The 245,833-nt window shown below is 37.7% G+C and overlaps 3 protein-coding genes across 8 annotated transcripts; all 3 read right to left on the bottom strand.

Annotated features, from left to right (window-relative positions):
- Positions 1-4,275: 4,275 nt before the first annotated feature.
- On the bottom strand, positions 4,276-142,721 carry LOC5576927 (homeobox protein extradenticle). 5 transcript variants are annotated; one of them, XM_021853464.1, is made up of 8 exons: positions 142,624-142,721; positions 141,703-142,047; positions 102,016-102,267; positions 26,280-26,405; positions 26,026-26,203; positions 25,822-25,932; positions 7,485-7,632; positions 4,276-7,422 (listed from the first exon to the last, which is right to left on the bottom strand). In XM_021853464.1, the coding sequence occupies exons 3-8, from the start codon at positions 102,260-102,262 to the stop codon at positions 7,135-7,137; spliced, it is 1,098 nt and encodes a 365-aa protein (XP_021709156.1). In that variant the 5' UTR covers positions 102,263-102,267; positions 141,703-142,047; positions 142,624-142,721; the 3' UTR covers positions 4,276-7,134. The 5 variants fall into 5 exon arrangements, with proteins under 5 accessions (XP_021709156.1, XP_021709154.1, XP_021709153.1 ...); XM_021853462.1 differs by having other exon boundaries at positions 142,281-142,719; XM_021853461.1 differs by having other exon boundaries at positions 142,343-142,719.
- Positions 142,722-159,395: 16,674 nt separating this feature from the next.
- LOC5576926 (angiotensin-converting enzyme) lies at positions 159,396-194,015 on the bottom strand. The gene is made up of 7 exons (XM_001656237.2): positions 193,816-194,015; positions 178,000-178,090; positions 177,732-177,908; positions 177,453-177,679; positions 176,642-177,248; positions 160,252-160,360; positions 159,396-160,186 (listed from the first exon to the last, which is right to left on the bottom strand). Exons 1-7 carry the CDS (start codon positions 193,895-193,897, stop codon positions 159,488-159,490), a joined length of 1,992 nt encoding a protein of 663 aa, XP_001656287.2. The 5' UTR covers positions 193,898-194,015; the 3' UTR covers positions 159,396-159,487.
- Positions 194,016-201,580: 7,565 nt separating this feature from the next.
- LOC23687820 (pre-mRNA-splicing factor 38B) lies at positions 201,581-216,780 on the bottom strand. Of its 2 annotated transcripts, none has more exons than XM_021849435.1 (6): positions 216,606-216,780; positions 216,402-216,545; positions 203,957-204,081; positions 203,758-203,893; positions 203,598-203,704; positions 201,581-203,533 (listed from the first exon to the last, which is right to left on the bottom strand). In XM_021849435.1, exons 1-6 carry the CDS (start codon positions 216,625-216,627, stop codon positions 203,033-203,035), a joined length of 1,035 nt encoding a protein of 344 aa, XP_021705127.1. In that variant the 5' UTR covers positions 216,628-216,780; the 3' UTR covers positions 201,581-203,032. The 2 variants fall into 2 exon arrangements, with proteins under 2 accessions (XP_021705127.1, XP_021705128.1); XM_021849436.1 differs by having other exon boundaries at positions 203,288-203,533; positions 203,594-203,704.
- Between the last annotated feature and the right edge of the window lie 29,053 nt (positions 216,781-245,833).

Here is a 245,833-nt window from a genome sequence, read left to right as displayed (position 1 = left end):
AGACACTTCTATGAATTTGTTTATGAAATCTTGACAAAACTTTTTTTTTAAATACAAGTAATTACGTCATGAATTGTTTTAGTAATTCTATCAAATAACATACTGGGAAGTTTGTAAGGAATCTTATAAAGGATGTCTTAAAAAATGCATTAAACATTTATAAAGGCATATTTCGCCAGCTTCCTGACGAGATTGTCGAAAAGTTACTGAGAACTTCCCTAAAATTATTGATGAAATCTTCTTGATTCCATCAGCAGGATTTTTAATGAGATTTTCGAAAATTTTTAACGGATTTCTGATATTTTTGAAGAAGTTATTGGTAATATACTAACGGCTTAAAAGCTCAATAGTCAAGTTTTTTAGAATATTTAATGAAGCTTGCAGGTGTCGAATCCTAACATATTCAAATATATTTACGAGAATTTCGCGGATTTTGTTGCAACTTTTGGTAGATCCGAAGAAATGTTTCAAATCTTGTTAAACAATTTATCGGATAAAATTTCAGTTTAGGTACTTTGAACTGGATATATTTTTGAAAAATTTCTGGAGCTAGTTTCTGTTGAAATCTTCTCAACTAACTGATCTATTGTAGAATTATGTAAGACCCTTTAGAAGTTTTCTATAGGATTCTTGAAAAGATGTTTGATAGACTTCTGGTAAGATTTTTGGTGGACTCCGAACGATCATGGACAAATTCTCAAATTCATATCTGTGGATTACAGAGACAATTATCGGGTGTGTCTGTCAAGGATATCTGTCGATTCATGAATAATGTTTGAACCGCTTATGTTTAAACAAAAGTTTATGCTTAGAGGTCATCAATTTTAGGTGTCCGCAGAAAGTTTGTAAAACTTTGAAGGGGGTCGCACTTCCAAAAAGGTTGAGAACCATTGCATTTGTACATGGATCATAAGAAAAAAATCAGGACTTCAATGCTTCCTTTAGTTTTCATTTTTGTTTAATTACATTGACTATGAAAATCTCTGAAAACACTAACAAAATTTATTCTGCAGAATCAAGAAAAAAAATCAAGGCGTAACTTTTATTTAATTATTATTGTAACTTATCTATCACCACACTATAATTATAATTTATCTATCACCACACTTCCAAAAATTAATCTGCAGACCTCAAACGAAGCTTCTTAAGATATTGCTTGTAAATTCCAAAAATTTCTTCAAAGATATTATTAGAAAAAAAACGCTGGTTAAGGTGAAGATTAATCGAAGCCTAACCTCAAAATTTCAAGAGCACGAATCTGGAGAACCGAATACCCGTTTGAGCTGAAAATTTAATCGATTGATCACCCCCAGCTCGTGACCAATCGATTAAGTTTTCAGCTTAAACGGATGTTCCATTCTTCAGATTCGTGCTTTTGAAAATTTGAGGTTTGGCTTCAATTCATCTTCACCTTAAATCCTTGGAGGACATTAAAAAAACAAATCTGTAGTAGGAAATTCCCGATTAAACTTTTGGATGGGGTTTCCAGGGATTCTTGAAATCTATGGATAAAACCCTGGAAGAATCTTTTAAATTGAGCTCAAAGAAATGATAAGAAGAGGCTTCGGCTGATCTAACAGTAATCCTTGTTTCTTATTCCTGAAAGAAAGTAGGGGAAGTGGTGGTAAAATGAACAGGGGTGGTAAAATGAACACCGTGACTTTTACCGAGAAAAAACATATTTCGATGATTTTTTATCACACACGGACGATTTAGAGCATAAATCTAAGTGTTCGAGTTAATACGTAGGTCAATTGAAGTGAAAAAATCAACGAAAACTAAGATTTTAGAAAATCACCTTTCAATTTTCAAAGGAATTGACGTAACTTTTAGCTCGGAAGACTTGAGGTTTTTCAGTGAGGTGAATATCGTTATGATATGATGTCAAATCTGATACCTTTAGAATTCTTTTTGAATGGGTTACCATCTTTAATGGATGTATTTTCGGTGGGGCAATGAAAATTTTCAGAAATATTTGTTTTGCTCACGTTTTTGCATGGTGTTCATTTTACCACACACAGCTGTTCATTTTATCCACATAGTGCAGGTAAAATGAACATTTGCATCGCTTTTTGATAGCGATGAAAATATGTGAAAATTTATCTATTTTAGTTTGAATCCATGTCGCTGCTATAGATTACATCCCTATGTTTGATATTGTTCGAAAGAACTATATAAATTCCTCGTTTTTCTATCAGAAACAAGATGATTTCCTTAAGGTGTTCATTTTACCACCCCTTCCCCTAATTCTTAGATGTGTTCCATAAAAAGTCATTGGAAAAATCCTTCAAAGAGTTCGATAAAGGAATCCTTGATAGAATTTCGAAACATGTATGACAGAGCCCCAGTAAAAATACAAGGAGAAATGTCTGAACGAAAATTGATAGAAAATATAAGAAATTTTGTAAACAATTTTGAATTGATTCTAAATATAAAAACTAACGGTTTCCTGAAGAAATTCAATAGAAATTATTCGTAAGAACCTGTGAGAAATTGAATGTTTTTTTTTTGTAAAACTACTTAGAGGAATCTAGGAAAAAAATATTTAAGAAATATTTGGAGTAGTTTACGGAGGAATCTTTGTAATAAATATTAGTATATATATCATTAACTTATGACTAAAGTTTTGCATTTCATAGCCAACATAATTAGAAAAAAATCTAATTTGGATTCTATCTAAGAAAATTTTCTAATATTGATATTTTCAAATCAAAATGGACATGTTACTCAGAACACATTAAAGACGTGATTTTGACTTCACTTTTCCAAAGGCGAAAGATAGTTCAACATTTCAAGCAAGGTGTAGAAATTGTAAATAATCATCGTTTTGCGTGAAATTCGTGAATCAACTTCAAGGTCGTTTGCCCCTTGCCCCATTATTAAACAATAATTAAACATGCATGCTTATTTGTGGCTCTGAATTGTTAGTTGGGTAGTGTCCCTGGTTAAAAAGCAAAGCCATGCGAAAGGTGTCTGGGTTCGATTCCCGGTCGTTCCATGGTCTTTTAGTAAAGGATATTTCTTTGACTTCCCTGTGCATAGGCTATCATCGTACTTGCCACACGATATACGAATTCAAAAATGGTAACTCTGTGGGCTTCGTGGCCGTGCGACTAGTGTTACCATGCATTTAGGCGCGTTGAGCCATGGAGTGTGGGTACGATTCCCGCCTCAGTCCAATTTTTTTTTCGTCCTAACCGTTTTCCGACTGTGCCGCTGGGCGTTGTCTAGTGTGGTGCTTCCTTCGAAGGACAAGGTCCACTGGAAGCATTAACTTGTCGGTGTATTTTTAACTTTGGCAAAGAAAGCCTTTAGTTAATAACTGTAGAAGTGCTCATAAGAACACTAAGCTGATTAGCAGGTTCCAGTGAGGCCGTAATGCCAAGAAGAAGAATAAGAAGAGGAAGAAGAAGAATAATCCTTTTGAAAGTTTTCGAAGAAGTTTTTTATGGGTTTGGCGCTTCTCCAGGGATCCTTCAGGAATTGTTCACAAAACCTCAACGATTGTTCAAAGATGTTTTTTGAGATTTTTCAATTTGTGGGGATTCCCTATGCTTTTTATCTTGAAATTTTCGGCGACATTGATAGGCCTGCAAGTATTCATCAATATTTCTTTCTTTATTAAAGTAGGTTTTCGTCCCAGGCGAGTTCACCACTATGTTCATCAATAGGTTTGCAAGAAATAAGATATATTTCTCAAGTGATTGGGCATTGTAATCACGGAGTAGTAACTACGAATTGTACGGTCATCAATGCTTATGCTTATCTCTCAAATAATTGGGCAGTTGTACATGATTTCATTCAAATCGATTTTTTCAAAAGATTTCTACAATAATTCATCTACAGATTTGTATGAGAATCTCTCTGCTTGTTTTATCCAAAAAATGTTCATAGGTGTCTTCAAATTCCACTAGTAATTCTATTTTAAGTAGTTTTACTATAAGTTCCCTCAGAGTTGTTAATGCTAAAATTTGTTATTTTTTCAAATTTATATTTGTGTACAGCAATATTGATGATATTTACCAATAATTTCTGAGGCTTAGATGAGATCAGATAATAGCTGTTGCGTGTATGAATATATTTGGTAATTTGACAGTACGAATCAAAAAGAACTTTTGAAGATGAAGCAACGTGTTCGGATAGTTTCAACAATTTTCTTACACCACAAGGTAGGTTTCGGTATGTCATCACTGCTCAATAAAAATCAAGGTTTTTCCTTTTATGTACTTTTTTCTTATACTTCATCAGATTACTTCATATCTTTACTAGTGTTAATTATTAATGTAGGTTTTCACTTCATCCTTCGTTTTCACATTTGTTTATTTTGTTCTTGTTGTTGTTGTTGCTGTTGAATTTCTTCTTCCAGTTATTTATAATTAAGTACACATAAAATTTAAATTTAATAGATTTAATAGATTTTTAAATCGTTTTCGTATACATACTTTCGTTTCCTTATTTTTTTCTCAACTTTTCTCAAGAGACACCTTTCACGTTCTATTCGTTTTTCTTTCTCTTCAATCGGATTTATGTTTGTATGTGTGGTTGGTGTCGGAAAACAAAATGGTACCGAATCAGTTAAATGCATGTAAAAAGAAGGAAATATATTGCATCAACACAGCTGTACGGACTAACTTAAAATAGAGTGGATATCAATTCCAGTGTCAGAAACCAAATAAAAGGACAACACGAACACTTAGATAACGGATATAGTTTTGACAAAACATACCAAACTGAACTCTCATTCACAGGTGGAAACTCTTTCATGCACAACCAAATCAATAAATAGCAACCATAAAAAACCATAGCGAAAAACTCATGAGAAATGACATTATGCGAACTTTGTTGTGATGCTCGTATCTTGTGGTGAAACGGGTCTTGTAGATGACCACGGATCGAAATTCTTCTGTGGGATTTCCTGAGAAGCACTCATACTCGTGTTTAGCAGTGCTGCCAGAACTTTCCGATCCTGGCGAGTAGGGAACGTAAAACCTGATTAGCTGTCGTCGTCGGTTCGTTGGCCATATCTTAACGGTAGAAAGCCACTAGATATTACTTGAATTTTGTTTTTTTTCTATCTCTCGATTTTTTATATTTTTCTCGAAACTGAAATTTTCTATTAAAATGATTGGAAAATAGTTTTTGTTCGTTAATAATTGGTAGCTTTAAATAGTATATTTTCAAACTTTTTCATTAATTAATAGTTTTTTTCATTATTATTATATCGTATACAAATGATTTGTTCGCATAATTTTTTGTTTCATCAACTTGCGTTCTCTAAAATGTCACACAGGTTTTCTTAGAGAGACTCCAGACTACCAAGTCCAGCCGTCCGTAGCTTTATACCTCCGATTGGCATGGGTTCTATTTGAGTCTCGTCTTCGTTCCGTTTAGCATTTTGCCGTTCGCTTGCACATATTGTCAATATTTTTTTTTGTTCTCAACGTGTGTGTGGTTGTTCGTGGTTTTATAGGATTCAGGGTTGCTGTTAGTCGTGCGCTTTAGCACAGGCTCACGTACACACCCATTTTTGTGTTTAGTTTTAGTGTAAATGACAAGGTTGCTAGTTAATCTTTTCATTTGCTGTGTCTCTATAACGTTAAGTACAAATCCTTTCTGGCGGAGATAGAGCTTAATTTTGGTATAGCGAATCGTATAACTGGGTTTCGATTTTCTCTTCTTTTTGATCGTTTCGAAAAGTTTTTAAAAACTTTGAAAATTGTATACTTGTGTGTGTTTTCTTGTGTTGGTTGGATTCCTTTTAATGTGAATTGAAGAGTATGTTATTCTGTCGTCTAGTCGTCTACAGGATTCTCATTTTCAAGTGGGAAGAAATGAAAATGCTCCAAATGCTTCTACTCTAAAAATAGCTTTGTTTAGATTTGTTCCAAATTTACTAGACAAAGGAAATATTGTTTTGCATAATCTTCTGGTTGCACTAACTCTGCTTTAATTTATTTACGTATATTTATGTGAGTGTGGCTGGCTCATCCGGGAAAGACTCGAATGAGCTTCAATCAGGGCCACATTGATGGCCAACTTGGAAAAAATGGTGGTTACTGTTTTCCATTACCGACTGAGAGCCGGATCATTGCGTTGGATCATGAGACTTATAGTAATAGTATCATTTTGTGTTTCTCTTTTTTCCCTATCGTCTAATGGTATACACAATAGTTTGTTTCCTTTTTAAACTATCCTCTATCGGTAGAATTGAAGTATTCATAACGTTGTTTGCTTTCTTACTTACTCATGTTAGTGGATTTCGTGTAGGTCAATTAGGAGAATCTGTTGCGGAGAAGAAAACACACCGGGGCTTAGGAATCAAGGTATGGTATAGTTGGTTGTGATGTATTGCGATATAGTGGTGTAGTAAAATGCCCAAACCAAAGCACGCAAATCAATCAATCTCGAGTCGGATGCAAACACCGAACGGTGATTTGTTTAGGCATTAATATGTGTAAGCGCTCTTATTAAATATAAACAAAACGCTGCTCTTGGCATCTGGGCGGATGTTTGTAAAAGTAGGTTAGAAATGCGTTCATCATAGTGTAAATAGCTAAAATTATTGCAGCGATGATTTATGTATAATTCCACTAATCCGTAGAGCGGCGGTGAGATAGGATGACCATAGGAATCACCTTCTGGGAGAAATTGTACGTTTTCACTGACGAACGACACAATCAATGTATCAATTCGAAAATAATAATCAGTTTCATAATTACCGAATTAGTGCAAATGGTGAACTTTCCGTTTCATGAGATAAAATTTAAATAATTATCGTTCTAAAATAATCATTTCTTAAACGTAGAGCTAACTCACTTTTGTGTGTTTCAAACTTAAACAAATCAATCTTTTACTCCATTATTGATTCTGGATTCAAAACGGGTCATACAACCAAACCCAGAATCCCTATCTCGCTCTGGCCCGAATTTGAACTAAACTAGATAACTTCTACCAGTTGCCTACACTGCATTTGATCCACCATTCAGAAGGAGGTGAGAAGAAAAGCGGTGCTAATTATCTTATCCACTACTATTCGTACGCACTCTCATCATCGGTAAGGACTCACTCTAACTTGCTAAGCTGTACTACACCGGATTGAACGCGCTCCAGCGTTGCGCTCTAGTACTCCGCATCTCAAGGACTCAAGTCCTGGTGGCCACCCATCGGATCGTAACCCATGCTGCCGTCGTACGCCTGCTGCTGATCGTAGCCACCGGACCCCAGCGAGTAGCCCATGGAGTCCTGGGCGGGTGCGGGAGACATCATCGGAGTGGCCGCACCACTCGGAGGTCCACCCATGGAGTACGGAGAGGCACCGGCGGCCTTCTTGGCGGCGTACAGATTCGCCTCCTCTTGGGCTTTGCCGATGTTCTTCTTGTAGCGAATGCGCTTGTTGCCGAACCAGTTCGACACTTGGGAGACCTGAAATTGGGAACGATTATCAGTGAAGTCCGTCATTTCCTTTCGAAGTTTTTGAAACTCACCGTGATGCCACATTTTCTGGCCAACTCCTCCTTGGCTTCTTCTGAAGGGTAGGGATTGCTGAGGTGGCTGTAGAAGTACTCGTTGAGGATTTCCGATGCCTGTTTGCTAAAATTGCGTCTCTTTCGTCGAGCATCTAGGAAGCGGGATCTGTAATGAACAAATGATGATATCTAAGTATATGGTAGAATGCGTAAACGCATAGATTTACACCATGCTTTGATAATTCGTATCGATTTTATCAAAAAATAAGTAAACAGTAAATTTGATAAGTAGATGAAAAAAACGATTTGAGTAGGTTGTATGACATTTGCCAGAAAGCCGTGTGCCAGAATGGGTCATTTGCCAGAAAACCATTTGCCTGAATGGACCATTCCCCAGATAGACCATTTCCCAGAAAAAATATTACTACATTACTTTGCTTTGTGTAGCAATATTTAGGTGTGTAAAATCATTCGAATCATTATGATTTTCAGCGTATGATACATAATTATATGCAAGATAATTGTGTCGTAAGTTTTTAAGCTTTTTGTTTGATAAAATGTTTTAAACTAAAAATGATATCATAAACTTATTATATAGATAGCTGTAGGGGTAAACATGCAGCTATTCAGCAAGCTGACGGATGTGAGTTCGAATTCCACCGGGCGAAGATTTTATCGGAATGAAAATTTTCTCGATTTCCCAGGGTATAGAGCATATTCATATCGGCAATACGTTATGCACATGCAAAAATGATCAATTGGCAATAAAAGTTCTCAGTTAATAACTGTGGAGGTGCACGTAAGAACACAAAGCTGAGATTTGGCTCTGTCCCAGTTGGGACGTAACACAAGATAAGAAGAAGAAGGTGTAATAGATTTCCGAGGTTTTCATAGTTTCTGAGAAATAACTGTTTTTTTAATGTTAAAATAGTCATCAATATTATGCAAGCTATTAGGGGTCGTCCATTAACCATGTGATCATTTATGGGAGGATGGAAGGGGGCCTGGCCAACGACCACGATACAAACAATTCTTTTTAAATTTTTGTATGGACGAAAGACCCCGTGGAGGTAAAAAATCCGAGAGAATTGACCACGTTGTTAATGGACAACCCCTTAAAGGCAACTGTATTTTCAACATTCTATTAATGATTTTCCCTTCTTTGAAGATTAGGCTGTTCCTTAGGGCTAACTAATTCAAGGACTTATATGCTTAATAGGAGATTTACCCTTTTTTATATTATTGGCTAGTCTTTATAATTGTACTGTGTGTTTCTGCCTGCAGTTAACAGAAGGAATGGAAGTAATGTAAACAAGGTTATGTCATCTCAATTTTAAATAATTACAGCTAAAAAAATCAATATAGGACTGCTGTCAATAAAATGTCTGTAAAAAGGATTTATGTAAAAAATGCAAATATCGGGAAATGGACAATCAACAAATGTCCTCAAATAAAAAAAAACTAAATTGAAAGTGATTCAATAATGGAATATTTACCATGGCCTTCATCTAATTTCTCATTGAAGATTACTCGAGTGATTCCGAAAACATTAATCTTCATAATCGACTTGTTTCGTAGAGCAAGCGACAGAATATGAGAAACCAATATATGTGTGTTTTTTTTGGTTTCCACCATTAATCATGGCCACGTAGCAGTCCTGCTAAGAATTTCAAAATATCTCCGGTTCCAGATAGCTAAAACTAGCAATCAGGGTAAACACTGAAGATTAAAGAGTTTTCCGGCAGCCTGTCGCAAATGTTGTAAAACTACTTTAAAACAATAAATAATGCGGTTCAAATTATTATTAAGAGTAAAACGGTTTAACGTTCTTTTCAAGGACTGAATAATGTATTTAAATATATGACCGAAAGAATATTGGGTAGTGATTTGAGTTATATTGTTCCAATGATTATTGGCGCTAAACTGATCATATTTCAAACATAATTTTCCCTTCTTTCACTCAAAGGCTGTTCTTTTTAGTTGTTTTGCAATTTTTTTTTCCGCTAAGATAGGTACACTATTCATATTTCTGAAATTATTCAACTAAACTAATTCGTGTCAAACGTTTCAGCTTTTTTGTTCTCAGACCAGCTATATAAGTAGTGAAAATTGCATAAAATTGTATGCGAAGGATTTTAACTACATAGACTAAATAACACGGATCGATCAGATGCGTTGTATTATACTTGTTATAATATTACAAAGATATAAACATTATTTGGAGCAATATTTACAATGCGAGTGAAGTACTGTAGAAGTGACGCTAAATTTTAATTAATTTTGCGCTGCAGCTGTGCAGTGCTAGTAGTCCAATCCTCTTGATGTAAATAATGTGAAAGTTGACTACACAATGTTTCATGCTATAAGTGCAAATAATATGAGTATATTCAAGATACAAAAATGACAAATATCGAAAATTTCGGCTTGAGGTGAAGATGCATCGAAGCCAAACCTCAAATTTTCAAGAGCATAAACCTCGAGAACCAGCCAGCGGTTTGAGCTGAAAACTTAATCGATTGGTCACACGCTGGTGGTGACCAATCGATTAAATTTTCAGCTGGAATGGCTGTTTGGGTCTCTAGATTTGCGCTTTCATAAATTTTAGCTTTGGCTTCGATGCATTTTCACAAATATGTCGATCAATTGATATCAAGGTTGAAAACGAATTACAAAAAATGATTCTGGGGAATGGCTTTCTGGCGAATGGTACATTCTGGGGAATGGTTTTCTGGCAAATGGTTTTCTGGCAAATGTCATACAATCTTTAAGTACTTTAATTTAATTTAATTTTAATTCCACTATATTTTGTATCTTTTGACAGATACGCGTATTTCGACCTCAACTGTCGTGTACTAGACTCGACGTAAATCTTCTACCATAGTCCACTCTCCACAACTAATAAGGGACCATCGAGTTATGGAACACAACATCAGTGCAACTACGTTTCAAGAAACCATCGGGGTAGCCTTTAGAATTATATTTTACTATGGTTTTCTACCTCGATATCGAGACATGAAATATCGAGTTAGCGAGAGTTGACTGTATCACAAAATTACTAAAAATTAAATGCAATAAATTCACATTCGTAGACAATAGAGTCCTAAATCCCTGTCCCAATTTTAGTACCAAACGCTTAAGTTCAAACCAGAAACAAAGGTTTACTCAGTTTTTAAATCCTTTTCGTTGGGTTACTACCAAAAGCTTTTTTTTATTTTTGAGATTATGCCACACCCCTTTGTTTTTGTTTTTTGTTTTCCGTAGCTTTTCCGAAATTTCAGATAGGATCAACCCCTGTGGCATTTTTGTCGACTGTTCTAGAACGACTCCAGATCTGCTGGGAAGTATACTCAAATTCCAAACAAACTCGTATTCCGAATACTCGATTTTGTTGAAATATTCCAAGGGAATGCAAAATGGTGAGTCGACAATCAGGAAGGAGCGACCAACACAGCTCTGGTCCTCACAAGTCTCTACCTCACGCTTCCACGGGTCAAATGATGACAAAGACCGCCAGCTAAGGGTTGCGTACTTAGCTGGTAGTGCAGCCTGGGCACTGTTGTCCTTCTGACATCAGCTAGAGTGAGGAGGTGCGTTTTGAGCGTCTGTACACCAGGAGGTGCGGCTCAAACAGCGTCTGTTCCGGCATCCAGCGGCTGAGTAAGAAATGCTGTATCAGATCAGCTACACCTAAGATGGCAGTCCCATCAACGTGATGTAGGTAGCGCGACCCCGGTAAGGTAGCATACCGAATTCATTATCCACCACGAAAAATGGAGAAAGAAGAAGAAACGAACGTTATTTTCGACAACCGATCTGGCATCGAAATAAGGACTATGATTAAAAATTCGGTACCTGGAACGTCAGGACCTTAAATGAACCTGGACGAGTGAGCCTTTTGGCTCGTGAATTGCGAAAAGTTGGCGTGTGCGTGGCTGCAATTCAGGAAATGCGTTGGCTAAGATCTGGAGAACATGAATTCAGAGCGGTAGACCCCATCGCTAACACCGCTTTCAAATACAACATCTACCACAGCGGTGGCGATAAAGCTGAACACGGAGTCGGTTTCATAGTGATCGGGAAGCAGATGAAGCGCGTTATTAGGTGGAAGCCGATCAACGAGCGGATCTGCGTATTGAGGATTCGGGGCGAGTTCTTCAACTACAGCCTGATCAACGTATATGCACGGACTAACGACAAACCCGATGACGTGAAGGACGCGTTTTACGATTGTCTCGACAAGACCTATGGAGAATGCCCAAAACACGACGTGAAGAGGACTTCTTCCGCCCTATCATTGGTAAAGAGAGCCTTCACTCTGTTACCAACGACAACGGCCTACGTTTAGTGAACTTTGCTGCCACCAGGGGGATGGCCATCAGTAGCACTTACTTTGCACGCAAGGATATCCGCAAGCACACCTGGCAACACCCAAATGGCGAACTTTGCAACCAAATCAACCATGTTATGGTAGACGGCCGACATTTTTCCGATGTCATCGATGTTAGAACTTTCAGGGGTCCTAATATCGACTCAGACCACAATCTCGTTGTAAGCAAAATTCGAGCGCGATTATCAACCGTTTCGAGTTCTAGAAATCGGCAATCGTTGCGTTTCAATATCCAACGCCTGTCAGCAGATGGTGTAGCAGCGGACTACCATCGAAAGCTCGACGAGCGGATTAGCGAAATCGACGAAAGCGTCATCCTCAGCGATCTGTGGGAGTCAGTCTACGGAGTGGTGAGCACAGTAGCGCGAGAAGTGGTAGGTACTGCTCAACGGAGACCAAAGAACGGTTGGTTCGACGAGGGGTGCCAGAGAATAACGAACGAGAAGAACTTGGCTAGAAGCCGGATGCTGGTGTCTGGTACCCGTCAGAGCAGAGAGCGGTACAAGGAAGCAAGGGCAGCCGAAAAACGGATCCATCGCAGAAAGAAAAAGAAGAATGAAGAGGCAGTAATTGCTCAGGCGCAAGAAGCTATGGAACAGAACAACATGCGACGGTTCTACGAGTCCGTAAATGGTGTGCGGAGAAAAACAGCGCCGTCTCCCGCCATGTGCAACGACCGCGAAGGACACTTGCTGACGGATAAAACAATGGTGGCCGCCAGGTGGAAAGAGTACTTCGAGTCATTGTTGAACGGAGATAATGGAAGTGGATCTGGTAGCAGAATTCAAATCGATGACGATAGACAGGCTATGGAACCTCCAACGCTAGATGAGGTAAAAAAAAGCTATCAATGGGCTGAAGAACAACAAGGCTGCTGGGAAGGACGAGCTCCCGGCCGAACTTCTCAAACACGGAAGTGAGCAACTGCACGAACTCGTTCACCGTATCATATCGAGGATATGGGAGGAAGAACAAAAGCCTACTAGTTGGTTGGAAGGTCTCATTTCCCCTCTGTACAAGAAAGGGCATCGACTGGAGTGCGCCAATTACCGAGGGATAACACTCCTTAATTCGGCGTACAAAATCATGTCTGGAATTTTGTTCAACAGATTGAGACCGTATGAGGAGTCATTTGTCGGCGAATACCAATCTGGTTTTCGAGTGGGCCGATCAACGACGGATCAAATGTTTACCCTGCGTCAAATCCTAGATGAATTCCGGGTGGTGGACGAGATTTCGTCATCGTTCGTAACCTTAGATGGATTGAAACAGGGTGACGCTCTTTCTAACTTGCTGTTTAACATAGCGCTCGAAGGTGTTATCAGGAGAGCCGGTGTGCAGAGCAGAGTAGCGGTACCATTATCACACGTTCTCATATGCTCCTTGGCTTTGCAGACGATATCGACATCATCGGGATTGACCGTCGGGCAGTGGAAGAGGCGTTCGTGCCTTTCAAGAGGGAGACAGCGAGGATTGGGCTCACGATCAACACCACAAAAACGAAGTACATGATAGCTGGTGGTCAACGTGGGTCCGGACGTGTTAGTGGTAGCGAAGTGGTGCTAGGTGGTGAAAAGTTTGAAGTGGTGGAAGAATTTGTGTATCTTGGAATACTAGTGACACGCGATAATGATGTTACCCGCGAGGTGAAAAGACGTATTGCAGCTGCGAGTCGGGCTTTCTACGGGTTCCGTAACCAGCTGAAGTCCCGTAGCCTGCTACTCGCGTTATACAAGACACTGATCCTTCCGGTTGTCCTATATGGCCATGAATCATGGACATTGAAGGAAGTGCGAACAATACTCGCGTGTAAACTAGAAAACGGTATCTGGCGGCGTCGCATGAATCACGAGTTGTACCAAGTGTATAAAGAGGTGGATATTGTCAAGCGCATAAAACACGGCAGGCTGCGTTGGGCTGGTCACGTTGCCCGTATGCCGGAAGAACGACAAGCAATGATAATATTCAACAGAGAACCCGGACGAGGCCGCCGACTTCGTGGCAGGCCGCGCACACGATGGCTTTTGCGATTGAGGAGGACTTAAGGGCACTTAACGTTCAGTCACCATCTGATACTGACGGAGGATGGATGTGCTTCCCAATTTTTTTTTGTGGAGGAGCTGGGAATCGAATCCATGATCTTCCGCTAATGAAATAAATTTACTTGTGAAATTATTCTTTTTAATACTAATTTTTCATGTTGTTCGGAATTGTTGAATATGAGAAAGGAAAAATACAGTGCTCGGCGTTTGGAGTAAAATCGTGTTCCACTTTTGCGTAATAATAATAGTTAAAAATAGTAAATCAATGTTTTGGTCAGCACATTTAACAGATAACAGTTAAGTTTGGTCATGAAATTTGCGCAAATATCTGCTGATTCATGCTTATCAGATACATTTAGAGTCACTGTATGCTATAGATTAATGATCGGAATATGAGTCAAAACGGTATTAGAAAAAAACACCTTAACGAAGGTACCGTTTTGTCCCAAATTCCGAACATGACTCATATTCCGAACACTGAATTTTCAATAGTGATTTTTTATTTAAATCTTCGAAATTTCTACACAGGATGATCAATTTTTGTACAATTCAAATTGTCCATAAAAAAGTATTGAGAATATTAGTTTTGATCTTCAACGTCGCTGCTGTTAGAAATACGAGTCATGTTCGGAATTTGAAACAAAATCAAATCAAAATCAAATTAGAATTCCTGCAACAATTCGTGAGAGAGTTTTTGCAAAGAATGGCGGCGTAAATTCTTGAAGCACTAATGAAAACATGCGTGACTTTTCCACAGGTACTACAGGAGTTTCTTAGCAGATTCATCAACATCACTGAGAAAAATATGAACTAGTAGTTTCTCAGTGATTTCTACACAGATCAATCCCGAAATACATTCAGGGACACCGCTAAGGATTCATCTAGAAATTTGTTCAGCAAGACTCCTAGTTATGCATACATATACTCATCTATCAATTTCTCAAGAAATACTCAATTGAATACTGTTCAAATATTCGTCCAGAAAAACCTACAGCAGTCCAATGTTGATACCTCTCAGAAATTTCTACATGTCTGTTTTGCATTTCCCGAAAGGATTCTCTCACGATTTCTTCCAAAGATTGTTCTGGTTCTGTTAATTTGAGGGAAAACAATCTTCAAAAATCTTACGAGAAGTTCCTACATAGTAATTCAGTAATTCTTCAAGCTATTTACGCGGTCCTTCGATTCAAACACATGATTGTGTATAATAAGAGCATAACAGTGAAGGCGGTATACGTACATTTTTTTGCAGCCAAATGGTCAATGTGCGTATATCGCCTCCACTTGTATACTCACATTCGCTATCGCATAGGATTTTGTATTTACTGGGTCTTCGAATCATATCGATGAATTCTCCAGAAACAGTTCCAAGATTTTTTCAGCTAATTCCTGTTGTAGCTACTCCAGAACATCCATACCGAAATTCCTAAAGGATAGCGCAGTGAATTCGTTAAGAATTTCATAATAAAAATCCCCCAAATTTTTTTTTCTTGATACTACTTTCCCACTGAGCATGCTTCTCAACTCAGTGTTTTTAGACCACGTCCACAGCTTTTACCTGAGAGTTTTATTTGCCTAAGTCGTCATTTTTCGCATTTGTATTAAGTGTGGCAGGCACGATAATACTCAATGCCCAAGAAATTTCCACAGAAAGATTTACTGAGAATGGCTGCAAAGCAATGCCATGCTGAAGGCGTCATGGGTCTTCAGCATAGCATTGCTTTGCAGCCACGTACTTTATCACAAGGCTAAGGGAGACCCCATAAACTTCTTACAGAGCATAATCCAGGGATTTTGAAACATTTCATCCAAGAAACTCCTTCAAAGATTTCTCGAGTAATGTCACTAGTTGATTTTCCATAAATTATTTGAAAAAAAAATCGTTTGGGATTTCCACATGGAAGACTTTCTTAAAAGTCCGAAAGATTGTTCAGAGGAGTTTCACAGGTAAAATAATTTCATATGAAAAAGTTTCATATGAAATTATTTTAGTTTACAGTTTCCTTAGAGATGCGCATGCAAGGATAAATTTCTTGTGAAATTTCAGAAAAAAAAATCTAAAAGCAAATCTGTGAGCAAATCTTTGGATGAATCATTATAGAATTTCTTGTTTAAAATCTTGACCAATAATTGAACGAAAATTTTGGAGGAAATGCTGAAGAAGTCTTCTAAAAATCTCAAAAAGAATAGGATCCTTAAATGTTTGATAATATTTTTTTTATTAAATAACACGGGTTCAAATTTGAACCTTGATCTTGTTTGACGTTCACTTAGTCGACAAAAATGCCACATGAGTTTTACTTTTTAGCACTGGGGTTGTTCTTATAAGACATTTCGGAGAGGACATGGAAATCAAAATACACAAAAAATTGAGTTTATACCAAGAAGAGTGACAAAATTATTGAAAAAAATCTCGGAAAAAAGGTTTTCTGGACTTAAACCAACGAGAAACATTGAAAAACTGAATAAACATATGTTTCTGGCATAAACTTTGATACTCAAATCGGAACAGGGCTTCAGGAGCCTGTAGGAGGAAATCTTATGAAGTTATGTTGAAGAATTAGTGAATGTATTCCTGGACAACTGAGTACCTCTCTGAGAAGTTTCAGTTAAAAACATTAAGGAATCTAATGAAAAAACGGTCTCGCTTGTTTGGTTAATCACGAACCACTCGACGCTTTTTGAAGTTTTATTTTTCAGAAAATGTTACCGTGCGAGCTCCATATTATAGACAGTTCCATATTCCGAACTGTTTACGACAAACTCAATGATTTCAATCTTCTAATCCAATTTTTTGCACAAAAACTTATATAACTTACATCAGCTACATATTTTCCTATCGTATATCCGAGGCACAGATTTATTTTGGCAATATTTCACGCGATTTGACGAAAAATGAAGTTGGGACTTTGACAAACGTGAAAAAAACATGGCCGCTAAGCCTGTGCACTAAGACGCCGGTCAAAACATTTGCTTAATCTTGGGTTGACAATATAATCAAATTTCAATCGTAGCTGCTGGAAACTGATTGGGGAGAATATATCTTTATATTATTTACAAATATTTGGAGCTACTGCGTGCAATCTTTAATTAATCAAGTGTTCAAAGATTGGCACCAAATGTTGTTGATTGATCCTTATTATAAACAGATATGCCGCGGCAAAAAAGAATCACCGTACACGACCCGTGGGAGCTGGGGAGGACTATTACTATTGTCATGAAGGGGTTTTTCGACTAGAAGCACGCCAGGTCTATACGGAATTGCTGTCAGTTTTCTCTACTCCAAGGTGAAAAATCTACTATACATAAACGTCCAGGAAAACCAACCATATTGTCGGAAGAAGATGAGGATCGCATATCGGATTATATAGTCCGGTCAGCTAAATCTGGCTTCCCCATCGGCACAAGCCGCTTAAGAATATCGGTAGGTCAGTACATGTTTTTTTACGGAAAATCTGATTTTCCAAATAACATTCCGGGAAGAAAATGGATTCAGTTGTTTTTGCACAGACATCCGGATATTTCGAGACGGATCCAGATCTAAACAGCAAAGAAAGCGATCAGGTCCGCTAAAAAGCTCTGGAGAATTACTAATAGATTGCCTCTTTGAATTGCTGTTGTAAACCATTGATAAATATCATTGCTTTTGTTTGATACACATGGATTTATTGCTGTTTATAATTAGGAACACTTTTGTCCATTATTAGGGACACTTCCTTGTTGACTGTTCAGAATAAGGAACATGGATACGGGGTTTCAAAAATAAATCGTCTGACTGATCCCTTATGATTATGCAACCAATATCAAGCCATAGGTTAAATTATATATTTAGCACATGCGAAGGTAGTCAATACCGACGACTAAAAAGAAAACCTCCGCTTCTAATTAAGCCATTATCTTCAGATTTTCTTAAGCGTTCAGAATATGGTGCCGGCACGGTACTTTACTACTTGGAAAGTGGGTGTATATTTTCTTGTTCTCATAGTCATTGTATCTCATCGAGGTTCTAGGAAAAAAAGGACAATAGTTCAAATGATATTTCAAAAAGTTTTGTCAGTCTTCGATGTTTAAACACTTTGGCTATCCTATTTTTGTTCGTATGTTATGTTTTCCTTTTACTACCCACAAACAAGAATATGATCTTGAAATAACTTGAAGATGATTCTCAAGCTGCATGTAGCGTATCGCAAAGCAGCCGCAAACATTCAAAACGATATGCTCTGAATTTAGGTTGATTTTTTAGAAACCTTATTGAAGAATCTAATCTTATTACAACAAGGTTTATAAAGCATAAGCATAAGCATAAGCATAGATGACCGTACAATTCGTAGTTGCTACTCCGTGATTGACCAGAACAATCGAAGTTGCACAGGGAATTAATGAATGGGGCTTGGAATTAGCTTACCATTCTTCAATGTGCACAAATCGAGAGCTCAAATTTAAAAGTCAATAACGGCGCCGGCCACGTCCTTACGGTCATCGGGGAAGGGAAGGAATGTTAGTGTGACTACCGTTGTTACTAGAGACCGAGATCACCTCTGCATCTCCACGGTTGTCATGGAGAGGATATTGGGTTAGTGGGATAAGGTAAAGATCTGGGAGTCACCAATGTTTGGTGATGCGAGCCATGATATAATCACGCCTAACCGGATTCGCGAAATAATTCGATAATCGCATTAAACGCCGAACAAGTGTTCGTCACTCGCCCACGCAAGAGCAAGCGACGCGATCAATAGATCAAACACTACTAGCGATCCGCGGCGCTTTTTCATTTCTCTGAGCGAACGACGCGCGACAAGTTTGATCCTGCCCCCATCGCCCGCCCCCGCAGGAGCAAGCGTCAAGGTCGAAGGATCAAACACTACTTACGAATCGATCACTTTTTCACCGCTTCACTACCGACGCGCGACATATTTGATCCTGCCCTCATCACCCGCTCCCGCAGGAGCCAGCGTCAAGGTGGAAGGATCAAACACTACTAACGAACCGATCACTTTTTCACCGCTTCACTACCGACGCGCGACATGTTTGATCCTGCCCTCATCACCCGCCCCAGCAGGAGCAAGTGTCAAGGTCGAAGGATCAAACACTACTCTATTCAAAAGATGTTTTTATTAATGACGAAAACTGAAAATTACATGTATATATTTTAAATTATATGAAACAGGAATAATGCCGACACTTGTAGTGACGAACTATACATAGTTTGTTTGAAAATTACATATGAGTATTACTGTGCATTTTGTCTCGATATGTTACAAGTTTTAAAAAATACGTCAACATTCACAATGTCGAACAATTCAAAAGATAATTTTTAATAACGTATAAAAGAGACAAATATATGTATATTGAAATTGTATAAGAAAAAAACATAATGCCGAGACTTATAGTGACGAACCATACAAAGTTTGTTTTAAAATTACTTAAAAGTTACGCTTTCAAGAAAATATGTGTTATCACAAGAATGAAACGAACTCACCAGTTGGTAATCCATCCTCGACTGAACACAAAACTGATACTGACAGCAAAACTTCTTGGCGTCCCGAAAACAAACCGTCTTGCTTGTGCCTTCCAAATACCTACCCAGCAAGTCGCTCCAAAACAGAAAAAAAAATCTTAGGAGCCGAAAACACGCGCGAAACCGTGAGCCAAATCTATCGGACGACGCAAAACCGAACTGTCCTGCTTGGGCTTCACGAAGCACTACCCAGCAAGACGCTTGAAAACAGGAAAAAAAAAAATCTCCGGCGACGAAAACATGCGCGAAACCGTGAGCCAAATCTATCGGACGACGCAAAACCGAACTGTCCTGCTTGGGCTTCACGAAGCACTACCCAGCAAGACGCTTGAAAACAGGAGAAAAAAAAAAAATCTCCGGCGACGAAAACATGCGCGAAACCGTGATCCAAATCTATCGGACGACGCAAAACCGAACTGTCCTGCTTGGGCTTCACGAAGCACTACCCAGCAAGACGCTTGAAAACAGGAAAAAAAAAATCTCCGGCGACGAAAACATGCGCGAAACCATGAGCCAAATCTATCGGACGACGCAAAACCGAACTGTCCTGCTTGGGCTTCACGAAGCACTACCCTTATTACAACAAGGTTTATAAAGAATCAAAAACAAAATCTTGCACAAAATGACAATGCGTCTTCTAAAAAATCCATGATTAAAATGGCATATTTTCAAGGTATGGAAGGCGCCTAACCGAACCGCTAAACAGAATACGGTGGCCAAGTCCCACCTGCATCTTCCGAAGAAGTGCCGGATGATAAAGGTCTACAAATTTTCCAAAAAGTACTTGTTCTGACAGGCGATCTGTGGGTGCAGCAAATTCAGCAAGCTGTACATACACGGGAAAAAAATCTGTGGTAAAAAATAAAATTGTCTTGTTTTTTGTATGAAATGAAATATTGATTAAATAACTTTAAACTCGATTTTCTCAAATCTATCGTTTGTCACATCCCTTTGCTTCTAACACCCCCACTAGACTGATGCAAATTTTGAAGTTTTTGCTCCCCTGAGCTTAAACGATGTCAATTTTGATGAAAATGATCCTCCCAAAATTTGAAGTGATTCGGAGTAAATTTGGTTGTGCACACGCTATTTGAAATTTATATGGAAATTACTATGGAAAAGGCAAACCTTTTGTGTTCAGTCCTCTAACTGCTCGTCATAATAATCTATGGAATAGTGAACACACTCATCTCATGTGAAAACTTCCCAGCTACAACTTTGCCGAAGACCACATTTTGATTGGATGTCTGGATAATTTGTTATTCTTGATTCCAAAGTTCAAACTACGCTTAGATGATCATTCAATTACTTTCAGAGCAACACTGCTTTTTTGCTGTAGAACATAGTAGCCTGGATTACTTTGATCTATTCTATATTAGTATACTTTGGAATTTTGTGTATTTTTTCGTAGCTCGGAAATCAAAATGATTTTATTTTTGGCTTAAACCTTGACTCATAACACGCATATAAGAAAAGTTTTTATAACTTTACATTTTTGAAAATTGTTTGAAAAAATGTATTCTTATACAACCTACAAATGCCCGGGGTTCATTTAACGTGTAATATAAAACATCGTACCTTTTATATTTTTCTACGATCAACCTATCACAATTTACCTATGGCGCGGTAAATGGCTGGGCATGGCGTACCATTGGTACCTCGTGTACCTGCAGGAATAAAATAGACCCCTTTGTGCGGTCCTTAGCCTCTTGCCCAGCAACTCCTATCCCTACCTCCTCGTGGTACTGGCCGGGGTACGAGTAACCTTGGGGAAGATCGGGTAACCAACCCCCGGTGGGAACTTTGGTCGTATGCTGACAGGGAAGGGGGGGTTTGCTTCTGCAAACCTGGAGCGTCTGTACTCCACGTTAGGAGCGGCTCACAACAGCGTCTGTTCCCCATGTCAGGGGCGGCTGATCATCGTCCGAGTGCCAGAGAAGGACTCTAAGCTAAACTGCGCACTATGGCCCTCCGAACATTTAGGGGGAATGGTCCTCCGGAAATCTAGGGGGTTGGTGTCAGGCCCTGCAAGCCAACCGTAAAAACACATCAGCACAGGAACGTCAACGAGAGAATACGGACCGGAACAATCGGCAAAGACCACAGCGACGAAAATGGACTAGCGATTGGAAACTCGGTACGTGGAACTGCAAATCTCTCAACTTCATTGGAAGTACTCGCATACTCTCCGATGTACTGAAGACCCGCGGTTTCGACATCGTAGCGCTGCAGGAGGTGTGCTGGACAGGAGCATTGGTGCGAACGTTTAGAGGTAATCATACCATCTACCAGAGCTGCGGCAACACACGCGAGCTGGGAACAGCTTTCATAGTGATGGGTGATATGCAAAGGCGCGTGATCGGGTGGTGGCCGATCAATGAACGAATGTGCAAGTTAAGAATCAAAGGCCGATTCTTTAACTTCAGCATAATCAACGTGCATAGCCCACACTCCGGAAGCACTGATGATGACAAGGACGCATTTTACGCGCAGCTCGAACGCGAGTACGACCGCTGCCCAAGCCACGACGTCAAGATCATCATAGGAGATTTGAACGCTCAGGTTGGCCAGGAGGAGGAGTTCAGACCGACGATTGGAAAGTTCAGCGCCCACCGGCTGACGAACGAGAACGGCCTACGACTGATAGATTTTGCCGCCTCCAAGAACATGGCCATTCGTAGCACCTATTTCCAGCACAGCCTCCCGTATCGGTACACCTGGAGATCACCTCAGCAGACAGAATCGCAAATCGACCACGTTTTGATCGATGGACGGCACTTCTCCGACATAACCGACGTCAGAACCTATCGTGGCGCCAACATTGACTCCGACCACTACCTGGTGATGGTGAAACTGCGCCCAAAACTATCCGTCATCAACAATGTACGGTACCGACGCCCGCCCCGGTACAATCTCGAGCGGCTAAAACAACCGGATGTCGCCAATGCGTACGCGCAGCATCTTGAGGCAGCGTTGCCGGATGAGGGCGAGCTCGATAGGGCCCCTCTTGAGGACTGCTGGAGGACAGTCAAAGCAGCCATTAACGACGCTGCCGAAAGCGTTGTCGGATATGTGGAACGGAGCTCAAGAAACGATTGGTTCGACGAGGAGTGCCAGGAGGTTTTAGAGGAGAAGAATGCAGCGCGGGCTGCAATGCTGCAGCATGGTACGCGGCAAAACGTGGAACGATACAGACTGAAGCGGAAACAGCAAACCCGCCTATTCCGGGACAAAAAGCGCCGCCTGGAAGAGGTGGAATGCCAAGAGATGGAGTTGCTGTACCGTTCTCAAGAAACGCGGAAGTTCTATCAGAAGCTCAACACATCCCGCAAAGGCTTCGTGCCGCGAGCTGAGATGTGCCGGGATAAGGATGGGAGCATCTTGACGGACGGACGCGAGGTGATCGAAAGGTGGAAGCAGCACTACGATGAACACCTGAATGGCGCAGAGAACACAGGCACAGAAGGTCAGGACAGCGAAGGCGATGGCTACGTCAGCACAGCGGACAGCGGAAATCAACCATCTCCCACGATGGGGGAAGTTAAGGATGCCATTCAACAGCTCAAGAACAACAAGGCCGCTGGCAAGGATGGTATCGGAGCCGAACTCATCAAGATGGGCCCGGACAGGTTGGCCGCTTGTCTGCATCGGCTGATAGTCAGAATCTGGGAAACGGAACAGCTACCGGAGGAGTGGAAGCAAGGCGTTATATGCCCTATCTACAAAAAGGGCGACAAACTGGAGTGTGAAAATTATCGTGCAATCACCATCCTAAACGCCGCCTATAAAGTGCTATCCCAGATTCTCTTCCGTCGTCTATCACCTATAGCAAACGAGTTCGTGGGAAGTTATCAAGCAGGTTTCATCGACGGCCGCTCGACAACGGACCAGATCTTTTCCGTGCGGCAAATCCTCCAGAAATGCCGTGAGTACCAGGTCCCTACGCACCATTTGTTCATCGATTTCAAGGCGGCATACGATAGTATCGACCGCATTGAGCTATGGAAAATCATGGACGAGAACAGCTTTCCCGGGAAGCTCACAAGATTGATCAGAGCAACGATGGACGGTGTGCAAAACTGCGTGAAGATCTCGGGCGAACACTCCAATTCGTTCGAGTCTCGGCGGGGACTACGACAGGGCGACGGACTTTCGTGCCTGTTGTTCAATATTGCGCTTGAAGGTGTCATGCGGAGAGCCGGACTTAACAGTCGAGGCACGATTTTCACGAGATCCGGACAATTTGTTTGCTTCGCGGACGACATGGATATTATTGGGAGAAAATTTGAAACGGTGGCAGATTTGTTCACCCGCCTGAAACGCGAAGCAACAAGAGTCGGGCTAATGGTGAATGCGTCGAAAACAAAGTACATGCTGGTTGGCGGAACTGAGCGCGACAGGGCCCGCCTAGGAAGCAGTGTTACGATAGACGGGGATACCTTCGAGGTGGTGGACGAGTTCGTCTACCTTGGATCCTTGTTGACGGCTGACAACAATGTTAGTCGGGAAATACGAAGGCGCATCATCAGCGGAAGTCGTGCCTACTATGGGCTCCAGAAGAAACTGCGGTCAAGAAAGATTCACCCCCGCACCAAATGCACGATGTACAAAACGCTCATAAGACCGGTAGTCCTCTATGGGCATGAGGCGTGGACTATGCTCGAGGAGGACTTGCAAGCTCTTGGGGTTTTCGAACGCCGAGTGCTAAGGACGATCTTCGGCGGCGTGCAGGAGAACGGCGTGTGGCGGCGAAGGATGAACCACGAGCTCGCTCAACTCTACGGCGAACCCAGTATCGTGAAGGTAGCTAAAGCTGGAAGGATACGCTGGGCAGGGCATGTTGCAAGAATGCCGGACAACAACCCTGTAAAGATGGTGTTCGCCACGAATCCGGTCGGAACAAGAAGGCGTGGGGCGCAGCGAGCTAGGTGGATGGACCAGGTACACCAGGACCTGGAGAGCGTGGGTCACAGTCGAGGATGGAGAGAAGCGGCCATGAACCGAGGGAATTGGCGAAATATTGTTGGCGAGGCTTTATCAAGATAATTGATGTAAAGCCAAATAAGTAAGTAAGTAAGTAAGTAACCTATCACAAAAGAAGAGCTTGGTGGTATTAAAAAAAATCAAACCTGTTTTTCCGTTAATTGCACGGAAAATAAAAATATTTCCAGAAAAATATTAAAAAAATAATATTTTTAAAAGTTTTATTATAGCCAAAAATCAGTAAGTAGAAGAGGCTTCAAGAAAAAATAAAAAAGGGTAGGGATGTTCAAAAATAAAAATTTTAAAAATAAAAAAACAAAATTCATATATTTGCGAATAAAAATAAATCATTGTCCAAAACATGTTTAGAACGATTTTAGATAACTAAAAATGATATTTAGATCGAAAATAAAAATTTGGGTATTAGAGGATTAAGCATGTAAAATGCAAACCCACTTTATGATGATGAATAACAATTTATCCTAACGTCCAATCAAAAAGTGGTCTTCGGCAAAGTTGTAGCTAGGAGAATTTCACATTATAAGAATTTGTTCACTTTTCCATAAAATATTATGACGAAGAGATAAAGGGCTGAACACAAAATATTGGCGTTTTTCATAGTAATCTCCATATAAACTTCAAATGGCGTGTGCACAGTCAAATTTCTTCCGAATCACTTCAAACTTTGGGAGGATGCTATTTACCATAATTAAAATAGGGGAGCCAAAATTTCAAAATTTGCATCACTCTAACCCCCACCCCACCCCTATTAATCATTTCGAATTAATGAAAATCAGTTGGTTTTGTTCTAATAGAGCAGAAAAAATATCGGTATACTTTCTGCATGTAAGCGATTAAGTGATATTTTTTTCTGAATCGACTATGGAAACTTAGTTTTATTAATTTGAAAATGCGAGTTGCAATGTCATCATGGCTGCCAAAATGAATGATGGGCTTCTAAGCCTCAATGTGGCTTAATTAAATGATTGGGGCATTCATTAGCCTAAATGATAAAGTCTATGACTACAAAGTAAAGCCATGCGGAATGAGTATAGGTTCTATGTCTGTTTGATCCCGGATCTTTTTGTAATGGAAATTTCCTTGACTTTCCTGAGCATAGAATATCATCGTAGCTTCCTCAGGATAAACAAATGTGAAAATGGCAACTTTGGCAAGAAAAGCTCTTAGTTCATAATTATGGAAGTGCTGTTAGAACACCAAGCTGAGAAGTAGGCTCTGTTTCAGTGGGAACGTAATGCCAAGAAGAAGGAGAATAAGTCAAGTTATTGCCCGAAGCAACTGCGATGCCAGGATAGCGAGTGAAGCTCAGCGTGAAACATTCATTTCTTTTATTAGCTTGACATACTCAAAAACATAATGAACATTCAATAAAAACCGTTAACTGGCAATACATTAATTGCTTACCTCAAGATCATCACGGCTTCGCAGGTGGACTGTTTGAGCTGCATCTGGATGGAGCTGAATTTCCGGTGGATTATCTGCACCATTCGCTCGATCTCCTTCGGCGTGATGGGTCTAAATGAAGACACAAACAGAGGGAAAAGATCATCGTCACCGTCATCGTTAATTCCCACCAGTCTGACCATAAATTTAACGTTTTACACCCACCTGGTACGGCTCTGCTCGCGAAGTAGGTTCATAACGTGCGTGGTGAACTCACTGCAGGCCTGTTCGTACTTCTCCAGCTCCTGGTGGTAGATCTGACGGATTTGCGCCAGCTTGGCCCGGTAGTCCGAGTGTTCGATGGCATTGTCCTGACCGGGCAGATCCGATTGGGACATGAAGTCTGTTTTTGTGGGGGGAAGCGGGGTTTGGAAGGGAAAATATGGATGAATAAATAACGTGCTTTCAGGGCAACTTACCGCTTGGCGCACCTGCACCGCCGCCTTTCTCGGGCCCGGCGACTCCTTCCGCGATCAGCATGTTGTCCAGGCGCATCAACTGCGGATCTGGGGGCTCCTCCTCCTGGGTGTTCCTCAGCGACAGGACTGTGGAGGGAGAAATAGAGAAGATGGATGGTTCGTTATCGTTTCTGGTCAATACAGAAAATCAAAATCATAAAACTACTGTAATCGTCAGTGGACATTAGGGCGAGTGATCCGTCTTATAGAAACACGTAAATAAGGTAGGTGTTCAAGTTGTGGCCATTGTGGTTCCCTATTTACGTGATAATTTGAATGTTTCTACGTTTTGAGAGGTTTGGTACATTTTAGCAGTAAGATATAGAATATATCTTGACATTACAGTATTGAAAAAGATTAAAAATGTAAAATTCATTGAAATTTTAGATATGGCCAAATAGGGAACCACTATTTTACATAACTGGTACACATTCCCCATAATGAATCCTTATAAATAAAAGTTTTTTCGGTTCCATTTGGATTCCCAAACAACTGTTTAAAAATTGGGCGCGATCGGATTCGCTTATGATGTGCGGATCGTTATTGAAATTTGTATGGGATTTGATATAGGAACCTGCTGACGAATTCCATGCCAAATCGGTCAGTCACAGAACTCGACCATCTTCGATTTGGATTAAATTTTGCACATGTTTTTGGTATGGTAGAATAAGTGTTTTCCATAGAAAAATTGATCATTCTGACTCAAGTGTAACTTTTGAAAATGGCCTATAAATTTTTGCATGCAACTTATTTGAAAAATTCTAACTCGGAAACTGTTGGTTTTAGAGAAAAATGTTGTATGAAGAAGTTGTAGTGAACCGTTTGGACTATGACAAAAAAATATACACTGAAAAAATATTTTATTAATTTTCATAAACAAATCAAAAATAAAACTTAAATTTAAAGTTACACAAATACCCCATTTTTAATATTTTTTAAATTTTCACCATAGAATCTTGATAGTAAACAGATGTTAAGGACAAAGTTTCATAATGGAGAAATTTTTAATAAAAAAGTTTTTCTAAGAACAACTTTTGGTCGACTTTCAAAATTTTGAATTTTTGTCAAAATAAATACGTTCTGATAATACAGTAAGCATCTTTGAATGATGCTAAGCCATAATGATTATATGAATAATTTCTCTACAAGTAGCCATTTTCGAATTATATCAAGTTTAATGCAAAAAATATTGTTTAAATCATAAAATAGGCCATTTTCATAAGTTAATCGCGTTTCTCCATTAATAAAAATACGTTTTCGAGAGTAAAGACTATATTACTTTCCACTAATTTATTTTCCTTGATGGAGAATCGCGAATAATTAATGAAAATGACCTATTTTAATATTTAAATAATATTTTTTTGCATTAAACTCGATAAATTTCGAAAATGGCTTCTTCTAGATAAATTATTCATATAATCATCATGGCTTAGAATCATTTAAAGATGCTTACTATATCATCGGAACGTATTTATTTTGACAAAATATCAAAATTTTAAAAATCGACCAAATGTTGTTATTAGAAAAACTTTTTTATTAAAAATTTCTCCATCATGAAACTTGGTCCCAAACATCTGTTTATTATCAAGATTCTATGGTGAAAATTCAAAAAATATTAAAATAGGGGTTTTTGTGTAATTTTAAATTTAAGTTTTATTTTTGTTTTTTTTTTATGAAAATTAATAAAATATTTTTTCAGTGTATATTTTTTTCTAATAGTCCAAACGGTTCACTACAACTTCTTCATACAACATTTTTCTCTAAAATCAACAGTTTCCGAGTTAGAATTTTTCAAATAAGTTGCATGCAAAAATTTATAGGCCATTTTCAAAAGTTACGCTTGAGTCAAAATGATCAATTTTTCTATGGAAAACACTTATTCTACCATACCAAAAACATGTGCAAAATTTAATCCAAATCGAAGACTATCGAGCACGATTTTTATTTTTTTCGACTCATTCTGGATAGAATTTGTCTGCTTTTTTGCACTCTGTTTTTTAGGCGCTCCATATTCCAAAACCCTCCACACAACACACGGTAAAGTTTAGTGCCTTACAACTTTGCCGAAGTAAGTGTGCGTCAATTAAGTAAGTCACGCAAACATTTACTATTCCATCTGAGCAAGCTCCAAAATAGGGGGATTCTATTCCTATCGGATATTCGGGGATAGTTTATCATGACAGTAGAGTAAAATACCTACCCCCAATGGTAAATAAGCGAAAAATGGGTTTTATCATCGCTTTATCTTTAGAGCTCTCCTTCGCTGCTGCTATGTATCATTCTTGTTACAACTTGCGAAACATTGCCGATCTTGGACCGATACAGATGCGATAGTTTTCTTCGCTTGCTTTGATCGTGCTACGCAATCAATTGAGAACAAATTCTGCAATGCCTGCTAGAGACAATGGAAATTCGCGACAAAAAATTTGAAATTTCTCGGGTGATCTATGTGATAATTACAAAATTACTCGGCTTTGTCAGTAACTAATAAAAGCAATTTTCAATGAATTTGACTTATATTTTTAGAATTATAACTAACTCTGCGCCAATCTTATAGCTGATCGAATAGTGCTTAGTTGAAAAATCAATTGTACGGCGAAATATCATTTCGACTGGTGGAAGCGAGAATCCCAATATGTACTTTTTTTCATAATTTGAACAACTGTGTTGTGCTGTTCGGAAAGAATTCAAATCATAATTGTGTTAAAAGTGAATATGAGACAAATAAGAATTCTAGAAGAAGCAAAGAAAAGTGTTTTTATTCCTATTCCTAATGTCTATTCAAATAGTGCCACTGGTGAAGGAAACTGGAAGTCTCTACTTTGGATTCCAAAATCGACTTGGATAATTTGGTGAGTTCGTTCCGAAATATACTCTTCAAAGGTGTTTTTTTTTTAAATAAAGATGGAGTCGAATAATTTTTCGTCATTAATTTAAAACTATTGCTATGAGTGGGTCTTTCCAGAGAGCGAGAAAAGGCGCTTTAGCCAAGGCTTTTGAGCCAGGGCACAAGGAAGAAATAGATGTCCCATCCCAAGAAAAGGAGAACCAACACATGGGGTATGCATTAAAGTTCTTAGTAATGCCACTCCCAACGATTTTATCTATCTCCCTGAAATAAAAAAAAATTAAAATATTTGCGTTTATGAATAACGTATTTATTCGTGGATAATTTTATAGCCGTGTTATTCTTGAATTATCTTCAAACCAAAGTCTGCACAGTGGGCCTGGCCATTTTAATACTCGTATTACAGTCGCCTCTCCACATCTCGATATCGAAGAGACCATCGAGATAGGGAGAGATCGAGACAAAGAACGAATTATTAATGAATACTAGATTGAAAAACACTCCGTTACCAAGAAAATATTAAACAATCAGACGTCATTGCACGTTCCTAATTTGTTTTGAACCCCAAAAATTGGGTCTAGTAACCTTTGATATTGGTCATATCGACATACAGAGAGAAAATTGGGAACGAAAAGTTAACAGGAACCCATCGAGATACGGAGATATTGAGATAAGGAGTATATCGAGATGTGGAGAGATAAATTGTATGCAGAATGATGGGACCTAAGAAATCATCGACATAGGGAGAGATATCGAGATATAGAACATCGAGATGTGGAGAGTCGACTGTATATCACGGATATGCTGCAAATATTATGGCTGACAAGAAAATACTGGGAGAAATTTCGGTATTTCCAGGATGCTTTTCAATATTGGCTGTGCAAGCACTTAGAATAGAATAGAAAAAGGTGTACAATCCTCGCTTTTCGTGCACATCATGAAGTGTTAATGTGACCAAAACAAGGAGAAGGATTGTTTGAAGCGTTTCAATATGTTCAACAAAGTTGCATGGAATGGTAAGAAGCACAGTTTTGTAGAAGAAAGGCAGGGTAAAATATAATCGTGTAATAAATTATAACCAAAATTGTGAAAAATTGCCGTTTTTCCAGAGTTTAGTACCACAATACTACATAAATTAGAATACCGCCACAACATGTTCACAAAAGTATTGATTTTTTGTGTGAAGAACATTTCGCCCGAACATTGCATTGAGGCAATCCCAAGAGTTTGAGATATAGTCGTATCGAGGAAAAATGTAGTCGAAACTTCAATTATGTGTCATGTAATCCAGCACGATCCTGTAAGATTACATGAGATATAACACAGTTTTACATAATTTCATACTTAAATTTACATAACTTCATGTTTACAACGCATAGATGAAATTTACATGACGTGTAATCTTCGTTATTTTTAACAGTGTAGACTTAGAGATGATAAATGTTTGCTTACAGAAAAATCTGCCGTACTAAGAATACTTTTCTAATTTTCTCTATAGTATTTTTCATACAAACCAACACCACTTTAAAATCATTTTCAAAATGGCAAACAAATTTGGCAGAACTCTATTTTCATCATTGAAATTGAAAGGAAAATATAGGAGATGAGGTTCCCGATCTTTTTTTGTAATTTGAACCATTCTACTGTACAAATCAATAGATGCACAATGAATCAACTAGAAAGTTCGGCTGGGATTGCCCATAATCTTCTTCAGTGTACATATATATGATCAAAAATAACACCGACTACGTTCTTGCATTCAGGTGGAATTGGGGACAGGAATAACCTTTGCTATTCAGAGACCGTATTAACCTTTGCATCCCTCTAAATAGTTTCTCTTTAAGTGGGAAAGTTATTTTTTTCTTCGGAAAATGAAAAGCTTTTCTTTTAGATGCTCTTTTAGCGTCTCTTCCAGAAGCTGAATAGCTTCTCTTTCAGAAGCTGAATAGCTCCTCTTCCAGAAGCTAAATAGCTATTTTTCTCGAAGCTGAAAACATCTATTCAAGAAGCTGAAAGGTTTTGCTTCCAAAAACTAGAAAGTTTCTCTGCCAGGAACTGGAATCTTCTGTTCCAGAAGCTTGAAAGTTTTCTTTTCTTGAACCTGAAGCTGAATAGCTTAGCTTATCGAAGCTGGATAGCTTCTTTTCCAGAAGCTTGAAAGCTTCTCTCCCAGAAGCTGAATAGCTTCTGTGCCTGAAACTAAAAATCTTCTCTTTCAGAAGTTGGGAAGCATCTCTTCCAGAAGCTGGAAGGCTTTTATTCCAAAAACAAGAAAGCTTCTCTGCCAGGATCTGAAATCTTAAGCCAGAAGAGCTTCTCTTCCAGAAATTGTTTAGCTTATCTTCCAGAAATTTGAAAACTTTTCTTCCAGAAGATGAATAGCTTCTCTTCCAGAAACTGTATAGTTTCTCTTCCAGAAGCTGAATAGCTTCTCTTTCAGAAGCTGAATATCTTCTCTTAAATCTTACCTTTCAGAAGCTACTCTTACAGAACCTGGATAGCATCTTTTCCATAAACTGAATAGATTCTCTTTCAGAAACTGAAAAGCTCCTGTTCCAGAAGTTGTATAAGTTCTCTTCCAGAAGTTGAATATATTCTCTTCCAGAAGCTGGAAAGCTTATTTTTCAGAAGCTAAAAAGCCTCTCTTCTTCTTCTTCTTTTTGGCGTTACGTCCCGACTGGGACAAAGCCTGCTTCTCAGATTAGTGTTCTTATGAGCACTTCCACAGTTATTAACTGAGAGCTTTCTTTGCCGAATGACCATTTTTGCATGTGTATATCGTGTGGCAGGTACGAAGATACTCTATGCCCTGGGAATCGAGAAAACTTCCTCTTACGAAAAGATCCTCGACCAGCGGGATTCGAACCCACGACCCCCAGCATGGTCATGCTGAATAGCTGCGCGTTTACCACTACGGCTATCTGGGCCCCACCCAAGCCTCTCTTCTAGAAGCTAAATATCTTCTTTTTCAGAGCTTGGAAAGCATCTCTCCTATAAGTTGGAAGGCTTATCAATAACGTATTTATTCGTGGACCTGAAATCTTAAATGTCAGAAGCCTGAAAGCTTCTCTTACAGAAGCTGAATAGCTTCCCTTCCAAAAACTGAATAGATTCTCTTCCAGAAGCTGAATGGCTTTTCTTTCAGAAGCTTCATATCTTCTCTTTCAGAAGCTTGAAAAACAACTCTTCCAGAAACTGGATAACTTCTCTTCCAGAAACTGGATAACTTCTCTTCCAGAAACTAAATAGTTTCTCTTCCAGAAACTAAACAGTTTCTCTTTCAGAAGTTGGAATGCTTCCTTTTCAGAAGCTGATAAACTTCTTTTCCAGAAGTTAAATAGGTTTTCTTTTAGAAGTTGGAAAGCTTCTCTTTCAAGAGCTAAAAAGCTTCTCTACCAGAAGCTAAAATTCTTCAAAAATTAAAAAAGTTTCTTTGTCAGCACTTGTAAATCTTCTCTAGAAATATTCTCTTTCAGATGCTAAATAACTTCTCTTCCAAAAATTTGAAAGCTTTTCTTCTAGAAGCTGAAAAGCTTCTATAACAGATGATAGAAATCTGTTCTTTTAGAAGTTGGAAAGCTTCCTCTCATAAGCTGGAATGCTTTGCTTCTAGAAGTTGAAAATCTTCTCTTAAAGCAAGTAGGCTTCTCTTACAGAAGCTGAAAACCTTCTATACCAGAAACAGGACATCTACTCGTCCAGAAGCGGGGAAGCTTTTTTTTCCAGAAGCTGGAAGGCTTTTCTTCCAGAAGCAAAAAAAAGATTCTCTTTCAGAAGTTGGAAAGCTTGTCTCTCAGGAGTTGCAGAACTATTCAAGCCAAAATGCTTATCTTCCAAAATTACGAAAGCTTTGCTTCCAGAAGTTTAATGGCTCCTTCTTCAGAAACTGAATGACTTCTCTTTCAGTAGCTCTTGAAAGTAGTTGTAATTTTTTTCTTCCAGAAGCTGGAAAACATGCGACATTTTCATTTTCAAATTATTTTTTTTTAAGAAATATCCAAATAAAAATGATCAATGTTACCCCGGATTACGGCAACACAAAATCGCACGGCCATGAGGCTCATATACGATTTTGGCCTATTTTGTATGGAAATCCGAAAACTGGCACATCTTGTAGGTCGAAAATGAGTAATTTCCCGTAGTGAAGTGAAAAAGTGTCGCGGGTCGTTTGAAATGTTTGATAACACAGCGTAACGAAAATGACACTTTTGCGTGTCTCAAGGATCAAATTGTGTGTCTCTAGTTGATTTTGGGTCGCTGAATCTGATGCCGTTCTCAGAAATGTTTCAGCACGTCACAATTTTTGGTTACAGGTCACCAAAGTTATATAAAACACTGGTTTTATTGATGTTTATATGAAATTTAAAGTATGATAAGCATTTTTGTGATATAATCTACCAAACATTATAAATAGGACTTGAACTTTCAATTTAGATACAAATCAGTTGAAATTTCACGATAAAATTTAGTTTAAATCGATTTTTTTCAACATGCTTGCAGTCTTCATATAAACTTCTTTGTTTTTCTTATATGGCATAATACAATACTTTTCTAAACCACCAAAAAATAACATTTTACCATCAAAAATATTATGAACTTTGTTGATAATTATTGTTTTATACATGAAGTTTGAATACTGTGACAAATTGAGCAAATATATTGCCGTACAAGTTGATAAACTTGCATGCAAGTTGGCTGAAACAGTCGAATTTTGCATTTTCAACAGTCAATATCTCAAAAACTAGACGTGCCACGATATTTCTGAAAACGGCAATGGACTCAGCAACCCTTAATTTAGTAAATACAGTCGACTCTCCACATCTCGATGTTTTACATCTCAATATCTCTCCCTATGTCGATGATTTCATAAGTCCCTTCAGTCTGCATACATTTTCACTCTCCATATCTCGATATCCTCCTTATCTCGATATCTCCATATCTCGATGGGTTTCTGTTGATTTTTCGTTCTCAATTTTCTCTCCGTATGTTGATATGACCAATATCGAAGGTTACTAGACCGAAGATTTGGGATTGAAAACAAATCAGGAGCGCAAATTGACGTCTGTTTGTGTATTACTTTCTTGGCAACGGAGTGTTTTCCAATCTAGTATTCATCAAAAATTTGTTCTTTGTCTCGATCTCTCCCTATCTCGATGGTCCCTTCGATATCGGGATGTGGAGGGGCGACTGTAGGGTATTTTAGTGCTTGAGACAAAACCGTGTGCCGCAGTGTAATATGATCGCGTCCTGCGAGGGTAGGCGACTAACACTCGTTTGTCGTAAAACGCGGTTATCGAATTATATCGCGAATCTGATTAGGCGTGAATATATCATGGATCGCATCACCAATCAAAGGTGACTCCTAGATCCTTACTTTATCCCACTAACCCAAAATCCTTTCCAAGAAAATTGTGGAGATACAGAAGATTCTTCGGTCTCTAGTAACAACGGTTGTCTAACATTCCTTTCCTTCCCCGATGACCGTAACGACGTGGCCGGCGCCGTTATTGAATTTTAAAATTCGAGTTCTCGATTTGTACATACCATAATTTGGATAACTGTAATATTTTTCAGAGTCATTTTAGCATAATCCTTTTTTTTAGCAAAGTTGTTATTCATAATCTAAACTATACTTTAACAAAGTTTATGTTATAGTTTCAATCCAATGATCTTTAAAACACAACAGTATAAAAAATTAGATTTCGTTATATAAAATCCCATAGAAATTTCATACATCCATACAGTAGATGAAACCAATGGCGCCCAAATATCGTATAGTTATTCTGGTGCTATAAAAAAACTTGACCTGAAAAAATGGTTACGATTCCCACCCTAATATTGCATATACATAAAAGCGTTCAACATTTTTACCACACACTAGTTGATTTTAAATTTGTTAAACAAGACGACCATATCAACTCAATTTGTGCTCATTGTTAACACAATCATCTGTTACGACAGTAAAAAGGTACTAAAAACCACAATAATTATCATAATATTCTCCGATTTACTCCAGCCATCAGAATGAACCGCAAATCGTTTCCGCCGAATTCCTTGCATGTGTGCCGGGACTGCCGCCGCAATTCCCAAGATACGCACCTTGGTGGCCAATTTTCCTCTGTCCACACATTGCCACCGTATAACCAACCGACAAGACAGCAGCGGTTAGTGGAACATCATCAGCCACACATACTTTTCCTCTGGGGGAACCCGCTTTAACGGCTCTCCACTTTTCGGTTCTGTTGCTCAAATTGTGCCATAACTATTTGCTTTATTAGTCGTAAAAATCCTATAAAATCTGTTTCCACCCTGGCCTCGGTCGTCGAAGCTCTATCGGTAGCAGCGCGCGGTTTAGTGTCTTTTCCTCTATCTCTTTCATTGCCGATTTCCATGTAATGTGTGTTGAATTGGCCGCACGCTCTACCGGGAGTATTTTTTTTTGGGGCTCAGCAGAAGAAACGATACGGTAATGGCCCAGCATTATTATGTGTTATGACATTCAAATGGGCTTTCCATACCAGCCGGAAAACCAACAACTGGCCAATTGACTGGAACTGTCGGTGGGAAGAGATAAAGACTGAGACTGCCATGCGTGCTTGCTTAGGGACGAGACGCGAAACCCAACAAGTGTCGATTGACTGAAAAATGGTATTTAAACAAGCGTTAGGTTGTTACAAATTCCGGCTGTTTCCGATTCGGTATGGTTTTGTATCCGTTGGAAGTTGTTCAACATTTGTTGAAGAGAAAAATTGCGCGCAATTTTCCATGAAGCATTTTTTAATATTATATGAAATGACCATAGGTATGTCGTAAGCCGATGAAGTTAGTATTCTAATTCTAGAAGAAAGTAGATAACACATAATATCCACTAAATTAAATAAGGATTCGTGCGATGTTAACAACATGATGATTAGGTGTTCTTAAATCATCGAAAGATTCACTGCCTTCTTCCATTTGGTAAGTTTGATGATTATCAGAAATCAAAATGCAATCAACTAATTTATTTCAGGACAAATGTGAAGTCTGTCGACTCGATGTGTTCGTCAACCCGAAATTGAGGCTTTGGTAAACCAACAAGCCTTTAATCCAAATAAGTAGGCCTGAACGAGAGAAAAAAAAAAACGTAAACTCTCAGTGCTCAGCGAATACCCAACGGATTCCAATTATTTTCTGTCAGTACACTCGTACACATATCTAGGTTCTAAAAGTGGCCGAAGGATTTCGGGAATGTTCCTCAACAAATGATCATTTTCGGGTCCCCGAGACACCTTAAAATTACTATAAAGTGGCCAATTTGCATCTAAACATCTGTGCCAAACTTATGGAAACGTATTTTAGTGAATTATTGTATCCAACAAATCTATAGCCGGTTCTTCAGGGTATTAAGTCCGACTGGCCGAATCCGGTACATTATGAACGATCCAAAACTATTCATTAATAATGTTGAATATCAGATCTTAATGATTCATACAAATTAAAATGATTGTCATTGCAAATGAATAAAGATATCTTGGCATGTCCCAAAAAACATCCCTTTTTACCCGCTTCAACCCAGTGATCCATCGGAATTACTCCGGCTTCAGGAATATTCCCCAGTTTATCTGGCTGCTTTAAAAACTAGATACCAGTATGTGTACCAGTATACTGACAAAAAAATTGAATCCATTAAGTACTGGTCGAGCGGTGATATTTTTAGTATTTTTGCTTTCACTCAAGCCAATACGAGTTAAATAAGATGCCAATTTTCAAAAAAATAATAATAATAATAACTTTACATAAGTAAATGAGGAATGGAACTTAATACTATACCAGTGCATGAAATTGCCATCGGAACAGACACAAAACAAACAACAGCCTAATCGTGCTCACAATTGTTTGTCCCAACTTTTGCGGATTGGGGAAAAAATCAAGACAAATTGTCATGACAAACACAACAAATCAAATTTGTTTGGAGATTGCTATTAAATAAATTGGCAATGTCAATCAACATGAAGAAAGTTCTCGAGAATTACAATGCAAAGCTGAGCGGTGAGCGATCATTGTCATATTCAGTTCAAGTTGTGATGAACTATTGTTGCGAAAAGAGCTTGTTGCAAAAAGAATAGGAGAGGACAATGTCTTTGTTGCTGCGTGTTGGTTGATAATTGATTCACTGGTTTTGTACATTTAATTCCAACTAGAATTTGTATCGATTGTCCGACATTTCCCCGAAAACCATTTCCCCGAATGATTTTTCCCCGAAGGATTTCCCCCCGAAAACCATTTCCCCGAATGCACTGTTTCTCCGAATTTACTGTTTCCTCGAAAGCTTTCTGCAAACACATTTTTCATTTATTTTTCAACTATCAGAGTAATAGACTTAATTCACTTAGTCAGGTAATCGCTTCAAACTAATGATTCTCATATGAATGATTTGAATCGATAAACGACAGACGAGATATTTGGATTGGAAATCGATGAAAGATTTTATTGGAAGCCCTGCTTTTAAAAATATGTCAAACATTAAGTTCAGCATTAAAATTTAGGATGCAGGTCCTTAGGCCAAATGCCGGTAGGCCGAATGTCTTTAGGCCTAAGGCTATCAGGCCGAATGCCATTAGGCCGAAAGGGTCGTTAGGGTAACATTTGATCATTTGTTTTTATTTCATAAGGCTAACACATTCATCAGTGTTTTTTCCTTCTTCTAATCAAAGGCTGTTCTTTTTAGTTATATTTCACAGCGGATATTGTGGGCTTCTAGGTAATGCAAATTATCCTGATCGAAAACTAACAATCCATTCGACCTTACAATTCATTCGGCGGCTTCTAGGTATCGCAAATTAGCCTGACCAATCCCTGTTAGTTATCCAATCGACCTTACAGTTCATTAGAACTATCGGTCATTTTCAGCCTAATTACCCTTTCGGCCTAGCAACCCTTTCATCCTAACGGCATTCGGCCTAATGACCTTCGGCCTAACGACATTCAGCCTAACGGCATGCGGTCGTAACGGGATAGAACCAAAATTTTATTGTGCTAAGAATACCAATAAAAATGTAGAAAATGTAGAAGGTGGGTTATAAAAGATTATCCAAGAGGTGAGCAAACTAATGCCTTACACGGTAGTTTGCGAATACCCTTTAATGGGTAAAAATTCACCCATTTCCTCTAGAAGTGCCTCTCCACATTTAAAGAGTAAACACGGTTTACTCTTAAACGGGTAAAAGCGGTTTCTGTCAATGAATGGGTATTTTTTTACCCTTCTTGTAAATCTGGCTCACGGCATAAAAAGGTAAAAATTTACCCTTTTTGCGATTAATAGATATAAATAATTATAATTATAACCTCAGCTAAAAATAAGACCATTGAAATGAAATTGTCAAATATAAGAGGATTTTATTATAGAAATCAATGATTTACAAAATCAATCACTTATCAACTAGGTAAATTTGATTTTCACACCATCTGCTCCGTCATTTGAACGGTGGCTGGAATCATCTGGCATCTTTTGTAGCCTGCAGGAACAACGACAGTACAAATTGAATTTATAATATTGATATTAGTTTATTGAAATGCATTATAAGTGCATAACTTACCGCTTGTTCAAGTATTGTATAAAATAGAGGAACTAAAACAAAACAAACAATTTATATTTAAACTTAGGAACTGTGCACAAGACAACTGATATTTATGAAACGTGTGCAAATTAGTTTTTCACCCATAAAAGGGTTTTAAAACACCCATTTTTAATCTACATTGGCTTTACTATAATGGGTGTTTATTTACCCATTTTGCATTTCTGAATTCCCCAATTTTTTGACAGATACATGTTCTATTTGAGAATGAGTAATTTTTTACCCTTTAAAAGGTATTCACAAACAACCGTGTATGTCGTTTGTCCGGACATAATTTATCTTAATGACATCTGGCTGAACGGGCATCGACAAAATTATTAAATAAAGTTTTACTGATTGATAACTTTGTGCAGGATTCAAAGGCATGACCCAAAAGGGACATCTAGGTATCAGAAGGCCGGCTCCAAAGGCACGTTCCCCACACTGCTTAAGAATTTTAAAAGAAAAAATGAATCGATAAGTTTGTTCGGGACGCATTTGACAGATTAGTGCATCGTTTTGAGGCTATTATTCGATCATTGATTCCGCATTAGTAGTTTGTGTCCCGTGAAGCATAGGGAAATGTTCTATTTTCCTCTGTAACAATAAATTGATACCATAAAAGTTGTTTGTTTTAAATTTTGTAAATATCCCTTCTTTAAACATAGGTTGTTCTTTTTTATTTTACTGTTCTAATAATCATTAACTTTTCTATTCTGTTAGGAACATAAACCACTGCGACCAATATTTGATCTATTGTAGTATTCTCGTGTCCTTTGTTTAGTGCATGTCGTATTACTTTGTCACTATCGAGGTTCACTGGTAGATCTTTACCCCATAACGCCCCACAAAAAGGTGATAATTTTAAAGCTAGGCTTTATTTTTTTTTCAATAGTAGGCAGTTCTTTGAAGCTATGCTGTGTTAATGTTGTTCTGCTTACAGCTTCTCCTTATTTCAACATGAATTTTCCCTTCTTTAATTAGAAAGCAATTCTTCATAAATAAATAAGGTACAGTGGGGGAAGTGTAGCAGTGGGGTAAGTGGATCATTTGTCAATATTAAGCATAAATACTTGAATATGTTGAATGTTTTCGCACCATTGCTTCGTTTTAGGTTATATTCTTACGCCCACACTGATACTATTGCAAAACTGGTACTACACGTACACTAACACTAGCAAACTTGTTAGCTGCAAAAAGTAATTAATTTGAAAATTGTTTTCCATCAATCAAAAATTCATTGTATCTCTGTCTAAAATCGAATTCTATTATTTTTTTCGACACATGGTGAGCATTTCAGTTCTAATTGAATGAATCACAATGAAAAATATGTCATTTTTTATAAATAAATACAAATATATTGGACATGGTACACTTACCCCTACTTTTTAATGGGTTGGGGTAAGTGGATCAAGAATAATTATCATTTATTGGCAGACTGCTTACGAGAAATTTTTTAAGCTATAATATCCGCAAATGTTGTTTTCCTTTTTTTTGTTCCATTCCCAGCTTGAATTTGTCAAACTGGCCATAGAAAATTTGAATTAATCCACCTTAAAGTTTTTTTTAACCTTTCTTGTATAAAAAAAAATATTGAAAGAATAATAATTTCAAAATTCAAACGAAACTTTTCGTGGTTTATCTAAGCTGAGTTGTAAAAGAGCAAAATATACTTATATTCCAATCGAAAGCATAGTATCGTACCTTATTTGACCATATAAATTGTTCTAAACAGATGATACACATATATTCATAAATAAAATAGAAGGAGTTCAGTTTGTTATTCAAAAGTAAATGTAACTAATGTTTTTAAACAATGAGTGTTTTTCGAAAATATCTTTAAAAATAATCCTCCAATACTTCTGTATAACTTATGCGTATAAAAGGAAGAATTTTCTCCAAATTTTTCTAGTTACAATGTTTTTTTTGTTCAAATTAGTATGAGTTAATATATACATACTTTTTATAATATTTTGATTTAATAAAAATACTTTTTAATTTTAATTAATACTTAATGTAACATAAGTAGCACTAATAACAAGAGTGAGGGTAATATCATTCTTATTAAACATAATCACACTACATTTGTTTCTAGAACAGATTTTTTTTAAAGGTGATCCACTTACCCCACCATGGTGGGGCAAGTAGATCATTTGGCGCAAATTATTAAGCCTCTCATACTCAATACAAAACAATCAGAAAAATCGAAATAAATGACGATTTGAAGTATAATAGTCCCTTATTTGTTATCCACAGAAAAAAGTTTGAGTTACATTATTCACGTTAGCTGTACATAATAATGAAGTTAACTATTGATTTGTCTGTATCCACTTACCCCACGGTACCTTATATCAATAAACAATGACAGAGCTGCTGAAACTTTAGGCAAATTTTGTTCTGGTAATTATATGCTATTTCTTCAATTTTTATTGTAAACTAGTTGTCCCGGCAAACTTCGTCTTGCCATCAAGTAGGCTGTTGTAAAACGTCAAGAAATCTCTCATACAAAATGACACCTTAGTCTTCTCCTGTTTTTCCCATTATACCGGAGACTTTCCTGAACTTTTTCCTCGCACGAACACGTCGCATCCCTTGTGGATGGCAATAGTGAAAAACTTGCGTCAATCCGTTGATCCGTTCTCAAGCCATTTCGTGACATACAAACACCACTCCATTTTATTTTATATAGATGAAAATATTACGGAATCTTATGTTTTGAACCAACATTTTCAATGCTTCTGATCAACTCTTGACAAAGATTTTTCATTGAATAGGCATTTTTTTCTATATAAGTAGTGATTATTAGCATTAGCATTATTCATTATCAACATGCTCACTTCATTTGATGTTTTCGGCTGTTAGTTTTAGGTCATTTTCGACAAATTTGTTTCTAATGAAGACATTTATCTCTAAACTGATTTATTATCACAAAATTGAAATAGAAGCATGGTGTTGAATCGATGTCTAGTTATGTAGTGCAAGATATAATAGATTCTTTAATTAGCCTATCGTACTAAAGCTGGCTTATTGTAGTTACAGGCCTTTATGGCACGCTAAGTATTATGAAAGAATAATCGTTTGACCAAATGAATACATGGCAAAAGAACATTTAACCGAATAATGAATCTTTGCGAAATATTCCGAAACAATTTGAAAGAACAGCCTATCATTGAAAGAAGGGAAAATTTAAATTGAAATATTATCAGTTAATTGCCAGTAATTATTGAAACACTCTAAATAAAATAATAGCTCATAATTCTAAGAAGGCATAACTCAGCCAAATATCCATTCGCCCAAATGTCTATAAGTCAAACAGCCACAGGCTAATCATACCGCTTACAATGAAACTGCTTATCATGAGCTTGTTTTTCCATGTCAGGCTATCACATGAGCGATTTTTAAGTATAATGAGTATAATGCACGTGGCACATCCTTTTGAACATCAGTCACTTCAGACACATGGATTTTATAACAAATGTAACAAATTTTCATCTAACCTCACATCAGCTAGCACATTAGACACCTTTTGGCAGCAGGATTATGAATAACTTTAAGTATGCAGCTAACATTAAGATTTTTACGGGGAAATGGTACTTTCGGGAAAAAAGTTTTCGGGGAAGTGATTCATTCGGGAAAACGTCATTCGGGGAAATTGCATTCGGGGAAATAGTTTTCGGGGAAATGTCGGACAATCTTTGTATCTTTTGGCAAGTATGCGTATTTTGACATTGACTGTAAGGTCATGTTACAGACTCGACTCGAGCTTTTCAAAGAATTCCAATTTAATTTTTCTTTCAAAAATTTTAACAAGACTCCTCCATAAACTACTTCATGAATTTCCACATGGAAATTTCAGAGATATCTAGGCAAATCCTTGCCTAGAGAAATATACATTTTTTAACGGGTAAACCACCTAAAAATACCATTTGAAAAGCTTGAAAACGGTATATTTTTTTAGGTTCCGGGTCATTTGGCCGAATGCCGTTTGGCCGAATGTCATTTGGCCTAATGCCGTTTGTCCGAATTTGAAAACAATAATGAACTACAGTTAGCATGTATTTGTAATGAATTTCAAAGAATAGTTTATGCTTTGAAAAGGATGAATCAACATTGGTATTAGTTCAAGAAACAATTAATGCTGAAAGAAGAAAATCATAAATGTAAGCAATTATTCATTACTCTGCTAGCGGTAATAGATGTCAGCAGAGATTTTCGAGATTTTTGACAGCAGTCTATCCAAACGAAAACCGAACACATTGGTTCAGGCGGTTTTGTAGGGTTTCAATGCTAGTAATGGACCCCTTAGTAGCTGAAATTAATTCTAGACGCTTTTCCGCAATGATATCTCAGACGTATATACGTTTTGTGGAGTCTAACAACAAATTCAATGTCTTTACTTCATAGTACGTCTATGAAACATACAAAATCATTAGATTTTCCCAGCGAAATATTCATTTGAAAAACTGTTGTCCGAATGCCTATTATGGACCCTCCGGGGTCCATAATAGGATTGTTTACAAATTTGACGTTGCGTATTATGGACCCTCCATTTGATTCCCATGTAATCCGACTCGTTGCCGACGAGCCTATTATGGACCCACCTGGAAATGCGTATTATGGACCCTCTTGTGTGGTTTCATTTACAAAACTGTTCAAATATCTGTATTTATGCGTCTCAAACCAAATATGTTGCCTGAAACTGCTGACTAACAATGTAATCGAAGTTCCCCCGGTGGATTTTCATAGGAATAAAGTTGCTTTGAGTGTTAATTTTATGTTTTTCTGTAGGGGGTCCATAATACGCAAAGGGTCCATAACCGGCATCGACTCCCTACTCTGTTCTCGTATGCAAACCGAAACGCTCGAACCTGAACCTAAACCCAAACATGTGTAAAGTGAACATCGGTCCAAACGCCGGTTCGAAAACCGGTCCATTTGTACCTCGTATGCAACCGCAGTTCAAATTTTGGTGCAAATCTCCAGTTGCATCCGAGGTTCAGAACGATACACTGTGCGTTGAATGTATGGATATGCGGGACAAAAATCAAAACTTGTAGATCGAGCCGTTTGAGCACCTTGTTATGGAAGAGATGGTTGTGTCTAGTCAAAAGAGCTACAATTTGCATTAATAACATATAATATACGTATAATCGTAAAACTGTCTCAAGCGCCAATTTCATTACCTTCCCAGAAAAACCTTGCAATTTGTAGAAAATTCGTTGCTGCAAAAGTGACTAAAAAGTGACCTTTATGCAAAAAATCGCATTTTGTTTTAATTTTTCAGGTTTTAAAATAAAATTTGAATACAATCTTGAAAACTGCATTGAAAATATACTATTTTAAGCATCAATTTGCTCTGGTGTGATGTCTGGTTGAGCCGAGACCACAGAGCGTTACAAGATTTTTGGATTTTTTTTTATCACAAACACCTCATTTCCATACTTGTGTTGGTTAAGAAGTATACCTAGAAATAGTTGAAAATCTCGAAAAGTTGCAGGCAGTTGCAGCTGTATCTTTCAGACCTCTTAGAGGACACTCTAAGAAACATGTATGTGCGTGATTTAGGGTTGAACTCGGTGGAACTTTTTTGAATCGATAATCAAAGTTACGTGTTAGTATTTCACAAGTTTGATCTCATATCCAACTCAACTTGCCGATTTCTCATATTCAAAGTTTAAATTGGTATTCCTTTGCAATGAATCATGCTTTACCAACCTTCAGCCATGTTCTCTTTAAGATTTTCATCGAATAGATTGGTTACAACTCTCTGAGTATTAGTTAAAAGGAATGCTGAAAACATGCGACAAAATTTAGTTTTTCTGCTACTCCGACAACTGACACTTTCGACGCTCGTTGTAATAGTTTTAGTGCTTTGTATAACTATACTTGTTTCAATAACGGATGTTAGCTATAAACACTTGTGGATACTTATTATCGCCAGATAAACGAACTTGAAATTTGTTTTTTTTTTTGTCTACGGAGCAACGCACTGTACGATGGTACAAACGGACAGACAGAAAACAGTTGATATCCACGCTTGTCAATTTCTACTTATCGTGTCTTGTTGTATGGTTCAGTCAAATTCTTTTTTTCATAAAGGTACCGCTAAATGTCATTTAAAGTATTGATCTTAGTTGATCTGCTTAAATAAATATTTTATTTAAGCCTCAAGGGTCTTGAAATTTAAACCAAAAAGTTCCATACCGTTTTGCTTCGAATTGCCGGACGCTTCGAAAGCCGGACACTATGACTATTTTTACATTTTTAATAATATAAATTCAAATTTTTCTATGATGTTCATTTACAATACTGTTCTTTAACTTTAATTTCATGTCATAGTTGTTAATGTATCGCAGTAGGCTGCAGTATGTTAAAAATAAAAATAAAAAACAAAATGCGTTTCGATAGTCCCCACATTTCAGTCCTTGTCAGACTGCACCTTCCAGTTACCGTTGAAGGAAGATTCGATTCAAATTGAAATGAAAGCAGTGTTATTGTACTAATTTACGTTTCAAATGAAGAGCCAACTATTGTGTCCTATTGCTGTGAAGTGGAAATAACCAAAAATGCTCGAAATAATGGTTAAATGTGATAAATTCTCCGTGTCCGGATTAAGAAACAAATCATTTGACTGCTTCAAAAGCCGGACGCACACGAATATTTGAAGAAAATTAAGCTTAATTCAGATCATCAGGAGCTGTCGTGTCTTGCTAATCAACGAACAGTAAGTTTTGAACATTATAAAGGAGAATTAGTGTTACATTTGTGTCTGGTGCAAGAGTGTTACAATTAATCAAACTAAAGGTGGGGTGTTGCATTGTGAATCCAGGCGCAAGTATAAGGTGAGTGAAGCAATTTTACCAAAACTTTCTGTACCTTTCTAGCAGCTTCAGCGTTGTTTCAGACTTGAGACTTTTGTGATAACATATAATAATCTGTTCATAATTATGAAATTTAGAGTTGGTGTGTTGAATTTTGTTAAAAATATGTGAATATTTCGTCAAAAAGAAGTGTCCGGAATTCGAAGCAAAAGTGTCCGGAATTCGAAGCAACCTATTAATAGTGTCCGGATTTCGAATCAAGACACATCTCATATTTTTGCATATTTAAACGTTTTCTGCATAATAATTCGCTATTTATATTACACCCTTTCATTGAATAAACATTTAACTTCACGATCGGCCACAGGAAATCAAATAAAAATATGTAATAAATTATAAAAATGGTGCTTGAAGTTAACCCGGTGCTTAAGTGTCCGGATTTCGAGTCAAAACGGTATATGATCGTAGATTCCTGCGTGGATTTCAACCGTTCCCTGTCTGTCTGCTTTAAGCCATTATTTGAACCCAAGTTTGAACCGAAGTACATATGTACCGGGTTCGGTTTTATACACTGGTACAGAGGCGAAGCGCGTTTGGGGTTCAGCACAAGTTGCAAGGTTCAAAACAAAGTAGCACATCGGTTCTGTTCATGGGAAGACTGTTTGACAGTAAATAAAATGGTTTGAGACTTTTTCGTCCTTCTGCACCATCGGTTTGCTTCTATGCTTCGGCCTCATAAAAAAATCAACAAAATAATGAGATAATCAGTTGTTGGGCCACACTTATGAATCCTACTGATGAGTAGATGCAATTTGTTTTTTATGGTTCAGAATTCGGCCAAACGGCATTCGGCCAAATGGCCGGACACCATTTTTTTACTATACCTCACTCAGAACCGACCGAAATGCTCTTATATTCCTATGTGTTTGGGCCTCTCATTCATAAATAAGATTCTTTTCCTAGAGAAAAAGGAAAAAAAGAATCTTGGTTGTCGGCTTTACATGTCCTAAAATTCAAACGCTCTAATTTATTTCACCCTACGTTTCGGCCATCGGTTGTGGCCTTATTCAAGTTAGTGGAATCTTGCCAAAATTCTTTACAGATTACTTATTAGCTTTTTGGAGACTTTCTTCTGAACTTATCAATTCATTGGCAGACACATGGATAGATTATTTGCCAATTATCGAAATTAAATCAAAATACAGCCAAAATGTGATAAATAACTTGTAAGTATTTCAAAAAAAAAAAATCTCCAAAGACTTCTTAAGAAATTTATCAAAATTTATCCTTAAATCTGTCTTGTCTGAAATAATGCAGCGATAGCGAAAGGAACCTTGTTAAAAACCGGCAGGGTCCTAACAGCAGTGATGGGAAGTGGCGTACATGTCTGCTGAACCGGAACAAAAACAAAACAAATATGCTCGCGAGCATCAGAGTGCTCGCGAGTAAACGAAGCTAAAGTGATTGGTGAGTGTGTTCGGAGCAGTTCAGAGTCAATTGCGTCTTTGGAAAAATAATTATTTCCCCTCCGATATTTCTGGTTTGCAAGAGTTTTTGACTACAAACCGGTAGTTTACCTTCGATTTGATGGATATACAATTAATTTGCCTGTCAAAACTGTAATAAATCAATACTCGAGAGTTAATGTTTGCGAACTTTTTGCTATTTCTTTTTGGTATGTTTTCCCGAGCGGTGCGAACTTACTCAAACCAACCCGACTAGAGGCTTGTAACAAAAATATAATAAAATTTTATCTGAATATGATATGCATATCATATTATGATATCATTTTGTTAGGCTCCGTTATCCTCAGAACATATTAAAACAAAAATATAACATATTGTGTTTTATTTTCTTTTAGATATTTTTTTGTTCAATTTTAACAACTTTGTAACAAAATTAAATAGATACTTATGCATTTCAATAATATACAATATTATCGTATATCGAACAGTATTATAATTTTGATACTTTGTATCAAACATTATAACTTGGTTTGATATGTTTTTGATATAATTAAAACACATTTTGTTATGTTTATGTTACTATTCATACACTTTTTGTTATAATTTTAGTTATTTTAACAACATCCTGCATCAAGTTTATAACAACCTATGTTCGAAAAAACCTTCTAACATAATAACATGTGCTGATATAATTTTGTTATGTACCTTTAGTCGGGAAGCCTTTTCACGAATCTGTTTTGTTTGTTTTGCGTTGGTTTACACTCGTGAGGTGTTTCATGATACGAACATTTCTACTGCTGGATAACACAGAATATTTCAAGGATGCAACAGGCAGCTACTTACGATTTCAAGAAATTTGTTTGACATATCTAGGATATATTGAAGATCTTTCCGATTAAAAAATAAAATCACTACGCATCTCATCTGAAACGCAATATAACATGGGATTTACAAAAACTAAATCCATTCAAAATCTTTTCAGAAATTCGTCAAAAGTTTTGCTAGAAATGTGCAAATCATTTGGGGAGAAAGTTTGATCTGACTTCTACACTTTTGAGCGATGTCCGGTATTGGATGCTGTTTGGTACTGGGGGAATCCCTCCTCAAAATACGAAAAATGATGAGTCATCGCTGATCTCTTTCTAAATGTCTAAAACATATTTCTGTGCTGAAATTTTTGGACGAAACAATATTAAAGAATAAATACCTAGTAGAGTTGTTGGCTTTCAAGTATTTTTTACAGTATAACCCATAAAAATGCGAAAATTGTTTGAACGTGAATTTAACATACTCAAGCGTTATTTTCGTGAATGAATGTTAGTTCTGGTTACTATAGTATATTCTGACACATATTCACTATATAAAACCATTTTTGTTATATTTTTTCTACTAACCTAATTTATGTAATAAAGCAACAAAATTTGAAGGTTTTGTTTTCTGAATGGCAGAAAAAGGATTTGTCTGTCGTACAACACTTAATTGTTGAAAATATTAGTTTGTTTGGTGTCAGAGGGGCCTTCCTTAGCCTAGTGGTTTGAGTCTACGGCTATAAAGCAAAGCCATGCTGAAGGTGTCTGGGTTCGATTCCCGGTCAGTCCAGGATCTTTTCGTAATGGAAATGTCCTCGACTTCCCTGGACATCGTACCTGACACACGATATACGAATGCGAAAATGGCAATTTTGGCAAATAAAGCTCTCAATTCACACCTCAGTCGTCGCGCTTTTGTATTTTGTACAACACTGGTGAATAAACCTCGCTTTTCGTTCACAACTGCAGCGCGGTGGTTCTGACGGTGGCAAATCGCGCGATGAGTGGAAGGTTAAAATAACTGTGGAAGTTGAGAAGCAGGATCAGTCCCAGAGATGACGTAATGCCAAGAAGAAGAAGGTATCAGAGGATGGAGGAGTTCTTAGACAACGTGTTTTTCATGGTCACAATTATATATTTTGGCAGGGTCATGGTTCTGGAAGCTTTGAATCTTTTGGGTTTGACGTGTCTTTAATTTTTATTAAGGTTTAATAAAAAATAAAAATTGAGTTAGGTTTTTAGCAAAACAGAACTGTTTATTACACTTATATAAAGGTTCAATCACTGCTCTCCAGAATGAGCCGGTAATCTCAAATATGTTTAAGTTTTGAGCACTCCAAATATAATTTCCTGTTATCATTTGAATTGGGCTAATGTTAAAACATGGTATGATGATTTTCGCATTTTTTCTGGACCATACTGTAGATCGATGATTTATAATATTACTAAGGAGATGGCTTGATACTTCATTATTCACATTTGGACCAATTCAACATATATGTATAATCAACACCTTAAATTGTGTTCTCCGCCAGTATCGCATTACTTAGAAACCACCCACGCATCCTATTATAACACCATTTTAAAAGAAATTATCCCGATATTTATTGCTCCCACCTAACTCTGAAACAACGATCCACCGGCTGGGGCCGTCGCTTCGACCGCACAAATCTTTCAGTCAACAAAAGCAACACCACATTACTGCTCCTTATTGCACGATATCGTATACACCACATTTATCAGCCACTCAGACTCTTAACAAAGCTGTGGCGATAGGGGAGACTGGAAACCTTTTTCTTAAAAGGCAGGATCCGCAATTGTTTTTAGAATTTAAACGGTTCCAAATCAAGAAAGTTTACATTAGTATTTGTTCACTGTATTCTATTCGCCAACCGAAATACAGTGAACATAGCTTTGAACAGAAAAATTGCTTTTACGATGATGGATTTTTGAACGTTTATAGACCTGTAACTCAGCATATTCAAATCCCGCTGGTCGAGTATCTATTCGGGTTGAAAATTTCCTCGACTTCCCAGGGCATAGAGTATCTTTGTATCTGCCACAGAATAACACATACAAAAATGGTCAATTTGAAGAAAGCTCTCAGTTGATAACTGTGGAAGTGCTCATAAGAACACTAAGCTGGGAAGCAGGCTCTGTTGGGACGTAACGCCAGAAAGAAGAAGAAGATATCAGCTATAGGATTAGGAGTTCCCAGCCTACATGTTCTTAACCCAATCCTACTGAACAGAAAGTAAGTCTCCCCGGGTATCAAGTCTCCCCAGTCTCCCCTATACGTCCGGTAAAGCGATTTGGCCCAGTCGCAATCCATTCGGCTCGACGGAGAAAGAGCTTCCATATATGGATCATCGACTTCATCTGTTGATATAGTAATAAAAAGCAAATCAACCCGTGGTCGACTCTAGTCCAGGCCTCCCAAAAAGTAAACGAAACAAAAAATATATGAAAAAAAGCTGAAAACAATAATCAAATCAAATAATAGAGTAATAAAAATGTGGTAGCATGCGAAATCACAGCCAGTGGTATCAGGGGCTCGTAAAATAATCGTAAAAATATAAAAACAAGATGACAGAGCGACACGACGGGGCAAGGTGGCGGAGCACACCTTCGAGGCGGCGAAACGACCTGCTATGTCGCGGTTAATCCAGAGGGGTGGGATGGTAATGGGGATCTACAAAAAAAAAAGAAGATGCGCATTAAGGTGGCCCATTTTTGCATGGATAAAAAGAATTTGACAAAAACAAAAAACAGTTACACCAACTAAATTAGTTCATTTAGACCTGCAGAAGCTACCGTGAAAATTTGAACGGCATCCTTCTATTCTCAAGAAGCGCAGGGCTGGTGGCGACTAAGTGTCTAGAAATTGGAACCTTAGAGATCTCTTGCCTGTAAAATGACCAAAAAGAGGCCAAACATTAACCAAAAAGGGATAGCTGCCAAGAAAACAAAGAAGACTAACAGACTAGACGATTGTTTATTCCTCGTCGAAGCTTGGCAGAATTCCATATTATATTACTACAAGCAGCGCTCATAATTCTGTTAATAAGTTTAAGCATAAGTTTTTTATTATTTTCTCTAGGATTCAAGCAGTTACCCAAAGTTTCCTGCAGATATTCCTCCTAAGATTTCTTCAGGAGCTCGATTAGTACGGATTAGCTCGATTTTTACGGACTTCGTAAGGAATAGCTTCATAATTTTCGTTTTAGATACCTTCAGGTATTGTTCTAAGAATAAACACTGAAACTACATCAGAGATTTCATCAGCAATTCCTGCAATGATTATTTCATAAATTTGACAAGAACGTCTTTAGTCAACCAGGAATTTATACAATGATTCTTTCTCTAGGACTTTCTCAAAGATTCTCGTTTAGAGCATCTTCCAGTACTTCGTCCAGGGATTTCCTACATCATTTTCTTTCAGCATTTCTTAAATAATTCTATCAGATATATTTCTAAGAACACCTTCAGGAATTACTCTTCAGAATTCATCAGTAATTCATCTAGAAATTGTTTAAGAAATTTCTCAAGGTAGCCTTCAAACATATGTTTCAGTATTTTTTCCAGGATAAAAAAATGTCTAAGAATTTTTAAAGATATTATTGAAGTTTTTTTTTTAAATCCGGTAGGTATTTCAAAAAGAAATTCTAAAGTAACATCTGATGATACTTGATTAAGGTCTGAAGTAACTTTCGATTAACTCTCACACGGGTCTCTGGGAAAAAAACAAAGCTCTTGAGGAAAATTTAGAGGATTTCCTAAACAAATTGATAATAACAGGACACTGGAAATGGTCTTACAGTTGATGTCAAAATAAGCGTTTTTGTCAAAGATTATAAACTCTACTTTCTAGGAGAATTAAATTGTTTAGTACTAAATTTGATTTTCATTTACTCAAACTGATACGATAATAAAACAAATAGTTTGATGGAATATCGACCGTCTAGATTGATTTTGAGATTTATTGGCGTAATTTCGGTCCACGGGTTACATTAATAAACAATCGTTCTGATTAAAGCCGACGTTTCGAGCATTTACTTGCTCATCTTCAGGGCAAAATCATGGATTTGTTTTTAATTTTGATTTTGCCCTGAAGATGAGCAAATAAATGCTCGAAACGTCGGCTTTAATCAGAACGATTGTTTACTAATGTAACCCGTGGACCGAAATTACGCCAATAAATCTCAAAATAAAACAAATAACACTGCGGAACACGATTTTGTCTCAAGCACCAAAATACCGCTATTTACTGAATTAAGAGTTGCTGAATCTCTTGCCATTTACAGAAATATCATAGCACGTCTAGTTTTTGAGATATTGGCTGCTGAAAATGCTAAATTTGACTATTAAAGCCAACTTGCATGCAAGTTTTCAAGCTTGTATGGCAATATATTTGCTTAGGGATGGTACACAAATTATGTCACGCTAAATTTCAAACTTTTTCGACCCCCTCCCCCCCTTTGTCAAACTTTTTGTATGAGTCCTCCAAAAATTTTGTAAGGCTTGTCACGCTTGGCTCAACCCCCTCCCCCCCTTGGAGCGTGACGTCATTTGTGCATGACCCCTTAATTTGCCTCATAACTCAAACTTCATGTGTATAACAATACTTATCAACACAGTTCATAATACTTCCGATGCTCAAAAGTTATTTTTTGTTGGTTTAGAAAAGTATTGTATTTTGCCATATAAGAAAAACAAAGAATTTCGTATGGAGACTGCGAGCATGTTGAAAAAATCGATTAAACCTCAATTTAGTGGTGCAATTTCAATCAAATTATATCTGAAATGAAAGTTAAAGTCTTATTTTGCATGCTTGGTAGATTAGATCATAATATTTCTTGATAAATCATTGTTTAAATATCATGTAAACATCAATGAAAACAGTGTTTTATACAACTTTGGCGACCTGTAGCTAAAAAATTTGGCGACCTGTAGCTAAAACATTTCTGAGAAGGGGGACGGACCTGGTGTAGTGGTTAGAACACACGCCTCTCACGCCGAGGACCTGGGATCGAATCCCATCCCCGAGATAGTCACTGACAAAAAAATTGTGGTGACGACTTCCTTCGGAAGGGAAGTAAAGCCGTTGGTCCCGAGATGAACTAGCCCAGGGCTAAAAATAGATAGAAATAAAAAAAAAATTCTGAGAACGGCATCAGATTCAGCAACCCCAAATCTGCTAGAGGCACATAATTTGATTCTTGAGACACGCAAAAATGTCATTTTTGTTACGCTGTGTTGATGGATTACAATCTCTGGATATCATCCTGCAGAAATGTATTGCCAATTATCAGACAAAATCCCTGACAAAAATTGTGTAGGAATAATCGGAGGAATGATTGTAATCATCACAGTAGTAATAGCAGGCGTGAAACCATAAATAAATGGTAAACATGAAAAAAAATTGTGTGGAATTTTTAGGAAGGGATTCTGTGAATAATATTTAATATATTGTAAATTTTGCACCTTATCGAACGTGACGATTTGTAATCGTCGCCAGCCAAGTAACCGCTGTGAATTTGACGTTTCACCAGTCTTACTAACACAATGGCGAATCACGAATTTGATTCATTTTCTGGCATATCAAGTTTCACCAGTCTTACCAACATAAAGGCAAATCATCTCCTATGATTTGTTTGCCGGCGACGATTTTTTCAGTCTATTTGAAAGTTGGCGGCGCGTTTTGTTGTGAATGAAGCAGACAATATTTAATCGAATTTTGGAGTTCTAGTTCTAGAAATCTAGTGACTATGATTTGTATGATTATCTATGCTTACGGTTATGCTTATTCCAGTAGGAATCCATACAAAAATTCCTGAAATGAAAACTGAAAAATAACGTGAAAGTTCTTTTAGATCTTCCTGGAATAATCTCTAAAGGATTTTTTTTTCAAAAACTCTGAAATGAACCATTATGTATGTTCTTGGAAGAACTCATACAGGAACATTTGAATAACATAATTTAGGAAATTCGGAGAAGAATTAGTCAAAAAATATATCTGGAGATAGAAGCGTTGAATTGCTCAAAGTTTTCCTGGAGCAAATTCTTAAGAAATTGCCCTTAGCATTCCTTTGAACACTGTTTCCCACAAATATTAAGTTAATAAAAAAGAAAAAAAAATGGGACGGATTCAATAATTTTTAAATAACGGTCCAAATCGCAAAATTATGATGAAATTGGAGCACTTCCGATGTATAATCTTTTTCTGCAGAGCTGCCCGTTCCACCCTGGGGGGAAATCGAATTTCATTTTTCCTAGGTATATCTTTTTCTGTGTCTAAACGGAGAAAGAATTCCGCTTTATTATAATCTTTTCTCTATTGACTGGAGAATGTTCAAATCAATAATTGAAGAAATTTATCGACTTGCCACCTATGGTTGGAAATGTAATTAGAATCGTTCTTCTCATATATTTTGTGGATTTTCTTACAAACTTTAAATACTTTTAGCCCTTTCTTAGAGTTGACGGATTTCACTCAAATTTTAATAGTTGCTTTTGGGGGTTGAAATGAACAAATTTAAGGTGGTGCAATTTAAGACTTTTGTAGTTTGATCTTCATAGGCCACCCTAATACGCATCCTACCGTTACATTTTTTGCCCCTTCCGCATCACTAGATATAGGCCCGTCGATTAAAACAACAACATTCCGATGCAAGGTGTCGAGGGAACGACCCGGCAGCCGATATGAGCAGCAGGCACGCATCCATAATTGCTGGAACGGGCGCGATAAATACGTTCGCCTAAAGGGGAAACGGAATAGGAAGGCAAATTTTTAAGACGATTATTTGAATTTTATTGCCTAAGCCTTTTGCCGCCCGAATGTTCTTTATCGGTGAAAATGCGTTTTTGGGGCCGACACTACGCTTGGGAAGTTGTGGGTGTCGTCGCGTCGGGAGTAATGGCGGCAAATTTTATCTACAAAAGCGTTAAACTAGTTCAGCAGAGTAATGAAGCATCCAATAAACTGGTCAAATATTGGCTATTGTGATGAGTTTTATTGAATGCTAGAAAACAATTAATTAGGCCGAATGGCGGTATGAAACAGACCTGGGAGGGAGAAACCAATACAAAATTTCTGTACGTCATAGTGAGCCGAGATTCCGCTGTCACGAACTGTCACTGTGAGCCCAGATCTCAAACATTGGACTAACATGGAAAAAGCGCGTAACTGATTTTCGCATTTCATGAAAAGTGACAAAAATTGAATGAAAATCAATTCATACAAAAAATGTAAGTAATGTCACGTGAGCACCTTCCAACTGATTGAATATAAAGCATTGAAAAACGCATCGTTTTACTTTTTCCAATGGAAATGATTATTTATTGCATAGAAAACTGTGGCCCTTTTTCCATGTTTGTCAGGAAAGATCGAAAGTACACAACAAAAGAAAACTAGCGGTTTTCCCCAAGCCTGCCTTGATTGTTGTTTGCAAGCTGGAGTTATCTTGCATCTTGAAGTATAGAACAACGTTTGCAAACAAACGTTGTTCTATACTTCATGTGTAGTATCGGTGCCTCCCTCCCAGAAACAGACCATGTTTAGTAGACTGGCCCTTAAACAAAAAAGGTGTAAAACTCAACGGGGCACCCCCTAGATATGTGCCTTAGGGTGAGAAAAGAGCTCTCTCAAAATTTCAACTCAATAGGTTGCTCCACCAGCTGGCGCATTCAATTCAAAGCTTGTATGGAATATTCATTTCAAACATATTGAAAATTGACCCTATATCAGTCTTCCGTTCCGTATACTTGTTAATCGCGTTCAATTGAGCAGAAAATGATAAATTCACTAGTTGATTGCCAAATAAACATAGTTGCAGAAGGTTGTATCTGGATTTAAGCTCATTTTCATTAACATTTCAGTTGTTGAAGCTTAGGCTTAGATCAGCACTCCCAATATGCATGCACTTTGTACTAGAGATGGGCGACTCACTCACGAATCATTCAAAAGAGTCGACTCTCAAAATAGAGTGAACGAATCACGGTTCTTTTCAAAAGAGTCACGGTTCACTATGATCTTATTTTTTCAAAGATGAGCCTACAAATTTACCCTGGATTATTTTTTTGGTTCAACTGTTCATAATCTACTACTCCAGACATCTTTCAATAGTTGATTTAGCTTTATAAAAAAGATCTCATGCAAAAACGGTAACGTATTGAATTTTTTGTACGAAAAACATGATTAAGTTATGATTTTTTAAATGAGTCACTGAATCGATCAGAAGAGTCGATTCACTTTAGTGAGTGAGTCACTTAAGATTCACTCCCAAAATTGGACCATTTGCCCATCTCTACTTTGTACCGCAGCTCGCCCAGCGTCATAGTCGGCTATGATGCGCTCAGTTACTACCACCCAGCTATGTTGAAGAAATACTAAGCAGTATTTCAAATCTAGATCAGATAGTCAAAACACCAACTTTATCAATTTCAATCACTACACAACTTTCTACAATATTGTTCGCTATGGTATCAAGTAGTGTTTTTGACATTCGGGTTCAATTGAACGCGATCAACAATTTTCCAGAATCAAACAGGAAATAATGTGCTGTTTCCTATATGTTTAAGCGGAAAATCCCATATAAACTTCTATTCAATTGCGCCACATGAAACGACCAAATGAGCTGAAATTTTCAGGAAGTGTTCCTTTAACCCTAAGGAATAATCCTGGGGGGTGCCCCGTGTATTTTTACAACTTTATTTTTTTCTCATACTAAGCTGGGCCAGTCTAATGTTTAGGTGTCTTTTCAGTGGAAATTATCTGCCAAGAATTAGTATAAATGAACTTAACTCACACGATTTATTCAGCCAGTCTTTACCACTGTCAAAACTTTCCATAGAAATTATAACGATAGCATTAGCATTAAACAATTTGCACACAATCGTAGGCGATACATCCCTTGATCTCAATATGAGGGTTGGCTTCCTCTATTGTCCTTTGAAATTTGATTTCTTCAGCTTCAAATTGGTATATAAGCAAGGCGGTAGAAGAACCTAATTATTGAGCAAAGTAAATGGATTAGTTACTTTGCTCAATAATTAGATAAGAACGTTTGACACTCACCAACAATCTAGTATTTACTAAATTCCACGAAAGTGCTCATTTTTCTCCGAGACCTTTTTATCGGTCCTGTTTTTGTTATTATTTGATATGACACGTCGTATTAATCCCCAACTTGGAAACATGCCGAGAATAACTGATTTTTTTTCTATTTTATGGTCTTAAAAATAAGCAGGCACTCCTGTGACGAAGCTTATCAGAAATCCGCAAATATTGCACATAGAATCTACTTAAAAGTTTGAAGGAATTTCGCCCGAAACAGTAAAGAATCATCGATAACCTTTCATCCATCGATGATTATGTAGGGAATTGATAAATACACCATAGGTGTTTGAAATCTTGTAAGACACCTACAAGAAACTGCAAGAAGTTTTATTAAACGTTTGTGCATACCTGATCAAAATGTTGACAAAATATTGTCTAGAACAGGCCTGCCCAACCTTTTTGAACCGCGGACCAAATCTCAGAAAAAAATTTGTGTGGCGGGCCACATTTTTTGACGTTCAAATATATGCATGAAGTCTGACAAAACCAAACCTCGGATTTTTAAAAGCACATATCTAGAAAACTAGACAATCATTCGCTGTAATTTTGATCGACTGATCACCACCAGCTGATGACAATTCGACCAAATTTTCAGCTTGAATAGTTGTTTAGTTCCCTTTTTTGTGCTGTTGAAAATTCGAGGCTTAGCTTCGATGTATTTTCGCCTTAAGATCCAAAATGTTTTATCACTCGTTATGTTCTCATAAAATAAACACAGTGAATATGACAAAAGTTAGTAAACGAAGTTCAACGAAACAAATTTCATTTGGAAAAACCGAAAAACAAATGAAACATCCTGCTAGTTATTGTGAAAGCCCATTTCAAAATTATGAAACAAATTCCAGCATATTTTGAAAGATCTGAGTACACCAGAAATTAAAAACCCTGTGAGAAAAATGCCCAGGATTTTATAAAATCATACTCCGAATTCTTCCAGAACCCGATAATACTATATCAGAATGGCCCGGAATGTTTAAAAACCCTGAACAAGCTTTTACGAAAATCTTGGTTGGAATTTTCAGGATTTCACAAGAATCGTGTGTATGATTCCGGAATCCTTTCTTGAAAACGTTGCGAATGCTTACCGGTATATAAAAACAAACCTGCTCAATACTCTATCATATTTTCGATTTTAGAAAATTACGTTTTAAATCACGCCCAGCTGTTGGTAAAATTAACTTCCAAAGTTCTGTGAAAATTTGAGCCTTGATTTAGTAAAATTTTGATTGAAAATTTATCCTTTTGACAATGAAATTTTTGTAATCACAATAATATTAATCTGAAATTTGTGTTTTCTCTCATAATGAACATCAAACCATTACCTCAAGTCAGATTTATAAGTAGAATAATTTTAACCTTTATAAAAAACTGCAATCGGCACTGCTTAAATCTAGCTGCAAAATGCCCAGATTCTAAAATTATGAACTCAAATCATTCACAAAATAAACAGTTTCCGAGCTAAAATGTTAGCTTGAACCTAATTTGCAAATTAAAACGGTTAGTCTTGGTATGCTCTATTTAACTTCTAGTTGGTAGAATAGCCGACGGGCCAAATATGAGAAGAATCTTCGAACCCTTCGCGGGCCGCACAAAATGAGGTTGCGGGCCGGATGCGGCCCGCGGGCCGTACGTTGGGCAGGGCTGGTCTAGAACATGCCTGCCCAACCTTTTAACATCGCGGGCCAAATTTAAGAAACAATATTGTTCGGTGGGCCAGACTTTTATATAATGCAACTATTTCAATTTATATTGGAAAAATTAAATAAAAGTGATGGATCTTTCGATTGGAGAAATTGAAAATAGACATAACCTTTATAATTTTGCCGTAGATTCTGTGAGAATTGCACTCATGATAACGTCAGAGTTCAGCCCAAGGATCTGTTAAAAAATTGTCTGAAAACCTGTGAGTCCAAGTTTTATAAAAATCCTTCTCCGAGTTCTATCAAAAACCGATATCATTTAATATTATTTGAAAGTCTTTCACAGGGTTTCACAGGTAAATAAAATCCTGAATATTGCAAGAATTTTACGTAGGATTATGTGAAAATTATTTTTAAGATTCCTTCAGAACCCTACCTAAAACTTATTGTTAAATCCTGTTCTGGGACCTGAAAAAGTCTGTCCTGCTCATAATTCTGTTAGAAATCCATTAAAGATTGTGTTAGAACATTTCCCAAGATAATGTCACAGATTCGGCGATAACTCCTGGTAAGATTCTGTAAAATCCTACTAAGGATTTTGTGGCATCTTGCTCTACATTTGTTGAGAATATTGCCCAAATTTTCAGTAAGTTCTCACATAAATTATATGAGAATCCTGTTTTAAATTTTATGAACTTTAAATCTGCCTAATATTTCTTCTGTATGAAATTTATGCTCAGGAGCTTGCAAGATTCCACCTAATGATTCAGTGAGGTTGTGTTTGGCCTTACATTTTATCGACAACTTTATTGTTAAAAAGTTATTGACGAAATTGATTGTATTTATTCATAAAAAAATAACCTTTAATTTTGAAAATGAATCGGTTTTAATCATATAGGAAAGCAAGAACACTAAGAAGGATCAAAAAAATTAGCTGCAGAATCCTCAAAATGAAACAACCTAAAGTTGTAATAATCAGCCTTGGAATGTACAAACATCAAGTTGATAGTGCAACAAAGGGCCAAATACGAGAAGTGCTGTAGAGCCTTTCGCGGGCCGCACAAAATGACGGGCCGTACGTTGGGCAGTCTAGAATCATGCCATATGTCCTATAAACTCACCAGTAATTTTCCAAGGCTCTCAACAAGAAACCCGCGAGTATCTTATCGAAAAACAAAAAATAGATCTTGTAAAAGTTATGCAACACAGAAATAAACATACACAAGTTAAGTCAGTATCATGCCAAAATTTTACTGAAAAGAACTTTTTTATCGTTTTTTATTGATTATCTGTATTGTGTATGATAGCTGTAGAGAACGGATGAGGTTTTTCAATTTGGAACATTTTTTATATTCATTTGATGTACCGTAAACGGGATATTTTTAATCAGGCTGAGAAGCAGGCTTTGTCCCAGGTTAGAGGTAATGCCAGAAAGAAAAAGAAGAATAATAATAAGAAAAGGTAGGGTTTCAATGCTAGTAATGGACCCCTTAGTAGCTGAAATTCATTCTAGACGCTTTTCCGCAATGACATCTCAGACGCATATACGTTTTGTGGAGTCTAACAACAAGTTCAATGTTTTTACTTCATACTACGCCTATGGAACATACAAAATCATTTGACGTTGCGTATTATGGACCCTCCATTTGATTCCCATGAAATCCGGCTCGCTGCCAACGAGCCTATTATGGACCCACCTGGGAATGCGTATAATGGACCCTCTTGTGTGGTTTCATTTACAAAACTGTTCAAATATCTGTATTTATGCGTCTCAAACCAAATATTTTACCTGAAACTGCTGACTAACAATGTAATCGAAGTTCCCCCGGTGGATTTTCATAGGAATAAAGTTGCTTTGAGTACTCAACTAGGGTTGTCATGTCTATTACGGCTTAACCAGCCGACGGTGTTTTGAAAATACCTGAAGGTCGTAGATACAAAAGTCAATTTGGACAAATTGAGTTGTAAGATTGTGAAAAATAATAGAATCGTTCTGGTGGGCTTCGATCCCACGACTCCCAATACACTAGACTGGGCGCGTTAACCAACTACGCCACAGAACGGGTAACGATTCTGCAGCGCAATCGGCCAACCTGAAACCAAAGTCCGTCACGACCCCATTTTCTCCTTCACAAGTGCGACGCTAAAAATAAAGCCGAAGGAGGTGTAGGGTTGTGAAGGAGAAAATGGGGTCGTGACGGACTTTGGTTTCAGGTTGGCCGATTGCGCTGCAGAATCGTTACCCGTTCTGTGGCGTAGTTGGTTAACGCACCCAGTCTAGTGTATTGGGAGTCGTGGGATCGAAGCCCACCAGAACGATTCTATTATTTTTCACAATCTTACAACTCAATTTGTCCAAATTGACTTTTGTGTCTACGACCTTCAGGTATTTGCTTTGAGTGTTAATTTTATGTTTTTCTGTAGGGGGTCCATAATACGCAAAGGGTCCATAACCGGCATCGACTCCCTAGTTGCTGAGCGGTGAGAATTTTACTATTTTTGCTTTCACCCTGGGAAAGAAAACCCGATACGAAATTTCTGTACGTCAAAGTGAGCCGAATTCTGCTGTCACGAACTGTAACTGTGAGCCGGGATCTTAACCAATGGACAAACAACAAACATGATGAAAGCGCGTGATTAATCAAAACTCGCATTTCGCCAAAGGAGGCAAAAATCAAATGAGAATCAATGCATGCAAACTCAAAAGTAATGTCACGAGAGCACCTTTTATTATGATTGAATATAAAGTATTAAAATACGCATATTTTTACTTTTTCAAATAAAAAATAAAATTAAATGCATACGAAAATATAACCTTTTTCCATGTTTTTTCCGGAAACATATCCAGAGTACATAACAGAAGAAAACTAGCGATTTTTAAAGTCTTCATTGATTGTTGTTGTTAGAGTTAGAGTTATCTCGAAGTTTTAAAAAAAATTGTTTCATATCACGTGTATTGTATCTGTGCTTTTCTCCAATCTTCAAAACTTAAAAAAATAAACAAAAAATGAATATTGAAAAACGAATTGAAATGCTATATTTTTGTCGATTTAAAACAATGTGGGTATGAATATTAAAATATCTAAATCACAGACAAACAGACGTCACACTCTCATCATTGTCCATCGACCACCTTTTAAACTGTCGATTCAAAAATATGGTAGGTGGTCAATCCACCACCCGCAGCGCTGGCATCGTTTTTGCTCGTGTTTGACGTTTACACACTACCGCCATCTGTTGGCCTGTCGGCCAAACATACCTATTTTAGCACTGGACGTACATGTCCTCATGACTATGATTTTGATTGAAATTTGTTCTAAGTGTTACGTACTTTTTTATTCGAAAAAATATTGGCAAATCCCATAACTTTGAGCGAACCCTTCTCCAGTAGAGAAGTTATTCTCTACAGAACGATTCGATGCTTACTGGTTCCCCGATGACTTGCTGAGTTTTCAATTCCTAATTAATTTCAATCTGGTCGCTCCCTTGTGACGCCTATCTACCTGTTGCCAAAGGGTAGGGCACCTGGTCGGGAACTGAGCTTCTTTAAGCAAATCAAGCTAACTTTTTTTTCGATAGCTTGTTTGCTCAGTGAGCGGATAAAGATGGTCGCAAGAATCAGAAGTTTGTCACTAGTGTTTTACTGATCATTCGGTAATTTTAACAATGGCTGAATTTTCAGATAACAGAGCCATTTCTACCAATCATCTTAGATCAACATTTAAAAACACTCCATGTAACAAAAGTCATGAACGGAAAAAAACCGACCTTTAAGTTGTAGCATCTATAGCAACTCTTACTAAGAGCTTTTCACTAAACTTTTTTTTTTGTATTTTTCCACTAATGATAATAAAGTTTATTATTTTCTACAAAAACACGTTTTGTTTACAATTGTGCTGCAATTTTCAGCAGAATACCATTTTCTGATGCCGATTCAACACTTCATTTTGATGGATGGAAAATCTAGAATTTGGTTTGTAGGCTGTTTTTATAATGTATTATAAACAGACATGTTTCATCTGTCGTCGGTTACATTTTTCGTCAGGATTCGACTCAGACCAGATTCGACCAGTTAGTAAAAAAGGCAAACATTTATGAACAGTTAAAATTTCAAAACCTATCAGTCAATAAATTCAGAAATATCAGTGATCTGATAACACAACAGTATTTTTCTTAATTGTTTACCTGTCGTCGATCACGACATTTAATTTCAATGTCCAAATTATAATTAATCAAATACCTTACATTGCAATAAAATGTCACGTACCAGAATACATACCTGAAAAGAAATAGAAAAATCGTACATTAGAAAAAAAATATTCATTGGAATTTAATTCGCAAGTCACAGTTTGATATTACATTTATGTGACGGAACGGTAGACGGATGAAAGCATGTGACATGCAAAACTGTTATCTAGATCATAAATTATATTTAATATTATAATTAAATAGACAATAGTCAATTTGTGTGAAAATTACACACAGATGTATTCCAGAAAAGCCTGATTTGTTGTAGCTTTTTAAAAGAAGTTCGAATTAAAGTAGACAATGTGCATCTGATAGAATTGTATTATTCTATTCATATTATTCAAATAGTCAATGAACATTTTCACTGGAATTCATTTTATTCAGCAATTAGTCTTAGAAGAGTGATCGCATTCGCTTTTCCAAACGTATTTTGACACCACCACAAACGTATACCCTTAGCGATTGTGTCCCCTCTCGAATTCAAATCCTAAACACGAAACTGACTGCTGTCGAGCGGTAGGCCAAAGGCAGGGAAGTTGCTTTGGAAGGGGAAAGGGTTTTGCCGGCCGGATATGTTGTGCCCGGCACTCCGGCTGTTCTCATTTTCCCTATAGTCAAGCGGAGCCGAACACGCTGCTCTCGCTCGTCGGCGTTTGCTCTCTACCGTACACTTCGAGGGGGTAAGAAAAACCTAGGGGAGAATGCTGCATTATACACCTGAGCATTTCTGATCATTACATTTATATGTCAAATAACCTGTAATGGTTATGAATAAAAAACAACACATGCTTCCTTATCAAATCGTGTAATAAAGTGGATAAGATGTATCGGATCTTTCTGCCCCAGCTTAGATATTCCAAAAAGAAGTTTTGTTTTAGAACATTCTCCCCTAATCTTGTCCAAAGCAATGTGTGCGAAGAGGCGGAAAATGGAACCAACTCCAACCGACTACGACGACGACAGCGATAACGCCTTCTCGGTAACAACAACAAGGGAAATGGAAACGTTGGGCGCTGAGAGGAGCGCGGGCGGAGAAAACTTATTATGGTACGAGAAATAATGTTTATTTTCTTTTGTTTTTCCTAGCTCTCACTTTCTTCCCACACTCCAAACTCGCAAACGGAACAAGTCACCAGAGCGGTGAGGGGCGTTCTTCGTAGAGATGGATCCAAAATCAGATATCGGTGTCCTTCCATCTTTGGCCGTAAGTTCTAGGACAGTGGTTCCCGAACAACAATAAAAAGGGAATGGGCCATATAGAGCAGTGGTGCTTAGGCGGCATCCACAAATTACGTAACGCTCTAGAGGGAGGGGGGAGAGTAGGCTCAAGTGTTACGGCTCATACAAAAATTTAAAAATTTTCATACAAAAAGCGTTACGGACGGAGGGAGGGGGTCGAAAATATTCAATTTTAGCGTTACGTAATAAATGGACGGTGCCTTATCTTGTGGCCCTCGAAGTCCAAGAATATGGCTTGCTGAACACTATTGGATAAAAGAAAAACAATAATCAATCAAACATTTGACATAAGCATTATTTTGTTAAAACATATATTGTTAATAATTCAACAGGATTTAATGTAGAATACTTTGAGGCTTTTGATCAGGACCGGATTTACAAATGTAGGGGCCCCGGGGACATAGTCTTGTTGGGGCTTTTATCCCCGGTTGTTTTGTACAGTATCCGTTGCAACAAATTAGCAATTTCACTATAACATAAATATGTCGCAAAAAGACTCCGCCTCTTGTGCTTTTTGCGTTGCTGTTCAGTGCAATTTTAAATCATATTTTCAACAATTGACAACTCTAATCAGTTTCAAGAATTTTTTATTCTTGAGTTGTAACAAACTGTGCTGCATGAACTACGAGGCTCGTATCGCATATTGAGTAAACAGTCAGAAATAGCACGTAATTTTAGCTGCAAATCAGTCCCGTCGCAAATATGGTGTAGAATTACATCGTTCTAACGTACACACTCAAATCAGAATGCCGATCTCAGCTGTGCAAATCTCGGTGAAAGTTAAATGTCAGCTCAGTAAAAGTGACGTTTGAAGTAGCGGCACCCACATGTGCAGCTATAGTGAAACCTCTATGAGTCGATATTGAAGGGACCATCGACTCATGGAAATATCGAGTCATGGAGCAGCAATCCTTTGGAAAGCTGCTTCTTGGGACAATCATAGTAACCATGAGATTTTGTTTTTAGTATGGTTCCATGAGTCGATATCGAGTCATGGAACATCGACTCATGGAGGTATCACTGTATAAACAAACTTGATTTTTTGCTGTTATATCAGCTAAAACTCAGTTGCTGACCGCTCGGCTGTATGGATCTTGGCAGAAATAAAATTGGCCGAGCTCAACTGAGGATGTATAAAAACAGCCAGCGACGGTTTAAAATCGAGATGTAACGATCGATAAACAGTTTGAGAAGCTAACGAAAAGATGTGAAAAAAATATGTTGACCGAGATTTGAACTCTGATCTAGTTAGTGAGAGTGTCGTCCGATAACTCGCGGTCATCTCACCACACTAACGAAAATGAATTCAATTTGCTACAAGTTTGATATTGCTACTCAAAATGGTTTTCTAAGTAATTTTGTCGAATCTGATCACGTTTTAAGCTGAATATTGTTGCGAAATGGTTGTGTTCGAATTCATTTACGTCAGATTATAGATGCATTGTCAAAAATTACATCAGCCGACATTAACTTCTTTTTTTTTTGCTGTGTAATGACTATTTTGATGATAAGTGATCCTTTTTTTTGGCGGTAAGGTATGTTCGTTGCAGTGTAAAACTGCAGTGTTTCCTAACCGTTTTCCATATGATAGTGAAAGATCTTCATATGCTTTTAGTTCTAAACATGGATCAACACATGGCGACAGCTTGAAAGTTTGAACAGATACCTAAAACAGATCTCCAAAGAAGGTTTCGTCATCGAAAGTTGAACAAATCTGTTATTTTTTACCATGTGATGAAAATTGTGTTAAAGATTGTATCAGCATACAACATTTTTTCTTGAAATTTTACAATTTCTAAACCTTATATTTTTTTAGATTTGTGTATGATTGCCTTCGCCATTTGTTGGAAATTTTAAAAAAATATCATACAAAATGCCCTTTTATTAAAACAATATCACAGCCTCATCATTTTCAAAAACATTGTAAATAATTTCTAATCATAAAATTGTTTGTGGATTCAACTCAATACTTTTAGGATTGTTATAAATGTTTGCGACTACGTTGAAATTTGTTCATATTTATGCGTCGCGATATTCTTGAAATTTATTTGAAAAATATTTCCATAAAAATATTCCGGTTCGAGCATCTTGAGTTTCTCATAAAGTTTTGAAATGAGCACTCAATAGAGTCCTAAACCTCAGTCCCAATTTTAGTACCACACGCTTCATTTTAGGCCAAGAACACATGTTTACTCAATTTTTGAATGGTTTTCGTTGGTTTACGGTCAAAATACATTTTTTCAGATTTTTGAGATTTTGTCAAACTTTTTGGTTTAAACTCAAGCAAGCATGGGAAAATTCACTCACGCATCCGAACGCTACCGATAGAATATCTGCAAAGTTTCTGCTGCCACCGAATGTTCGGTGACTGCCGAACGCTACTAGGGTGAGCGCAATCCCGACGAATCGCAAACGATTGAGATAAACCGAAAATGAAAAGGTACGAAGCGGAGAGAACACCTATCCGCTCCTACATGGGTGACACGAAGGATCGCGTTCGCCATTCAATCACCGAATGCTTCCTGCGAAATGTAAAGATTTTACGTTCACTGAATCATTTCGCCTTGTGTATTCCCAGTCAGTGAACGCTCTTCAGCTCTCAAACACGAATGCCACTCGTGCGGAATCGGAATGTAAAGAATCATTCGCTGCAGCAATCGGATGCTTTCGGCACAATGAGTCGGTAGCGAATCATTCTGTTGCCGTTTTTGTCTAACTTGTCGCTCGGCGAACATGAAGAAAGCGCATTGAAAATTGAAACACTCAGCTTGGTTGGAGAAACCAGGCTCATGACTACCATATATCGATACACAGTGTTCTTCGTAGCCAGGATGTCCCGGGCGATAAGTGAATATCGCCCAATGTCAGTTGTAAGAACTGTGAAAATAAAGACCATTGTTTTGTTTAATTGTTTGCTATGGTTTGATTATCAATTTTTGATATTGTTAAATCAGCTAATAATGTGCCAAAAAGTTGAAGCACATTCAACTCTTGCTCGATTATGGATCATAAACATTAAACAAAACTTCGCATTCTGATTGCACTCTCGATTCAAATTACCCGAAAATGAGTAAACACATGGAGATGTTGACTACGCTAAAAGTCGTCCCGTGCCATGGGCCTGGGAGAAACGGCAATCTTGCATGCTTGAACTCAAGTAAAGGGTGTATTTTGTTTTCCGTGACCCTTCCGAAATGTCAGATAGGAGCAACCTTAGTATTAAAACGTTGAGCCCTTGTGGCATTTTTGTCGACTAAGAGAAGGTCAAACATGATCAAAAGTGTCAAGGTTTAAATTTGAACCCATTTTTAAAATTAAAGTTTAAATATGATAATGTACCGTGGGGTAAGTGGATACAGTCATTTATTTCGATTTTTTCTGATTGTTATGTACTGAGTATGAGAGACTTAAAAATCTGCGCCAAATGATCCACTTGCCCCACCATGGTGGGGTAAGTGGATCACCAATAAAAAAATCTGTTCTAAAACAAATGCGGTGTAATTATGTATAGCAAGAATGATATTACTCTCGTTCTTGTTATTGCTAGTGCTAGTAATGTTACATTTTAATACTTTAAAATTAAAAAGTATCTTTATTTAATCAAAATATAATGAAAAATTTTAATACATTATTTCACACTGGTTCGAGCAAAAATAAACATTGTAACTAGAATAATTTGGAGAAAATTCAACCACAGACAAACAGACGTAACACTTAGAACAAATTTCGATTAAAATCATAGTCGAGAGAACATGGACGCCCAATGCTAAAATCGTTGTGTTTGGCCGATGGGCCAACAGATGGCGGTAGTGCGTAAACGTCAAACGCGAACAAAAGTGATGCGAGCGCTGCGGGTGGTGGATTGACCACCTACAATATATTTGAATCGACCGTTAAAAAGGTGATCGATGGACATCGATGAGAGTGTGACGTCTGTTTGTCTGTGATTCAACCATGTGTATGTGTATAAAGTTATACAGAAGTATTGTAGTATTTTTCCTGACGATGTTTTTATAAAACACTCGTTGTTCAAAAATATTAGTTACATTTACTTTTGAATAACGAACTGAAATCCTTCTATTCTATTTATGAATATATTTGTATCATCTATCTAGCACAATTTATATGGTCAAATAAGGTACGATAATATGCTTTCTATTGAAAAATTAGTATATATTGCTCTTTTGCAACTCTGCTTAGATAAACCACAAAAAGTTTCGTGTGAATTTTGAAATTTTTATTTTTTTAAATATTTTTTTTTTTCACCAGAAAGGTTAAACAAACTTTTAGGTGAATTAATTCAAATTTTCTATGGTCAATTTGACAAATTTAAGCAGAGAATGAAAAAAGTTAAAGGAAAACAATATTTGCGGATATAAATATTCATTAAAATTCTTGTAAGCAGTCTGCCAATAAATGATAATAATAGTTGATCCACTTACCCCACCCCATTGAAAAGTAGGGGTAAGTGTACCATGTATAATATATCTGTATTTATTTATAAAAATCATTTATTTTTCATTGTGATTCATTCAATTAGAACTGGAATGCTCACCATGTGTCGAAAAAATATAATAGTTTTCGATTATAGACAGAGATACAATAGATGTTTGATTGATGGAAAACAATTTTTGAATTAATTAATTTTTGCAGCTAACAAGTTTGCTTGTATTAGTGTACGTGTAGTACCAGTTTTGCAATAGTATTAGTGTAGGCGTAAGAATATAACCTAAAACGATGCAGTGGTGCGAAAACATTCAACATATTCAAGGATTTATGCTTTATATTGACGAATGATTCACTTACCCCACTGATACACTTCCCCCACTGTACCTTATAGTCGTTATTTGAGCGGGAAAATTTACCAAAGTAGTAGCAAGCTATATCGTGTTATTGAATAAAAACAAGTTTTTATCAAACATTTTAGGACCCAATTGTTATTTGTGGTGCTTTTCCTAGGATGGGACACCGGTATTTTTCTTGTATATTCTGGCTCTAGAGCTTAGGCTTAAGCGCCCTTACTCACTCTCTAAAACGAAAAGAAAAGTAACTCTGACCTCCCTCCCGTTTACAGCAACATTTGATAAATGAAACCCTCTCATGAATTGTGTAAAAATGTTTAAAAAATGTATGTAAAGAGCGAACATTCTAAAACACCGGCAAAATGATAAATTCGATTGTCAAGCCGTCTATCTCATAGCAAATCATAGAAATATAGTTTTGAGTAATTTTTATTTTAGTGTTCTTTTTTGTCTGATAAATTTATCACAAGATAATTTAACGATTATTCGTAAACAACCATTCAATAAACTTGTGAATTCCAATAATTGGTATTTCGGCTTTCAGTATCCATTAAGCATTGATTATTTTAAATCGTTGTCAACTTTTCGAGTCAGGAATCAACTTTTTGATCATTGGTTAAAATCAAACGGCGATTTCTTTATTTGGTATTGCATAAAAAATCAACACGTTCGATTAAATTAATTGCTATTGTCTTAATTCAAAACAATAATCACCATGATTTGCAGAGTTCTAATATTGGATGAGCTCTACTGTCTGTAGCATTAAACTCTAAAGTGAAAAGACGATGATTCTGAACATCATGTCTCTTGTATAAAAGCAATCATTGACAGCTCGTTGTAGAAAGCCCTTGAGATTAATTCAACCCCTTTCAACAGATAGGTGGTGTTCAGCCAAGACACAAGATTTACACTCCGAAATTGAAGGTTCATATCTGGATCAAGCGGAAACGTACATTTTAACCTATTTCAATTTTAAATCAACACATGTTACGTTGAATTCGGGTGATGTTTCTTTGAAACAAGACTAAACAGCAGTGCAAATCTAAGAGCAATACTATTGATATCATGGTACTTGTTTATCACAGTGTGATATAGGGATGATAGTGATCATACTGCAAAATAAAAGTAACTTTAGTGACTAAATCGATAAAAAAGTGGACAAGAAGCGTCTTCAAAACTACAAACATTATTTAAAAAAAAAAAATGTAGTCTTAATACGCATATCTATCAAATATAAGCAATTAGGGTGGAATTAAACGGTACATAGCACTCCAATCTACTTTTTTGTTTCTCTATTGAGATTCTGCTCAGAGGATTCGAATACATTAATAAGAGAAAAAATTATACCGATTTATCGTGTTTCTTGTTTTGTTCGTTTTGGCGATGCCAAACAAGTGACCATGAAAAGTAGTGAATATGGCACCGCTTAAAAGTTAAAATAGTGAAATCGTGCATTGATCCTACTTGAGTTTGAGAGACTTACCCAGGTAATCGTTTCTGTAACTTCAAATAACAAAAAATAGTGAATTTGGTGACCATTTTTCCTAAATTTTATTGCGATTAATAATTTTTTAGTATGATCACGAGATGATTAAAACCTCTCTAATAAAAAAAAACTTTAGTGTCCAAGTTGAAGTTAATTAACAAAGCCGTTGGTTCCGAGATGAACTACCCCAGGGTTAAAAATCTCGTTAATAAAGATAGAAAAAAAAGATCATTTTTCTTATGCTACCTGCATCTATGCTAGAATAAGTGTCGATATCTTTTCTGATTAACTAAGAAAATGCTCTTTTTATTTTGACCTCTGATGATTCCCACTGTGCCAACACAAAACTGTATGGAAAACAGGAGCCAAAATAATTCAACCATACTAGAAGGAGTCCGATATGCGACACACAAACGAACCGAGGAAAGGTTTTAATTTCTTACCCCGGTCGATCTGAATCTGAGCAGAATACTAAAAACGCAAACCGTTTTCCCTTAGTCGTCGTCGTTGCCGTCTTTGTCATCGCGAAGTTTTGCCGGGAAAATCAATAAATCGCTTGGATTCCAGTCCTTGGCATTCGAACTGGTGGCAGCTCAATTCTGGGAAATTGAATCCTCTCTATCAACTGGGAACCAGCTTCCCAGTAGATATCGGAAAAGCGCAAAAAAAAGTATCCCAATGTGCTTTCGTAAGCACGTTCGGAAAAACTTTCCTAATTATACCTTTCCCTTCCCTCTTTGGGTAGTATTTTAATTTAATTTATTCCCCGGTTTTCAAAAACAATTTTCCACTCCGTCTGGGCGGCGTTGAAAGCCTCTTCGGTATCAAGTGAGATTGGAATCACTCGTGTGTATTCTTGCGCCATAGTCGAAAAATGAACGACGTTTATGTAAATAAGCTTATTTTTTCGGAATTGCAATGATTTTGTGTGCTTGGTGTGGGGAAAAGATGGCGCTCAAAAGTTGCCACAACTTGAATGTATTGTGAAGCAAGTTTGCTCAATTGATGATTGCGTTGAGCATTCTCTTTAGCAACTGTGGTAAACCTTGCCCGGAGACGATGGGAATAGCATCCTCGTTACCCCTCTCTAGTAACAAAGATTATTAGCATTCATAAGCTTTAGGCTCCGCGTGGCGGATGGAATGGATCATCGTGGTTCGTTTACGCTGAAACCCGTTTGCTAATTACTATTCGCTTCAATGGCCGCCTTTTTAGACAAGAGCCTACCGCTGCACAGTGGTCCGAAGGCGGGAAAAACCTCAAAAATCAGAGAAGCACTGGTCCTATGTATGTACGGTTGATGGGTATGAAATTTTGTTGTTCCATGTAGGAAATATCAATTTCTCACCTGATATCAATCGACCGTAAATATAAAACTACATCTAGGGGAAGACGGGGTAAGAGCGCCCGCCGGGGTAAGACCTTCAGTTTGGCATGAAATTGACGGTTTTCGTAAAGTTTCACCAAGCACTTTCCATAAACATAAGATTTTTGACATTCCGAACTATTTGGGGTGATATTATCATTAAATTTTTCACAGCAAATATCAAAAACAAAGTTTTTGCTCGTCGATATTGAATTTTATCTAAATTTTACAGATGCTCACTTAAGGATTTCAGAAGGGATTTTGTTGTAAAAACATAACAAATTACCCGTCCATGCTTCAACAGAAATGTGAAATATGCTTCAGTGAAGTGAAATATGAATTGTAAATATTTAGCTTTGAAGCATTTTAAAAGTAGTAGCTACGTTGTTCGTTACAATTCAAGTAAAATTAAATCAATTTTGTTAAAAATACAAGCCAAATACGCATATTTTTCCAAAAAATGGGTTTCTCAAGATGATAATAGGTATATGTCTAAGGGTTTTGAGTTAATTCACCCTTAAAATGATTCAATTTCCCCGTTAATCAATGTAGAATTCACAAAACATTATACTTTTTATAATCACAGGGAACTGATATATTTTTTCACAAAATTGTGTTTAAAAATCGTGGTGGTCAATTTTACCCCGTGGGTGGGTTTTACCTCGTCGCTAAAAATAATCGTGATGAGACATCACTTTTTCAAGCATAAAGAATTAAATAAATTTATACAAATACAACACCTGCGACATTTTTCGATCATGCCTAAGGCTTCAAAAAACGACATGCTGCGTCGAAAAAGGACTTATTATTTTTTTATTTTGACATATGAATTAAAATGCTTAGGCGGGCGGTCTTACCCCATCTTCCTCTTCCTATGTGTCTCCCATTATTATTTTTTTTAATAAATAAAGAACACCTAACATCGTATCTAAAACTTTTATGAAAGTTGTTTTTTATTTAATAACACAAATTAGCATGTTCTTGCATCTACTTTGCGTTCCTGCCTAAATAACAGCCAATTCAGTAGCTCAAGGGCTATCATTATTTGAGCCATGAAATTCGGGATTTTGCCGCTAGGTGGCGCTAGTGTGCATGAAACTTTTGTTTCGCAGATCTCAGCATCCTGACCACTTAGAAAGATGGCGTCTTCGGCAAAGTTGTTCGGTAACTCAAGGACTATCATTGTTTGAGCTAATTGATTCAAAATTTCTCCACCAGGTAGCGCTAGTGAGCATAAACTATTTGTTTCGCAAATATCTCAGGAGCCTGATCATTTAGAACGATGGCGTCTTCGGCAGAGTTGTTCAGTAGCTCAAATTCTTTCTTTGTTTAATCCTTAAAGTTCGAGATTTTGTAAAATAATGATAGTCCCTGAGCTTCTGAACAACTTTACCGAAGGTGCCTGTCTAAAAAGTCAAGATCCTGCAGTATCCGTAAAACAAAAATTTCATGCTCAATAGCGCCGCCTGATGGCAAAATATCCTATTTTTTGGTTCAAATAATGATAGCCCTTGAGCCACTGAACTACTTTGCCGAAGACACTATCTTTCTAAGTGGTCAGGATCCTGAGATATCTGCAAACAAAAGTTTAATGCTCACTAGTGTCGCCTAGTGGCAACATTTTGAATTAACTAGCTTGAACAATGATAGTCCTTAACATACTAAACAACTTTGCCGAAGACACCATCTCTCTAAATGGACTGGCTCCTGAGATATCTGCAAAACAAAAGTAAAACTTCCATGCCCTCTAGTGCCACCTAGCGGTCAAATTCCGAATTAAATGAGATACCATCAGATAGCGCTTCAACTTCAGAACAAATTTACTAAAGACCCCAAGTTTCTATATTATCTGGATTTTGAGATATAACGATTTGAAACTGTGGTTTCCTTGAACCGTATATAGTGCGTTCATTATTATGCGACTTACATGTACATTTGTTGATTTTACCGTATTATAAAGGGCCATACTGTAAATAAAAACGGTCGAATATTGTTCTTAAGAAGATTCTTGAGGAATACATTTTGGTTTGGTGTAGATAGATATCTTTGTTGCAAAATGATAGCATATAAATCACAACTGTTGTACAAAGTACAACAGCGCTACAGTCCGAAGGAAACTTTAATTTACGAAATGCGATGGATTGACTCTTTTAATCAAGATTGACTTTCCCTGTGTCGCCAGAAAAATACTGGTGTTTTGCTTTTAACTCTGAGGTTGTTCCTATTTGACATTTTGGAAGGTACACGGAAAACATATTTCACCCAAAATCTGAGTTTAAAATCTGGGGATGTGGCAAAAACTTTTTTTTTTGTTTTTTTTTTCAACCAATACAAAACATTAGAAAATTGAGAAAACTTATATTCTAACGCAAGCTCATGAGTTTGATAGAAAAATTGAAAGAGGGCTTTAGAACTCAATTCTTCCTTGCACATCACTACTTCGTAATCAAACCAAGACGTCCCCTTCTAGTCGTTTTGTTTATACAGCATTCCCCCGGGAATTGGTATCGATTTTATCCTTGGATGACATTCATTGTGTATCCCTTTCTGCTATGATGTCCATCCATTTCCGGCATATCCCATGTGAGGTTTTATTTTCTGTGACAGTAGGAACTAAAGCGATTGAGATGATCATTGTTTCCTTACACTTCCCTGGTCTAAATTTATTTTACCGACGGCTATTTGGATAGTATTGAGCTCAAAGAAAATAAATCTTTGGCCATAACGCCCATCATTGGTTTGCCTCATTAAACAGCGTATTATTCATAGATTCGAACTTAATTTTTCATCTGCAAACCCACCTATCTTGCGTTCCAAAAACCCATTGGATTTGTTGAATTCATGTAGATGAAGCAAACATTAAAACCGAATCATAATTTCCGAAGTGGACACGGTATCAAATAGCAACTGAGGCATGTGGGGGCGTCGCGACGATGACGTGTGATCCAGATTTGCATAACAATGCTCATTTTCGTATGTATATGCATATATCATACGGCCCAACCAGACCGAAACACAGTTTGATTCCATTTATTCTTTTCCGCTCTGTCTTTCGTTCGGAATTTATTTTCTGTTGTTTGTTGTCTCTGGAGTGTGTTGCGCTTTCCGTTCGGCTTCCTCCTGGTCTGTTTTTTTCTGTTTCTATTCACATGTTTAAGTAGAACACCCTCACCTTCAGAATACACCAGACTCCTACCTCATCGTTCTTGTTTCTCTAACTGAACTAGTCGAATCCTCCTGATATTTATGGGAGCTCTGTTCGAGTTAGCCGACTGTATGGTTAATTAATGTACCTAATTATGTATACAAGCTAACTTGGGCTGAAAAAAGGTGTGATTGCTCGAGAGCAAAGACACTCCTTTATGTCAATAACTTGAAGAACTTTTTTAGTTTCTCAGACGGATTTTTGGACTGATGTTGAAGCTCCATAGCCAAAGAGGTAAAAGCGCAGCTATTCAGCGTGTCCAGGCTGAGGATCATGGGTTCGAATGCCACCGGTCAAGGATGTTTTCGAGTTGGAAATTTTCTCAACTTCTCAGGACATAGAGTATCCTCCAATCTGCCACACGATGTACACATGCATAAATGGTCGATCGGCAAAGAAAGCTCTCAGTTGATAACTGTAGGAGTGCTCATAAGAACACTAAGCTGAGTAGCAGGCATTATTCCAGTTGAGACGTAACGGCAGTAAGTAGAAAGAAGAATGAATGGACGCTGCCTTATATATCGCTAAACTTAGAGCTACACTTCAGTTTCCTAGAAGAAAAAATAATAAAAATCGAAGGGTATGACTTTGAGAAAATGTAGGTTCACAAGCCACTTTCACAGTTCACACAGCCCTAGACTATTTCCTGCGACTTCTTCAAAAATATCGTTTTAATCAAGTGCACCATTTTCGAGCTGTAAATTTGTGAAGCCACTGATACATGTGCAATATTATATTCAATTCGAATAAGGTATCGTCTACGTGATTTGTGTTTTGAGAGAAAAAGGCTCCTTAACAGATGCTAAGTAATTTTTATCATTTTCTCCGAAAACAATCTTATCTGTGTTCATTTCCATATTCACCTCCAGTTCCCACTCCAACTCTCACCCAGCCCATGAGGTTCCCCTCATCGATTCGGTTCCACTCGCGCATTACGAGTCGTCTTTTTCCAATCACCGTCCGCCGCTTTTTAATTGCAAATTACAATATGTCAAGTGACAAAATTACCATACAGATAAATTTCAAATTCAAGAGCGTGCCGAGAAAAGACCCGCTGCTCGGTTGTTGGAGAGATCCTCTACCTATCGACTGCCTTCTGATTCACAGAGCAGGCGTGCAAATAAAGGTAATATACCTATCTGCGTGCAAGAACGTCGACGATACGTAACGGTGTCCCCCAAACCGTAATTATTAGAACAAAAATCCATCAAATCTGTGCTCACTGTTTTACATTGCTAAGATGCATATCTGAGCAAAATTTAAAAAAAAAACGTATTGCGCATTTTAAAGTTAAGCTCTTTTAATGGTATATGTCCGCAAATACGAAGGACGTTTAAAACACCATGCAACACAGTTACACAAGTTAAAGTCTTCGTCCTTTGGCGTAGAAACCTGTGTCATTCACAAAGATTTTCGATATCCCTGAGGTAATGATCCCTGAGGAATCCGATCTGTTCATTGGCAAATATAGAATTTTCGTTGATGTGGGCCATCATTCTGTTCAAATTGGCCTTTTCAAAAAGTTTCCTGATGGAGGAAAGCAAACTGATTGGACGATAGCTAGAAGCTTCTGCAGGATTTTTGTCTGGTTTTAAAATTGGTACAACCTTAGCATATTTGTATTTGCTAGGAAAATATGCTAAATGAAAACATTTGTTAAATACCGTTTTGATTCATATTACGGACAGCTTCAAATTCCGGACACTCTCGTTTATATGAGAAACATTTCACACGAAATGTTTCAATTTTCGCCATCCAAAAGTTCTCATTTTCGAGGCTCGTTTTATTAGGTTTTTTTCCATAAATATCATTGCAAATTTATAATGCCCAACTACTTTAGACGTCTCTTAAGTGGTTGAACGATTTCAATTGATGATTTGACTGTTCCATTAATGATTATCAGGAGCTGTCCGTAATTCGAATCAAAGCGTCCGGAATATGAGGCAAAAGTGAGGGAGCGTCCGGAATAAGAATCATGAAAAGGCCACACGTTTTGATTTATTTAAAATTATTCAAGTTGCGGACGCGTATTCTTTACCCACCATCCGAAAGTTAAGGGCTTCCGACGCTCGATAACGCTAAAAAATCATACAGAATGATTTGTTTTGTATGGTCCAAGCTGGGTTATACTTCACTGAGGCCTTAAGTGTCCGTAATATGAATCAAAACGGTATATCAACTAAGAATGACAAGCTACTTTCTGGAAGTTTCTTGATGACGATGTAGAAATCGCCAGGAGCTTTAATATTTTGAATTTTTTAATAATAGTTCTCACTTCTTACAAATCAGTATCCCAGGAATTTTCGAAAACGTTCTCTTGATTGAGAATATTTTCGAAGTTCTGAGAAACTTGATTTTCAATAGGACTAGTAAGTCCTAAATTAAATTTGTGCGCTTTCCAACCGCATAGCAAGTTTTTTAGCCTTTTCGCAATTAGTTAGTAATAATTTGTTGTTCTCTTTCAATGCCGGTATTGGCTTCTGAGGTCTTTTCAATATTTTAGATAATTTCCAAAAGGGCTTAGAGCCAGGGTCCAATTGAGAAATTTTATTTTCAAAATTTTTGTTTCTTAGTTGTGAAAATCGTTTTTTAATTTCTTTCTGCAAATCCTGCCATTTAATTTTCATAGCAGGATCGCGAGTGCGTTGAAATTGCCTTCTCCTCACGTTTTTAAGACAGATCAAGAGGTTAAGATCATCGTCTATAATCACGGATTCAAATTTTACTTCACATTTTGGAATTGCAATGCTCCTGGCTTCAACAATGGAATTTGGTAAAATTTCAAGGGCATTGTCATCAAGAATATCAAGTTTATATCAAGTTTTTGTTTTTGTAAAGAATCAATATATGTTTCATATATATTCCAGTCGGCTCGAAAATAATTGAAAGTGGAGATGATAGGATTGAGAATCGCTTCATGGGATATTTGAAATGTAACAGGGACATGGTCAGAATCAAAATCAGCATGAGTAACCAGTTGGCTACAAGGATGACTAGAGTCGGTTAAGACCAAATCAATCGTAGATGGGTTTCTAGAAGAGGAAAAACGTGTAGGGCCAACTAAACTAGTGTCACATTATATAAATGATGAAACGACACAAAAATGTGTTCTTGAAGATGTATCAACCAAAAAATGTAATTTTACATGTTAAAGGGCATGTCATTGTGATCGGCGGTTCACGAATCAGAAGCTAGGGTATTTAAAATGTGACCTAAATTTACATCATTCGACTCGTTTCTTTTATGTGCATTCAAAAGACGAAAAAGAACATGATTTTTTAGGAGTGTGTGGTTTTTGAATACCGTGGTGAATCAAAATCCGGACGGTACCAATATCCGGACACTTTGATAATGTTGATTAATTTATGCATAATTTGAATGTTTTTATCTTTGGTATTTTTTCGTAGTCTTTACTTTAAACATTGAAGATTATTATGCTTTCATTTTCAATCTAGTTAACATTGCCAAATAATTAATAAAAATAACAAAACGTTAATCGTTTCTGTCGGACGTCATTCCTTCGTGGTCCATGTTAATTGACGATTTACGATCTTTGAACGCACAACCCAAACCAGAGGTTGAAGAAAGAGTGTGTGAAGTATATTTATATGGAGTGCTTAGATCACAATTTAAAACAGAGACATATTTTCAATGTTTCGTAACAAAGCTGTTGTGAATCATGGATCAAATGTGTAATTAAAGGACTATAAAGAGACTGTCCGGGATTACGGGTCAGTGTTTTTAAACCCGGACAACGTTTGGAAGACCCACTTTTACTAGTGAAATAGTTATTTAGGCAACAAGTTGCAAAATGATGATTTTTTTCAGCACGAGTTGTACATTTATCCAACGAGGCTCGCCGAGTTGGATAAATACAACGAGTGCTGAAAAAATCGAGTTTTGCAACGAGTTGCCTACAATATTTTTTGCTATTTCGAAAAATGCTATTTCAGCTGGATGAACTCTAAAAGCACAAACAAACATTTCAAGAGAACCCACATGGGCACACATCCATGCGTTGTATCAATTCAGTATTTTCAAATCACGTAGGCTGTGATACAGTAGGCCGGATCCTATTTTTCGCACTTTTGATTCACTTCTGCAAAGGGGTTTTTTGAAAGCTACAGAGCTCATTTTGGGTCACAATATGCGACGTACTGAAGCGCTGCTTATTGCAAAGTTTCAGACAATTCGGCCGAGAATAACCCCCCATGCCAAATTGAATCATGAAAGTGCCCAAGTGGTTCTGCACCCTAGTACCTACCCATGAATGTCACAAGTTTTCACGCTCCCATCGATATCAAGTAAGACAGCACAGCACAAATGTTGGACTATTCGATTCCAAATCAGAATCGCCAGCCTGTGTGGGGTCGTCCATAAATCACATGGTCATTCATGGGGAGAGGGAGGGTTTGGCCAATGATCACGATCCATACGAATTTTATAAATTTGTGTGGATAAATGACCGCGAGGGGGGAGGGTGGTGGCCTAGAATCCCAAAAAACTGATCACGTGATTAATGGACAGCCCCTGTCGGAATCAGATCACACAACGAATCTAGAATCAGATGCAATTATTCGTATTCTGCGCGGCATGTGAGGCGAGACGAGTGGAATGAGGGACAATTGTCGACTCGCTCCCATTGGATTAACATTAGTCGTCTCACATCACTCGAGGTGAGAACGAATCGTCTCGACTTACACGCCGCGCAAATAAGCACAAATGGCATGGAGAGACTAGGTTGTTCGGTTGATGCCTACCAAAACAGTACTGAAAAGTGCTACTTTTCAGCACCGAAAAGAGTGCTGAAAAGTAGCACTTTTCAGCACTGTTTTTTCAGTAGGAAAAGTATGCTGTTATGTTGATCAACTTCTCAATGAAAAGTTGATTGATTTGTAACGGAATTGCAAAAATGATATTTTGGATATATAAAACAGGAGAAGACATGAAATATATTCTTATAAAGTGTTGTGAGTTATTAGAAAATGGTGTAATGTAAGATTAATTGTGTATATCTGAGATTCCAGCCACACGTTAACGAGTTCAAGCCACACGCGCTTCAGGTCAGGTAATTAAATCACTTACGTGTTGTTCTCTGTGACAATATAGGGGACAATGTACGTCGAATTGATTAAAAAATGTTATTTCGACGAGTTTGTATGATTTTCTTGAAAAGATATGCAAAAATACCATATAAAAACACAGGTGTCCGGATTTTGATCCAAAAATGTCCGGATTTAAAAACATCATTTGAGCAGGTGTCCGGATTTAAAGACAAGACACGCTCTAATATTTCGTTGATTTACTTGTAAAAATCATGAATAATATCGAAAATTTGGTCACTTTCATGAAGATCTGAAGTGTAAAAATATGTTGAATAATAACACTTCAAAAATATTTTAACCAAACATACCTAAATCTAAGTTTGAACATTTCTGTTGACTTAAGCGTCCGGGTATTGATGCAGCACGGTAATTGAAATAAACATTGGCTGTCTTATAGTACTTGAGCCAATACAAATAAGTTGATTGTGTTGAGCCAATACAAATAAGTTGAATGGAACAAGTGAACATGTGGTTGCAGTAGATTAACTATATAATAATACTGAATGAACTCCGATTTTTTTCTGATAATAAAGGTCTGGGGAGCACCGTGGTCATCAAACCACATCGACTTGGCGGTTAAACTCCCCATACAGATGGACGCAACCGCACAAACCAAACATGAGAACCTCCGTCGTGCATTTTTTGCCTGAACTCAAAAAAACACGCAACTTCATCAACAACGGGAGGGCAATCATCGAAATGGCCGGTCGATGTCAACAGAAATCGCCCTACCGGCCGTCCACTTGTAACATGCGGCGGGAAGGGCAACAGGGAGAAACCGAGGTGGAACGTATAGGTGCACAGGAATCGAATAAACATATTTTACGATTACTGTCTCCAATTGCAAATTTATTCATCTGCTGTGCGTTTCGAACAGACCGGCGATGATGGCTCGAGGGGAGCCAAAATGCAACAGTCAGAAGTAGCGTCCGGAGCGGCAGGAAAGCTCTGAAAAAATGACAACAGGTAAAGCGGACTCCGGACTGCACTGCGCACGGCAGAAGTAGAATTGGACAATCTGCGGTTTGATATAAACCACTTCTCCGGCACGTCGTCGTCGTCGTCGTCGTCGGCGATGGTAATGATGATGATGGCTGATGGCTACAACTGCTCTTTTTGGCTTATCGCTAATGCAAATTGTGAGTGATTTTGCGATTCTCGGTTCAATGCCAGCTGGAAGTAGGTAGTGCTGCTGTGCTTATCCAACTTATCAAGCTTGAGATCTGGGAAAGGAGATATGAAACTTTGAGGATCTTCCGAGCATTTGTTTGGAAAAATAATCATTTCACATTTTTAGTCCGTTAAATCTCTACCACAGATATTCTTTCAGATAGTTTATGCTATACTAATAAAATATTCGATAATTGGTTAGTATTATCAAAATTGCTAGAGTTTCTAAAAAAAAGATTTAATATTTTCATATTTTGTCTAAGATATACAAATATAAATTAAGTAGTTTAGTTATTGGTAAAATAATACTCTTGAATCGTGTACAAAGATTTATATTGATATTAAAGGCATTTCCCTTACGTAAGAAAAAAAAATGTTTAAAGTTTGAAAAACGTTTACGAAAAACTTCCTTCAAACTGCATAGAACAGTAATTATGAACGGTCTCTTTTAAAGGCATGCGGTTAACAAGTGCAATGCCCACGGTTTTATCAGCATCAAGGATCTTTTCGCACTATTCGTTATTTTTTTTTGTTAATCACTACTCAATCAACTAATAAACCACTGGGTTGGAAAGTTTAGAAATTTTAGGTTGCCACCTGGGAGGAAGAAACCGATACGAAATTTATGTACGTCAAGGTGAGCCGAGATTCTGCTATCACGAACTGTCACTGTGAGCCCAGATCTTAAACAATGGACAAACATGATAAGAGCGCGTAATTCATCAAAACATATTTTTGCATTTTATCAAATGTGACAAATAATCGATTGAAAAGCTATTCAAGCTGATTCAAAAGTAATGTCACGATAGCACCTTTTATTCTGATTGAATATAAAGTATTCAAATACTCATAATTTGACTTTTTCCAATAAAAACGAAAAATAACTGCATAGAAAACTTTGGCCCTTTTTCCATGTTTGTCCAGAAAGATCGAAGGTACACAACAAAAGAAAGCTAGTGATTTTCATCAAGTCTGCCTTGATTGTCGTTGGCAAGTTGGAGTTTTCTTGCAGTTTGAAATAACTTTGTGTCATATTTCGTGTGTAGTATCGGTGCCTCCCTCCCAGGTTGCCACCAATCGAATTTCGCCAAATCGCAGATTACCAGCACGAGAAAAAAAATAAGACGGTTCACGTCCTTTTTCGGTGCAGCACCACCAACCATTTCATATTTTCTGCTTACAAATTTATAAGCACCGCAAAAACGAAAGTAGCACGATATACAGTCGAAGCTTGTTATAACGACATCGCAAGGGACCGTCGTAGTAGGGAAAAGTCACTATAGAGAACAGTTGAAACATTTAAATATTTTCCAAGGGACCGAAAAATGTCGCTACAGAGAGCTTATGTCGCTATAAAAGTTGTCGTTATAACGAGCTTCCACTGTACACTTCAACCTATGCTCAAATATTTCATCAAAAGCCATTTTTTTTGTTTTTAAAAACTACGCCAGCCGTTTCACCAGCCGAATCTAATTATTTGCGGAGACGATAGAAACGTGACAGATCAATTTTCAACACATCAGTTCGCGCGCGCTGTCTACTGCGATGGCATCTAGGGAAACAAGTACCACTTCCATTGGCGTAAATAGGGAGGGGCCAGGGGGTCCTGAACCCCCCCCCCCCCCCCCGAACCATGGGCTTGCAACCCCCCCCCCACCCCCCCCACCCCCCCGAAAAAAAATGGAGAAGAAATGACAATACAGTTAAAACTAGTGATTTATGGCTTTCTCAGTCTAGGGAAATCAAAACGGAAAGTTTTGTTTTGCCCTAGACTGAGAAAGCCATAAATCACAGTCAAAATCCTTCCAGTCGAGTATCCTAGGTTAAAACTAGTTTTTAGTATCAAACACTTATGATAATAGACGCATTAAATGCATTTTGAATATAAATTTATGGATGATCATTGTTTGACAGGCAATAGCAATATGTAATTTTAAAACGTCACATACTGTTTTTTTTGCCTTTCCCGATATTAAAATTCATTGAAGCATGTTTTAGAATTAGAAGAACTGGCGGATCAAGCCAGTTTGTAGTGGTATTATTAATTATAAAACCAAAGTCTTTTCATATTTTAAATCAAGCTGCGATATTTTGTGAACGTGTCGTTTTTACTGGGAAATATTTGTGTATGAAAGTTATGGTAAAGTTTTACAAAAAAAAATCTCGAAAATAAACAATGATGCAGTAAACGAACATTTGTTTGTATACAATTTTTGCGAACTTCTAAATGTTTCATATTCAAATTTATGAGCTATTCGATAAATTTGACTCCAAGTCGTCAGGAACAGATATAAACTGCTAGAAAGTAGACGACAGTGAAGCAGTTGCATTCAAATGTGACAGCTGTGAACATTGAAATTCCTTTACATATAGTAAGATAGTGGCGGATTCGTACAAAAAAACACATCGAATCGTGTAAAATCGAAGATGTCGCAACAATTTTTTTCAGTGTTATGTTGACACCAATTTTCTGAAGTTTTTAGATTGAAAAGATAATAAGACCATGTTACTATTTGTTTCTGTAGAATAAACGTAAAACCTAATTCATACTGAAGATTGTTTTAAGACACGCATTCAATTCTTCTATAAGTGTTTAAAATATGACCTTTTTTTGTTTATTTTTATTCTTTTTCTTGTGCCAATTTTTAGGCGTCTTACGTAGTTTATATGGACATTACATTAAGATAATCAGCGAAATTATAGCAAATATGTTGAAGGTTCACTGTATGGTATTTATTTTCAACTGCTATTGTTTTTATAAAATTTTTGATTATACCACTAAGGTCGAACTTTTGCTCTGCCTTACTATGATTGGATATTAATAAATCCATGTGCAAAGTACCTTCCATCTCAAACAACTGTTATCGTACAAATTTGCTGACAACAGCTTTATTCGAATACAAAAAAAACTTCAATCCTTCAATATGATGGTAGCCAAGCAGCTTAAGGATTTAAAGTTTCTAACAAAAAAGGTATTATTCAATCCTATGTACAAGTTTTGGTTTCGAGATGTTAAGAGAAATGAATCGTTTGCTACAGAAATGCTGAGCAACAATAATCCATATTTTCAAACTAGCAAGCATTTTTTTCGTCAAAAGCTTGGGTGAGACATTTAAATCTTTATCTTGTTTTGTAACTTTGCAAACATCTAGTTCAAATCGAATTGGAAAGGTAAATCCTGATTATAATCTGCTTATAAATCCTTGTATTCTATTCGAGATCTATAACATTGGGTTGAATAAGTCATCTTAGCAATATAAAACGAAAATATAGATTTTTAAATAAATTTTTACTATTTTTCCATAAAAGTGGCATTTGGTATACAGTGATACCTCTATGAGTCGATGTTCCATGACTCGATATCGACTCATGGAACCATACTAAAAACAAAATTTCATGGTTACTATGATGCTCCCTAGAAGCAGCTTTCCAAAGGATTGCTGTTCCATTGCTCGATATTTCCATGAGTCGATGGTCCCTTCAATATCGACTCATGGAGGTTTCACTGTATAAGAAAGTTGATCAGTCGGTTTTAGACGATTTTTAGGTTTTGATCTACCTCTGTATGAAAGTGCGCCACTATAATCGGTTCACAAATATTATCGAAACAAGTATTGTTAAGTTATCTAAATCCTTTACGACTTTTATCTGTCATGAGAAGGGGCCGTGGCCCCCCTCAAGTCTGATGGCTATTTACGCCCATGACCACTTCTGGTTTAAAAATGAATAAAGACTTGCAAATTTTAAATGAAAGTTAAAAACACATGAAAATAATAAGGATTTTTAGTAAAACAAATGATTTTTTGAGAATTTTGAAAAAAGTTTTCAAATATATTATTCTTAAATGTTATCAACAAAATAATATTGCTTTTTTTACAAAAGTGATCATTAAATTATTGGAAATGTAGATATTTGATCCTTTGATTTTAGGATTTTTTGTGCCAATATATTCTATAACTCGATAATTCTATAAGTCGATGGTCCCTTGAATATCGAGTTATGAAAAGTCGACTGTATCTCAAAGGTAAGACAATTGGTATTTCATTCAATTCGTGACAATCTGCAGTAATATGAACTAACGATATATACATTTTGTTCAACAGAAATATCTCCCTAGCTCAAGCGGATCAGGACGAACATAATTGACTGAATAACGCACCAGAAATGGATCAGTATTTCATTTCCGACTTTTCGGCATGGCAGTCATTTATGTGGCACAATTTCCCGGCGAATGGAAACAATGCACGTTTTAAATACTTCACACTACAATATTCGACATTAGTCTGGAATCTAACTGGTTGCGTGCCGTAGAGGTTTTTTCTATGTAACTTCTAAAAAAGTATAAACTGTTCAAAGGCTTAGTCAAAGAATGTACTGGCTTCACAAAGTTTATTGAGTGCTGATTTAACAGATCCAACATGTTAACGTGAACCATTTTTACCGTGTAACGCGTGTGTGCTCAACTCGTATAAACGAATCGAAATGGGACGCCAAACCGGAGCCCACAATTTCCTGTACGCACACACATCCTACCCCCACCTTAATGCTCTCCCTCATGCGTTCCTTCGTTCTTCCCTCCATTCTGAGCTGTAGATATGTTACGGTATTTCAGACTCTGCTGGCATAGCATAATCCCCTACCGGAGAATATTACCTCTCCCATACGCCACCGAGGCGGATCATGCTGCTGCGATATCAACTCCCACCTAGGGGATATGGGGCCAATATGAGCCACTTCGGGGTTCAATTTAAGCTGTCAGTAGTTAAATGAGTGTAGAGAACTACACTCATTCGTCACCGTCACCTATCACACATAGCACGAGCGGGTAGAATGAACATCGAGAAACGCAAAAAATAGTGGAATTAATGTCGTCTGACACGATGACATTTTTATAAATCATTATTTGGCATTGAATTCAGAAATGTCTGATCATACCAAACAAGAATTGTTTATTTCTTGCTTGTTATGTCGAATGTGATACACATACAATGATAGTAGCTCTTATCCCGAAAAATCAAACAAACCCATACCGTTTTCTGGTGACGCAATCGTGGTCAGCTACATTCAATTGACATTTTTCTTTCGTACGTTCGTTTGATCGCTCGTGTTTGAATGCGGAATACAAAAAGCTATCGAATGTGAACGAAAACGTGTCGAATACCGTGATAGCTGGTAGAATACGTACGTCTCATGTCGAGTATATGTGTTTAATTCCCATCCACGAGATGGAAAAGACGGAAAACATTTTCAAAACTATTGCTCATAAAAATTAAGTAGATATTACTAGGGTAAGTGTACCAGTTATGGACATAGTGGTTCCCTATTTCGCCATACATGATTACTTTGATGTCTTCAAATTTTGAAAATTTTTGTGTGTTGTAGTAGTTAGATTTAAGATATATCTTGATGTTAACGCATTCAAAAAGACTTAAAATGCGAAAATTATCAAAATGTCCCATATCGCCAAATAGGGATCCACTATGGCCATAACTGGTACACTTTCCCTATTACCTATCGGAATATCAAGAAAGACAACATTCTATACTTCAATTCACTTGCATTTAAACGATAGTCTTGCTGTTTTTCTAAGCATTCCAGGTCCTTTTTCTATAGGTGGCTCATATTGCCCCGATCACCCCTATAGTATGAAAACAGCATCGAAACCGAGAAGGTATCGCGCCGTGATAATGGAAGGAGAATGTGGTTTACTAATTTAATCATATTAGGGTAAGCGAGAAAAACAAGGGCTTGCAATTTATAAGCCGATACATATTTCACAAGTTTCCCTTGTGCCCATCTGACGATAGCGTCGTTGGATGACGGAGACGACGACGACGACGACTACAGCAATGTTATGTGATGCTGATTTTTAGTAGAGACACTTCAAGACAAAAGTTCCACACATGCTACATCATACTGGGAACAGTCGAAACACGTTTGCTTCCGATTGTTCCTCGAATACATTTGGAGTCCAACGAGTGCTTTTAGGGGCGGCAAAGCTGGCAGGATGTGGCCATCGAACAAGAAATTCTTCTATTACTCGATTAAATGATTGATTGATTGATTTGACTTTATTAACGAGATTTTTAGCCCTGGGCTAGTTCATCTCGGGACCAACGGCTTTACTTCCCTTCCGAAGGAAGTCGTCACTATAACTTTTAACGTCATAAGTGACTATGTTGAGGATGGGATTCGCTCCCAGGTCCTCGGCGTGAGAGGTGAGTGTTCTAACCACTACACCAGGTCCGTCCCCGACGATTAAATGACGAATAGAGGCCCAGATAGCCGTGCGATAAACGTGCAGCAGCAGCTATTCAGCAAGACCATGCTGAGGGTCGTGGATTCCAATCCTGCCGGTCGAGAATATTTTTGAGCTTAGAATTTTCTGGACTTCCCACGATACGCATGCAAAAATGGTCAATCGACAAAGAAAGCTCTCAAATAATAACTGTGGAAGTGCTCATAGAACATTAAGCTGAGAAGCAGGTTATGTCCAAATAGGGACGTTACGCCTATTTGACTAAGAGAAGAAAGATACACGACCAAATCATGATGAAAATGGGCTGTTGATGTGTATGTATGCATCAGGATTTTGGGCCTATTTGGTCTGGGATTATGCTGTGATAAGACCGAGCCAGCAACATTCGTTCAGCTCAGTATTTTGTGGTGTTCACGTTGCTCATAGAAGGACATGTTGGGTTTGGTTGAATTTGCTCAGCCACATATTTCAACATCACTTGTTAAATGGCTTGGAACGATTTCATTTGGGAGGGTCATCGTATTCCCAGGGTGATATCCCTGGCATATGATTTGGGAATTCTTATCGATCATTTTTTATTCTTAATTGTTTCAACAGATGGTAATTGACTTATATTCAGAATAATCATACTAACAATGTGATGCAAGGCATTTGTACGATAAAGTTTCAATATTCATGGATTTAGTAGCTTAGTAATGCCGTACATTTCAACAATACAGAAATAATTGTAATATCACGTCCATACAGCTTTAAATATTAGGAAAATCTGTTAAGAACTCGGATGGGAGCTCGTAAATCGAGTTAATCTGTACAGTGAATTCATTTCATAATATATGAGGAATCAAATCATGTAACGAATTTCAGTCAGTTTGGTTCTATTGATCTGTTAGAATCTTATATCATACTTTGAATTGTTCATGAGACATTTCAGAGGATTAAGGAATGCCATCCCTCGTGATTTAGCCCTGATTTTCAGCTTTTTCGTCTAAAATTGCTTTAAACTCCGGTGTACTTTGCTCATATTATTTTCAAATACAGTCATATCTAGATATGTACGATGTAACCTCTATATATAGTGTAAACTAAGTATTGGGATGTCTGATTTGAATACGGTATACGGCAAAGTTGTAGCTGACGAATGTATCTAACAGTGTCAGCGTAACCCTTAAGAGCACATGGGCCCACACTATGACCGCAAGAGTCTGTGAGATTATGTAACATATAACAGAAATTTACATGATTTTCACACTTAAATTCATATGGCTTCATGTTTACATCGCATACATAAGCTGCCGTCAAGCATCTGCATTTTCGTCATTATTGAGTTGAGTTCAGTTTTCAAAATATATTAAAATGTTCTTTCACCTGCACTAATCAGCTAATAAGATTTATTCGTAAAAAATAGGAAAAAACAGCAAGTTAAATTGTTCCATAATGTAAAGTAACCGCATAACAGTCCCACTACAGATTTCGCACCGTTTAACACAAACATGAATCGTGTTTTGTTCATCTTTATATTTTTCTCGGACAGATATCGTAGTTAAAAGCAAATTGGGAAAGTTTCATTAGGATTTGAACAGGTTCTCTGGAATTTATTGAATATTCGTATAGAAAACGAGTTTGGAAACTTCACAGCCCATTTTCTCAATGCAAAACGAAAAACTAGATCGACCTGTCGTCGCCGAAATTGAATATCGAAAAAAAAATGATCTAGGAAATGTGAAGGTATTGCTTTAGAAAATCATATAGAAATTCTTCAAGGGATTTCTAATGCATTCAAGGTTTCTTGCATGAAAACCTCCAGGTTAAAACTGATTTGTTCGACAGGAATCGCTCAAGAAATTTCTCGCTGATTCTTTGCAAAATTTTCTACAGCGATTCCCGCTTGAACTGTCATTTCTTTTTAACTGCGTGCCGTTTTGACTCATAGTCCGAACACTTAAGACAAGAGTGACTTCAAATGCATATGATAGGCATAATTTTGCTGATATTTGTGAAAATTTAAATTTCTTTGCAATATCTGACGGTTAGCTTTTGGATGTGCCGATAAAAATGTTTCTTTTATCTTGTTAAGTATTGTTTTTACTTAAAAGTATGGAACAACATCTCGATTCAAATGCCGAACATTGTGTTCATTCTGATTCATATTCCAAACACCTTGATTAAAATTCTGAACAGCACGAAAAAATCGTGTTCAAATGAATAATTTCGCAAATAAATTTATCTGACCTAGTTTACTAACCTCGAGCAAGAAAATCATCACTTTTCCCGACGTATAAAAAGATTGGTAGACGTTTAAATTAAATTGCAAATGACTACCATTTTCCGGTAATTTAGTTCAGCGTAACGTTTTAACCAAATCGCCATACAAAAACCGAGTGTTCGGAATATGGGTCTGTTTGGAATTTGAGACAAAACGGTACCGCTATCGAAAACAAAGCGTTTTTTTTTGGGCGGAATTTCCCATGCATCAAGAAAGGTTAAGAAATTACTTGTTAGCAGCGAACCAGGCTTTACATGCGAGAATTCTAAGTTCTACTTCAGAAATTGTTCCAGGGATTGTGACAGAAATTTTTCTGCAATTCCTTAATTTTTTTTCCTTACAATTTCTTTGGCGATTCCTCCATCATTCCTAAGGTTTCATTCACAAATTTCTCCAGGAATTATTAAGTAATTTTGCACTGAATATGTCCAAAACCTGTTTTAAAGAAATTCTTTCTGAGAATTTTGAATTTTTCCTGGATTTTAAATTGGAAACAATCCATATTTTTCTTGGTTCCCTCTTTAAAGAACAATCCAGTAATCATTCATGGAATGCTCTAAGATTATTTTTTAAATATATTTCTGGCATGTGCTTATAAACCCGACAAAAAAAAACTCTAAGAATGTCTCCAGCAATTTATTTATGAATTTCTGCAGGAGTTTCTCCAAGGATTTGTCTTAGAATTATGCTACGAATTACTTGAATTTCTTCAAGGACAATAGGCATTTCGTAAGAAAGCTTTGGAATTTCTAATAGGGCTACTTTATAATTAGGCTATGAGCAGAGATTGAATCTTGAGAAAACGATATTTGTGTGGTACGTCTAACTAAGCCGAGATTCTGCTGTCACGAACTGTCACTGTGAGCCGGGATTTTAAACAATGGACAAATATGATAATATCGCGTAATTGATCAAAACATATTTTTGCATTTCATCAAAGGTGACAAAAATCGTATGAGAATCAGTTCATGCTAGCTCCGGGTCATTTGGCCGAAAGCCATTTGCCCGAATGCCGTTTGGACGAATGCCATTTGGCCGATAGGGTCATTTAGCCTAATGCCGTTTTGCCGAAATTGAAAACAATAGTGAACTACAGTTAGCATGCATTTATAACAGCTTATTCTTAAGGCGAAGTAGGCCGTCATTGAAATTTGTGCAAGCATTGATGATTGTTGCTAATTCATCCCATAGTTTCGAATTAAAGAAAATCAGATGGTTTTGCACTAACATTACTGGAAAAGTATCAGCAAATTCTCGGCATGTAAGCGCATCGAATCAGTATGAGCCAAGAAGGCTGAGTTATATTACTTTGAAGCTGTGATCAGTAATCCCATCATTGCTGCCAAAACGAATGACGGGCTACTTAAATGTAAGCAGTTATTCACTTCTCTGCTAGCGGTAATAGCTGCCAGCAGAGGTTTCCGCAACGCGTTTGAAGTCAGCTTTTGACAGTAACTAAGCCGGTTTACGACTTATTCGTCCTTCTGCTGGATTGGGTTAATTAAATCCCTCGATTCGTCATAAGTAAAATATTTCATAGTTCTAGCAATCACCAGTATTGGCTTTTTCTTTACACAACGGAGAAACAGTGAGCTTCTTTGACGGATCGAATCATCATCGAATCGTTTGGTTTACTGCTATACGCAAGCAATGGTGCTGAGTTCAGTTCGTACTTTGTAATCGTAATCATTGAGGAGAATGACATCTCACCAAAGTTTAAAAAACATGTATCCAGAAGTATTTTTTCAACTTATTATTGGCCTTAATTCCAATAACTATGAAAAATACATTTTTTCTTGAAAGAACAGCCTATGATCAAGAGAATAAAAAATCTCTCATGAATATTTAAGCAAGTGCAATGCAAATAATCTATAATAAAACTATAAAGAACTGCAGATGACTTAAAGAAGGTAAAATTCTCAATGAAAATATAAGCAAAATTATTGCTGATAGTAATAAATTCAGCACAACACGATATAATGGCCTATGTTTAAAAGAAGGAAAATATATGATGAAATAATTAAAAACACTTGTAGCCCTAGCTCACCGTTGGTAGAGTAAAGTGGGGCAAAAGTTCGAGTGGGGCAAGAGTTTCTTTTTAAGATTTCTAGCTCAAATCAAATCAAAACTTAAAAATGTCATGGTGGTTCGAATGGTATTCAAGTAAGAGACTTTCACTCCAAATATCATTAAAATCGATTGAGATTTGGAAAAGTTATGGCAATTTGTTGTTTTTCGACGTAAATATTGTAATATTTGGTCAAACTTTCGATGCATGGAACCAAATGAAGATAAAATATTTTTCAATATTTTATGTAAGGGCGTTTCTAGGCCTATGATAAGGATGCTTTAACGTGTATTAGTTTTTCCATAAATAGTTGGAATCAATTTTTGGCCCATAGCGGGGCAAAAGTTCGACCCATGTATAAACCCACGGAAAATTTTTCAAATTTCCTGAAATCCAGATATTATCTTCAAATTTAGCAAAATTTGCCTGATCGTGCGAAAAATGTTACAAAAATTTTACATTTCCACTTAGTTTTGCGAAAAACTGCTATTTTTTGGGTGTATTACAATTAACCCTGTTTTGGGCATTTTTTGATGAAAATTTAGTGTGTATTTTTCGGCAAACACAAGTTTACGGCTGATATATAGTATGTCTGGCATAAAAGTATTGATTTTTTGTGTTTTAGCCAACGAACTTTAGCCCCACACTAGATTCGAACTTTTGCCCCACCGGTGGGGCAAAAGTTCGTTTAAGACAATCAATTTTGAAACTGTTATAACTAAAAATGTGTAAATATTTTGACACAAGTTTGTTGAGCAAAGTTATAGCCAATATGTTGAAGGTTCGCTGTATGGTATTTGTTTTGTTTCGTCTGCTTTTATTTTCCTGTAAACTTTGATTATACCACTAAGGTCGAACTTTTGCCCCACCTTACTCTAATCCAGAGACGAATCAACCATCAACTAAGAGTCTTGACGCGATGTGAGTTCACAACTTCGTACTGAATTAACGGTTCGATTTTATCATTCTCTTGGGGCACTTATTTAGCAACAAACCTGACGTCCTGTCACATAAAAGTCATCAAACTAATTAGCTGATCAGGTACTGAGCCATACTTATGAACCCTACACATCAGCGTTGTAGCAATTTGTTTTTTTTGTTCATAATTCGGCCAAATGACCGGACACTCTCAAAAATAATGCCACAAGTGCACCTTTTTTTTCAACAAAAATGAAAATTAAATAAATGGAAAACTGTGGCCCCTTGTCATTTTGGAAAACTTTGTGTCATATTTCGTGTGTAGCATCTATGCCTCCCTCTCAGCTGTCACCTACCGCTCTTTACAGCAATCATGATCAGCTGCAAATCAAGAGATCTTGTTTATATCTTCTGCTACTGTTCTGATTAAATCAGGAGGATAACAGTTCATGATAAAATCTGTATAAACAAGCTTTAAACCTGCTTTTGGATGTTCTGGGATTATTTTGTATGCCAGTAAAATATCCCCAAACGGTAAATAAACGAAAGAAATGTTTTCGGATTTTCGTTTGTTTATCAAGCCTGTTACAACTTGCGATACATTGCCGATTATGGACCGATACATATGCGATGTTTTTGTTGGCTTACTTTGATCGTGCTTTGAAATCAAGTGTTGTTATGTTGTAATGACAAAAATGTCAATTAATGAGCCTACAGTTCTTCTTTTGTTAATTCTTGTTCAAAAACACATTAGTTTGCTAAAAACTATCGAGAGGACCTCCAGTGAATTTACATGGAAGTGGAAATATTAGCTGGCGAAGTTGCGCTGGAAACAATGATTCCTAACAGCTTTTATAAGGTATTCTAATAAAATTTGGACATTTCCTCAATTTTGTGTTTTTGAGTCGGGAAAATTCTTGATGAAAGAAATGCCTTTAAGATCGATAAATTTGTCCAAGGTTTGCTTAAGATAAATAAACAAATAAACTCCAATAATTTCTTCAGTAGTTCATTTTGTGATTTTCAAGGACTTCCTAAGAATTTAGATTTAGACATTCAAAATTCAACGTACAATTTTTCTAAGGGTAACCATAGAAGAGATTCCATCATAAATTCCTTCAAAAACTCTTTCATAATTTTTTCAAGAACATCTTAAGTGCTCAAGGAATGTATCCAATGATTTTACCATCATTTTCTTAAAACTTCCATTAAGATTCTCGTTTACAATATCTTTGAGTTTACAACTATTATTTTTTCAAAGAATTTTCTAGAATTTCTTACAAAATTATTTTTCAGATTTCAACCTTCCTTTCAATTTCAGATTTCAGATCTTTCAGATTTCAAATTTCCTTCAGGAAATATTCCAGTGGTTGTTGCAAAGAAATTATAGGGAAATTTCCCAAAGATGTCTTCAAAGAATTTAACCCGTAATTTTCTCAGGAATATCTCCAGAAAGGATTACCAAACAGCTCAATATAAGCGTCAATTTATTCCAGAAAGAGATCGAGGATTTATTTTTCATAAATTATTGGTGATTTCCTAAAAATATCCGGGAGATGTTTCAGAAGGAAATCTAAATGTAACATCTGATGAAACTTGATTTAGTTTGAAAGTAACCCTTGATGAACTCCCACCAAGTTCTCTGAAAGAATTCTTGGGCTATTGAGGAAGTCTCGAAGGATTTCGTAAGTGAATTGCTAAGATGATTAGAATTACTAGAATATTTATTCTAGTATTAGCTGTAGTGAGGGTCCTCAGATCAACTTTTGAAGAAACATTGAAAATTTTTTTTTTGAAAAAGAGGAGGAATTCCTTTGAAAAAGAAGAGAAATTCCTGGAAGAGTATTAATTATATATCCTCGGATAATCCCAGGAGGATGAGCAACTCCTAGGGAAAATGTGAATGAATGCTTGATGGAATCCATATAATTCCTGAAAGGATAACTGTAGTAATTCTCGTAGATCTCCCTGGAAAAAACCCCAAATGAATTTCTTTAAGAATTATAGAATGATTTTTTTTTCTTAGGATAATTCCTGTAGGAAACTTTGGAAGGTCTTCTATAGTTACAACTGGGGAAATCAAAATTCTCAAAAAAGCATTGTAGTGCTCATGTATTTCCTGGAGCAAATTACGAAAAATATCCTCTAATCATCCCTTGAAACACTAGAAGATTTTTTGGGAGACTTCGTGGTGGAATCAATATAAGCGTTTCTGAAAGAGATCCCAGAGATATACCTGAAGAGATCTTTGTATTAATCACTAGAAGAATTCCTTAAATTTTTCCTCGAGGAATTTGAAAAGAAATTTTTGAAGAACCTGTGAAAAAATCGCTAATAGTCCCAGAAGGTATCTCTGGAACCTCTTGAAGCAAGTTTCACTGCAGGCAGAAAAAAAAAGTTACTTTAAATACATATTGCTTATAATATACTCTCAAGACATACCGTTAAAATGGAGACTTGCATTTAAAATAGAGACTTAATTTCTAAAATGAGATCCATTACCAGTCTCGAATGTATACAAACCATGTCCCTAAGATGGTAACTGATTTATTTTTCAATTATAATTGAAATAAAAATCGGCTAGTTTAAGAATATGGTCTGTAACATACCTCCAAATCAGTTCCAGATACAATTATGGTTTACAATACATTTAGGTAGATCGGTCTGAATTACAAAATCAAACCGAATATCGAGAATGAATTTTGAATAGGTATTTAGGATGAATCACTAATAAAATTGATCATGGGGCCCAACACACTGCCGATAAAGGTCACCTTCAAACTGAATTTTTATCTGCTTGTTTACGTGTTCGTTTTCTAGAAATCAATATCAAATATCGAATGAAATTCTTACCACAGTTTGGGGCTCTTATGAACTGAGGCCACGGTGCAGACTGCCCTCACCACACGCCCCTAGCTACGTTACTGATTCCGCCACGAGGCGGCGCTAATGAACAAAACGAAAATTTTGTTTTGTAAATATCTCACGAGCCTGACCACTCAGGAAGATGGCGTTTTGGGCAAAGTTGTTCAGTACCTCAAGGGCTATCATCATTTTAACCAAGAAATTCGAGATTTTGGCACCAGGCGGCGTTAGTGAGCATGAAACTTTTGTTTCGCAGATACCTCCGGAACCTGATCATTTAGAAAGACGGCGTCATGGGCAAAGTTGTTCAGTAATTCAAGGACTATTATTGTTCGACCCAAGTTGATTTAAAATGTTGCCAACAGGCAGCGCTAGTGAGCATGGTTTGTGGATATCTCGGGAGTCTGATCACTTAGAAGGATGGCGTCTTCGACAGAGTTATTCATTAGCTCAAGGTCTATCATTATTCTAGCCCAAAGGGTCGATATTTTGCCACCAAGCGGTGCTAATGAGTATGAAACTTTTCAGATATCTTAGAATCCGAACCACTTAGAAAGATGGAGTTTTGAGCAGAGCTGTTTAGTAGCACACAGGGTATTTTAGCTATAAGGCCTTTAAATTCCAAAATGGCTGAAATAATGATAGACCTTGGCCTACTGAACAACTTTGCCGAAGATGCCATCTTTCAAAGTGGTAAGGCCCCTGAGATATTTGTAAAACAAAAACTTCATGCTCACTAGCGCCGTCTGATGGCAAAATTTAGAATCAATTGGCTAAAGTAATGGTAGTCCTTTACCGAAGACGCCATCTTTCTAACTAGACATACTCCTGAGATATCTGCATAACCAACGTAATAGTTTCATGCACACTAGTGCCACCTAGCGGCCGAATACCGAATTAAATGAGGAACCATCAGATAGCGCTCCACCACCAGAACAACTTTACTGAAGAGCCCATGTTTCGAAATTATCTGGATTTTGAGATATACCGATTTCAAATTGTGGAATCCTATAGCTCTTTATGGATCCTGGGGATCTCTCAGAAGTTTACAAGGAGTTTCTATGGAATTCTTAGGGATTTCGACTTTTTTTTATTATTTATTTCCAGATGTGCCAAATCGCTTCACAGAGATTCCCGAAGATTTCCAAGAGACTCTCGGTTGATCCCAGGTAGTTTACAGAGGCACCTAAATTCTTCGCCTGTTACTTATGAGTTCTGGAAACTTACGAAAAGGTTTCCAAAGTGTCCAAGAAAATCCCAGAAGGTCTGGACACTAGAAATCGCAAAAAGTTTCCAATGATAAAAAGTATTATTTTTTTTTAAAATACGATTACACTGTTCGACAAAAAAAATTTTTGGCTGGATCAGGCACGCGTTTATATGGGTCTTGAAGTGCAAGAAAAGTGTAGAAAGAGGCCGTTTTCAAATGATTTGCAACACCCTTGGATTATTTTTTGACAAAGTTTGAAAATTTTGCATTTTTTATAAAAAAAAAGCATAATAAACGAAATATCAATATATTTTCAAATTCAATTATTAAAGCATTGAATTATTCAAATCAATATTTTTTGCACTAGATCGCTTCAAGGAAACGTGCACCATTTCAGAAGAATATTGGCATCATTTTTATATATGAATTTGGAATGTTAACGATCATTAAGCAAGTATGTGAGGATGTGCACCATATAAATACTACTTATTTTTCTATTCCACACATCTGGTTCATTATATAATTATTATAGGTTCAAGAAGACGCTTGATTAGGATTTCATTCTTTGCTCCATTAGATAAAGCAATGAGCAATGCAATCCAGTAACATTTGATTTCAACAAGGATACGACTACGGAAAATTGAATAGTCTGTTATATTTATACGGGCTGGTTGGTCTAATAAACTCTCAGCAGAAATACAAAATTTATAAAGGTTGGACCCTGGCATGTATTTGATCTTACATGTGCTAGTCGGCTTATCAGGAGACGATGTCTGTAAAAAATATGATAACATTATTATTTGCGTTTTCTAAATATTTCGATAGGTACTCATTAAGAATTGTTTACTTATCGTGGCATTCATTTTCCTCGGAATATCCCTAGAAAAATTACAGAAAAACATAAAATAGCAACAAATAATTTAGTAATCAACATTATCACATTTTTTGCGAAACCCGCTCATGCAGGCATGAGCTCTTTTTGATTCAGTCTGTGCAAAATACTAATCATTTGTGAAAACTGATTTAGTGGTAACACGCCTGTTTCTTACTTGTAAGACAATTTCTGGTTAAACCATTTCCGATATTTTTTTTTTATTTTTCGGTTCTAAATTTCACATGTTTTTCGGCAATTTTAATCAAACTTTCAGTTTTGAGATTTGGAATGAATTTCACAAATAATTGCGATATGTTCAAAATGAGTAAAACACTTCTTTTTCTATGTCTTCTTGTTTAAAGAAAGAAAAATAGAAATTACATGAAGTTTCGCAAAATTGTTTATCATAAATGTATGGATAAATTATTTCTTCATTTAATTGAAAAGCATTTTTACTCGTTTCGAGGGGGCTCATAAATGGACACGTTTGTCCTTATATGGGAGACGAGTTTAAACTTAACCTTAATGATCGACTTCTTTATGTTTCCAATATGCTTACAACTAAACCCATTTGAAGAAAACATCCCATTGAACAAGAAACTAACGCTCCATTTGAAAGTTTGATTAAAATTGCCGAAAAATATGTAAAATGTAGAACCAACAAAAAAATCGGAAATGGTTTAACCAGAAATTGTATCACCTTACAAGTAAGAAGTACCATCAGTGCACCAGTATCCGCTCATGTACCAGTAGCCCGCCCACACCGAAAAAAGATAAGTTTAAACAAAATAAATATGAAAACTATAGCCACTAGACGATTCAAATCGACAAATTGAATTATACTGTGGACAATATTTTGCGTATTTACTCAAATTACCTTACTTTTAAAACTCGTGAGCGGGCTACTGGAACATGAGCGGATACTGGTGCACTGATGGTAGGCATGTTACCACTAAATCAGTTTTCACAAATGATTAGTATTGTGCACAAACTGAATCAAAAAGATCTCATGCCTGCCTGAGTGGCTGTAAAATGGTGTCACAAAATATGTGGAAATGTTGATTACTGAATTATTGGTTGCTATTTTACGTTAGTCTGTAATTTCTAGGGATATTCTGATAACAAATGGACCTCACAATAGGTAATCTATTCTTAATGAGTACCTATCAAAATCTTTGGAAATCGCAAATAACATTATTATCACATTTTTCACAGACTTCGCCATCGGCTCCTTATAAACCGACTAGCTCATGTAAGACCACTTACATGTCAGTGTCCAACCTAATTTTGTATTGCTGCCAAGAGTTTATTAGACCAACCAGCCCATATAAACATAACAGATACATCAATTATCCGTAGTCCTATCCTTGTTGAAATCAAATGTTACTGGATTGCATTGCCCATTGCTTTTTCAAATGGAGCAAAAAATTAAATCCTAATCAAGCGTCTTCTTGAACCTATAATAATTATTATATTATGAACCAGATGTGTGGAATAGAAAAATAAGTAGTATTTATATGGTGCACATCCTCATATGCTTGTTTAATGATCGTTAACATTCCAAATTCATATATAAAAATGATGCCAATATTCTTCTGAAATGGTGCACGTTTCCTTGAAGCGATCTAGGGCTAACAATTTTTGATATGACTAATTCAATGGTTAAATAATTGAATTTGAAAATATATTGATATTTTGCTTATTACGCTTTTTTTGATGAAAAATGCAAAATTTTCAAACTTTGTCAAAAACTAATCCAAGGGTGCTGCAAATCATTTGAAAACGGCCTCTTTCTACACTTTTCTTGCACTTCAAGACCCATATAAACGCGTGCCTGATCCAGCCAAAAAAAAAATTTTGTCGAACAGTATTATTTAAATGCTGGAATATATTTGGTATATTTGAGCATGATAACTCCATTTCAAGGATATATACAGTAAATACTCGATTTTAACACTGCTCGTTTAATATCGCTTCATTATATCACTCTCGATTTTAGCACGGCGTTTTTTTAGATTTTATCACACCATAATAATTGTATGAAGTTCATACATTTTACATTAAAAAAAACCTAAACAACCAACATATATCTATTTGATTTTTATTTCTTTTTCTTCAACATAAAGCTCAAATTTGGATGAAAACTATATGGCACTATATTTTTAATGTATCACGCTTCGGTGCACCACGCCATTTTTTTTTTTTTTGGATCTGTGATATAATCGAAAAATTACTGTACTGATTTTTGAATGTTTAAGCTCTTGTTAAAAAATCGTGTTACTTTGAAAAGAATCGCGATGCGGTCACTTATGATAGCCTTTGAATCGACTTGTGAATCGTGAGTGAGTCGCCCTTCTCTATTTTGGATAGACTTAATGGGTAGAAAAACAATCGATAAATATCCGCTCCAAAATCGCGTCGTTCGACGTTATTACTCGGTTGGGTTGAGATTTTGCTAAAACCATTGCGTTGTTTGCCTCGTTTTGTGCGAGGACTTTCCTTCCCCAAACTGGACCCCGTGATAGACGGACAGCGTGGAAAGCTTTTGCTTTTATCATTCCAGCTAGCAAGGACTTTGTGCGGCGACTAGTCAGACGATTTCGCAGATATGCTTCGAATTGAAATTGGTATTCGAGTCGGAGAAGCAGACTGACCATTTGAACGATTTAGGAAGTCGTGTCAGCAAATACATACTGTTAGTCATAAACATCCTCTCGATGCTTTGTGTGTTCGTCCTAGATCTATCAACAAGATTTAAGTTGCAAAAACAAATCCAACCACATGGTTCAGCTTTGCAGCAGCAGGGAAACAGGAGAGATCCCGGCTATGGTGACGCCGTTTGTGGAAACTGAATTTTGGCTGTCGCCGTAAGTATCCGTAAGGGTAGGTGTACTAGTTATGGACATGAAGGTTACTTATTTAGCCATACGTGATTGTTTGATTGTTTCCATATTTTAAATTGTTTTGTGTATTTAAGCAGTAAGATATTAGAAATATCTTGATGTTAAAACATTGAGAAAGATTTAAAATATGAAAATTATCGAAAGTTTACGTATGACCCAATAGGGAACCACTAAGGTCATAACTGGTCCACTTTCCCTACTATACATTGCAAACCATGGGAACCGAGTGAAATTCAGTCCGGTGGAATGGTGACTTCTCGTCCCTTTTCGAAAAACATCCCGCTGTGCTATTGTGACCACGCTGTCTGTGTGAAAACAGAAAGAAAAAATCGTTTCAAATGTGAAAGGCACCGTATCGGACCGGGAATGCAGCCTGGAGAACGAAACGGGAACCATAATCTCATAACATAATTCAGCATGAAGAAAGGCGATAGGAAGACAGTTCAAATTGATAGAAAGCAAGAAGACACTTTGGATGGGACGATTTAAATTGTGGATTCCTTTATTTGTAAAGAAGCGATTTCTAGAGTATTGGTTACAAAATGTTTAAACAAAAATTAATTGTTTTTACCATTTTCATCTACATTGGACATTTGAGATAATTCAAAAGTTTGTGTGCCCCAATAGCTGTGAATTTTAGGCTGAGAAAATTCCAAGTTATTTCCAAGCTGCAATTAAAATTTCAGATTGGTCGAAGCTCTAGAAGCCGAGATCCAAGCATTCAAACTTGATTATTTTTGTTGGTTATTGTGTACTTTGTTCTGTCTAGTACTATAATAGTACAGTACAGTGAGGCTTTCGAACTTTTTCGTAATTCGAACCGCCCTAGACCGTATAGTATCATAGACATTGAGCAATAATTTAAATCCGACAGTCTTATCTATCGTATCCTACAAGCAAAATACATTGCCCATAAAAATTTCACGTCCGTTGTCATCGTGATTGGAGGGAATTCCTGCTCCATCACGTCATCGCCCGAATCAATGGGCAGACTAAATATGATTAGATAAAATTATTTCAGTAAAAAATACGATTAACTCTAACCGTACGAAGCGTTGACGGTACTCGGTGATAAAACATCACTTTTCCACCGACTGCCTAGCCTTGATGGCGCACCTTTATCCCTGAACAATGAGCAACCTGACCGCTTCGAAGCGTTTAAAAATAAAACAAGTTCTAAAAACTCACCTCACCCAACGAAACCAACGAAAAAAAAATCGTCAGATAAGAAGAGCATTGGTGGTATTATTATATCGTTCTCTCCTCCTTCGGTGCACATTTTGTGTAAAAATGGAGGTTACCGTCGGAACCCCTGGCGATAAGATGCTCCCTTGATGCCGCTGATGTCCCGAAACCATCAACAGCACAATGTAGGTATCCCAACCCAATACAAACTACAGACACATGACTTTTCCACTAACCTGTTTTCTCTTTGATCTCGCACAGCACCGCAAACAGGACTGGCTTCATTCTGTGACAGTTGAGCGTGTGCTTTCGCGCTTGGGCCTCGTCCAGCGATTGGTCCGTGATGTTCATGATCTGTTGGAGAATCTCGCCAATGTCCTGCTTACGGGGGTCGTTATCTACGGTTTGGCCGTCGTTTGTCGGCATGCCGTAGTTCGGCGGCATCAAGCCACCGTGGCTCATCATCCGGTTGGGGTCCTCCATCTAGTCTGCAAATGATAAAGAGAGAGATCGGAAATGCTAGGTTAGGTGAAGTTCAACTAAGAGCTAGAAAACGTGATTTGACCGAACGAAAACCTTATGTTATCAAGTTGGCTATTAATCGTCTAGTACCACTGAGACCCTAGTTTCAAAGTCCGAGATCACAAAGCAAAGTCACGCTAAAGTTTCAGGGTTTGATTCCCGATCGCGCAGCTTTTCAGACGATATTTTACTAATTTCCAGTTGTACTTGATGAAGACAGATTCCCTGCACATTGCTATGGATGGTTCTAAGTACTTGTCGTCACAGTGTCACCCAAGTGATTTTGGATCGAACTACCGTTCTGAACGGACGTGTTTTTTTTTCGATTTGTTCGTTTTTTCCAAGTTTGAAGTGTGTGAAGTGCACTCTTTCGCGATTTCCCGTTCCCGCGACTGCTCCCCGGCGCTAGCATACCTGCTTGGTGTGGCTAGCGAGGAAGCTAGCAGCAGCAGACCAACCGCGGCCCATAGCGATGATTCGCAACCACAAACAAATGGCGGATTCCGCCTCGATCCCTGCCCCGCTGGCCAACAACGGGCTGACAAGCGCGCTGAAACGCGCAAGGAATGAGGATTTGCCTCCCTGCCTGTGGACCAAGCCCCCCAGAGCGCGATGGTTGCCCCCCTGTTCACGGCGTCGAAGGACCTCTCGGCACTGCGGTCCGAACTAGCGGCCCACAATATCAAGCCTTTATTCAAGCTGTACCACACCGGCACAAAGATCATGTGTGCTTCTGGCGTCGATTACGACAAGGTCGGCAAGCTACTGAAGGCAAAGGGGGTGGAATTTTACACCCACGATGACCCCGGTAGCAAGCTGTTGAAGGTTCTCGTCCGTGGACTGCCGGATTACATCCCGGAGGCAATCATCGACGAGATAAAGGCGGCTGGACTGAAGCCGACGAATGTGTTCCCCATCCGGCGATCGCAAGGAGGAAGGCATCGGGACCAGCTCTACCTGGCCCACCTGGAGAAGGGGTCCACCATCATGGCGGGCCTGACGAGGGTGACAGTGCTCTTCAACTAGTCGTTGAAGGGAACGCTACCGCCCGAAGAAGAGAGACGTGACGCTGAGTGGCAACTGCCTCGCGTACGATCACGGGACACGGAACTGCCACATGAAGCCCCGCTGTGGTAAATTTGACGGCACGCACGCCACGACGACATGCCAGCCGATGGAGGGCACCGAACCATAGTGTGTCAACTGCGGTTCCAACCACGAGGGGAGCAGCCGTAATTGCCCCAAACGAGCGGAGTTCCTGGCGTTCCGCCAGCAAGCATCCGCTAAAAAGCAGGGACGACAACGCCAGCGCCAACCACCCCCTCCGCTGACTGAGGAGCAGGCTTTATTCTGCTCATCTTGATCTGATAGATGAAGCGACCTCGTACGCTCACAACAATTATGAACCAGCATTCGCTGTTGGTTGAATAATCCGTGGCTGAGAGAGTGGAGAGAAACGTTGGCTCTATCCAAACGCACATCTTCCATTTGACAGCTCTAGCTTACTGCGAGGCTCTACAAACACATCATCATTTCTTTTGGGGATGAACTGAGGTTGGTTTCTCCGTCAACACAAGAGCATGATTTTGCTGTCCTCTTTGCCCTTTTGGGCAAAGAGCTACAAAGAGACAACGAAGAGCTGTCTGGAAATGCTCTTCCCCGAACTGAGAAATGGGAAAACATGCTCTCCCCCTAACTGAGAAAGGGAGAAAAAAATCTCCTTCTCTTTTAAGCACTGAGGTTGTCAAAACAAGCTCTTCACCACTGTGGGAATGAAAATAACAAAACACAAACGTGTGAACTCTTCATCCCGCAGAGCTCGTACGCTCAGTTTGTGTGTGGGTAAAATCGCTTCTCTTTTGTAGTTGATCATTAAAAGGGGGAGAAAGAGGATAAGTCAAGAGCAAGGAAGAAGCCTGCTGAGGAGCTCTTCCCAACGTCCCGCTTCCAGGTGCCTAATCTGCCACTGCTTCCACCAACCCATCGGCAGGCATCCCGCCAGCTGGCCCCGTCCGTTCAGCATCGCCTCGCGGCCGCCACCGCTGCTCCACCGGTGCAGAATGTGCCCCCTCCTGGATGGGGGAATCCTGGACCCAGTGCCCCCGGCACTCCTCCCTCCGACGACGGCTCCCTGTACACACCGGAGCAAATGTTGGAGTACACCAGGCACTTGTTCCAACGGCTACGCGCCTGCCGTTCCAAGTCGGAACAGATCAACGCCGCCTACTCGGTGGTATTTGCTTTCCTTGCAAAATATGGCCCGTGAGGCCATCACCAGGATCGCAAATTAGAACACTTGCTCCCTAAAGAGCTGTCCGCCTTCCTAAACCAGGAAGGCATTGACATAGCCGTGATCACGGAGACGCACCTCAAGCCGGAAGTTTACGTCTTCATCCCCGACTTCCGGCTTGTAAGGCTTGACCGGTGCGGCACTGAAAGAGGAGGCGTTGCGACCTGAATGCAAGGCACGAGACATGGGGAAAACCCCGGCGAAACAGGAATGGCCTCATTCCACAACATCGATGTTTTCCTGACCAACATGGACGGCAACATCTCCCAACTGGTCGTTCATCAGGACCTCAGCTCGAACCACTACCCGGTGGTGGCAGAAGTTGGTCCTCTGGTCAACCGGCATCGGGTCACCCGGCGCAACTACCCCCGTGTCGACTGGGGTCGATTATAGCGGTGTGTCGATGCCTACATCCGGTACGAGGCTTCTCCGGCGTCCGCTGAAGATATCAACGGGCGGCAGCTGCAGAGCGTCGAAGAGGCCATCTCCGTGGCCCGAGAGCAGCATGTACCGACAGCTGGTCAGGTGAGCAACACCCTTTCTATCGATCGTGCTGATCAAAACAACATCTTACTCGAAGAACCGTTTGGGTTTCGATGCGATTGTTCAACCGTGCACCAACTGACTCGAGTAACCAACATTCTCAGGCGGAACAAGTCCCTCGCCAAATCCTCTGTCATGGCGTAGCTTGATGTTGAAAAAGCATTCGACAACGTCTGGCATGACGGCCTGGTGTACAAGCTGCACCGATCCCATCTTCCCACCTATTTGGTAAAAATCATCAAAAATTATCTGTTTGGCAGGACGTTCAGGGTTTCCTTCAATGGAGTCAACTCAGACCCACTCAACATCCCCGTAGGTGTTTCACAGGGTAGTATTTTAAGTCCCCTACTATACAACCTGTTCACCTCGGCCATGCCTTAGCTCCCTGAAGGCGGCCCTTTATTGCTATTCGCTGACGACACCTCAGTCGTCTACAGCGGTAGACACACGAGAGCGCTAACATTCCGACTCCAGAGAGGCCTGAATGTCTTGTCAGATTATCTGGACAGCTGGAAGATCTGTATCAACGCGGCGAAGACCCGACTTGTTCCGGCTGATGATTGTAAAATCACTCTCGGTTGTTCAACGGTGGATTAAAGCACTTTACCCACTGATCAACCGAAAGTCAACCTTGTCTATGAGGAACAAGCATGCTTTTAACAAACAGGTCATTCTTCCGGTCATTGAATATGGCGTACCAATCTGGGAGAGTTGCGCCAAAACCCACCATCTGAGGCTCCAGAGGACCCAGAATAAACTACTCCGGATGATCCTCAACAGTCCTCCGAGAATGAGGACAACTGAGGTCCATCGTCTGGCCGAGATCAAAACACTTGAAGAGCGCTTTGGTGACTCGATTGAAAGGTACAGGGCTCGTTGCCAACAATCTGGCAAGCAGGTCATCCGGGACCTCGTTCCCCCCTAAGTTATAAAATTTTAATTAGTTAGTAGTCTTATAAATAGTAGTTAGGTTATCAAATTTTTCTTTCAAAACTACCAGAGCGTTTAAGGTGACACATCTCGCAATCCAAACATGGCAGGTACAATGGCCGGCTTGTGCCCCTACTCACGATTTCAAAGGCTTTAATCTGCTGAAATAATGAACGTACAAAGTCAATCTTCTTATTTTAAGCTTTCTGCTAGTGCACAAAGCTAAAATAGAAATTGCACTGTAGTTTGATGCTTCTTTCGCGAGATTGGTGCCTTCAAAGTTTTGGTACATTATTGAAATTTGATTCCAAGCTGTTTCACCTTAAGGCCAATAAAACTATTACTAGGGTAAAACCAATCAAAACAACCAGAGCAAAAACAAATCGACAGTAAACAAAGCTGAAGGATCCTCCGGGGTCAACCTCTTTATATGTACATCAATTTCAATTTAAAACAAAAATGTAAAATAAAAATGAATTTAACGCAAATGTCACCCAAGTAACAATTTTAGGTTTACAAATTACTTCCAGGGTGCTATAAATAAACACCCATCCCAACTTGGGATAAAACCACGTTCAAGGTACTTTTGCCTTCATCGCATCCCCCAAATCTCTTGTAGACTAAAACGTGACTAGTTGGCCCACTCTGAAAGAGGCTATGAAGTGTATAGTTATGTCACACAAATAAAGAAACATACAGTCAACTCTCCCTAACTCGATATTGAAGGGACCATCAATTAATCTGCTTGTTTCAGACTGAGACAGAGGAGGCAGCTTATTGATAGTTGGCATGTTTTCTTGCCATCTTTGACCTCTTTCTTGAATTCTTGTTTTGTGGACAACGCACAATGGTCGGAAAAAAACGAAGTTTGGCCAAATCTAGTTTTATCGCTTTAATCGATGAAATACAGGGGATAGGCAAAATGATTGAGATAGGCAAAATTTTGCCCAAATTCAAATGCTTATAACTTTATGAAAAATGGATGAAATTGGATGCATCTGGAAGCAGTCGACGGCAAATTTGGTCCAGTTTTAGGAATTTCCTTGGCCATGCATATTGGCCACTGGACACCGGAGATGTTCCGGATTTTCTGAGGTCATGTCCAAATGTCATTTTTTCTGTCGCTTGTATTTTTGTGTGGTGTAAAGTTAGATAGATGTTTGCAATTTTCCTAGAAACTAGAACTAATAGGAAGTTGAATGCCACCGGACGCATTAAGATTGGTTGGAAATCTTCAGAAATATGACCATTTCCGTAAAACTGGTTCCGGAAAGCATGGTCAGTCATGTTTGTATTTCCAATCATGTAAATATTATCCGGAGCTATATCCAAGCGGACACCAACCTTAAAAATTATGTTTCCTGCAGCGTATTCAGAACCATTAGATGCACAGCCCACTCTATAGAACGTTCCAGGTGCCCTGGGGGAAGTGGTCAATTAGGAACACATCCGGAACCATATCAATATGGGCATCAAACTTCATTATTTTCAAAGGTTATGCTTTCCAAAGCATTTCCAGCATCACCGGCTGCCATAACCACTTTATAGTAGGTTCCAGGTGCCCCGGGGGATGTGGCCAATTCGGAACATGTCCGTTCATCTGTTTAGATTCACATTCTACCATAAACAGTAAGATCAATGTGACTTGGAAAATGGCGAGCATTTTCAGAACCACAAGATATAATAATCACTCTATACAGTGAAACCTCCATGAGTCGATATTGAAGGGACCATCGACTCATGGAAATATCGAGTCATGGAACAGCAATCCTTTGGAAAGTGGCTTCTAGGGACCATCATAGTAACCGTGAAATTCTGTTTTTAGTATGGTTCCATGAGTCGATATCGAGTCATGGAACATCGACTCATGGAGGTATCACTGTAGTATATTCCAGGGGCTCCTAGAGATGTGGCCAACTCGAAACATGACCTCATCCCCCAGGGCCCATGGAACCTACTATACAGTGGTCATATAAATAAGTTGCGCTGTAAATACTTCTATTAGCATCACCTTCAAAAATCTTGATGTTTTTACCCATATTGATGTGTTTTCGGACATGTTTTGAATTGGCCACATCCCCGGGGCACCTGGAACCTACTATAAAGTGGTTATGGCAGCCGGTGGTGCTGGAAATGCTTTGGAAAGCATAACCTTTGAAAATCATGAAGTTTGATGCCCATATTGATATGGTTCCAGATATGTTCCTAATTGACCACTTCCCCCAGGGCACCTGGAACCTTCTATAGAGTGGTCTGTGCATCTAATGGTTCTGAATACGCTGCAGGAAACATCATTTTAAGGTTGATGTCCACTTGGATATAGCTCCGGATAATATTTACATGATTGGAAATACAAACATGACTGACCATGCTTTCCGGAACCAGTTTTACGGAAATGGTCATATTTCTGAAGATTTCCAACCAATCTTAATGCGTCCGGTGGCATTCAACTTCCTATTAGTTCTAGTTTCTAGGAAAATTGCAAACATCTATCTAACTTTACACCGCACAAAAATACAAGCGACAGAAAAAATGACATTTGGACATGACCTCAGAAAATCCGGAACATCTCCGGTGTCCAGTGGCCAATATGCATGGCCAAGAAAGTTCCTAAAACTGGACCAAATTTGCCGTCGACTGCTTCCAGATGCATCCAATTTCATTCATTTTTCATAAAGTTATAAGCATTTGAATTTGGGCAAAATTTTGCCTATCTCAATCATTTTGCCTATCCCCTGTATGTAATCTGGATATGTTATTTGGCGTTTTTATTGTTTCTGAAGGGATTATTCACATATTACGTAACATTTTTTAAAAAGTTTTTTTTCATTAAAATTGGAATCAAATTTGGCTGAAAGCACAAATTTTGTTTGTATTTTAACGAGTTTGATCAAAATATGTATGAAAAGTGGTTAAATATATTTTATATCAACTTTGTATGAAAAATATCGTCAAAATGTATGAAAATATTGAATTATTCAAATAGCTCTAACTTGCAAATCAGCAAATTTCTGCAAAAAATTTAAACGTTTTTTGTAGGATTTAAGGATGCATTTTAAAGTGCAATATTCAAAATGGCGGCGACATGACGCGACAAGAGTTATTTTTCATGTTCAAAATCATCAAAATTACCAAAGTGTAATATTGAACGGTATAAAAACTTCAACCAAATATTTTTTTCCATCCTCACTCTCGATAAAAGTGTTGAATCATAAGCCTTCAGATAGTGCTAACACCTCGGATATCGTCCGTTCTGAACTTTTATTTCAATTCATGTTTTGGTAGTCCCGTGACGTGACTACCCTTAATTTGTTGTGATGCAATCTTTTAATATGTGGCTATTGTCTTTTTAAATGTCCCACGATTAAGTAATAACTGTGTTAAGAGCCTAAAATTAATTCAAAATACTTTGTAGTTTTTTCAGGCGAGTCCTTCTGACTCGTCCTGCTTATCAGACTGGGGACGAACCTGCCTACGGTAGAAAATCCCTCAATAAAAAAAGCAAAAAAAAAAAGCAACCTTCAAATAGTGTGTAACTTTGGGAAAATATTGCATTCCTTAAATATGAATTTTGTACTTTATTTCATTGTTACATTTTTCAATTTTTTGACTTAAGTCAGTTTGACGTCATAAAAGTCAAAGAAAGTTAAATTTTGGTTCAATTTCAATTAAGAATCATAATAATATAATACATGAGGTATATTTTAAAATGATAAAAATCATAAAAATCTCAAAAAAGTGTTTTGGTAGTTTTGGCCGCCCCCATCACTCGCTTATAGTGAATCCTAGACTAGACTGGCCTAGCTTAGTATGGGAGAAAAACAAAGTTGTATAATTCCACGGGGCACCCCCTAGGATTATTCCTTAGGATTAGAGGAAGACATCATGAAAATTTCAGCTCATTTGGTCGTTCCATGAGCTGGCGCAATTCAATTGAAGATAATATGAGATTTTCGGCTCAAACATATCGGACACAGCACATCATGTCCTGTTTGGGTCAGGAAAATTGTTGATCGCGTTCAATTGAACCCAGAATGTCAAAAACACTACTTGATACCATAGTGAACAATATTGTAGAAGGTTGTATCATGATTAAAATTGAGAAAGTGGGTGTTTTAGCTATCTGAAGTAGAATTGCAATACTGCTTAGTATTTCTCCTACATAGCTGGGTGGTGGCCACTAATCGCAACATAGCCACCTATGACGCTGGGCGAGCTGCTACACAAGGCGCATGCATATATGTGATTGTACGGAAGTGCTAATCTAAGCCTAACTTTAAACAACTGGAAGGTTAATGAAAATGAGCTTAAATCCAGACACAACCTTCTGCAACTATGTTCATTAGAGTATCAACTAGTGAATTTCTCATTCTGGGCTCATTTGAACGCGATTAATAAGTAAACGGTACGAAACAGTGACATAAGGTCAATTTTCAATATATTTGAAACGAATATTTCATATAAACTTCGAATGGAATGCGCCAGCTGGGGGAACAACTAAATGAGTTGATATTTTGAGTGAGCTTTTTTCTTACCCTAAGACAAATATCTAGGGGGTGCCCCGTTGAGTTTTACAACATTTTTGTTTAAGGGCCAGTATAATCCTAGACCTTTACCCTTCCAACTCCTCCAACTCTCTTCAAGTAGGTGTCATATCATTCTTCATTTTCCTTCCCTAGTAAAGGAAAAGAGAACTTTGATTAGATAGCTATTTCATCCCAAATAGTTTTTCATGAGCAATTGGAATAAGAGTTATTATTATTATTTATTAAGGACACTTTACCACTTTAGTGGCATTCGTGTCAGCGTTAACTTATTTGTTTACTATACAAGTATTAGGATATTAAATTTCATTGTATATGTTGCTGTCTTTTAAAAACTGTAGAATTGCTGTTTCTCGTTGTGGGTTATACGATAAAATTTCGCATAGTGAGCCGGTGATTCCACAGTTAGATCGTTGATGAGCGTATAATCTGCAGTCAGTCAGGATGTGTTGAACAGTAGTTCGCGTCCCACAGCTGTTACACATTGGCGGAGACGACTTGTTGAACAGATACGAATGGGTGAGACGAGTATGTCCTATACGAAGTCGTATCAAAGTGCGTTGTTCAGAGGCGCATTTGCAGTCTGGGTATTTTATGGGTGAACATTTTACTTGTCTTAGTTGTGATACACTTTGACGCCACTCGAGCTCCCATACAGACCAAATCTTACGCCTGATGTTCTTAATGAGGTCTTGGGCTGGTAATGCAATGTCAAGTTTTTGTTTGCTTCGAGCTTGCTTGGCTAAGCTGTCAGCGCGCTCATTCCCTGCGATACCACAGTGACCTGGGATCCAACAGAACGTGATGCTTCGACTTCGGGAAACTCTTTCTATGGATTGAATCCACGGGTGTTTAGAATGACCGCTCTGTAGAGCGTCCAGACAACTAGCAGAGTCGGTGAAGATAATCGTGTTATGGTGCTCACTTGCTATAGTCGCAGCGGTCATGAGGGCGTGAGCTTCGGCTGAGAACACGCTGCAGGCTTCCGGTAGCGCATAACTTTCTTCCTTGTCCTCCATGACTACACCTACTCCGGTGAAGTCAGCGTCTTTGGAGCCGTCAGTGAAGGTTTTTTTGTGGTATTGGTACTGGTTAGATATCAACTCTTGGAATGTGGGTATAACAATATTGCTGTTTGTACCCGCTTTGATCTTATTTCTAACATGGTTCTCGGTGTGCGGGGAGTGTGCATACCATTCTCGGTCATAATTTCTCAGCGTGCTACATACATTTGGCATGCTGTAGCCTGTTGTTTGCTGTAGAAAATCCTTAGCTCTTAGCACTACAGGATAGTTGACTGCTGAGGGATTTTTCTCCAGAAGCCGCACCGCTAGTTGCGCTAGACGTTGTATTAATGCCAGGCGAAATGGGAGACATCCAGCTTCCGCCATAACAGAATTGATGGGGCTGGATACAAAGGCTCCCGAAGACTGGCGTACTACCTCGTTGTATGTTGGTCCAAGTATTCGCTCCATGTCATCAATATTGCGGCTTGTAAGACCTAGGCCGAAAAACAGTTTTGAGGTGATCAGAGCTGCTCCTGCTTTCAGTAGGGTGAATCTGTTGCTTCTTTTCAGTCGGCATCCTAGAATTCTAAGAATGTTAATCCTTTTGCTGCAGCTGCTCTTGACAGATGCTAGGTGTTGCTTAAAGTTGAGGTTTGAATCTAGCATAATTCCGAGTATTCTCATTTTTCGAACATGCGCTATAGATGCTCCGTTGATTTTAATAGCTCGGCCTCGCTTCCGATGACGCAGTCGGCAGCAGTGAAGAAGTTTGGATTTGGTTGGCGCGATCGAGAAGCCAACACTATTGGCCCATTCAGTAACAGAACGAACAGTTTTATTCATTATTTGGCGTAACAATTGTCGATTTGACCCCTTCACTACAAGGATGACATCGTCAGCGTATAGCAAAATTTCAGCGTTTGGAGGTATTTTGGTGAAGATGGGCTGCATGGCTATCAGGAAGAGGGTGACCGACAAAATGGATCCCTGTGGCACTCCGTTTTCAGCTATCCTTGAGCTTGATATGTGTCCGTTGGCGGAGACCTGGAATGATCTGTCGACAAGGAAGCTGCAAAGCATATTTAACATTCGGCCGGAAATTTTCCATTCCTTCAGAGTGCGCAGAATTCCCGGCTTCCATGTTGTGTCGTAAGCTTTAGATATATCGAGGGCTACGATCTCGACATGCTCATCGTTTTCGAAGCTTAGAAGGGACTCGAGGTGAGCTAGATGGGACTCAACACCTTTACCTGGGCGGAAAGCATGTTGACGAGGGTCCAATTTCTTGTTTATCTCGAGCTCGGTAGTGAGACGACGGTTTATCATCCTTTCGAAGACTTTTCCTAAGCAACTAAGCAGAGCTATCGGTCTGTAGCCGTCTGCCCTGCTGCGATCCGCGTCTGGTTTGGGAATAGGCACAACTGTTGCTAATTTCCACCGTTCTGGGAATGTTCCACTGTTCCATATTCGGTTGAACAGCTCCAACATGGCCGTTTTGGACGATATCGGTAGACGCTGCAGCATTGGATAGCCAATGTTATCTGCACCAGTTGATGAACCTCCTTTGCGATCAAGAGCCCATACTAATTCTTCTATAGTAAGGTCTGTGTTGTAGCGTTTGTAGAGGTGTGGTCGCTGGGACTTGTTGTATAAGATGGAGTTTGATGCGTGTTTTCTTCTGAATTTTTCAGGGTAGCTGGAATTAGCTGATTTTGTTTCGTACTCGTCAGCCAGAGCTTCTGCTACATCTCTTCCGTTGTTTGTGAAACCTTTCGGCAGGTTTAGTGCAAGTGTGTTTGAAGTCCGTTTACCTTGGAGTCTGTTTAGCTTATTCCATACCTCGCTAGCTGAACTCGTGGGGTTGATACTTTCTACGAAGTCTTCCCAGCATTTTTGTTTTGCTTCTTTAACAATCTTACGGGACGAAGCACGGGCGTCGTGAAATTGTTTCAAAGCCTCTTGCCTCTTAGGATCTTCGGGTCCAAGCCGCCGAAGGGCACGCAGTCGCTTGCGTCTTTGTTTCACGGCTATCTTGACGTCTTCGCTCCACCATGCAACCGATTTTGTCCCACGTTTAGTTGAGCTTTTTGGAATAGATGCTTCAGCTGCTGAGATGATTCTATTTGTGAACTCTTCGACTGTCAAAAAATTTCCTGGACGTAGAGTTTCGCTGGTGATTTCTTGGAATAGTTCCCAGTTAGCTTTGCCGTAAATCCATTTCGATCGACAGTGCAATTCGCTTGAAGCGCTCAACAGATCAATTAAAATTGGCAGGTGATCGCTGTCTGAGGTATCCGTCTGTATTTTCCAGGCGAACTTAGCTGCCACCGATGTAGAACATATCGAGATATCGAGGGCTTGAGAGTTCCCGGTGACAGGATCTATTCGGGTGTGAGAGCCGTCGTTTAGGACAACATGTCATTCTGGACCACCAATTCCAGAATTGCTTCACCTCTTCTTTTTGCTTCAGTGATAGCTGTGCTTGTTGTGCTTCCCCAGGCGACATGATGTGCGTTCAGGTCTCCCAAGAGCATTACTGGTTTTGGAAGCTCTTCTAGAAGATCTTCTAGTAGGTTGATAGCGTTCTTGTCCTTTGGAGGTAGATACACTGAGACAACGGTAATTTCCGTTGGAGCGAAGAGTTGAACCGCAACAGCTTGGATACGGGTTTGTATTTGTATTCGTTGGAAGGGTGAGCCCCTCCTGACGGCCACACCTGCGCCTTGTCTTCCGTGTGTCGAACACGAGCTAAATAGGAATTCGTATTTGTCGCCCAGGAGTTTCGCCGGTGCTCTTTGATGGTCTATATTCGTTTCTTGGAGAGAGACTACTACTGGTTGATGTTTCGCGATCAGCATCTGTAGCTCGCTGTAGTGTGACCTGAGACCACATATGTTCCATTGCATGGCAAAAGAAGGTGAAACGGCTTGCTCATCGCTGTTTGATGATATTGTAGCGTCGGAGGATTTTGAGTTAGATCGTGGGCTTCTTGGGTGTCGGTGGAGGATGTTTGGTGCGGCATCAGTTGTGAAAGTGTGGGTATAGTTCGGCTCGACTGGATTTTGAGAGGGGGAGAGAAATGCAAGGCGCTCGTGGTAGGCGTCATTCCTGCCCCCCCGAGCATCCACTTCCAGAACTGGAAGGGGGTAGGTAACTTCACGCTTTCCCTTCGCTCGTCGAGGTTCCTCGTGAAGATGGCTACGGAGAAAGGACTCGTTGTTCTTGTTTTCGGTGGTATTGCTTCTCCGCTGTGTGGTGGCTGTGTTTGTCCCTAGATTGGTGGGAGAGTTTGGAAGGATTGAATGGTTCACTGGTAAATAGCGTGAAGTGAAGATACTTGCCGATACAGTCGGCTTTGCCACGTCGACTGCCGCCAGAGGCTCATCGGAAAAATCCGGGACATCTCTGGTCAGGGTCGACGTGGTAAGCCTCGCACATGGCGAATCAAAAGAAGTAGAACTGGACGATGGTTTACAGTTCAGGTTGTTGTACTGGTCGTAAGCAGCAGAGTTAGAAACAATGTTGTAAGGTAAAGCTGAACTTTTTCGCTTGATAGCAGCCGAGCTGGAAGTTTGGCGGTCGACGGGTTGGAGGTAGACGTCCCGGATCGCCTCTCTTGCCAGACTCGCTTCCTCTTCTGGAAGTGAAGGGGGTACTACACATTCCCCACCTTCAAACCGCTCGCAGTATTGATTGTTGTAATCTAGCGTATTTTTCGATCGATGTCCAGAATCATGTTCCGTTGGTTTGTAGCTGGGGTCCATTCTTGCGTCTTGATATAAGTTCCGTTCTTCCGTGTTCGTGTCCGTTTTAGTTGCCAGGTCAGGGTCGGAGTTTGGGGAGATAGTTTTGTAGGTTTCTCCGGTCATCACGTTTCCGTGTTGGTGGTGTTGTTGCTTGTACATGGATGGTTCGATACACGTTTGCCCCGGTTGCCGCGGGAGTCTGTCGGAGAAATTTCGAATACACGTTTACCACTTCGGCTCCTGGTTCGAATGCCATCATCGGTTCCATTGTCTTCAGCAGACGGTGATACAAATGGTTTATCTCTTCTCGACTGGTGCTCAGTCTTACGGCTTGTTCCAGATACCCGGGTGGGTGCAACAGATGAATTTGGTGGTAATGATGATGGTTTTGTAAACGTTGGTTGTGGTTCTTGAGGGGCTGACTTGAGAATTGCTAACTCTTTGGCTAGATCAGCAACCTGTTTTTGAAGAGTTGCAATCAGTTGGTCCTTCTTAGCAACTTCCTGTTTGAGCTGGTTCTGGATCATACGAGCGATGGTTTCTCTTCTATTTTCTTCACTGTAGAGACGTCTTGCTTCGCCAAACGAAATTCCGCGATCAATTTTTAGGTGAATGATCTTATCCTCTTCCTTGTATTTAGAGCATTCCCGAGACATGATGGGGTGTTCTTCATTGCAGTGGAAGCAGTTTGGTGTGTTTGCGCACTGCTCGCCTTCTGTTACATGGAGAGGTTGCGAGCACCGTAAGCAGATACCTGGTTGTTGGCAGGATTTTCGTGCATGGCCGTACGATCCACAGTTGAAACAAAGTAGTGGCGATGGGTAGTAGGTTCTTACTGGAATTCGTAAGAGTCCAAAGTACACATACTCTGGGAGTTCTGTACCGTGAAATGACAAGATTAGCAGGGGAGTGTTTTGTAGCTTGCCGTTTACTCGTTTTTTGATACGACGCACCGTGTGTACCTCCTGGGGGATAAGGTGTTTCTCGATCATTTTCTCGTCGGTGTTTATGGAGTCCGGTTCATACACAATACCCTGGACGGTGTTCAATGTCGGGTGTGGGACAATTTCGATTGGCGTGCCGTCGATCAGTTCCGTCAACTTTTGGAGCTTATTGATGATGGTTTTCGAGTTAGTGCGAAGGAGATATCGTGAGCCACGTCCTTCACGGGTGGTTTTTACACTTCTGGCTTCCTTTGCTCCTATTGCTAGTTCGACTGATGTGCCGATGGTAAATGGTTCAGGGAGGCGAGGATCAGCAGTTACGTTTTCCGGCACTTTGCAACGTAAAACTAGAACCATGGTTTGGCCCATCTCATCCTTACTTTGCATCCATCCCGGTGTTCTTCCGCAGCGTTGGGAGCCAATTGGATCGTCTGGTACCCCCGCCATCAGGGCGGGGGGCTTACCGGTCATTTGACCGGACGAGGGTAGCACTAATTCGGATCCACTTCTTTATTCGTTTCCCGCGACAAAATTTCGTACGACCGAATTGAATTCGTTGTTGGCGTCAACTCGCACTCGGGGCTTGCGGGACAATAAAGTCTATCAGCGCGACGTTAGTGTGGGTAGTCTGAGATTAGCGGCACCTCCGTGAATTTATTTTGACGCGAATTTCACTAATAATTCCTCGATTTTTCACCAAATTCCGTTGGGTCAGTATGACAACTGACGGTGTCTACCACACAACAATTTTGTGGGAATAAATGAGCTGTGATTCGTAGCAAACCGATAAGTTTTGTTACTAGTAGCTGGCGCGTGTTGATATGCAACATGACCCGATCACTCGAAACTGGAATAAGAGTGGTAATAGTAGTTTACGGAACAAGTTGCAGAATGATGATCTTTACAGCACGAGTCGTAAATTTATCCTACGAGGTTTGCCGAGTAGGATAATTACGACGAGTGCTATAAAAATCGAGTTCTGCAACAAGTTACGTACAACATTTTTTGCAATTTCGTTGAAAACCACTTGAGGGTATCAGAATATAATTTGCATTTACCATTATTTTACAATTTCTGAAAAATTGTTCTGTAATGATTCATTACATAACTCAAAACAATTGCGTAATGAGAAAGCGTTTGCGTAATGAACCATTACAGCACTGGTTTCAGTTGCGTAATGACTATTCCCACACTGCATACTTCAGTGCAGGAAAGTAGGCCGTTTCATGATAGACTGGCGTGTTGAAAAACAGCCTATTACGATGAGAAATTGCAAAAAGTAACTAACATGACAGTTTTCAGTATGCAATCCGCAAAATACTCCGTTACCACGAAACGCAAAAAAAAACAGGATGAAAAAGCTACCAGATGAAGTGAAAATAATGCCGATAGCTTTTTTTTTCGATTTCATACGAATATTTGTTCTCAGCTATGCGGCTATTGGTACATCGACCCTATGTGAATTAGATTCATTTCCTTCGCAATTTACCGTACTGTCATCTATGGACCATACTAACCTACATTCACCAGGTAGTATCAAAGCTTTCGAGAGGCAGTGCACCATCATGGCTCGAAAAAGTTAAGAGCTACCCGACTAGAGGCTTGTAACAAAAATATAATAAAATTTTATCAGAACGTGATATGCATATCATATTATGATATAATTTTGTTAGGCTCCGTTATCCATAGAACATAATAAAACATAAATATAATATAATGTGTTTTATTTCCCTTTAAGATATTTTTTTGTCTATTTTTAACAACTTTATAACAAAATAAATAGATAGTTATGCATTTCAATAAGATACAATATTATCGTATATCGAACAGTATTATAATGTTGATACTTTGTATCAAACATTATAACTTGGTTTGATATGTTTTTGATAGAATTAAAACACATTTTGTAATGTTTATGTTACTATTCATACACTTTTTGTTATAATTTTAGTTATTTTAACAACATCCTACATCAAGTTTGTAACAACTTTGTTCGAAAATACTTATAACATAACTAGTGGTCCCGGCAAACTTCGTCTTGCCATCAAGTAGGCTGTTGAAAAACGCTATGGATTGTCCCATACAAAATGGCAGTTCCGTTCACTCCCGTTTTCCCTACTTTTCTGGTGAATATCCAGGGATTTTTATACATGCAAACACGTCGGAACCCTTGTGGAACAAAACGGAGCAATTATCATTCGAATACGTTGACCCGTTCTCAAGCCATTTCGTGACATACAAACACCACTCCATTTTTATTTATATAGATAACATATGCTGATATAATTTTGTTATGCACCCTTAGTCGGGAAATAAATTTGAAACACACGCACCCATTTGCTCGCCTGCAGATTGTTCCAAAGTCCCAAGTCTAATGGGTTAAGCCGGGTCTAAGTTTTGTAATCCAATTTAAAGGGAGGAAAACAACACATTGGCTTAGCCCGAGACTGCTCAGCTGCTGCTGTTGCTGGAAGGTATGTGGTGACCTGGGAAAGAGCACAGCTCCAACGACAGCAAAATTAATAAAGTGGAAAAGAAGTACCTGCTGTTGCGGTGGATGATGATGGTTCGAGAGGCTTGTGCTCTTTTTATGATGAAGGGGTAATTTTGAGACGATCCGTCGACGTTTGGAATTTAACTACACTTAACGGTACATTGACGCGCGATTTGAAAGTATCATCGGACTAGAAGGCAGCGGAATGGGACGGTTGAGGGCGGGACACTATGAGAAACTATGGACAGCCATACACCCATTGGCGCGATTATACTTTTGATTGAAACTGAGCAGATTGAATTATCGGAGGGTCCAGATAGCCGTAGCGGCAAACGCGCAGCTTTTCAGCAAGACCAAGCTGAGGGTCGTAGGTTGGAATACCCGTCGACATTTTCTCCACTTCCCTGGATATGGAGTATTTTTGTACCTGCCACACGATATGCACTTGCAAAAATGGTGGATTGGCAAAGAAAGCTCTCAGTTCAACTGTGGAAGTTCTCATAAGCCGAGAAACAGGTCTCAGTGGGGACGTAACGTCAGAAATAAGAAGATTGAATTATCATAATGAGATGAGAGTTGTATTTATTATAGGGCTTGCACTCGATTGGACACGGTTGGCTACACTGATATGGACCTGAGACAGCAAGTTCCGATTCCGTCCGGCGCGGCTTACGTAAATGCTAATTGCCGGAGGTAATTGATGGATGTAATTTATCTGTCAGCGCCGACAGGACAGGACAAAACGATTTTTTCATTCAGCATTCTTCCCGTGGGCGAGCGTTTGGCAGAGCTCTGTCTGGGGTATGCGATCAATTAACTTCTATGCTGGGAAGGTTGATTGATATTCAGGTTAATTGTAGATAAGCTTTTCGGTCTAACTGAGGAAGCTCAGTAGTTACCTATGGAGACGTGTCGGCAAAGCTGAAATGATTTACTGCTGTTTACATATAATTAATATTCTGATTGAAGTATTCAAAATATTACGATATGCTTTCTTAATGATTGATACTTTTAATCTAATAATATCTACGACATTCCGTCATCTGTCAATAATCGAATTGATGATTCATTGGCGCTTACGAAACCATTTGTTGCAAACGCTTCTTTTTTTGGTATCAAGTGACTTATTTCAAGTCCTCTCCTCTCTAAGACAGTGCATGTTTCTCAGTTTGGTGTTTAATGAGCATTTCCACAGTTATTAAATGAGAGTTTTATCTGCCAAAGTTGCCATTTTCGTATTCGTATATCGTGTGGCAGACACGATAATATCTATGCCAGGGAAGTTAAGGTAATTTCCATTATGAAAAGATCCTGGGATGATCGGAAATCGAACCCAGTCACCATCAGGCCTTGCTTTGTAGCCACGGACGTTTTCACTAGACTAAGGAAAACCACAGCCTGGGTTTTCCGTAAGAGCTGTAAAATCTCACACATCTACACTTTGGATAAAACCTAAATTCAATCACCTTTTTTCGTGTATTCAATTGCCAGTATCTAATGTACACTAGGGAGATTCAAAACTCAAAAAAGTTTGAATATCCAGCCCATATCTTCTTCGCCATCTTTACTTTTAAAATAATGTTCTGTGAAATTTTCAGCTTTTTCGGTGGTGATTTAAAGTTGGCCCAAAGACAAAGTTGATTTGTATGGAAATTACCGGATATATGGATATTACCATATCACAAAAATAATTTACTCTGACAAAGGTAAAAGTAGACCAAACAGATTCATTTTATGACAATAAAGTTGGCAATGACTAGGTACAGAACAGCGCCTGGAGGGTTGGATCATGGTATGCAAAAACAAAAGGCAATATCATCACACAGTTGCATATTTTCCTTGGCTTTGCGGACAACATCAACTTCATTGCAATGAATTGCAAGGCAGGGAGAGAGAGTTTTGTCATTAATTCTTCCAAAACTAAGTACCTACATGAGTTACGGTTAGACCTGCCCAACACTTGGCTATAAACGTATTCAACAACATCAGTGAATCGCCGAGGCACGTACTAGCAAGATTATTATTAACTAGAATACCATCGGTTCATTAGTAAGCCCAAACACCATTATCGTGCCAGCTGTAGGACCAGATGCCATACCAGGAAACACAAGCACTGCATTTAATTTGCAACTGACAAGCAGGGGAACCAATCAGTGTAACTTCAGTTCCAAAGTGTATTTTGACCAAGCAGTGTTGAGTTGTGTTAAGGAACAAATAGAGTATTTTTCATATAAAAATCAGGAAAAGTGATATTTCATGGTTTCAGGTAGAGATAGACGGAGATTTAGTGATAATAAATCTTCGAGCTTAGTGTTGTTGGTGCTTAGGTAGTGTTTGATGGGAATGAGTTTGAAGCTGTTCAATAATTTGCTTTTCTTAGAACTCTTGTTACATTACGTTTCCCATGAAGTGAAAAGACTACATAACCGGATTAGATCCCGCCACTTGCAAACGGTGACAAAATAAGCCCTATATAAAATTCTGATACTTCCGGTGGCTTTCTACGGGCATGAAGCGTGAACGTTGAAAAAGACAAACCTGGAAGGCTTTGGTGTTTTCGAGTGCAAAATGCAGCGGACAACAATGTGGCACAGACGCACGAATCACGAGTTGTATCAAGTGTGCAATGAGGCGAATATCAATAAATGTGGAAAACACGGCAAACGTCAGCGGGCTGGTCATTTAGTGCAGGGAATCAGAGAGAGGTCTGTACGCAATGGAAGAGAACCCGAGAATCATCAACATTCGGGGCGAGTCGATTAGTAGGTAACACCAAAACCCGTCGAAGATAAAGCTCTTCAGTACGCCTGGTTCTGGCGTGCTGCAACGATGTAGTCATCAAGGTACAATGTAGGTATCAAATAGCATGGGAGGATTCCCAACCATGCGGTTTTGCTTCGACCCAGAATTCCACGGAATCCAATGAAACGGAATTGGTGTATTCAATTTCAACAATATGTTATCATATGATTTGAAATGTTATTGAGCCCATAAATTGAAATTTCTTTCAATCATTGATAACGTTGAAATTGAGTTATTGAATTGTAATCAAATTGTGCGTTGCTGGGGAGATCGCAGCAAGCAGTGCGCGCAGGCGTCTGCTTTTTGATACTTGTGTCACGTTTACCTCGCCTCGCGTTATTTTTTCGTTTCGGCTGGTGAAAATAAGATTTGGCAGATAGTGCTATGCTACGTGCAAATGTTCTGCAGAAACATGTTTTTCAAAGTGAATTTGTGTTTTTTTTTTATTTTTTTTTTTTTTCGATTTGCGTGCATTTTGTTCGAGCCGAATTCGTTTCACGCGACTAGTTTTTTAACTCCAGTGTGTGTTATAAAAATTGTTTGATTTAAAAATGGAATGGTTTGTGGATGCTCGGTTAGAGATGATATTTTTTAATGGATTTTTCACGCGGTGCGTGCATGGACCAATGCACGAGTTCATTATTTGACGTTTTAGCAGTGCCGTGTTATTTATGTGACCATGGAAACTAGTGAATTCGGCACCGCTCGAACGTCAAATTAGTGAACTCGTGCATTGGTCCATTGTAATGGTCAGTCTTAGTTACGGCTTGAACAAGCGTTTCCGTTTATGAAATGTAGTGTTCATTAATAAAGGAGCAACGAATTGAAGAGGAGTTTCGAAAAAGGAATTTTATGAGTTTGTTCTGATTAGCAGCGCATGATCACAATGCGTAAATATTAAATATTGGTCGACCAGAACGTCTACCAAACGTATCATATCCTATCCATCAACATTCCACAACATCCCGTAACATCTATGAGGTCGTAGAGTTCTCTGCATCTTTCTTAAGTAGGTGTTCAATCAATCATCCTTTCCCATTCCCCAGCTTTCGCAAGGACGTGGCCAGGACAGCTCTCGACTTTTGGAGAATGACTCAATGCGAGTTAGAGGTTAGTCCCAAATTTCTGACTTTGGTAACGGACGGGAAGAAGGCAACCCTCATACAATGGTCTAGGACTGTACCACCTACGAATTTGAGCGAAATGCTTAATACTAATGCTAATGTAATAAAATTGTGCGTTGCTTGGGAAACTCAACTTTTAAATTGTACTAAAACTTCAAGGCCACAAATCTTGCGAAGGAACATTGGCGTAGCTAGGATTTTTTTCTGGAGGGGGCCAAGGGGGGGCCTAGCAAATATTTGTTTTACAGATGTAATGTCGGTCACAATAATCAAGATTTTCAAAAATTTCATAGTTTTAACAGATTTGCATTGATTTTTTTATTTCTTATTGTTATATTTGTATCAGCAATTTTCGCTACGAAAAAGCTTCATTCTTTTTGTAATCCAGTCAAAAATCCTTCAAGAATTCTAGAAAAAAAAACTCACCAGATATGTCCTTTGTGATTCTTTCACGAACTTTTCAGGTATTCAACCATGTGCTTTGATGAGATTCCTCTGATAATTCCTACGGAAATTTCTCCATGAATTATTTTCGTACTTTTCAGTACTTTCTGCAAGAAATCTCTTACCAGTTTTCACTGAGTTCGTCCTGGGAATCCCAAGGAAAAACATTCCCAGATTTTTTGATCTCAGCAGAAAATTTCTCGAATAATCTCTATCGAATTGCTTAAAAAATCTCTTGAAGAATTCTGCCAGAGAATGCATTAGAGATTCTTTTAATGATTTCTCCTGAAAGGTCTTTTACGTACTTATTACATATAAATTGCAATTGTTAGTATAAAGTGTTCATTATTAACTATTTTTAATGTATTCGAATCTCAATAGAGAAACTTAAAAGTAGATTGGAGTATATTGTACCTTTTAATTCCACCCTAAATGCTTATCTCGGCTACCACTTGCAGTCTTCTTCTGTGTCAGTTACTCGTATCCCTTATTAATACTGATTCTTGAGAGAGTTTATCAACAGTTTTTCCAACTTTGTTTGTTCTTCCTAAATTTTCTTTACATGAAATCGCAGCAAAAAATATCCAGACTTCCTGCTAAAAAATTGATTGACTCTTCCTAGTGTTACTGTAAGGATATAATACTGTAATATTCCACAAGAATTTCATGAGCAATTAAACGATTCTTTTGGGAATTTTTTAAAGAAATTTTTCATAAGATTTATTAGGATTTAGCATTTTTTTCTCAACTTCTCAAAAAATTTCTCCAAAAATTCTATCAAGTATTATTTTTGGTTCTAGAAATAACTCCATTTTTTTCGGAATGGTAATCTCTGGATTCTTCCATAAATAACATTTAAAAGTGTATCCACTCTCCAGTTTTTTGGTTCAAAATAGTCCCGGAATATCTCAATATTTTTAAGGGATTGTTTTACAAAATGCTCTACGAATTACTTCATACCAGATTTCTAAAGAAACAAATACAAAAAAGTAGAGATGGTCGGGTCTCGGGTTTTCAAACCCGAAACCCGACCCGAACCCGAACCCGACGTGTTCGAATCGGGTTCGGGTTTGAAAATTTAAAATTTTTCGGGTTCGGGTTCGGGTCAGGTTTGAAGGCTACAAAATTATCAGGTACGGGTCGGGTTCGGGCTTGAAAAAAGTCGGGTTCATTCGGGTTTGGGTCGGGTTTGGTGAGAATGGTGAACAGAGTAACAACCTAAAAGCTTCCCTACTCATCAGAAACGATGAATTTATCATCTTTTCAAACTCGGGTTCTATTCGGGTTTTTCTTAGAAAACTTTTTCGGGTTTCGGGTCGGGTTCGGGTTTGAACAGTGAAAGTTTTTCGGGTTCGGGTTGGGTCCGGGTTTGCTTTTCAATTACATTCTCGGGTTCGGGTCGGGTCCGGGTTTTAAGAAATAAAATAAGTCGGGTACGGGTCGGGTTCGGGTTTGAAAAATGTGAAACCCGACCATCTCTACAAAAAAGGTTAAAAAGAACTTTCTTAGTATTTTTTAAATAATTGCACCTTAAATGTTATTTGGAAAATTTACTACATTCTTATCGTAAAATTCAAGAATTTAAAATCGTTGAATTTCTGAAACTTGTTGACAATCTACCTCACAGAAAAGCTGCACTACAAAAATTATTGTTTTTTTTTCTTCTTCTTTTATAATAGAAAATGATAATTGTTAAAACGGATGGAATTTTTACTGAAAGTATTTGTAACTAAAATCTAAAAGATAATATTTTGCATGAACTCAGAAGTTTCATGATACTATGGTGAACATACTGATTCCTACCTTTATAAAATCAAAAAAAAACTTTCATGAAGGGTATATTAGCGATTAACGAATTAACGCAAAAATATTACAGGTGTTTTTTTAAGAACATTACCAAAGATGTATTGTGGTAAAATTCTTAATTTAAGATTTTAATGAATTGAAATATAAGGGGAAACTTTTGCATTACTTTGAAAATTTGATGAGGATCTCCTGATGGACTTTTAGGAATCAGGAACTATACGTATAAAAATACTGCAATCTTTCAAAACTCATGATTCACCTTATATTAAGATTCTTTAAAAAGTTGCTTTTTGGCGTATGGAAAGATTTTTGTACGAAGTTCATCAAAGCGTCGTAAAATTCAAGAATTTAAAATCGTTGAATTTCTGAAACTTGTTGACAATCTACCTCACAGAAAAGCTGCACTACAAAAATTATTGTTTTTTTTTTTCTTCTTCTTTTATAATAGAAAATGATAATTGTTAAAACGGATGGAATTTTTACTGAAAGTATTTGTAACTAAAATCTAAAAGATAATATTTTGCATGAACTCCGAAGTTTCATGATACTATGGTGAACATACTGATTCCTACCTTTATAAAATCAAAAAAAAACTTTCATGAAGGGTATATTAGCGATTAACGAATTAACGCAAAAATATTACAGGTGTTTTTTTAAGAACATTACCAAAGATGTATTGTGGTAAAATTCTTAATTTAAGATTTTAATGAATTGAAATATAAGGGGAAACTTTTGCATTACTTTGAAAATTTGATGAGGATCTCCTGATGGACTTTTAGGAATCAGGAACTATACGTATAAAAATACTGCAATCTTTCAAAACTCATGATTCACCTTATATTAAGATTCTTTAAAAAGTTGCTTTTTTGGCGTATGGAAAGATTTTTGTACGAAGTTCATCAAAGCGTCATGCGAAGGAAGGGTTAGCCACAAAGTGTTGAAGCAGGTAGAACAATAGATGGACAATGACAAAATGAAAGTTAATTTATAATCTTAAAACCTTTATAATTAATTTACGAATAAAACAAGTTTCTCAATAAGGTACATCAAAATCTTCTTTAGAAATAATCCTTGAAATCTATACTTCCTTGACTTTTGGTTCTCTAGAATACACTCTCGTATCGCACAATAATTCAAACAAAGAATATGAATTCTGTCAATAATTGGTAAAATTATTTCTAAAGAAGTATTTTAAGGAAGATCAAGACAAAAATCTTCAAGAATATCTTAATATATATTTTCCCTCTTCCCAGTTATTTTGCTACATGTTTCTCTAAAGATTCCTTCAACGCAGTGCTAATTTAGGAAGCAAAAGTTTTCCGAGGTGGGGGGTGGGGGGCGGGGGTTTAACAAATTTCCTCTGAAAATTCGGAGGCAAGAGACAACAACAATTTTCTTTCTAATTCTTAGATAATCCGGGAATTGAAAGCAAAATTTCTAGAAAAAACATAGAAGAATTTTTGACGCAATTCGTGCAGTTTTTTGGAAATATTTCCTAAGGGCTTTTGATGAACTTCGCGAAAGAATTTGTAATACATTTTTTGGAAAATGATATAAAGAAATTTACAGAAGAATTTCTAATAGAACTAATTTGTTTTGGAAATTAATCAAAAAAATATGAAATAATAAAAGTTAATATGAAAAATATAGTTTAATCGGTTTTGTTACATTTTTTCATACCAGGTTAAGTTTCTGTTATTCATCTGAAGAAAACTTGGCCATGCCGGAAATTCTTGAGAGTTAAGCCTAATTTTTTGACAAAATTCCCCGCTTTGTATTGTCTGAGAAATTCCTTTAGTAATTTCGTCTAGTTTTTCAATTATTTGTTTTCGGACACTGTACGAGTTAAAGTTAATTTATGGATTTCTTTAGTGAAATCTTTTAAGAGGAATCTCATCACCGGACACCTCGAGAAGGGATTCCTCCAAACACATGAGAATGCAGTGAATGTTCTGCTTTATGCTGAAACAGCATCATTCAAAAAAAGACGAATTTTGGGAATCAAATTTCCTGGATAACAACGCTTTTTGTACCACGGTATTTTTTTGCAACAAAGATGTCGAAAAATTGCACTTACCGTATATCACAAGAAGCTAGTTCTAACAGTAGCCATTCGATCGACAGCCGGACGGTTAAGCTTTCGGTTGTCGAGCGATTCACCGAATTCAGAACTACCACGCTGATGTTGTGTAAGACAAGCGAGGTTTTCTCACTATAGTTGTACAACATAAAATATCGTAAAAATTCAGAAGATTCTGCTTCATGCTAAATTGTTTAATTTTTTCAAATTTTTATTTTTATTACCATCGAAAATTCTGGGGGGGGGGGGCTAGATGATTCTGGAGGGGGCCAGGCCCCCCTGGCCTCCCCTGTTCCTACGCCAATGCGAAGGAAGCATCCTACAACAACAGTGCCCTTTTTATTTTGGCTTTGTGCACTAGCAGAAAGCTTAAAATAAGAAGATCAGAAACGTTTGCCATCTATTTCTCTAGTGTTGTGATTTTGAAAACGTGAGTAGGGGCACAAGTTGGCCATTGGGGCGGCCATCTTTGGATTCTGAGATACATACAGTGGGTGGTGGACTGGGTGGTAAGCGAGCAGTCGAAGCCACGTGGTTTTACGAACTGTCACTGTACTGTAGCAATTTGTTCCATAGATGGCACCACGGTAGAATTTACACAAGAAATTTGAATTAATTTGTTCCTGCTTGAACTGTCTGCGTATGTGAATTATCATCTAAAACAGCGAAACACATATTCCACTTAACAAAGTTGATGTTTCATGGCCGCGCAAAAAAAAAAATACCAAATCGAGTTTTACGAAACATTTCCAAACCTCGTTTCGTTTGTCATTAACTGTGCTGGAAATCATGCTGAAATTATGTGAATAGGGCTAAAACTTCAACATTTTTAAGATAAAGACTTCAACTTGGAGAAATTTATCAAAATATAGATGAAAAAGTTTAGTACAATATAAAATAGCTTTGTAATAGCATCAGCCTTTTGATCGCAGCAAATGAAACGTATAAAAAATACTTCAATTCCTACGAAAACCCAAACTGTACCTGTTTCGTATAGCTGGTCGTCTTAAGCCTTGCCATTAAGAATTCTTAATCCATTTAGGGTTTTTTTTGACGATTAGTGTATAGGAGAAAGTGACACAAATTCATCTAAAGATGGTACAGATGATGCAATTCCTCCCTATAAATGCTCCCTTAGAAGTGCAAATGAACGTCAAGGTGTGATTTTTACAGGTTTATCGAAAAAGTTGCTGCTAGAAGCCTCAGAAATCCACATTCATGGTGATTTCTTTGATTTTACAATAACATGTGATATAGCCCACGCTCTTTTGATTTATAAACTTTTCAAATGTCGAGAAAATTTCCAACATGAAAAGATCCTTGACCGGCGGGATTCCAACCCACGACCTTCATATTGGTCTTGCGGAATAGCTGCGCGTTTGCCGCTACGAATATCTGTGCCAAGACCCTACAGTTACCCAGACCCCTTAGCCGTATTATTTGAAACAATTTTACACCTGTTATTATTACACCATTATTATGATAGAAACTTTTAAATGATCAATTCTTGAAAAAAATGTTTGGTATGTTTTCAGCAATTATTGTTAGAACTGTGAATGGCTTCACAATGCGAATACTGGCTCAAAAAGCGCATCTATTTTCAGAATTTGTGTCGATTTTGATCATTGTTCATCTGATTTTGAACATGCTCCGATATTCCCTTGATGACCGACACTTCGCATAATAAACACCATTTTGTCTTTAGTCAATTTAAAAATAAATGAAATAAAATATTAGCCCACCATTTGTTTTTAGGCAATTTATCACAAAAATAATGAAATACCATTTTGATTCATATTACGGACACTTAAGCCTCAGTGAAGTATAACCTAGCTTGGACCATACAAAATAAATCATTCTGTATGATTTTTTAGCGTTATCGAGCGTCGGAAGCCCTTAACTTTCGGATGGTGGGTAAAGAATACGCATTCGCAACTTAAATAATTTTAAATAAATCAAAACGTGTGGCCTTTTCATGATTCTTATTCCGGACGCTCCCTCACTCCTGCCTCATATTCCGGACGCTTTGATTCGAATTACGGACAGCTCATGATAATCATTAATGGAACAGTCAAAACATCAATTGAAATCGTTTAACCACCTAAGAGACGTCTAAGGTAGTTAGGCATTATAATTTTTTTTTTTTTTTTTTTGTAGCGATAGGGGTAGTACTGGCACTTTTAATCTGCCCTAAGCTCCTTCCCAGCATTTGCTTCTATGAGCCTCTATTGCGTTCATCACACAGACGTTCCTAAGCAATGTTGCTCAAATGGTCACTGTGTACCCTAGCAGCAATCAGCCCTTACCGTAGTTTTGCAGTCTAGTAGTTCAGACTACTATCAAACTATGATAAGGCCTGAAATGCTACTAGAGTGGTTAAAGTGAAGAACGAAATAGTTTTATTAAAAGGTCCCCATTCCCCATTTTATTTCATTATTCACTGTCACATAATTGCCTCACTTTTGCTGTCGTCACTTTTGTTTTTGACACTAGCACTTCTATATCCGATTATCATGTATGAACTTTCATTATCACTTTCCACTATCACAGCTAAAAGTTTCACCAATATCAATCACGCCACATTCATACCAATTTATTTTATTACCAATAATTGAAGGATGTTTTTTTTACTATTTAATTGAACTACGAATTATCACAACGACCGTAACAAAAAAAAAAAATACTTCGATCACTTCTATTGCACTCGCTGTTATTATGAACACTGTCATTGTAAAAGTATAAAGAACTAGGCAATAGTGTTTTTGTTTAAAGAAATAAGTGCATACTGTTATTATTATGTCTGTGGTATTAACGTAACCCTCACAATCACTTCAAATGCAATTTTAACAGTTTATCATCACTATGCAATTCATCAAGTATCATTATCACCCTCACAATCATTAATTTTATAACGACGAATGTTACACAGAAACTCACCGAATACTCACTTTTAAGTCACATAACAAAAAGTTGGATCATGCGTTAGCTTCGAAACCTATCCACCATTACCGATTAGTACAAAGGATGCTACAATTCATCTAACAAACTGCAACTACAAGTAGTGGTGCATAAGTAACTACTGAGCCCTGGCGGTCCCTCCATTCGAAGAGTTCCTGATAATATGCAGAAACATATTAACAGATCCTCAGCCTGCAAGCAGCCGTTTCATGATAAATCATGATCCGTTAGAGGTGTGCCAAAGTATTGGGAAGGTGATATTTTATACAAACGGATATTATTTTACGGTGCACCTTCACTTTGGCACCGTCAATCCCCATGATCCAGGCCAGGGAGTTAGGCATTATAAATTTGCAATGATATTTATTGAAAAAACTTAATGAAACGAGCCTCGAAAATGAGAACTTTTGGACGGCGAAAATTGAAACATTTCGTGTGAAATGTTTCCCATACAAACGAGAGTATCCGGAATATGAAGCTGTCCGTAATATGAATCAAAACGGTATTGGAGTTTCTTTAAAACAATCATAAACATCGATAACGTTGTTTCGAAGAAATTTGAAAATTACAAAATGATGGTTTTGATGCCGATAGAAGGGTTAACCAAACGGCATCAAATGTGGCATCTTAAGCCACTTCCCCCTAACGTGGCCGCCTACCTGTCTTTCGGGCTTCGAGCCGTTCGCAGTGTGCTATCCATATCTCGGTGCGAAATTTGCCCTGCCTCTTGGGGTGACAGCATAAACAAATAAAATATGCTGCTTTATGACATCGGGTTTGCTCTAGCGATAAAGTTGAACACTTTATGAGCACCTTGGCGGCGGTAGCAATACCGATATTTGTCAGCCCCGCACTAGGAAGGCTGTACCTAATACCAACCGAAAAGATGAGAGAACCATACCGAAAGCGCTTGCTGCAGGTTGAGCCAAAGTTTGGCCTCCACACAACAAACTGCCTCCTACTGCCAATGATCTGTCGAAATGTAATTTATTGATATAAACAAAGAAAGTGCTACTTCCCGGAGGTATCTCGTTCCCATCTAGCTCGGGTTTAAATTATTCATCCATTTTGACTAGTTATTTTTCGTTACTCCGACGAGCTCTGTGTCGTCAGTTGCCACTTCGACCTCGGCCGAAGACGCGACCGACGCACAGTGGTCCAAAGCTGGTCGAAAGTTTAAAAAAAACATATTTAGTTTAGGGGGCTTTCCTTAGCTGAGTGGTTAGAGTCCGCGGCTACAAAGCCAAGCCATGCTGAAGGTGTCTGGGTTCGATTCCCTGTCGGTCCAGAATCTTTTCGTACAGAAAATTTCCTTGACTTCCCTGGGAATAGACTATCATCGTACCTGCCACACGATATACGAATGCGAAAATAGCTACTTGAGCGATGAAAGCTCTCAGTTAATAACCGTGGAAGTGCTCATTGAACACTATGCTCAACAGCAGGCTTTGTTCCAGTGAGGACGTTATGCCAAGAAAAAGAAAAAAAGCTCAAATATGGTACAAAATACAATTTTTACAATTTTTACTTTCAAATTATGATGGTTTTTAATTATTTTTCCATATTAATTTTTTTTTTTTTTTTAAGTTCAAATATAAAGTGATACGTCATTTATCGGTTTCAAACATATCCGTTTTGTTTTTTTTTTTTTTTCAAATTGCTTAAGATATTTCAAGGATGTGTTATTTCTACGCAACTGTTCATCTCTACATTAGCTTCCTTTTCTTCTAATACACCATCTTGATTGGACCCTGATTTCTTAAGTTTTTGACGGTGTCCGGTATTCGGTGCTGTCCGGTACTGGGGGATCTCTCCCTATATTATTCGGTAAATACGACAGCGCAATTTTTTGGTGGATAGATCGCCTCTAGTGTAATCGATTTGCCAAATTTCAGCTTTTTATCTTATCATAAAGTAATTTATAAATAATGAGATTTTTGCAAAAAATTGACTCCCTTACACCAGTAAATGCTGTCGTGCCCCAGGAGTGGATCAACTGATAGAAGCCGTTTTTTAAATAGATGTATAAAATGAAGATATCTCGATTACTTTTTCAAATCGACGTAAGTAACTTTCATTGTGTTTTGAGCATTACAAATAAGAAGAATCAAAACCCTCAAAGTGTAAAAATGGATGCCTTTTTTAACATTTGTTTTCTGTGTACATTGCTTAAATTTTGCATGCAGTAGGTTTAGAGTGGAATGTGTAGAACTTTGTTTGTGGAATACGATGAATCGATAAAGTAAGTTCAATTTTTATTCGAAGATAAGCCTGTTTAAATGCTTTTTCGAGAAATATTTCAGATATAATATTTTTGCTTCGTTTCGAAAAATTTTAGTTGCTGCTCCGAGGGAAAAATGTAAAACCTGTGCAACTATTTTTTTTGAAATTCTTTGCATCATTACCGAACGGCAACTGCTGGAAAACTGAAGCAACTACTGGACTACGTATAGCATTAGCAATTTGACCTTAAGGTGAAGATGAATCGAAACCAAACCTCAAATTTTCAAGAGCACGGATCTGTACATCAGTTTAAGCTGAAAACTTAATCGATTGGTCACTCGCTGGTGGTGACCAGCGGTGGTGGGTTTTGGAACTACGGTTTTTTCGGTAATTTTTACGATTACCGAAAAAAACCTAGTAAACCAAAATATGATTTGATTGATGGATTGATTTGATTTTGACAAGTCAGTAAAAAACATCAACACTACTGAATGGTCGGTAATTGTTTTTACTGACTTTTCGGCCTGTTCGGTAATGTTGCAAAATTGCGTCTGACAGCTACCGTAGTTCAGTAAAAGGTAAAAAATATTACTGAACGTCAGAAGTTTTCAATCAAAAAGCTGAAAGTTCGGTATTTTTTATGATTTACAATTCGTACCCAGTATTAAAAATTACCGAACAAGCAAATCGTGATTGAGTGTGGAGGTTGAAATCTTTTGACTGACGCCAAAAGAAATATAGATAAAAGCTCCCCAAGATATTAGTCTAGGGAATGCTGTAGAGATTTTTCCAGGATTTATATTTTCCCTTTTAGATAAGTTGTACTCTTCAACGAGTTTTTCAGGATTTTTTTAGAGATGAATTGTTGCTTTAAAGACTGCTGAGTCTGACTTGCAGAGATTCTTACGTGAACTACTATATTTTCCTGGATTCCACAAAGAGTATTTCTAAGAGTTCAATTAATACATTCAATGTGTCAACTGATGAATTCTTCAAAGGATTATACTCAAAATTCCTTCACGGATTTATTTTAGAATAATGTTAATTTATTTTCAAAAACATGATCTAATCCTACTTTTTTCTACAAATATCCTGAAAATCTTTCTTTAAACATTGCTTCATTGCTCAACTTTAGTAAGAACCCAGCCAACAAATTTGTTCGCACAACAGAGTTTCAACTCAATAAGTGAACGCTTATTCGGAAATAATAGATTGTTTAAATTGCATAGATTCCTTCTATGTGAACAAATGTGGAGGCCATATACGTACATTCCTGAAAATTCAGTGCGGTATATACAACTTCAGACGAGTGCGTTTGATGCTTTGTATAACTTCGCATATAATAGTGTTTTGCATTTTATGTAACTTTGTTTTTACAAACAAACAAAACACAAAAAAAAGGTAAAACATGTAGGTGTAAGCCTCCATGCAATGATCTTCAGATCGCTAATCATTCAAGCTACCACTGTGCCGTTGAGTCATTATTGAATGACACGGAAATTTGGCATATATAAATCCAACAATATAGTTCATCTGCACTGCCACCAATGTGCAAGAGAATTTGCCATAGGTATATTTCATAATTACATCAATTATCTCTAAGTATTACACAGTTGAAACATGTTATGAAGCAACCGATTTGTTCTTCATTTGACGATGACTCAATAAAACGATCACTTATTCGGTAAAAATGAATGGTTGAAAATGCATGAATACCCATGATTCGCATAAATATGGAGGCCATATATGTACATACATTGACCATAATACAATTCCAGACAAGTTTTTTTGGCGTTTACTATAATTTCGTGTATGACTGTGTGTTGCAGTTTATATAACTTAATTTTTACAAACAAAGAAAATGGACACGAGTAGAAGATCGCGAGACAAGCTGCAGATTTCTGACCGTCGGTTATCTAATTAAAACAATAAACGTTGTTACAATTTGGTGAAACGGTCGGGTGATAGTCTCTCTTCCTGTATGATTTAAAATTTTCATCGAACAAATGTAAGTATGCAGCTGTGACAGCTCTGTAAGACTGGGGAACAAATTGGGACCGATTTGTGACCTCAGTCACCCCTCCTCCAAGAGAAGTGAAGTGTTGGAAAATATACAGAAATGCTTATATAAAGTGATGTTATTGTGTTTCTATAAAACTTTCATTTCTTGTTGTTGATCTACTATGTTAGTTTTATTCATGTTTTGATTTCTGCCTGGTTTTGTGATGCACCCGGCGATGTGTAAACTTCCCCTGTTGATATAATATTTACAACTGATGAACTCATATCCAATCTCACATTGAAGATTATAATAGAAGCAAATCAAGTAAAACACAAATCGTAAAAAATGACAATTTGAAGTTGCATATTTTGTCAAATGAAATTTGTATTTGATAAGATGCAAATTCAAATCAGATCATATTACTTACTCCATAAACAATTTCAATCAATTCAATTTTGCATCGTATCCGATTCCAACGTATACTGTACATTTATACAATTTGAAATTAACATTCTTGTATGATCTCTGGTTTGCTGGGAATATGCTATAAATGCTCCAAGAATTCTTAAAAAAAAAACACAATTCCGTCGATGTCTTTCCTGAGAAAATTTGCTGGATATTCTTTATGAAATTCATACAAGAAATATATCAATAGTTTTTTTTTTCAGGGAGGTCTTTGAGAAAAACTCTGAACATTATTTACAGTCAAAGACAAAAGTAAGTATCTTAATGCAGTTTTTCCACACAAAATGTCCAAGGGATCTGTACATCAGCTCTTGATAATCCGAATTGGCTGGAGTTTGTAAGACAAACTACAAATAACCTGAAGTTTTGTTTGGAGTGAATTCATTAAAATACAATAATTTTTCCAACAGTTGTAGATGGTTGTTCAAAGACAAAAGGAAATCCCCGTAAGTTTTTTTTTTTAATTTTAGTCAAAAACGATAAATTGTGGGCGCTTGGTTCACTTTCAGAAATTACATAAATTTTCAGAATGAAGGTGCGTTTCAATTAAATAACTTACCCTTTTCAATTAAATAAAAAAATCATGGTTATTCACTTTTGTCTTTGAACGATCCTCTGACACTGTTTGAAAAATGGCAGAAATGTAAAGATTTAACTACAGACAAAACAACAGTTAATCGGTGGTTCGTTCACAAAATTTCACCCCATTCGAATTACCAGAAGCTGATGTACAGATCTCAAAACAAGGGCATTGTGTATGGAAAACAGCATTTTATTACTAACTTTTATTCATTTAAATTTCCATTTGAATCAATTCCTGGACAAAACAATGTGAATGAGGTAATTATATTAAAATTCCTTAATTGTTTTTTTATTCTGAAAGATTCCGCAATTTATATTCGAATTTTTTTGCAGCAACCGCTATAGATATATGCACAGATAACAGATGTTTATGTCCGATTGTAAAACTGTGTAAGACAATTAATGTTGATTTTAAGTGGCAACACAAGTAGCAACATCGTGGTGGCGCTGTTATCGCTAAGTTCCCATGGTGATGTCTGTGGTGAATATGAAACATTTCAAGATACTTATATTCACCACTGATTGCAGCAATCCGTTGTGTGGCGGCGCTAGTGTTTTCAACGTGTTTTAGTTTGAATATTTACACAAGTTTTCAGAAGATTTTTGTTCTAGCATAAACATCTGTTATCTGTGATATATGTATTTATGTAATTCCTAGAATAATCTAGGAAGAAAAGCTCGATAATTCCTACACTACTTTTAGTGTCGGTAGAATTCTGTAAACTTCTTTGAAAAGCACGAAAGGTATTCCTCTTAAAATTCCTACGATTGTATCCAAAATATTTGAGGAAATTATTGAATCCCACAACCAATTTGATAGGGAATCCCTGCCTATGGCAAGGCAATGCTTGGATACGTTCCTAGACAAATTACTGATCGAATCTTTTGAAAATTCCTGGAATAATTCCAGTAGGAATGCATGGATAATTTTAGCAGTTTTTTGTGGACATTGCTCATATAATCATAAAACATATTTGGTATTAATTTGGTTTCGGAAGGAATATCAGTGGAGTTTTGGAAAGAATCTATTAAAGAGTTCTTGGGGGACCTCTCAAAGGTATACCTGAACAACTTTTTGATTAATCTAAAGTTGAATTTCATCAAAAATGTATAGAGAAAATTGCAAGAAAAGTGACTTTTGGAGGAATCCTTAAAGGAGTTTATAGATTTTTTTCATGAAACCCAAGAGAGTTATCAAACGCAATTTTTAAAGGAATATATTGAGTAATTACTAAAGCTACGCAAAGAAAAATCTTTAACAAAGTGTACAGGGAATAAAAGAAAAACAACTCCCATAATGGTTACTACAAATATATAATTCCTAAGGCGAAATTCTGGATCGATCTCCTGACCGAGTTTGAAACGCATTCTTTCACTAATAATTGGAGGAATCCCCATAAACTTTTTAGCATGTTTATAGGGATTCCTCCACTTAAAAACACTGAAAAAAATCATAAAGGCATTCCTTGTTTTTAACCCGTAAAGGCCTAAGGCCTAAAACTCTCTCCGTTCAGTGAATATTTAACGGATTTTAATTATTTTTAATCAGTATACTCGTACACTTATCTAGTCCCTAAAAGTAACCAAAGGATGTCAAGAATGTTTTTGTGGCCGAAGTTATTCCTGTAGGTCACTGGGTCAGGTCGGGTGAAAAAAAGTGCTGTGATTTTGAGCTCATGGATGTAGGCAAATTTCAATTCACAGATAGTTTCTAGAATCGGTTATAATGTGGCCACTACATCATAGGATTTTAAGAAAAACTCATCAGTGTAAACCTTTTGAGAGACGATAGAATTGAATAACCATACTTCTTGCATTTGATTGATCCTACAAAAGACCATTTTCGGGGTTTCAGGACGTCTCAAATTTTCAGTAAAGTGACCAATTTCTATTTTAACATCTGCGCTAAGTTTATGGAATCGCATTTTTGTGAACAAAAGTTCGTGTTTGATATCTACTTTTGAGAATGAAAACGGTTTAGTATTCAACAAATCTACAGCCGGTTCTTCAGGGCATTAAGTCCGAATAACCACATTCGGCACATTATAAACGGTCAAAATACATTGATTGTCATTGGAAATAAATAAAGATAATTTGGCATGTCCCAAAAATAGCCGTTTTTCACCCGACCTGATCTAACTCCGGCCACAGGAATTTTCCCGAGTTCCTCTGGCCACTTTCAGAACCTAGATATGTGTAAATATATATTGAAAAAAAAATGAATCCTTTAAGTATTCCTGGGGAATGTGCGGAGTTATCTCTTACCAAATTCTTTGACTATTCATTGAAGAATTCTCGTATGAATTCGCTATAAGATGACTTGTCAGATTTTTGGTATAAATCTTTTGAGTTACATAATAGTTTTTTCACAAATTACTCTCAATGTTTATTGCAGATTGTTGATTAAATTTTCGAATGATTTCTGGTAAGATCTTGAGTGAAGTCCAAAATTGTTCAGGACGACATAATTTTATGAATATGAATTCTGAATACATTTTTTCGAGAAATTCAAAGAGAAGTGGCGAAAGCAAAAGTTAATGTTTTGACAAAGCGTTACGATTTTTGAACGATTATAGTGATATTTGTATTTTTTTTTATCAACATTAAATTTGATTTGATACAAATTTCGTATGGACTGCAGCCACTGTGCGACGGGCGGTATAGAGCAGCAGAGGTAAGTCGAGGCCGAGAGCGACGGCTTCTCGATACCTACTACTATACTAACTAACAAAGGGAAAGGAGGGAAGAAGCACGAGGACACGACGATAAAGATCCGTGCCTCCTGTGGCTGGACGGGGGAATCGAAAAGCGGGAACTAGGGGAGCGCGTTGTGAAGAAGAAAAAGTCAAATATATTTATAGGGGAGTACAGCGGCAACTATCAACGGCAAGTGTGAAAAAGTCACCCACACAGTGATGTCCTCCGCGCTGGTACAGGGGCAGTCATGGGCGTGTTTTGGTTAGATTGAAGGTGTTTCTGGTGTTCAATGAAATTGGCATTCATATTTTGAGGTATACTGAAACCTTCATTGACATGAAAGGTTAATCAAGTAGAATTTTGCATTCAGTTAATTTTATGTAAATGTAATTATTACTTAAATGAGATTTGTTCTACATATAATTTTCGGCTTCGAAATAAGGTTTGTATCAAATGTATTTTCCTTTCCATGACAACTGTGGAGATGCAGAGGTATACTCGGTCTCTTGTAACAATGGTTGTCTACTAACATTCCTTCCCTTTCCCGATGATTGTAACGACGTAACCATTGCGATTAATAACTCTTAAAGTTCAAGCTCTTGATTTGTGCACTTTGAGAATGATTATCTAATAGGGTCCTTAAGCCCTAACCCAATTGTAGTGCCAAACGCTAGTTTAGGCCAAAAAACATGTTTACTCCATTTTTAAATGCTTTTCCTTGGTTTCCAACCAAAAAACATTTTATTCTGAGTAAATGAAAAGCCAAAATTAGTACTATACCATTTAATTCTACTATAATTTGTATCCTTTGACAGATACGCGTATTTCGACATCCACTGTAAGGCCGTCTTCAGTGTCGTGTACTAGACTCGAAAGTCAAAACTAGTACACGACACTAACGCGTATCTGTCAAAGGATATAAACTCTAGTGAAATTAAATGGCATAGTACTAAATTGTGTTTTTTTTATTTACTTGTAGGTATTCAACTAAACAAGATTTTGACCCCTAGTTTTAAACTCAAATTTTGTGTTTATTTTGTTCTCCGTGTCCCTTCCGAAATGTCAGATAGAAACAACCCTAGTGTAAAAACGTTGAGAGAACACAACATTTTAAACACAAAAAGTTACCATATAGGCATAGCATCAGTGGATTGTTTAGCACCGACATTTCCAACTGTATTGCTTACACCTTGGAAAAGTGGGAATATTTCTATGCAAAACTGACCCTTTTAAAAATTTAATAGTTCAAAATCATCATTAGACATCTATGAATTAGAAAATATGGAATGTCTGTGGTGCCTACGAAACCTTCAGCATCCTTGGGAGGAAATGTTTTCTGGTACCGTCCTGATCAAATTCACCCCAGCGATCAATTTGCCCTCGGATTACGGTACTTTATGAATAAAACTATGGAATGACACATCGTATTCCAGCAAGTCGTGGACTTAAAAATAATAGGAAAACCCCTGAACCGTTAGGTGAACCTGCTCCGCAATATGGCTCTTGCAAATTGGGTAGATAAGGTTCGGATGCTATTCAGAACAGAGGGGCCCAGCTAGTGACGGTAAACGCGCAGCTTAGTCTTGCTGATAGCCGTGGGTTCGAATACCACCGACCAAGGTTACGGTTTTTTACGAAACAGATTCGATTTCAGTAGAAATTTCAAACGTTGTGCAGCCCACATGCGTGGGTTAGTGGAAGAGAATGATTGTAATTATGGATCAAAACGACTCATATAATGAGTCTAAACGAATATAAATGTTTGGGCTTGTCTTTCGAAATATCCTTATATCTGATGTATAACTGTGGTATAGTTTTTAACACAGGAACAAATCTATTTGATTTGAAATTGTGTGTTTAATCCAGCTTGGTGTGTTGAATGTGTGTTTATTAATATGAAAGAACCAAACAATATATGAAAGTCCACTGGAGCATTGATATGAAATCTCACAAATACACTTTAATTAATTTCTCAAAGAAATCATAGAGTTGAGGAGCCAAATTACCTTAAATGCAAGCAGTCAAGTGAACACCTGATTAATGTGTGCCAATATATGTTTGTGCATTTTAATGCTTTTCGATCCCAGACATCAGATTGTTGAATTCGAAGACCCTGTAGGGATCGCAGTCATAGATAAAATCCCAACTATGAAGACAACAGCTGATAATCCGTCCGTCGACTTTAAGAAATCCAGCTGAGCAAAACACAAGTATTCACGGGATTGAATTGAGGACACACAATTTAATAAACGAAACCTCGTTAGCCCGTCGGGCTTAAAGAGAGATATTGCCTACTCAAGAGACCAATAGGACGCTACAAAGTCTGGGAAAAATATGCTTCCCGCAGCACCTGGTTCTGCTGATGGTGGCAGAGGACACGACTGCTCTAAAGTTGAGCTTGTTAATACTCCCAGGTTAATACCACTTTCGTATCCTTACTGATATATTTCACGAGTCGTTATAATCAAATAGATGGAAATAGATAGGCCAAATATTGGATGGAATAGTAAGAAAGATTTTTCCATACGTTGAAGATTGAATTGATTTTTACCGTGACATTTGGTTTGCTTTGTTTATACCGCACAGTAGTCGTGATACTGATACGCTTTGGTGTTGGATTACTGTTGCTAATGGCGTTTTCGGCTTTAAACCTGGGGTCAAACCTGGCCCGACTCGCAATAAACGAACGGAAACGGATCCAGGTTCAACTTAAATCGACTCTGTCATTCCTACGATACAACTGTCAGGCACACAATTCTTTAAAATTTCACTACTTTGAGTGCAAAAAGACAGAAGAAAGTCGCAATAATAATAATAATGTACAATGTCAAATATTTTCGTAGACATCTCTTGATACTTATACATTTCTATAATCGTTATTTTGAAATTATCAAAATGTAAACAGTGTCCATTTTTGACAGTTGGACTCCGCTCAGCTTGGATCACGAAAAATCGGCAGAGCGAACCTCGTTGTGTTTGGGTCGAACCTGGGGCGGATCCGGGTTCGACCCGACTCAATGAAAAAAACGTTTTGACAGCTGTTAGTGCGGATCCAGAGCGAAACTAGGTTCGCCCTATCAATAAATGAAAACGCCATAAATGAAATTCCAAGCTCATTGTTTATTTCAACAGTGATCTCTCATGATCACTAACTAGATTCTGATTGAGTGGCACAGTTCGCTCACAGAATATGGTGGCTTTGATTGCTTGAAGTTCATGCTCATCAAGCTCGCTCACGTCTTCAATGCTTGATCAAGATCAATCACAAAACATTCTTGGCACAACCTATTCGGCAAGGCAGCCAAACTCCCACACCTGAGCACGCCGTTGCACTTAATCCGCGATTTACCAACACAAACATGCGCGGGGGAAGGTGCTTCTTCCAGCAGTCAAACGCGGGGCCGCTAGCAGGTTCTAAACTGGTCGACACGACAAGCGCTTCATTCATGGGCTAAAGTTAGCTGCCGCTGCTGCTGCTTATTTCCCGTTTATCGTCATCGTCTGTTTCCCTTGCCTTCTTAGTAGACGGCATCCAGCCCATCACCAGCGCGCAGCGGTTCGATGAATTCTGTGTGGCGTTTTCTTATTGCTTCCCGCACACCAACACAAACACGCTGCGGGGTTGAATTTACATACGCCTCGAGAATGCTACAGATTTACCATTTGCTAATCCGACCCCATCTTCGAATGTTGAGAAGAAATGGAGGAACGTTGCTTTACCTTCTATGCGATGTACTCCCAGCCGATCCGAAGCACAAAAAAGAACTGCTTTCAGCAGTTCATAAACACACTCTGTACAACACTCGAACTCTTAAATATTATCAATGAATCCAAAAATATATTGACACCTCTCTTTTTTCTCTTGTCATACACAACACACAAAATACACTAGAATATGCGTTGAAGGAAACAAACACTTCCTCTTCTTTTTCTGCTTATTGCTTCTAGTGGCACTGTTTCAATTTACAAGATTTTTCGTTTTTCAATCCGGAGCCGAAAAAGCTCCTTCTGCTGCTTCTGCTGTTCCTGGTGCTCCACCTCCTTCAAGTACCGTCTCTTATAATCCTAAAATTTTACGTATACAGTGTTGAACTTCAACCACAGACAAACAGACGTAACACTTAGAACAAATTTCGATTAAAATCATAGTCGAGAGAACATGGACGCCCAATGCTAAAATCGTTGTGTTTGGCCGATGGGCCAACAGATGGCGGTAGTGCGTAAACGTCAAACGCGAACAAAAGTGATGCGAGCGCTGCGGGTGGTGGATTGACCACCTACAATATATTTGAATCGACCGTTAAAAAGGTGATCGATGGACATCGATGAGAGTGTGACGTCTGTTTGTCTGTGCTTCAACCTCGATCAAATTCACTAAGCTAAGGATAGTTTGCATTTGCGTATACACGGTTCCCGTAACAAAACGCGACAAAAGTACGATTTTCAGCGAATAAATTTGATTTTCTCCATCGCCGAAAACCCGAGCTGGATAGTTGATGCTGAATGGCGCTGGGGGACACACACAGTATACGACTAGATCGACCCGACGACGAGCAGCCAGAGGAGTGTTTTAATGGCCGACGCGAAACACACAAAAGATTTTTCGACTCCGCACTCTTCTTCACTCCGATATTATAATACTTTGCTCTCTCCCAGAGTTCTGCTGGCTGGCTGCTGGCCGCTGATGTGCAACCCAGGGCCGTCTGTGTCTCTGAAGAGATGGCCGTAGACTACACCACCAAACCGAACACACAGACAGGAGATGCTCCGTTCCGGAGAAAAAAAAGGAGTGAGTGTGAGAATGTTTGTGGGTTCGGTGCGCGAAGGTCGAAAAATCGGGAGATTGCGCAGGGTTGCATATAGCATTGACGGGTGAAGGCAGAGACCTCTAGGAGTTAAGGTAAGTAATTGTTAGAAATTTTTCGTCATTACCCTTTTGAATTGGCGGTTTTATAACAAGTGGTAAAACTATACTTATCCGCCAAATGTATGGAATCGTTGCAATAATTAATATTCCAACGCTCTTGTTAAAGCTTACAATCACCTACCAGAATGTAATGTTTAGATAATCTGTGCAGAACAAATTGTCAAAAAGATGAAAACAACATTTTTCTGATTTTTTTTTTTTTATTTTCTTTATTACTATCATTCCAAACCTTACATTCATTTCTTATATCTAGGTGTTCTGTGTTAGACAACACTATCATCCTAATTTAATAAAACAAATTTAAGATTTTATTAACACTTTGTTAACTACAAATTGAACTTTAACACTTCACTTTTTGCAAAAAAAAAAAAAAAATACTAAAATCACTGTAAGGCGAGCAAATACCTTTAAACTCTAATATGTGTTGCCTATCTTGACAGATAGGCCTATTTCTTCTGCGACTTACAAACTTCTTCAGTGTCGAGTGCTCGACTTTTTTTTAACAACATATTACATTTCATTTGCCGTAGCAGTTCAGATTATTTACAGGTGAGTTGATTTCACCTGATTATAAGAGAAAAAAACACGTTTTTAATCTAGTTAACCTAACTTAACCTAAACATATAACGCATTAATCGTGGCAATAGAAGATTGTAACGATTTTTGCCTGAAATTATTAATTATTTTATTTGACATTTGTTCCAATGTTTCAACATTGGATATTCTATGTAACTCATTGCTACAATACCAGGGAGGAAGCCTCAGAAACATTTTCAAAATTTTATATTATGAGATGAAGCAGCCTAGGGTTGAAAGTCTCAATAATAAAGAAAGAAAAAAAAATTATTTTGAAATCTCTGCAGAGCATTCTTCCTGGTATTACAACAGCTAGTCCATATTGGTACACCATACAACATGGCTGGCATGAAAATTTCTTTGAATATCAAAAGCTTTGAATATCAAAAACTTTTGATTTTCTATTAATAAGGGGATAGAAACATTTTACATATTTATTACATTTGGCTTGAATGCCCTCAATGAGATTTTTGAAAGTTAAATTCTTATCTAGCATGAGCCCTAGATACTTAACTTTATGTGGTTTATGTGGGAATATTATTAGTTGAGTTTTGGAAGCATTAGGAGAAATTTTCCATTTTTGCAAGTGTGAAGAAAAATTATCCAAATTCCAGGCTTCGTCCTTTGACGGAGAGGCCTGTGTCATCCGCAAACAAGGATTTTTACATCCTTGAGGTTACTCAGATAAGTCAGATGTGAAAATATTGTGTAATATTGGTCCCAAAATGCTGCCTTGAGGAACCAGCTCTTACAGGAAGTCTTTCAGATCTGGAGTTCTGATAATTAACCTGAAGTGCACGATTTGACAGATAACTTTGAATTATTGTAACAATGTATGTTGGAAAATTAAAGTTTTTTAATTTTACGATCAAGCCTTCATGCCAAACACTGTCGAATGATATTTCTAGTGATTTTTCGGAATAATGCACGTGAACTGAACATGATTAATGTGTGCCTTAGCATTATAAGGTTCATCCGTTTTAAGGTGACTCAAAACTTTTCAAAAGTTTTGAAATATTCTGTATTAAGTGTTGTAATACTGGTTCCAAACCAAGCAACTAATAGTTTGGATTTTACTTTAGCAGTGAACACCAAAGATCATTTTGGTATAAATCTAGTTTCAGTGAAACTTTTCCGCTGATTAAGAGAACACTATGGAACTTTATTCTCAAAAGACTAACTCGTAAACTTGTCAACAACTAGAAAGTTCAGAACAAATTTGAATTTATTTTTTTTTACTTGAAGGCAAATATCATTCTCTGAAGCAACCACAACGAATTTTATGTAAACTGTAAAGTTTGTTTAATTACTTAAAAAGTGCCCTTTTATTCGAACTTTTGGTTGAATGGGATACTTTCGGCGGGATGTGTTTGGGACTACAAAGGGTTAATAATGGACCACAATCGAACGAGATCAACGAAGTATTTCATAACGTATTTTTGCATTCCTTTAAATTGACTTAGAAAAGTGTGAGTCGATTTTGCCAAGATATTTTCAAACGAATGCATGCAGGAGTTCTTCGAATATTACGTCAAAGAATTTGATAGCCAGAACTTCCTACTGGGATTCTTCTAGATGTACGATTCTCTTTCGATTCTTCAAGGAATTTATTCAATCATCAATCTCGGGATGATTCCTCAAATCGTCCATAGAAGTATCCAAATTTCTCCAACGCATTGTCAGCAGCACCTCACCTTTTTCTATGCGTAATTTCCTCTTCCTATCCAAAATTATTTAGAATTTCACCACGGTGCTTCCTTGTTTTCTTCTTCTTCTTGGCATTACGTCCTCATTGGGACAAAGTCTGTTTCCTTGTATGCATTTCACATTATTTTTTTTTGTATTTAAAATCATCATCAATATTTGCACCTTCTTCCAGTAAAATTTCTTTGTTTCAGACAAACATTATTTTAATTTCAAGCACTAAATTGAACGTTTTAAAATGTAAAAAAAAATATATATTTTTTTTTTATTAGTATCATTCCAAACATTACATTCATTTCTTATATCTAGGTGTTCTGTGTTATTAGACAACACTATCACCCTAATTTGGTAAAACAAATTTAAGATTTAATTAACATTTTGTTAACAACATATTACATTTCATTTGCCGTAGCAGTTCAGATTTTTTACAGGTGAGTAGATTTCACCTGTTTATAAGAGAGAAAAAAAAACGCTTTGAATATACTTAACCTAACTTAACCTAAACATATAACGCATTAATCGTGGCAATAGAAGATTGTAACGATTTTTGCCTGAAATTATTTATTATTTTATTTGACATTTGTTCCAATGTTTCAACATTGGATATTCTATGTAACTCATTGGTACTATACCATGGAGGAAGCCTCAGAATCATTTTCAAAATTTAATTTTGAATTCTCTGCAGAGCTTTCTTCCTGGTATTACAACAGCTAGTCCATATTGGTACAGCATACAACATGGCTGGCCTGAAAATTTGTTTGAATATCAAAAGCTTGTTCTTAAGACAAAGTTTTGATTTTCTATTAATAAGGGGATAGAGACATTTTACATATTTATTACATTTGGCTTAAATGCCCTCAATGTGATTTTAGAAAGTTAAATTCTTATCTAGCATGAGCCCTAGATACTTAACTTCATCTGACCAATTTATTGGAACCCCTCTCATCGTGACAACATGTCTACTTGAAGGTTTCAAATAAAGAGCTTTTGGTTTATGTGGGAATATTATTAGTTGAGTTTTGGAAGCATTAGGAGAAATCTTCCATTTCTGCAAGTATGAAGAAAAAATATCCAAACTTTTTTGCAATCGACTACACGCAGGCTTCGTCCTTTGGCGGAGAGGCCTGTGTCATCCGCAAACAAGGATTTTTGACATCCCTGAGGTAACTCAGGTAAGTCAGATGTGAAAATATTGTATAATATTGGTCCCAAAATGCTGCCTTGAGGAACACCAGCTCTTACAGGAAGTCTTTCAGATCTGGAGTTCTGATAATTAACCTGAAGTGTACGATTTGACAGATAACTTTGAATTATTCTAACAATGTATGTTGGAAAATTAAAGTTTTTTAATTTTACAATCAAACCTTCATGCTAAACACTGTCGAATGCTTTTTCTATGTCTAGAAGAGCAAGACCAGTAGAGTAGCCTTCAGATTTGTTGGAACGGATCAAATTTGTTACACGTAAAAGTTGATGAGTGGTCGAAGGTCCATGGCGGAATCCGAACTGTTCATTGGCAAAAAATGAATTTTCGTTGATGTGGGCCATCATTCTGTTCAAAATAACCTTTTCAAAAAGTTTACTGATGGAGGAAAGCAAACTGATTGGACGATAGCTAGAAGCTTCTGCAGGATTTTTGTCTGGCTTTAAAATTGGAACAACCTTAGCATTTTTCCATTTGTCAGGAAAATATGCTAATTGAAAACATTTGTTAAATATATCAACTAAAAATGATAAGCTACTTTCTGGAAGTTTCTTGATGAGGATGTAGAAAATTCCATCATCGCCAGGAGCTTTCATATTTTTGAATTTTTTAATAATAGTTCTCACTTCTTCCAAATCAGTCTCCCAGGCATTTTCGAAAACGTTCTCTTGATTGAGAATATTTTCGAACTCCTGAGTAAATTCATTTTCGATTGGACTAGTAAGTCCTAAATTAAAATTGTGCGCACTTTCAAACTGCATAGCAAGTTTTTGAGCTTTTTCGCAATTAGTTAGTAATAATTTGTTCTCCTCTTTCAATGCCGGTATTGGCTTCTGAGGTTTTTTTCAAGATTTTAGATAATTTCCAAAAGGGCTTAGAGCCAGGGTCCAATTGAGAAATTTTATTTTCAAAATTTTTGTTTCTTAAATCTGCAAAACGTTTCTTGATTTCTTTCTGCAAATCCTGCCATATAATTTTCGTAGCAGGATCGCGAGTGCGTTGAAATTGCCTTCTCCTTACGTTTTTAAGACGGATCAAGAGTTTAAGATCATCGTCTATAATCACGGATTCAAATTTTACTTCACATTTTGGAATTGCAATGCTCCGGGCTTCAACAATGGAATTTGTTAAAGTTTCAAGAGCATTATCAATATCAAGTTTAGTTTCTAAAGAAATGTTAACATCAAGATTAGAGTCAACATACGTTTTATATATATTCCAGTCGGCTCGTAAATAATTGAAAGTGGAGCTGATAGGATTGAGAATCGCTTCTTGGGATATTTGAAATGTAACAGGGACATGATCAGAATCAAAATCAGCATGAGTAATCAGTTGGCTACAAAGATGACTGGAATCGGTTAAGACCAAATCAATCGTAGATGGATATATATATTTTTTTAATTAATTCAAAATATTATAAACGATAACCTGTTAGTTGAACTTTACATCGGGTCAAGGAAACGTACAGATATTACATTTAGAAACATTGGAAGGTAATAAAAATTTCAAGTTACAATTAAAGCTATAGTGTACTATTGAAAACTAACAAAAGAAAAAACAATTGAAAACAACGGTATGGACTAATGCACGCGTTCATTCTTTGACGTTTTAGCGGTGCCGTGTTATTTATGTTACCATGGGAACGAATGAATTCGGCACCGCTCAAACGTCAAAATAGTGAACTCGTGCATTGGTCCATTGAAAAATTAGGAACGATTAACAAATTTGTTCTTTAGACTAATCTTCTAAGAGCAGTTTTGAAGGACGTCAATGTAGGCTTCATTTTAGCTGCATGAGGTACCCCATTCCAACAGGAAGCACCATGAATCAGCAAGCTTTTTCCACTTCATGTTGTGTGTCGAGGGACGATAAAGGAACGCGTCCGTTCCTGGCGACCGTGCTGCATATGTTCATGATATAATTGAGAAGCTGGTCGAAGTAGGCCTGTCGCATGAAGCAACAGATTCGCAGTCTGTAATTAGAAGGTAGATCGTGTCCCAATATCGAACTCCGAACGGTTTGAGTTGAGTCTCTTCGACGGAGTCCATGGACGAACCGCAGGGTGGACTTGAAGCACCGATGCAATCGATCTTTCAGGTTGGCTGTAAACCCAGGGTAATTGTTAGCGCGATTAGATGTGCTTTATAAAAGCGGAAAATTCGGGAAGTAGTGCCTCCGAATTGTTGAATCCGGAGGTTTCCGGAAGAAACTCATCAAGCGTTACGACAATGGCGTAGTTTTACGCTCCCGTAAGTATTAAAGCGGTATTTTGAATGGATTACATGAACCAAAAAAGGAAGTCGAATAGTTGTAACATGAGGATGGAATACAGTGCAGTAAAATGGCCGCCATATTGCGAGCCACGTGGATAATTTGAGCATTCGCTAAGGTGACATTGTGGTAACCGGCCGAATACATTTTTTTTTTTTGAAATTATTTTTACACTTTTTCAAACGCGTCTGTACGACACAAAAATCGTCTAAAGAATCTCCCACGGACCATTCGGAAGAATCCTACTCGAAAGTGGCAAGGGAGGGTTTTTCTTTGACAACATAATGCACGTCTCACATCCCTTAACAAACCGTTCGACTTCAAGTGACATTCGAGGCCACCAGAAAAAGTCACGCCCTAAAGGGCTATTCTCATTGCGCCGTGCCGGGCCGGGGCCGGGACTCGTCCGGGGCCCGACCGGGTTATGTTTTGAATAACTTTCATGTGTTTTATATGTGAGCGTTCACACCAAAGCTAACGTGCCGTGCCCGGGGTGAAACCGGAGTATAACCGGGCTGTCAAAAAATATCGTCGGCAACGATATTTGGGACTCTCCGGTGAGTGCACGGGAGGCAGCATTCTCTGTTGTGTGTATGTAGTTGTGAGATCTCTCTGCATTACCATGGATATAGCAATATGAAGCAAAGGTGACAGATTTGTTTTTATTTGTGTTATCAGCGTTCGTGAAGAAATGAAATGCATCCGAGAAGGGTGATTCTGAAAAATGTTTCTAGTGGTGAATAAATTTTGGAAATATGGCTAATTCCCAGAACAAGTTGCTAGGCAAATTTATAGTACTTCTGTTTAATGATTGAATGTGTTTCACCCGTACTGGAAATTCAGGTTGTTGGAGGATTCCATGAATAAATAGTGAATTGCTTGGCTGAATGTTTTACATTCTTTGAGAATGTGTAGATGATGTGAATTGTTTTGAAATAAGCTCCGGGGCTATAAATTTTCGCAATTCGTCGACTTTCGTCCCACCTTCTCGATGTCTGGCAATGCTTTAAAAAATATGTAATTGAGACTAACAAAGTTTTAAATTCCTACAGGTGTTCCTTTAGGTATTCCTACATGAGTTTCTTTAGGAATTTCTCCAGAAGTAACCTTAGAAATTCCTTCAGGAGTTAGCTTAGGGATTCCTCAAGTTCTTCGTGGAATTCATTCTGTAGTTTATCCAGAGTTTCTTTAAGGAAATCATCCAGGGATTCTTGAAAGATTTTTCCAGGGATTTTTAAAGGAATTCGTCTAGAGATTTTATAAGAAATTCTTTCAGGGATTCTTTCAAGAATTCCTCCAAGAGTTCCTTCGGGAACTCGTCCAGGAGTTCCTGCTAGAATTCCTCCAAATATTGCTCCAGGAATTCCTCCAAATATTTCCAGTGAGTTCGTTTGGAAATTCCTTCAGAAGTTTTTCCAGAGATGACTCCAGGTATTCCATCAAATATTCCTCTAGCTGTTCCTTAAAGAATTACTTCAGGAGTTTCTCCAGGGATTGTTCCAGGTATTCCTCCAGGAATTCCTCTAAATATTCCTCCAGTTCCTTAACGAAATACACCCCCAGGGGTTCCTTGAGGAATTACACCAGAAGTTTCTCCAGTGATTCTTCCAGGAATTTCTTAATTTAATCCTCCATGTTTTTTTTTCAGGAATTCGTTTCATTGCAACTTCTCCTGCATGTCCACTGTGAGCCGCACGCATTGCTTTTAATCGAAGTGATAACGGTAGTACAATTTTATCACCCTTGAAAACCATGGATCCAAGATAGTGCAGACTCTTCTTTTGTGCTTCATACTTTCGTAATGCGCCGGGCCAAACATTACTCTCCAAAGCATCGCGGACAAGCTCCAGTTCAGCGTCTGTTTCAGAGCAACTTTCTACATCGCTCCAGGTAATTTCCATATTGCCGGCATCCAGTGTGTACAAAAAGTGGTTTTCATCGTCGTCTTCGTCAAAAGGTGTAGCGTCCTGTGTTGTTTTCACCAATCTAGACAGCGCATCAGCTACGTTTTCATACCCAGGAACTCGCTCGATATTGAAATCATTTCCGTAACGGTTATGTACCGTGAATAAGTGTCCGTAACGATCAAAGGAGGTATTCATCTATGTTTAAATATCCAAAATTTCACTCACTTCTGATCGATCTTCGTTGTGCTCTGTTTTAGCTTCTACGTTGTTCACCGCCGAAGAAGTTATCGGTTTTACATCCAAAGGTTTCGGATCGGATTCTCTTTGTCCATGGTATCGTGTTGATTCATGTCCTGAGTTATTGCAAGCTCTCCTTATGTGTCCGATTTGTCCACAGCCGATACATACTTTGTCTACTGCATTGCACTCCGAAGGATGGTGGTAGACACTGTTACATCTCCAGCATCGGTCGGGTCGGCTCTTCGGAGGTTCACGAAATCCTCGACGATATGAATTCGTAGCTTCGGCAGATCTGGGGTTTCTTGTTGGATTGTATCGAGATTCTCTTCTACGTGCACTGATAAATTGGTATCTTCCTCCGCGTGATCCTTGACGTTGAAATGACGATCGATCGTTCATCGGATATGCTGCGCTCACTGCGGCAACCGTAGCTGTCTCCGGTCTCTGATGCTTAAGCTTGAAATATTCCTCATTCATCTGAATGGCGTCAAGCTCCCTCACCTTGTCAACTAAGCTTGAGAACTTGCCCTTCCTGTTAAGCATTTTCAATGCGGCTACCCGCACCTCTCTGCTTACAGCATGTTCTGCGACGGTACCGACAATTTCTTCCATCTCCTTATCTTCATCATACTCACAAAGTCGAGCCGTTGCTCCAACACGTGTTATAAACGCAAGACTAGACTCTCCCGGATTCTGCATCATGAGAGCTAACTTACGGCGCTGAAACATGACATCGGAGCCTGATCCGAAATATGTTTTCAGTCGATGCATGGCGTTGGCGAATGGTTCAGTTTCTGGATTTGGACACTCGCCATGTGATTTTGTGTTTCGAAAGATTTGCAACAATCGAGCGCCCGCCTTAATCTTGAATAAGGTGAATTTCGTCTGTTCATCCTCAACGCCAGCGAGCCTCATCGTATCTTCCAACAATTCTTTCCATGCTTCATAAGAGTAACGGTAGATTTCATCATCGCCGTCCAAGGGCTTGCATTCTGGTATGTTGATCGAGGATAAGGACAACTGGGTTACAGATGCTATGAACCGCGAGCCTTCTGCAGAACCTATCGTGGCTGATGCGTTCATCCGCTGAGTGCTCGTTGGACCTAGAGCACGTCGGAACTCAATACTACTATCGCTCATTGGTTCATCCAACACAGATTCCATGTCCTGTTCACCATTGACGTCACACGACACACTTTTCTCACGAAGGCGAACTAGTTCCTTCTCGAGTTGTTCGCATCTGGCTCTTTCAGCATTCAGATCACTCCGAAGCGATTCAATTTCCTTGCTCTTTTTGGTTTTCACTTCTTTCTTTACCAATGTCGTCTGATCGATTCTGTAAAAAAACGAATTTCGTTGGATTTTTTTTTTTTTTTGTGCACGGTCGAATCATATTCAATTAATTATTTCAACTTGTCCTTCTCGCAAGTATAAGTATTAGCACTTGTCCTATCGCAAGTTTGAAATTTGTCCTCGCGCAAATTTGCACATGCTTGGACGCCATTTTTTTTTTCAAAGCTTGTCCTATCGCAAGCGTACATTTTCACATTTGGTTTATTGCAATTAAAGACTTCAAAACTAAATTGCTAGATTCTTCATTTTGCCAAAAATTTAACTTATTCACTTTTTTTTTCAATTACTTACTCTGGAACTTCGTCAGCTGCGCCATTGTGGTAACCGGCCGAATACATTTTTTTTTTTTTAATTATTTTTACACTTTTTCAAACGCGTCTGTACGACACAAAAATCGTCTGAAGAATGATTTTCAGTCGGCTCGTCGCTAAGCAACGGTACTTCTCTCTTACACATACATTCCAATAGAAGTACCGCTATCGTCCTACGCTCAATACGTAAGCATACCATTCAGCATATTTCCAATAAGAATCTCTCTCAGTTTTTCTCCGAAAAATACTCAAAGGTACAAAAGATGTCACAAGGCTTCGTCATATTTTTGTCACGCCGATCAGTGCTGCCAGATATGCAAACAAAACAAAGTGTAATAATTCAGATTTATTTCAAATATAAATTCACAAGTATTTATTATTATTTTTATTTTATTTACTTCACTACACATCACAGTACATGAAAATGGGCATGATTACCGACTGCACAAGTTTCCGTCTCGTCGGCATGGAAAGCACCGGAGCAAAACGACGAAAGGTACGCAGAATGTTGTAGGATCGCATTATCACCTCGTTGACTTGGTGGTTCCACGACAGATTGTTGTCAAGCTGTAGCCCCAGGTTCGTAACTTTGTTGGAGATCGGTATGATTTCTCTGCAGAAAACAATGCTGTTGTGGGGGATGATAGTGCCTGCTTTGGTGAAGATGATTGCCTGGGTTTTTTTTTCGGATTGGGTGACAAGTGATTTGCTTCGGCGCATGTGGTGATAACTTGAAGATCTTCGTTGATAGAGTTGACAATAGACCTGTTCATATTTGAAAAAATGTCTGGAAATCTACCGGTCAAGCAGTATTCGGAATTCTCATGCCAAGAACAATGTCTGGTCAAATTTTCAGCTCATTTGATAAAGATTTCAGTATGCTTCAAGTTGAAAATGTGTTTTTGAGCTTATTTCAAGGTTTAAAAAATCATAACTAGCATGTGGAAAATCAAAACCACATGCTATTACCACTATTTGAAATCAATTTCTATTCTGTTAAAGTTTGTCGAACACGCTAGTAAGATTAAATTGAGTTTTAACATTGTTTGATCCAAATTTGTTCTCCACAGAACCCAGAAATTACAGTTTGCTCAATATACATGGTATATAAAACACTCATTAAAATTATTTTTTCATGCCCTTGTCAACGGGAATCGAACATAATACATTTATTACTTCAATGACCATCAACAGCTTACATGTTGCTCAAGGCAATAAATTACAATAAATGCCCAAAGATCGAACACTGCTTCGCAACCTGATGATAATTAAATCATGCATGACACATGTACCGAAAACGAATGAATTGAACAAGTTAGCATTGCTTTTTCTTTCCGAGTGATGATTGTTTTGATCGCATTTCACTGATCATTTAGAACGATTTGAAAACAATCATCATCATCGACTGAGAAAAGGCAGTGCTGACGCGTTCATTTTTTGTGTTCTTTGAAGCTCACGGTGGTGCTCTTGGCTCACCCACAGTGGATTTACAAATGTGCTTTACAATTACTAATTTTTTACAATTTATTTTCGTAAGATAAATGGTAACTTTGAACGGAATTGACTTTAAGATATGCATAGTCATCATGCCTGGAAATTAAAAATCCGAAATGTTCATGCAGGCATGCTTTTCAGTGAAAACACTTCCCGAAAAAAGAGATTTTCAAGAACCTCGAGATACAAACCTCAACCAAACTATGTTAAAACTTACTCCAATCTTAAAATCGTGTTCGGTAAAAGTTCGTAGAGTTGGATAAACTACTATGTAGAGGTATTTCCAATAAACTTTGATGTTTCGTTCGGTAGTTATGATTTTTTAAAGCTTGTAAATAGTTCAAAAACACATAATTGATTTTAAGCACACCTAAATTTACTCTAATTTAAGTGAAATTTTGGCCAGAAGTTCATTTCGCAATGATAAATAAAAGTATTGGTTGACTAGGGAGTTTCCAGACATTTTTGAAAATATGAATAGGTCTAGTTGACAAGGCTATCGTTTACTCGTGCATAGGTCCATAGACTTGCAAGTCATCCGCGTATAGGTGGTATTTGCATTTTAGTGACGACGGTAGGCTATTTATGTATAAACTGAAGAGCAGTGCACTTAGTGATGATCCTTGAGGCGTGCCGTCGAGAACGTCATGCTCTGCAGATACAGTACTTCCTAAACGTACCGCTTGTTTCCGCTGGGCAAGAAATGAGGATACCAAATCGCAGGCAGCCTGGGAGAACTGAAACTCCTCTCGCAGCTTGATCTCAAGGATCCGGTGATTGACGCAATTAAAAGCAAGGGAAAAATCGACAAGCGCCATTACAGTACAGCGATTGTCGTCAAAATTACTGTAGATGTCGTGGACTATTTTCGCCATAGCTATACCCTTTCCGATATCCGGACTGATATTTTGCTAGAAGCGGGGCATTGGAATTGTCGATGTGTTCCGTTATTTGGTCCAGCATGATTTTTTCCAGCACTTTCGAGATTGCCGGGAGGACGCTGATTGGCCGAAAGTCTTTCGGTTGGATAGGATTAGCTACTTTTGGGATAGGTGTAATGATCGCCTTTTTCCAACTCTCTGGAAACGACTGAGCATCAATGATCGCATTGAAAAGATGAGTGAGGACTGGTAGAATGAAAGGACAGAGCAGTTTGATGAAACTTATTGGGATTTTGTCGACACCTGTAGCATTTGTGTGGATTTCATAAATCTTGCGGCAGACTTCATCGGTGTTAGTGTGGCGGAAGTTGCAATTAGCAGCTCCGCGATCAACCGCAGTACGGTGTAGTGGCTCGGCCAAAGGCTGGGTCGATTTGCGTTGGGGAGCAAAAGATGGCCTTCACTGAAGAATTTATTTAATTCGTCGACGTTGGTTTCAACTGCAGGTGCGATTCTTGCGGCATTATGGATTCCTTCTCGCTTCAAGTTGCACCATAGCTTTTTAGCAGGTAGGTTGTGGTCGAAGTGTTGATCGGCGTAACGTTTTTTTTGCTTGGAAGATGAGTGAGTTTGCTCTATCACGCTGTCGAACATAGTCATGCCATTGGTTATCGCCTCGAACCCTGTTCGGATTACGTGCGAAGAGCGTGTAAGCAAGGTTTCTTAACTCAACGGCACGTTTGATGTCTTCGGTGATCCAGGGGGTACGCTTATCTCGGACGACGATGTTACGTTCTGGAGCAGGGATTGAATCCTGAGAAAATTGAGAGAATCTCTCACGTATCGCTCTCTGTAACTATCATAACATGCTGCACATTATGAGAGACTGTTTATCGTAAACTGCTACAACTTTGATCAGATTGGGGGGATAGTAGTGCATGATAAAACCCCTCTAAACATGCTCCAAGCCTGGGGGACACTATTGCTACTGGAAGTTCGTGGATTGTTTATCGTGCCAGTAAAGAAAAACATCTATCCCCAACGGTAAACAAGCGAGAAAATGGATTTTATCATCGCTCTCTCGTTGGGGCTCTCGCTCGCTGCTTCCATTTATCAGACTTGTTACACCTTGCGATACAATGACGATCGTGGACCGCAACAGATGGGATGTTTTTCTTTGCTTGCTTTGATCGTGCTTCATTCTCAAATGAGAGCGAATTCTGCAACGCCTGTTCTGGAGCATGATGCCGGAGCAACTGTCCTAGTTCAGAAGTCAACAAGTTGGCCTTTGTATTCGCATCTTCAGCAGCGTAAAATGGATTGAAATCCTTGGTCTGGAAATCTGCTTGTAATAGTAGGGGATCGATGGCTTGAAAGTTTCGCACTCGGATACTCTGAGGGGCGGGCCTAGGAATTCTAACGTTGGCAATGAGGTAAATCACTTCATGATCGGAAATTGTGTTGCCAGTTGTTGATTTCGACTTGATTATCGAGTCGGGAGTGTCGGTGATAAGTATTATTGTATTTATTTATCCCCCCCTAGTGTTCACCTAAAATGTCACTTTCGTGAATTTTTCTACAGTTTTTAAAGTTTTTTTTTTGTTATGCGTCCCAGAAAAAAAATCCTAGCTACGCCAATGAGGAAACCTTGATTCCCTTAATGGAGCTTAAGAACTTCGCTTTTTCATTTGAATCGAAAAGCTTGGACAGAAGGCAACTTCAACAATGCATCGAATTGATTGCTCCTTTTCGATACAATTTTCAACATTATCCATTTCCCTTCCCTAGGACGTGTAATCTTGCCGCGATGGGTGGGCTTACCCCATTAGCACTTATATGGGAACCAAAGACATGTCCAGTCGTGGTGGTATCACATCAGGAAATATTTGTTTAATGCCGCGTCATCAACCATCTGGCATAGATGCATCAATCTTACGGATGTGATCCAACGGTTATCCTGTGACCAGGCATCGGGGTAACAGGAGCCGTAGCCACGCTTTGATGCAGATAGGTTAGATTTTGTTTAAATGGTTATAATATTGACTAATGAGGAGAATGACTGAGGATCCATCGAGTAGAATGTGACACAAATGTTAATTTGTTATGCTTCTCTCATTAGAATCATAATAAAAAAAAACACATTTATTATGTTGGTATCATAAAACTACAACAACTTCATTCTCGCAAAATTATAATAAATAGATAGAGCTTAGGCGCGATGAAGCTTTATTTTGTCACCGAAAAGTGGATCCGGACAATAAAAAATGACTTTCTATTTCTTTATTATTTCTAGTATAGCTTTTAACACATAGAAATGTATTTACGACGATTCTAAATGAAAACAGACGAGACCAGATTTGAATATGAATAGATGTATAAAACAAATTGATCAAAATCATTATTGACCAACATTACAAAAGTAGTAAACTTAAAATATTCAACTTGTCCAAGTACTAATAAACATGTTAAAAAGGACCTTTAGCAATACTGACCAACGGGACTGAGGAAAAACTAGATCAACAGTCAACACATAAAGTTTCCGATGTCGTTGACTATAATCAGCGATGTAGTCAAATGTAATTCAATAGAAACTCACTAAATCCTGTTCATTCCTAATATTAATAACATTCCTTCTTTCTTTCTTTCTCGGGGACGGACCTGGTGTAGTGGTTAGAACACTCGCCTCTCACGCCGAGGACCTGGGATCGAATCCCATCCCCGACATAGTCACTTATGACGTAAAAAGTTATAGTGACGACTTCCTTCGGAAGGGAAGTAAAGCCGTTGGTCCCGAGATGAACTAGCCCAGGGCTAAAAATCTCGTTAATAAAGTCAAACCAACCAACCATCTTTCTTTCTTTTCATGTATAACAACTAACAACAACACCATCACGAGGGAGCAAGTCGTCTGTCGTATGTATCAAACGTCGTGTTAGGAGCCGAAGCACATAGATCAGCACGGACACGGATCGAATTACCATCAAACTGAGGTAAAAACGATCCACATGCGTTGGTGGGTATACTAAGAAAGGGGTAAGTAACATTTTTAGTTCTTAGCGAACACATATTGTACATCATTTCAGTCCCCCTATATATTCATAATACCGTACCAATAACTTTGTCTATCCAAACTGTAAACTAACTTGAGACATTATTCAATTGAATTCTCATTTTGAGAAGACCTCAGAACAATAACAATAAGACGAACATAAAGCACATCGATGACCACACCAAACACATTTACAGTACATTTAGATTTGATACTTCTCCTCATATTAATTATCTACAACTTGGATTCGGTACTACAAGATGGCAACATAGACAGTCATCTCTCCTAGAAAAGTATTGTATTGATTAGCATTCCAGTACGTCCTTCGGAAGATAAAGACTATTTAAAGCCAAACACTTGATTCATATTTTGAAATTTATTCATATAGTATAACACATCACGTTTCAGACTAGTAGCATAAACGACTAAAATACTAGAGAATACATGACGTGCAATGACGAGGCACTTCAGATAGTTCTTGTTCGCGTATAGATGGAAGTACATTTCATGTTTTTCACTTCAATAACCTTCATTCCATTCGGGAAAAAAGGATCTCCCTATCGCTATCGTTTGATATACGACCGCATTCTGTATAATTAACATTTTCTGTCTATCATTGTCAAAAGATGCTTGGAGATGACATCCGTGCTACAATTTGTCAACATAGACTACTACAACATAGCTCTGTATAGAGGTCCCCAAGCAAACTGCCACGAACACCAACGCACAATCAATCTTACACAAGTCGATTTCCTCAGAATGAAAATGTATCGATGTTTGTTTGACGTTATTGAGCTTTCGGTCAACAGCAGGCCAACAAGGAAGTGGTTGTTTTGCAGCAATTCTGTTTATATTTGGATTCTCACAGCAAACAAAAGCAATGTTGTGACAGTTCTCACAGCAAACAAAGAAAATTTAGTCAACATTGCACTACTACGCAGGCAACTGGATTGGTCTATGTTATTTCCAAGAAATGCATTAATTAATAACATATATTTTCATGTCGCTTCTCCATGCGTAAACAAGAATCCGATTGCTCAGAACTAAAGGATGACTATACAAACATGACTACGGGAGGGAAACTGAAGCAAAAACAATTTACTAAAACTACTTCTGCACAATATTCATCCAAAATAGTGTTAAAGCGGGCAACATAGCCTATTCCGTCTAAATATTGGCAAAAGTAGAGGTAAAAATTTGCACTACGGGGTCCAGCACAGACAACGAAGCTGTCATACAGCTCCAGCTGAGTACAACATAAAAAAAAAAAAAATTTCAACATTATCCATTTCACCCTTAGAAGACCACGAGAAGCTAACGAAGGTAAGAAGCCAAAATATAAACGCACTTTAGTTCTTTTTCACTGACGATTTCTCATTTTTTATGAGGCGTTTATTTAAATTTCTGCTTAAATTGATCGGACCCCGTCGCTTATGGACAATCAGGTGCACTAAATAATTCATCTAGGGTTTCGGATATTGCGTTTCAAAGACAACTTACTGTAGCAAAGAGAGCAGCAACCACATAAATATATTGCATCCACTATCTAACTATTTTACATTTTGGTGAATATTTACACTGATTAAGTCTACCATCCCACGGGTATATCCAATCGCTGAATCAATTTATCGAGCAGCTCTATCAGCGGTTCAAAGTACCGGTACATTGCATCAGAGGATATCTTTTCAGTCCCCGTCAGTATCTTCAAAACCGCGGTCCAATGCTGAGAGCCTCCTAAACTCAATGCTTTTTGCAACAGCCTCCCAGCTCGTTTCGAGCCATACAAATCGCACCGATGCAAAGGCATGGGCAGTTCATTTGGCGAGTCAACACTGCCAAAAATCGATTTCCTACAAAGTCCTTCGAAAATCTGGAAGCTCAAAAAGTTTGCCAGGAAGTACCGCACGTAGGGTGTATTATCCGGAAAATGGTATTTGGCAGCTGCATCGAAGAGTTGACTCCGATCCACTTTTGTGGGTGGTTTGATGCCTTGTTCATTTTCCAATAGATACCAGAAATAGTTATTGGCTTCGGCATCGAAGTCTACGGAGCCATCGAACAGAGCCCAACGGTAGCGATCCATGATGTAGGAGAACGGAATGGAAGAGATTTTCACCAATGCCGTCCTCAGGAGCAGGGCATAATCAAACGAGTTCAGATTGTGGTCATCTTCCGGGGACAGGAATGTCGAGTTCAATAGGTTAATCCTGGTAAGATGTAGAGGGTTTATTGCTGATAGGTAGATCGTATCTCCGATACTTTCCTGAAATGCTGAATTAGTTCCATCCTGATGACGAGAAGCAAATGATGTCCTAAAATGAATCATATTTCTCACTATACAATTGAATTTACCTGAAAAACTGTTGGCTGAACTGATGCCAACATGTAGTACATGATATGGCCCATTTCGTGCATGACGACGTAGAAATCATTCATTGAACTCCCGGCGCAGACTATCATCCTGAAAGTATGAATGAAAAAAAGGATAATTAAAATTTCAGCATGTACAATTCGTGGAGTTTCAAAAACCACATTTGAGACCACATTACGAACTCGTGTGCTATCATTCCTTTGAGTATGTCAAAATATAAAAAGCACTATAATTTTAGTTCCTACTGTCTTACTGTTTCACGTGAAATGTTTCCCATACAAAGTAGAGTTTCCGGAATTTGAAGCTGTCCGTAATATGAATCGAAACGGTAAAGGAACGGCTAAAACAATCATTTTTTTATTTTTATGTTTTTTTTATCATTCTAAAATTATGTATTATATTATGATGATCCCTAATTGAAATTGAGCTAAAATTAAAATTTATTTGACTTCCATGACGTCAAATTGGCTGATGTCAATAAATTGAAAAATGTACAATAAAATAAAGTACCTAATTCATATTTAACGAATGCAATATTACCCCAAAGTTACGCACTATCTGAAAACTTATGGTTCAACACTTTTATCCAGAATGAGGAGGGAAGAAATATTTGGTTGAAGTTTTAATTCTAATCAATATTACATTTTGGTAATTTTGAACATAAAAAAACAACTCTTGTCGCGTCATGTCACCACCATTTCGAATATTGCACTTTAAAATGCATCTTTAGATCTTACAAAAAACGTTTAAATTTTTTGCAGAAATTTGCTGATTTTCAAGTTTGAGCTATTTGAATAATCCATTATTTTACATACAAAATATATGCAAAATCAAGTGTAAAATAATGAATTATTGAAATAGCTCTAACATGAAAATCAGAAAATTTCTGCCAAAACTTTGAACGTTTTTTGGGGCCTTCTTTAGCCGAGTGGTTAGAGTCCGCGGCTACCAAGCAAAGCCATGCTGAAGGTGTCTGGGTTCAATTCCCAATCGGTTATGGATCTTTTTGTAATGGAAAATTCCTTGACTTTCCTGGGCAAAGAGTATAATCGTACCTGCCACACGATATACGAATGCGAAAATGGCAACTTTGGCAAAGAAAGCTCTCAGTTAATAACTGTGGAAGTGCTCATAAGAACACTAAGCTGAGAATCAGGCTCTGTCCTAGTGAGAATGTTAATGCCAAGAAGAAGAAGAAGGGATCATCGAGTTGTACAGAAAACAAAGCCAGTGCATATTAGGTGCAAAGGATTATCGAGATAGCCATTAAAACCAACTTTTACTATGGTTCTCTAACACGATATTGAGATACGAAAATATCGAGAAAGCGAGAGTTGACTGTACATAAATTTCAGCATTTAACTTGTAATAACTTGAAAATGACTACTACACGAGAAGTGATCATGAAATTTATGAATCATGAAAATCATTTCCAGAATAATTTCAATATTCCTATTTTATCTTCAAAACGTTTTTATTTTAACAAAATATAATAAAAAATTTGGAAACCGACCAATAATTGTTCATAACAAAACTTTTTGATTGAAAAAGCCTCCATCATGAAACATTGTCGTAAACATGTATTTTCTATCCAAATTGTATGATACAACTTTTGTTTTTGTGAAATTCGAAATTCACGATATTTTTTTTTTTTTTTAGTGCATAAAATATTTTGTCAGTGTATATTGTTTGTACATCCCAAATGGTTCACTGCAACTTCTCCATAGAGGGTTTTTCTCTGAATTTGACAGTTTCAGAGCTACAATTTTTCGAATAAATTGCAAGCAAAATCTCATAGGTCATTTTCAGAAGATATTCTTGAGTCAAAATGGTCAATTTATCTAAGCAAAACACTAACTCTACCAGATCAAAAACATGTGTAAAATTTAATCCAATTCGAAGATTATCGGGCATGATTTCTAACGATTTCGATTTATTCTGGATGGAATCCGTAGTACAGTGGAATTTCGTTTTTGGCATGCTCCATTTTTGGCACCCCCCGATTTAGGCAACAAAATGGATCCGTTTTTGGCAACATTTTTGAATACCATTAAAATTTGTATTTTTTGTAAATATTTTCGTGTCTGCGTAAGTCATTTGAACAACAGGTCAACTCCATATCGATTACATTCCTGAGCTCAATTTTTGTCTATTTTCTTTCAAATCTCACCAACTACTAAGGGCTCAAATACGCGCTTATTTACTCCGGGATGATCATTCGCATTCACAGCGTTTCATGAGGCCAATAATCTCCACTAGTATCTCAACTAGAGACCAATATCTTTTCTTAGGCATTCATACTGAGTGACCAGCCCGCTTGAGTGTGCCAGTAGGTGATACACTAAAAAAACACTTTTCTTCATATTTTGAACAGCTTGTTTGAGCACAAACACCGACATAAGAGGAACAAAAATTATATGACTCATACAGAGTAACAATCATAAATTTCATCTCTACTTTTAAGCTCGCTGTTTTTATTATTATGGATTTACATACTGTTAGCGCAAGGGTCCAAAAAAATCGTGATTCTGACCGACGGAGAGATGAAAGGACCACATACATTGCGTACCGTCGTTGGGAGTGAGAATGGATCAAAAAAGGATATGTAGGAATTATTTATTGAAAAACTATCGCAATTTAACTACAATAAACTTCAAATTTGGTGTGTATGTACTTTGATGGTACATTAACAACTGTCCAAAGATTTAAAGAAAAATGTTTATTCACTACGGTACTACAAGTGAATGAAAAATGACCCAATCTCACCCCATAGAGGGGGGACATTGGGTCACTCTAATTGAAATAACTGTTTTTACCTTTCTTACAACCATAAGAAGGGTATAAAGATCGCTTGAAAAACTGACTTTTGATCCGAGGCCAAGTCTCATATACCAATCGATAGAGTTCGATGAACTGAGCACATGTCCGTGTGTGTTACAAAAATGTTACAAAATTATCTCAGTCGTTTGTCAACCGATTTAAACACTTTTAGCTCCAAATAAAAGCTAAAATATTCCCACAGAATGCTATTAAATTTCATTGCGATCGGATTTTTCGTTACAGAATTATGATTCAAACAGTATCGTGAAGTACTAGAAAAAGTATATTCTAATATTTTCAAGTGTCTACTTTTTGATCAATTTCTCAAGCATTTTTTAACCGATTCAAGTTCTTTTATCGGCTCTGACATTCATTCATAAGCCTTCAAATTTTCATTGAAATCGGATTACTAGTTACAGAGATATCAATGGAAGAATTTTGTACCGTAATCCGGGGGCATTACGGATTACGGTACTGGAAAAAATAATAAAATTATTCTATAATATTCAACTTTTTACATTTTGACCACTTTTTTAGCTATTTTTGGGCTTTGATATCATTCATAACCATATAGCAATTGAATTATAAGAAACAGAGATAAAAATTGATTTTTCCCAAAAAAAAAATCTAACATTCCACTTTTTTTTATTTGACAGTACATAAATTTAAAAAAAAATCGCTGGCAAGATCATTTTAAAACATATTTTTTTAATTTTTCGGTTTTAGTTTACAGATTACTATATAAAATAGTGTAATAAAGTTTGATATCCGCCTTTTGACGTGCAGTTTCCAGGATTTTTCGCAAACCATTGAACTATTAGAAAATGCCAGATTGAACCTAGTCGCAATATACTAAAGTTTATTTATTCTGATACAAGGTTCCAGATGAATGATGAATAATAGTTGCTTCAAACCTGTATTGAAATGTAAGAAGGGTTCAGTCTCACCATCGGTGGATTAAGTCAGATTTTTTTAATTTAAACCTGCACATAATAAAATCGCTGGCCAAATTAGTTTAAGGACACCAATTTTTAATTTTTCGGTATTAGTTTATAGATTACTATATGAAATAGCATTTTATTAGAGGCCAATTCTGAGCTCATATATCGTTTAACATTTCAGCAGTTACTAATAATTATTGATAGTTTTATTTTCCAATGGTACCATCAAACATTTTTAATTCGTGTATATGTAGGGTCGGTGTTCTCTTAATAGACAGACCACTATAGACGTACTAGTGGCTTTTCACAGCCGTTTTGCTATAAATAGTTGTAAAATATTTTTTGTCATGGAAGTTAGCAGCTATTTACCATTGATTGACAGCTCGATTTTGTTCAAAAAATGATCGAAAGAAATAGTTTTGCTTAACATTTAAGCTCCTTTGCACCTAATGGAAACATATTGTTCCTATAGTAGCTTCGAAAGCTTAATATAGCAATAGTAGCAATCGAAAGGTTTTGATCCACACTTCAAAGGAAAAATATAAAAGTTTTGTAAAAATATGGTTTTGATTTGTATTTGCCTACGCCGTGAAGCTAGTGCTACTATAGGAAAATAAATTATACATAGTGCTACTATGGGCACATATGTTCCTATAGTGGCACAAGCGATAATAAATACAAATATATGATTTTTAGTAGTTTTCATATTTTTGCTCAAAACCAAGATAAGAAGCTTCCAAATGATGTTAAACAAATGCCGCTGGTTTCACTTTTCGATTTTATAAGAATATTTGTTCTTAGGCATGCGGCTATTGGTGCATCGACCCTATACAAGACAAGTATATTGATAGGATGGCAACATGGGCTTATGGGCCCTCTTAAACTATGATAAAAATCGTATGAAAAGAAATAAAGTTTGATATCCGCCTTTTGATGTGCAGTTTCCAGGACTTTTCGCAAACCATTGAACTATTAGAAAATGCCAGATAGAACATAGTTATTCTGACACAAGGTTCCAGATGAATGATGAATAACAACTACTTCAAACCTGTATTAAAATGTAAGAAGGGTTCAGTCTCACCATCGGTGGATTTAGTCAGGTTTTTGAGTATATAATTGCGAAACCATTCACAGATGAAAAATATTGATAAAATACGATGTAAACAAGACCAAAGACGTCTAAGATGTTTCACAAGTATGATAAACCCACTAAAAAGTACGGTTATACCAAAAAAAAAATTGAGAGGTATGAGAAAAAACCCAGCATTTATCGTCAAGTTTACATAAATTTTCTTGTTTTTTACTCCTTTGTTATTTCCTTTTATGTTCCTAAATTGTCTTCAAAGTCTCATCCCCATTGCCATAAAGCAAATTCAATTAACCCAAAGATGTACTAAAACAATGATTATTTTAAACCTTCGCAAATAGTTAAATTTCGGTGCGACGTTCCACGATCAATACATTTCAGGCAGTTGTTGGCGTCATATTCACAGTATTTCAGCGATACAACTCATTTGTACTTCCGAGAAATGTTTCTATAATATGAAAACACTAATAAATATTAAAATTTGAAAAAAAAAATCCATTTGAGTACATTTTATGATGTTGCTGCCCACAAAAAAAAAACTGCTGGTTGGAGAAGTTGTCAAATTGCGTTGCAATGTTATTCAATGCACGTAATCCTCAAGTAGACTTCTTTGATGTTTCAGCGATGCTGCATTTAGAAAGAGTACACACGACAACTTAAAATGACATAAATGAATGCTTGTGATTTCATTCATAATTGTTATTGCATACCCAATCTCATCCCCATTTTTTATGTTTTTGACACCGTACCGAAAAAAAGATTTTTTTTGTGGAAAATTCAAATAGATTCCGGAAAATACGAGTGAAGTGTATTGAAAAGACTTTCAATCTTCTACTAATATAACCATAGAGGTTGAAGTACATGCATGACACTTTGCACAGGAGAAAAGTAATGTTGTAAATTTTCTCTAGTTTCAACCTACAAGTTTATTGATATATTTAACAAAAACTATTATTTCTAAAAGTATATATTGTGATTAATTTTATGTAATAACTAGTGAGCCCGGCAAACTTCGTCTTGCCATCGAGTAGGCTATTGAAAAATGCTTTGGATCGTCCATTCAAAATTCAAGATTCAAAATGACAGTTTCGTTCACGCTCGTTTTCCCGACTTTCCCGGTGAATATCCTGGGAATTTTATACACACAAACACGTCGGAACACTTGACGAACAAAACGGAAAAATAATCATTCAAATCGGTTGACCCGTTTGGAAGCCATTTCGTGACATACAAACACCACTCCATTTTTATTTATATAGATATGTTCCCTAACATATGAATTATAAATTTTGGTAATACCATTAGCTGAAATATTTTATAAATAATATTTTTCCGTTTTGACCCAATCTCACCCACTAGACCCATTGTCACATCGACGGAGTTTAAAAACACACCGCAGTAATAGATATAAATACAGCAGAATGTCATGTATCATAACATTAAAGGAATATCATTAAGGCTAAGTAGCCCGTCATTCGTTTTGGCAACAATGATGACTTTTCAGCTTGTATTTCAAAGTGATAAAACTCAGTCTTGATAGTTTATATTAGGGGTATTCACTTAACTGCGTAATTCCCCCGGTAAATCGTGTAAAGTTGGTAATCTTAAATATTTCATGAGATCGCATAAGCCGCGAATGGAACATTTCAGATAGTTGGAAAATAACATCCAAGAACGCCTTGGAGATGATAACAAATGTCAACAAAACAATTACGAATTTGTTTCCTTAAATTTTCACCTTATAAAGACTATGGAATTTAGAAATGTAATTGCTTCACAACTAAAGTTCGTAACTTCTTATTATCATTACAGTGGGATGATGCTGGAGTGTAATCCAAGATTCCCAGAAAGACACAAGCTTGAGTCCCTTGATCTAATGCTGCTAATCGATTCGGAAAGACTGAGTGGAAGCAGTTGCAGATTTTCCCTTTTAAAGAATCAGTGTCCAGTATCTGCGTTATTCTCAGATACTGGACACTGATTAGCCCATGCACTGTACGCCAGCAATTTTCGGTGGATTGCTCAAGTGGTGTACAAAATGCATAGACATTACCCTTGCCCTCGGGCTCTTTTCTCCCCGGACCCACCATCACGGTATTACTTCGGGGAGCTGGACATTGAGAGTGTGAATCAAAACATATATTAGAGTTTTTTTTTTCAATTCGAGGTAGCATTAGTAAGGTGTATGGGCAAATTCGACAAGAAAAACTGTATATATGGCTTTTTGGAAGTCCTCGCCGCTCCACTAGCGTGCGAAGTAAAAAAGGTTCTCAACAAAAGGAACACAGTCATCAATCGTTTATGTACATTCAGATATCTTATTTCACAAAACAAACACTTTAAGGAATTGTGTGGTGTTATAAATGGAACTGGCAACTCTGACGTGTTATAGCTCATAATGTATGCAAACGCTTGATGCGTTACCGTATTCCAGGCAACACTCTCGATGGCCCGAAGCGGAGCATCGAGGCTTTCACTCAGCAGCAGCAGGACAGGTAAGACCTCTTCGGTAGCAGCGAGCGTGTTGGGTGATTCCTTGGTATTAGAGGCAACACATTTTGGCTTTCCTGCCAGGATGCTATTTTCTAGCACAAAATTTTAATAATGTATTGCTTACTGAGGAATCACCCATCATGCAAAACTGTTTTCACTTCGTCAACAATTGTGAAATTTGTGGAAAATCGTTTTTGTCATGTAAGGAGATAATTCTCCATCGGCAGCCATCTTGTAAATCAACGTGTGAGAAAGTTGTAAAGTGTCGAGTGAAAAATCGGAAAATGTTTGTAACTAGTGACTCCAAATAATGGCGAAATCATTACTCCGGCGGTTGTTCGTGTAGCGAATATGGAAACGGGTTGTAATTATTATCCAAGGAAATTTTCGGTAGCGGATCGTGAGGACCGCGTATTCTTCAATAGAAAACTAGCTGGAATGTCCACGCAGGAAAATGTCGGTAGCGGATCGCGATGACCGCGCATTCTATAACTGGAAATTAGCTGGAACATCCACGCAGGAAAATGTCGGTAGCGGATCGCGATGACCGCGCATTCTTTGATTAAAAATTAGCTGGAACATCCACGCAGGAAAATGTCGGTAGCGGATCGCGATGACCGCGCATTCTATAACTGGAAATTAGCTGGAACATCCACGCAGGAAAATGTCGGTAGCGGATCGCGATGACCGCGCATTCTTTAATTGCAAATTAGCTGGAATATCCACGCAGGAAATTGTCGGTATCGGATCGAGATGGCCACGTCTTTTTTGAGTTGGTTGCCGATCAAATTGATCGATTATTCAGGAATATTTCAAATATATAATTCTCGACATACCACAAGCTAGTTACAAATTAGAATCATAGATATTTTTTTTTTTTTTTCAACAAACTGCCTAATTTAGACAGAAGATTTGATATCTTTCTTATGCCTTTATTACGGACTCTAGATTGTTTCGAGATTTTGGAGCAAATCACTATGTCGAAAGGAGGAAGATACGTAAGAGCCCCCGAATACTATGATTCGGATGATTCGGAAGAATACAACAACGTTGACGGAAACGATGAGATTAAGGAACAGTCAGATGAAGATTACGCGAGTTCCATCAACGAGGTCCTCGAAAACGATGATGATGACGATCACAGGCCATCAGATATCGATCGTCGTAATACTGAAACCAGAGCGGGCAATGAAAACCACGATTACCTTCGAAGAATGGAAACATTGCAGAACCAGTTGAATCAATTAGTCCAAGAGCTAGGCACACACCAACCCCATGCTTCGACCAAGGCTTCAACTTGCTCAGCGGTGCAAGGTGATGATCGTAGTTGGAATACCGGAGTCGACACACCAGGGCCATCCACTAGTACTGGCTGCATGCGTTGGGAGAACATACAGCCCTTTCCGAACGATGTCCCCGCAAACAGAATGTGGGAACAGTGGAACCGGTTCATTGACCGGTTTGAAATTGCCACATCAGTGTCTAACATAACCGACCCGGCGAAACGATCCCAAATTCTTTTCCTCTCCATGGGGGAGAAGCTGCAAGGCATAACACGAGCAGCCAAACTTCGTCCAAGCCTTCGAGAAGCGAATTGCTACGAAATCTTCGTAAGGAATATCGAAAATTACTTGAAATCAATGGTCGATATTACAACAGAGTACGAAGCTTTTTGCAACTTGCGTCAGGAACCAGGCGAATCCATGATGAATTTTCACGCAAGGTTGATGGAGAAGGCCCAATCATGCCGATTTAGCGGTACCGAGGACATGTTTGTTCGTCTACAGCTCCTAAAAGGAATGCGCAATAAAGACCTAGCCAGAACAGCACGGACGCTTGAGTACGAAACAGCTGTCATTGTCCAAGCAGCGACCCGCGAAGAAGCATATGAAGCAAATACAACATCATCGGAGTCTCCTCGCGCGTTTGCAGTAGGACGGGAGCGCCGAGCTTCGATCGGTGCCAGGCTTCAAGGAAAACGTCGTTATGGGGCATCCAGTGATAATCAGCCGCAGCCTAAAAAACAAAAAGAAGATGAAAGCAGATATCGTGGAGCGGGACGACGATCACGTTGTCCAAAATGTTCCCGCATGTACCACAAGTTTGGATCATGTCCCGCAGAGAACCGTAAATGCAACGCTTGTGGAAAGATTGGTCATTTTGCTGTAGCGTGTTGGAACAGTCGCAAAAAGAGTGCTAACAGCATTCATACCCAAGATGATCACGTAGCAGGATGGACAGACGAGGAGGAAGAGAAAAAGGTAAACGCATAATTTTTAAGCTAACTGTGTGTGATTACATTGAATTCTGTTTCGTTTTTTTGAATACAATTATCGATTTATTGCTCTTTGGAAAATTAAACTGAGTCTTTTTTATTTATAGCAAATAAATGCCTTGTCAATCACAGACGTTCTTATTGATTGTCGAGTAGGATATTCGACTCCAATAAAATTTCTGATAGACTCCGGGGCCGACGTGAATATCATCTGTGGGGACGATTGGATCTGCTTGAAACGTCAACTACTAGGGGGGCATATCAAATTGGAGCGAATCAAACTAACGGACAAAAATAGCGACCTTCGATCCTACGCTTCAAGTAAACCTTTGTCGGTAAAGTGCGGATTCAGAGCGGAGGTTTCAGTAGTTGATCACATCAAGCCATCGGTTATTGCCGAGTTCCTTGTTGTTGCCGAGGGACGCCGTTCACTACTAGGCCGGTCAACAGCAAGTGATTTGAAGATTCTACAAGTAGGCGCATCGGTTAACACCTGTGAAGGAGCAGAAGATAGTAAAATATTCCCGAAGGTACCGGGAGTACTGATAAAGTTCAGCGTCGACAAATCTGTAACGCCAGTGAAAAATGCGTATTTTAACGTTCCAGCAGCCTATAGAGATAGCGCGCGAGCCAGGCTTCAAGACATGGAAGATAGAGGAATTATTGAACGTGTAACCAAAGCTCCAAACTGGATAAGCGGTATGTCGGCAGTACCCAAGGGAAAAGACGATTTCCGCCTCGTCGTCAACATGCGCGCAGCTAATCAGGCAATTAAGAGAGAATACTTTCGTTTACCGTTAGTGGAAGACATGAAAATCAAACTTTACGGAGCGAAATTTTTCTCTAAGCTTGATTTGACCAATGCATTCTATCACCTAGAACTGCATACAGATTCGAGAGATCTGACAACTTTCTTATCAGAGAACGGCATGTACAGGTTTACTCGCTTGATGTTCGGGGTCAATTGTGCCCCGGAAATCTTTCAGAGGGAAATGTGTCGCATTCTCGAAGGGTTGGAATATACAATAGTTTTCATCGATGACGTGCTCATATTTGCGGATAACTTGGACGAACTTCGTGAAAGAGTCGCGAATGTATTGACAATTTTGAGGGCCAATAATTTGACAGTTAACGAAGCGAAGTGCGAATTCGATAAGACAAGGATTAGCTTCCTTGGACACGAGTTGGATGAATCCGGATTTAAAATTGATGAGACAAAAATCAAGGACATTCGCCGGTTTAGGGAGCCAACCACAGTTTCCGAACTCCGAAGCTTCTTAAGATTGGCTTCATTCGTTAGCCCATATATTGAAGGATTTGCAGATATTGCAAGTCCATTGTGGGCAGCTACAACCACAGGCGCCTGGAGCTGGGGCCAGGAACAAGAAAACGATTTTCGACTATTGAATGAGCAAATAATCAACTGCACAACATCGCTCGGTTATTTTTCGGATCAACATCAAACTATTCTCTACACAGATGCATCACCAAATGCTCTAGGAGCAGTCCTTGTCCAACAGGAAGCCAACAATCCACCTCGCGTGATAAGTTTTGCTTCTAAAGCACTAACACCGACCGAAAAAAGATACCCTCAAAATCAGCGTGAGGCTTTAGCGTCAGTATGGGCAGTAGAACACTTTGCCTATTTTTTACTTGGAAGGCCGTTCATACTTCGAACAGATGCACAGGGTTTCACGTTTATCCTCAATAGGACACGTGAAAACTCAAAACGTGCATTTACTCGCGCAGACGGATGGGCTCTTAGGCTCAGCCCATACAAATTCAAAGTGGAATACGTACGTGGACGTGAAAACATAGCGGACCCATCGTCAAGACTTTGTGAAGGCGAAGACGACCCTTTTGATGAAGAAAACAGCCCTTGGGAAATTGCGGCTCTGGAGGCAAATCGAGTCCAATTCTTAACGGAAGGTGAGATCAAGGATGCCACTGCGAAAGACTGTCTGCTACAAGAGGTAATATAATTGAGTTTTGTTTGTAGGGTTGATTAACCTTTTAATTGTTTGGTTTTTATTTAATAGGTGGTAGACGCACTTGGCACAGGAGTATGGCCAGACCACCTCAAAAGATTTGAAACATTGGACACTGATTTGGTTTTCCAAGACGGAATCTTAACGAAAACCGGCTGTGCTATAATTCCACAGAATCTTCGCCAGAAAACACTTTCCATTGCTCATGAAGGCCACCCGTCTAAAGCGAAGTTGAAAAGTATTCTGAGGGAACGTGTGTGGTGGCCTAACATGGCGAAAGAGGCAGAAGCGTGGGTAGATTCTTGTGTGGTATGCGCAACGAATGGAAGACCCGAGAAAGCAACCCCGATGAAGCGAGTTTTTGCACCTAAATCAGTATGGGAAACTATTGCGGTGGATTTTAACGGTCCCTACATGAAATACGGTGGCATCTCTGTTTTGGTCATTGTCGACTACCGGTCCAGGTTTATCATTGCTAAACCAGTCAAATCTACCAGCTTTGAGAACACCAGGAAAGTTTTTCAAACTGTGTTCGAAAAAGAGGGTTTTCCGCAAAGCATAAAGTCGGACAACGGCCCTCCATTTAATGGGGATGAGTATAGACAATACTGTACCGAACGTGGAATTCATGTAATATTCTCTACTCCACTGCATCCCCAGCAAAATGGGTTAGCCGAAAGCTGCATGAAGGTAATTAATAAAGCCATGGCCGCTGCAGCTTCCAGTGGGACTGATTATATCGAAGAACTTAATTCAGCAGTTCAAGCGTATAACTCGGCTGGCCATTCCATTACTAAACTGCCACCGGAAGAAGTGTTTATGGCACGCAAAATAAGACGAGGACTTCCACTGTTAAACCGAGGCAAGGTAACGATTGATGACGACTTACTGAACACCAGAGACAGAGAATCTAAGGTAAACGCGAAGAAAAGGGAAGATCAGAAACGAGGAGCACGCCCGTGCCAAATAAAACCTGGCGATAAAGTTATTGTTGAGAGACAGAACCGTGCGAAAGCAGAGTCTCGGTTTGACCCTCGAAGATACACCGTCAGAGAAGAACAGAACGGTATGCTGGTTCTAATCGATGAAAACGGACAGGTTATCAAAAGACACGTTTCGCAAACGAAGCGAGTTTTTGATTGGAGGCGACCCGATGAGACAGATTCCGGAACAAGTAATAACCATCCAGAGGAAATCCAGGATCCTAAACCAAATACCGCGGACAAGAATGAAAATCCAGGCCCGAGCAGTCGTCCTGCAAGAGAGAAGCGTACTCCAGCATACCTCAAGCATTTTGTTCACATGACTGAGAACATCAATTAAGAACCACTGTGTTGAATAGAAGATTCGAAATAAAGAAAATCTCACCGCAGTCATCCTTGGCCCCAAATGATCGCTGATCCTCCTTCTTTTCCGGAAAATCCGATTGGTCCTAAATTTGCCGTTGTTTGACTCCTTTGTCGCTCTTCATTTTTCAAGTTTTCTTCAGAAAATGCGAGAAACTAGAAGTAAACACATTTTCTGACAAGGGTTGGAGATTGAGATCGAACGAGAATCTGTTTGACAGATGGTATGTGAAGCTCAATAGACCAATCCAGTTGCCTGCGTAGTAGTGCAATGTTGACAAAATTTTCTTTGTTTGCTGTGAGAACTGTCACAACATTGCTTTTGTTTGCTGTGAGAATCCAAATATAAACAGAATTGCTGCAAAACAACCACTTCCTTGTTGGCCTGCCGTTGACCGAAAGCTCAATGATGTCAAACAAACATCGATACGTTTTCATTCTGAGGAAATCGACTTGTGTAAGATTGATTGTGCGTTGGTGTTCGTGGCAGTTTGCTTGGGGACCTCTATGTGAAGCTGTTCGGGGTGTGCAGAAATCAATGATGTAGATCGCAAGGTTCGTCAAACCATTTTCAACACGGAAAACAAAAGTGTTTCAAAAGGGAAAGATTTCTCGCGTAACTTTTCAAAACGTCCTAAATAACAAATATAAACAATGTAATTTTGTTTTTCATAATTATTTTTGTTTCTTTTTCTTTGGAGAAAGAGGAGGATGTGTGGTGTTATAAATGGAACTGGCAACTCTGACGTGTTATAGCTCATAATGTATGCAAACGCTTGATGCGTTACCGTATTCCAGGCAACACTCTCGATGGCCCGAAGCGGAGCATCGAGGCTTTCACTCAGCAGCAGCAGGACAGGTAAGACCTCTTCGGTAGCAGCGAGCGTGTTGGGTGATTCCTTGGTATTAGAGGCTACACAGGAATCATAAATAGGAATAAGATCAATCAGCAATCATTCACCAACCGGTAACCGTGATACGGTTATTAGCAATGAGCAACAGCAATCACACATTACTCGAACTCCATTTTCAATTTGGCTAAGGATTTACCAGCTCCTATACCGTTGAATCTAATCCATTTCTCTGTAGAATCGGTGCATAGATTTAACACAAGCAATTCAATTTAATACATTTGCTCTAGCATTATAAAAAAAGAACAACAACAAAAATACAAAATGGCATGCATCCACGAGAAAAAAAAAACTCGAGTGACATTTCTCTGTGTCGTAAGCGAATATTTCACATGAAATTTTTCATTTCAGTGAATACGCAGTTTACGTTTTACGCAACTTTAAGTGAATACCCCTATTGTTTTGAAAAAGTATCACTGTACGCGCTTACATGCATAAAGTATGCTGATACCTTTTCAGCTGTGTCAGTGCAAAACCAACTGATTTTCTTTGATTCAAAACAGTCTTCTAAGATCATCCTTCTGCTTCAAGATTTAAACTAGCATGCTTTGAAATCATCTCAATGAGCGGGATTGTTTTGAACAATGATTTTTTCAATCTTAGCGTGCAGAATTTATGTCAGGATTTAATCTCAGGATTGAATCACTGTTATAAGCTCACAGGAGATCAATTGAATACAACAACATGCTCTCCGAATGAAATAGTACTAAATGTACCTCGTGTTAAATATGAATATTCCACGTTTCAACGGGGATTTGGATGAACCAAACCTATGGCACGAGAGGCGCAGTAGTAAGGAAAGCAATAAAATAATATCGGTCGTTAGAAACGTCCAATAGTTGTATCAAACCACCCTACTAGCGATCATTACTAGCCTTGGTGAAGTATTTTAAGTCAAATATTTGACCGTCACAGCACTATGTTTGGTAAATTCAGGCATGCTCTTGAGGAAGCCAATTCTAAATTTTTGATAGTATTCTATTCATATTCTCTGATCTGAAGCAAGAGATCCCGTCTTAATGGGAACTCATTACAGTACATCAATGTACGGCAAATTGACGATAGACTCATCCCAAAGGCCTTGTCAGACAGGAATTTTCAGTTAACATTACCAGAAATATCAATGCTGACTCGATTTATTTTACCATCAAACAAATAATCAAGGATTGAATCCTGGGATTCAATCCTCCCATACACATGGCATGATTCATTGCATGCCTGGATTTGAATCAAAAATGCGCGTGAAACGAATCTTGCTCTGGTGATTTTAAATATCAGCAGCTCTTGGAAAAGGATTTTTTGAAGACTGATTCAAAATCGTTAGATGAATTAGCAAAAATCATCAACGACGCGTACAAATTTCAATGACGGCCTACTTCGCCTTAAGGCCTGAGAGAGAGGAGATAGCTCACTGACAACTGGCTTGTTTTTTTGGCTTCTTTGATTTCTTCTTCTCATGTTTGGGTTGCGCACAATGGTTCGGAGAGCACAAACTGGGCCAAAACCATTTTCATATCCTATTTGTTATCAAAAAGATCATAAAATTATACAATTTCAATAGCAATTTGAGTCAAATCGACAATATCTAAATAATCAACGATTTTATATGCGAGAGCACATAAAAACAACCTGAATATTCAATCACATCCAGTTTAAGTTTGATCAAATTTTGACGGCTTTTCACGCTCTACCCTTCGAATGTGCGGTTTTCCAGTGACAGTTGATGACAGGTTCCCTTGACTTTTCGGAGCTCGCAATCTAAGCCAGCTGTTTCCTCTCTCTCAGATTAAGGCGAAGTAGGCCGTCATTGAAATTTGTACGTGAAGTGAGTAAGCGTCCGGGAAAAGATTCATGAAAAGTTCACACATTTCTCTTTGTTTGAAATTATTCATGTTGCGGAATCAAAATCTTCAAAGTTGTATGTTTTGAAAGCTATTTAGCGCGAAGAAATCATGCAAAATGATTCATTTTTAGGATTTTTAATGAGTAAAACTTCACTGAGGCCTTAAGTTTCCGTAATACAAATCATACGATGATTAAGGATTGAACATTTCTGTTTACGATTTTCATGGGCTGTCCATAGTTTGAGGCAAAAGTAAGGAAGCGTCCGTAAAAAGAATCATAAAAAATCCACACATTTTTATTTATTTCAAATTATTTATAGTGCAGCATCAAAATATTCACCCACTATTCGAAAGTTAAGTAGTTTCATGGCACGCAGAGGAAACATACAGAATGATTGATTGTATATGCTTTTTGATGAGTTTTATTCCACTGAGGCCTTGACTGTCCGTGTTATGAATCAAAACGGTATGCAGTTTAGAATATTTTTTTTTAAAGTGATGTCTTCAAATATTGACAAATTCTAGAAACTATTCTGGAGTAATCTCTGAACAGTAATTTTTATTTTTCTGTGTAGCTTCGGAAGTAAATGGTGTATAAATTTCGACTTCTTACTACAGGAATTTGGATTATTTGTGTACCGGATTATCAAACTTCACGCTACTCACCTGAAGTCTCCTTTATCATACATATTTGCAGCAGTCCCATGGCATTTCGTAACGTTCGTGCTTCGTGTGAAAATGCTTTTTTCCCAAAATGTTTTACTCATCATCGGCAATCCCATCGATGAATAGAAATCCTCCGCGCGTTTGATTATCTGTTCACCGGTCCAGTTCTTCCGCACCAGATTCTGCTCAATATCGACCTGGTGGGGATATATTAGCTCCGCCAACGATTCCCAGTTCTGACTCCACATGTCTCCCAAAATGTGCGCCGGTATCAACCCGGTAGGATTGAAACTCTCTATCTCGGGATACTTTCGTCTCAAGAAATATCTGGCAACTCCATGTAGTTTTTGATAGAGTGGCTTAACCTGCATCCAAAGTCGATGGACCAGTTGCCTAAGATTTAGTGTTTCCAGCTCAGCCCGCCACGATTCTCCGATGTCTGTGTAGCCAAGTCTACGTGCTCCGCTATTCATGCGATCAATCAATTTTCGGTAGGATTCTTTCATAGGTGGCCCGACGGCGAGTCTCCACGACTGCCACGCCCAGCTGTGTAAGCTTTCTCGGGCAATTGAACAATTACTTTTACCAGCAATCAGAGACGACGTTTCTGGATTGAATAGTTTTAATTTCAGATACAATGAACAGAGTAATACTCGCAAATAGCAATCTACCGACATTCTTCCTAAAAAACACTACAAAAATAATAAAAAACTTTTGCTTTCAAAATAATGAAAACTTTTTGTAAAATCTGACAAAAGATAACTAAGGCCAAGCCGTTACAAACTTCAGTGTTTTATGTAGTTTTCTATACCTGTCATTATTTGTTCCATCTCCGGTTCCCCGTACAAGCAAATTCTATCTCTGGCATGTTCGTTCTTTTTCAAATCGGTTTTCTCTTCCGAAGTAAATTGTGGATACTGAAAGGAAGTTTTCGCCCAAAGCAAACCATTCCGTTTGCAAATGTCTGCAACGTCGTCCAAACAGATTTGCGTCTCGGTGTAAATCCCTTGCATGTAGCCCAGCAGCTTTGCTATCTCACTGAAATATTTATTAAATCGTAAACTGAAATTCGCAGAAGCAATCGCTGCACCTTATATCGTCGTCCGAATACTGTGGCGTACGACACACAAGATGGAATGCTCTGTCCAGGCTCGCATTGAAATCTCTGTGCTGTAGCCCCCGGTTACACATGGTGCGCTCCCAGTGGGATTTCCGCCTCGTCAGTTGGATTATTTTATCCACCGTTGCCATCTGTGTGGGTAATGTGCTGAAAAGAAAGGAAGACAGTAGCAGAAGAAGTGTGCTTCCTCCGGTGAAATGGACATCTTTTGCAATACAATATATGTTATCAATCGTACCTCGAATCCCAGGCGTACGTGGCCGCTTCGTGGTTCAGCTGTTTTAATTCCACGTTTAGTTGTTCAAACCACTCGATGGCGGGGTCAGTTACTAAAATGATGTTTCTTGTTAATTTTATCTCGGAACACTCTGAACATATATAGGACTGTCAAACAATGGTTGCATCGCACACTTAACAGTTTCATTTTATTGGCAATGGGCGTGAATTCCGACCACATGTTCATAAGAAACATGTCAATTTTTTAAACTTGCCTCAAACGTTCTCAATTTTTGATTATTTTAGTTTGTGATTTTCATAGCGTTGGTTTGAGTAATTCATTCAATGATTTATGAAAATTAGTAACTAAATTCACTATCGAAGATAGATTCACCAACTTCATGAAAATATTGAGGTGCAAAGTCTATAGGCAAATATTTTCAAAGCTTAACGATCACTCCAAATATGATTATGATCCCGTTTGTTTTAAATAGTGAAATACTGACTCTATTGCCCCTTCTACGTTCGCATGGCGATCCGAATCTAATTCAGAATCCCTAGTCGGATTCGGACCGTCAGGTTCGGATGGAATCAGAAGTCATCGAGAAAATCAGAGCAATCCGTTGAATGGCGTATGGAGGTACTCAGATTCTAATTTGCCAATTCCCAAAACAGAACTGAAAAATGCTAATTTTCAGCATCGATAATAGTGCTGAAAAGTAGCACTTTTCAGCACTGATTGTACTGGTAGGAAAAGTAGGCCGTTACAACGTTCAGTCTCAACGGCCGTTCTCTTCAACGGAATTTCAAAATAGTTATTTATGCTATAAGTTGCAAAATGATGATTTTTTCGGCATGAGTCGTACATTTTTACGACGAGTGCTATAAAATTCGAGTTTTGCAGCGAGTTGCATATAACATTTTTTTGCAATGGGTTACATGCGCTAGTGTCTATGCACGAACAATCGCTAAAAGGTAATGCGAAAAATATTTGTATGGCGAAACGCATCTAACGAATTATTTCTCAAAGTTGGGAACTACTTTCAAAAAAATATTTGGTATCGGCATTGGCGTAGCTAGGATTTTTTTCTGGAGGGGGCCTAGAAAATACTTGTTTGTACAGAAGTAATGTCGGTCACAATAATCACGATTTTCCCAAATTTCGTAGTTTTACCAGAATTGTACTGATTTTATTTGTTTATTATTTTGTCTCATTTCACGGCACATCAGCGATATTTGTAAATTTCAATCTTCGCTACTGGATTCTTTTTGTAATCCAGTCAAAAATTCTTCAAGAATTCTAGCAAAAAAAATTACAACGAATGTCCTTTGTGGTACTTCCACGAACTATTCAGGTATTCAACCATGTGCTTTGAAGAGATTCCTTCTTGGAGAAGAAATTCCTTCCTAAATTATTTTCGTACTTTCTAGTGCTTTCTCCAAGAATTCCTTTACCGGTTTCCACTGAGCTCATCCTGGGATTCTCACGAATAATCATTCCTAGACTTATTGATCACCAGAAAATTTCTCTATCAAATAGCTAAAAAATAAAAAAATAAAAACACTTGAAGAATTTCTCCAGAGAATGCATTAAAAATTTTTTTTTTAATTTCTTTATTAGTATCATTCCAAACATTACATTCATTTCTTATATCTAGGTGTTCTGTGTTATTTGACAACACTATCATCCTAATTTGGTAAAACAAATTTAAGATTTAATTAACATTTTGTTAACAACATATTACATTTCATTTGCCGTAGCAGTTCAGTTTTTTTTTACAGGTGAGTTGATTTCACCTGCTTATAAGAGAAAAAAAAAATGTTTTTAATATACTTAACCTAACTTAACCTAAACATATAACGCATTAATCGTGGCAATAGAAGATTGTAACGATTTTTGCCTGAAATTATTAATTATTTCATTTGACATTTGTTCCAATGTTTCAACATTGGATATTCTATGTAACTCATTGGTACTATACCAGGGAGGAAGCCTCAGAATCATTTTCAAAATTTTATTTTGAATTCTCTGCAGAGCTTTCTTCCTGGTATTACAACAGCTAGTCCATATTGGTACAGCATACAACATGGCTGGCCTGAAAATTTGTTTGAATATCAACAGCTTGTCCTTAAGACAAAGTTTTGATTTTCTATTAATAAGGGGATAGAGACATTTTACATATTTATTACATTTGGCTTGAATGCCCTCAATGTGATTTTTGAAAGTTAAATTCTTATCTAGCATGAGCCCTAGATACTTAACTTCATCTGACCAATTTATTGGAACCCCTCTCATCGTGACAACATGTCTACTTGAAGGTTTCAAATAAAGAGCTTTTGGTTTATGTGGGAATATTATTAGTTGAGTTTTGGAAGCATTAGGAGAAATCTTCCATTTTTGCAAGTATGAAGAAAAAATATCCAAACTTTTTTGCAATCGACTACAGATGACACGCAGGCTTCGTCCTTTGGCGGAGAGGCCTGTGTCATCCGCAAACAAAGATTTTTGACATCCCTGAGGTAACTCAGGTAAGTCAGATGTGAAAATATTGTATAATATTGGTCCCAAAATGCTGCCTTGAGGAACACCAGCTCTTACAGGAAGTCTTTCAGATCTGGAGTTCTGATAATTAACCTGAAGTGTACGATTTGACAGATAACTTTGGATTATTCTAACAATGTATGTTGGAAAACTGTTTTTTTTTATAATTTTACAATCAAACCTTCATGTCAAACACTGTCGAATGCTTTTTCTATGTCTAGAAGAGCAAGACCAGTAGAGTAGCCTTCAGATTTGTTGGAACGGATCAAATTTGTTACACGTAAAAGTTGATGAGTGGTCGAATGTCCATGGCGGAATCCGAACTGTTCATTGGCAAAAATTGAATTTTCGTTGATGTGGGCCATCATTCTGTTCAAAATAACCTTTTCAAAAAGTTTACTGATGGAGGAAAGCAAACTGATTGGACGATAGCTAGAAGCTTCTGCAGGATTTTTGTCTGGTTTTAAAATTGGAACAACCTTAGCATTTTTCCATTTGTCAGGAAAATATGCTAATTGAAAACATTTGTTAAATATATCAACTAAAAATGATAAGCTACTTTCTGGAAGTTTCTTGATGAGGATGTAGAAAAATCCATCATCGCCAGGAGCTTTGATGTTTTTAAATTTTTTAATAATAGTTCTCACTTCTTCCAAATCAGTCTCCCAGGCATTTTCGAAAACGTTCTCTTGATTGAGAATATTTTCGAACTCCTGAGTAACTTCATTTTCAATTGGACTAGTAAGTCCTAAATTAAAATTGTGCGCACTTTCAAACTGCATAGCAAGTTTTTGAGCTTTTTCGCAATTAGTTAGTAATAATTTGTTTTCCTCTTTCAATGCCGGTATTGGCTTCTGAGGTTTTTTTAAGATTTTCGATTTCCAAAAGGGCTTAGAGCCAGGGTCCAATTGAGAAATTTTATTTTCAAAATTTTTGTTTCCTAATTGAGCAAAACGTTTCTTGATTTCTTTCTGCAAATCCTGCCATATAATTTTCATAGCAGGATCGCGAGTGCGTTGAAATTGCCTTCTCCTCACGTTTTTAAGACGGATCAAGAGTTTAAGATCATCGTCTATAATCACGGATTCAAATTTTACTTCACATTTTGGAATTGCAATGCTCCGGGCTTCAACAATGGAATTTGTTAAAGTTTCAAGAGCATTGTCAATATCAAGTTTAGTTTCTAAAGAAATGTTAACATCAAGATTGGAGTCAACATACGTTTTATATATATTCCAGTCGGCTCGTAAATAATTGAAAGTGGAGCTGATAGGATTGAGAATCGCTTCTTGGGATATTTGAAATGTAACAGGGACATGATCAGAATCAAAATCAGCATGAGTAATCAGTTGGCTACAAAGATGACTAGAGTCGGTTAAGACCAAATCAATCGTAGATGGATTTCTAGAAGAGGAAAAACATGTAGGGCTATCAGGGTATTGAATTGAGAAATATCCTGAAGAGCACTCATCAAATAAAATTCTGCCGTTGGAATTACTTTGAGAATTATTCCATGACCGATGTTTGGCATTAAAGTCACCAATGACAAAAAATTTTGACTTATTGCGAGTCAATTTTCGCAAGTCAGTTTGGAGCAAATTAACTTGCTGTCCAGTGCATTGAAAAGGCAAATAGGCAGCTATGAAAGTATATTTACCAAACTGTGTTTCAACAGAAACACCTAAAGTTTCAAAAACTTTAGTTTCAAATGATGAAAACAGTTGATGTTTTATACGCCTATGAATGATGATTGCAACTCCCCCACATGCCCCATCAAGTCGATCATTACGATAAACAAAAAAGTTAGGATCTCTTTTGAGTTTAGATCCAGGTTTTAAATACGTTTCGGTAATAACTGCTATATGCACGTTATTAACCGTAAGAAAATTAAACAGCTCGTCCTCTTTACCATTCAGAGAACGAGCATTCCAATTTAAAATATTTAAATTATTATTTGGATCCATTAGAAAAACGTAATCCAATAACAATTTGATTTGTAAATTTTACACCTACTTGGACTGCTTCAGTCATAGTGGTGGCTTTGAACATTGCATCAATCATTAGATGCAATTGTTCAGTTAGAAAATTAAAATCAGAGGCAGACATGTCATGTGATTTCCCATTGGAATTTCCGGTAGACGAAGAAGCGGAGTTACCTGTGGCGGTAGGGTTTTTTCCATTTGATTTGAAACAAGTAGAATGGGTACCCATGGATCGAACAGGGGAGGAGTTCGAATTTCCTGCTACGATATCGGCAAAGGATTTACCGTGGGTAGATACATTCGAAATAGAAAGATTCGAACGGCTACCCGACGGATTAAAATTTGTTTGTGAATGAGCATGATTATGATCTTCCTGATGGGTATGATTCATGATCAAGCGATCGTTAACTGAAAAATGAGCATTGTTCGATACTCTACCAGGCAAATTCCGGAAACGACCGTTATCGTAACGGATATTATCTTTCATCTGCCTGGCACGAGCCTCAATGACCTTTTTGCGTGAAGGACAATTCCAAAAATTGGACTTATGGTTAGCCCCGCAATTACAACATATGAATTTGGTGGTATCTTCCTTCACTGGACAGACGTCTTTGGCGTGAGAAGAACCTCCGCAAATCATGCATTTAGCATCCATGCGACAATTTTTTGTACCATGACCCCACTTTTGGCACCGACGGCACTGAGTGGGGTTCTGGTAATTTCCTCCAGGTTTCTGGAAATGTTCCCATGTCACACGGACATCAAACAAAAGTTTTGCTTTTTCTAAAGCTTTAATATTATTTAGTTCTTTTTTGTTAAAGTGAACTAAATAAAATTCTTGAGAAAGCCCTTTCCGAACAATGCCAGATTGGGTTCTCTTTTTCATAATGATTACTTGGACTGGGGAAAATCCAAGTAAATCATTTATTCCATTTTTGATCTCTTCAGGTGATTTATAGTCACTTGAGAGACCTTTCAAGACAACTTTGAACAAACGTTCAGTTTTGTCGTCATAAGTAAAAAATTTGTGCTTCTTCTCTTCAAGATGTTTGAGAAGAAGCTCACGATCTTTAAGAGTTTCCGGCAAAACGCGACAGTCTCCTTTCTTTGCGATTTGGAAGGAAACCTTGATTCCCCTAATGGAGTTCAAGATCTCCTGCCTAAATCCCCCAAATTCGGAACAACTGACCACGATAGGCGGCACTCTTTGCTTCCTCACTTGAATCAAAGAGCCTGGGCTAGAGGCTGCTTCGATTTGGTGTTCGGAAAATTTGTCTAGAGCATCGAACTGATTGCTCATTTCGATACAATTATTCATTTCACCCTTGGAAGAAAGTTCGCATTCCGGGGAAGCGTCCTTTCTTCCATTCTTGCCACGTGTAGTGACAGTTTTAAAACCCACTTTTTTGGAAGGAAGTAGTGAATTCAGAGATTCACCCTTCCTTTTGTTTGTTGTTGATACCATGTTTAATTAATAAACGAAAGAAGACGTGACCTTCGAGAGGTTTTTTTTTTCCAAGACGGTGTCCAAGAAGGATTACCACCGCTAGCTTTCGCCAACGGGTCCAACGAAAAATCGAAGGCACGAGTTCAAACAAGGATCGTAAAGGGATCAATAGTAGAAAATAGTACTGAATACTGTTTTAGTAGCGCTGAAAAGTACCGTTTTTAATTTTAGCACTGAAAAGTACTGTTTATGTAGCACTGAAAAGCACTGTTTATTGCTTTAGGTAGTTTTTAAGAAAACTTCCAAGAGCAGAGAGAATTCGTGTACGCACAGCACGAAGGTACGATGCGCACATTAAAAATTATTTTAATAAATTCTCCTGGAAGGCCCTCTACATACTTATTACATATAAATTCCAATTGTTAGTTAAAAATATCCTCCAGTTGTCCATTAAAAATTTGATTAGGATGTTCAGGAATAACTGAGAATTTCATCAAAAAATAGTATAAAAAAATCTATGACTCTCACTAAAAATGTCTTCAAGATCAACAAGCAAGGATTCATTCCACGAATTCTTCAGATAGTTCATCAACAGTTCTTCCCACTTTACTTTCGAAGTTCTTCTAAATTATCCGGACTTCCTGCAAAACAATCAAATGATTATTCCAGGTGTTGCTCTTAAAATTCCTCGTAATATTTCACAAGAATTTCATGAGCAATTGTAAAAAAAAATACAATTGAGAAAATTTGATTCATGATTTTTCATAGAAATTCTCCGCATTTGTATCTGGATTATTTTCACAGATATTTTTTTAGATTCCCTAAGATTCTTTCGTAAAATTCACCAGAGATTCATCTGAATATTTTCCAGAGATTTTTTTTTTTTTGTTTAAACCGCACTAACGATTCTTCTTCTTTCTGGCGTTACGTCCCTACTGGGACAGAGCCTGCTTCTCAGCTTAGTGTTCTTATGAGCACTTCCACAGTTATTAACTGAGAGCTTACTATGCCAATGACCATTTTTGCATGCGTATATCGTGTGGCAGGTACGAAGATACTCTATGCCCGGGGAAGTCGAGAAAATTTCCAACCCGAAAAGATCCTCGACCGGTGGGATTCGAACCCACGACCCTCAGCTTGGTCTTGCTGAATAGCTGCGCGTTTACCGCTACGGCTATCTGGGCCCGCACTAACGATGCTTTTCGGAATTTTTGAAGAAATTTTTCATCAGATTTACTATTATTTTGCAATTTATTCTTGAACTTTTTAAAAATTTCTCTAGAAATTCCATCAAATATTCTTTCAGAATCTAGAATTAACTCTATTTTTTTTGGTAATGGTAATCTCAGAATTTTTCCATGAATAAAATTAAAAAAAATATCCATTCTCATTTTTTTGGTTCAAAAACTACTCCGGGAATATCACAATATTTTTAGGGATTGCTCTAAATATTCCCTTACAAATCACTCTATATCAGATTTCTAGAGAAACACATACAAAAAAAGGTTTGAAAGTACTTTGTTGGTAACCTTTTGAATAATCATTATTCGGAAAAAAAATACAGAATTCCTGTCGTAAAATTCAAGAATTGACAATGTACCTCATAGAAAAGTTAAGTGGTCCTTGTAGGATTTACTACAAAACATCTTGTTTTTTTTTCCTCGTCTCTTATAATAGAAAATTATTGGTGTTTGTACTGAAAGCATTTGTAACTTAAATCTTAGATAAAATTTTGTATCAACTCCGAAGTTTTATGATACTCTGGTGAACATATTGATGTAGAATTTTTCCTACGTTCAGAATTTCAAAACAAACTTTTTTGAAGGGTCTGTTATTCTTTAATACTGTAAGAGTTTAACGCGAAAACATTGAGAGTATGTTTTTAGATCATAACCGTACGTGTAAAAATTCAAAACTCCTATAATTCACCATTTTTTATTTTTTTTTTAAATATTGCATTTTTTTGGAGTGTGGACAGATTTTTGTACGCAGTTCCTCAAACCATCATGCAAAGGATGAAGAAACAAAAGCAGGTTGAAAGGTTGAAGCAGGTACCCGAGCAGAAGAAAATAACTACTGAATACCAAATTGAGGTATTCCATACCAGATAATTTCCAATACTTACAACCTGAATTAGTTATGAATGAGCCCTGCATAAGAGGTAAAATACCTCGAATAATACCTCAAGCATATTCTACGAACACCAAACTGATAACTAGATCAGGTATTGTAATACCTCAATAATACTTGATGGATTTTCATATAAAAATGAAATTTTTCAATTGTAGTTCAATACCTCCAGCAGACCTCAATAGCTTTTTAATACCTCAATGAAGTATTTTTAATTGTTTTAAAGATTTTTTTCAATACCATTATAATACCAAGTTGAGGTATTTACAACTGAACAATACCTAATTTTGGTATGATACCAAAAATTAGTATGCATAAGTTATTGGGGAGTTATTTGTTCCTCCTCGGGTAGAGTAATACATGGTGAATGGTAAAATGAAAGTCAAGTGATTATTTATCTTACTTCTAGAGGTAAATTACAGGATAGTTAAAACCTCTCTAATTATTCGACAAATAAAATAAATTTCTCAAGAAGTTGCATCAGAATCTTCTTTAGAAATTATTCTGAAAAATATCCTTCCTTGACTTCCGGTTACTAGAATTCTGCCAGCGAGCCTATAGAAATTCCGCCCTAGTGGATTCTGCTAATAATTGATAACATTATTTCCAAAGAAGTGTTTTAAGGAAGATCAATACAAATGTCTTTACTTTTCTACTTCTCAGTTATTTTGCTACATATTTCTCTACAGATTCCTGAACCGCTATGCCAATTTCGGAAGCAAAACTTTTTCTGGAGTTTTCAATAAATTTCCTCTGAAGAATTCGCAGGCAAGCGACATCTAAAAACCTTTTTCTTTTTCAATTCTAGAATAATCCGGGGATTTGGAGAGAAATTTCTCGAAAAAGAAAACAAAGAAGAATGTTTGACGCATTTTTTTATTGTTTTTGGAAATATTTGTTAAGGACTTTTATGAACTTTGCGGAAGAATTTGTAATAAAATTTATGTAAAAAATATCTAAAGGGATTCGCAAAAGAATTTCTAGTAGAACAATCAGCAGAATATCTCAGTATTAGATTTGACAGAATCAACTTTTTGAGGAATTGCGAGAAAAAACTGAACTTGTGAAAGATTTAGTAACATGTTTTAGGTAAATCCGGGAACATATTCCGAAATCAATTTGCTAATGAAAAATAGACAAACAACCCGAGGAGGAAAGAATAACTAGTAATAACTTATGCATACCATATTTTGGTATCATACCATAATTAGGTATTGTTCAGTTTTCAATACCTCGTTTTGGTATTATAAAGGTATTTTAAAAAAATGTTTCAAACAATTTAAAATACTTCATTTTGGTATTCGAAAGGTATTGAGGACTGCTGGAGGTGAACTATTATAGAAAAAAATCACTTTTATATGAAAATCCATCAAGTATTATTTAGGTATTACAATACCTGATCTAATTATCAGCTTGGCATTTGTAGAATATGCAGAAGGTATTATTTGAGGTATTTTACCTCTTATGCAGGGCTCATTCATACCTCATTCAGGTTGTAAGTATTGAAAATTATATGGTATGGAATACCTCAATTTGGTATTCAGTAGTTATTTTCTTCTGCTCGGTAAGGAATGAATGTCAACAAAGAGGAATTCACTATGAAAATATGAACAAGTCCCACAATATTATTTGACTTATTTACAAGACATTTTCAAAAGTTCTGAAGCCACCCTTCAATATTTCTTGAGGGATTTGATTATACTAAAATTCTGTAAAGAATATCGAAGTTATTTAAAAAATTCTACAAATCTGTTGGAAATTAATCAAAATAAAATTTATGGAGTAATAAGTTTTCTTGGAAAAACATAGTTTAAGCGACAATTGTGTTAGATCTTTTCACATCATCTAAAGAAAACTTGGATACGCCAAAATTGCATGAAAGTTATGTCTTAATTTTCAACAAGAATTTTCGCTATGTATTGTCTTAGAAATTCCTTTAGAAATTCTGTCTATATTTTTCAATTATTTTTTTCGGACACTATACGAGTTGGAGTTAATGTATGGATTTCTTTAGTGAATTCTCATTACCGGACATCTCGAGCAGGGTATCCTCCAAAAACATAATAAATCAGAATGCAGGGAACATGCTGCTTTATGCTGAAACAGTATTAATTGGATTTGGAACGAATTTTGGGAATCGAATTTCCAGGACATTGACGTTTTTATTGTCGAAAAATTGCGCTCATCGCATACAACAAAAAGTTATTTCTAACAGTAACCATTCGATCGACAGCAACGGTTAAGCTATCGGTTGTTGCGCGATTCATCGAAGTCAGAACCACCACGCTGCTGCTATGTGAGACAAGCTAGGTTTCCTCACTTCAGTTGTTCAACATAAGAAAACGTAACTACCAAGGATGGAGAAAAATCAGCTCTAACGACAAACAACACGGTATATGAATGGTCCAAGAGGGCCGTCGCTCTTGCTGCAACATGATTTCAACACCTCACCACGCGCGCTAATCATAGATATATCGAGCATCCGATGAACTGTTTGTCGTAGGACAAAGGGTTTGTCGGATATTGTAACATGTTGCGATCAATGCGAATCAATTTAAAATTCACGGATAATCTTTCTCACAAACCATGCACGATTGACTTTCAGATTAAAAACGACAAGCTAGGAGACAAATCGTGGAGTGAAATCAGAAAAATCCTCCAAAATTATGACTTTGATTCGCGAACAATTGATCGTCAATTCACAGGTCGAACGATTAATTTTTCGCGTAGCGGAGTTTGTTGTGATGGCTTGACGACTAAGGGTTTATCGTTGTTGCTATGATCGCATGATAAAGAACAACCACGATGCATCATTTGTTTTGTCATGATAACTAGATTTCCATCCTTGGTAACTACTGAAGAGATTTTTGTCAATAACCATGACTCTTGTTATTGACAAAAATCTCTTCAGTAGTTACATTGTTTCAAAAATTCTGGGGGGGGGAGGGTCCTGGATGATTCTGGAGGGGTATCGGTTGTGCGTGATGATGATGGCTACGCGGGTAAAAATGCGGCACTCTAAAACGGGAGAGAGAGTCATGATTTCGGGAGGAAGGTGTGTTTTCATGTTATGAAAATACACCATGGTCCCTGGGCTCATAAAATGCTGGTGGATTACATGAGTGACGGAACACTTCTTAACGACGCGGATGTTGAAAGTGGAACCGGAACATCCGGCTGCCGAAGGCCTAAGGAAGGAGTAAGTATATTTTGGAACAATTTGGGAACTCACGGAAATTTCGCCAGGAATATCATCGATATGATGATCAGGTTCCGAAGAACTTAAACTTTGTCAAAAACAAAACTTATAATTTCACAAGAAAATATCACCGATCGCCATGAGACACGTTGACTAAGGTGAAGAAAATGACAGTTAGATTTGTGTAACGCCCTGAGCATAATAGTCACGATTTCATGACTTTAAGTCATGATATCATGGAACATAAAATGTTATGAATTCATGACTTTTTGTTCATGAATCCGGAAACGGATTTTTTTCGTGTATCACGCCTACCAAATATTTGTTTCGATTAAAGCTTTTATTTACTAGACAAATTTTCCGAACACCAAATCGAAGCAGCCTCTTGAAGAGAAGAAACACATTTTTTTACTAATGACGACAAAACTGAACGTTTGTTCAAATTCGTCTTGAAAGGTCTCTCAAGTGACTATAAGTCACCTGAAGAGATCAAAAATGGAATAAATGATTTGGATTTTCCCCAGTCCAAGTAATCATTATGAAAAAGAGAACCCAATCTGGCATTGCTTGGAAAAAGCTTTCTCAAGAATATTATTTAGTTCACTTTAACAAAAAAGATCTAAATAATATTAAAGCTTTAGAAAAATCTAGACTTATGTTCAATGTTCGTGTGACATGGGAACATTTCCAGAAACCTGGAGGAAATTTCCAGATCCCCTCCCAGTGCCATCGGTGCCAAAAGTGGTCATGGAACAAAAACTTGCCGCATGGATGCTAAATGCATGATTTGCGAAGGTTCTTCTCACGCAAAGGTCGTCTGTCCTGTGAAAGAAGATACCGATAAGTTCATATGCGCATATTGCGGGGGCAATCATAAGTATAATTTTTGGGCTTGTCCTTCGCGTAGGCGATTCGTCGAGGCTCGTGCCAGGCAGATGAACGGTAATATCCGTTACGATAACGGTCGTTTCCGGAATTTCCCTGGTAGAGTTTCGAACAATGCTCATTTTTCAGTTAACGATCGCTTGATTAGGAATCATACCCATCAAGAAGTTTATAATCATGCTTATTCACAAACTAATTCTAATCCGTCGGGTAGCCGTTCAAATCTTTCAATTTCGAAAGTATCTACTCATGAAAATCCTTTGCCGATATCGTAACAGGTAATTTGAATTCCTCCCCTATTCATACTATGAGTACTCATTCTAATTGTTTCAAATCAAATGAAAAAAAAAACCCTGCCGCCACAGGAAACTTCTACTCCGCCTCTTCGTCTACCGGAAATTCTAACGGAAAATCATCAGATAATGTACCCACTTCAAGTGATAAATCTGCGTCTGATATTAATTTTCTAACTGAACAATTGAATCTATTGATTGATGAAATGTTCAAAGTCACCACTATGACTGAAGCAGTCCAAGTTGGTGTAAAATTAACTTATAATAATAAATAAATAAATAAATAAATAATGGATCCAAATAATAATTTAAATATTTTAAATTGGAATGCTCGTTCTGTTTAATTTTCTTACAGCTAATAACGTGCATATAGCAGTTATTGCTGAAACGTATTATAAACCTGGATCTAAACTCAAAAGAGATCCTAACTTTTTTGTTTATCGTAATGGTCGACTTGATGGGGCATGTGGGGGAGTTGCAATCATCATTCATAGGAGTATAAAACATCAACTGTTTTCGTCATTTGAAACTTAAGTTTTTAAACCTTTAGATGTTTCTGTTGAAACACAGCTTGGTAAATATACTTTCATAGCTGCCTATTTGCTTTTTCAATTCTCTGGACAGCTAGCTAATCTACTCCAAACTGACTTGCAAAAATTGACTCGCAATGAGTCAAAATTTCTTGTCAACGGCAGAATTTTTGTTTGGTGAGTGATCTTCAGGATATTTCTCAATTCAATACCCTGATAGCCCTACATGTTTTTCCTCGTCTAGAAATCTATCTACGATTGATTTGGTCTTAACCGACTCTAGTCATCTTTGTAGCCAATTAGTTACTCATGCTGATTTTGATTCTGATCATGTGCCTGTTACATTTCAAATATTCCATGAAGCGATTCTCAATGCTATCAGCTCCACTTTCAATTATTTTCGAGCCGACTGGAATACATATGAAACATATATTGACTCTAATCTTGATGTTAACATTTCTTTACAAACAAAACTTGATATTAACAATCTTTTTGAAACTTTGACAAATTGTTGAAGCCAGGAGCATTGCAATTCCAAAATTTGAATCCGTGATTATAGGGTAACGTATAAAACTTGGACATGCATATAATTTGGACAGGCTAGACGTTCTATGCCCATTTCCAATGAGATGATGAGGAATATTAGTACGGGAAATCATTTATTGCATTGTTAATACACTATGCTACTTATTAATGATGACCATTTGCATAACAATTACAAATTGGCTTCAAAAATATCAAAATTGTAAATTGTATCAACAGAACATCTGTGAAACCTACGAATGCAAGAGGATGTGCATTTCAAGAACATACATTAAATGCAATAATAGTGCTCAGAATTGGCATTCATAAAAAGTTAAAAAGTGGCAACGTGATAAAATATGTCAATAATTTAAGCTAAGTTCATCTAAAATCTTAACATAAGTATATAAGGCATAAATCAGGTAATGTCCAAAATAGATTATGGTTTTTGTTCAGTTGATATAATTTGGCCATCAAATTATTGATAATCACAAATATACACATCCAATATGCGAAAAAATGCATAAGCCACATGTAAACTCTCAAAATTTTATGATATGATCGTCTCTATAAGAAACCATTGTATGGATATTGAGATAATGTCCCTGTTCAAATTATATTCACATGAGGGTGTCCAAAATGTATAACAGACATGCCGCAAAAAACGCTTTTTTGAAAGCTGATACAGTTAGCTCTCCCTTACTCGATATTCTGTATCTCGATATCGAGTTAGAGAACCATAGTAAAAGTTGATTTTAATGGCTAACTCGATGGTCCCTTAGATCGCAGTTGCACTGGTTTTGTGCTCTGTACCTAACTCGATACCTCCCTAACTCGATGGTCCTTTCAATATCGAATAAGGGAGAGTTAACTGTAGTACAGTTTGTAAGCTTTTTCTCCACAGAAACTCAAAGTACAATGGGACATTGAGCATATGTAACATTAATTAAAAAAATATTTGAATGCAATGCAGTTATTCGATCTCCGTTTCCAGACATATCCTCAGCCTGTCCAAAATACATAATTTACCCTAGACGATGATCTTAAACTCTTGATCCGTCTTAAAAACGTGAGGGGAACGCACTCGCGATCCTGCCATGAAAATTATTTGGCAGGGTTTGCAGAAAGAAATCAAAAAACCCTAGCTCTAAGCCAATTTGGAAATTATCTAAAATTTTGAAAAAACCTCAGAAGCCAATACCGGCATTGAAAGAAGAAAACAAATTATTACTAACTGATTGCGAAAAAGCTCAAAAACTTGCTATGCAGTTTGAAAGCGCGCACAATTTTAATTTGGGACTTTTGTTCTGAATCTGTTCAAAAAACGCAAAAGCAAAATAGGTCGGACATTAACATACATATTGGCTGAACAAGAACAACTAATCAACACAAATATGCTTCATTTTGAAACCTGTAGACTTTTAATAATTATGGTTACATATCCTCTTGAAAAAAACATGGAAATCCTATAAAACCTCTTGTTTTAGCTACCAAATTTATTTCCCATTGGTAGGGTAATGAAATATAAAGAACATTTAAATATTAGAACACATTTTTAATATAATCATCAATAATTTTCGACAAAAATCATAGCAATCGTCTATGATGATGTAGCCTAACACGGATTACCTATGTATAAGGGGGCCTTCCTTTGCCGAGTGGTTAGAGTCCGAGGCTACAAAACAAAGCCATGCTGAAGGTGTCTGGGTTTGATTCCCGGTCGGTCCAGGATCTTTTCGTCGTGGAAATGTTCTTGACTTTCCTGGGCATAAACTACATATCATCGTACCTCCCACAAGATATCCAATGGAAAAATGGCAACTTTGGCAAAGAAAGCTCTCAGTTAACTGTGGAAGTGCTCATTCAACACTAAGCTGAGAAGCAGGCTCCGTCCGTGTGAGGACGTAATGTCAAAAAGAAGAAGAAGGTATAAGAAAGGAATGTGATGTTTGAATTGATACTATTAAAGAAATATAAGGAATAAAAAAAGAAAACGTTCCATAAATAACATTGATTTTGGTACTTCATATGTAAGTACATAAGAAAATTGTATGACAATTTATCCCTACCGATCATTTTTATCTAATTTTACAGTACAGTATATGTTTTTCTGAAAGCTGGAAATCACTTTTAAATATACACTAATCAAAATAGTTTGTTCGCTAAAGTCACTGTTATCACTCAAATCAAGGCATGTTAGTTGAAAGAGCCCTTTTAATAAAATGAATTTTTTTATGAACTTTATGCACATAATACGATTCAATCATATCGAACTAGTTCATGTTTTACACATTCACTGATTTCCTACCGTTGCTGTTATTTTCAGATCCATATCCATATGAAGTCAGCAGGAAACTATGCACAATGCCTAGAATCAAAATCAAACACATTTTTCACTATTACCGCATGGTATCACCGACAAAAATGAAACCGTTTCCGCGCGGTACCATCGGTTTATATGCCATAGGGCTCTCGACGGATCTTACACTCATGCGCAATGTCGTTTTTAATTTTCCATCAAATCCTGCCTTGGGGCATTCCGGAATCTTAAATTCGGTATTATATTTCCTGCAAGGTTTTACACCGTCAATGGGATTCAACTAAACATAAATCTACAAACCACAGAAATTTAAAGACCTACAGCTTTGACGAATAGGAAACCAATCACAGAAGTAAGAGTGGGCTCGACGTCATGCCGACTCGTGACATTGGTACACATGGGAAAGATTAACGGAATATGCAAACAAATTGTTTTACATTATTATCCATTTAGCGGATGGTGGGTGTCGGTCACAGAATATGCACGTTTGTTATCTTGTCATCGACATTTACTCGGTTGAAGACAAGATCTATCGATAACACAGAGTAACAGGAATATCAGTTTAGCGTTTCCCAAAAAATCAACTTTTCTAGTAATTTTGGCATCGCTGAATTCAGTGCTGCTTTTTGAAATGTTTAAGTTTAGCTTAAGAAATGATTTAGTTATTTCATATTCATATTTAGTTATTTTCCTTTCCCGAATTTGTAGCAAAAAAATGATAATTTAATACACTATGCATTTGTAACCTTTTTGCATGATTATTCTATTTTTTGCAAGAAACGCAATACTGTGAAGGAAAGCTACCATAGTCTTTCACAGTGAGAAACCTGTAGTTCAAATATATTTTGGTTTTTATTCTAGTCTTTGAACCAGGTTCATGTAATGGATTGGACAGTTCTAGATTGGAAAAAGTTTGAAGATTCAGTTGGCTGCAGCCCCATTGGCTGACTTACAAATTTACCCGGACGTCTCTCAAAGAAATTTTCTCAGTATTTTATCTTGAGATTCCGGTAACTCCTAAAGGAAGCACTAGAAAAAACTGAAAGAATCATTAACAGAGCTTCATAAAGAATTCCTGAACATTTTTTTTTGGAAAAATCTTGTTTAGTCCATTAATGCACAAATTATTGTACATAGTATACACCTGATTTTTTCTGGAGTATCGCAATATGATAAGAGAATGCCAAAACCGTCATTTAAATGGAAATCTACGGCCTCTTTTTGTTAGAGTACACAGTGAATGATAGGCACGAAAAAAAAATGAAAAAAATAAAAATACTATATTATTTTCGCAAATTTTTAAAGGTGGTATGGCGCACTAATAAGTGACAAGATATTGTAACAAAGCATAATGTAAACGGTAATAACATGTCACCATAAACATAAATAAAAAACGAAGTTTACTTGGAAATTATGAAAACTACACTACAAAAAGATGCAGATATGTAACATACGTACGAAACACACACATAAGCACATACACGTACATGCACAACACATACCGTTTTGACTCGAAATCCGGACACTTAAGCACCGGGTTAACTTCAAGCACCATTTTTATAATTCATAATTTATATTTCCTTTATTTTTTGTGGTTTATCATGAAGTTAAATGTTTATTCTATTGCATGATGTAATAAAAATAGTGATTTGTTGCACAAAAAACGTATAAATATGCGAAAACATGAGATGTGTCTTGATTCGAAATCCGGACACTAATAATTGGTTGCTTCGAAATCCGGACACTTTTGCTTCGAATCCCGGACACCTCTTTTTGACTTAATTTTTGTATATTTTGTATAAAATTCAATACACCAACTCTATGTTCCATAATTTTGAACAGTTTATTATATGTAATCACAAAAGTCTCGAGTCGGAAAAACGCTGAAGCTGCCAGAAAGGTACACAAAGTTTTGGCAAAAATTACTTCACTCTCCTTATGCTAGCGCCTGTATTCACAATGCATTACTCCACCTATAGTTTGATTCATGGTCACACTCTTGATTTAATGCATCAGATACAAAAGTAACACAATTTCTTCTTTGTAATGTTCAAAAATTAATGTTCGTTGGTTAACTAGACACAACAGCTCCCAATGAACTGAATTAAACTTAGTTTTCTTCAAATATTCGTGTGCGTCCGGCTTTCGAAGCAGTCAAATAATATGCTTCTTAATCCGGACACTGAGAATTTTTCACATGAAACCATTAATCCGAGCATTTTTGGTCATTTCCACTTCACAGCAATAAGGCACAATAGTTAGCTCTTCACTCAAAACGCGATTTTGCACAATAACACTGTTTTCAATTCAATTTATATCGAATCTTCCTTCAACGGCAATTGTAAGATGCAATCTAGCAAGGACTGAAATGTGTGGAGTATTGATACGCATTTTGTTTTTTATTTTCATTTTTAATATATTGCAGCCTACTGCGATATATTAACAACTATAACATACAATTAAAGTTGAAGAACAGTTTTGTACATAATGAACATAGAAAAATTTGAATTTATATTATTAAAAATGTAAAAACAGTCATAGTGTCCGGCTTTCGAAGCGTCCGGCAATTCGAAGCAAAACGGTACTCGTTTGCATATACAAACATACATATATACAAACACATATTCACAGTAGTCGCATTTTCCTTTTTTATTTTACGCCAGGCTCGTTAGTACAGGGTGTCCGCAAATTATCCGAACAGAAAAATATTGGAAAGATGATCTCGCATTGAAAACAATGTAAAAAATGGCTTCTGCAGAAGGACCAAAAGCAACGAGTGGAAAAGAAAAAACTGGTTTGCATCCTCTCTGATTGATATCAATACGAATTGTTTGTAATTTTTCTGATCACTTTTGTTGCACGTAAGTTTTTTTAGATTGACTCCCAGGCTAAACTGTTGGCTCTATTATCAGACACATGGAGAAGTAAAAGATATTCACACTTTTAAAAAATAAAAACATCGGACAACTTTACTAATAAAAGAAAAATCGGATTCACACATTTTCATAAAACACATTCAGCTTCAAAATTTGCTTCTTCTCCTTGGAAGAATGGCTGTGTTCGACACGAGGTCCAACCGCAGTTTAGTTCGCAATTCGATTAATTGACCAACTTGAACATAATGATCATGACACAAGCTAATCATAAGCAAAACACAACGAATCCATGTTGGATGATGATCTATGCGTCCATAGGCTGACGCATACAAGTCTAAAGGGAAAGTTTCGGGAACTTATGTGGAAAAATTTTGGCATCCCAGTAATCGGTTGAAGAATCAATCCATGAACCAAAAAAAAAGGAATTTTATGTGTAATACACACGAAGTTTGCAAGAAAATCACAGTAATTCGATATGGACGTTCATAAAGCGATCGATAATTTTAAACACACAAATCGAACGTGTGAATATATATCACTGCAAGTAAAGGCAGTCGAAAGGTCAAGCATTTACGAGTTCTACAATCTAGATATAATGATTGTCTAATTACACTACCTGCCATCATCCTCCAAATAAACATGCTCCAGAAGCATATAAATCCACAAATTCAATGATCACTAGTTCAGCCCGCTCAGTAGCAACATCAAAAATCATGCAATGTCATGCAAATTCTTGAAATACTTGGTTCCGGTTCACCTCGGATATAATTAACGTTGTCCGAGGCGGTGTTCTAATAAACATATGAACTATATAGCATTTAATTGCAAAATAATTGAAAGTAAATAACTGATTCATAAATCGTGTTCACATTGATTCATATATGTGGACAACTTTTTTGCCGATCCATAAATTGTGGTTTAAGACAATGTTCAAATAAGTGAAAATTTCATTAGATTTCAGCAAATTTAATTATAACATTGTGCATGAACTGCAAGTATACACCCCACTCTAACATTTGGCATTGTTTACATCAAAAAATATTGTTTATATTGCTCTCTATAATTTTTCAAATTTAAGCTGAGCCTTAAATGATTCATAACTGTGGGACCAGTGTATATGGTAACACAAAATACAACTTTAAACAATTTCGAAATGATTGCTTGTTACTGAGATAAGCAAATTAAAATTTTTCGGAGTCGTTTTTCCTGAGGGCCGCTAGTCATACTGGAGATGTGTTATCCCTTAAATCTAAAAAAGATGAATACAAATGTCCTATTGTTATTTGAAGTAACCTACAGGCTAGTGGCTTCTAGTTAGATTGGAAAAAGAAAATTATACGGTGCAAATCCAGTGAGCTCTGTGGACATTTCGAAGCTCGAAAAACAGCTCCCTTTAAGAAACCTCAATACATTTGGCTTTGTTTTGCAAATATTTGAAATCTGAAATGTGTCAAACTTACTTTTTAAGAATATAATAAGCCAATATTTAAAATCATGCAAGAATATTGAATTTATTATGCTTGATTGTATAAAGCCATGTCTTCAAAGTTTGTACGGATTATTTGCGGACACCCTGAATACACATGCTTTGAGATTGCGGAATTGAATGAAATAATTTACATTTGAGTAAAAATCATGAGAAAACGATATGAGTTTTGATATTTCGGAAGGTATTTTGAGTTTTGCTTAGGAATTCTGAGGTTACGAAAACATTCGCCCCGCCAATTCTGAGATTCCGGTAAGATAGGGATGTCGGATTTTTTATGATAATTCTGGAAGAATGGTATTTAATTCTAGGAATATTGCGGAAATATTAGAAATCTGATAAAAACTCTAGAATTTGGGTGAGAATGGGAATCCGGATATTAATCTCTTAGAATTCTGTGGGTATCTTTGAGACGGTATTTCTGTAAGAATCTGTGAGATTGCGGTGGGATTCTTGCGAATTATTGTGTGAATATTTGTAATTCTGAAAATCAATCTTTGTAATTATTCTAAAGACCTTTAAGATTCCGTTGATCTCCAGTTCCATTGGAATTTCAAAACAAAGCTTTAATATAAACCTTTTGAATGTCGGTAAATATATTATAGATTTCAATGGGATTTTTTGTGAAATCGATAAGAATTTTAATAACTTCAAAGGGAACCCTGGTGTTTTAGGAGAGATCCTCATTGAATTCTAACGACTACCAATGGAATCACCACAATTCTAAGTTCTAGAAATTCCAAGGATACTGTCAGAAACCCCACCAAAATAACGAGAATATCACAGAAACACTTAGAACTTCCGGAATTAAACATGCTGCTAAGAAAACACACGGGGAGCATCAAAATTCTACCGCAATTTCACCAGAATCTCAGTACTGGTGCTAGAAAATATGTGGTTCCTAATTTCATAGCTGTAGTCTCAAGATCTCTTCATAGATGTTAAGCTAATATTTAAAAAAAATCATCAATCACTGGCGTTGGCGAGGACCGAAAACCACTTTACTACCGAGAATGTAGTAAACTCAACTTTACTACATTTTATTCATACGGCCCAATATGAATATTACTCATAACACTAATTAATGTATATTATGTTATTTTATACGATTTGAAGTATAAATTTGCGATAAATCTAGCATTCCCTTTATGTGCATGTGAATTTTATGATGATGATTACATAGATTTTTCTGAGAATTTTTCAATTTTAGCTATAGATATGTGTCCTATAAAGAGATCTTGAGATTACAGCAATTGTGGAATCATAAAGTTCCTAACATTTTTAAGATTGCAGTACTGAGAATTTGAGCGGTAGAATTGTGAGCTTCCTCTGTGAATTAAAAAGAAACAGCATTTCGTTATTTCGGTAGGTTTCCTGGTAGTTTCCCTGGCATTCTTAGAAATAATAATAAATTCTCACAATAGTGGCTGAATTAAGGATTTCCTTTTACATTTATACATTCAGACATTCAAAGGTTTTTACTATAATTGGAGATTTCCTCTGAAATCCCAACGGCAGTGAATAAATTGTCACCCAACACGCAGCAACAATTGTCACCTCCTGCTCTTGTTGCAACAATTTTATTCCGCAACATGAGTTTATCATCACTTGAACAGAATATGACAAAGATCGATCACCACGTGCGCAGAGATTTTGTGGGCTTCGCATTGCAATTTTCGAGAACTTTCTCCGTGTTGGTAAACATCGACACATTATCAAGCAGCATCCATAAAACAAATTTGGTTTTGTGTTTAAAATAACTGATTAATCGCGAGTTGAAAAGGTTGCAAAAATGTTGCGCTCTGTGATTGTCATGACAATTTTACTTTTTATTGTGTCCTTATCCGCAACAGTTGCGACAAACGATTGTGAGCGAGCTTGCTTTGTTGTTTGTTTTTTGTCTATTTCGATGATAATTTGATTCACTGCCCAACGGAACTGGAAATCAAAGGGATCTAAAGTTTACAAGAATTCCAAAGATTCGGACCAGAATTTGCAGGAATCTCACTGAAATCTCAGAGATTCTGACAGAAATACCGTCTTGAAGATACCCGAATAATTTCAAAAGATTAATAGCCAGATCAAATACCGGATTTACAATATTCCAAAAAGAATCCCAGAATCGTTATAACAAATCTAGAATGCCTATCGGAAACCCAAAATTACTATAGGGATAAGCTGAGGATTAGGCTCTCTAACGCCAGAAAGAATACCAGTAGGCGAATTCCGGCGCGTATTTTCTTCGAAGAAAAGAAAATTTTCTTGCTGGTGGATTATGGAAGAAATTTTCTTCTCTTCGAAGAAAATGTGCGCCGAAATTCCTGACCGGAATCTCAAAATTCTTTTCGAAATATCAAAATTTCTACGGAAATCTCAAAATACCTTTCGATACATCAAAGCTGACATCGTTTTCCCATGATATTTACTCAAATTTTAATTATTCCATTCATTTCAACAATCTCAAAGCATGAGTAGCGACCTCTGAAGCTAACTACCAATAGCTTTGTAATAAATGCTACCTTTATTCATAGCAACGCGTTGTTTGTAGCATGTTCGAAAGATGTAGAAAGAGAAGTGACACAAACATGTTCCACTCGTGTTCCACCCTCAGCGAACTGGACTATCGAAATTCATACATTTTGCCCATTTTGCCTTATGAAAGATGGAACGATTATCGCAATACGAACGCTTTATGTATCGTTTTAGCATCCATCCACACCAAGGCGTCGATAGGCGCGGTGAGTACGCACGAGCCTATCGATCGCAAGATCCTTGGTTCGATTCCAGGTTGCCGCGAAAACTATTTTTGTTTTATAATTTCGGTTTCATAAGGCAAACTTATGAATTTCAACCCGATTCCTTGTGGCGAATTTTCATAAGGAGTTCCTATGTTTATCGATAGTCCATTTGCCTGAGTGCACATTTAGCGTTTACTACTGATAATGTAGTAAACTCAACTCTACTACACTTTATTCATTGCCACGAATAATGCGTTTTTAGATTAAGTTTGGTTAAGTAAATTTGAAGCGTTTTTCTCTTATAAGCAGGTGAAATCAACTCACTTGTAAAAAATCTGAATTGCTACGGCAAATGAAATGTATATGTTGTTAACAAAATGTTAATAAGATCTTAAATTTGTTTTACCAAATTAGGATGATAGTGTTGTCTAATGACACAAAACACCTAGATATAAGAAAAGAATGTAATGTTTGGAATAATACTAATGAAGAAATGAAAAAAAAAAGAAACTGATACAAAGTTTCAAATGAATGATGAATAATGTTTACCTCAAACCTGTATGAAAATGTAAGAAGGGTTCAATCTCACCATCGGTGCATTAATTCGGTTTTTTTTTAATATTTTCGGATTTCTTCAAAATAAAAGATTGAACTCCGAAACATTGCTAGTACAGCTTTTTTATTAGCTTCTTGTGTGGTTTCTGGTTTATTCGCTAGTCTCACGCTCTACACAATTGCTCCTGGTGCAAATTCACTATCTTTTTTCTTTAAATCACGCACACATGCTCAGAATCGCTCTTTCGTTACCAAAAGTAGCAAAGGCAGATGCAATATACGAACGGTACTGAAATGTGTATGAATTCGAGTCCTTCAATCAATCGCGAGTCAAACATTCGTTTTGCCTATACAGATACGTTACTTATCACGAAAAGTGGTGCTGCGCTGATGAGTCTCTTCTAAAAAGTTCTCCAGTCTCCTCGGTTGAACGAAGTTTCCTTCCTACCACTCAGAATGTGCTGTATCTATTGTATGAGTTGTGTCTTCTGTGTATAACCTGAGCCGTTATCAGTTTGTATGCGATTCCGGGCTAATTATTCTCTTTGCTTGTATGAAACTGAACAATATCTATGATCTAAAATACCTACACCTTACATACTAGGTTTTAAGTCAATCGGAACCAAACGAATGCTGCGCGCCTTGCTAGCGTACTTCCTAACTGTACTGTACTGTTGATATTTTGCGTACTGGAGAAAAGGTACTAAACTGAAGATTTCCAGAACAAACGAAAGCCCATACAAACCAATGGACACATACGAGCTAGTTGCTTATATATCGTATTTGAGGTAGAAACTCTTCGTGGTTTGCTTTTTCTGCTATTGTGAGATGAATGTCCATCGATAGGTGCATCGGGTGACTTTCGCGTTGGTAAAAGCGCCGATTGAAACATGGAAATATGAGAATTCTTAGGAGGTTTGAAGTTGCGAGCAAACGACGATCCCACCGGAGCACGGTGCCTTCATATCCGGAGCGCCAAACAGTGGACAACTTTTGATTTAGTCTCTACCCGTTTCATAGTAAATTGCTGAGGAGCGCTTAGTCGCAACACAGAAAAGTACATCGTAAAACCTACTAACAGCAACATGATTAACTTGTTGTCCTCTTTTGGCTCCTGTACGTCATTGTAATCGATACATGGGCAAACATGTGAGTGCATCCGGTTTGGATCGAAGCTGCATTTTAACTGTATTTATTGTAATCGTAAACGTAGAGTAAAGGTATGAAAGATGTATGATAAAATAATAAAGGAAATGAAAGAAACATCTGTATCCCGTAATGAAGTTGCTACTATTCGCCTGCATAAAGGTACTCAGTATTCTAATTGTCTTTGAAGATAACATGCGCCCGTTTGGACTCCTTCCGAGACGGTTCCGTTCTCAGCCGTACCAAGCAATCTTTTCTTGGGACATTTTAAAACCTGTCTTCAAAATTTGCTTCCGCTATTAATAGCTTGGACTTGATTCTAAACCTTTTTCTGTACGGAAATAAATTAGCATTTTTCTCAAACATTCGTCAATTAGTTAAGTGCTTCGCATTCTGCTTAATACCTAACGATACCGTCGATCATAGTCCCTATCGCGATCGCGGTGACGATCACGTTCTCGATCCTTCGATCGGGATCGTTTCTCACGATACCGTTCACGTCCGCGGTCATAATCTCGGTCCCGGTCTCTCCTGTCTCTGTCTCGAGAGCGATCTCTTTCGCGATCGCGATCCCTTCCACGACGAAGATCATCGTCGCGATCGTACCGGGAAGCTGTCCGCGTCGGTTCACGATCTCGATCACAGTGACCAGTGTACTTCACACGACTAGGCTCGCCGTAGTCTTCTCGTGTGCTGCTTCCACTTGGACGTTCGTAGCGTTGAGCATTCGCTTTGTTGTAGCGATCGTTGGTCGGTTCAGAGAACGTCACATTGTTCTCCCGAGCGAACTTCTCCAGTTTGGATTCATTCTGCTTCTGGATTGGTACCGGAATACGCGGAAACAACGTGGAAAACCAGTCCAACTTGGTCAACCACTGGCGGATCATCTGTCCGATTGTCATAGTCTGAAATTAAAGGACATTCTAGGGATATCTGCAGATGTGGGCTTGGAAAGGGTTTAGTACCTACCTGGCCACCTCCAGCTTTCACGTCAATCTCCTCTTCATCCAACAAGTACGGTTCGTACCAGTCGTACAGATCAGCTGGAGGCTGGGTGAATCTCAAATACATAAAACCTAAAAAAGGTAAGATTAGAATTGCGCAACACTTCCCATCAATTAACATTTACCTAAAGCTCTAATGTACGGTGAATCACCATGGGTGAGAAGCCCATTCACCTGCTTCCTCGTCAAACGGAGCGTGTACAGTTTGTATAACAGACAGAAAGCGGTCGAAACAATTCCACCTGCTCCGACTCCTCGAACCTGTTTGCAGAGAATAGACAAAATTCACTAAATGAATCAGAAATCCATCTTAAACCAACTTACCCCGCCGCACATTCCAGTCTGTCCGGATGTTTTGCGTGATCCCCGCTCCCAGGGCTCCAGGTGTTTGACCTGATAGTAGATTTCGTCCACCACCTCGTGATAAGTCTTCAGTTTGAACAAGGACACTGAGCGGGAGAGATGTTTTTTTTATTAATATGAATTATTACATACTGTAACCTATGATCAAAAGCGTGTCCCAGAAAAAAAATGTGTTCGAATAGTGATGATGCTCATTTTTCTTTAATTGTTGATACGAGTAACTGACACTGAAGAAGCCAGCGTTATCAATTTTTAACAGAATGCACACAAAATTGTATGAAAAAACTCGTCCAAAAATCATTTTTATTCATAACTTTTTTCTAAGATTTTTTACATTTTTCATGTCTTCTACAAAGTTGTTAGATGTCTTCAAACGCGTGTTTCGCACCTCTACATCTCTTAAAATAAAGGAATTACCTTTCGATTTCGTTTCAATAAGGCTTCTTTGTTTGATAGTAAAAACCCATGCAAAGACGCTTATAGACAAAAGTTTTTATCAACTGCCGAAAGGGGAGATATAGTACTTTTATGATTTGTAAGAGTTGTGCCATTTTTGCGCCGAAGCCAGTTATAGGGGCCTAAATTACCCATTGAAAAAAGAGTAATTCATGAAAAACTTTGTTACTTCAAAAGATAGCGTGATGATATGTTCCATGACAAGCAACTTTGTAGAAGCCACAAAAAATGTTAAAAATCTTGGAAAAAAGTTTTTTATTTTATTTTATTGATGTACAAGGGGGTAAGGGGCCAAGTCTCCAGCATAAGTTTGAAAACTCATACCGTCCATAATACACCGGGGGATTTGGAGTTTTGGAAGTAGGCAACGCAACATCTTTGACCAGAAGGTTCTTTAAGTTTTGCTTTTACTCTAGACTTCCCCTACACGTATGAATGATGCAAGGTCAAAAGAACATGAATCAGTCATACATATAACGGTAGTGAAGTGTTTTGCCTAAGGATATGTGAAAGGAGGGATTTTGTGTGGTGTTTTGTGAATCGCTCTGTGGAACAAATTTGTTATTAGTTAAATAATAAGTTCATTTGATTTACCTTTCAATTAGTATTCAATGATTACAGAAACTTTATACTTAACAAAGGCGTGGAGTGCAGCAAGCTAGGTGGGCGGATCAAGTGCGTATCGATTTGGCGAGCGTGGGACAGAACCGAGGATGGCGACCGCAAACCGACGTTTTCTCGGCCATTACGCTGCCATGATAAGAGATGCCTTTCCTCTTCGATGAATTATTCCTCGAAGCGGGATAGATATGAAAACAAGGATAAAGAGAGAAGGAATGTTAGTGATTGTTACATGCTTTATGGCAGTATTGGCGTACATTGAAGTCATACAAAATTCGCTCTTTGGATTCCCACGATAACAATCCCTGAAACTAATGATAAACAACAAAAAATGAATCCGAAAGAGCGAGAACCTTAGTGTTTCAATGTATGACAATCCAGCTTTATTGCATGTGAGAAGTTCTTGGTGATATTCTCACAACGGCCATTCAGAATAGTTCGACGGATGTAGATAAAAGATCATTATGATAAAATTAACGCGACGACATGTTAGTAAGCTCAAAACGATTATTATATTTGCAACTGTTAATTTAAATAGTTAAGCTAAGGTTCGGTTATTGCAAGCTCGAACGCGAATCCATCCCATCTTTAAATGCACAACACTTCATTCTGGAACTTTAGAACGTCCATGTTGTAACACAAGAAATCTGCCTCGACCGAGTTGGCAGAACGCAACCATACCCCTTTCTGAACCAAAAGACAGGGAACTAATACCATGATACCTTAACTACAAATACAAAAGCTACTTCTATGTTATTTTCACTACTACGCTCACGATAATTATGTTATGATCGTTAGAATAAAAACGATAGGGGTTACTACTACATAACAGAAATACTACCCCAAGAACGCTAATATCGCCAGTGTTGGTGTGATAAATGCAAAGTAATGCAAAAATGTGTAGAGAATTAAATAAGTTATTAATTACAGCATTTTGTTCAACAATATTATATTATATTATAAAAGATATTTAAAAATGAAACATTTCAGTAACAACAGTGCCATCAGTTTTCTGATTATAAAACATATATAAGTAACACTACTAAACTATCTCTAATACCGCTACAACCTACCTTACTAAATAACGCAATACCGTAAAATGCCGTAATTCAGAACATTTTGGAATATTTCTCAAAAATCGTAAATTATTGTTAATGATAATTTTAATTTGAATTATGATGCATTACCAGTATATACAAATAGCGGTATGGGCAAATTTCAATTTTTTTCTTAAATTTCGACTAATTTTGTACCGAATATGCGGATTCAGGCGATGCGCTGGTATTACTAAGGCGATGCGCTGGTATTACTAAGGTAATAATTACTACATTATTATTTATTTATACACCAACAGACAGTAAGCCCCAATGATGTTTTAAACTAAAAAATACAGTAAAATACTAAGTTGAAACTTTAAAAAACAAGGCAACAAAATGTCAAAAAAATAAAACAAATGAAAGTCACAAATATTCACACAGAGAGTCGGTATAACATTTCTACATAGTTACGACGTATTACTTGACGGTAAACCTAACATAAATGTCTATTTTCAATGACCTGTGAGATGCAGAGACCACCCGCACCCACTCTTGCGCCTCGTGGTCTACTGAAAAAAAATTATATATATTGAACTAATACTACTATTAGAAATAGTGCTACTGTTGAAGGTGATCGTTGGTTTCCCAGTCTTGTTAGTGATTTGAGTGTTAGTAGAGACTGGTAGTAGGCCCTGCCGGTCCCTCCAGCATTACGCGTAGTTATCTGGTGTTAGATCATGCGACAGTAACTAAACTCATGCTGAAGGTGTGATAAATCAAGTGTTAAATATATTTAAGCATTGAAACACATGTCATTATTTAATTTAAAACTATTAGACTAGCCTACATTTTATAAGTTATAATTACGATTATTTTCGCGATCAATATATTAGCATTAGAGTAATTTTTCACAATATCAACAATATGTAATCACTTTATAAATCAACGTCAATCCCATCACCTAAGGGCAGGGTGTTAAAAATCTTGGAAAAAAGTTATGATAAAAATATGATTTTTAGGGGCCATTCACATACAACGCCATACATCTCAAAAAGTATAAAAGATAGAAAAATCATGTCTTCGACAAAGTTGTTTCAAATGACCAATTCTACAACTTTGCCGAAGTTACCATATGTCTATCTAAATGTTATGAAAAAATATTTTTTCTATCAGAATCAGAAATATCACAAAACATTTTGCATCAAAAGTTGCGTTTCAATATTCGTGATCAAAAGTCAACATCACACCGCAAAATCGCTAGTGTTTGGAGGTGATTTTAACCTCCAACTTGCCAAATAACCTCCAAATCATCACCTCCACGTTAGTTCTAATACCCTCCGTTATATGAAATATGGTGGCGGGTCATCGCGTTTATCGTTAAACAGTCAATACCAAGAAACTTCTCCGAACAAACTACATCGCTTAAATTAACGGTTTGGGAGCTATTCAAAAAGCGCATGAAATCGACAGAATCCAGCACAGTGCTTCTGTTGCTTCGATTCTACGTATTTTAGCGCAACTATTTTAAGGCGAAGTAGGCCGTCACTGAAATTTGTACGCGTCGTTGATGATTGTTGCTAATTCATCTCGCGATTTCGAATCAAAGAAAATCAATTGGGTTTGCGCTGACACAGCTGAAAAAGTATCAGCACACTTTATGCATGTTAGCGCGTACAGTGATACTTTTTCAAGTAAATATAAACACTATCAAGTCTGAGTTTTATCACTTTGGAATGCAAGCTGAAAAGTCATCATTGTTGCCAAAACGAATGACGGGCTACTTAGCCTTAAGTTCGACCTGCTCTCTCAAAAAATGGTGACGCAAGTCGATATGCTTACTGCGGGGTGAATATCCTATTTCCTTTTCTGCCAGGCAAATAGCACTACGATTGTCGCAACTTATTCAAACTGTCATGTCAACCCCGAACAGTTCGTTTCAGAACCCTCGTCACCACAACGCTTCGATCGTGAAGAGCGCAACGGTTGGTTGCTTGCGACAACTCCATGGCACTGATACACTAGCGAATTGAAAAACGTATCCGGTGATTGATCGCCTTGATTCGGGATCATTACCACAATCCGCATCGCTGAATCCTTCGAATGCTCTGATGTCTTATTGCTTCACGTAGATCAATTTCATCATCTTAGTTCCTTTCAGGTAACGCAATATTCTCTTGGCCGCCGTGCACGAGGGCGGCTGCTTTTTGGCCAGCCGTGCACGAGGGCGGCTGCTTTTTGAATTCGCTGTCACGTTTATCTAGGTTTCGCGTTATTTTCAATTCGGCTAATGCAAGAGCAAAATGGCTGATGGTGCTATGCCACTCGACACACATTTAGAAGAAAAGTGTTGCTTTGTGAAGTGATAACAGCGTGATTCAGTGTGAAGATGATCAATCAGTTAGGTTTTTAGAGATAGGTAGTGTCTTGTGTTGGTGTAAGAATGAGTTATAATTTTGCGATTGCGGTAGGTGCAAAGACGTAGGTGGTTTGGATGGTACTATGCCACCCGAATCCGACGCATAGTCACAGTGTTTAATGCTTTGAGACAAATTGTGTATCACGATTGATGTTTGTCTCGTTGCTTTCCGAGAAATAGTTACACAGTAATACCGTTTGGACGTGTGGTTTAGTTATGACCGAGTGTCTGTATACTACGTGGAAAGGTGAAGAAAGTGCTTCAAATAGTTGGGTAGACAGCGTCTTGGATAACTTGCTGCAATCATCAACAAGCATTGCAGAAAGATTTTTTTCATGATATCACTGCCGGACAGTGGGAGTTGGATTTTGGATTGCAGACCGTCAACTAACTCACGGAACGGTATCGAAGTCATACTCTTTTCGTCGTCATTTTTTAGACTCATCTCCTTCGACAACCGTTGGTTTCATCGAACGGCGTTGCAACTGGGTTGCACTCAGTCATCCTGAACCGCTGATGTAGCTCATCGATGTAACGCTGTGGGTCCAATATAACCGTATCTCCTGAACGGGTGATCCGCATTCCCAAAATTTGTTCCGCTTCTCCGAGATCTTTCATGAGGAACTTGGACATCAACTGTTTCTTGGAGTATTCCACCATCTCGACTGATTAGAAAACACCTGCAAATCCAAGGGGGTGGTCACTCTACGCACTTCATTCGGCACATCTGTGCCTTCAATTGGCCTATTCACATGACGTCTCAAATCAGCTGATCGAGAAACACTTTGACAGTTCTTCTATGAAAATGACAGGCCCGTGTTAGCACCGGTCCTCCACCGATGTAAACAAATGCATAGACGGATCTGTCACATGAAAAGGCCTATAGACCAATCCAATTGCTTTCGTAGAGTGCATTGTTCACAAAATTTTCTTTGTTTGCTGTGAGAACTGTCACAACATTACTTTTGTTTGCTGTCGGAAAGCAAACAAAAACAGAATTGCTGCTGAGCATCACTTTCTTGTTGGACTGACGTTGACCGGAAGCTCAAATAACGTCAAACAAACATCGATATGTCAGGGAGGTCCCGTAGCCTCGAGGTTACGCTTTCGCTTCGTAAGCGGAAGGTCATGGGTTCGATTCCCAATTCCCCACACAAAATACTCCATCCAGCCACCAGAAGACGCCGCACGAAGGACCGTGTATTGGGGAACACATCCATCCTTCGTCAGTATCTGATAGTGACTAAGATACACTGACCCTCTTTGTAGGCCGTTGGCGCACACGACACGGAAACATGGCAAAATGAACCACCGCACACCAATGGACTTCGATATGGATTCTTCTTCTTCTTAAGGTTTGTGTTTGTTGGCTGGAGGGTCTGAGCCTCATATACGCCATTCCACTTTTTTTGTCGGTAGTAGACTGCTTGTGTAACGACTTGTCGTTACATTTTCAATCTTGCCATACGAATGAATCGTAATAATGTTCTTCAGCTCGTTTTCACACAGTGTTGTTCCTCCTCCGCAAAGCAAAGCGTTCATGTTGCCATAGTGCTCCCAGTCGAAATGGTTTCGCAGATGACCATATTTGATACACTCTAGTTACAAGTGTTCGGTGGTGTTCGGTTGCTCACATAGTTCACATTCTTCGAAGTCCTTGATCTTCATTTTTGCCAACCAGTAATCCGAAAAGTCGTGTCCGGATATTACACGGTTAAGTGTTCTTGTTTCTTCTCCGTTGAATTTGCTCGTCCAATACCAAGGACGACTTGGGAAGTTTTCGAAAATATCGTAAAACTTTTTTTCCTTTTCACGCTTCCAAAGTGATTTGTCGGTACCACTCATTTGTCGCGATCGCTAATTGCTGTTTGTATATCCTGGTTATGTCCGTCCACAGTAGTTTATTGACCATTATTGCGTTGCTGTTCAGGCCCTGCTTTGCCAGTTGATCTGCTTGTTCATTCCCTTGCAGTCCAACATGACCCGGTATCCACTGTAAAACGGTTCCAGTCGCTTGCAAATCCGAACATATCGCTCCGGTGAGTTCGTCCCACGTTTTCGTTTCCTCATGCGTGTTCAGTAGACTACAGCCGGACTGTGAGTCTGTGAGGATGACGTATTTCCCTTTTAGTAGTTTGCTGATCTCTATCAATGCTGTTCTAATCCCTAGAAGTTCTGCTGTCATGATGCTGGATTTCGTTTCTAGTCTCATGCTAATGTTGATGTTGTATTCTGGTTCATGTACTCCAATGCCGCAGGCGTCTTCTGTGCGGGATGCATCGGTGTATACCTTCGTCCACGTTCCGTATTGTTTGTGTATATGTTCCAGAGCTATTTGGGGCATTGTCGTAGGAGACATTTTCTTTTTGTTGATTGGCATACCATCGATGTTTTCATGGATTTCTACGAGGAATCTCTCAGTGACCCCAAAGCAGCGGCATACCATTAGCTAATGCAGCCAGAGTGTTTACTGGAGTGGTTCTGGAGCAGCCTGTTGCTATTCTCTGGCACTTCCTGTTGGTTACCTCTAACGATTCTTGGTATGATATCGATGTCCTACCATACAACGCGCTTCCGTATGCCAGGAAGCTGCTGTACAACGCTTCATGGAATAGGACCATTACTTTGGGCGTGGCTCCTTGTTTAATACTTCCTATGATTTTCAGCATATTCACCCTGTCGGTGACCTTATGTTTCAGTTCCCGGATATGGGAACCGATTGTAAGGTTTTGATCCAAGTACACTCCCAAGTATTTGTGATACCTGACTGTCTCGACTATCGTTCCTTGCACTGTTATTCCAAGGTCGATGTCTTTGGGTTGGAACAGTACCGCTTTTGTCTTGTTCCCGTAAAGCTCTAGGTCTAACGATGTGCTTGCTGTTGCAAATTTGTCGATTGCCTGTTGTGCTTTTTCCTTCGCTTCTTCTAGGGTTTCGGCCTGTATTATTTTAAAAAAGTCATCCGCAAACTGAAGTCTGACTGTGTCTTCATCGTTGTCCGTACTATGAAGGCTTTTTGTGTAAACATTAAACAAAGCGGGCGAGAGCACGTCTCCCTGTGGCAGTCCCTTAGAGACCAGTGTGCATGTCGGGCCTTGTTCGGTGATGACGATCAGTCGTCGGTTGCATAAGAAGTTTTGGATCCACACTATCGTATCCTCCGGGAATGCTTCTTCTTGTATTATTTCCTTGAGTTTGTCAACGTTGACTGAGTTGAACGCATTGGTGAAATCAAAGAAAACACCAATGGTATGGCGTGTGCAAGGCAATCCTCCGTTGATTTTCCCGAGCGAAAACCAAAAGACAAGTCTGGCAGCACCTGATTTTCTTCAATGTGTTTTTGAATTACCTGCAGAACTGCTGAGTTTGCCGACTTGACAATAGTAGGTAGACATGCTATTGGTCGACTTGATGTTACATCTTTAGCCTCCCTACCTGGCATTTTGATAGGTACGATCCGTATCTCTTTCAGGAAATCAGGTAGACATCCATTCACGAAGTACTCGTTGATTTCTTTTACGATTTTGCTCTGTGCCTCGGTACTCAGGTTTCTTAGAACTTCGTACGTCAACCGGTCTGTACCCGGAGCCGAACGTGCCTTCTTTTTTCTTAAGATTTCCTTCCATGCTTCCACTGTTAGTAGTTGTTTTTCCTCTGTTGCGCTCTGTTTCGTCATCAGATCCAACATTCCAACTTGTGGTGGTCCGAAGTTTTCTCTCAGGAACTCCTGAGCTTTATCTTTTGAGGTAGCTATTATGTTGTTTTTTGACTCGCTTCGACTGCCGTATTTCAGTCTGCGCACCAATTTCCAGTTTGATTTGGTATCTTGGAGGTCGATGTCCTTGGTTATAGCGCTCAGACACTCTTTCATCAGGATCTTCTTTTGCCGAAGAAACCGTGCATTTGCTCGGTTCATTGCTATAAGGTTCTCCTCGTTAAGGTGCTGGTTAAACTGCTTCCTTGCCTCCGATTTCGCTTTGTACAGGTCTGTCAGTTCCATACTCCAATAGTATTTCGGCGTATGTGTAGTTGTTCCGCTGTTTCGTTTTATCGATGCTTGGATTATGTTACTAGGCTCCTTGATCGAGCCGAAGTCCTCCGGAGCGATGTAGTTGACGTGCTCGTTGATCTGTTTTCTATTGAGTATAGGTCTTTCCTTCTACCGGTGGGTGTTTTGGATCTCCATATCTATCACTAGGTGTCCTGATGCTCCCAAGGTGTGATCATGTACCATCCATCCAAGATGTTTGTCGAGCAGACTATGAGATCAATAGCACTTGGTCTGTGTCTCAGTATTTCCGGTGGGAATGTCATAGATCCGTTGTTCAATAGCATCAAGTTGGAACTACTGATGAAGTCCCATACCAGGTTTCCCTTTGTATTGGCTGTATCCACACACAGTGTTATGGGAATTGAAATCGCCGCCGATCAGTAATTTTATGTACCTTGCTGTTTCGATTTCTAGGGTACTCAATCCAGCAGTCAATTCTGCTGCCTGGATGCGAGTTTAAGAATCCGTATCGATAGCTTAGAAGATATTCTGATGTTTCTTGGGGGACCGACATTCTCCATATAAAATGTCTTTGGCGGTTATTTTATTTTTCGTCAGTTTATCAAAACAATAAAATGTGGGCTATATAGTACCAGTCAATAAGGAGCTACTCTGAAAAAAATCATTCAAATCGGTTGAGTATTATTGGAGTTATCTGAATATTACGATACGATGTTTTTTTTTTAAGTTTTCAAGATCTTCATTTGTCCAGCGTGGTTTCAGATACATACAAGCTCATTACTCAAAACGGCTGCACCAAATCGCTTCATTTTTTCACAACATGCTCCCACTAATTTACTGCTTCGAAGAGTGAATATCCGAATACGATAAAAATTCTGTAGCCTGAGATATTTACGAGGGGTAATGGCTGCGCGTCGGAATTTCGGAATATCTACGGAAACAGATGATCAATTATCAATATCGACAGAGATTCTAAAACTAAAGCCTGTCCACGTTAAATTTCGGACACCCAAATAATGGCAGCAAAAAAAAGTTACTCATAATTCAACAAAAACAATTGTTTATTTCAGAATAAAAGAGTTATATCTACAAAATAAACAGTTGACAAGGATGTTAATCCTTCTTTCTGTAAAATTCTCGAACTTTCTGTGGTACACCCGCCATCCGTGTCCGAAATTTATCGTGGACAGGCTTTAGAAGAGTTTTTTTGAGAACTTGGTGAAAAAATGGTGCAAAAATATCGAGAAACAAAAAAGTTATCGCGATTTGAATATTTTTTTACGGTTAAAAATGAAGTTGCCGCTAGAGGGGTTAAAAAGAGAAAACTGCTTTTTCAGTTTTGACATTTGTACCGTTTTTATTTGGGCCTTAATATTACCATTTGTTTATTACCACTATTTATATAACTCGAAAGGTAATTGTTGGGGAGCGTCCATAAAATATGAAACACTGTTAGAAAAAGGGGATCTTAAGAAGCATGACGAAAATTTACTTGCTCAGATCGTAATACAAATCACACCACATGGTTTTCATGGCTACTACGATTGCAACGCACGTATTAGCATAGAATGAAATGTTGAACAAGTTGGAACTTTCTTTACAAATCTCCCAAAGAATTTTTGGAAGAATTCAGATGGTATCTCAGAAATTTCATTTCTGTGTTTCTACTTGAAAAATCCAGGTTGATTTCTTGAGATATTCTATATACCTAGTAATATAGTATCTTTCAATTTTCAGTCCAAGGGTTAACATTTTTCTTAACTGTACACGAAATATTTGCCAACGTTTGTCCTACCCTGGTTTCGAACGTGGACGCGCCTCTGCTTCAAATTATTTAATAGCTGGAATATTATGGATCGCAGATAAAAAAATCTTAAAATCATGTTCACAGTCCACTAAAGGAGCTGTATAAAATTTAAAATCCAATGAATCTTCTGCTTCAAACTTTGGATTTGAACCACAGACGTGTTAAGGAAGTCGATAAAAATTTAACCGTTCGGAGAAAGCATCTTTGATTTTTGAGGTTTTGGTCGCCCTCGGACCATTGTGATGCATCCCCATCTGCCTTATGAAATTTGTGTATAAACATTAGAACATGAGCCAAAGCCGAATCCATTACTTTCAGATCGGTTTGATGGGATCTGATGGTTTGGTGCCTCTCTTTAGGTTCGTTCTGAAAAAAATATATACCTAGGTGTAAAATCACCATACCAAATAGTGTTGGGGAGGTTCAAAGCCAACGCGAAAATTTTGTGAAATCTGTGTTTGGCAGATAGCAAACAACCCAGAAAACTCAATAATTGCTGTGTTTAAGATTCCCGTGAGAGATCGCGAGACAGCACAAAAACGCACAGTAAAAGTCAAGAGAATAAAAGAATTTATGGCACGTACAGAGGCTCTTAGCTGTGCAAGACAAACTGCGTATAGTGACCACCTCCTTGTCCAGAGCAGGGTTATTTTTAACCGGAGAGGAATTAAATATCGAACTGCCAATTTTGAACTAAAAGTTTAACGATTCAGTGAAACGGTTCATAGACTCAGTGTAATGCCAAACTAATGTCGTTTTCGCTTTTAGGAAGTGGGTCGGCCGATCGGTGACCAACACATGACCAAATCAACGTCAAGCGAATTGTAGTTCGATCGTACCTGAATCGGGTTAGGGTTGAAACTGCGATTCAGAACAGGTTTCGTCAGTTCCAACCGAGGTTCAAAAACACAATCTTTTGTCTTTTTTCAATGATTTGTAGTTCTTGTTCAGTCAACGTGTACTTTAGTGTGGGACAAATTTTAGATTCTCGCTCCAGTCCACTTTTTGGACTGCATTTAGGTCCCATACCAACTGTGCAAAATTTCAGCTCGATCGGAGAAACTATATTTTAGCGCCAGCCGTTCAAAGTTTGTATGGGATTTACTATGGGAAAACTTAGTTTTGCAAAGAAAAATCGCCAGAGGTCGCCCATTGACCTCTAAAAAAATTCTAAACACAGACCTCGATAGGTATTTTTACGATGAAGAATATTGCCGAAGACCGCGAAACAATCCGACACTTGTGAAAAAAGTTATTGAATGAAAACCTATTGGCAAGGTGACGTTGATTAACACGTAAAGGAATAACAATAATAACAAAATCGGGCAAAATTTCCGAATAGTCTATGCTTAATAACTTTTTTCACAAGCATCGAATTGCTTTGCGGTCTTCGACAATGTTGTTCATCGTAAAAATACCTATCGAGATCTGTGCTCAGAATTTTTATAGAGGTCAATGGGCAACCTCTGGCGATTTTTCTTTGCAAAAGTAAGTTTTCCCATGGTAAATCCTATACAAACTTTGAACGGCTGGCGCTAAAATATAGTTTCTCCAATCGAGCTGAAATTTTGCACAGTTGTTGTGGGACCTAAATGCATCCAAAAAGTGGACTGGAGCGAGAATCTAAATTTTTCATATAACCGTGTCCCAGGCTAGTGTACTTATGTAAAGGTTAGATGAGTAGAACAATATTGTGTTCATGTATTCCATGTTCAGAAAAAAAGGATTTAACAAAGCTTGACCCATTTTGTCCCAAGATTTTAGAGATATAGTTTAAGCATACGTTCTAGAAACTGTTCGTCAAAGGCGGGTACTAAACTTTATGCCTTTCCATTTGCCTACAATTATAGCTTAGTTGTCTATGGAAGGTTCCAGGAAGCAAAAAGGTCAATATCGATTTGCATATGGGAATATATGAGGGCCCTTTTCTTAAGTGATCCATCTTACCCATCATTACCCTAAATCTGATATCCTCTTTTGATCTGGGGTTGAGCACCATGCCTCCTCAAACATTGATTTCTTTTCTTGGACTCCCTAATATAACCATACGATCCTACCTTTAAAGTAACTGGACCCCTGAATGTTGGCCAGAATCAGGGGGTTTAGATTCATTGTACTTTCGTTTCCCCATAGCGGCAGAGCGTTGTTCTGCTTGGCGGACTTTTTCGGCGGATTCTGCTGCTGCTGCTGTTGCGGTTCGTCTGGAGAAAGGATTTCAAACGTAAATCGGAGCTTCAACTTCAAATAAAACTCTCAATTACCATCGTAGTATTCTGACTCCATGGTGTTGCTTCCCGGGGGACAGTGTTACGGTTCCTTCTTTTGGTCGCAATGACGGCTTCGATGATGATGATGATGAGGAACGATGATTCGCACACCGCCGCCACCAAAATTAAAACTCATCTATTCCAGAGTCTATGAATGGAGAGTTGCGCAAAGAGAACTGGCAACAAGTTCCCAAATCACAAATCATTTAATTATTCTGGCCACCTATTTTACTGTGTGCGCTTTCCAGTGACTTCACTCAAATGCACTCTCAATTCGAATGTTTTTTTTTTACAATGTCGCAAAGAACAAAATTGAAAAAGATCTCTGGTTTCGTAATTATAAAGTAATAACAATGAAATGTTCAATAGAGAATTTCAACAACACATACAACACACAGCATGAACTCAAAATTTTGATCTTTTTCGGTTTCCGCGCGACGAGCAAAAACAATGAATTTCTCTTATCCGTTTGCCCTCTGGAAATTGGCCGAAAACAGTCGCATCTGTAGCGTAAATCTGGGTTGAATAACTAATATATAAGTAGATGAAAAAACCGAATTTAGTACTATACCATTTAATTTCACTAGAGTTTGTATCCTTTGACAGATACGCGTATTTCGACCTCAACTGTAAGGCCGTCTTCAGTGTCGTGTACTAGACTCGACTTAAGTTAAGACTCTAGTAGAATTAAATGGTATAGTACTCGATTCGGTTTTTTCATATACTTATAGTATTCTACTAAACAGCTCGAAGATTTATTATAACTAATACCGTTTTGATTCATATTACGGACACTTAAGGACTCAGGGATATATAACCCATCATAGAGCATACAAAATAAATCATTCTGTATGATTCCTTAGCGCTATCGAGCGTCGGAATCCCTTTATTTTCGAACGGTGGGTGAAGAATATGCTTCCGCAACTTCAATAATTTTAAATAAATGAAAATGTGTGGCCTTTTCATGATTCTAATTCCGGACGCTTCCTCACTTTTGCCTCATATTCCGGACACTTTGAATCGAATTCCGGACAGCTCATGATAATCATTCATGGAACAGTCAAATCATCAATCGAAATCGTTAAACCATCAAAGAGACATCTAAGTAGTTGGGCATTATAAATTTTCAAAGATATTTATGGAAAAAGTTTACTAAAACGAGCCTTGAAATTGAGAACTTTTGAACAGCAAAAATTGAAACATTTCGCGTGAAATGTTTCCCATACAAAGTAGAGTGTCCGGAATTTGAAGCTGTCCGTAATATGAATCAAAACGGTATATAGTTTTCAAACTATCCAATTTTGTATAGTTTATTAAATTTCAGTTGTATTTCAACTATTAAACGGAGTTATATATTTCCGCTGATGGAAGGAGATTACTTACATTAATGTTACATTACATGTAACAAGAAGGGGGTTCATCACAAATTATAGGCCCTAAATAGCAATTATTTTGTTACATCATCGTATTACACCGTAGCTTAAACTGTAGCAATATTTTTTTTTTATTTCGTCACGATAACAATACTTCTCTCGCCCATAAACGTGTTTGTTTATTTTGCTCGATAGGTTGACGATTTGACGGTTCAATAGGTAGACTTGGTTTCAGTCTTCGCGCAACTCTCCATTCATCGACTCTGGTTACCCCCAGAGTCGATGAATGGAGAGTTGCGCGAAGACTGAAACCAAGTCTACCTATTGAACCGTCAAATCGTCAACCTATCGAGCAAAATAAACAAACACGTTTATGGGCGAGAGAAGTATTGTTATCGTGACGAAATAAAAAAAAAATATTGCTACAGTTTAAGCTACGGTGTAATACGATGATGTAACAAAATAATTGCTATTTAGGGCCTATAATTTGTGATGAACCCCCTTCTTGTTACATGTAATGTAACATTAATGTAAGTAATCTCCTTCCATCAGCGGAAATATATAACTCCGTTTAATAGTTGAAATACAACTGAAATTTAATAAACTATACAAAATTGGATAGTTTGAAAACTATATACCGTTTTGATTCATATTACGGACAGCTTCAAATTCCGGACACTCTACTTTGTATGGGAAACATTTCACGCGAAATGTTTCAATTTTTGCTGTTCAAAAGTTCTCAATTTCAAGGCTCGTTTTAGTAAACTTTTTCCATAAATATCTTTGAAAATTTATAATGCCCAACTACTTAGATGTCTCTTTGATGGTTTAACGATTTCGATTGATGATTTGACTGTTCCATGAATGATTATCATGAGCTGTCCGGAATTCGATTCAAAGTGTCCGGAATATGAGGCAAAAGTGAGGAAGCGTCCGGAATTAGAATCATGAAAAGGCCACACATTTTCATTTATTTAAAATTATTGAAGTTGCGGAAGCATATTCTTCACCCACCGTTCGAAAATAAAGGGATTCCGACGCTCGATAGCGCTAAGGAATCATACAGAATGATTTATTTTGTATGCTCTATGATGGGTTATATATCCCTGAGTCCTTAAGTGTCCGTAATATGAATCAAAACGGTATTAGTTATAATAAATCTTCGAGCTGTTTAGTAGAATACTATAAGTATATGAAAAAACCGAATCGAGTACTATACCATTTAATTCTACTAGAGTCTTAACTTAAGTCGAGTCTAGTACACGACACTGAAGACGGCCTTACAGTTGAGGTCGAAATACGCGTATCTGTCAAAGGATACAAACTCTAGTGAAATTAAATGGTATAGTACTAAATTCGGTTTTTTCATCTACTTATATATTAGTTATTCAACCCAGATTTACGCTACAGATGCGACTGTTTTCGGCCAATTTCCAGAGGGCAAACGGATAAGAGAAATTCATTGTTTTTGCTCGTCGCGCGGAAACCGAAAAAGATCAAAATTTTGAGTTCATGCTGTGTGTTGTATGTGTTGTTGAAATTCTCTATTGAACATTTCATTGTTATTACTTTATAATTACGAAACCAGAGATCTTTTTCAATTTTGTTCTTTGCGACATTGTAAAAAAAAACATTCGAATTGAGAGTGCATTTGAGTGAAGTCACTGGAAAGCGCACACAGTAAAATAGGTGGCCAGAATAATTAAATGATTTGTGATTTGGGAACTTGTTGCCAGTTCTCTTTGCGCAACTCTCCATTCATAGACTCTGGGGGTAACGATGATGACGGAGACACGACTCCGACACTCCGACAGTTTCTGGAATGACGTTTGGCTGTACATTCTGAAAGGGGTTACCACTTTGTTAAGGTAACACTTTGTTAAGGTGACCGTGCACTCAGAAATGGGGCTCTGCGGCTCAGCACAAAGCTCAACTTCTCTCTTTCACTCTTCCATAAATTGTGTAAACAACAAGGCTAGTAAACGTCAAAATCCCTAGCAAAATCAAAACAGTGAAGTCACAGAATTGGGTTGCTTAGTGATGAAAAATAAGGGGCCTTCCTTAGCCAAGTGGTTAGAGTCCGCGGCTACAAAGCAAAGCTATGCTGAAGGTGTCTGGGTTGGATTCACGGTCGGTCCAGGATCTTTTCGTAATGGAAATTTCCTTGACTTCCCTGGGCATAGAGTCAATCGTACCTGCCACACGATATACAAAAATGGCAACATTGGCAAAGAAAGCTCTCAGTTAATAAGGGACCGTTGAAATATTACGTAACGCAACAGGTGGAGAGTGGGGGTCTTACATAGTGTTACGGTTCATACAAAAAAAAATCCATACAAAAGCTGTTACGTGGGGGTGGAAGGTAGTCCAAAATTGTTTTGCGTTACGTAATATTTGAATGACCCTAACTGTAGAAGTGCTCACAAGAACACTAAGCTGAGAAGCAGGCTCTGTTCCAGTGAGGACATTAATGTCAAGAAGAAGAAGTGATGAAAAATCTTTAGTTTTTTGTAGCTTAATCGAAAGAGCACATTTTTCTAAGTTCAACACGATTTTATTGCGTTTCAATAGCTTAATTTTGATATTATAAATAATTAAAAATGATTTCAATCCGTTGACTCAATGACGTTTCATTTTACATAATGACAGTTTGTCCCGAAGTGAAATTTACCGAGGGGTGATTCAAAAGTGATTTCCATACTAACTTCAAACGTGTTTTAAAAATAGTTCCAGGTCACTGAAAATTATGAAACTTCGGATTCTGGTTCAATTTATAACGTAGATTCAGAACATGTAAACAAAACTGGGTACACCTAAACAAGCCAATTACTAAAGTTTATGCATTTATGACTATTTTCTACCTGCCTCTCTTTCATTCTGCTGTGAATATTCACACTAACTGTCATTTCGACTGGGTTGAAGCTTAGCGACGCTTCAATCCAGGCGAATTGACAAATAGGAATAAAATTCCTGCAGAATGAAAGAGAGGCAGAGAGAAAATAGTCATAAATTACTAAAGTTTAGTCATTCTGTGACTACCCGTGTTTCTGAGTGTGCACAAATTATTTTCCCTATCTTTTGTCTCACTCTAACAATTTTCATCAAAACCAAGGCTGGTTCATTGTACTCTGTAGCCAGAGTAAGGTTATCTGACTTGGTGAAAGTGGCTAGGAGGCCATCTTTAACTTGCTGGCCGGATAACGCTCAAACTGAAACCACCTATAACTGAAACAAAATGACCGAAGTGAATGTCCAATGTAACGATTGTTGAAACAAAACGACCTATGTGATTTATCCTATGTACATATTTTTGGTCAAAACGTCATATCTGATGTTTTTATGGATTTCAGTGTAATTTCCAAATAAATTGACAAAATTTCATTTTTTACGTTGAACTCTATCCACTTATCTGCGAGCGGGAATGGCGTCTTGTGGGTGCTGCTTGATGCTGGGTGGGATTTATAATTTGACGATTGTTGGAGATCGTCGTGCACCTACCGGAGACAGCAGTCTTGCCACCCAGAGGAGAAAAAGAAGCATCTACCAGCGAACATTTGGATGGCTGTAAATTTGGCAATTGTCTTCATCCATGATAATTTTGGGAAAAAAAACATGTTAATCTAAATGTGTATATAAAATTTAAAAGGCATCCCGGACACAGTGTCGTTCCACAGATTCCCATCCTGCCCCAATTCTAAGTAAACTGAGTGACGCCGGTGGTACAAACAAGATCCTATGGGAAAATGAACGGACTTCTTGAGCTATCCCGATGCTACGTTCCTGTGGAACAAATATTTCTGAGGAACAGGATGTTAAGGTAGAGTAGGTTCCGGATATGCTATAAGAAGAGTGTTTTGTTTCACGAGAGGAGTTTGGTGAGGCAGTTGTTGTCATAGCTTGAATTCTTTCAAGTTTATTTCTTGATGTTGGCTTGGTTGGGCAAATTCCTGGTCATAAAAATAAAATTTCTTCGGACAGCGTGCTCACTTTAGCAGATGGTATTTCAACAACTTTTCTGCAATAGAATCCGAATTGATCAAGTTAAACTTTTACCAAAACGTACTGCTCTTTCACATTGATATTTTGTAAACATCAAACTCAGCAAAGACAAAATTTTCGCTGGTAGGTGCACTTGCTTTGACGACCTCTAACAAACGTCAAATTTTAAATCCCACCCACCATCAAGCAGCACCTACAAGACCCCATTCCCGCTCGTGGATAAGTGGATACGCTTCCAATCGCAAAACGCAACATACTGTTAGTCATCTATACTTTGGTAGCGCAACTAATCAGATGATGCGAGATTTGATTTTTCACGCATCCATCACATGCTGCTGTGGGGGATTATTCACAAATTTCATAACGCTGAAGGGGGTGGGTGGGTGTCCTCATGTTGTAACGGGTCGTACAAATTTTGTAAAATATTCATACAAAAAGTGTTACGAGGGGGTGGGTGGGTGTCCAAAATGGCTATTTTCAGCGTTATGAAATATGTGAATAAACCCTAAGGAAAAATGTTTTATTTTCCTGATATAAGACAGTTCACAGTGAAACAGTGAAAAAGGTAGGAATATCCGTTCTCTATGTTCTACATACGTTTGTTTTTTGTATTTGCACTACTTTCATAAAAATTGAGATCCGGCTGGTAGGAGCACTAGTTTGAGATTGGAAAACCAGGATATGTGAGGTTAGTTTCATTCCCGCATAATTATGAATCATATTGATACCATTCCCAAGAATATCCACAACTATTTCCGACAATAACCACACAATTCCACAAATAATCCAAAGTGACAATAAGACGACAGTACCCCGAACAGTTTTTACAGTTTGTTAAATGTTAATTGGGAAAATTACAATGTGGGAAATAGGCGCCCGGATAAAAAATACAATACAAAAACAATATAACGTATTGTAACAGTACCATTCAAAGCATTGGAAATGCAATACAGTATATTGTAAAATGACAATACAATAACAGTACAATATATTGTTTTGAACAGTTTACTGTATGGTATATGAGATCTTACCAATATAATGTATGGGTGGTTAAGTATCGTAACAATACAAATATAGATATTTTCTCATACATACATTTTGAAAATACAATACGATATATTGTTCATGTATTGTCCTCAATAGCAGTTTGTGTATTGTTGTACAATACAAAAACAATTCAACGAACTGCATTTCAATTAGTAGTGAAAAGTGTAGATTTTGTATTTTGTATGGATTGTCCCCCAACTAACCGGATATTCGTTCCAACAGTAGAAAAAATAATTTTAAAACCCTATAAAATTAAAGATATTTATTGCATTCGTTGCATTCGTCATCACAGCTAATGTCAAGTGACTTCTACAAAACTACTTATTTTTACTTTTTGGATATTTTTCACCAAACATTTCATGCTTTCTGAACTTGTTTTGTTTAATTCTTTCAGCCAAGTTACACAGAAAAAAACAAAAGTTGATTTACGCGATAATAGGAATTTGACCAAAATTGTAAGGTATAAAACCAATAAAAAACAATACAATGTTCTGTTACAATATATTATACTGTTTTTAAATTGTATATTCTAACAAGAAGCCCCGTGTCGTGAATTTGGCTTGCTACAAACTCCCGGAATAGCAAACACGCATCTAATTATAACTCGAACTAATAAACACGCACCTACTTATTATTCGAAGCGTCCGTCCTCGCGTAAATCCGTTTCAAAACTGCTTTGTTTTTATGTTTTTTAGCGCATTCAAACCCTTTACGGGCCTTGTGCGCATTTTAACCCTTGCTATTACAAAAGCCCTTTTTGGTTACACTTCGGTTAACAAATACTCAGTAGTGTAAATTAGTTACTCTTCATACATTCTGAATAATTTCTCACGAGAATATCTTAGTGTATCTATTATCTACACATTTGTATATTCTTTCCTCATACAAATTACACAAATTTATTCCCTTCATACACTTTTACATCTATTCCCTACATTCACCTCCTCCTCTACTCTAAACAAAAATGTTAGAAAATACTTTAACATGTATGAGGAAATCATTTCATTTTATATGTTCTTACGCACTTAAAAAAAACGTTCAACAATGTCTTCAAATCATCTCATTTTACATGTTCTATCGCACTACAAATAGCTCACTCTGATTCTATTCATGCTATTCTGGATTGAGCTTACCAGGCTCGAAGCATCCCATTAGCAGCAAAATAAGAAAATGTTCAACAATGTCTTCAAATCATCTCATTTTACATGTTCTATCGCACTACAAATAGCTCACTCTGATTCTATTCACGCTATTCTGGATTGAGCTTACCAGGCTCGAAGCATCCCATTAGCAGCAAAATCAGAAAATGTTCGAAAAGTTCCTCAAATCATTTCTGTTTATATGTTCTATCGCACTACAAATAGTTCACTCTGATTCTATTCACGCTATTGTGGATTGAGCTTACCAGGCTCGAAGCATCCCTTTAGCAGCAAAATCAGAAAATGTTCGAAAAGTTCCTCAAATCATTTCTGTTTATATGTTCTATCGCACTACAAATAGTTCACTCTGATTCTATTCACGCTATTCTGGATTGAGCTTACCAGGCTCGAAGCATCCCATTAGCAGCAAAATCAGAAAATGTTCAACAATGTCTTCAAATCATCTCATTTTACATGTTCTATCGCACTACAAATAGCTCACTCTGATTCTAATCACGCTATTCTGGATTGAGCTTACCAGGCTCGAAGCATCCCATTAGCAGCAAAATCAGAAAATGTTCGAAAAGTTCCTCAAATCATTTCTGTTTATATGTTCTATCGCACTACAAATAGCTCACTCTGATTCTATTCACGCTATTCTGGATTGAGCTTACCAGGCTCGAAGCATCCCATTAGCAGCAAAATCAGAAAATGTTCAACAATGTCTTCAAATCATCTCATTTTACATGTTCTATCGCACTACAAATAGCTCACTCTGATTCTAATCACGCTATTCTGGATTGAGCTTACCAGGCTCGAAGCATCCCATTAGCAGCAAAATCAGAAAATGTTCGAAAAGTTCCTCAAATCATTTCTGTTTATATGTTCTATCGCACTACAGATAGTTCACTCTGATTCTATTCACGCTATTCTGGATTGAGCTTACCAGGCTCGAAGCATCCCATTAGCAGCAAAATCAGAAAATGTTCAAAAAGTTCCTCAAATCATTTCTGTTTATATGTTCTATCACACTACAAATAGCTCACTCTGATACTATTCACGCTATTCTGGATTGAGCTTACCAGGCTCGAAGCATTCCATTAACAGCAAAATCAGAAAATGTTCAACAATGTCTTCAAATCATCTAATTTTACATGTTCTATCGCACTACAAATAGCTCACTCTGTTTCTATTCACGCTATTCTGGATTGAGCTTACCAGGCTCGAAGCATCCCATTAGCAGCAAAATCAGAAAATGTTCAAAAAGTTCCTCAAATCATTTCTGTTTATATGTTCTATCGCACTACAAATAGCTCACTCTGATTCTATTCACGCTATTCTGGATTGAGCTTACCAGGCTCGAAGCATCCCATTAGCAGCAAAATCAGAAAATGTTCAACAATGTCTTCAAATCATCTCATTTTACATGTTCTATCGCACTACAAATAGCTCACTCTGATTCTATTCATGCTATTCTGGATTGAGCTTACCAGGCTCAAAGCATCCCATTAGCAGCAAAATCAGAAAATGTTCAAAAAGTTCCTCAAATCATTTCTGTTTATATGTTCTATCGCACTACCAATAGCTCACTCTGATTCTATTCACGCTATTCTGGATTGAGCTTACCAGGCTCGAAGCATCCCATTAGCAGCAAAATCAGAAAATGTTCAACAATGTCTTCAAATCATCTCATTTTACATGTTCTATCGCACTACAAATAGCTCACTCTGATTCTAATCACGCTATTCTGGATTGAGCTTACCAGGCTCGAAGCATCCCATTAGCAGCAAAATCAGAAAATGTTCGAAAAGTTCCTCAAATCATTTCTGTTTATATGTTCTATCGCACTACAAATAGCTCACTCTGATTCTATTCACGCTATTCTGGATTGAGCTTACCAGGCTCGAAGCATCCCTTTAGCAGCAAAATCAGAAAATGTTCGAAAAGTTCCTCAAATCATTTCTGTTTATATGTTCTATCGCACTACAGATAGTTCACTCTGATTCTATTCACGCTATTCTGGATTGAGCTTACCAGGCTCGAAGCATCCCATTAGCAGCAAAATCAGAAAATGTTCAAAAAGTTCCTCAAATCATTTCTGTTTATATGTTCTATCACACTACAAATAGCTCACTCTGATACTATTCACGCTATTCTGGATTGAGCTTACCAGGCTCGAAGCATTCCATTAACAGCAAAATCAGAAAATGTTCAACAATGTCTTCAAATCATCTAATTTTACATGTTCTATCGCACTACAAATAGCTCACTCTGTTTCTAGTCACGCTATTCTGGATTGAGCTTACCAGGCTCGAAGCATCCCATTAGCAGCAAAATCAGAAAATGTTCAAAAAGTTCCTCAAATCATTTCTGTTTATATGTTCTATCGCACTACAAATAGCTCACTCTGATTCTATTCACGCTATTCTGGATTGAGCTTACCAGGCTCGAAGCATCCCATTAGCAGCAAAATCAGAAAATGTTCAACAATGTCTTCAAATCATCTCATTTTACATGTTCTATCGCACTACAAATAGCTCACTCTGATTCTATTCATGCTATTCTGGATTGAGCTTACCAGGCTCAAAGCATCCCATTAGCAGCAAAATCAGAAAATGTTCAAAAAGTTCCTCAAATCATTTCTGTTTATATGTTCTATCGCACTACCAATAGCTCACTCTGATTCTATTCACGCTATTCTGGATTGAGCTTACCAGGCTCAAAGCATCCCATTAGCAGCAAAATCAGAAAATGTTCAAAAAGTTCCTCAAATCATTTCTGTTTATATGTTCTATCGCACTACAAATAGCTCACTCTGATTCTATTCACGCTATTCTGGATTGAGCTTACCAGGCTCGAAGCATCCCATTAGCAGCAAAATCAGAAAATGTTCAACAATGTCTTCAAATCATCTCATTTTACATGTTCTATCGCACTACAAATAGCTCACTCTGATTCTATTCATGCTATTCTGGATTGAGCTTACCAGGCTCAAAGCATCCCATTAGCAGCAAAATCAGAAAATGTTCAAAAAGTTCCTCAAATCATTTCTGTTTATATGTTCTATCGCACTACCAATAGCTCACTCTGATTCTATTCACGCTATTCTGGATTGAGCTTACCAGGCTCAAAGCATCCCATTAGCAGCAAAATCAGAAAATGTTCAAAAAGTTCCTCAAATCATTTCTGTTTATATGTTCTATCGCACTACAAATAGCTCACTCTGTTTCTAGTCACGCTATTCTGGATTGAGCTTACCAGGCTCGAAGCATCCCATTAGCAGCAAAATCAGAAAATGTTCAAAAAGTTCCTCAAATCATTTCTGTTTATATGTTCTATCGCACTACAAATAGCTCACTCTGATTCTATTCACGCTATTCTGGATTGAGCTTACCAGGCTCGAAGCATCCCATTAGCAGCAAAATCAGAAAATGTTCAACAATGTCTTCAAATCATCTCATTTTACATGTTCTATCGCACTACAAATAGCTCACTCTGATTCTATTCATGCTATTCTGGATTGAGCTTACCAGGCTCAAAGCATCCCATTAGCAGCAAAATCAGAAAATGTTCAAAAAGTTCCTCAAATCATTTCTGTTTATATGTTCTATCGCACTACCAATAGCTCACTCTGATTCTATTCACGCTATTCTGGATTGAGCTTACCAGGCTCAAAGCATCCCATTAGCAGCAAAATCAGAAAATGTTCAAAAAGTTCCTCAAATCATTTCTGTTTATATGTTCTATCGCACTACCAATAGCTCACTCTGATTCTATTCACGCTATTCTGGATTGAGCTTACCAGGCTCGAAGCATCCCATTAGCAGCAAAATCAGAAAATGTTCAACAATGTCTTCAAATCATCTCATTTTACATGTTCTATCGCACTACAAATAGCTCACTCTGATTCTAATCACGCTATTCTGGATTGAGCTTACCAGGCTCGAAGCATCCCATTAGCAGCAAAATCAGAAAATGTTCGAAAAGTTCCTCAAATCATTTCTGTTTATATGTTCTATCGCACTACAAATAGCTCACTCTGATTCTATTCACGCTATTCTGGATTGAGCTTACCAGGCTCGAAGCATCCCTTTAGCAGCAAAATCAGAAAATGTTCGAAAAGTTCCTCAAATCATTTCTGTTTATATGTTCTATCGCACTACAGATAGTTCACTCTGATTCTATTCACGCTATTCTGGATTGAGCTTACCAGGCTCGAAGCATCCCATTAGCAGCAAAATCAAAAAATGTTCAAAAAGTTCCTCAAATCATTTCTGTTTATATGTTCTATCACACTACAAATAGCTCACTCTGATACTATTCACGCTATTCTGGATTGAGCTTACCAGGCTCGAAGCATTCCATTAACAGCAAAATCAGAAAATGTTCAACAATGTCTTCAAATCATCTAATTTTACATGTTCTATCGCACTACAAATAGCTCACTCTGTTTCTAGTCACGCTATTCTGGATTGAGCTTACCAGGCTCGAAGCATCCCATTAGCAGCAAAATCAGAAAATGTTCAAAAAGTTCCTCAAATCATTTCTGTTTATATGTTCTATCGCACTACAAATAGCTCACTCTGATTCTATTCACGCTATTCTGGATTGAGCTTACCAGGCTCGAAGCATCCCATTAGCAGCAAAATCAGAAAATGTTCAACAATGTCTTCAAATCATCTCATTTTACATGTTCTATCGCACTACAAATAGCTCACTCTGATTCTATTCATGCTATTCTGGATTGAGCTTACCAGGCTCAAAGCATCCCATTAGCAGCAAAATCAGAAAATGTTCAAAAAGTTCCTCAAATCATTTCTGTTTATATGTTCTATCGCACTACCAATAGCTCACTCTGATTCTATTCACGCTATTCTGGATTGAGCTTACCAGGCTCAAAGCATCCCATTAGCAGCAAAATCAGAAAATGTTCAAAAAGTTCCTCAAATCATTTCTGTTTATATGTTCTATCGCACTACAAATAGCTCACTCTGATTCTATTCACGCTATTCTGGATTGAGCTTACCAGGCTCGAAGCATCCCATTAGCAGCAAAATCAGAAAATGTTCAACAATGTCTTCAAATCATCTCATTTTACATGTTCTATCGCACTACAAATAGCTCACTCTGATTCTATTCATGCTATTCTGGATTGAGCTTACCAGGCTCAAAGCATCCCATTAGCAGCAAAATCAGAAAATGTTCAAAAAGTTCCTCAAATCATTTCTGTTTATATGTTCTATCGCACTACCAATAGCTCACTCTGATTCTATTCACGCTATTCTGGATTGAGCTTACCAGGCTCAAAGCATCCCATTAGCAGCAAAATCAGAAAATGTTCAAAAAGTTCCTCAAATCATTTCTGTTTATATGTTCTATCGCACTACAAATAGCTCACTCTGTTTCTAGTCACGCTATTCTGGATTGAGCTTACCAGGCTCGAAGCATCCCATTAGCAGCAAAATCAGAAAATGTTCAAAAAGTTCCTCAAATCATTTCTGTTTATATGTTCTATCGCACTACAAATAGCTCACTCTGATTCTATTCACGCTATTCTGGATTGAGCTTACCAGGCTCGAAGCATCCCATTAGCAGCAAAATCAGAAAATGTTCAACAATGTCTTCAAATCATCTCATTTTACATGTTCTATCGCACTACAAATAGCTCACTCTGATTCTATTCATGCTATTCTGGATTGAGCTTACCAGGCTCAAAGCATCCCATTAGCAGCAAAATCAGAAAATGTTCAAAAAGTTCCTCAAATCATTTCTGTTTATATGTTCTATCGCACTACCAATAGCTCACTCTGATTCTATTCACGCTATTCTGGATTGAGCTTACCAGGCTCAAAGCATCCCATTAGCAGCAAAATCAGAAAATGTTCAAAAAGTTCCTCAAATCATTTCTGTTTATATGTTCTATCGCACTACCAATAGCTCACTCTGATTCTATTCACGCTATTCTGGATTGAGCTTACCAGGCTCAAAGCATCCCATTAGCAGCAAAATCAGAAAATGTTCAAAAAGTTCCTCAAATCATTTCTGTTTATATGTTCTATCGCACTACAAATAGCTCACTCTGATTCTATTCACGCTATTCTGGATTGAGCTTACCAGGCTCGAAGCATCCCTTTAGCAGCAAAATCAGAAAATGTTCGAAAAGTTCCTCAAATCATTTCTGGTTATATGTTCTATCGCACTACAAATAGCTCACCCTGATTCTATTCACGCTATTCTGGATTGAGCTTACCAGGCTCGAAGCATCCCATTAGCAGCAAAATCAGAAAATGTTCAACAATGTCTTCAAATCATCTCATTTTACATGTTCTACCGCACTACAAATAGCTCACTCTGATTCTAGTCACGCTATTCTGGATTGAGCTTACCAGGCTCGAAGCATCCCATTAGCAGCAAAATCAGAAAATGTTCAACAATGTCTTCAAATCATCTAATTTTACATGTTCTACCGCACTACAAATAGCTCACTCTGATTCTATTCACGCTATTCTGGATTGAGCTTACCAGGCTCAAAGCATCCCATTAGCAGCAAAATCAGAAAATGTTCAAAAAGTTCCTCAAATCATTTCTGTTTATATGTTCTATCGCACTACAAATAGCTCACTCTGATTCTATTCACGCTATTCTGGATTGAGCTTACCAGGCTCGAAGCATCCCATTAGCAGCAAAATCAGAAAATATTCAACAATGTCTTCAAATCATCTCATTTTACATGTTCTATCGCACTACAAATAGCTCACTCTGATTCTAGTCACGCTATTCTGGATTGAGCTTACCAGGCTCGAAGCATCCCATTAGCAGCAAAATCAGAAAATGTTCAACAATGTCTTCAAATCATCTCATTTTACATGTTCTATCGCACTACAAATAGCTCACTCTGATTCTATTCACGCTATTCTGGATTGAGCTTACCAGGCTCGAAGCATCCCATTAGCAGCAAAATCAGAAAATGTTCAACAATGTCTTCAAATCATCTCATTTTACATGTTCTATCGCACTACAAATAGCTCACTCTGATTCTATTCACGCTATTCTGGATTGAGCTTACCAGGCTCGAAGCATCCCATTAGCAGCAAAATCAGAAAATGTTCAACAATGTCTTCAAATCATCTCATTTTACATGTTCTATCGCACTACAAATAGCTCACTCTGATTCTATTCACGCTATTCTGGATTGAGCTTACCAGGCTCGAAGCATCCCTTTAGCAGCAAAATCAGAAAATGTTCAACAATGTCTTCAAATCATCTAATTTTACATGTTCTACCGCACTACAAATAGCTCACTCTGATTCTATTCACGCTATTCTGGATTGAGCTTACCAGGCTCAAAGCATCCCATTAGCAGCAAAATCAGAAAATGTTCAAAAAGTTCCTCAAATCATTTCTGTTTATATGTTCTATCGCACTACAAATAGCTCACTCTGATTCTATTCACGCTATTCTGGATTGAGCTTACCAGGCTCAAAGCATCCCATTAGCAGCAAAATCAGAAAATGTTCGAAAAGTTCCTCAAATCATTTCTGTTTATATGTTCTATCGCACTACCAATAGCTCACTCTGATTCTATTCACGCTATTCTGGATTGAGCTTACCAGGCTCAAAGCATCCCATTAGCAGCAAAATCAGAAAATGTTCAAAAAGTTCCTCAAATCATTTCTGTTTATATGTTCTATCGCACTACAAATAGCTCACTCTGATTCTATTCACGCTATTCTGGATTGAGCTTACCAGGCTCGAAGCATCCCATTAGCAGCAAAATCAGAAAATGTTCAACAATGTCTTCAAATCATCTCATTTTACATGTTCTATCGCACTACAAATAGCTCACTCTGATTCTATTCACGCTATTCTGGATTGAGCTTACCAGGCTCGAAGCATCCCTTTAGCAGCAAAATCAGAAAATGTTCGAAAAGTTCCTCAAATCATTTCTGGTTATATGTTCTATCGCACTACAAATAGCTCACTCTGATTCTATTCACGCTATTCTGGATTGAGCTTACCAGGCTCGAAGCATCCCATTAGCAGCAAAATCAGAAAATGTTCAACAATGTCTTCAAATCATCTCATTTTACATGTTCTATCGCACTACAAATAGCTCACTCTGATTCTATTCATGCTATTCTGGATTGAGCTTACCAGGCTCGAAGCATCCCTTTAGCAGCAAAATCAGAAAATGTTCGAAAAGTTCCTCAAATCATTTCTGTTCATATGTTCTATCGCACTACAAATAGCTCACCCTGATTCTATTCACGCTATTCTGGATTGAGCTTACCAGGCTCGAAGCATCCCATTAGCAGCAAAATCAGAAAATGTTCAACAATGTCTTCAAATCATCTCATTTTACATGATCTACCGCACTACAAATAGCTCACTCTGATTCTAGTCACGCTATTCTGGATTGAGCTTACCAGGCTCGAAGCATCCCATTAGCAGCAAAATCAGAAAATGTTCAACAATGTCTTCAAATCATCTAATTTTACATGTTCTACCGCACTACAAATAGCTCACTCTGATTCTATTCACGCTATTCTGGATTGAGCTTACCAGGCTCAAAGCATCCCATTAGCAGCAAAATCAGAAAATGTTCAAAAAGTTCCTCAAATCATTTCTGTTTATATGTTCTATCGCACTACAAATAGCTCACTCTGATTCTATTCACGCTATTCTGGATTGAGCTTACCAGGCTCGAAGCATCCCATTAGCAGCAAAATCAGAAAATATTCAACAATGTCTTCAAATCATCTCATTTTACATGTTCTATCGCACTACAAATAGCTCACTCTGATTCTAGTCACGCTATTCTGGATTGAGCTTACCAGGCTCGAAGCATCCCTTTAGCAGCAAAATCAGAAAATGTTCGAAAAGTTCCTCAAATCATTTCTGGTTATATGTTCTATCGCACTACAAATAGCTCACCCTGATTCTATTCACGCTATTCTGGATTGAGCTTACCAGGCTCGAAGCATCCCATTAGCAGCAAAATCAGAAAATGTTCAACAATGTCTTCAAATCATCTCATTTTACATGTTCTATCGCACTACAAATAGCTCACTCTGATTCTATTCATGCTATTCTGGATTGAGCTTACCAGGCTCGAAGCATCCCATTTGCAGCAAAATCAGAAAATGTTCAACAATGTCTTCAAATCATCTCATTTTACATGTTCTATCGCACTACAAATAGCTCACTCTGATTCTATTCACGCTATTCTGGATTGAGCTTACCAGGCTCAAAGCATCCCATTAGCAGCAAAATCAGAAAATGTTCAAAAAGTTCCTCAAATCATTTCTGTTTATATGTTCTATCGCACTACAAATAGCTCACTCTGATTCTATTCACGCTATTCTGGATTGAGCTTACCAGGCTCGAAGCATCCCATTAGCAGCAAAATCAGAAAATATTCAACAATGTCTTCAAATCATCTCATTTTACATGTTCTATCGCACTACAAATAGCTCACTCTGATTCTATTCATGCTATTCTGGATTGAGCTTACCAGGCTCGAAGCATCCGATTTGCAGCAAAATCAGAAAATGTTCAACAATGTCTTCAAATCATCTCATTTTACATGTTCTATCGCACTACAAATAGCTCACTCTGATTCTAGTCACGCTATTCTGGATTGAGCTTACCAGGCTCGAAGCATCCCTTTAGCAGCAAAATCAGAAAATGTTCAACAATGTCTTCAAATCATCTAATTTTACATGTTCTACCGCACTACAAATAGCTCACTCTGATTCTATTCACGCTATTCTGGATTGAGCTTACCAGGCTCAAAGCATCCCATTAGCAGCAAAATCAGAAAATGTTCAAAAAGTTCCTGAAATCATTTCTGTTTATATGTTCTATCGCACTACAAATAGCTCACTCTGATTCTATTCACGCTATTCTGGATTGAGCTTACCAGGCTCAAAGCATCCCATTAGCAGCAAAATCAGAAAATGTTCGAAAAGTTCCTCAAATCATTTCTGTTTATATGTTCTATCGCACTACCAATAGCTCACTCTGATTCTATTCACGCTATTCTGGATTGAGCTTACCAGGCTCAAAGCATCCCATTAGCAGCAAAATCAGAAAATGTTCAAAAAGTTCCTCAAATCATTTCTGTTTATATGTTCTATCGCACTACAAATAGCTCACTCTGATTCTATTCACGCTATTCTGGATTGAGCTTACCAGGCTCGAAGCATCCCATTAGCAGCAAAATCAGAAAATGTTCAACAATGTCTTCAAATCATCTCATTTTACATGTTCTATCGCACTACAAATAGCTCACTCTGATTCTATTCATGCTATTCTGGATTGAGCTTACCAGGCTCGAAGCATCCCATTTGCAGCAAAATCAGAAAATGTTCAACAATGTCTTCAAATCATCTCATTTTACATGTTCTATCGCACTACAAATAGCTCACTCTGATTCTATTCATGCTATTCTGGATTGAGCTTACCAGGCTCGAAGCATCCCATTAGCAGCAAAATCAGAAAATGTTCAACAATGTCTTCAAATCATCTAATTTTACATGTTCTACCGCACTACAAATAGCTCACTCTGATTCTATTCACGCTATTCTGGATTGAGCTTACCAGGCTCAAAGCATCCCATTAGCAGCAAAATCAGAAAATGTTCAAAAAGTTCCTCAAATCATTTCTGTTTATATGTTCTATCGCACTACAAATAGCTCACTCTGATTCTATTCACGCTATTCTGGATTGAGCTTACCAGGCTCGAAGCATTCCATTAGCAGCAAAATCAGAAAATGTTCAAAAAGTTCCTCAAATCATGTCTGTTTATATGTTCTATCGCACTATAAATAGCTCACTCTGATTCTAGTCATGCTATTCTGGATTTAGCTTACCCTTTAGCAGCAAAAGCAGTAAATGTTCAACAACATTTTTCGTTGGTAACATTCCTCATATTCTAACACACTTTTATCTTACTTACACTATTCTAGATTGAGCTTGTAATCTAACGCATCTCAACTTAACTAAATCCGATGGCTTCTCCGACCCATCGATCAACTCACTCTAGAGTTGGGTTTCAAATTTCGTTCGACCCAACTGGGTCCGATGGCTTCTCCGACCCATCGACCAACTCACTCCAGAGTTAGATTTCAAATTTCTTTTGACCCAACTAGGTCCGATGGTTTCTCCGACCCATCGACCAACTCACTCCAGAGTTGGATTTCAAATTTCGTTTGACCCAACTGGGTCCGATGGCTTCTCCGACCCATCGACCAACTCACTCCAGAGTTGGATTTCAAATTTCTTTTGACCCAACTAGGTCTGATGGCTTCTCCGACCCATCGACCAACTCACTCCAGAGTTGGATTTCAAATTTCGTTCGACCCAACTAGGTCCGATGGCTTCTCCGACCCATCGACCAACTCACTCCAGAGTTGGATTTCAAATTTCGTTCGACCCAACTAGGTTCGATGGCTTCTCTGCCCATCGACCAACTCACTCCAAAGTTGGATTTCAAATTTCGTTTGACCCAACTAGGTTCGATGGCTTCTCCGACCCATCGACCAACTCACTGTATTAGTCAAATTCTATTAACTAAATGCTATCCACACCCGAGTCTTGTTACACGGTTTTTACAATTTCATTTACGATATTACGAGTAACTCAACATTCATAATTGGTTGAATATACAGGACCTATGTCTGTACAACTGTATCCAATTGCTCAGTCGTTAATGTTCTAGTATTGGGTACACATATGTGTTCTTATTGCTCCCAACCATACTTTAGAAACACAATGATACATGTATCCAGAGTCATCGTGCAATATGTAGTTTTTTTTATCTAAACCGAACTCTTCAGCAATGATGATTTAGAACATCGTCTATATAAAGGATTTGTCGAAATTATTCGAAATAAGCAACATATCATTGTTAACCAAAAATTCATTTTTTTTTTCTGAAATTTGGAAGGTTTTTCAGTCAAACCAAGATTATACAAGATTAGACCTTCATTACCCTAAAAGACTTTGATCCAATTACCGACAGAGTCCAAAAAATGATCGATCTGGAAAACAACTTCATCGTGGAAGTGATTTTAGAACATAAGAGCAAAACAGGCCATGTCTCATTTGTGATGTTCTGCTTGAAAGGTTCAATCAGATTCAACTTACACTTGTCAACTATAACTTTAATTAAACGGAGCTACTTCATGTAAAATTATTACCGGTAACAATCTCTGAACAAGAAAGAAGTGTAATTGACTAAATGTACCGGTCATTTCGTAAGATAACCCCAATTCGGCTTAACTTTAGACCGAAGTTCATATAAGAAATGAACTATCTTTAATAAAAGTGCGCCGAAGTTTTGGCTGCCAAACTCCTATAAACGCCACTCGGATTATCGATAGTTTTTTATTTGACAACAGCGATAAATTCCAACTCAGTACAAAGTTATTTTTTTACCCAGCGATAGCTTTTGAAGTCTCCCTAGTGGGTTAAAACAACTTAAATGTAATAAAACCAATATTTGACTTATTCCACGGAATTGTATCATTGAGTCGACACATTTCTATCTGTTCTTTACATCAATGCTATTGCGAAAGAGGCAAAACAACCCCACCGCGGTTGAAAACTAAATGCGTCTAAAATGTCCTAATTGTAAAGTTTAAGTTTTTTTTTTTAACTATATTTTTTGGGTTGTCTGATTTTTCCGTGTGTGATCAGCGAAAGGAAACAAAACAAATTGGGCACCTTACCTTTACTCCAAAATGTGAGAGTATGATATGAACTAATCTACGATGACGTCACGCATGAACACTTCTAATTCACGATTGCGTCACATAACTTTCTTTCACGCAATTATTTCTCATTTTTCAAGTGTTTCTCATTCTTCGTACCATATGCATAACTTCCACCTTTTAAACACTATTATACAGCACACACACACACATAAAGCACCGGAGCCAAATTTCATCCCTGCTTTAGCAGATTGCAGTTAACACAATGTGACATCACATGACCGTGTGCAGGACAATTCGATGTGCATCTGTTTTTTTTTTTCTTTCCTGTTTACACAATCTCGTGGCCGAGCATATTACGAATATTTTTTTTAATAAACAATCCTACGGGAACGATTCAAGTTCCCTACCAACCACGTCATTGTCGTGAATTTGGCTTGCTACAAACTCCCGGAATAGCAAACACGCATCTAATTATAACTCGAACTAATAAACGCGCACCTACTTATTATTCGAAGCGTCCGTTCTCGCGTAAATCCGTTTCAAAACTGCTTTGTTTTTATGTTTTTTGGCGCATTCAAACCCTTTACGGGCCTTGTGCGCATTTTAACCCTTGCTATTACAAAAGCCCTTTTTGGTTACACTTCGGTTAACAAATACTCAGTAGTGTAAATTAGTTACTCTTCATACATTCTGAATAATTTCTCACGAGAATATCTTAGTGTATCTATTATCTACACATTTGTATATTCTTTCCTCATACAAATTACACAAATTTATTCCCTTCATACACTTTTACATCTATTCCCTACACCCCGCTAATTTGAACGGTACCTCATGCAAACCATCGGGGTTCATTTTTAATTTGAACATCTAGTCACCCTAGGAACGTGTTTCTGGTTGCCTCTTTTACTGTTTTGTTTTGATTCTGCGCTCCGTTCCACAGCGTTCCATTTCACTTTACTCTGTTCCATGAGCTAATTGACGTTTGAACCATTTTTAATCTGAACGATGTGCAAATTAGCGGGGTACAGATTAAAAAGTGTTCAAATTAAATGTGGTCATACCAACGGGGGTACCCGGTAATGTTGCTTCGATATTCAATTACAATACGCTCGGATCGGGTCGGATTCGCTAGATGGAATGCAGTCGTGTTCCAACCAACGAATCCCCGCTGTATAACCACAGACAAACAGACATAACACTTAGAACAAATTGCGATCAAAATCATAGTCGCGAGAACATATACGCCCAATGCTAAAATCCCTGTGTTTGGCCGATGGGCCAACAGGTGGCGGTAATGTGCAAACGTCAAACACGAACAAAAACGATGCGAGCACTGCGGGTGGTGGATTGGCCACCTAGCATATATTTGAATCGGCCGTTAAAAAGGTGGTCGATGGACATCGATGAGAGTGAGACGTCTGTTTGTCTGTGGTATAACCTTCTTCAGTACACCTGATGGTGGCAAACCGCGCGACGACTGGAAGGTTAAATAAATAAATAAATCTCGCGTAACTTTTAAAACGGCCTATCTAACAATTCACACATTTCGAGTAAATCGAGCTTGAAGGTTGTGAAAATATATTTTGAAACTGTATCAAAATGAAACAATTTTTCCCCACTGTGTTGCTTGTAGAGGGAAGCAGTGTAATAGAGTTCAACGTAAGAAATGAAATTTTGTCAATTTATTTGGAAATTACACTGAAATCTATAAAAACATCAGATAGGACGTTTTGACCAAAAATATGTACATAGGATAAATCACATAGGTCGTTCTGTTTCAACAATTGTACTCAATCTTCTCCCCGTTTCAATGCTGGTTTCGTCCACACTTGTTCGTGTGTGAGTTACCCACTGCACGATGGGTGGTGACGACTGTGTTGCATTCGGCACCAGCCGTCGGCGCAAACAAGAAATAGCGGTGGGAAATGATGACGATGACGGCGCCGTCGATTGTGTTGTAGGAAACCAATGCCAAACAAATACATACACCTTCTCCGTTCTTCGTTGAATGATTGCTCTGCAAAACCTATATGTGCGCAAGTCGCGCATGCACGTTGCTCGTGTTGCTGCCGTGCCAAAATACAGTTTTGTGTACCTCGTTCTCTTTTTGTTATTAATATCAATATTATTATTAATATTTGAGCGTATTCAATATTGCGAGGCAGAGCGACTCTGAAAATATCGACATTTTGTTGCGGTGTGCTAATTGGAGACACCAGCTATGCTTTGTTTTGATTCATTCAATCCCACGACGTCATTTCTTCCCCTCCGTCTATGTGTCCTATGTAACAACAGAAGGAAGGGAAACGTTGAGCTGAATGTAGGACATTTTGCTCTCTCACTGATTCTCCCTCAATTTTTCCCCCGTTTTTATGACGGTTTCGCCCACATGATCATGTGTGAGTTTCCCACTGCATGACGTGGTGGTGGTGACGGCTGTGTTGCAATCAGCACCAGTCTTCGGTTGAAACAAGCAATTGCGGTGGGGAATGATGACGATGACGACGCCGTCCATCTTGTTGTAGGAACTTGAGAAAGGAGCCCACGCCTAACAACATACAGCTTCTCCTCTCTTCGGTGATTGATCGCTCTGAAAATATGTGTGAGCAAGTCGCGCATGTACGTTGCTCGTGTTGCTGCCGGGAAGCATATTTATACGCTTGATCGATCATGCATCTGAATCAGATTGATACAATGACATCATGATGCTCAATCTTGTGCTCAATATCATTCCCCTATATGCATGCAATGTGCTAATAATATGAAAAGAAACGGTAAAACATGGTTTGGCAAAAAGACCAAAATACCGTTTTGTGTAACTCATTCTCTTCTTGTCACTTGAGCGTTTTCAATTTTGCGAGGCAGTGCGACTCTGAAAATATCGACTGAATGATTGAGAAGCAGTTATTATGGCATTCTATACATCTAAGTAGTGTCTCAGACACGCTTCCACAAATCATTCTACCTTTTAAACTCCATTTCAAAGCTTTATTCAGGAATGTCCAATGTAACATTAGAATCGTGTTTATTCATAAATGTTACATAGGACATGTGGTTGGTTCTCTGATCAAAGGTCCAATGTAACAATTGATTAAAAGCGATGCAGTTTTGAACATTGGTCATTTTGTTAAGCTTTTAATAGATTAATTTATTGTTAATATATCAGAACGAGTGTTCTAGTGTGCTGCTAAGTGGTGCAACGCAAATGATTTGCAATGATAATCTCGATTTGTTTACATTTGTTACTTAGGACGTTTTGAAAAGTTACGCGAGAAATATCACGTTCTGTTTTTTGAGTGCAAAATGCACAAAATGCAACATTTTTGCTGGGAACACTGGCTTGCTCCTGTCATGCCAGATGTCAAACGCGAGCAACCAAAGAAGAAGAAGATTCTCCATTCTCGCGTTAACGTTCATAGCAACAACATCGGGAAGTAGAAGCTGGTCTTGTTTGAGCTTGTTTCGCGGACACGCGGTTTTTGGAAAAACAGAGAGTTTTAATATTTTTGATTGAAGTGGTGGAATTGTTCATGATTGAATTGATTATTTGAGTTTCGCGTTTTTTTTAAACATATCCATTAACTTTTATTATCTTTGAATTCAGAAATCCTAGAGAAAAAAAATCAGCTAGAATAGGTTAGGTTTAATTTTAGTGATAAGTGGTGTAAATATAGGTTAAGTTTCAGTGGATGAGCTCAAGTGATAGTGAGTTTTTGGGGTTTGAGGACCAAGATGGCGTAAACCAGGACTCATTCCCAGGTAAGAACGACATAAAAGACGGATTAATGAAATGTGGAGTTAGACGAAAGTTGGAAGAAATTATCGAAAGTCAAAAAGCAAAAACCTGTAAGGTTGACAAAGGAACGGAAATGGTACAACGAAAAGAAATGACGACCAATCTGACAAACAAAATGAACGTCGATGGGACAGAAGAAAATGAAATAGACAAACTGAATGAAGCAACTGGAATGGAAAACAGAAGGAATATGAAAAAGGACCCGAAAACAAACAAGTACACGACCCGCGAAAACTGGATCAAGAATACGACAGATACAGTTTTCTTCATTGAGAGGGACAATCCAAATGACAAACCAGTGCACACGATGGAAATGGCCAAAATTCTGCATAATATTGGAATAAAAAACTACAAGGAGTTGAAATTCGCAGGACAAGGACGATACAGAATTTCCTTCAATCGACCGAGAGACGCAGAGGATTTGATTAATTCAAGACTACTGACCGAAGAATTCAAATTCAAGACATACGTACCTAACATGCTGAAGGAATCCGTAGGTATCGTTAGGAATGTCCCCCCTTCGCTGACCGACGATGAAATATTAAGCAACATTCAGACTGGAGGCAAAAAGAAAATTACGAAAGTGGAACGAATCAAAAGGATGAAGGACGAAAAATTGATACCGACGTACACAATAAAAATTTTTGTTGCGGGACAAGAACTACCTGAAAATGTTGCTATTTACGGGGTAGCGGCGATGGTGGAAGCTTACATCTTCCCCATAAAAATGTGTAATAAGTGCTGGCGATATGGACACAGACAAAAATCATGTAAGAGTAGGAATGACCGCTGCGAAAACTGTGGTCTTGAACATGACAAGCAGACATGCACGAATCCGACTAATTGCTATCACTGCAAACAGACGCACAGAGTGACGGACAAAAATTGCCCGGAAAGGATTCGCCAAGACAAGATTCGTTACGTTATGGCTAATGAGAGACTGACCTTCATTGAAGCATCAAATAAATTCCCAAAACCACAACAACTACAAGGCAGACTGGAATCATTGACAGAATTTCCCCCCATGACAGGAAACGACTGTAACAACACCCGACCAACAACCCGATCTCAAAACTCACTGACAGGTACAATTCACAAAACAGGATACAATTTGAAACAACCGCAGGAAAAACCGTCCGAAGTAACTACAATCATAAACAAGATAAGCGCAATACAGAAATCCATCCTCAAACACGCAGATAAATCTAAGAACAACAAAGACACTATTGACACCGACATTCTACTGATTAACATAAGCGATCAAATTAAGTCGATAATTGAATCGGAAGTTATGAAAGGTCAGGCCAACCCAGCAAGTACAGCATGGACAGTTACAGGAATTTAAAATTTATGCAACATAACATAACTAGTATTCGTCCTTCTGACACTCGTAAAGTACTGATAAACTTCCTCAATACAAATAGAATTGATATAGCTCTTTTACAAGAAATTTGGATTAAACCTAATGAAGAATATAAATTTGCAGGATTTCAATTTGTTAAATTACTAAGAAATAACGGTTACGGAGGCGTAGGTATACTAGTCCGTAATGAAATAACATTTAAAAAATTTAATTTGCCAGATTTAAGCCCATTGGAAGCAATAGCCATTAAAACATTAAACACAGAAAAACCTCTTTTAATAATTTCAATATATATACCTCCACTCCCTATAAGGAATCAAGACATTAAAGACCCGTTAACAAAATTACTAGAAATAATTGAAAAATCAGAATTACCAACAATATTAGCTGGAGACTTCAATGCTCATAGCCAAACCTGGAATTTGAAACAAAATAATTGTCCAAGAGGAGAGTTATTAGAAAAACTATTAGAAAATACAGCTTTAGTTAATTTGAATGACGGTTCCCCTACATTAATCAAATCACCAAACACAACTCCATCAACCATTGACTTAACATTTGCATCATCAGATATAGCACATAAAATTGAATGGAATATACACTTTGATGAAATTATGAGTAATCACCGAATTATATCTTTTGAAATATTAAACTCTGCTAAAAAATATAACTATCAAATTGAATGTATTAACAAAACAAAAGCAATCAAAATGATCAATGAAATTGATGTGGAAACAATAACCGATCAACATAAAATTTTACCTATTATAAGAGAAAAAATCGACCAATCTAAATATCCAGGTTTTTAAATGCGCTAATGGCTACCGCAAACAGGCTCGTTTTCTGGTAGGGACATGTCGATTTGACGTTTGGCTTGGGTCGTTTTCTATTGAACGGACCCAAGCTAAACGTCAAATCGTTTATTCCCTACCAGAAAGCGAGCCTGTTTGCGGCAGCCATTAGCGATCGTAAAAAGCTGGATTTAAAAAACAACAATAGAACTTCCAAAACATGGTGGAATAAAGAGATTGAAGAACAATTAAAAATGAAAAACTTTCTCTTAACAAAATATTTCAGAAATCCAACCTACGAAAATCTGATACAATTCAAAAATGCAAAGGCTAAATTAAAACAACTCATACGAAAAGCTTCAAGAAATAACTGGAACATACTGATTGACTCAATAAAACCTGATATGGACTGTAAAGAACTATGGAATATAATAAAACGAATTGGAGGAGGTTTTCCCACCAAAAACAATAATCACTTACTGAATGATGCAAACTTAGCTAACAAATTTGTTGATATAAATTTTCCAGAAATAATTCAAACTTTAAACTATAATCAATCCCCAAATACATTCACAACTAACATTTCAATTTCAGAAGTACACAAAATTATACATTCCAAGAAAGATAATTCAGCTCCTGGAACTGATGGTATATCATTTCACATCCTTAAAAATCTAAATTCATCATTAATAATTAAAGTAACAGATATGCTTAACGTAGTTCTAAAATCATACGATATTCCTGAAGACTGGAGAGAGATAAAAATAGTTCCCATTTTAAAACCCAACAAAGACCCTCTAAAAGCAGAATCATATAGGCCAATTTCCATGCTTTGTGTTTTCCTTAAACTAATTAATTTTGTGGTAAAAAAACATTTAACAAATTTTCTAATGGAAGAACAATTATTACCGGAATATTCATTTGGATTCAAACAAAAAATGTCAGCAGTAAACTGTGTTAACGCATTAATATCTCATATTAAAGAAGCTAAAAGAGAAAAAGAAATAGTAATAGCAACCTTTTTAGATTTATCTAAAGCCTTTGATAACGTCAACATTGAGAAATTATTAGAAATCCTTAACAATATACAGACTCCCCCCGAAATAATCAATTGGATATACCATTATCTTAGTAAAAGAAAAGTCATCCTAACACTAGCTAACGGAACAAAGATAATAAGAACTACTAACAAAGGACTCCCTCAAGGTTGTCCTTTATCACCTGTGTTATTTAATATTTATACTATGGAATTACATAAGTTATCAGGAGAAGATAAGATTTTCTTTCAATTTGCAGATGATTTCACTGCTATAGTTAAGGCGAAAACAATACCTGAGGCAGAAGAGAAAATGAATACTTTTTTAAACCAAATTTTAAATATATTTAATAGTTTAGGAATGCAAGTAAACCCCGACAAATGTGCAACAGTAATTTTTACAAATAAATTTCACCCCACTACAAGAATCACAATAAATAATATACCAATAGAAATAAATCCCTTTCACAAATTTTTAGGAATAATTCTAGATCACAGATTAAATTTCAATAAACAGGTGGAATACTCTACTACAAAAGCTAAACGAAAAATAAATATATTAAAAATGATAACAAAAAAGAAAAACGGAGCACATCCGGAAACTGCTCTTAAAATCGCAAAAACGATTGTTCAACCCCATCTTGACTATGGACTTACAATATCAGCAGGAACGTCAAAAACATCATTTACAAAGCTAGAAACTATCCAACACTTGTATATTAGAACGGCAATGAGATACTTAAAATCTACACCGAATCATGTTATTTTAGCCGAAACAGGAGAACTACCGTTAAAGGAAAGAGCAGAATATTTAGCTTTCAAAGAAATATCAAAAAATATTTACCATAATAACACTCCAATAGTTCCCATTCTAAATAAAATGATAGGATTAGAAGAAACACCAAAACACTGTTCATACTTAGAAAACATAGCTAACATTAACAATTTCCATTTACTACAGCTAGCCAAACCTAAACCATTCAACCCTATCAAAAATTTAGTAATTAAATCAGAAATAAAGAATTTAACAAAAAAGAATATTACAAACAAGGTACAAAAGCAAATGGTACTAGAAGTAATTCGATCACAATATACAAATAAATACCTTATATACACTGATGGATCTAAAATACAAGACAGAACTGGATACGGTTTTTATGATAGTAATGAAAAAACGTCATACAGCGGTAGACTTAAAACGCAATTCACCATAATGAATGCTGAACTATCTGCGATACTGAGGGCAATTGAACATATCCTTGAGAAGAATATTAAATATCCAGTGATATTAACAGATTCGAAAAGCGCAACCGAATTATTAAAGAATATTGAACCCACAGAGAATTATTTAATCAACGAAATTTTCCATAAAGTTAATCTATATAACGGCGAAATAATAATACAATGGATCCCAGGACATGTTGGACTTCTAGGAAATGAAAGAGCAGACTTGGCAGCAAAACTAGGAACGAATATGAATAAGATAGACGATCTGAAAGTAACTAAAAGCGACCTTTTACTAAACGTTAAGAAAGAAAACTACTGTATTTGGAATCAAAGATACAAGACTATTTCTACAGAGAAAGGTAAGCAACATTTTCAAATTCTACAAGACGTAACTTCTAAGCCATGGTTTTACAATTCTAACTTACCCACAGACTTGACTATAATATTATCTAGATTAAGATCAGGACATACAGCAACAAAAGATAGATTACATAGTTGGAAACTTATTGAATCAGATAAATGTGAGCAATGTAATGTAACAGAAAACTTAACACATATTTTGCACCACTGCCCTAAATTTCAATCAGTTAGACAAAAATATCCAATACTATCACAATTTACAGACATTACACTTATTCTAGCTGAAAATAATACTGATAAAATAACCCAGATAGCTGAATTCATTAGAGAAATAAAAGTTAGTGTTTGAATATTAAATCCGTTTTGTTA

Source organism: Aedes aegypti, chromosome 3 (assembly GCF_002204515.2).
Source record: "Aedes aegypti strain LVP_AGWG chromosome 3, AaegL5.0 Primary Assembly, whole genome shotgun sequence".
NCBI classification, from domain to species: Eukaryota; Metazoa; Arthropoda; class Insecta; order Diptera; family Culicidae; genus Aedes; species Aedes aegypti.
The sequence above is the reverse complement of the archived record's forward strand: the minus strand, read 5'-3'. Positions and strand labels throughout refer to the sequence as shown.

Excerpts from the sequence above, each read along its gene's own strand:
- LOC23687820 (XM_021849435.1), bottom strand. The coding sequence starts at position 216,627 with ATGGAGTCAGAATACTACGATG. Across the intron at positions 216,546-216,605 it reads GGAGTCAGAATACTACGATG|ACGAACCGCAACAGCAGCAG; the intron begins GTAATTGAGAGT and ends TCCTTTCTCCAG. Across the intron at positions 203,534-203,597 it reads TGAAAGCTGGAGGTGGCCAG|ACTATGACAATCGGACAGAT; the intron begins GTAGGTACTAAA and ends CTTTAATTTCAG.
- LOC5576927 (XM_021853464.1), bottom strand. The coding sequence starts at position 102,262 with ATGGAGGACCCCAACCGGATGATGAGCCACGGTGGCTTGATGCCGCCG. Across the intron at positions 26,204-26,279 it reads CGGTGCAGGTGCGCCAAGCG|ACTTCATGTCCCAATCGGAT; the intron begins GTAAGTTGCCCT and ends CCACAAAAACAG. Across the intron at positions 7,633-25,821 it reads GAAGCCGTGATGATCTTGAG|ATCCCGCTTCCTAGATGCTC; the intron begins GTAAGCAATTAA and ends TGTTCATTACAG.
- LOC5576926 (XM_001656237.2), bottom strand. The coding sequence starts at position 193,897 with ATGTGTTTGATTTTGATTCTAGGCATTGTGCATAGTTTCCTGCTGACT. Across the intron at positions 177,680-177,731 it reads TATTCGGACGACGATATAAG|TGAGATAGCAAAGCTGCTGG; the intron begins GTGCAGCGATTG and ends TAAATATTTCAG. Across the intron at positions 160,187-160,251 it reads TTCAGCCAACAGTTTTTCAG|GATGGAACTAATTCAGCATT; the intron begins GTAAATTCAATT and ends TCTCGTCATCAG.